The sequence below is a fragment of the Ahaetulla prasina genome, chromosome 9, assembly GCF_028640845.1.
Source record: "Ahaetulla prasina isolate Xishuangbanna chromosome 9, ASM2864084v1, whole genome shotgun sequence".
In the NCBI taxonomy this organism is placed as follows: Eukaryota; Metazoa; Chordata; class Lepidosauria; order Squamata; family Colubridae; genus Ahaetulla; species Ahaetulla prasina.
In genome coordinates this window covers 4937704-5160442 of record NC_080547.1, presented here as the reverse complement: position 1 = coordinate 5160442, position 222739 = coordinate 4937704, and the positions used below count along the sequence as shown (strand labels likewise).

At 43.6% G+C, this 222739-nt stretch overlaps 3 protein-coding genes across 6 annotated transcripts in view; 1 reads left to right on the top strand and 2 right to left on the bottom strand.

Moving 5' to 3' along the window:
- Positions 1-9706: 9706 nt before the first annotated feature.
- BIN3 (bridging integrator 3) lies at positions 9707-165715 on the top strand. Of its 2 annotated transcripts, none has more exons than XM_058194774.1 (9): positions 9707-9776; positions 65376-65424; positions 86266-86306; positions 92710-92771; positions 100793-100929; positions 103643-103683; positions 138239-138380; positions 139784-139918; positions 165434-165713. In XM_058194774.1, the coding sequence occupies exons 4-9, from the start codon at positions 92744-92746 to the stop codon at positions 165578-165580; spliced, it is 630 nt and encodes a 209-aa protein (XP_058050757.1). In that variant the 5' UTR covers positions 9707-9776; positions 65376-65424; positions 86266-86306; positions 92710-92743; the 3' UTR covers positions 165581-165713. The 2 variants fall into 2 exon arrangements, with proteins under 2 accessions (XP_058050757.1, XP_058050756.1); XM_058194773.1 differs by lacking the exon at positions 9707-9776 and adding an exon at positions 14164-14253 and having other exon boundaries at positions 165434-165715.
- Positions 165716-168740: 3025 nt separating this feature from the next.
- CCAR2 (cell cycle and apoptosis regulator 2) lies at positions 168741-208848 on the bottom strand. 3 transcript variants are annotated; one of them, XM_058194747.1, is made up of 21 exons: positions 208702-208848; positions 208054-208145; positions 205279-205370; positions 203785-203876; positions 202617-202731; positions 199661-199787; positions 198156-198252; positions 195824-195940; positions 194057-194291; positions 192978-193091; positions 190237-190400; positions 184444-184609; positions 182547-182810; positions 180399-180629; positions 179612-179792; positions 178288-178367; positions 173793-173939; positions 173551-173662; positions 172554-172739; positions 171205-171410; positions 168741-169976 (listed from the first exon to the last, which is right to left on the bottom strand). In XM_058194747.1, exons 2-21 carry the CDS (start codon positions 208124-208126, stop codon positions 169920-169922), a joined length of 2856 nt encoding a protein of 951 aa, XP_058050730.1. In that variant the 5' UTR covers positions 208127-208145; positions 208702-208848; the 3' UTR covers positions 168741-169919. The 3 variants fall into 3 exon arrangements, with proteins under 3 accessions (XP_058050730.1, XP_058050728.1, XP_058050729.1); XM_058194745.1 differs by having other exon boundaries at positions 184441-184609; positions 208702-208847; XM_058194746.1 differs by lacking the exon at positions 208702-208848 and adding an exon at positions 208500-208608 and having other exon boundaries at positions 184441-184609.
- Positions 208849-210918: 2070 nt separating this feature from the next.
- Positions 210919-222739, bottom strand: part of LOC131203992 (uncharacterized) — a 31836-nt gene continuing 20015 nt past the window's right edge. The window contains exons 4-7 of the mRNA XM_058194770.1: positions 221003-221113; positions 219834-219998; positions 215756-215895; positions 210919-211649 (exon numbers count right to left, since the gene is read on the bottom strand). Of these exons, the coding sequence (XP_058050753.1) occupies position 211649; positions 215756-215895; positions 219834-219998; positions 221003-221113 (417 nt within the window). The 3' untranslated portion in view covers positions 210919-211648. The remainder of the gene's footprint in view (positions 211650-215755; positions 215896-219833; positions 219999-221002; positions 221114-222739) is intronic.

The window sequence follows — 222739 nt, the reverse complement described above, 5'->3', positions numbered from 1 at the left end:
CACCCCCTCTCCACCCGCACCCCTGTGAATTGTAAGCTGTACTGTAAGGGCCAGACTGGAAAATCTACGACATGCATATCATGTGGTGGGTTTCTAGTAGCAGTTGTTGGAAGTCCTGGGGAGGCCTATGGCATCAGAGATGGAGATCTTGCCATGCAATTTGGATAAAAATCATCCCACCCAGAGCCAGCTTTTCCATGAAAGCATGGAAAGCTGTCACCATTAATTTAAACTGAATAAATGTTTATCAACAAAATCAGGCACCCAAAATTTGATCTAACGGAAGCGGGGGGGAAAAATGAAAGAAGGCAAATGTTCAGACTTGGAACCTAGGAACCAATATGGAAAAGACATAACAAAATAATCTACTACACCAGAAGCTATGGATAAAAAAGATGTTGAGACTCTAGAAAGAGTGCAGAGAAGAGCAACAAAGATGATTAGGGGACTGGAGGCTAAAACATATGAAGAACGGTTGCAGGAACTGGGCATGGCTAGTTTAATGAAAAGAAGGACTAGGGGAGACATGATAGCACTGTTCCAATATCTCAGGGGCTGCCACAAAGAAGAGGGAGTCAAGCTACACTCCAAAGCACCTGAGGGTAGAACAAGAAGCAATGGGTGGAAACTAATCAAGGAGAGAAGCAACTTAGAACTAAGGAGAAATTTCCTGACAGTTAGAACAATAAATAAGTGGAACAACTTGCCTGCAGAAATTGTGAATGCTCCAACACTGGAAGTTTTTAAGAAAATGTTGGATAGCCATTTGTCTGAAGTGGTGTAGGGTTTCGGCAGGGGGTTGGACTAGAAGACCTCCAAGGTCCCTTCCAACTCTGTTATTATGTTATGTTATGATTACAAATCACAAAAATAGAGTTTCACATATTGTCCTAAGCCGAACCCAAAACATATTATGGTTTTTAGCACAATGAATACATCCAAGCTAAGCCTGCTAAGGAAGCATCAATCAGTTTTGATCCTTAAAATCCTTTGGCATTGTTTCCTCAATTTCTGTGAGATTTCATGGGGGAAGAAAACCTGCCAATTTAACTCCGTTTGTCCAGTTTGGCTGTAAGCCTGCAGTCAACTGATGATAACAAAAGCAGAGATGTGTGCTTGATGTGTGTTCGGTTGTGGTACGTGCTGGTTGATTTTCTTATGTGCAGGCTGTTTTAATAAATGAATAAATGAGTTTAAAGGAGAAGGTATTTTCTCATGAGCTGTGAAGAGGCAGGAGTGTTGGTGTGACCTCTAACAGGAAATGTTCATTTGTCTGCAAAAAAAAAAAAAAAAGATCAAATTGCTAATATACAGCCAGCAACAGTTGAAACAGCTGGTTATCAAATAACAGATGTGAGGGAATAAATGCTAGAATTATTAATGAAAGCAGCAGAAATGACCTAGGTAGCCAACGCTTGTTCTTCAGGGAAGTGATGTGATTCTGCTTCTAATATAGATGCAGCACTTGTATTTAATATACTATGTGGTTTAATATACAATATGGTCAGGAAGGGGGGAAAAAACAATCCCCCCCCAAAAAAAATTGAAAAAGCAAAAGTGGAAAAGAGACTTATAAACATAAGATTAAACATTAAGTAAAAAATGTCAACATATCCTTCATTTAATTTTTTTCATATATAAGTATCTTACATCAATCTGAAACTTTAGATCATTGTTAAAGTCAAGTAAATAGGAGGTAGCTAACTGCAGCCATTAATGTATTCTGAATAATGGATCACGATAAAAATTATAACAGTTTATAAATTATTTTTAAAAATATCCTTGTTTAGCAAATAAAACAAAAACTTAAATGTTGAGATCTTAAATTAAAACAAACCCAAACTCTGGATATAACACAAACCTAGGCATATAATCCAAGAATGATTTTTATACTGAATTGAATTGCATATCAGTTTTGTTTTTCAAATTATAAGGTTATATTTAATAAGCTAAAAAAACATATTGGCTTCTCTATTTCCCTCTCCAGTGTGATTGTTGAATGACAATAAGTGCTTTTTTTAAGGAAAGTCATGTATATCCTAAATCAGAATGACTATATTTCTGGTTAGCAGTAAGGAGAGTTGAAAACATTGACCGCTTGTTAATTTCATATTCCAATGTGAAAGAACCAGGAATGGTTGTTTGATAACACCCATGGCTTTAGAAGAATGGAATGGAATGGAATAGAATAGAATAGAATAGAATAGAATAGAATAGAATAGAATAGAATAGAATAGAATAGAATAGAATAGAATAGAATAGAATAGAAAATATGGAATGGAATGGAATGGAATGGAATGGAATGGAATAGAATAGAATAGAATAGAATAGAATAGAATAGAATAGAATAGAATAGAATAGAATAGAACATACTATGCATAGTTTTAATACCATGCCACTTTAATTATGCTATCCTTCTGTCTGCATTTTATTTCTACTATCAAACAGAGCTGATTAAACTGGACAAAAACGCTAAACGTTGTTAGACGAATTGCATTAAACCCTGGGGTCACACAAGACCCTAAGCCATAATGTCTGGCTAATAGTTTAGCGTCTGCTGTGTGAAACTCAGCCATTATTTTTGTGTAGCGAGCAAACCCAGCCGATAGTTGCTTATTCAATATTTAAACAAACCATGGCTTTATTTGTTGTGTCACTAGTAGCTGCAGCTAGTGATGAGCTGAGTGCTAAGGAGCAAATTCTCCTTCTTCTAACTTTAAACTGTCAGAATGTGGCCACTTTCTTGGCTTTGTCGCTGGCCAAAAATATCGGTACATGTTTCTGGTAGTTGCTGACATACCAGCAGATGGGCTGGGTTCTGCGCCTCTCCACATTCACGCAGTGTGTTGTCATCTCGTAAGAGCGCATTGGTCTTACACTTAAGCACTCCAACTCTCGACCAATTCAGGGTCCTCCAATTAGTATGAAAGGGAGGTGAGATCCTTCAGCCATCTCCTCCTTAAACGTTACTCCTTGCTCGATGGTCTCCTTCCTCCTGCTTTTAATTCAATTTTGTCCTTGTGTACCCTCAAGAATGTTTGTTCTTGAGGGTACATAAAGCTGTTCCAAGAGTCGGTGCTGTCTAGATTTGCCATAGCTTTCCTCCCCAGGAGCAAGCGTCTTTTAATTTCTTGGCTGCAGTTCCCCATCTGTGGTGAGCTTGGAGCCCAGGAAAATAAAATCTATCACTCCCTCTATTTCTTCCCCATCTATTTGCCATGAATTGAGAGAGCTGGATGCCATGATCTTAGTTTTCTTAATGTTGAGTTTCAAGCCAACTTTTGCACTCTCCTTCTTCACCCGCATCAAGAGGCTCTTTAGTTCCTCTTCACCTCTTCACATCACCCTGCCAACAAAAGTGTGTATAGTCAAGGCTCTGGTGTTCCCATTTACAATTATGACTGTGAAAGTTGGACCATAAGGAAGGCTGAGCGCCAAAGAACTGAGGCCTTTGAACTCTGGTGCTGGAGAAGACTCCTGTGAGTCCCTTGGACTGCAAGGCGAACAAACAAGTCAGTCCTAGAGGAGATCAACCCTGACTGCTCTTTAGAAGGCCAAATCCTGCAGAGGAAACTCAAATCCTTTGGCCACCTTAGGAGAAGGAAGGACTCACTGGAGAAGAGCCTAATGCTGGGAAAGATTGAGAGCAAAAGAAGAATGGGACAGCAGAGAACGAGGTGGCTGGATGGAGTCACTGAAGCAGTCAGTGGGAGCTTAAATGGTCTCCAGAGGATGGTAGAGGACAGGAAGGCTTGGAGGAACGTTGTCAATGGGGTCGCAATGGGTAGGACACGACTTCGCAACTAACAACAACAAGAGTCAGTGGGCTTGGGACATACGTCTGTTCAGAGGGTGTCCAGGACAGGGGTAGTATTCACTTACATTCCCTACCGGTTCACAAATGTTAGCATGTGCATGTGCATGCGAGCTGTGCTCATATGTGCCACGTCCACACATGCATCCGGTTTTCTGTGCATGTGCTTTGCTGGCGTGCGTGCCTTCCATGCATGCGCCCAGCATCAAAAATATACCTAAATAGGATGGCATAGAGCCAAGGTGGGTGGGCAGGGGCAGGGGCAGGGGCGGGGGCACCACCCACAATTTCTGCTACCGGTTCAGGCGAACCGGTCTAAGCCGTCTGAATACCACCTCTGGTCTAAGATCATTCTCTTGCTTATTTTGCTCAACATCTGCTGCTACTTCTCTCCTGATCTTAGGTGGGGCAATGCCAGCGAGAGGATATATTTTCTCAGTTGGTGTAAGTTTGACACATCCTGACAGAATGTTCTTCCTGCGCCAACTCAAACTGCCCAAGGAGCTGCTGATCCAGTTCTACAGAGGAATTGTTGAGTCTGTCATCTGCACCTCTAGAACTGTCTCTTTCAGTTCTGCAACCCAACAAGACAGACACAGACTTCAGAGGAAAATTAGAACTGCAGAAAAACAATGGCTACCAACCTGCCTTCCATTGAGGACCTGTATACTGCACGAATCAAGAAGAGGGCTGTGAAAATATTTACAGACCCCTCACATCCTGGACATAAACTGTTTCAACTCCTACACTCAAAATGACGATACAAAGCACTGCACACCAGAACAACTAGACACAAGAGGTTTTTTCCCAAACACCATCACTCTGCTAAACAAATAATTCCCTCAACACTGTCAAACTATTTACTAAATCTGCACTACTATTAATCTTCTCATCGTTCCCATCACTCATCTCCTCCCACTTACGACTGTATGACTGTAACTTTGTTGCTTGTATCCTTCCGATTTATACTGATATTGTTTCCTGATTGCTTATTTGTAGCCTATGATATCATTAAGTGTTGTACCATTAAGTGTTAAATTTGTACCCTATGACTATCATTAAGTGTTGTAAGTGTTGTACCTTGATGAAGGTATCTTTTCTTTTATGTAAACTGAAAGCATGCGCACCAAAGACAAATTCCTTGTGTGTCCAATCACACTTGGCCAATAAAAAATTCTATTCTATTCTATTCTATTCTATTCTATTCTATTCTATTCTATTCTATTCTATTCTATTCTATTCTATTCTATTCTATTCTATTCTAAGCGTACTGCTTCATTGACCACGATATCAACTTGTTTCGTGTGTGCAAATGTGGTTCACACTGGCCCCAATTCTTCGTTTGTTGTCATTTTCAGGAAAATCCTTAGCACCAGTGATGAATTTTTGCTGGCAGACTTGCTGGGTCTTCCAGGGACAGTACACAGAGATGCACAGTTTGCCCATGCCAGTTTTAGGTGGTGGCAACTATTTGAATATTTAAGGGTGTACTTAGTTTCAGTGGTAAAGTTGAAGCAAACACTTATTAAGTTCAGCTTGGGTGCTGGTGTAAGAATTATACGATAAGAGCAGAAGTATCACTGTGTCTAGGAACAAGCATTCCAGGGTGTCAAAGGTTTCTAAAAAACACATCGTTCTCCTAAATTCTTTTGGGAAAAAGAAGCTGGCATTTAATGTTTTGTGATAACAAAAAAATTTCCACTAATAACAGCTTTTCTATATTGGTATCTCTGTCATAACATACATGTTTACAAAGTTTCTGATTCTATATTTTATTTATTTATTTTGTCGAGTACATATTAAATAATATATATATAAGTAGAATAGAATAGAATAGAATTTTTATTGGCCAAGTGTGATTGGACACACAAGGAATTTGTCTTTGGTGCATAGGCTCTCAGTGTACATAAAAGAAAAGATACCTTCATCAAGGTACAACACTTAATGGTGGTCATAGGCTACAAATTTAACACTTGATGATACAACACTTAATGATAGTCATAGGCTACAAATAAGCAATCAGGAAACAATCAATATAAATCGTAAGGATTACCAACAACAAAGTTACAGTCACACAGTCATAAGTGGAAGGAGATGGGTGATGGGAACGATGAGAAGATTAATAGTGCAGATTTAGTAAATAGTTTGATAGTGTTGAGGGAATTATTTATTTAGCAGAGTGATGGCGTTCGGGGAAAAACTGTTCTTGTGTCTAGTTGTTCTGTTGTGCAGTGCTCTATAGTGTCGTTTTGAGGGTAGGAGTTGAAACAGTTTATGTCCAGGATGTGAGGGATCTGTAAATATTTTCACGGCCCTCTTCTTGATTTGTGCAGTATACAGGTCCTCAATGGAAGGCAGGTTGGTAGCAAAAAAGTATAAGCATGAATTGAATACATAAAATGAATACAATTAAAGGGAACATTAGGACAGGGATGGTAGGCACGCTGCTGCTCTTATGCACGCCCCTTACAGACCTCTTAGGAATGGGGTGAGGTCAACAGTAGACAGTCTTAGGTTAAACTTTTGGGGATTTGGAGACGAGACCACAGAGTCTGGTAGTGCATTCCAGGCATTAATATATATATATAAATCTTATATTAAGATTAAGATATATCTCTATTTTAAATTACTTAAAAAGAGGGGCAGTCGGCATCTTATTTTTCCCTCACAGCTTTCTGTGTGTATTTCTCTAAGCCTCATCTTAGCACAAAGTTGTCATTTCTATTGTTTTCAACTTTCAGTGTGAAGATCAGGCTAGTTAATGCCTTACAGAAGAAGCAGCTGCTGGGGGTTAAGTTTGGCTTTTGGCAGCTTCAGTCAGCAAGGCCAGCAGTAATAAAAGTTGATAGTTCAGTAACATCCTGGTGGTTTACACCTTGTGTATCTTACTCTTAAGATATTCCATCGACAGATATTCAACCGTTATCTATAATGCTTTGCTGCACAAAGAGCCAAATGTTTAGATTGGATTTGGCATTTTTTATCCACCTATCCAGTCCTTCCCAAGGACTTTGGGATAGGCAGGTGAATTTGGTGAAATTTGAAATTTTTGGTGAAATCCAAATTTTTTTACTACTGGTTCTGTTGGTGTGGCTTGGTGGGCCTGGCTTGGTGGGCGTGGCAGGGGAAGGATACTGCAAAATCTCCATTCCCACCCCACTGGGGCTAGCCAGAGGTGGTATTTGCCGGTTCTCCAAACTACTCAAAATTTCCACTACTGGTTCTCCAGATTTATTTATGGGGGAAGGTTATCCAGTTTTGAGATTTGCTTGAACAGGTGTTTTTGGGTTCTATTTACGCAGCAATATTGAAAATTCAAAAGGGGCCGCAAAATTTTAAATGCCACTTTATATTTCTTTGTATTATCTCGAAAGAAAATGGGGAAATGTTTTTTTTGAAATGAGTCAATACATAGTCAGATAAATTATTATCTGAAAGATATGAAAACAGTGAGAATATATATATATATATATATAGGTCTTTGGTTGTTCGGGTTTTCTCCCGTGTAAAATTGGAAGTGTCTTGGCGACGTTTCGACGAAGTCTCATTCGTCATCTTCAGGCTTCAGCTTCGTGCTTCTGGGAGCAATGTGTGATCGCAGCTGTTTCTTCCTTTTAACTGCTAGTGGGGGTTTGAACTGATTGGGTGGGAGCTTGGCTGTGCTCTGATTGGATGTGGGTTTTTCTGTGCTCTGATTGGCTGGGGGTGTGTCCTGTGTTGGTGGGGGCTTGGTTGTGCTCAGTCTGGTCTGTGCTGCAGGGGGATTTGAGCTGGTGAGCTGCATAGCTGTTGTTTGGCTTTGTGGTCGTGCTACATCTTCATAGTGGGTGTCAGTCTGCTGCATGTATGGATTGGAGGGGTTTGAAATGGCTAATGTTGCAGCTGCGGTCTGGCTTCTGGTCCTTGGTCGTGCTTCATGATCAGTGTGGGTTTGGGTCTGCTTTCTGGGTGGATGTGTGGTGGTGACATCCTGTGTGGACCTCGTGAGTGTGGGTCTGGTGTCATTCCTCGTGTTAGGGACTCGTTTGTCAATAAGAGCGGGTTTCCAAATGGCTGGTAGGCGGGAGGTATCATCTCGTTTGTTCATGCTGTGTGGGCGTTTTTCTATCTCAATGGCTTCTCTGATTATTCTGTTGTTAAAGTGTTCAGTTTTGGCGATAGTTCTGGTCTTTTTAAAGTCAATATCATGTCCTGTGACTTTAAAGTGTTGGACCAGGGAAGAAGTTGGTTCCTCTTTTTTGAATGAATTCTTGTGTTCTTCAATGCGTGCACTTATTCTTCTGTTGGTTTGTCCAATGTATGTGGTGGGGCAGGCGGTGCATGGGATTTCATATACTCCTTGATTTTCTAACTCAATTTTGTCTTTGGGGTTTCTTAGGATGGTGGATACTTTTCTGTTTGTGCAGAATGCTGTCTTGATGTTGTGTTTGTGGAGGATCTTGCTGATTCTGTCTGTGGTGCCTTTTATATATGGGAGGAGGGCTGTGCCGTTTTCTTGTTCTCTGTCTTGGATTTTAGTGGGGGGTTCTTTTTGGATTAGTTTGGTAATCTTATTACCAAACTAATAATAAGATTACCAAACTAATAATAAGATTACCAAACTAATAATAAGATTACCAAACTAATATATATATATATATATATATATATATATATATATATATATATATATATATATATATATATATATATATATATATATATATATATATATATATATATATATATATATATATATATATATATATTTGTTTTCTGAGGTTTTGGTGTTTGTATGTAGGTCTTTGGTTATTTGGGTTTTCTCTCGCGTAAAATTGGAAGTGTCTTGGCGACGTTTGAAGTCTCATTCGTCATCTTCAGGCCTGAAGATGGCGAATGAGACTTCAAACGCCGCCAAGACACTTCCAATTTTACGCGGGAGAAAACCCGAATAACCAAAGACCTACATACATATATATATATATATATAAAATATAATCTTGGGAGACTGGGAATCTGAAGTGTTGCTAAATCCAAATAAGAGGCAGATAAGGATAAACAGGAGGAAGTTTGTGGGGCCATCATTTACAGGTGCGAAGAAGACAAAAAAAAGATAACTGAGAATGTCACCATACTTAATGATCTCTTTGCTTTTATTTGAATAAGGATGGTAGTATGTAGGGTTATGTCAAAGGGAGTTTTATGCAAAATAGCTTGAAGAACTGGAAGGTACTGAATCTTAAGCAGGGGAAAAGGGCATGGCACTTTGTGTAATTTGTAGCTTTGTGTAATTTACATCTCGAGAACTCCTCTGGTTATCTTGTTTTCCTTTCCTATTCATTATAAAGCAGAAATTGTCATACTGTTAAAAAAGATAATAGGCACATACAAACACACACTTACAAATGTACACAAAGCGTTTAGGGGAGAAAAACATACACATCAAATTATATCCAGCAATTATAAAGTCATCTATGTCAGGGCATCAAAAATAAAGAAGCCCAAAGTGACAGGTGTGATTCTGATTTAAGGTATTGTTCTTCAATTAAAGGTGACAACGTAACTCGGTAAGGCTCTTTGCAATACAGTGGATACCAAGCATAAACAGGTTCAAGGCCGTATCTGAAGTTTGTTTTCGAACCCAGTGGTGGGATTCAGCCAGTTCACACCATTTTGGGAGAACCAGTTGTTAACTTTCTGAACAGTTTGGTGAACTGGTTTTGGAAGAAATAATTAAGGCGGAGAACCGGTTGTTAAATTATTTGAATCCCAGCACTGTTCGAACCCCTCGTTGTTATTTGGCCTAATGGCGCATAAGCAGACTAAGGAAGACACACTATTTTAGATAAGTGTATTATTACGAACCCCATCCCTCAAGGAAAGTTTGATCAGGAAACATTTCTTCTTTTTCAGGTGGGCCTCAACTTACGACCACAATCGGGACAGGGACTCTCCATTGCTAAACAAAGGCCGCTGTTGTTACGTGAGTCGCATCAGATTTTATGATCTTTTTGCCACGGTTGTTAAGCGAAGGACCGCAGTTCCTAAATGAATTATGCAATTGTTAAATGAATCCAGCTTTCCACGTTGACTCTGTGCTTCTCAGAAGCCGTTTCGGGAGGTCACCAATGGTGATCACATGACCCAGGAATGCTGCAACCATTGTAAATACACACCCGTGCCAAGCCCCTGAATTTTCATCCTCTGACCACGGGGATACTATAACGGACGTAAGTGCAAGGATTGATCGTATGTCACTTTTTTCAGCGCCATTGTAACAAGAGTTGGAAGGGACCTTGTAGGTCATCTAGTCTAACCCCTTGGCCAGCAAGGGGATCCTAATACACCATTTCTGACAGATGACAGTCCAGGCTCTTCTTGAAAGCTTCCCACAACTTCTGAAGGCAACTTCTGTTCCATTGGTTGATTGCTCTCACTGTCAGAAACTTTCTCCTTATTTTCAGGTTGAATCTCTCCTTGGTCAGTTTCCATCCATTGTTCCTTGTCTGGCCTTAAGGTGCTTTGGAGAATAGCTTGACCCCCTCCTCTCTGTGGCAGCCCCTCAAATGTCGGAAGACTGCTCTCGTGTCTCCCCTGGTCCTTCTCTTCACTAGACTAGCCATGCCCAGTTCCTGCAACCGTTCTTTGTATGTTTTAGCCTCTAGTCCCCTCATCGCTGAATTCCCTCAACACTGTCAAACTATTTACTAAATCTACACTACTATTAATCTTCTCATCGTTTTCATCACCCATCTCTTTCCACTTATGACTGTATGACTGTAACTTTTTGTTGCTATCATTAAGGGTTAAATTGCAACCTATGACCATCGTTTGTGTTGTAAATGTTGTACCTCTGATGTATTTTTTTTCTTTTTTCTTTTATGTACACTGAGAGCATATGCACCAAAAAAAATTCCTTGTGTGTCCAATCACACTTGGCCAATAAAAAATTCTATTCTATTCTATTCTATTCTATTCTATTCTATTCTATTCTATTCTATTCTATCATCTTGGTTGCTCTTCTCTGCACTCTTTCTAGAGTCTCAACATCTTTTTTATAGTGTGGTGACCAAAACTGGATGCAGTACTCTAGGTGTGGTCTTACTAGGGCTTTATGGAGTGGTATTACTACCTCACTTATCTTGATTGTATCCCTCTGTTAATGCAGTTTAGGATTGCATTGTTTTTTTTTAGCTGCCACCATACACTGCTGGCTCATATTTAACTGGTTGTCCACTAAGACTCCAAGATCCATCTCACAGCTACCATTAAGCCTGGTTTCACCCAGTTTATACCTGTACTTTTGATTTTTCTCAGAAGCTGGCTGAGAAAGTCACAAATGGTGATCATATGACCCAGGAATGCTGGAAACCATTGTAAATACGTGCCAATTTTGATCCTCTGACCACGAGGATACTATGACGGTCGTAACTGCAAGGACTGATAACAAGTCACTGTCAAACTATTTACTAAATCTACACTACTATTAATAGTTCCCATCACCCATCTCCTTCCACCTATGACTGTATGACTGTAACTTTGTTGCTTGTATCCGATTTATACTGATATTGTTTCCTGATTGCTTATTTGTAGCCTATGACTATCATTAAGTGTTAGTCATCGTTAACATCATTAAATGTTAAATTTGTACCCTAGGACTATCGTTAAGTGTTGTAAGTGTTGTACCTTGATAAAGGTATCTTTTCTTTTATGTACATTGAGAGCCTATGCACCAAGACAAATTCCTTGTGTGTCCAATCACACTTGGCCAATAAAAGAATTTATTCTATTCTATTCTATTCTATTCTATTCTATTCTAGTCTAGTCTATGACTATCATTAAGTGTTGTACCTTATGATTCTTGATGAACATATATTTTCTTTTATGTACAATGAGAGCGTATGCACTAAAGACAAATTCCTTGTGTGTCCAATTACATTTGGCCAATAAAAGAATTCTATTCTATTCTATTCTATTCTATTCTATTCTATTCTATTCTATTCTATTCTATTCTATTCTATTCTGACTATCATTAAGTGTTGTACCTTACGATTCTTGATGAAGGTATCTTTTCTTTTATGTACACTGAGAGCCTATGCACCAAAGACAAATTCCTTGTGTGTCCAATCACACTTGGCCAATAAAAGAATTCTATTCTATTCTATTCTATTCTATTCTATTCTATTCTATTCTATTCTATTCTATTCTATTCTAGTCTAGTCTAGTCTAGTCTATGACTATCATTAAGTGTTGTACCTTATGATTCTTGATGAAGGTATCTTTTCTTTTATGTACACTGAGAGCCTATGCACCAAAGACAAATTCCTTGTGTGTCCAATCACATTTGGCCAATAAAAGAATTCTATTCTATTCTAGTCTGTTCATTGTAACTTCGGATGTTCACTAAGTGAATGGCCGTAAGTGAAGGATTGCATGTAGCTGTCCCAGTATATGCCAAAGGGTGGGTTATAGATACATTTTTTTCAGGAAGTAGAAGTCCACCGTGGAAGGATTTTTATTTCATAAACATTTATTGTCAGTGAAAAGGGAAAGGGAACTAATGGGTTTGGAAGGGGAAGGAGAGACAGTCAGAAATGCTGGTATAGAATATTCTTGTGAATAAGAAAAGGGTTGTTGGTTTTTTTTTAAAAAAGAAACCAACAGATTAATTTTGGCTTGACTGTGTCTTCAACAGCCAAGTGTCACGGAGAAGCCAAGGCATCAAAATGTCTCTTACTATAGGATTGAAATGTCAACAAAGAGTTCCCTTCAGAAATAAAGCCTTTGTTTTTTTGAATGTCTGTGGAGATTCTCAAGTCATTCCAGGTCATGATTGTCCCAAAGGTGCTTATTTTTTTTCCCCCCCCCAATAGGCAACTGGACTTTCCGGTTTTTCTTTGAGGACATTTCGCTTCTCCTCCAAGAGGCTTCTTCAGCTCTCCCGCTTGTTTTCCCACTGCATGCGCAGACCTGCCACCTCGGCTTCTTCTTCTGCCGGCTGGCCAAATTCCACCCCAGGGGCACCGATTCCACCCCAAAACTTTCTGACAGCCATTGGTCTAACTAACATGGTTGAGGGTTCTGCTGCTTGAGCAGGGAAGGGGTTGGACTAGATGACCTCTCAGGTTCCTTCCTTCCTTCCTTCCTTTCCTTTCTCTCTTCTTTTCCTTCCTTCCTTTCTCTCTTCTTTTCCTTTCTTCCGCTCTATCTTCTTTTCCTTCCTTCCTTCCCTTCCTTTCTCTCTCTCCCTTCCGTCCTTTTCTCTCTCCTTCTCTTTCCTTCCTTCCTTTCTCTATCTTTTCCTTCCTTCCTTCCTTTCTCTCTCTTTATCTTTTCCTTCCTTTCTTTCTCTCTTTTCCTTCCTTCTTTCCTATCCTTTCTCTCTATCTTTTCCTTCCTTCCTTCTCTCTCCTTTTCCTTGCTTCCTTCCTTTCTCTCTCTTTATCTTTTCCTTCCTTCCCTTCCTTTTTCTCTATCTTTTCCTTCCTTCCTTTCTCTCTCTTTATCTTTTCCTTCCTTCCTTCCTTTCTCTTTCTCTCTTCTTTCCCTTCCTTCCTATCCTTTCTCTCTCTTTATCTTTTCCTTCCTTCCCTTCCTTTTTCTCTTATCTGTTCCTTCCTTCCTTTCTATCTTTTCCTTCCTTCCTTTCTCTCTTCTTTTCCTTCCTTCCTTCCTTTCCTTTCTCTCTCTTTATCTTTCCCTTCCTTCCTTCTTTTCCTATCCTTTCTCTCTCCTTCCGTCCTTTTCTCTATCTTTTCCTTCCTTCTTTCCTATCCTTTCTCTCTTTATCTTTTCCTTCCTTCCCTTCCTCTCTCTCATTTTCCTTCCTTCCCTTCCTTTCTCTCTCTTTATCTTTCCCTTTCTTCCCTTCCTTTCTCTCTTCTTTTCCTTCCTTCCTTTTCTCTTTCTCTCTCTCTTCTTTTCCTTCCTTCCTTTCTCTCCCTCCCTCCCTCCCTCCCTTCGTGTTGCTTCTGAGCAGACTTTCTGCTCGGTGCCGGGTCTCCCTTGCCGTCCGAGGCGACCTCTCCCATCCCCGGGAAAGGGGTGAGGCGTGCAAAGCGGGGCGGCATGAAAAGCAAACCCGCCCAAAGGGAGGAAAACCCACCCTCGGCTTTTCCCTCCATCAACCGCTCCATCGAGCAGGCCCGCCGGCTGCCCATTTCTCCGTCTTGGCTTCCCTTCCACGCCCGCCAAAGAAGCGCCTGGACTCAAACCCCGCGCGGCGCAGCGCCGAAAGGGTTAACGAAGCAAACGCGGGCGCCCCGCCCTTCTCGCTGTGACGCCACTCGCTCCGCCCCCTTCCTCCTCCCACCCCACCCCGCCCTTGCTCTGCGCGTGACGTCGCCTGGAACCTCGCCGGCGTCCCGTCCCGTGACGTCACGTCCGGGAGGGCGGAGTCGAGAGGCCAGAAGCTGCGGTTTCCGGCCGAGGCGCGGGACCGGAAGGGAAACTATGAGTTGGTGAGTGGGGGTCCCGGTGGGCGCCTCTTCCGCCTTCAGCTCCGGGGTGGGGGTGGGGTGAGAGGGGGGAAGGGCGGGCTGTGAGGGAGGGGGGGGGGTCAGAATATGGCGGCGTCCCCGTTTCTCCTTCCAGTGGAAATTCCCCCGTGGAAGCGGCTGAGGGAAGCGGGGCTTCGACGGGGTGAAGGGAGAAGCTTCTGAGGGGCGCCGGCCTCGCTCACCTGGGGGTCGGTGGCCGTGGAAGGCAAGGAGCACGTCCGCCTAAGCGGGCGGAAGGGGAGTTTTCTGAGGTCCCTGCGAGCGGAATTTGGCTTTTAGTTGCCCCTGTGGTTGGTTTGGTTTTTTTTTCTTTCTTTCTTTCTCTCACACAGTAATTGTAGAGTTTGGAAGGGGCCTTGGAGGTCATCCAGCCCAACCCCCGCTTCACGCAGGAGACCTGGACTAGGGGTTCGGACTGCCGACCTTCCTGATCGACGAGCTCAGGGTCTTAGCCACTCAGCCACCTAGTCAGTCCTTCTCTCTCTCTCTCTCTCTCTTTCCCTCCCTCCTCCTCCCACCCTCCCCCTCCCTTCCCTTCCCTCCCTCCCTTCTCCCCCTCCCTCTCCCTTTCTCCCTCTCTTTCCCTCTCCCTTTCTCCCTCTCTCTCCCTCCCTCCCTCTTTCCATCCCTCCCTCTCTCTCTCTACCTCCCTCCCATCCTCTCGTTTTCCGCCTCCCTCTCTCTCCTCCCTCTCTCTCTCTCCTCCCTCTCTTTCCCCTCCCTCCCTCCCATCCGTTCTCTTCCCTCCCTCCCTCTCCCCTCCTCCTTCTCTCTCCACCCTCCTCCCTCCCTCCCTCCCTCCCTCCCTCCCTCCTTCTCCCTCCCTCTCTCTCCCTCCCTCCCTCTCTTTCCTCTCCTCTCTCTCCCTCCCTCCCTCTTTCCATCCCTCCCTCTCTCTCTCTACCTCCCTCCCATCCTCTCGTTTTCCGCCTCCCTCTCTCTCCTCCCTCTCTCTCTCTCCTCCCTCTCTTTCCCCTCCCTCCCTCCCATCCGTTCTCTTCCCTCCCTCCCTCTCCCCTCCTCCTTCTCTCTCCACCCTCCTCCCTCCCTCCCTCCCTCCCTCCCTCCCTCCTTCTCCCTCCCTCTCCCTTTCTCCCTCCTCCCTCTCTTTCCTCTCCTCTCTCTCCTCCCTCCCTCTTTCCATCCCTCCTCTCTCTCTACCTCCCTCCCATCCTCTCGTTTTCCGCCTCTCCTCTCTCTCCTCCCTCTCTCTCTCCCACCCTCTTTCCATCCCTCCTCCCATCCGTTCTCTTTCCCCTCCTCCCTCTCCCTCCTCCTTCTCTCTCCCACCCTCCTCCTCCCACCCTTCCCTCCCTCCTCTCCTTCTCCCTCTCTCTCCTCTCTTTCCCCTCCCTCCTCTCCCTTTCTCCTCTCTCTCCTCCCTCTTTCCACCCCTCTCTCTCCCTCCCTCCCATCCTCTCGTTTTTCCGCTCCCTCCCTCTCCCTCCCTTTCTCCCTCTCTCCTCCCTCTCTTCTCTCTCTCTCCTCTCTCCTCCTCTCTCCTTCTCCCTCTGTCTCCTCCCTCTTTCCATCCCTCCCTCTCTCTTCCCTCCTCCCATCCTCTCGTTTTCCGCTCCCTCCCTCTCTCCCTTTCTCCTCTCTCTCCTCCTCTCTTCTCTCTCTCTCCCTCTTTCCATCCCTCCCTCCCATCCGTTCTCTTTCCTCCTCCCTCCTTCTCCCTCCTCCTTCTCTCCTCCCTCTTTCCACCCCTCTCTCTCCCTCCCTCCCATCCTCTCGTTTTTCCGCTCCCTCCCTCTCCCTCCCTTTCTCCCTCTCTCCTCCTCTCTTCTCTCTCTCCTCCTCTTCCATCCCTCCTCCCATCCTCTCTTTCCCCTCCCTCCCTCTCCCTCCTCCTTCTCTCTCCTCCCTCTTTCCATCCCTCTCTCTCTCTCCCTCCCTCCCATCCTCTCGCTTTTCTCCTCCCTCCCTCTCCCTTTCTCCCTCTCTATCTCTCCCTCCCTCCCTCTCTCCCTCTGCTTCCCACTCTCTACCACCCTACCTCTCCCCCCATCTCCCTCTCTCTCTCTCTCTCTCTCTCTCTCACTCACACACACATTTTTTATGACGGGGCTACCTTTATTCTTAACTCAGGCTCTCCATCCTGTTACACACCCTTGGCCTTGTGTGACCTGACTTTGTGTGTAGGCTAAAACATTGTTGCAAGTTGTGCAGTAGTGCAAAGAACAAGCCTGCGATTCCTCCCTCTCCTCTGACATGCACAAATATTCATACGCCAGCAGTGGTGAAAGAATCGCACCACGCGTGCATCCGTTCGTTCGTTTGTGGAATGCAGAAGTTTTTTTAGGGGTTGAGGAAAACAAAAAAAGTCTGTAGAGATTCTCAGTCATCCAGGTCATGGTTGTCGCGAAGGTGCTTTTCCGGGAGGCAACTGGACTTTCTGTTTTTTTCTTTGAAGACGTTTCACTTCTCATCCAAGAAGCTTCTTCAGTTCTGACAGGATGGTGGGGAATGGAAGGATTTATATTCCTTGCAGACAGCTGGTCATTTGCATCCTTTTAGAGGGTCGTTGAAGCCACTTGGGGGTTTATCTGTGTCCTCAGGGTCACCTGAGTGGTGCAAATGGTTCCTGTAATCTGCAGTTTGTTTTCCTCTGGAAATCCCTTCCTATTCCCACACCATTCAAAGGACGTTCATCCCAAATTGTATAACTAAAAGCCTAGAGATTCTCAGTCATCCAGGTCATGGTTGTCCCAAAGGTGCTTTTTTCAGGAGGCAGCTGGACTTTCTGGTTTTTCTTTTGGCTTCTCATTGAGAAGCTTCTTCAGCTCTGATAGCTCTGATTGAGAAGTTGGTGCTCCTGCAGGCTTGTCGTTTCCCAGGCAGTGGGAATTTATCTCCGGAGAAGATGGAGCTGCTCATGATGTAGATGCTACATTTTCTAGGTTCAAATTGGGTGGGCTCCCCCAGAAGGTGCAACCATGGAGTCAGGTGATGCTTCTGAATCCATCTCTCTCTGGGATTTCCCAGACTATGCCTTTCCTAATCTTCTATCATCTTAGACTGAAAGATTACCTATACCCTTGGATGAATAATTTTAAAACAATGCCATTGATAAAATCTGGCTTGCTTCCTGAGATGCCATTTATATGAGTAACCTTTGCATCTAAACACCTTGGTTAGTAAAGAATTCAACTTCCAGGATGGTTTCTGGATAGATATGATGTCTGAGGAAGTCATTTCACGAAATGTTACCATGTTTCTGGCGTGATATAAACATTGCCGATTCTTATCTTTAAACCCCTGCATGGCCTGGGCCTGAATTATACAAGTAGCTTCTTCTGTTTGATGTTGCTCCTAAGGAGCATTTTACTCCTTGGATTTGGGAAAGTATGTCAAATTATGGATCAAGTAAAATAGATTAGGTGACTTTGGACACTGTCATGGGTTCTTTTACATATAGCCAAGTCAGTGGGCTCAAAAATCCAAGAGCCAACACAACCACACATATCTTTAGGCAACACACACACAAGCACTCAAAGCAGTTGCTCCTTAAGCATTTTACCTGCTGAATTCTTGGGGGATTTTTGTGTACACGGCATAGACTAAAAACGCTAAGTGGGCTTAGTATAGAAGTTTATGTCCTTGTTTGCTTTTTAGGTGTTTTTAGTAAACACCTGTTTAAAAAAGAGCTATTTTACTAAACTTGTTTAATTTGCTTTTGTTATAGACTACTATGATTCAGTGGTATGAAAATTTTAAAGCAATACATACTTCACAAAAGAATCCCCTATCAGGGATTAGATGAGGGTAGAACAAGAAGCAATGGGTGGAAATTGATCAAGGAAAGAAGCAACTTAGAACTAAGGAGAAATTTCCTGACAGTGAGAACAATCAGTGGAACAACTTGCCTGCAGAAGTTGTGAATGCTCCAACACTGGAAATTTTTAAGAAAATTTTGGATAACCATCTGACTGAGATGGTGTAGGGTTTCCTGCCTGGGCAGGGGGTTGGACTAGAAGGCCTCCAAGGTCCCTTCCAACTCTGTTGTTATATATATTATATTATATACAAAAGATTTTGATGCTGCTGTTGCATTATAATATTTCATTTCACCCTTTCAGGATGATTATTTTTTCCCCTCCATACAGCAATATTTCATGTGAAGAAATACAAGATAATTATGTTACTGGATCCATATATCATGCTAAGGAAACGTTTGTCTAATCATGGTTTATTGCAGGGGTCCCCAACCCCCCCGGTCTGCGGCATGCAAAAAAATGGGTCACACAAGCAAAGTGATATCACATCCACAAAATGCAAGCAGCACGTGAAACCACACACCCTCCGGTACTTTTTCCCCCAGTGCTGTTGTATTAGTATTAGTATTTATTAAATTTCTATACCACCCTTCTCCCAAAGGACTCAGGGTGGTTTGCAGCCAACATAAAAACAATATTTATAAGCAGAATTAAAAGACAATATAAAAATCTAATTCAATTTGGCTAGTACCTATTAAAAATTATTCAAAAAACCATGATAAAACCCCACTTAAAACAATAGTAGGCGAACCCTGCTCGGTGGAATAAAAGAGTCTTGAGCTCACGTTGGAAGGTCTGGAGGTCGGGGAGTAATCGTAACCCCAGAGGAAGCTCATTCCAGAGGGTGGGTGCCCCCACAGAGAAGGCTCTCCCCCTGTGGGTCGCCAGCCGACATTGTTTGGCTGACGGCACCCTGAGGAGACCCTCCCTGTGGGAGCGCACAGGTCGATGGGAGGCTATATTTTAAATTTTTAAATCTTTTAATTACCGGCCATTTAGTAATAGTTTATTTTAATTTCTTTTAATTGTATATACTCTGTATTTTATTTCGGCTGTACACCGCCCTGAGTCCTTCGGGAGAAGGGCAGTATAAAAATTTAATAAAATAAAATAAAAATAAATAATAATAAATATCGGTGGCAGCAGGCGGTCCCGTAAATAGCCCGGTCCTGTGCCATGGAGCGCTTTAAAGGTGGTTACCAACACCTTGAATTGCACCCGGAAGACCACCGGCAACCAGTGCAGCCTGCGCAGGAGGGGTGTTATATGGGAACCACGAGTAGCTCCCTCTATCACCCGCGCAGCCGCATTCTGTTGAACTTTGAATGGTTACTAAACGAACAATTGCAAGTCAAGGACTACCTGTAATTGGTTTTTGAACATGACACATGATAATCCTCGTATCTAGGCCGTTTTCAGAAGGGATTGCTGATTTACAGGGCGTGGAACTTTAAGGAACCATTGGTCCAGTGGCAAGTGCTTGCGATTTGCCTTTGAGGGAAAATAACACTGAGGATATTAAACAGCCTTGCGTTTTGTGTCTTCTTTAAGTAAGGCGATATGGCAGATGTTTCAGTCAATGTGATTTGATGCTTAAAACCTGTCATAATAGCAATAGCACATAGGCTTATATACTGCTTCGCAGTGCTTTACAGCCCTTCTCTAAGCAGTTGATAGAATCGGCACATTGCCTCCCAACAATCTAGGTCCTCATTTTACCGACCTCAGAAGGATGGAAGGCTGAGTCAACCTTGAATCGGTCAGGATCAAACTGCTGGCAGTTGGCAGAGTCAGCAGAAGCAGACTGCACTACTGCGTTCTAACCACTGCGCCATCTTGGTCTTGAGATACGGATTTAGTTTCCTTATATTTTGTGCTTTTTAAAAACTGCCCCTCCGTGGTTCATTTATTTGATCTTCATGTAGACATTGAGTTAGAATAGAATAGAATATAATTTTTATTGGCCAAGTGTGATTGGACACACAAGGAATTTGTCTTGGTGCATAGGCTCTCAGTGTACATAAAAGAAAAGATACGTTCATCAAGGTACAACATTTACAACACAATTGATGGTCAATATATCAATATAAATCATAAGGATTGCCAGCAACAAGTTATAGTCATACAGTCATAAGTGGAAAGAGATTGGTGATGGGAACTATGAAACGATTAATAGTAGTGCAGATTCAGTAAATAGTCTGACAGTGTTGAGGGAATTATTTGTTTAGCAGAGTGATGGCCTTTGGGAAAAAACTGTCCTTGTGTCTAGTTGTTCTGGTGTGCAGTGCTCTATAGCGTCGTTTTGAGGGTAGTAGTTGAAACAGTTTATGTCCAGGATGCGAGGGATCTGTAAATATTTTCACGGCCCTCTTCTTGATTCTTGCAGTATACAGGTCCTCAATGGAAGGCAGGTTGGTAGCAATTATTTTTTCTGCAGTTCTAATGATCCTCTGAAGTCTGTGTTTTTCTTGTTGGGTTGCAGAACCAAACCAGACAGTTATAGAGGTGCAAATGACAGACTCAATAATTCCTCTGTAGAGTTAGGTTTAGTGGTGAAGGTGCTGATTTAGGAGTGGTTTCTAGGGCCACCTTAGGGCTGCTGGGAGTAGATTGAGCCGATCCCTCCTTCAGGGTGGGATAGTGATACTCTTGGCTCGCTCAGCTGCGTTTGTGGCAGAAGCCGCTGAATAACAAGCCAAACTTGGTTGCGCCACCAGTGACTTCTCTTCTCTTCTCTTCTCTTCTCTTCTCTTCTCTTCTCTTCTCTTCTCTTCTCTTCTCTTCTCTTCTCTTCTATTCTATTCTATTCTATTCTATTCTATTCTATTCTATTCTATTCTATCATTATTACACTTAGAAATAAGTGCATATCACATAAAATATTCCTTCTATTGCTCTTACATGTTCAGGCCCACTTTAAAAGTTAGCTCAATAAAAACAAGGATTTGATTCATGTGTGCATGCCAGGCACGGTATCTTCTCAGCTAGCAAAAGCCCAAATAACTTAGTTTGAATTGATTGTACCTTAAAGCAGGCACCTCCAACCTTGGAAATTTTTAAGACTGGATTTCAACTCCAGGGATGCTGGATGGGGGGATTTTTGGGAGTTGAAATCCACAAGTTTTAAAGGTGCTGTGTTTGGAGACCCCCTGCCTTAAAGGATAATTGTTGTTGTTGTTTTGTTGTTTTGTGGTCTTGTATTATCTCTGCTGGTTAACCCTTTGCCCCCACCCGGTCTAGTATATCTTTAGCTTTTACAAAAAAAAAAGCTTGGTGTGTTAATTCTCTTACTGGAGGATCTATGGCTACTGGAAAGAGATTGCAAGCCAACCATGTTAAACATAGTAATAGATCTATTCCAATTGTGTCAGGCAATATATCTCCTTGTGAGAGATGACAAAAGCGATAGCCAAACGTATCTGGAGGATGCCAGATTAAAAAAAGTTGATCTCTAATCTCCTTTGGGGTGTAGATCTGGATTTTTAATTAGAGAACTAAAGCTGCCCAACTTTTTCTAAAGCCCTGTGAAGTTCCGTAGTACAATATTTCTATTCCTAGAATCCTACATATCAAATTGGAGCATGCTGCAATAGATCATTTAAAGGAAGTGATCTTGGCACACTTAATAAAAACAAACAAACAGAATATCTCCTTGAATGGATGTCTTAAAAGACTTACATATTATTTGTGCGTTCTTCAGTTCCAAATACAAATGTGAATTATTATTATTTTTAACAAAAAGATTTGTTTTATCTCATCTTTGAGAAATGAAATCCCCAAGGGCCGCTGCCTATTTTAAGCATCAACCCCCCCGCCCCCCGGCATTTAAATCAAAGTTTGCTAAAAGCCCGATGCTGCAATCTAGAATACCGATAATCACGAAATATGTTTGCAGTTGCAGTACACAGCACATTATAATAATGAAGTTGTTCTGAGTGTTTCAGTGGAAAAAAAATTGTTCTAACGATAATAATACAGCGAGAATGGGAAGTGCATCGAAATGGACCCTCTTCTGCGTTGCCGGTTGGAAAAATCTTATTCTCCACATGGATGTAACATTCATACACTAATTTGGGGGTTAAGTAACTCTTAGAATGTTAGTGCATTCTAAGTGAGATCCTTCCAGATACATTTTTGTAGACTTTCTTTGTGTATCGATAGCTTTTAGGGTAGCTGGGTTAAGAAGCAAGAAGCTCCCGTGCCCCTTTTCAGTCTTCCTGTAGTCAGAAAACTACCTAGCCCAGGGGTCTCCAACCTTGGCAGCTTTAAGACTTGTGGACTTCAACTCCCAGAATTCCTCAGCCAGCAAAGCTTTGCTGGCTGAGGAATTCTGGGAGTTGAAGTCCACAAGTCTTAAAAGTTGTCAAGGTTGGGGACTCCTGATCCTAGCCAATCTTGGCTGAGCTTGAAAACTAAACAACTTCAGATCTGCTTGATACAGGTACTCCTCAACTTACAACAGTTGATTTAGTGACCGTTCAAAGTCACAACGGCACTGGAAAATAAAGCGACCTATGACCGTTTTTCCACACTTACGACCATTTCAGTATCCCCCATGGTCATGTGATCAAAATTCAGAGGCTGTGACCCAGGCCCAAATAAGTAGTAATAAACTTAGTCCGTGGAAAAACAAACTTTATTCGGACAGCTGGGAATTACTTCATTCCCAGCGTAGTTCAACTTAAAGTAAAACAAATGCCTCCCAACACAAATTCCTCAGTTATCTCACAAACCTTGGTCCAAATTAGGCAAACTGCCAAAGGTCTTTCCTGGCAAACGTCCAGAAGCCACAAAAACAAAGATGTACACGAAGCAGAGGACAAAGCAGAAGACGCAGCTACAATGTTGTTTTCCGGCAAAGCTCAAACGCCAGTGCTGGTCTGTTTTAAGCCTTATGGGAGGGGCCAATCATCTCTTGGCCCTAATCCCGAGTTGTCCTCGCTGCTTGAGCTGCTCTTGCCTTCTGGCAGCTCTTCTCATGTGTGCATTAGGAACAGGCTCCTCCTGTTAGAGATCCTCACTACGATCAGTCTCTTGAGGCTCTGGAGTCTGCACATCATTCCCCGATGGCCCTGGCCTCACCTCAGCCTCATCGCTGTCTGATTTAGTTGCCAGCTCCGTAGGCTGCTGATGGACCACAACAAGACCAGAGACCAGAACAAATAAAACACTCAGTAAATATGCAGTTAAAAATCCTTGTGTAAAATAATAAATCACAATTAAAATCTGTGATAAAATCCAGTCTGTCAATTGCACACGGTCTAACTATACTAAAATTACAATCCATAAACTGTGTGGCCCCTTGTCAGTTTAATACTACAAGGGAAAGGAATAAGCAGTGCCAAAGGTGTGCCACCTTTGTTAGATAATGTAACTATGGCGGATTAGACACGTATTTCCAAAGAACTAACTCATATTTATGACCGTTGCAGTGTCCCGGAGTTCTGTGATCCCCTTTTGCAACCTTCTGACAAGCCAAGTCAATTGGGGGGGGGGGGTGGAGCCAGATTATGTTGTGTCTGCGCCTCCCAAGCCGGGTCTCCTGCAAGAAAGTGACTTGGAGCCGGGCCTGCTGCCAGAAAGTGACTTGGAAAGTGAGGGGGAAGGGCCGTCAGGACTTACCTTGGGAGCACCGGCTTCCCTGGCTCAGCTCCAGGAGCCAGAGGCAGGCCAGGTGGAAGAGATAACGAGGCCTCCATCCCCTGACTTTCCCCCCCCCAGGCCACGCCTTCAGACCCAGCTGACAGCAATCAGGCCTGGCCCTAGGTTTCGTAGGCAGGAGAGGAGGGAACAACAGAAGCAGGGGTGAGGCAGGCCTAGGAAGTGCTGAGTCATGGAGCCACACCCCATAGGATATAAAGGGCAGCGAGAGCTGCTGTGTCTCTTTGTAACAGGCAAATCCACTGATTGACTAAGAGCTGAAGTTTGTTCCTGGGTGACTCACCAGTGTCGTGGAAGATAACGAAGGCTCTTGGCAGGCGCTGGCTGTTCTGCTGCCAGAGCTGATAGTGCCGGCTAATTAAGCCATCACTCAGACGGAGGTGAAGGAGGACAGAACAGAAACAGAGTGACAGAGTTAGAAGGGACCTTGGAGGTTTTCTAGTCCAATCCCCCCCCCCCCGCTCAAGCAGGAGTCCCTACACCAGTGATGGCTAACCTTTTTCTCGTTGTGTGCTGAAAGCATGTGTGTGTGCGTGCACCTGCCAGCACCCATAATGCAATGCGCTCCCCTGCACATACATGCACGATTCCCCCCACGCTTCCCTCCCCTGCACATGTGTGCATGACACCCCCCCATTTTGGGCCGAGTAGGCCTCCCTGCAAGCTCATGGGCTCTTAAACAGTCCATGGGGGGGCGTACTGCACCCCCATGCCCCATTTTGGATCCAGTAGGCCTCCCTGCAGCCTCCTGGTCCCAAAAGCGGGCTGCAGGGGGCGCTGCACTCCCTCCAGCCCCCCGTATGCAAGCACGTCTCCTGCATGTACCCCGCCCCCCTGCATCCCGAAAATGAGCTGGCCGGAGAGAGGCACGTGTGCATGCACGGTGTAGCTGAGCTGGGCGACGGCTCACGTGCCCGCAGAAAGGGCTCCGTGTGCCAGCTGTGGCACACGTGCCATAGGTTCACCATCACGGCCCTACACCATTTCCAAACGAGCGGCTGTCCAGTCTCTTCTTAAAAGTGATGGAGAATTCCCAGCCGTTGTAAATCTGGGATGGGTCGGCAGAGAGAAGCTGCCTTGTCTTTTTAGGTGGCGATTTGTGATGGAATGATGACCTCGAATGTCCGGGCTCTTTGAGTGCACACGAGCCGCATTCATAAGCCGAGCATTCTTGGGAGGAATGGAGCGGATCTCAGGAAATGTATTTCATTAAAAAAAAATTAAGGGATCATTGTCACGAGCGTTGCTTTTTAAAGACGGGCCATTCTTGCCTTCTCTCTGCCTGCCGGTTGCGCGTCAGTTCTTGTGCACGGTGGCCTCCTTTTTCGTACGTGAATGCCAGCGGGATCACACTGCGGAGATTTGTCAGTGTGTAAAAAGCACACAATCGCCCTCAGTTCAGTTTGTCAATAGCTGGCAGGGACCGCCTTGACTTGCAACGGTCCCTCATTCATGCCGGGAGATGCATGCCGCCACTTGTTGAATGAATTGTCTTATTCATGGAGCGCCGGAATGCCCTACGTCTTCTGATGGGGAAAGGATCCCAATGACGTACAGACCCGGTCTGTGGAAGGTCAACCCCCTCGGCCAAAGATGCAACAAACTCCCAAGCGAACAAGGCGGTTAAGCCATGGAATTAGGGGTGGGGGGGTGGGGAGGTAGCCTCTATTGTCTACCCTTCTTCTGTTCCTCAAATGTCACTATAGGGGGGGAAAAATGCCTTTTTTTATCGGTATGTATTTTGGAGTGCTGCGCAAAAGAAGAACGAATGAACTTGGCTTCCTGTGTCCAATCCCCAATATTTTCTTTCTGCGGGAGATTCACCGTAACTTAGTTTAATCTGCGCGTGCTGGTGCCTTCCTCCAACCTCTTGCTTCAGGTCCAGCAAAGTTTTACAGCTCAGAATCTACCCTGTTTCCCCAAAAATAAGACCCTGTCTTATTTTTTTTAGGCCAGGGACATACATGGAGGATCGGTCTGGCTTAAGAACATGGTGGATTTCTGCCAAGGGGTTTCAATGCTTTTTCTCCAGTGTTTGGCTACCTTATATATTGGGAGAGGTGACTTGCTCTTCAAGGACAAACTCTGGATCTGACGATACCGTATTTTCCTGAAAATAAGACCCTGTCTTATATTTTTTTGAACCCAGAAATAAGCTCTTGGCCTTATTTTCGGGGAGGTCTTATTATTTTGGGGCACGTGGAGCAGGGCGGTTGCTTATCTATCTCCTGAGTTGCTTTCCTTCCTTCCTTTCTTCCTTCCTTCCTTCCTCTTTCTTTCTTTCTTTCTTTCTTTCTTTCTTTCTTTCTTTCTTTCTTTCTCTCTCTCTCTCTCTCTCTCTCTCTCTCTCTCTCTCCTTCCTTCCTTCCTTCCTTCCTTCCTTCCTTCCTTCCTTTCTTTTTCTTTCCCTCTCTCTCTATCTCTTTTTCTTTCCTGGTATTATACTGTGTTTTCCCGAAAATAAATGCTTGGCCTTATTTTCGTGGAGGTCTTATTATTTTGGGGTGTGTGGAGCAAGACGGGGCTCCTCTTACCAGCTTTCCAGCTCTGTCTCTCTAACCCTAACCAGAGGAAATGTTGGAGACTGGCTGCGCATGCGCTTAAATAATTTGGGGAGGGCTTATTTTCAGGGAAGTCTTATTTTCGGGGAAACACAGTATCTAAAAAATGCTGGCATGGAGTACTCCAACTATCTAGGCATTATTCCTAACTATTTTTCTTGTTTTTAGTCTGGTTCCTTTTTGTTTGTTTCCATTGTAAATATTGGTGCTGGAGAAATAGCACCAAAAAAAAAAAGGCAAAAGCATGGGAAAAAATAACAGGTGAAGGAAACTGATAATAACTGGGTGGTTTTTAAGATTTTAAAAATGCCCAGAGTTTAAAATTAAAAACGGTTTTCAGCTGCGCTTCGAAAGAGCATTGATGTGGTTCACACTTCGGGCTAAGCTATAAAATGTTTGGTTGAATTTGGCTTAATACATTGTGTTAATTGGCCATGCGGTATATAAGCATGATTTTAGTTGTGTTCTATTGGCAAGACATTTTTATGATTGTGAAGTCACCGGAGTTGAGCTTTTTCTTACGATGTTATTTATTTGTGATTTTATTCCTTAGACTTATTGTTAGAGAAACTATGGTTTGGCCAGGGAGATGCTCAGTCATCCAGGTCTCATGGTTGCCCCAAAGAAACAACTGAACTTTCTGGTTTTTGGCTTTGAAGATGTTTCGCTTCTCATCCAAGAAACTTCTTCAGCTCTGACTGGATGGTGGGAAATGGAAAGGTTTATGCTCCTTGCAGACAGCTGGTCATTTGCATCCTTTTAGAGAGTCGTTGAGGCCACTTGGGCGATTATCTGTGTCCTCAGGATCACCTGAGGAGTGCAAATATGGGACTTCTTGGAACTACTGAAAGGACTATGTTGTAGACTGGAGATAGATGATGTTGTATCCCTTCTCCTCTGTTGAGACAGAGCTCTTCAATTTGGACACAGATGGCCTTTTGGACCCCTCTTTCAACCGGAGGTCCTCTCTGTCCAAAATGTAGACTTTGCTGTCTTCAAAAGAGTGGCCTTTGCTTTTCAAATGCAGCTAGACCAGGGGTGAAATGTAAAATTTGTTACTACCGATTCTGTGGCTTGGTGGGGGGGAGTAATGTGACTGAGTGAGCATGGCCAACTTTTTTTTTAAGTTTTAAAAGCATTTTTTCTACAACCTCTTCGGCCGAAGAGGTTGTTAAAAAATGCTTTTAAAAGCCTCTGACGATCGGGCAACTCAGCTGGGATCGCCAGAGGAGCCTTTTAAAAGCATTTTTTCTACAACCTCTTCGGCCGAAGAGGTTGTTAAAAAATGCTTCTACACGGTTCCAATGATCCCAGCTGAGCCGCGCGATCATCAGAGGCTTTTTTTTTAAAACTTTTAAAAGTATTTTTTCGGCCGAAGAAAAAAATGCTTTTAAAAGTAAATCTTTGATGATTCCACGGCTCAGCTGGGCATGTGGCGGGGGGGGGCAGGGATTTTTGCTACCGGTTCTCCGAACCACCACCCGCCATCGCTACCGGATCGGGTGATCCGGTCCGAACTGGGAGCATTTCACTCCTGAGCTGGACTGCTGAATCTTGTCCTGTTGGGTTTGTTCTCCTGTAGGAGAACAAATTGTTGGGAGTTTGGTGAACCTCCTTAGGGCAGGGGTCTGCAAACTTGGCTCTTTTAAGACTTATGGACTTCAACAAAGCTGGCTGAGGAACTCTGGGAGTTGAAGTCCACAAGTCTTAAAAGAGCCAAGTTTGCAGACCCCTGCCTTAGGGGGAACATTCCCAAAATGGCCACCCCTGCTTGAACAAGGCTTCTGTTCTTACTGTCAGCTGTGTTCATCTCTGGCAACCAACTGTCTTACTTGTTCAGTTTAGCCAGCTGAAAAAAACGGGATGGAGAGTTGCTTCACACGGTTTAAGGTGGATTAAGGTTTAATTAATGCCTGCAAGAGCACTAGATTGCAATTAGTAGATGGGTGTAACCGCCCTGAGATGCAGATCTTTGCTCCTCCCTTACCGCCTTTCCTCCTAAGACTTTCATCATCATCATCATCCTCATCATCATTCCCATAAAAGACTATGTACTATGTAAGTAGGCCTGGCTTCTCACAGGGGCGAACATGGAGGATCGGTCTGGCTTAAGAACATGGTGCACTGCTACCAAGGGGTTTTAGTGCTTTTTCTCCAGTGTTTGGCTACCTTATATATTGGGAGAGGTGACTTGCTCTTCAAGAACAAACTCTGGATCTGAAGATACCTTGTTTTCCCGAAAATAAGACCCCGTCTTATATTTTTTTGAACCCAGAAATAAGCGCTCGGCCTTATTTTCGGGGAGGTCTAATTATTTTGGGGCGCGTGGAGCAAGACGGGGCTCCTCTTGCCAGCTTACCTGATTCCCAGCTCTGTCTCCCTAACCCTAACCAGAGGAAATGGTGGGGGCCAGCTGCACATGCGCTTAAATAATTTGGGGAGGGCTTATTTTCGGGGAAGGGTTTATTTCCGGGAGAGGGCTTATTATCTCAGGAGGTCTTATTTCTGGGGAAACACAGTATCTAAAAAATGCTGGCATGGCGTACTCCAATTATCTAGGCATTGTTCCTAACTATTTTGAGGGGCTTATTTTTGGGGAGGCCTATTTTAGTGCAGGGGTCTCCAACCTTGGCAACTTTAAGCCTGGTGGACTTCAACTCCCAGAATCCTCCAGCCAGCAAAGCTCTGCTGGCTGAGGAATTCTGGGAGTTGAAGTCCACAAGTCTTAAAGCTGCCAAGGTTGGAAACCCCTGGCTGAGGAATTCTGGGAGTTGAAGTCCACAAATCTTAAAGCTGCCAAGGTTGGAAACCCCTGGGCTAGGTAGTTTTCTGACTACAGGAAGACTGAAAAGGGGCACGGGAGCTTCTCGATTGGGCTTATTATCAGGGGAATGTCTTATTTTCAGGAAAACACAGTACATAAACAATTTTGAAAGGTGTTGATATGAAACTATCTGTATTTTCTAGACCTTCTTCTAACTGGGGTATTGAAATGTCACAAAGGTGATTTTTTTTTTCAAAAGCTTTCCTGGTATTTTTCCTTCGAAAGCATTTCGTTTGAGAAGCGTTTTCAAAGGAAATAACCAAGAAAGTCCAGCCGCCTTTTTGGGGAGGGTGGTGGGTGGGAAGCGCTTTTTGGGACAACCATGAACCCGGATGATTGAGAATCTCCATAAAACGGGCATTGAAGTGGTTCATGGAAATAGTCTTGTGTTCACAGTCTTTCTCTAAGGCAGGGGCGTCAAACTCAATTTCATTGAGAGCCGCATCAGGGTTGTGTTTGACCTCAGGAGAGGGCAGGGGGGCGTGGCCAGCTCGATATCAGGGTGCGCCTCTGGCGGTCTGAGCGGCCTGCCAGCAAAAACGGGCTCCCGAGCTCTGTTTTCGGCTGCAACGGCTTCCTGCAACTCTCGCCAGCAGCCCTCCCGAGCTCCATTTTTACTATTACCGTAAGCCGGTCCTTTGCTGTTTCCAGGACAGCCCCGCGGGCCAGATCTAAGCATCCCGTGGGCCGGATCCGGGCCTTGAGTTTGACGCCCCTGCTCTAAGGGATTCTCTCCTTACGTATCATTTCGTGACATTTCATAAGGCTGCAAAATAAGAGGGCCGATTGCCATGTCAGTCAGGCGGAAAAGAACAGTGACCATTCGTATAGTTGTAGCATAGAAGATTTATTCTGGCTTATATACAAGAAACTGGTCAAATGAAAGTTCAACATTCAATTGGTGGCATATAAGGGTCAACCGAATACAGGAGGGGTTGGATGTGGAGTGCTTGTGGGGACACAGTGACTCTAAACCAGTGGTTCTCAACCTTTATAGTGCTGTGACCCCTTTAATACAATTCCCTATGATGTGGCGACCCCCAACCGTAAAATTATTTTCGTTTTGAATTTATCACGCCTGAAGCCATATTGGCTAGCGATCTGAACTGCTTGCGATTGCCTTGAGGACGGAGGCATTAAAGCGGAGACTCCTCCCCTTTTAAATTTATCGCGCCTGAAGCCAGATTAGGCTAGCGATTGGGAGTGATTGCAGCTGGCTTGAGAGGGAGACATCAGAGCAAAGATTTCTCTCTTTTTTAATTCATCGCGCCTGAAGCCGAATTCGGCTAGCGATTTGAAGAGCCTGCAGCTGGCTTGTGGAGTCAACCATTGGAGCGCGATTCTTCAACTCGCAAGTATACTTCCCATATTTCCGATGGTCTTAGGCGACCCCTGGCAAATTATCATTCGACCCCCAAAGGGGTCCCGACCCACAGGTTGAGAACCGCTGCTCTAAACCAAGGGTCTCCAACCTTGGCCACTTTAAGACTTGTGGACTTCAACTCCCAGAGTCCCTCAGCCAGCAAAGCAAAGCTGGCTGAGGAACTCTGGGAGTTGAAGTCCACAAGACTTAAAGTGGCCAAGGTTGGAGACCCCTGCTCCAAACGGATGGTGCTTAACTCCCTCACCCCCAGGCCCTGCTCTTTGCCTATAACCATAAGTAGATTGGCTTTCTCTGAAATTCATGCTTGGTGGAAAGCACATAGAATATGCTCAACTGTCTGAAGGATACCTTTGACCAAGTAATGGGGCGGATGAAAGTAAAACAAGCAACAAAAAAGAGATAGAATAGCCGTCTGTCTGAATTGTACGGTGTCTCCTGCTTGAGCAGAAAGTTGGACTAGAAGACCTCCAAGGTCCCTTCCTAACTCTTGTTATTCTGGATGTATGTCAATGTTTCCATGGCATTTTGGAAAATAAAGCCTGTGCCCCATGATAAAAAAAAATTTGGCGAAAAATTAAAAATTGGTTGGAGGAAATTACCCAATTAAAAATGGAATTTAAACCAGAGCTCTACTTATTAGGAATAATTTATTTATTTTATTTATTTATTTATTTATTTATTATATTTGTATACCGCCCATCTCCCGAAGGACTCAGGGCGGTTCACAGCCCATAAAACAACAGAAAATATATAATACATATAAAACAGCAAAAAAGAATAGAAAATTAATTCAGTTGATGGCCTAAAACTTTTAAATACAAATTTAAAACCCCGTTTAAAACCCCTGATTTAAAACCCCAATTTAAAACTACGTTCACGCTAGTCCTGCTCTTCGAAACAGCAACGTCTTCAGCTCGCGGCGGAAGGACCTGAGGTCGGGGAGTTGATGAAGCCCCAGAGGGAGCTCGTTCCAGATTAATTAATTAACTGAAAAATAGACAAATCTTTGCACTGTCTAATATTTCCTATATTAACGGCAGCAAAGATTGCTGTCACATATGGATGGAAACAAAACAATGTACCAGGAAAGGAAATAATAATCCGAAAAAATTCTACAATGTGCAGAAATTATATATCTATGTCGATATAGTAAGCTGTACAATAATATAGGATGTAATATTATGTTGGTTAACGTGTTTTTAAAGTGTTTCTGTTTTTTGTTGTATTTTTCTTTATTTTGTTTTTAAAAGTCAAAAGTTTAATAAAAATTACTTTAAAAAAAAAGGAAGGAAGAAAATAAAGCCTTTGGAAAAAGCCCCAGGAAGACTTCCACGGATACAATTGCTGGACATTTAAACAGGTTCTTATCTATCAAGAAGCAAGCAATCCTTGTTTTTTGACATCTCCTGAAGTCTTGGTGCACGGCTCTCCAAACTTGGCAGCTTTAAGACTTGTGGGCTTCAATTCCCAGAATTCTCCAGCCAGCCAACCAACCATGCCAGGTGAGTAAATTTCTGGGTGTCGAAATCCACAAGTCTTAAAAGTTGCCAAGTTTGGAGAGCACTGAGTTAGGGCATGCAGGAAAGAAAGAAGGAATGGTGTTTCAGCATTAAAATTTCAGCAGTTTTAAGAGACGTGGACATCAACTCCCCAAATTCTCCAGCCACCATGACTTGGAGTTGGAAGCCCAGACATCTTAATGTTGCTGAGAGTGAGTGACACTGCTCTAGAGCAGCTTTGCCGGCTGAGGAATTCTGGGAGTTGAAGTCCACAAGTCTTAAAGTTGCCAAGGTTGGAGACCCCTGCTCTAGAGCATCTCACAATTGGAAAATGGAGGGTTAGTAGTAGTTGCGGTACTTTTCTTGCATTAAGCATCTGGCAGCTTAATCCTGTGCAAAAGGAATCCACCACCAGGAGCCAAAAGGCTAAAATCTGGTTCCGTTCCCTGCAAAAATGCAAGTCAATTCTTCATTTGCCAATATGAAAGGAAAATAACAGGAATGGCTTCCTACCTACTTTAGGAGTCTATGGGTAATGTCTCTCCATTCCCAGAGGTAATAACTTCCTGTCACCGCTGAAATTAATTCGAAGCCAGGCATGTAATTTGCTTTCTTGATATAATAATAATAATAATAATAATAATAACAGAGTTGGAAGAGACCTTGGAGGTCTTCTAGTCCTATATTGTAGGCTTTGTATCCATAACAAAAGTGACCTGGCCAGTTTCAAAAAGTCATTTATTTATTTATTTTAATTTTTATTTAATCAAATTTTTATACTGCCCTATCTCCCGAGGGACTCAGGGCGGTTTACAGCCTGATAAAAACACAAATATAAATACAAGATAAAACGTTAATTAAAAAACTTATTGAATTAGGCCGAATTTAAAATTATCATTAAAATAATAAAACCCCGTTAAAAACTAAATTTAAAATTAAAATTCTAGTCCAGTCCTGCGCAGATAAATAGATGTGTCTTAAGCTCGCGGCGAAAGGTTTGAAGGTCAGGAAGTTGACGGAGTCCTGGGGGAAGTTCATTCCAGGGGTGGGAGCCCCCACAGAGAAGGCCCTTCCCCTGGGTGTCGCCAGTCGGCACTGCCTGGCGGACGGCACCGTAAGGAGTCCCTCCCTGTGAAAGCGCACGGGTCGGTGGGAGGCAATTGGTGGCAGCAGACGGTCCCGTAGGTAACCCGGCCCTAAGCCATGGAGCACTTTGAAGATAGTTACCAAAATATAAATACAAGATAATGAAGATAGTTACCTGGCGGACGGCACCCTAAGGAGTCCCTCCCTGTGAGAGCGCACGGGTCGGTGGGAGGCAATTGGTGGCAGCAGACGGTCCCGTAGGTAACCCGGCCCTAAGCCATGGAGCACTTTGAAGATAGTTACCAAAATATAAATACAAGATAATGAAGATAGTTACCTGGCGGACGGCACCCTAAGGAGTCCCTCCCTGTGAGAGCGCACGGGTCGGTGGGAGGCAATTGGTGGCAGCAGACGGTCCCGTAGGTAACCCGGCCCTAAGCCATGGAGCACTTTGAAGATAGTTACCAAAATATAAATACAAGATAATGAAGATAGTTACCAAAATATAAATACAAGATAATGTTTTGTGATTGTTCAAAAAAATATAAGACAGGGTCTTATTTTCGGGAAAACAAGGTATCTTCAGATGCAGAGTTTGTTCTTGAAGAGCAAGTCACCTCTCCCAATATATAAGGTAGCCAAACACTGGAGAAAAAGCACTAAAACCCCTTGGTAGTAGTGCACCATGTTCTTAAGCCAGACCGATCCTCCATGTTCGCCCCTGTGAGAAGCCAGGCCTACTTACATAGTACATAGTACTAGGTAACCCGGCCCTAAGCCATGGAGCACTTTGAAGATAGTTACCAAAACCTTGAAGCGCACCCAAAAGGCCACAGGTAGCCAGTGCAGTCTCCGCAGGAGTGGTGTCACATGGGAGCCATGAGGGGCTCCCCCTATCACCTGCGCAGCCGCATTCTGGACTAACTGGAGCCTCCAGGTGCTCTTCAAGGGAAGCCCCATGTAGAGAGCATTGCAGTAATCCAGGTGAGATGTCACGAGAGCATGAGTGTCCGTGCATAGGGCATCCCGGTCTAGAAAGGGGCGCAACTGGTGGACCAGGCGAACCTGGTAAAAAGCTCTCCTGGAGACGGCCGTCAAATGGTCTTCAAAAAACAGCCGTCCATCCAGGAGAACGCCCAAGTTGCGCACCCTTTCCATTGGGGCCAATGACTCGCCCCCAACAGTCAGCCGCGGCTGCAGCTGACTGTACCGGGGTGCCGGCATCCACAGCCACTCTGTCTTGGAGGGATTGAGCTTGAGCCTGTTTCTCCCCATCCAGACCCGTATGGCCTCCAGACACCGGGACAGCACTTCGATAGCTTCGTTGGGGTGGCCTGGTGTGGAAAAGTTCAGCTGAGTATCATCAGCGTACAGTTGGTACCTCACACCGAAACCACTGATGATCTCACTCAGCGGCTTCATATAGATGTTGAACAGGAGAGGCGAGAGAATCAACCCCTGCGGCACCCCACAAGTGAGGTGCCTCAGGGTCGACCTCTGCCCTCCCTCGTCTGCGACCGATCAGAGAGATAGGAGGAGAACCACCGATAAACGGTGCCTCCCACTCCCAATCCCTCCAACCGGTGCAGCAAGATACCATGGTCGATGGTATCAAAAGCCGCTGAGAGGTCTAATAGGACCAAGGCAGAGGAATTTAGATTCACTGGAAGAACTATTCTGTTTGGGTGATCGGTCTCTCTTCAAAGCTGCTGTCCAAGAAAGTAGCCCTTTCCTTGCTATTTTCCTGGGTGAATTCCATGACTAAATTGCTCTGGCAGAGATGTTTTTCCTTTTCTCATCCAGGGAAATATAATATTCTGCCTCTGTAATATTTTCTAGAATATTTCATTCTTCTAGGAGGGGGGTGGGTGCTAACTTCCTACACTGTCTTGTGGCCGGCCGGCAGCCAGCAGAGCTGGCAGCAGAGTCGGACAGTGAGGAGGTTGGGGAGGAACTTGGGCCAGTCCTGGGGGCTGGGGAAAGCTCAGATGAGGGCTCTGCATCAGAGGCAGAGAGGGGGCCAAGGCCATCTGATAGTTACGTGCAGCCTCCGGAATCTGCGAGGCAGAAGAACAGCAGGAGCCTGTTCCCAGGGTGAGCTGCCAGAAGACAAGGACAATTAAGAAAACAGGGTTGACTTGGCAGTAAGGCTTGGAAATGATTGGCCCCTCCCATAAGACATAAAAGAAGAGCGAATGGGACGTGAGCTTTTGCAGGAAGCAACTAGTTTGTTTGGCCGATTCAAGATTTGAACATTTTGTTTGTGACTCTGTGGCAAGTTTGACCTTACCCTGCGTTTGGAAATTAGCTCTTTGGTAGCGTTCCACGTGAGACAGGTGGGTGTTGATAACCTTCCACTGAAAGACTGTCGGGGCTGTAAATGACGGTAATTGACAGTCGGATAAGTAAAAGAGGTTTTGCGGGACTAAGACTTTGCTTCATGCTTTCTAAGGAAGCGTAGGTCAGAACACACTGGTGTCTTGCTTTCTAAGTTTTTGATGTTCTCCTGCCCTGAGGCCTTGGACTCTGAATGCTACCCTTGTTGGTTCCATTTTCCGCTTTCCACTCAAGTGGAGAGGCACTTAAAAACAACAACAACAACCTACTTCCAAAGCATCAGTTGCAGCCTGAGCTGCGAAAAGGGGGCCGTTACTCTTTCTGTCACTTGCTCTACAAATATCTAATAGCAGTGCAAAGTAATTTTGAGTTTCCTGGAGTTATGGAATAAGTGCATTTAAAAGCAAATGTTCAACCTGGATTAATTCTGTAGCTTTCTACCTCCAGTAGGCAAAGTTGAAAGCTCTTTAAAAAAAATAAAAGGCAGCAGGGATCGAACTGGAAAAAAAAAAAAGGTGGAGACAAGGAGAATTTTTAAGCACCGCAACGGTAGTTTTTTTTTTTTTACATTATGCTTCCACAATGGCTCCTCTGTTTACGCTGGCAATAAAGCCGAAAATGCACACTGGGAATGTAGCCGTATTATATAAAGGCCTGTTCATGTAGCTCATTAATCAATAATTGGCTTTCATATTCCGTGGCTTGGTCTTTATCCGAGAGACCAACTGGCAAGTTCTTATATAAACTGGAATGAATACTTGGCGTTAATTTTAAGATCAGGGGTGTATGTATATGGACAACAAGATATACAAACACACACATGCAACACTGTTTTCAAAGAATAGCATCTGGAATCCTTAAATTTGTTTTGATTCCCCACTTCTATGTATTCCCAAATAAATATCGATTAACAGATTAATTGGAAGGGACCTTGTAGGTCATCTAGTCCAACCGCCCCGCCCAAGCAGGAGACCCTACGCCATATCTGACAAATGGCAGCCCAGTCTGTTCTTGAAAGCCTCCAGTGATGAAGCTCCCACAACTTCTGAAGGCAACTTCTGTTCCATGGGTTGATGGTTCTCACTGTCAGAAAACTCCTCCTTATTTCCAGGTTGAATCTCTCCTTGATCAGAATTGAGAAGAACAGAGTTGGAAGGGATCTTGGAGGTCTTCTAGTCCAACCCCCTGCCCAGGCAGGAAACCCTACACCATCTCAGACAGATGGTTATCCAACATTTTCTTAAAAACTTCCAGTGTTGGAGCATTCACAACTTCTGCAGGCAAGTCGTTCCACTCATTAATTGTTCTAACTGTCAGGAAATTTCTCCTTAGTTCTAGGTTGCTTCTTTCCTTGATCAGTTTCCACCCATTGCTTCTTGTCCTGCTTTCAGGTGCTTTGGAGAATAGCTTGACTCCCTCTTCTTTGTGGGAGGCCCTGAGATATTGGAAGACTGCTATCATGTCTTCCCTAGTCCTTCTTTTTATTAAACTAGACATACCCAGTTCCTGCAACCGTTCTTCATATGTTTTAGCCTCCAGTCCCCTAATCATCCTTGTTGCTCTTCTCTGCACTCTTTCTAGAGTCTCTACATTTTTTTTACACTGCGGTTACCAAAACTGAATGCAATATTCCAAGTGTGGCCTTACCAAGGCATTATAAAGCGGTATTAACACTTCACGTGATCTTGATTCTATGCCTCTGTTTATGGAGGCCAGAACTGTGTTGGATTAGGAGGGCGAACCTAAAAATCACCATTATTGGGACGGATGCAGTGGTGAAATCCAATTTTATTTTACTACTGGTTCTGTGGGTGTGGCTTGGTGGGCTTGGCAGGGGAAGGATATTGCAAAATCTCCATTCCCACCCCACTCTGGGGGCCAGCCAGAGGTTGGATTTGCCGGTTCTCCAAACTACTCAGTTTCTTCTACCGGTTCTCCAAACTACTCAAAATTTCCGCTTCCAGTTCTCCAGAACCTGTCAGAACCTGCTGGATTTCACCCCTGCAGGGTGGGTGTGTTCTGGGTGCTCTTTGAGTTTGGTTTTTTTCCTTGCAAACGTTTCAATACCCAAACTAGGTAACATCATCAACACTGATGATGTTACCTAGTTTGGGTAAAGAAACGTTTGCAAGAAAACAGCCAAGCTCAGAGGGCACAAAGGATCCCTGATTCTTTTCAACCCTGAGCTACAAATACTCTCCTTTTAAAAAAAAAAAATCACCATCATTTAATATTCTTTTCAGATAATGATTGAGACCAAATAAGAGTCTTCTATATTATCGCCCAGAAGGAAATCCCAGATAATATAGTGTATCTTTACTTCTAAAGATGCTTGTAAGGTTACAAAACTTCTAGTAGGAGGAGTTAAGCGATTGTAAAAGCAGAGACATCACCCTGCCAACAAAAGTGCGTCTAGTCAAGGCTCTGGTTTTCCCAGTTGCAATGTATGGCTGTGAAAGTTGGACCATAAGAAAGGCTGAGTGCCAAAGAATTGAGGCCTTTGAACTCTGGTGCTGGAGAAGACTCCTGTGAGTCCCTTGGACTGCAAGGCGATCCAACCAGTCAGTCCTAGAGGAGATCAACCCTGACTGCTCTTTAGAAGGCCAGATCCTGAAGAGGAAACTCAAATACTTTGGCCACCTAATGAGAAGAAAGGACTCACTGGAGAAGAGCCTCATGCTGGGAACGATTGAGGGCAAAAGAAGAAGGGGACGACAGAGAACGAGGTGGCTGGATGGAGTCACTGCAGCAGTTGGTGTGAGCTTAAATGGTCTCTGGGGGATGGTAGAGGACAGGAAGGCCTGGAAGAACGTCCATGGGGTCACGATGGGTCGGACACGACTTCGCAACTAACAACAACAGCAAGAACAAAAAAATAAAACAATTATGTTCAAAGCCATTGTACTACGTTGGTTAAGTAGCTCCGGTAATACAAAGGTTTTCAGAACCAAAGTGGAGGTCCGGCTACTATCCCCTTTCCAGGGGTGGATTCTACTACCGGTTCGCATCGTGGCCGCGCGAAGCTTCTGCGCATGCACAGATCACTTTTGATGACGTTCGGGTCAGTGGGCGGAGCCTCCCGGCGGTTTTACTACCGGTTCTATAAAACCGGTGCGAACCCGGGGGGGGGGCAACCCACCACTGCCCCTTTCATAATATTACAGCATCTAGCTAGCTAGACCAGTTCTAGGTTCCGGTATACTGGGGATAAAAAAAGAGATTGAAAACTCTGTACAGCGCTAGTCATACCCAGCCCCCTAAATATTTTTTTTTAAAAAAGAGGAATGAAATCAAAACACAACTGACCTCCTAGTTTTCTATTATTTGCTCAGGTTGCCACAAGTTGAAGCTAAACAGCAGCCCCTGTTCTTTCCCATACGGAAAAGTGAAATAAAGTCACCCCTGTCGTTTGTAATGGGGGGGGGGGGGAAAATGTGGGCCATCATTTTGCTTTCTTGTTTCCAAACAGAGACTATAAAGTTCCTCCCCTACTGCTTTGAACACGGTTATTTTTGTAGGAAAGTCAGCTAAAACAACCCTGCAGATTTCTGCTTGTCCACATGCCCAGAGTGAGTAATTTTCCTGTGACGGTTGAATACAATATCACTAAGGCCTCTTCCCCTCCCCCCTCCTTTAATGACCAATTTGGAATAATTGGCTGCTTATTCAAATAATGTTTGAATAGCTATAAAGGAAGAGGAGCCCTCCTGACCCCAACAAGCTGGCATAACAATTAACACAATGGATTAACCTGAAATCAAGTTAAATAACAGATTATTCAATGGGTGGCTAGGAATCTCCTTGGCTGGAACTCCATCTCTTTCTCCCTCTCCCCCCCAACCAATTCTCATCTTTAAAATCCTGTCTTTTTTTTTTTTTTTTTTTACATACAGCGTGTCAGATATCTTCTTTTATTAAGATATTTCTATACCATCTGACAGATTTTTTTTTCTCCTCTCCAGATGGCACCCAGCATATTTTACCCCCATTAAAAATGCAAACAGATAAAACAATGCAAAGTTAAAATATAGTAAAACAGAGAAAATTGCCTAAACCGGTGGCTGTGAGCAAGTCAGTCTGCTGCTTCTTCCATGAGCTGTCAAATGTCATGATAAATAAATCTCTTTATCAGATGATAGATCATCAGCATTTTTTTCAGGGGCGAGGGGAGGGGGCTGGTGGAAGAGATTTTGGAAAGATTTCTACTTTTATCTTAATTTTTTATTTATTTATTTTGTCAAGCATGTATTAGAGAACATATAAGTATAAACATGATTATGAGTACATGAGATGGATACGAATAAAAGGGGACATTAGGACAAGGACGGTAGGCACGCTGGTCCGCTTATGCACGCCCTTTGCAGACCTCTTAGGAATGCGGTGAGGTCAACAGTAGCCAGTCTAAGGTTAAAATTTTGGGGATTTGGGGAAGTAACCATAGAGTCAGGTAGTGCATTCCAGGTGTTGACCACTCTGTTACTGAAGTCGTATTTTCTGCAGTCGAGTTTGGAGTGGTTTACCTTAAATTTATATATATTGTGTGCTCTTGTATCGTTGTGGTTGAAGCTGAAGTAGTCATTGACAGGTAGGATATTGTGGCAGATAATTTTATGTACTACATTTAGGTCAGACTGAAGACGGCGAAGTTCTAAGTTGTCTAAGCCCAAAATTTGGAGTCTGGTGGCATAAGGCATTTTGTTGCGAGCAGAGGAGTAGAGGACTCTTCTCGTGAAATATCTCTAGAATCGCTCAATGGTATTAATGTTCAATATGCAGTGCGGGTCTCTTAACATTTATTACATCTCTTAACATTTATTACATGGTTCTTTTTTTATTGTTAATGAGCTTGCATTGTTAGTATGGATCTCTTTATAAGAGGACCTTCTGCAAGGGGTATGGAAGGACTTAAAAGTTTGCAGAAGCATTTAGCAAAATGCTCAGAATAGAATCTACCCCGAATTCTTCATTTTATGGAATAAAATAAAGGGTTGGTTAGAAGAAATGACCCAACAACATATTGATTTAAAACCGGATCTGTTCCTATTGGGTATCCTGCCAGAGAAAATTAGTAAAGAAAATATTTATTTGATTATACAGGTAATAACAGCAGCAAGAATTGTTTTCGCACAAAATTGGAAAGTAGAGAAAATACCCCTGGAAGGAGAAATTATTAAAAAAAATTTAGACTGTGCAGAAATGAATAGATTAACTATGATGATTAAAGAGAGGATTCAGAATATTTTAAGATATGGGACCAATTTTACCATTGGTTAGAGAAAAGATATAGATAAGCAATGGATAATTATGCAAGAAAATTGTATAATTAGAATATTGTATTTGTAAAAAATGGCAATCGATTAAACTGAAGTGAAGAAAGAAGAAACAACAAAAAGATGGAGCCATGAAGAAAACACCGAGATGTCACATGGAAGGAATGACTGATGTACTAAATGTTTGTTTATAAAATAAAAAAACTTTTTATGAAAAAGAAAAAAAAAAAGAAATAGAATCTGCCCCCCTTCTTCTAAGCCAGTGGTTCTCAACCTGTGGGTCGGGACCCCATTGGGGGTCGAATGACAATTTGCCAGGGGTCGCCTAAGACCATCGGAAATATGGGAAGTATACTTGCGAGTCGAAGAATCGCGCTCCAATGGTTGACTCCACAAGCCAGCTGCAGGCTCTTCAAATCGCTAGCCGAATTCGGCTTCAGACGCGATGAATTAAAAAAGAGAGAAATCTTTGCTCTGATGTCTCCCTCTCAAGCCAGCTGCAATCACTCCCAATTGCTCGCCTAATCTGGCTTCAGGCACGATAAACTTAATAGGGGAGGAGTCTCCGCTTTAATGCCTCCGCCCTCAAGGCAATCGCAAGCAGTTCAGATCGCTAGCCAATACGGCTTCAGGCGCGATAAATTCAAAACGAAAATAATTTTATGGTTGGGGTCGCCACATCATGGGGAATTGTATTAAAGGGGTCGCAGCACTATAAAGGTTGAGAACCACTGTTCTAAGCGAATTAGGGTTAGGACTAAGCATATCCATTGGCCAAAAATAAATAATTAATGGGCTTTTTTGGGGATGAGGGGAGAGAACGAGGGAGGACTAAAAAGGGCATCAGTGGTTGGATGCCTAAACAGGAACACTTGTTTTGTTCTATGGCCAACTTGTCCATTGGCAAATTAATGCTGCCCGGTTGAAGCCTTTCAGCTGACTTTCCTCCTCAACACAGCCTAGGTGGTAAGAGAATTTAGATTGGCAATGCTGTCAGAATTAGCAGTTTGTGGCCTACTTCAATAATTATTTCCTCTGGTGCTTTCTCTCGTTGCTATATAAGGACGAGGAGTAGGGTGGGATGGCTTATGCAGTTTCCATGGACACCACGAAACACAGCGGCGAGAAACCCAGAAGGCGTTCCCACCATCTTCAGGTTTCCACTTTCTGCCCCAATATAGTCAAAAAAAAAAAGTGGGGGGGAGGGGGCTGGACTTTACTTTGGCCCTCTTGAAACAGGGAACTCTGCAGACACGCAGTCTCAAGCGACCACCATTAAGATTTATGATGATAGGAGGAAGAGGAGCTGGGGTGACGTGCAAAAATTCAGATCATTTCTCAAAGCATTTTTGGCTTTTTGTATACGGCAAAGCTCTTGATAAAAGACAAGGAAGGCTTAGCTTTGTGTATGCTTTTTATCTTTGAACTCTGTGGGAAGGGATGCCCGCCCACCAAGCCTTGTATTCCTGGTCTCACCTGCCAAATTCAAGGAATTCTTGCTCACTCCGGCCAGCCAAGTGGACTGATAGGAATGAGGAAGAGAAGAGCTGCGTAAAATTCCTTCCTCATCTCCCAGAACTCCCTTTGAACTGGCCTATATCAACTGGGTTTTCCCAGTTGCAATGTACAGCTGTGAAAGTGAGGAAGGCTGAGCGCCAAAGAATTGAGGCCTTTGAACTCTGGTGCTGGGGAAGACTCCTGCGAGTCTCTTAGACTACAAGGCGATCCAACCGGTCGTCAGTCCTAGAGGAGATCAACCCTGACTGCTCTTTAGAAGGCCAGTTCCTGAAGATGAAATTCAAATCCTTTGGCCACCTGATGAGAAGGAAGGACTCCCTGGAGAAGAGTCTGATGCTGGGAACGATGGAGGGCGAAAGAAGAAAGGGACGGCAGAGAATGAGGTGGCTGGATGGAGTCACTGAAGCATCACAGAGGATGGTAGAGGACAGGAAGGCCTGAAGAAACGTGGTCCATGGGGTCATGATGGGTCGGACATGACCGCAACAACAACAACAACATATCATTGTTGTGTATCTTAAGTCAGGTTGGAGTAAGAGCAACAATATATGTACGGCTGGAGTGGGCATTTCATTTGCCCGAGAGGCCACATGAGAAACGGGGGCTGTTACGGAGGGCAGCGAAACCAAGTGGCTGGACTTAATTCTGCTCAATTGCGTGAATGGCATCCACTTATTTGCATTTGATTTCTAATTTCCGATTGACTTTGCACAGGTGGGACATGGACAGCCAAAGGTCCAGATGTGGCCCGGGAGCAATAAAATGCCTAGGTCTGAGGTAGTGTAATACTGGGGTCCCCAACCCTCAGGCTGTGGCCCATTACCAGGCTGTGGTCCATTTGGAACCGGGCCGCGGAACTGGTAGGTGAGAGCACGTGCGCCTAGCTTCACTCGTATGTGTCACCATTCCAAGTAATGCACCCATAGAAAGCAGAACTCCGAGGCAGGCAATGTCCTCAAAGAACAATTCATTGGATACATCATATTGGCACAATTGGTGAAAGCCGACTCTTGAAAGTTTCACCTGATTAAAAAGTAAACGTTTCCCCTTTTCCTCCCAAGCCACTGGTCACCCTATCCAATCAAGATGCTGGCTGGTTGCTTCGCTCCTCCCCTGACCAGCTGCCTGTCGGAATGCCCTTGGTTCCCACAGGAAAACCTTCTTGTTTTGACTACAAACCCCACTCTAGCTATTTTCCCCTCCCCGCCCCTTCTGCTTTGTGGCAACCCTGAAGCCTCCAAGATGGCCCCAGCGAGGTTCACTTCAGGGTTGACAACATGAGCAGTGGACGAGCACATGCAGGCAGGTCCATTTGCGCAAGCGGTGGGCGCGTGTGCCCACCACTCATGCAGTGGAGCTGCGCATGTGCACTTCAGTAGTGGGTTCCGCTTAACCTTCACTACCGGTTTGGAAGTCTGTACACTTGCTTCACTTGTGTGCGGTGCTTTTGCGCATGTGTAGAGCGTCTGTGATGACGGGTGGGTGGGCGGAACTGGTAGAAACCCGTCACTGGTACACTTGCCTGCCACTCGCGTGGATCCATCCCCTCCCCCCCTCCCCACTGCAAAGCCAGAAAGGTTGGGTTGCGCGGGTGTGATACAAAGAAAAAAATAGCTACAGCCCAATTCAATCTTTTCTTTCCAATACTCTCCTCTTTTTTGTGTGTGTGTTTTTTTCCCATGATCACGGCATCCTAAATACAGGTGGGGCACAGCTGTTTGAGGGTCCTCCGGTTTTATGAACCCAGGGAGGAGCGGGCTGGCTGAAGCCAAAATTCTTGCTTCTGGCTACTATCAAGAAGCCATCAAAGGACTTGAAAGCCCCACTTGCCTGCAGTTGTACCTAGTCCTGAAGGTGCAATTTCGCGATTGTAGTTAATGGTTAATTAATCATAAGAATTTGAGCCAGGATCAACTCGAGATCCTATCTAAACCCAGCAACATGTTCCCCACTGTGAGAAAAGAGCACATTAACAGTAGCGTTATTATTATTTTTTTTCTTTCTTCCCTAGCAACTGGTACTGAGGAGTTTAAAATGCTCTGAACAGAGAGACTTCAAGTTTTTCTTTCTAAATTTCATGAGACAGCTTGAATATTCACAGCGTAGAAAGAGGGTGTAGAAATCGAATAAATAGATTAAATCATTAGAGCCCATGGGAAGTCTAGTTTCCTTTTTCCTAAAACGATATCTCTTCGTTGTCGTCCCCCCATCACATGTCACATGTCAGTGAGTTCTGCAACTTAATTATGTAGTAGAGGTAAGCCCCCCCCCCTCCCATGTACAACCATAAACGAGCCCCACATTTCGGTTGCTAAGTGAAACATTGGTTAAGCAGATTCACCCCATTTTACGACCTTTCTTGCCACCGTTGTTAAGTGAACCTCGCCACCGTTGTTAAGTGAACAACACCGTTGTTAAGGGAATTTGGCTTCCCCATCGAATTTGCTGATGATAAAGGGATCACGTGACCCTCCCTCCCCCCACGACATTACAAAAGTCGTAAATACAAGCCAATTGCCCAGCATCTGAATTTTGATCCCACGACCCCGGGGATGGTGCAGTGGTTGTAAGTGTGAAAACTTGCTTTTTTTCAGTGCTACGGTCACTAAGTGAACTGTTGTAAGTTGCAGAACGCCTGTAAATGGAGGATATATCTATAGCTATAGCTATAGCTATATATATATAAGGTAAAGGTTCCCCTCGCACATATGTGCTAGTTGTTCCCGACTCTAGGGGGCGGTGTTCATCTCCATTTCAAAAGCCAGCACTGTCCAAAGACGTCTCCGTGGTCATGTGGCCGGCATGACTCAACGCCAAAGGCGCACGGAACGCTGTTCCCTTCCCACCAAAGGTGGTCCCTATTTTTTCTGCTTGCATTTTTTACCTGCTTTCGAACTGCTAGGTTGGCAGAAGCTGGGACAAGTCACGGGAGCTCACCCCGTTATACGCGGCGCTAGGGATTTGAACCGCTGAACTGCTGACCTTTCTGATTGACAAGCTCGGTGTCTTAGCCACTGAGCCACCATGTGTGTGTGTGTGTGTGTTGTATACAAGTGTATAAAAGTATGGCTTGAAAGGCCATACTTTTGCAAAATGCATTTGCCCTGAGTGAAGTACTTTTCCCAAACCTTTAAAGCAGCTGCTTCTCCTTTGGAAGGCTGCCGTAGCTGCTTTCAGAGGCTGTTCTCGTTCTGTCGATATGCATGGGAATATAGCAGCTTCACCTGGGTGGGCTTGGAAGGGTCCCTGGCATACCTATTCATTCAGTCCTGGGTGGGCTTCAGGGCAGTTCCAGCAGGCTTCTGAAGGACGTGGCTGCTTGCACACTTCGAGGACAATTGTTCCGGTGTGTTAGCTCGCTCACTTTCAAGCACCCCTTTGTAGTCCTTTGCGCAGCCTGAGTTGGATAGCTAACAAAATCCACCCTTTTAGAACTAGAGTTGTTATCAGTCTCTGGAAAATTGGACTGAATCGGAGAAACACGGCAAATGCTGGGTTTTCTTTCCCCTTTTCCCATCATTTCTTCAAACAAAATACCTTCTTTGTGAACCAGCAGGCAGCAACAAGGTTATGTTTTGTTTTCAAAACGTTCAGAAACGGTTAGGTGTTTTATAAATGTAACAACAGCAACAATAACAATTGGGAGTAGAGTAGCTACTTCATGCTGAATTAAACTATTGGTCTGTGTAACTTAGGACAGCTTCCAAGGTTAGGTACAAATATTTCAATATCAGCCTTGTTTATTTTCCTCCCAGCTTTAATTCTATCCCAGCACTTGCTTTCTTCATAGGCTTATTAAACTGAAGTTTATTTTATTTTTTTATTGCTTTTAGTGCTGCTCGGTAACTGATGCTTGTTCTCTTGTGCCAATGTTTGTCAAGGGATTATTATTAGAATAGAATAGAATAGAATAGAATAGAATAGAATAGAATAGAATAGAATAGAATAGAATTTTTTATTGGCCAAGTGTGATCGGACACACAAGGAATTTGTCTTGGTGCATATGCTCTCTGTACATAAAAAGAAAAGATACGTTCATCAAGGTACAACATTTACACACAATTGATGGTCAATATATCAATATAAATCATAAGGATTGCCAGCAACAAGTTATAGTCATACAGTCATAAATGGAAAGAGATTGGTGATGGAAACTATGAGAAGATTAATAGTAGTGCAGATTCAGTAAATAGTCTGACAGTGTTGAGGGAATTATTTGTTTAGCAGAGTGACGGCCTTTGGGAAAAAACTGTTCTTGTGTCTAGTTGTTCTGGTGTGCAGTGCTCTATAGCGTCGTTTTGAGGGTAGTGGTTGAAACAGTTTATGTCCAGGATGTGAGGGGTCTGTAAATATTTTCACGGCCCTCTTCTTGATTCGTGCAGTATACAGGTCCTCAATGGAAGGCAGGTTGGTAGCAATTATTTTTTCTGCAGTTCTAATTATCCTCTGAAGTCTGTGTTTTTCCTGTTGGGTTGCAGAACTGAGCCAGACAGTTATAGAGGTGCAAATGACAGACTCAATAATTCCTCTGTAGAACTAAATCAGCAGCTCCTTGGGCAGTTTGAGTTTACTGAGTTGGCGCAGAAAGAACATTCTTTGTTGTCCTTTTTTAATGATGTTTTTGATGTTAGCTGTCCATTTTAGATCTTGCGATATGATAGAACCTAGAAATTTGAAAGTTTCTACTGTTGATACTGTGTTGTCTAGTATTGTGAGAGGTGGAAGTATGGAAGGGTTTCTCCTAAAGTCTACCACCATTTCTATGGTTTTGAGTGTGTTCAGTTCCAGATTGATGGCACTATTACTGAACATTTGAATAAAATTGATTTTTTTTTTCTTAAGACCACTTGTGAGATTAAAACCAAACTCTGCAAACTTCATTTCAGTCGTTTCTCTACCCTGAATTTAACTGTACTGTAGTTCTGGCCTTTTGAAAGATAAGATAACCTTTATGGTCAGTTTTTTTTTTACTGTTTTTACTGTGAGCGCACTGGCCCACATTAAAAATGGAAAAAAAATTGTTGAAAATGTTTTTATTTTTTAAAACATACAAACATAAAAGCATCTTCCATTCAGATACAATGTGTTGGTGGGTGAGTTACGGTTCTTTTGCGCGATTTCAACAATTACATATCATTAATTTATTTAATCTTACATTTTATCATCTAATAAATATTCAGATATTTTAATCAATTGATCCTTAGATTAACTGTAGTATTTTATTCTCTGATTTAATATAAATTATTCTGGATTAATATTTTATCTTATTACCCCATTTATTCCATCATCTTAAAGCCGTTATATCATTCAACAATTTTTGCCTTGTTAAAAGCTCCAATTTTTTTATCATATTTTCCCTTCTAACTATTGATAAAATAAATCCCATATCTTATAATATTGCGTATCTTCCTGTTCTCTAGTTTCAAATGTCAATTTACTCATTTCTGCACATTCCATTATTTTCTTAATAATCTCATTTTGCGATGGCAATTTCTCATTTTTCCAATTCTTTGCAAATACAATCCTAGCTGCTGTTATTACATTCACAATCAGATATCTCAATTCTCTGTTATAGGTTTCAGGTATAATCCCCAATAGAAAAACTTCTGGTTTAAAGTCTATATGCTTTTTTTATCATTTTCTCCAACCATGTCTGGATTTTAGTCCAGTATCTTTTAGCTTCTGCGCATGTCCACCACATACGGTAATAAGAACCATGTATTAAAAATGAAATTTTGTTTCCTGCTCTCAAAGGAACGTATATATATCTGTGATGGCGAACCTATGGCACACATGCCACAGGTGGCACACGTAGCCAGATCAGTGGGCACGTGAGCTCAGCTCAGAGTCCCACCGGATGTTGATAAACGAGCCGTTTCTGGCATCTGGAGGACCTCCAGGAGGGGGAAGGGAGGCCATCCTAGAAAGGCCCTGGAGGCTGGGGACAGCAAAAAATGGGCCTTCCGGAAATTGGCAAATGGGCCGTTTTAGGCCTGTGGAGGACCTCTGGGGTGGGTGGGGAAGGCTGTTTTTGTGCCCCCCCCGACTCCTAGAAAAGCTCTGAAGCCAGGTGAGAAAAACAGGCCTACTAAGCCATCGCATGCCAGGAGTGGGGGGAGTGGAGGGGTTGCATGTGCCTGCACGGGGACGGGGCACATAGAATTATGGGTGTGGGCATGTGCGACACCCCTCCCCCCTGCCGCCCCCTCCTGGCACATGATGGCAAAAAGGTTAGCCATCACTGGTATATATCTACCCATACCCATACATAACACACATATACACATGCTATAAAAAAGGACAACAAAGAATGTTCTTTCTGCGCCAACTCAGTAAGCTCAAACTGCCCAAGGAGCTGCTGATTCAGTTCTACAGAGGAATTATTGAGTCTGTCATTTGCACCTCTATAACTGTCTGGTTCGGTTCTGCAACCCAACAAGAAAAACACAGACTTCAGAGGATCATTAGAACTGCAGAAAAAATAATTGCTATCAGCTTGCCTTCCATTGAGGATCTGTATACTGCACGAATCAAGAAGAGGGCCGTGAAAATATTTGCAGATCCCTCGCATCCTGGACATAAACTGTTTCAACTCCTACCCTCAAAACGACGCTATAGAGCACTGCACACCAGAACAACTAGACACAAGAACAGTTTTTTCCCGAAGGTCATCACTCTGCTAAACAAATAATTCCCTCAACACTGTCAGACTATTTACTGAATCTGCACTACTATTAATCGTTTCATAGTTCCCATCACCAATCTCTTTCCACTTATGACTGTATGACTATAACTTGTTGCTGGCAATCTTTATGATTTATATTGATATATTGATCATCAATTGTGTTGTAAATGTTGCACCTTGATGAACGTATCTTTTCTTTTATGTACACTGAGAGCATATGCACCAAGACAAATTCCTTGTGTGTCCAATCACACTTGGCCAATAAAAAAATTCTATTCTAATTCTATTCTATATATATATACATGTATATATATGTGGCTCAGACTGGTAAGACAGTCTGTTATTAACACAGCTGCCTGCAATTACTGCAGGTTCTAGTCCCACCAGGCCCAAGGTTGACTCAGCCTTCCATCCTTTATAAGGTAGGTAAAATGAGGACCCAGATTGTTGGGGGCAATAAGTTGACTTTGTATATAAATATACAAATAGGATGAAGACTATTGCTAACATAGTGTAAGCCGCCCTGAGTCTTCGGAGAAGGGCGGGATATAAATGGAAATAAATAAATAAATAAATAAAAAATATACATTTTCTGAGAGCTAGGAGTTCATACACACACACACACACACACAAATATATGTATATACAGTGGTGGGCTGCTGCCGGTTCGGACAAGTTCGGGCGAACCGGTAGTTTTGACGATCCGCTGGCCCCACCCGCCCACCCATCCCCCGCCCTATCCTGTCTTGTATTCCCTTCTTTCTGGCTCAGCTAATTTGCGCGTCACAGCTGATTTCCACACCTCCGCTGTTCTACTTATCGGGGCTGCCTTAGAAGGTAAGATAGCTGAGCTTCAAATTGCTGTATTTGGAACGCTGCGTGCAAGCGTGTTATTTACTTATTTAATTTATTTATTTATTTGTCAGTCGTATATAAGATTAACAAGTAAAACCATAAACATGATTTGGATACATGAAAAGAGTAAGTAAAAAGGAACACACATAACCCCAAATCCCCAAAACTTTAACCAAAGACTGTCTACTGTTGACCTCACCCCATTCCTAAGAGGTCTGTAAGGGGCGTGCATAAGAGCACTAGCGTTCCTGTCCTAATGTTCCCTTTGGTTGTATCCAATCCATGTGGTTATTTCATGCTTATACTTGTATATATATATTGTTGTGTTTGACAAAATAAATAAATAAATAAAATAAATATTAATCACTGCCCATTTTGAATACATAGCAAAAAGAGGAAACTTGAGCATTCCCAAGGTTGATGCTCTTAAAGTATACAAAATAAGAAAACCGGTTGGTTGAGGTACTGGACTTAGAAACCAGGAACTTGTGAGTTCTAGTCCTTCCTTAAGGCATGAAAGCCGGATGAGTGACTTTGGGCCAGTCCTTCTCCCAGCCCAACCCAGGTTGTGGTTATGGGCAGAATGAGAAACCCAAGCATCTCGCACGCTGCCTTGAATTCTCAAATAATAAAGACGGATAAAAACAATCAGAATGTATTCATTCTCAGATAAATGCAGGATGTATTCCTGATAAATGCAAACTAAAAGACTTCATATGCCAGGTTTGCCATTTTTCTCTCCCAAGATTGTCCGATCGATGCCTGCTTATAAACAGATTGTTGGGGAAATGATTGTCTGCTAATCCAATGAGGTATCCAGAATGGTGTGTGGTCAGCCCTCAGCGCCCTCTTGAGGCAGATTAGGGAACACAGCATCCGAGAAGCTCTTCTTAGATCAGACTAATCAACATTTATAAAGCTTGTTTGGTGATATTTGTTTTCTTTCTAGGAAGTCACCAAGTAGCCTATTTTGTCAACTCTCTGAGAGGTGAATGCAACAAAATGTTCATTTTAATGTATGGCGATTAGTGTATGTTCAGAGTGACAATAAAGTTACTCTAAAGTTAAGTCTAACTGATGTATACTAGTGTCATTGAACCTGTGGGGTTTTTTTTTTCTATCGAAGCAACCTGGTCTACCCAAATATGGGAGGGAGCATACTGCTTCCTTTTCGCCTTTCAGCCCCAGTCCAGGAGCCCTTACAGGCAGTTGCTTACACGGCAAACTATTTTGTGTTAAATTTATATTTACTGACAAAGAAATAAAGGGAGACTAAGGTAAAGGTAAAGGTTCCCCTCGCACATACGTGCTAGTCGTTGCCGACTCTAGGGGGCGGTGCTCATCTCCGTTTCAAAGCCGAAGAGCCAGCGCTGTCGGAAGACATCTCCGTGGTCATGTGGCCGGCATGACTCAACGCCAAAGGCGCACGGAACGCTGTTCCCTTCCCACCAAAGTGGTCCCTATTTTTTCTACTTGCATTTTTACGTGCTTTCGAAACTGCTAGGTTGGCAGAAGCTAGGACAAGTAACGGGAGCTCACCCCGTTACACAGCAGCACTAGGGATTCGAACCGCCGAGCTGCCGACCTTTCAATCGACAAGCTCAACGTCCTAGCCCCTGAGCCACCGCGTCCCTAAAGGGAGACTAGTATAGATCTATTTCAAGCTATTTAGCTCTCATCAGCTAGCCATACCCTTCTGGGATTCCAGGTTCGAATTTAGTTTTGTAGCCAACAGTCCACTACATGTAATGTTGTTTAGTGGGCTCCATTACTTGTAGTGTTGTTGTAGTATGTTTAAAATGTGAAATTGACTGGCGCAATTGACAATATAAAGTCAATCAGATGAAGATTTTGGGTAGGTCAATTACTGTTTATTTAAATGAACAGCATCCTTTACGCATTGCACTTAAGGCTTCAATTCTGATCCATGCAACTCCGAATGGTCTACTGGTTTCTAACCCAGAGTTGCATGGATCTAGTTTCAGTGCCACCACTGATCCTAAAATAAGGCGCCTTTCTCCAGCCAGGTGCTTTCCAGACATGTTGAGATGACACAACACTTAAGAATTATCTGAGAATGGTTGATGTAGGGTCTTCTAATGAGAGCACAAGAGCAGATTCTTGAGTCTTTGGAAACTTATTGACTTATTGGGGCTTCTTTTTTAAAAAAAATATGTTAAATGTCTTTTGCTGAAACTTTTCACTGGGGTACAGTGCCTTCACTTTAGAAAGTGATTTCAATGTCATTGAAAAGAGTGTTGATTTAATTATTCTGTTAAACGGTCTACTGCAATCTTCCTGCAGATGGAGAAGATGGCCGTTGAAAGAATCTTCCAGAACAATCTTCCCGTTTCATAGATCTCCCTTTTATTTTCATTTTGTTTTGTTCCAAGTTCTTGGCTTTTTTTTTTTTTAAATCCTCTCTAAAATATCCTTTTTGAAGAAGAGAACTTTGTAACTTTCTATCCTACTGATATATATCTGAAATTTCTTGCACTCTTAACTCACCTTTCCGTTCCTATACGGTATTGGGTGTCATAAAGAGAATGTGCTGGGCGATAGAGGATGGATGGATTTCATTATCTCTTGGTTAATCGTTGAAGAAATTCTTGCCGTCTCAGGCTAAAATCGGAGCAATGCTATATAAACCCAGTCAAGCTGCTCTAGAGTTACTGACGTTCTGAAATACTAGTGTAATCTTCAATTTCATCTAAGCTTGCGGAAAACTGCTCAACGACGGCTTTTGCGAAGCTGTAGTTTTTGGTCTTGATTGGTATGAAGTCCTAAGGTCTAGGTCAAATGACTGTATTCCGCCAGAGAATGACCAATGAAATTGCAGCATTTTGCTACCGTTATTTCCATTCATTCGGGATAAATATGCATGTGTTCTGTGGGCTGTCTACTCCAAAAATTTCCATATTTGATTACATGCCTTTTGTTGTTGTTGTTGTTAGTTGCAAAGTCGTGTCCGACCCATCGCGACCCAATGGACAACGTTCCTCCAGGCCTTCCTGTCCTCTACCATCCTCTGGAGTCCATTAAAACTCACGCCAACTGCTTCAGTGGCTCCATCCAGCCACCTCGTTCTCTGCCGTCCCCTTCTTCTTTTGCCCTCCATCATTCCCAGTGTTAGGCTCTTCTCCAGGGAATCCTTCCTTCTCATAAGGAAGCCAAAGGATTTGAGTTTCCTCTTCAGGATCTGGCCTTCTAAAGAGCAGTCAGGGTTGATCTCCTCTCGGACTGACTGGTTGGATCGCCTTGCAGTCTAAGAGACTCGCAGGAGTCTTCTCCAGCACCAGAGTTCAAAGGTGCTGATGACATGCCTAATAATACTTCAATGTTAGATGTTTGATCGCAACCTCAAGTCCATTTTTCTCATCTTGAATGTCATAGGAATGACTAGGGACAGTTCCATGCCAAGATAAACTGCAGCCTCAAGCGGTTTCCACAAGTCAGATTCAACTCAAGGGCTCAGTATTGTATTGGCACCACAATAGAAGTGGCTTCTCATGGTCTTTTTCCCGATAACTTTTTTTTTCATTTTTAGTTTCCCACTCTGATCTTCAGAGCCCTGGAGTCCTTCTCCCATTCTAGTACTGCTGTAGCTTGAATGGGTACACTTTGACCTGCCCATTAAGTTGCATTCATCAAAGAGTTTGCAATTATAATGTAGGTGGCAGGCTCTTTTATTACTTTCCATCTAAATTTTAATTAGCATAACTGCGGAGGGGTTGTTTTTTGTTTTGGGTTGCCTGTATTTTTTAATGTTTGGTTTTGTAGAATTGTAGATTTGATTTTATTTGATTTTGATCGGAAACCCTTATTTGATCTTTTTTTAAAATTATGATTAATAATTGAATCCGAAAGCAAAAATGTAAGTTTTCTTTTCTTACATAAAAGAAGGTTCATGTGTGAATGATGAGGTGCCTAAACTGAGTGTGGATAGTGTCTCTGACCTCAGTTATTGAACAGCGGCCACATTGATATCTTTTCTTTTTCTCAATCAATTATAAATTAAGCATACACACACACATACACATATATCATCATCATCTTCTTTTAATGACCCCATAATCCCTTGCAGAGTGGAGTCTGGCCAACTGAATGGAGCTGAGTGTTTACTGGCCGGATGCCCTTCCTGACACCAGTGCGGAGTTTTGTTCAGCAGATATATTCTCATTGTGCCCAGAGAGAGAAATATCTGCCTCTACCTAGGATCGAACTCACAGCCTCCTGATTGCAAGGCGAGAGCTCCACCTCTAGGCCACCACACCCACATGTGTATGTATGTGTATGTGTATGTATGTACGTATCAGAGGTGGGTTTCAGCAGGTTCTGACCAATTCTGGAGAACTGGTAGCAGAAATTTGGAGTTGTTCGGAGAACCGGTAGTAAAAAGGCTGACTGGCCCCGCCCGCATCTATTCTCTGCCTCCCAGGTTACAGCTGACAGGGAGGAAATGGGAATTTTGCAGTATCCTTCCCCTGGAGTGGGGAAGGAATGGGGATTTTACAGTATTCTCCCCCTGGAGTGGGGAGGGAATGGAGATTTTGTAATATCTTTTCCCTGGAGTGGGGGAGGGAATGGGGATTTTGCAGTATCCTTCCCCTGCCACACCCACCAAGCCACGCCCACAGAACTGGTAGTAAAAAAATTAGAAACCCACCACTGGTATGTATGTATGTATGTATGTATGTATGTATGTATGTATATACATATGTATAAATATATCTCCAACCAGAAAAAGGCAGACACCATTGGATCAGTAAAGCACTGGATTTCAAAGTATAATAGTACTACAAGATCAGAGGTACATGCAGGTTTTAAGAGCAATAATAAATGCCAATACAAACTAAATGTGCAGCAGCTGTTAAAAAAGCCAACACAGTTCTGGGCTGCATAAACAGAGGGATAGAATCAAGATCACGTGAAGTGTTAGTGCCACTTTGTAATGCCTTGGTAAGACCACACTTGGAATATTGCATCCAGTTTTGGTCGCCACGATGTAAAAAAGATGTTGAGACTCTAGAAAGAGTGCAGAGAAGAGCAACAAAGATGATTAGGGGACTGGAGGATAAAACATATGAAGAACGGTTGCAGGAACTGGGTATGTCTAGTTTAACAAAAAGAAGGACTAGGGGAGACACGATAGCTGTGTTCCAATATCTCAGGGGCTGCCACAAAGAAGAGGGAGTCGGGCTGTTCTCCAAAGCACCTGAGGGTAGAACAAGAAGCAATGGGTGGAAACTGATCAAAGAAAGAAGCAACTTAGAACTAAGGAGAAATTTCCTGACAGTTAGAACAATTAATCAGTGGAACGACTTGCCTTCAGAAGTTGTGAATGCTCCAACACTGGAAATTTTTAAGAAAATGTTGGATAACCATCTGACTGAGATGGTGTAGGGTTTCCTGCCTGGGCAGGGGGTTGGACTAGAAGGCCTCCAAGGTCCCTTCCAACTCTGATGTTATGTTATGTTATGTTATGTTATGTTAAATGAGAAAAAAATGAAAAAGAACAATTGAAAGGTACAAAGAAATAGCTTACGATCTTCTTCACAGCAGTTATAATAAGTACAGTTATATTTTAACCTTTCTCTCTCTCTAAAGATTACATCATGACTCTCCTCTGGCTATAAACTAAGATCAGAGGCATTTGTTGATGTGCAGAATAACCTGCTCGTTTCTTACTACTTTCCCACACTTCAAAGTCATTCAGCAGTGAGCCTGGCTCCAAATTATTGCATATATTAAGCTCTTTCTTTCAACGTTGGGCACTTGCCATTGTGAAATATCTTTAATCCTCTTTATCTTAATCTTTGGGGCTTTTTGACCTGTCGAAAAAGGCCCGTATAATACCTCCAACCTTCTCAGACGTTTTTATTTTGCTATCTTTCACCCCAATCAGTCAAAAGACAGGAATCACTTCCTTGCTAAACATAGCATTCTTGAAGATACAACCAGAAATATTTTTTGTTTTCTAATCTCAAGCCATTCATAACCATTTATTCCAGATTATATAGTAGTCTGTCTCTTCTTTCTCTTTAATTTCTTTTGTTCACTTAGAAATAAAGGAAAAAAATAAAGGAGAGAAATTAGAAATGTGCAATATGTAAATAATCAGTATATAAGAATCTAGAAAAGTAAAGCTATTAGTATTAGATAATTCATGAGGGACGCGGTGGCTTAGTGGCTAAAACGCTGAGCTTGTTGATCAAAAGGTCGGCAGTTCAGCGGTTCAAATCCCTAGCGCCGCGTAATGGGGTGAGCTCCTGTTACTTGTCCCAGCTTCTGCCAACCTAGCAGTTCGAAAGCACGTAAAAATGAAAGTAGAAAAATAGGAACCACCTTTGGTGGGAAGGTCACAGCATTCCGTGCGCCTTTGGCATTGAGTCATGCCGGCCACATGACCACGGAGATGTCTTCGGACAGTGCTGGCTCTTCGGCTTTGAAACGGAGATGAGCACCGCCCCCTAGAGTCGGGAACGACTAGCATATATGTGCGAGAAGAACCTTTACCTTTACCTTATTAGATAATTCAATGTAAATAAAGAAAATGGGATAAGAAAGAAAATAAAATAATAAATGAGATAATGGGGGAAAGATATAACAGCGAAAGAAGACCACTAAGAAACGTCGTTTAAAAATAGGAGATATTTATATGTTATATGTTGTGTGTTTTTTCAGATTGTGTATCACAATAAAACAATAAAAAAGTTTTTTTTAAAAGTTTTTTTTTTAAAAAAAATTCTTGCATTATCTTTAATTATCTTTAATATCGTGGATCCCTGTTCTGTAACTTGGTGTCTTCCAAATGTCTTGGGGTTAAATTTCCTGGAACTCTCAGCCAGAATGGGAATTTTGGGAGTGATAATTCCAACATGTCTGAAGATTTCAGATTGGGGAAAATTAGCTGTTTTTTTCTCCCTCTCCATCTCTCCTCCTTTCGCCTTTCTCATACCATCTATTTTCTATTATTATTTTCTATTATTATTATTATTGTATACTATCTTCTCATACCATCCTTAACGCAGGATATTCCTACCCACTCTGCAGAAAGAGATGGTGTCTTATTATTCTACAGAATTAATTTTATCGCATCGGCAACCAGATTTGCCCTTCTTTTCTAAAAACGCGAAGACTGGTAACATGATTTTTTTTTAATTTTTATTTTTTTTTAAAAAAATGCTGTCTCACTTTCTGTAACGCATACTTACCATAGTCATTTCATGGGGGAAGAATGTCAGAAAACAAACTGCTCTTGTATGGTTTAATTAATTCCCTGTAAGAATAACTGTGGAACTACCTTAATTTCCTGGCTTTGCCCATGTTAAAAAAAAAAAAAAACTGGAAAGAAAAAAAAAACCCTTTAGTATTTCTTGCGTCTAACCCCCAAATTGTGTTGACGGTGTCATTATATGCCAAACACTCGTTGTTAATGAAAGCCATGAAATTCATTGCTGTCAGGGTGGGGAAAAAAGCCAACAAACCTAAAAAGAGCTAATGGACGAAAATGACTTTTTTTTTTTTTTTTTTTTTGCATTTATATCCCGCCCTTCTCCGAAGACTCAGGGCGGCTTACACTATGTCAAGCAATAGTCTTCATCCATTTGTATACTATATACAAAGTCAACTTATTGCCCCCCAACAATCTGGGTCCTCATTTTACCTACCTTATAAAGGATGGAAGGCTGAGTCAACCTTGGGCCTGGTGGGACTTGAACCTGCAATATTACAAGCAGTTGCTGTTAATAATAGGCTGCATTAGCCTGTTGCGCCACCAGAGGCCCAAAGACTTCAGCTTTCTTGCAGCACAATAAACAGGAAGCACTGCAAAAAATTAAATTTATACGTTTGGTGACTAAGGCTGTTTGAGAGCTCCATGCTCGGTTCGGAAGGGTTAGGTTTGCAGGCCAGGTTTATTATTGGTGCCAAAATTATATACTTGGTTAGAAAACAATGGTGGCAACTTGGCAAAGCAGGAAAGAATTACTCAAACCTTTATTTGTGACCCTTCTCTCTCTCTCTCTCTCTCTCTCTTCAGCCTCATTGGTCAGATTATATATAGTGGTCAGCGCAGAGCGCTGTTTCCTGTGGGGTATAGCATTTGCAGAATGCGCCCAAAGTGTCCACAGCAGGTGGCTTCATGAGCAAGCGCACCAAACGCCGGTTGCGTCATGCTCAAATATAGGTACCTGCTTGCTTGTTCAGGGCGGTTCTGGTTTTCCCTTTCAGGGCAGGTAGTCCTCCATTTACAACTGCAATCCAGCCCAAAACTTATATTGCTAAGTAAGAACTAAGATTCTAAGATAAGGGGTCAAGCTATTTTCCAAAGCACCCGAAGGCCAGACAAGGAACAATGGATGGAAACTGAACCAGGAGAGATTCAACCTGGAAATAAGGAGGAATTTTCTGATAGCGAGAACAGCGATTCAACTAACGGAACAAAAGTTCCCTTCAGAAGTTGTGGGAGCTTCATCACTGGAGGCTTTCAAGAAGAGACCGGACTGCCATCTCTCAGAAATGTGTAGGGTCTCCTGATTGGGTGGGAGGCTGGACTAGATGACCTACCAGGCACCTTCCAACTCTGTTAATTTGAATCTATCTAAAATGATCAAAGGCCTGGAGCCTAAAACATATGAAGAATAGTTACAGGAACTGGGCATGGCTAGTCTAGTGAAGAGAAGGACCAGGGGAGACATGATAGCAGTCTTCCAGTATTTGAGGGGCTGCCACAGAGCGGAAGGGGTCAAGCTATTTTCCAAGGCACCCGAAGGCCAGGCAAGAAATAATGGATGGAAACTGATCAAGGAACAAGTGAGCCTCTGTGGCTCAGACTGCTAAGACAGTCTGTTATTAACAGCAGCTGCTTGCAATTACTGCATGTTCTAGTCCCACCAGGCCCAAGGTTGACTCAGCCTTCCATCCTTTATAAGGTAGGTAAAATGAGGACCCAGATTGTTGGGGGCAATAAAAGTTGACTTTGTATATAAATATACAAATAGGATGAAGACTATTGCTAACATAGTGTAAGCCGCCCTGAGTCTTCGGAGAAGGGCGGGATATAAATGCAAATAAAAACAAAAAAAAAGGAGAGATTCAACCTGAAAATAAGGAGGAATTTCCTGACCGTGAGAACAATCAATCCATGGAACAGAAGTTGCCCTCAGAAGTTGTGGGAGCTTCATCCCTGGAAGCTTTCAAGAAAAGGCTGCACTGCCATCTGTCAGAAATGGTGCAGGGTCTCCTGCTTGGGTGGGAGGCTGGACTAGATGACCTACGACGCCCCTTCCAACTCTGTTAATCTGTTAAAGGATCTATAATTTAAATTTTTAAGTGAGAATATTCTCTTCTCCAGTGTGTAGGTTGGGCAAAAGGCAGCTGAAGGAGGCTGGAAAACAATCATTCCCTGATTCAGACTAGTTGAATCTAAAGTCAACTACATGTGGGTTTCTCTTGCAACTTTCAGTTTTTCCCTTCTTCCGAGATGGGTGGCACAATCGCCGCCTTGTTTCTTAAGTGAGTTTTGCCTTGTTTTGTGACCTTCATTTGCCACTTTTCTTAAGCCACAGTTGTTTGTGGCTTAAGAAAAGTTGGTTGTGAAGTCAACCTGGCTTCCCCCATTGACATTTCTTGTCAGAAGGTCACCAAAAATAGTCCGCGTCACTCCGGCACACTGCAACCGTCCTAAATATGAACCAGTTGTCAAGCATTCAAATGTAAATCTACCTGACCACGGGGATGCTGCAACGGTCATAAGTGCGAAAAACCCAGTCCATTTTTTCAGGGCTGTTGTAACTTTGAACTAAATGAACTGTTGTAAGCCAAGGACTACATATAGAATGGCATTCTACTGATAAAGGAGAATATTTGTAGCCCAGGGTTGAAATGAAGGGTCTTACTTGGTTTTGGAAAATGTGAAGAGTTCGTCTACTATTCCTTCATCACACTTTCATCCTACTCCTCCAGCGAGGATGACCGAAGAGAAACTGAGAGCTTCTTGGTGTTCTCTGACCTTGTGTTCTGTCCACCCTCGCCTCAGTCCGAGCAATGACTTAATTAGCTGGCACTATCAGCTCTGGCAGCAAACTAGCGAGCATCTGCCAAGTGTCTCTGTTATCTCCCTTGATGCCGATGAGTCAACAAACAGTACTTCAGCTCTAGTCAAGCAGTTGATTTGCCTGCTACGAAGAGGCATAGCAGCCTTTGCTGCTTTTATATCCTGTGGGGTGTGGCTTCATGACTCATCACTTCCTAGGCCTGCCCCCCCCCGCTTCTGTTGTTTCCGCCTCTCCTGCCTACGAAACCTAGGGTCCAGCCAGGCCTGATTGCCATCAGCCGGGTCTGGAGGCATGGCCTGGGGGGAGAAAGAGTCAGGGGACGGAGGCCTCGTTATCTCCTCCACCTGGCCTGCCTCTGGCTCCTGGAGCTGAGCCAGGGAAGCCGGTGCTCCTGAGGTAAGTCTTGATGGCCCTTCTCCCTCACTTTCCGAGTCACTTTCTGGCAGGGGGCCCAGCTCGGGGGGTGCAGACACAACACCTTGGTTGTTTCCTTGCAGACGTTTCATTACCCAAGCTAGGTAACGTCATCAGTGCTAGAGCAAACCCCATTCCTTGCCAGCCCTGCTGATGTTACCTACTTTGAGTAATAAAGCAGCCGTCTGGTGGCGCAGTGGTTAGAATGCAGTATTGCAGGTTAACTCTGCCCACTGCCAGCAGTTCGATTCTGACCGGCTCAAGGTTGACTCAGCCTTCCTTCCATCTGAGGTGGGTAAAATGAGGACCCAGATTGTTGGGAAAATAGGCTGACTGTAAACTGCTTAGAGAGGGCTGTGAGTCACTGTGAAGCAATATATAAGTCTAAATGCTATTCCTTCCTTCCTTCCTTCCTTCCTTCCTTCCTTCCTTCCTTCCTTCCTTCTTCCCTCCCTCCCTCCCTCCCTCTTAATGGTTACAATGCAGTAGTCCAAGCTAACACTGCCGACTGCCAGCAGTTCAATCCTGACCGGCTCAAGGTTGACTCAGCTTTCCATCCTTCCGAGGTCGATAAAATGAGGACCCAGATTGTTGGGGGCAATAGACTGACTCTGTAAACTGCTTAGAGGGGGCTGTAAAGCACTGTGTAACGGTATATAAGTCCTAGTGCTATTGCTATTGTCCTTCCTCCCTCCTTCCCTCCCTTCCTTCCTTCTGCCCATTGCCAGCAGTTCGATCCTAGCTCAAGGTTGACTCAGCCTTCCTTCCTTCCTTCCTTCCTTCCTTCCTTCCTTCCTTCCTTCCTTCCTCCCTCCCTCCCTCCCTCCCTCCCTCCCTCCCTCCCTTCCTTCCTTCCTTCCTTCCTTCCCTCCCTTCCTCCCTCCCTCTTAGTGGTTAGAATGCAGTATTCCAGGGTATCTTTGCTGACTGCCAGCAGTTCGATCCTGACTGGGTCAAGGTTGACTCAGACTTCCATCCTTCCGAGGTGGGTAAAATGAGGAGCCAGATTGTCGGGGGCAAGAGGCCGACTCTGTAAGCCGCTTAGAGAGGGCTGTAAAAGCAACTGTGAAGCGGTATATAAGTCTCAGTGCTACTGCTGTCTGCAAGAAAGCAAGCACAGAAAAGGAGCCCTGAGATCTTCCGTCATCTCTGCTGCAGGAGTAGGAGGGACGTATGCCAAAGGAATAGTGGATTAACCCTTCAACGTTGCCCAAAACCAAGCAAGAGGAAGCCTTCTCCTTAAGACCATCTGGATGCCTTCTGCCTCTAAGGCTGCCTTGAGGCACGACTATCTCTAGATACTCTTGCACTTATTTCCCTACCCGTAAATCATATTGAACTTGGTCTTGTTCTTCGCTGAGTGGCTTCTGCTAGAGGCGAAAGAACACGTATGTATTGGAGGAGAAGTATGCAATGAAACATTTATGTCCTGGCCAATGGGCGCGATTGAACAGGGATTCTTGACTGGAGCCTGCATTTGGAAGGAGCTGGCCGAGAGAAACAATGTTCTTTTATTTATTTTAAGCAGCATTATTTCCACTTTCGGATTTCAAGACAGGCTCGACAAAAGCGTATCCATTTTTAACGTTTGCAGCGAGGCAGAATTTTGAGATAGCGGTGCTCGTTCTCTCGACCTTCTGCTGTAGACCCGGAGATATTTTTGTTGACTGCCACAAACCTTGTTGAAGAAAAGCACTATAAATCTATATACACTGTGAGAAGGGCGTTTAATGCTCCACTATTAAAGGGGCTGAAACCCCACTTTTGGGCAAAGTTTTGGCTTCTTTCTCGATGGCAATGAAAATGAGATTCATCGCTACCGAGATCTCCCAACCTGTTGTGGCCCAGGCCCAAGTAGGTAGTAGGAAACTCAGTCAGTGAAAAAATTGACTTCCTCTTCCTTGTGGCAGCCCCTGAGATATTGGAAAGTAGAGACCATTAGCTGCTCTAAATTCAGATTATAGGTTAACAGGATTGGAAGAGACCTTGTAGGTCATCTAGTCCAGCCCCCACCTCCAAGCAGCAGACCTTACACCATTTCTGAAAAATGGCCATCCAGTCTCTTATTGGAAGCTTCCAGGGATGAAGCTCCCACAACTTCCGAAGGCAACTTCTGTTCCATGGGTTGGTTGTTCTCACTGTTAGAAAATTCCTCCTTATTTCTAGGTTGAATCTCTCCTTGTTCAGTTTCCATTCATTATTCCTTGTCTGGCCTTCGGGTGCCTTGGAAAATAGCTTGACCCCCTTCCTCTCTCTGGCAGCCCCTGAAATATTGGAAGACTGCTATCATGCCTCCCCTGGTCCTTCTCTTCACTAGACCAGCCAAGCCCAGTTCCTGCAACCGTTCATACTGTTGTTGATGGAAGAGGGGCACAGATTATCATTAATTTATAAAATGGTTCTTACTCCTCTATTCCAAAGTATATCAGAGATGATTCAGACTTCAATAGAGCTGATGTCTGGAAGGTAAAACCTTGGAAACAAGAAGGAATATAAATTTTGTAAAGAAATAAAAACGTTCTTTTGGCTGGAATCTACCTGCGCATACAACCGAACATGTTAATATGCCAATCATCTGTTGCGGAAAAAAAAATATGACATTTGAAAATGTACCCAAGACATTACAATGTAGAAAGCTGCCTTGACCTTACAGGTTGCTTATAGCTAGAAAGATGAGACAAGTTTGCATTAAAGAAAAAAATCTACTTGAAAACATGTGGTACGTCATACATACACAGAGATTGAAGCACACATGTATGTGCTTCATATGTGAGTGAGTTATAGTGTCCACCAGGTTAATGTCACTGTAATCAGCACAATGAATATATATGTATGTATGTATGTATGTATGTATGTAGGTGTTTGGTTGTTCGGGTTTTCTCCTGTGTAAAATTGGAAGTGTCTTGGCGACGTTTCGTCAAAGTCTTATTCGTCATCTTCAGGCTTCAGCTTCGTGCTTCTGGGAGCAAGAAGCTCCCAGAACTTCTTGCTCCCAGAAGCTCCCAGAAGCCTGGCTGAAGCCTGAAGATGACGGATGAGACTTGAACGTCCAAGACACTTCCAATTTTTTGGAGAAAACCGAATAAAAAACATACAAACAAAAACCTCAGAAAACATGTATGTATGTATGTATGTGTATATATATATATATATATATATATATATATATATATATATATATATATGTATGTATGTATGTATGTATGTATGTATGTATGTATGTATGTATATATAAAATATATATATATTTTTTTTCTGAGGTTTTCGCGGGTGTTTGTATGTAGGTCTTTGGTTATTCGGGTTTTCTCCCGCGTAAAGTTGGAAGTGTCTTGGCGACGTAGTCTCATGCGTTATCTTCAGGCTGGTGTTTACAGCTTCGTGCTGGCTAGAGTGCTGGCTACTTCGAAGCTGTGGAGCATGACATAGAGAGAATAACACAGTTGGAAGGGACCTTGGAGGTCTTCTAGTCCAGAGGTCTCCAACTTTGGCAACTTTAAGACTTGTGGACTTCAACTCCCAGAATTCCTCAGCCAGCTTTGCTGGGAGTTTAAGTCCACAAGTCTTAAAGTTGCCAAGGTTGGAGACCCCTGTTCTAAATCCAACTCCCTGCTCAAGCAGGAGACCCTACACCAGGGGTGTCAAACTCGATTTTATTAAGAGCCACATCAGGGTTGGGTTTGACCTCGGGGGGGCCAGGGGGGCCATGGTCAGCTCGACGCCACTCGTGTCAGGGGCGCCTGTAGCAGCCAGAGCGCTCTACCAGCGAAAACTGGTTTTCGACTGCAGTGGCTTCCTGCAACCCTCTGCCACTGAAAACGGAGCTCGGGAGGGCCGCCCACGGGCCGATCCTTTGCTGTTTCCACGGTGGCCCCACGGATCAGATCGAAGCAACCCGCCGGCCGGATCCCATCCCCGTGCCTTGAGTTTGACATCCCTGCCCTATACCAGGGGTCTCCGACCTGTCGTGTCCCACTCCTCCGCTGACGGCCGGGTCAGGGAAATCTGAATCAGGTGTGCCTCTGCAGCTCTGCCAAAGTCCTAGCAAAGTCCTCAAGGCAGGCAGGAGACCAGAAAGTGACTTCAGCAAGATATGTTCGACTTTGCCTGACTCAGAGAATGCCAGAAAGCAGATCCTTTATATAGCCATGGGGTGTGGCTCCATGACTCAGCACTTATCCAGGCCTGCCCCTCCCTTTCTTCTGACGCCGCCGCCTATCAATTCTTCTGAAGCGAGGGTCACTCCAGTCAGCAGCTGTTGGTAATAGACCTTCCTCAGGCTCACATGCTGTGGGGGAGGGGGAGGGGTCTAGTTGCTCCGTTTGCCTGGGCATGGAGCCAGAGCTGGGGGCTGGAGATACTTCCTCCTCTTCAGCCTGTCTGGGCATGGAGCCAGGGCTGGGGCCGGGAGGCATACTAGGACATACCTCAGCGTTCGGAAGCAGATAAGAAGGCCCCGGCTGCGGTGAGAGTGGGCAAGACACAACACGACCTTGGCAATCTTTAAGACTTGTGGACAAGCTGGCTGAGGAATTCTGGGAGTTGAAGTCCACAAGTCTTAAAAGTTGCCAAGGTCGGAGACCCCTGCCCTATACCATTCTGGACAAATGGCTGTGCAGTCTCTTTTTTTCAAAGCCCCCAGCGATGGCGCGCCCACAACTTCTGGAGGCAAGCCGAGCCCCTTGGCTATGGGAGCTTAAGGGGAGGTAGACTGTCATTTGCCATCCTGATCACTTTCCGATAGGATAGACGCCTCGTTATCCTCCGTTCTGATCCAGACATTTGCAATGGTTTTTATTTCCCGATCCCTGCAATTTTGCTTTTTCAGCTTAAATTCTAGAAAGATTTGCTCTGCCAGAGTTGCTCAGGCCCGCGGTATTCATAATTATCTCGCCATCTTGCTCTGGTCCTGTCAAAGAAGGAGGGAGGGGGATGCTTAATGGTGGTTGGGGCGGGGCAGGGGGGCGAAAGAGAGAGGATCTGTGTTCGCCAAGCCAAGATGGGAGCTCCTGTGCGATGCTCGGCTCCCAATTTATTTTTCGTTCTATCCCCAATATCTCTCCTGTGAAAAGGTGATTTTTAAACAAGACAGGCTGGCTTGTTTGCCAAGGGGGTCTTATCTCCTCTGCTTTCTCTTCTCTTTTTCCCACTCCAGGATTCCGTTCAAGATCGGACAGCCTAAAAAACAGATTGTGTCCAAGACAGTGAGTAAACCAGTTTTTTTTCCCCCTCCTCTCCTCTCCTCTCCTCTCCTCTCCTCTCCTCTCCTCTCCTCTCCTCTCCTCTCCTCTCCTCTCCTCTCCTCTCTCTCTCTTTTTTTTGGGGGGGGGGAAATCTTGTCTTTGATCATATGGCTGATGACTCAAGCCAAGCACACATTAACCAACCACGTTTTTTAATATGTTTATAGGCATGTGGGTGGGAGAAAAAAAAAAACATGAGTGAGCTGAAATTGCTTCTGTCTTTGACTATGGCTGCCTTGACTGAGGGGGAGTCTTAGGCTTATTTTGGTATCTTCTCGATCTCTGTCCTTGTTCCTTTCTTAGCACCCCACTCCTCCCCTGCTTGTGTGTGTGTGTGTGTAAAGGAGGGACTTTTGTCACTCTGGCATGGTTTTCCTAGGAGATGGTGAAGCAGGCTTCCTTCCTTCCTTCTTTCAGCCCTACCTTGTTTGTTCCTCTCTCTCTCTCTTTTTTTTCTTTTTCTGAGCAGATGGAGAAGGAGGCCTGCTTCATATTACTGAATATAACTGTTTCCAAAGGCAGGCTTATTAGAGGAAGCTTGAAAAATGCTTAGTGCCCGGGTGTGAATTAATTTGGATGGCAGAGCACGTTGCTTTAAAAGGCATTTTGAGACACATGCATACACCCAAGGCCGTTTCATATTCTGGAGGCAGCCTAAAGCATCAACGGAGGGATAGAATCACGATCACGTGAAGTGTTAATACCACTTTGTAAGGCCTTGGGAAGGTCACATTTGGAGTACTGCACCCAGTTTTGTTCGCCAGGCTGTAAAAAAGATGTTGAGACTCTAGAAAGAGTGCAGAGAAGAGCAACAAAGATGATTAGGGGACTGGAGGCTAAAACATATGAAGAACGGTTGCAGGAACTGGGCATGTCTAGTTTAATGAAAAGAAGGACTAGGGGAGACATGATAGCAGTCTTCCAATATCTCAGGGGTTGCCACAAAGAAGAGGGAGTCAAGCTATTCTCCAAAACACCTGAGGGTAGAACAAGAAGCAATGGGTGGAACCTAATCAAGGAGAGAAGCAACCTAGAACTAAGGAGAAATTTCCTGACAGTTAGAACAATTAGTCAATGGAATAACTTGCCTCCAGAAGCTGTGAATTCTACAACACTGGAAGTTTTTAAGAGGAGATTGGATAACCATTTGTCTGAAGTGGTGCAGGGTTTCCTGTGTAGGCAGGGGGTTGGACTAGAAGACCTCCAAGGTCTCTTCCAACTCTGTTATCCTGTTCTTAATCGTCTTACCTTGAAGCACTGGGAGAGGGCATGGGGTACCCCCCCCCCACGCACACACCCCAACTGATTGCAAACATGGACCTTCGTGTGGTGTTTGTGCAGCAAGGAAATCTGTCTGTAGAAGAGGCATGGGAAAGCTGTAGCTTTCCAAATGTTGCTCAGCTACATTAGTCATGCTGGCTGATGCTGAATGTCAGGGTTCCAAGTAACACCCCCAATGAAAGAAGACTCCAAGGCTTGAAGTTCCTCAAAGTTCCATTCGATTAGTATGTCATATTTGTTGTGACCAAGTAGGTAGTAGGAAACTCATTCAGTGAAAAAACAAAGTTTATTCGAACAGCTGAGAATTACTTCATTCCCAGCATAGTTGAACTAAATTGAAGCAGATTCCTCCCAACACAAATTCCTCAGTCCTATCACCAACCTTGGTCCAATTAGGCAAACTGCCAAAGGTCTTTCTTGGCAAATGTTCAGAAGACACCGATACAAAATAAATGCAAGAAGATGAAGCTATCAATGTTGTTTTCCGGCAAAGCCCAAACACCATTGCTGGTCTTTTAAGCCTTATGGGAAAGGCCAATCATCTCTTGGCCTTACTCCCGAATCGTCCTCTTTGCTTTAGCTGCTCTTGCCTTCTGGCAATTCTTCTCATGTGTGCACTAGGAAAAGGCTCCTCCTGTTCCTCTGCCTCACTACTGTCAGTTTCTGGAGGCTCTGGAGTCCGCACCTCACTCCCCAATGGCCCTGGCCTCACCTCAGCCTCCAATGCAGAGCCCTCATCCGGGCCTTTCCCAGCCTGACAGACTGGCCCACGCTCTTCCTCAGCCTCATCGCTGTCCGACTCCGTTGCCAGCTCCGAGGCTGCTGGTGGACCACAACAATATTGGCACATCTGGGAAAAGCCGAATCTGAAAGCTTTCAGGTTTGTGTCTTAGTTCCCCTTAGTTCTAGCCTGCAGTACAGATAGCAAGAGATTGTAGAAATTGTAGTCGAAGAAGTTTTGAGAGCATCAAGACTTGATTTAAATGTTTTAGAGTGACCTTAACACTTCCCAATGACCAAAGGATCAAAGGTAAAAGGGTCATAAGTTATACTTAATGTCATTCTGCTATACAGCAATCCCTGGTGTAAGAATGTTCAACTTACGGACAGTTCATTCTTGCAGATAGGCTACCTATTACTAAAAATGGCAATGAACATGCCTTCTTCCTCATGCCGACAAATTGCCGAAAAATTGAAATTGAAATTGCTGAAGGAAACAAATGTTTTCATGCATTGCTAAAGCCACATATTTGTTGTGGTCCGTCAGCAGCCTACGGAGCTGGCAACGGAGTCGAATAGTGATGAGGCTGAGGTGAGGCCAGGGCCATCGAGGAGTGAGGTGCAGACTCCAGAGCCTCCAGAGACTGACAGTAGTGAGGCAAAGGAACAGGAGGAGCCTGTTCCTAATGCACGCATGAGAAGAGCTGCCAGAAGGCAAGAGCAGCTCAAGCAAAAAGGACAACTCGGGAGTAAGGCCAAGAGATGATTGGCCCCTCCCATAAGGCTTAAAACAAACCAGCAATGGTGTTTCAGCTTTGCCGGAAAACAAGGTTGTAGCTGCATCTTCTGCTTAGTCTTCTGCTTCATCTTTGTTTTTGTGGCTTCTGTACGTTTGCCAGGAAGGGCCTTTGGCAGTTTGCCTAATTGGACCAAGGTTTGTGAGATAACTGAGGAATTTGTGTTTGGGAGACATTTGTTTTACTTTGAGTTGAACGGCGCTGGGAATCAACTAATTCCCAGCTGTTTGAATAAAGTTTGTTTTTCCACGGACTAAGTTTATTACTACCTACTTGGGCCTGGGTCCCAACAATATGTTTTCAACATACAGCCTGTTTTTAGCAGTTCATGAAAACTTTGTATGGCTTCAGCAGATCTTCAACTGAAGGAAGGAGAATGCCGTCCACTAATTTTAGTAATTCAGCCCATTCATAGGTGCTGGTTCCAACTTACATATTAAGTTGAGTTAAAGCCTGACATAAAACCGGAACCTGTTCTTCACCCAGGGGACGGACTGTTGCAGATTTGAGGTCCTTCCCATGGCTATCATTTGTACTTGTTTGATCTCTTTCCAGAAATGTTTCTAGTTATGAAATGATGAGTACCCTAAATCAAGGGTCTCCAACCATGGCAGGACCTGTGGATTTCAATTCCTAGAATTCCCCAGCCAGCAAATCTCAAAAGTTGCCGAACTTACACACCAGGTTTCTAGTGCATCACTGAAAGAAGTCTGCAGAAACAGAGGAAACAATTCCATATATCCATGCATCCATATCCAAAGCCCCATTTAAAATGAACCCAGCACTTGGACTCTTTGAGGCTGATTGGATACAAGTCACGACAGATTGAGAATTGAGAAGAACAGAGTTGGAAGGGACCTTGGAGGTCTTCTAGTCCAACCCCTTGCTTAGGCAGGAAGCCCTACATCATTTCAGACAAATAGTTATCCAACATTTTCTTTAAAAACTTCCAGTGTGGGAACATTCACAACTTCTGGAGGCAAGTTGTTCCACTGATTAATTGTTCTCACTGTCAGGAAATTTCTCCTTAGTTCCAGGTTGTTTCTCGCCTTGATCAGTTTCCATCCATTGCTTCTTGTTCTACTCTCAGGTGCTTTGGAGAACAGCCCGACTCCCTCTTCTTTGTGGCAGCCCCTGAGATATTGGAACACAGCTATCATGTCTCCCCTAGTCCTTCTTTTCATTAAACTAGGCATACCGAGTTCCTGCAACCATTCTTCATATGTTTTAGCCTCCAGTCCCCTAATCATCTTTGTTGCTCTTCTCTGCACTCTTTCCAGAGTCTCAACATCTTTTTTACACCGTGGCGATGTAAAAGACGATGATAGAAGACTTAGATTCCCAGTAGGTGGAACAATTTAGGTCTTAGAGGTTCCTCATCCTGTTCCCATATATGGGTACTTTCCTGACCACCAGTTGCTACCCCATTAATGAAGAGTGTTTTATTTTAGTACAGGAAGGCTGCCTGATGTCACTTTCAGTTCTGAGTTCTCTGTACCATCCCTTTAAAAATTTAAATTTCTTTGTTCTCCTCTTAAAGATCCCACTTATCCATGATTTGAAACGGGAAGAAGCACAGGGGAAAAGGCTCAATTTGCAACTGCTTTGTCCCACATACCATAAAGAAAAGAGAAGCTGGAATATTGTGTATTCCCTCTTTTTCGGACTCTAAAATACACTGACTATAAGACAGACTTAAATTTAGAAGAGGAAGACAACAACAACAACAAAAGTTTTTAGCCTCCCTTTTTTCGGGCCTTTGTTTGGCCTTTTCCAATCTTTTCGGCCTGTTTCCAGGGCTTTTCTCGGCCCATTTTTGAGGCTTTTTACAGCTGATTTTTGGGGCTTTACTTGGGCCCATTTTCAGGGCTTTTTTGTTTTGGCCCATTTTTGAGGCTTTTGGGGGCTATTTTTGAGGCTTTTTCAGAAAAAACGGGCCAAAAGAAGCACCCAAAATGGGTCAAAAAACTCCCCTCAAAAACGGCTCCAAAAAGCTTCAAAAACGGACAACCCCCCCCCAAAATGGGTCAAAAAAGCCTCAAAAACAGGCCAAAAAAGGCGTGGTGAGCAGTGATTCACTTAACAGCTGTGGCAAGCAAGGTTGTAAAATGGAACAGAACTCACCACAGATGTCTCACTTAGCAACAGAAAAGCCGAGCTCAGATGTGGTCATAAGTCAAGGACAACGAACGGAATGGGAATTGCGCAGTTAACTCCTAAAATTCACTGGCAAACAGTGCAGTGATGACCACCGAAAAATGGTGGCGAGCAAGGCCGTAAAATGGAGCAGAACTCACCCCGGATGTCTCACTTAGCAACAGGAAAAGCTGGGCTCAATTGTGGTCGTAAGTCGAGGACAACGCATGGAGTGGGAATTGTGCAGTTAACTTCTAAAATTCACTGGCAAACAGTACAGCGATGACCACTTCTTAAATATTTGGAAAAGGTTAAGAGTACACACGTATTTTGAAAGCTAAGGATCCCTCCGGCCAGGACAACTCTGTCCTTAAGGCCATGCCTTTTTGGCCGGGGGGGGGGGGGGACGAGACACCTTCTTTATACCATGTTTGTGGCCAGTGCTGGTTTCCTGCCATTTGCAGTATAAATGGCCGGCAGTGGAAAAAACTAGAGTGACATTTTTATTTCTTCTCCCTGCGCTGGGCGCCCGTCTTCCAGATGTTCTCCTTTAGATTATGTTTCAGGAAGTGGGAAGGTAAGGCATCGTTATGGCTGAGTCCACTGTTGATCTCAGAGGGAAGTGGTTTGATGGAGATGCTCACCCACTCGCAAGGCGAGATCACAAACATACACACGCAGAGGGGAGCCTGAGTAGAAATTAACAACGGGCTATTTCCAGAGTCAGCTCCAACTTCCAACTATGGAGAGGCAGGCGCAAGGGGTTTGGCTTAAAAGGGGTGGTTTTTTTTGTCTTCTTCTCCCCCATCCCCCCCCCAAAGGCAGGCAAGAAAAAAAAAAGAGAGAAAGAAAATCTCATGCCAAGAGTGGCTTAGTAGCACTTTTAGGAGACGATCAGATGCAGCTGAAAAAGACATTAGTTATGTCTTTAATGAGCCTCCTCAATTCCAGTCTTTCAAAGGAAGTCATTGTGTCAATTGTATTGAATCGTTCCCAGTCGAGAGTCCCAAAGGTGTTTTTTTCTGGAGGCAGCTGGAACTTCCTTGGTTTTTCTTTTGGAGACGTTTCGCTTCTCACCCCAGAAGCTTCTTCAGCTCTGACAAGATGGTGGGGAACGGAAGGAGTGATATTCCTTGCAGACAGCTGGTCCTTTGCATCCTTTTAGAGCAGTGGTTCTCAACCTTTATAGTGCTGCGACCCCTTTAATACAATTCCCCACGATGTGGCGACCCCCAACCGTAAAATTATTTTCGTTTTGAATTGATTGCGCCTGATTGCTAGCGATCTGAACTGCTTGCGATTGCTTGAGGACGGAGGCATTAAAGCGGAGACTCCTCCCCTATTAAGTTTATCGCGCCTGAAGCCAGATTAGGCTAGCGATTGGGAGTGATTGCAGCTGGCTTGAGAGGGAGACATCAGAGCAAAGATTTCTCTCTTTTTTAATTCATCGCGCCTGAAGCTGAATTCGGCTAGCGATTTGAAGAGCCCGCAGCTGGCTTGTGGAGTCAACCATTGGAGCGCGATTCTTCAACTCGCAAGTATACTTCCCATATTTCCGATGGTCTTAAGCGACCCCTGGCAAATCGTCATTCGACCCCCAACGGGGTCCCGACCCACAGGTTGAGAACCGCTGTTTTAGAGGGTCGTTGAGGCCACTTGGAGGTTTACCTGTGTCCTCAGGGTCACCTGAGTGGTGCAAATGGTTCCTGCAGTCTGTCATTTTTTTTCCCTCTGGACATCCATTCCTACTCCCACACCATTCAAAGGGTCTTCATCCCAAATTGTACGGCTAAAAGTCTGTAGAGATTCTCAGTCATCCAAGTCATGGTTGCCCCAAGGTTGACCCAGCTGGGGAATTCTGGGAGTTGAAGTCCACAAGTCTTAAAGTTGCCAAGGTCGGACACCCCTGCTCTAGCCTTCCAGCCATGAGTAGGTGCAGTAACAAATGCGTTTATTAGCAAAGATGTGGATATGGAGAGATAAAAGTCACTGTATTCATTCCTTCCTTGGAACAAATACACACGGTCACTATTTAGATAATAGCGCTATTGGGAATAAACATAAGGGCAGAAACCAATGTGCAACCTTTGTACCGATGCGCAAAACAAGATTTTCTGAACCATTATGAAAGAAGTTGCAAAATTCAGGGATTGGGGGAAATCGCAGGAAAGTCACAAAATTAAACCAGCAGTTTCAGCCATGGAACCAGCAGCTTGGGAGCTTTGTCTTTGCCAGGAGACAAATCTGTAAATATTTTCAGAAGTGTGATAGATTATACAGTGACTTTCAGCTGGATCGATTTGCTCAAATGCATCCAGGTTACAATCCAGTTTAACCACTTTTAATTAAAAATAGCTTTGCCTCCCATACATATTTCTGTATAATACTTTACATTTGTAATCCGTGCATTGCCCAAGGTTGGTAACTGAGTTGACCAGAATTATAAACCTAAGCTATAAACGACGATGAACCTGCTTTTTCAAATACGAGCGACAGGTTTCCCCCTATCGTGCTATTACACCGAGGCAGACAAGTCACTTCAGTGGCTGCGGAAAGACCAGGCGAATTCAACCACCACGGTGTGGCAAAGGGAAGGAGTTCAAAGCTGCTCCAAACATCAGCACTCTATTTGTGGAAGAGAAAAAAAAACAAACAACTCCGTGTCGGTGCAAGTAATCCAATGCCACGCGTTTCTTTTGTTTGCCTGGGTCAGTTTCCTGCATTTTTACAGGAGTGGGAGTCAGGAACCTCCTGTGCGGACATGCCTTGAGTAGGTGCTGGAATAAGATAATGCGTCTATTTTGAGCAGCACTGCAGATGTAGCGGGACCGAAAGGCATCTCTATCTCATTTACCCTGGGTTGACGTCAGGTGCTGCCACAGCGACTGACTTATCGGAAGTGGCGGGTGCTTAAAAAAAGACGCGTTTCATTCCTCCATCCAATGCTTAGAGAGACCCTGGAGCCTCTTTTGTTTTTCCAAAGGTACAAGTACAGATTATTATGGCTTGGGGCCCGGGTACTTACGGGACCGCCTGCTGTTACCTCATGCCTCCCACCGACCCGTACGCTCACACAGAGAGGGACTTCTCAGGGTGCCGTCCGCCAAACAATGTCGGCTGGCGGCCCCCAGAGGAAGATCCTTCTCTGTGGGGGCTCCTACTCTTTGGAATGAACTTCCCCCTGGTTTACGCCAAATACCTGACCTTCGGACCTTTCGCCGCGAACTGAAAACATATTTGTTTGTTCGCGCGGGGCTTTCTTAAATTGTCTAGATTTCGAATTTTAAATTTTATTTAAGTCTTAAACTGGGGTTTTTAGATTTTTAACCATTTTAATTTTCGGCCAAATTGTATAATAAGTTTTTTAATTTACTTTTAATTGTACATTGTTTCTTTTTTACCTTGGCTGTACACCGCCCTGAGTCCTTCGGGAGAAGGGCGGTCTATAAATCTAATAAAATAATAATAATAATAATAATAATAATAATAATTATTATTATTATTATTATTATTATTATTATTATTATTATTATTATTATTATTATTATTATTATTATTATTATTATTATTTGCGACACCTGGCTGAAAAGCAGTGTGAGAGGGACCTTGGAGTCCTAGTGGATGATCACTTAAACACGAGCCAGCTGTGTTCATACATTCCTTGGTTGTATATACCAGACGTCAGCAACCTGCAGCTCTGGAGCCGCCTGTGGCTCTTTCACCCCTCCGCTGCGGCTCCCCGGCACTCAAAATATGCATCACAACTGCCAATATGCGACACCCGCCGGCACGCGATTTATCGAGGTTTTCAACCCGCGGTAGGCCAACCATGGATAAATCCAAGAAAAGAAAAGTTTCAGAAGAAAACAGAACGTTTAATTCAACCACATATGCTAGTTTTTGTTTTTTTTTTATTCAAAAAGTTTTACAGAAAATTTCCCCCCCCTTTCCCCCCACCTCCTCTCCCCCCTCCCTTCACAACCCCCCTCCCCCCCCCGACTTCCCGGAACGAGCACAAGGTATAGTTAAAATAAAACAAACATATGCTAAAAATTTTCGTCCCAACTTAATTATACCCCTACAATCATCAATTCCTAACTTCCCCAAAACAATCAAAATAATACATCATAATCATTCAAAACAGTCTGATAACTCTTAGTCTGATATCTACGTTGAATATAGTCAATCCATTTTTTCCATTCCTTTAAGTATCTTTCTTGCGTATTGTCTTTCAAAAAGGCTGATATCTTTGCCATCTCAGCCAAATTGGCAACTTTCAATATCCATTCTTCTATTGTAGGTACTTCTTTTTTCTTCCAGTATTGTCCTATTAGTAATCTTGCTGCTGTTATTAGATTTAAAATCAATTTAGTCTCAATTACTGTACAGTCCGTAATAATTCCCAACAAAAAAAATTGCGGCAGGAACTTTATCTTCTTTTTCAAAACATTTTGTAAAATCCACCAAATTTTTATCCAAAAGGCCTTTATATCCTTACAAGTCCACCAAATATGAAAATATGTAGCATCATCACAATTACATCTCCAACATTTTGCTTGCATATCTGGGTACATACACGATAATTTCTTAGGATCTAAGTGCCATCTATAAAACATTTTATAAAAATTTTCCCCTCAGATTCTGTGCCTGCGTGAATTTAACATTTCTAACCCAAATTTTTTCCCAAGTTTGGGTCCTGAAAATTTTGTGCCCACTTTATCATACACTCCTTTACCAAGTCCCTTTCAGAATCTGTTTCAAGTAACAAACATATGCTAGTTTTGTGGCCGCTCAAGAAATAGTCAGGCGCGGGAAGGGTTTTTGTGGCTCCCGGTGTTTTCTTTTCTGTGGGAAACAGGTCCAAATGGCTCTTTTGAGTGTTTAAGGTTGCAGACCCCTGGTATAAACAGAGGCATGGAATCAAAATCACGTGAAGGATTAGTACCGCTTTATAAATCCTTAGTGAGGCCACACCTGGAATACTGCTTCCAGTTTTGGTCACCACATTACAAAAAAAAAAGTTGTGACTTTGGGGGTAGGGGAAAGTGCAAAAGAAGAACAACTAAGATAATTAAGGGCCTGGAGACAAAAACTTATGAAGAACTGTAGTAATCAGGATCCAGGCATTTGCAAGATGCAAAGATATCTTTCTGCCTGTGCAGCGTTTATTTCTTTTATATAGTTTTTACAAGCTGTTTATATATAGTAGCTTACCCTTCCAGAGTTGGTAAGGGGTGTGGTTTTCTACTATTCTAGTTTGTCTTCTGCACTGAAGTTTCAGCATTCCAAGTATTAAGTGATCGATACCATGTTTAAAAGGTATTTATAATACCTTTTTTTAAAATTTTATTTTACATTTATATCCCGCCCTTCTCCGAAGACTCAGGGCGGCTTACAGTGTATAAGGCAATAGTCTCATTCTATTTGTATATTTTTTTACAAAGTCAACTTATTGCCCCCCCCAACAATCTGGGTCCTCATTTTACCTACCTTATAAAGGATGGAAGGCTGAGTCAACCTCGGGCCGGGCTTGAACCTGCAGTAATTGCAGGCTACTATGTTCTAATAACAGGCTTCTTACCAGCCTGAGCTATTACGGACCTGGCACATCCACAGTTAAAAATGCTGATTCAATGAATCGATATGCATGAGACTGTTGCCTTTAGGGTTGAGTACCTTAACAATTAGATACATTAAAACTTGGGAATTGTTTACTCTTAATCCCTGTTTTTGAAGATGGCAACAATTTCAAAATGTCCTAGAATTTCCAATACCCTCATTCAGTTCTCTAGAATCTAGGTGTGGGGTTCGGTGTGTTCTTTATGACTCAGAGATTCCAGATTATTACGATTATTGGTTTTTTTTTGAGAAGCCTGTAGTAAATTGGAAATGTTGGCCTCACCCCTCCATGCAACAGAAATACTGTTAGGATAGAAATAGAATAGAACAAACAACAGAGTTGGAAGGGACCTTGGAGGTCTTCTAGTCCAACCCCCTGCCCGGGCAGGAAACCCTACACCACTTCAGACAAATGGTTATCCAACATCTTCTTAAACATTTCCAGTATTGGAGCATTTACAACTTCTGGAGGCAAGTTGTTCCACTGATTAATTGTTCCAACTGTCAGGAAATTTCTCCTTAGTTCTAAGTTGCTTCTCTCCTTGATTAGTTTCCACCCATTGGTTCTTGTCCTGCCCTCAGGTGCTTTGGAGAATAGCTTGACTCCCTCTTCTTTGTGGCAACCCCTGAGATATTGGAAGACTGCTATCATGTCTCCCCTGGTCCTTCTTTTCATTCAACTAGACATACCCAGTTCCTGCAATCATTCTTCATATGTTTTAGCCTCCAGTCCTCTAAATCAAGTGACAAATATTAGTGTGCGATTTCCCCATGCATTGTTTAGTTATTTGTAAATAATACATTTAATACCAAGCCTGCGTAAAATCCTGGCAGCAATATTGGTGTCTTAGATATATTTTTCTTTTATATCACTTGTTCTCTCCACCTCGGTACTGTTCCTTCTGATTGCCAGCCGAGCTGCTCCAAATCCAGACATTCAATTTTTTCTTGGTCCTGTTACTGGCAGTTTCTTTTTAGCTCAAATGCTGGGAACTGAACCTTGGTGTTTGCTGCCCCCAAAATATGCGCTCCTGCCATGAAGCCATGTATTTATTTCACTATATTTATATCCTGTGCCTTCAACAGCGCAGTGTTCCAGAGGCAGCCTACAATTAAAATGATTTTTAAAAAAACACACACACACAAAACTAAACAAAACAGCAATAAAAATCCAGGAGATGAAAATGTTCCTGGGGAAAAGGGTGGGATATAGTTCCTTTAGGTATCCTTAATTGCGGTGGGCAGAAGCGGTTGGAATCGAAAATGGACAGAGAGCCAAAATCGCGTGGAATTTCTGAGAAGTGCGGTTCCCTTCCTAGGTCAGTAATACAAGACGATGCAAAAGGCTTTTCTTTAGAGGAAGCAAAGTGTGCATTGATACTAGCTCTGGAGCTTCTAGATCAGTGTTTCCCAACCTTGTAACTTTAAGCAGCCTGGGCTTCCAACTTACTTACTTCCTTTTTTTAACAATTTTTTTTTTAAATTTTATTTTGATTCAAACATCATCTTCCATTAAACAAAGTGTCATCTGGGTACAAGTATTTTGTGCAAATACTTTATACAATAACAGTTACAATTTACAGTTATGTTTATTATTATTTTAATCTATCCTTAACTTAATAGTAATATTAAGGTGAGGTAAAGGTTATCCTTGCACATACGTGCTAGTCGTTGCCGACTCTAGGGGGCGGTGCTCATCTCTGTTTCCAAGCCGAAGAGCCAGCGCTGTCCGAAGACGTCTCTGTGGTCATGTGGCTGGCATGACTCAACGCCAAAGGCGCACGGAACGCTGTTACCTTCCCACCAAAGGTGGTCCCTATTTTTCTACTTGCATTTTTTACGTGCTTTCGAAACTGCTAGGTTGGCAGAAGCTGGGACAAGTAACAGGAGCTCACCCCGTTACACGGCAGCACTAGGGATTCGAACTGCCAAGCTGCCGACCTTTCGATCGACAAGCTCAACGTCCTAGCCCCTGAGCCACTGCGTCCCTCTAATATTAATATACACCATAATATTAACATACACCATAATATTAATATACACCATACCTAATACTATAACAGTCCTCTTCTTAATTTATTTAACTTTATTAGGATAGGATAGGATAGGATAGGATAGGATAGGATAGGATAGGATAGGATAGGATAGGATAGGATAGGATAGGATAGGATAGGACAGGATAGAATAGAATAGAATAGAATAGAATAGAATAGAATAGAATTTTTTATTGGCCAAGTGTGATTGGACACAAAAGTAGAATAGAATAGAATAGAATTTTATTGGCCAAGTGTGATTGGATACACAAGGAATTTGTCTTGGTGCATATGCTCTCAGTGTACATAAAAGAAAAGATACGTTCATTAAGGTACAACATTTACAACACAATTGATGATCAATATATCAATATAAATCATAAGGATTGCCAGCAACAAGTTATAGTCATACAGTCATAAGTGGAAAGAGATTGGTGATGGGAACTATGAAACGATTAATAGTAGTGCAGATTCAGTAAATAGTCTGACAGTGTTGAGGGAATTATTTGTTTAGCAGAGTGATGGCCTTTGGGAAAAAAATGTCCTTGTGTCTAGTTGTTCTGATGTGCAGTGCTCTATAGCGTCGTTTTGAGGGTAGGAGTTGAAACAGTTTATGTCCAGGATGCGAGGGATCTACAAATATTTTCACGGCCCTCTTCTTGATTTGTGCAGTATACAGGTCCTCAATGGAAGACAGGTTGGTAGCAATTATTTTTTCTGCAGTTTTAATTATCCTCTGAAGTCTGTGTTTTTCTTGTTGGGTTGCAGAACCGAACCAGACAGTTATAGAGGTGCAAATGACATACTCAATAATTCCTCTGTAGAATTGGATCAGCAGCTCCTTGGGCAGTTTGAGCTTACTGAGTTGGCGCAGAAAGAACATTCTTTGTTGTCCTTTTTTAATGATGTTTTTGATATTAGCTGTCCATTTGAGATCTTGCGATATGATAGAACCCAGAAATTTGAAGTAATTTGTCTTGGTGCATATACTCTCAGTGTACATAACAGAAAAGATACCTTCATCAAGATACAACACTTACAACACTTAATGATAGTCATAGGGTACAAATAAGCAATCAGGAAACAATATAATTATAAATTGTAAGGATACAAGCAACAAAGTTACAGTCATACAGTCATAAGTTGGAAGAGATGGGTGATGGGAACGATGAGAAGATTAATAGTAGTGCAGATTTAGTAAATAGCTTGACAGTGTTGAGGGAATTATTTGTTTAGCAGAGTGATGGCGTTTGGGGAAAAAAATGTTCTTGTGTCTAGTTGTTCTGGTGTGCAGTGCTCTATAGCGTCGTTTTGAGGGTAGGAGTTGAAACAGTTTATGTCCAGGATGCGAGGGATCTGCAAATATTTTCACGGCCCTCTTTTTGACTCGTGCAGTATACAGGTCCTCAATGGAAGGCAGGTTGGTAGCAATTATTTTTTCTGCAGTTCTAATTATCCTCTGAAGTCTGTGTTTTTCTTGTTGGGTTGCAGAACCGAACCAGACAGTTATAGAGGTGCAAATGACATACTCAATAATTCCTCTGTAGAACTGGATCAGCAGCTCCTTGGGCAGTTTGAGCTTACTGAGTTGGCGCAGAAAGAACATTCTTTGTTGTCCTTTTTAATGATGTTTTGATGTTAGCTGTCCATTTGAGATCTTGCGATATGATAGAACCCAGAAATTTGAAGTAATTTGTCTTGGTGCATATACTCTCAGTGTACATAACAGAAAAGATACCTTCATCAAGATACAACACTTACAACACTTAATGATAGTCATAGGGTACAAATAAGCAATCAGGAAACAATATAATTATAAATTGTAAGGATACAAGCAACAAAGTTACAGTCATACAGTCATAAGTTGGAAGAGATGGGTGATGGGAACGATGAGAAGATTAATAGTAGTGCAGATTTAGTAAATAGCTTGACAGTGTTGAGGGAATTATTTATTTAGCAGAGTGATGACGTTCGGGAAAAACTGTTCTTGTGTCTAGTTGTTCTGGTGTGCAGTGCTTTGTAGCGTCGTTTTGAGGGTAGGAGTTGAAACAGTTTATGTCCAGGATGCGAGGGGTCTGTAAATATTTTCACAGCCCTCTTTTTGACTCGTGCAGTATACAGGTCCTCAATAGAATGGAAGACAAATTCCTTGTGTGTCCAATCACACTTGGCCAATAAAAATTCTATTCTATTCTATTCTATTTAATGGCTGATGGCGGTAATCTGAAAAAATCGGGACATTTAAAAGATAGATTGGTCCTTCCCGATCTCCTTCCAGTGTTCTTTCCTCTGAATTAGACGACCAAAAAGTTTGGAAAAGTCACACTCCAAGTTTGACCTTGGCCGGTTGTAAAACGGAACATAGGCTTTGAGATCTCTTGGAAGAAAGTCAATAAATTTCCCCCCTCACTTTTCAGTAGACCTAGCTGAACCCTTTTCCTTTCACACCTTTTTAAGGGAAGCCCAGAACACCCAAGCAGGGAGATATTAAAGCAAACAAAACTGCATTTCAACATGAGCCTGTCTTGACAGTATGATGCTCCTAGCAGTTTAATCAAGATGGGCTTAGAACGCTGGAATACACTAAATGTTACAAATTACTGAAAGCTTTATTAGTCATTCTTTTGATTTCTTCTTCTGTAGGCAAACAAGAGTAGGGAAATATATGCAAACAAAAATGAGAGCAATATAGATCAAAGCAATCACACTGATCAGAGTTAGAGATGCTGCCTGAAGCGTCATGGATAATATTGTATTCATTTCCAGTCCTGCTGGGAAGATTCAGACTTCAGTTTTGAAACACAAAAGGTCAAACTTTGGTTAAGTCTTGGCTAGGGGACACACATACACACACACACACACACACACACACACACACACACACACACACACACAGCTGCTATCAAATGGATCAAACAAGGATAGATTCTTTTGATAGGACAAATAACAGCAACTGTCCAGAGTTCTGAAAGTTCTCTACCAAATCCATTCAGGCAGAACGTCCTTCATATTTCATCAGTGAAATTAAGCAAGAAAAGTAAACCAGACAAGCAAAAGTTCATAGTTAGTAACAAAGTCTTCCCAGTTCTTTAACCAGCCATTGTTTTCATCTGTTCAAAAACCAAGCATCAAAAATGAAAACGATGCTGGCTGGCCAAAACTCTCGGATTAGTGTATGAACTTCCTAACTTTTCTGCCTTAAATATCGAATGGCTTCTAAGTCAGAACAGAGGGATGAACCCACCCAGCAGGTGATATTTGGGGCAGGTTTGTTGCAAATGAGCTTCTTAGGTATGCATTGAATGCAGCTCCTTGTAAAAGCTGGCTTTGTCTCTGATTCTGCTAACTCTCTTTTAGATCCAAGACTTGAAGTCCATTAAGATTATAATATAGAATAAAATAGAATAGAATTTTTATTGGCCAAGTGTGATTGGACACACAAGGAATTTGTCTTGGTGCATAGGCTCTCAGTGTACATAAAAGAAAAGATACCTTCATCAAGGTACAACATTTACAACACAATTGATGGTCAGTATATCAATATAAATCATAAGGATTGCCAGCAACAAGTTACAGTCATACAGTCATAAGTGGAAAGAGATGGGTGATGAGAAGATTAATAGTAGTGCAGATTTAGTAAATAGTTTGACAATGTTGATGGAATTATTTGTTTAGCAGAGTGATGGCCTTCGGGGAAAAACTGTTCTTGTGTCTAGTTGTTCTGGTGTGCAGTGCTCTATAGCGTCGTTTTGAGGGTAGGAGTTGAAACAGTTTATGTCCAGGATGCGAGGGATCTGCAAATATTTTCACGGCCCTCTTCTTGATTCGTGCAGTATACAGGTCCTCAATGGAAGGCAGGTTGGTAGCAATTATTTTTTCTGCAGTTTTAATTATCCTCTGAAGTCTGTGTTTTTCTTGTTGGGTTGCAGAACCGAACCAGACAGTTATAGAGGTGCAAATGACATACTCAATAATTCCTCTGTAGAATTGGATCAGCAGCTCCTTGGGCAGTTTGAGCTTACTGAGTTGGCGCAGAAAGAACATTCTTTGTTGTCCTTTTTTAATGATGTTTTTGATATTAGCTGTCCATTTGAGATCTTGCGATATGATAGAACCCAGAAATTTGAAGTAATTTGTCTTGGTGCATATACTCTCAGTGTACATAACAGAAAAGATACCTTCATCAAGATACAACACTTACAACACTTAATGATAGTCATAGGGTACAAATAAGCAATCAGGAAACAATATAATTATAAATTGTAAGGATACAAGCAACAAAGTTACAGTCATACAGTCATAAGTTGGAAGAGATGGGTGATGGGAACGATGAGAAGATTAATAGTAGTGCAGATTTAGTAAATAGCTTGACAGTGTTGAGGGAATTATTTATTTAGCAGAGTGATGACGTTCGGGAAAAACTGTTCTTGTGTCTAGTTGTTCTGGTGTGCAGTGCTTTGTAGCGTCGTTTTGAGGGTAGGAGTTGAAACAGTTTATGTCCAGGATGCGAGGGGTCTGTAAATATTTTCACAGCCCTCTTTTTGACTCGTGCAGTATACAGGTCCTCAATAGAATGGAAGACAAATTCCTTGTGTGTCCAATCACACTTGGCCAATAAAAATTCTATTCTATTCTATTCTATTTAATGGCTGATGGCGGTAATCTGAAAAAATCGGGACATTTAAAAGATAGATTGGTCCTTCCCGATCTCCTTCCAGTGTTCTTTCCTCTGAATTAGACGACCAAAAAGTTTGGAAAAGTCACACTCCAAGTTTGACCTTGGCCGGTTGTAAAACGGAACATAGGCTTTGAGATCTCTTGGAAGAAAGTCAATAAATTTCCCCCCTCACTTTTCAGTAGACCTAGCTGAACCCTTTTCCTTTCACACCTTTTTAAGGGAAGCCCAGAACACCCAAGCAGGGAGATATTAAAGCAAACAAAACTGCATTTCAACATGAGCCTGTCTTGACAGTATGATGCTCCTAGCAGTTTAATCAAGATGGGCTTAGAACGCTGGAATACACTAAATGTTACAAATTACTGAAAGCTTTATTAGTCATTCTTTTGATTTCTTCTTCTGTAGGCAAACAAGAGTAGGGAAATATATGCAAACAAAAATGAGAGCAATATAGATCAAAGCAATCACACTGATCAGAGTTAGAGATGCTGCCTGAGCGTCATGGATAATATTGTATTCATTTCCAGTCCTGCTGGGAAGATTCAGACTTCAGTTTTGAAACACAAAGGTCAAACTTTGGTTAAGTCTTGGCTAGGGACACACATACACACACACACACACACACACACACACACACACACACACACACACACAGCTGCTATCAAATGGATCAAACAAGGATAGATTCTTTTGATAGGACAAATAACAGCAACTGTCCAGAGTTCTGAAAGTTCTCTACCAAATCCATTCAGGCAGAACGTCCTTCATATTTCATCAGTGAAATTAAGCAAGAAAAGTAAACCAGACAAGCAAAAGTTCATAGTTAGTAACAAAGTCTTCCCAGTTCTTTAACCAGCCATTGTTTTCATCTGTTCAAAAACCAAGCATCAAAAATGAAAACGATGCTGGCCGGCCAAAACTCTCGGATTAGTGTATGAACTTCCTAACTTTTCTGCCTTAAATATCGAATGGCTTCTAAGTCAGAACAGAGGGATGAACCCACCCAGCAGGTGATATTTGGGGCAGGTTTGTTGCAAATGAGCTTCTTAGGTATGCATTGAATGCAGCTCCTTGTAAAAGCTGGCTTTGTCTCTGATTCTGCTAACTCTCTTTTAGATCCAAGACTTGAAGTCCATTAAAATTATAATATAGAATAGAATAGAATAGAATTTTTATTGGCCAAGTGTGATTGGACACACAAGGAATTTGTCTTGGTGCATAGGCTCTCAGTGTACATAAAAGAAAAGATACCTTCATCAAGGTACAACATTTACAACACAATTGATGGTCAGTATATCAATATAAATCATAAGGATTGCCAGCAACAAGTTACAGTCATACAGTCATAAGTGGAAAGAGATGGGTGATGAGAAGATTAATAGTAGTGCAGATTTAGTAAATAGTTTGACAATGTTGATGGAATTATTTGTTTAGCAGAGTGATGGCCTTCGGGGAAAAACTGTTCTTGTGTCTAGTTGTTCTGGTGTGCAGTGCTCTATAGGGTCGTTTTGAGGGTAGGAGTTGAAACAGTTTATGTCCAGGATGTGATGGGTCTGTAAATATTTTCCCAGCCCTCTTTTTGACTCGTGCAGTACACAAGTCCTCAATGGAAGGCAGGTTGGTAGCCACTGTTTTTTCTGCAGTTCTAATGATCCTCTGAAGTCTGTGTCTTTCTTGTTGGGTTGCAGAACCGAACCAGACAGTTATAGAGGTGCAGATGATAGACTCAATAATTCCTCTGTAGAACTGAATCAGCAGCTCCTTGGGCAGTTTGAGCTTACTTAGATTATAATATGAAATCTAATATCTGAAATACCTGACTTTTCCTAAGAGTAGAAAAGCATTTTTTAGAACCAGACTTTTATAACCTTCCCCAACACTCCTGCAGGGCAGGTGTGATAAATTTCCAACAGTTGAGAGAATATGTATGGGTGACAATGGGGAAGTTGAAGATATTTCACATGTCCTATTGCATTGAAAGTTCTACAGGGACCTCAGATAAACATACATTTCCCCTCTATTAGATCCAGTAACTTCTACGTGAACCATCTCCTTCAAGGATTCAAATCCAGCCACACCGCTCGAGCAGTAACGAAATTTTGGGCTGCCGCAGTGATCATAAGGGGAAAAACACTTAAAGAACTGAAGATCCTTATTCAGATAGCTACTTTGCTTAGTTATTTTTCAATCATTTTTAGAGAATGCATTTATTTTAATCTTTGACTTCTGTGCTGGTCTGTAATAAAGAATGATTCTGATTGTGCTATCTACTATCTACTGCTATCTACTCTGGTTCGGCAACCCAACAAGACAGACACAGACTTCAGAGGATCATTAGAACTGCAGAAAAAACAATGGCTACCAACCTGCCTTCCATTGAGGACCTGTATACTGCACGAGTCAAAAAGAGGGCTGGGAAAATATTTACAGACCCCCTCACATCCTGGACATAAACTGTTTCAACTCCTACCCGCAAAACGACGCTACAGAGCACTGCACACCAGAACAACTAGACACAAAAGCAGTTTTTTCCCGAACCCCATCACTCTGCTAAACAAATAATTCCCTCAACACTGTCAACTATTCACTAAGTCTGCATTACTATTACTATTAATCTTCTCATTGTTCCTATCACCCATCTCCTCCCACTTATGGCTGTATGACTGTAACTTTGCTGCTTGTATCCTTACGATGTATATTGATTGTTTCCTAGTATGATTTGGTTGCTTATTTGTACCCTATGACTATCATGAAGTGTTGTACCTTATGATTCTTGACGAATGTATCTTTTCTTTTATATACACTGAGAACTTAGGCACTGAAGATTCCTTGTGTGTCCAATCATACTTGGCCAATAAAAAATTCTATTCTATTCTATTCTATTCTATTCTATTCTATTCTATTCTATTCTATTCTATTCTATTCTATTCTATTCTATTCTATGACTATCATTAAGTGTTGTACCTTATGATTCTTGATGAAGGTATCTTTTCTTTTATGTACACTGAGAGCCTATGCAGCAAGACAAATTCCTTGTGTGTCCAATCACACTTGGCCAATAAAGAATTCTGTTCTATTCTACTCCAGGCACAGGTAACAATATGGCTCTTTAGATGCTTGAAGTCCAAGTCCAACTGATATTGTGCAGTGGTGGGTCATGGTGGGAATTGAGGCACAACATCTAAAGAGCCCCCGATACATGGCTGACTGTCGCCTAGCCCAGGGGTCTCCAACCTTGGCAACTTTAAGCCTGGCGGACTTCAACTCCCAGAATTCCCTAGCCATCTTTGCTGGCTGGGGGTGTTCTGGGAGTTGCAGTCCGCCAGGCTTAAAGTTGCCAAGGTTGGAGACCCCTGGGCTAGCCCATTCTTGCAGTTGGAAAAAAAAATCCTGAGTGCATTGGGTAGAATTTTTTAATAATAATAATAATAATAATAATAATAATAATAATAATAATAATAATAATAATAATAATAATAATAATAATAGCTGCAGCCCTAGATTTCTAGCATAATTTGGCTTCTTTTTCCTTTTGCAGGTTGAGAGGGATTTTGAACGGGAATATGGAAAGCTTCAACAGTAAGTATTCTTAGTCATTTCATTCGGGTGGGTGTTCTTTTTTGGCTCTTTTCTCCTGACATAGCTTTCCTTCCTTCCATTTATGTTCCTTTTCAGACTGACAGGCTCTTAGAGCAGTTTACAGGATAATAAGAAATTGCCTGTAATCAGAAACGACATGATACCAGAGGAGAGGAAACAGGATAACTTAAGCAACAGTCCTTATTGTTTGCTGCTCCTGTAAAGGCTAAATAGGATGGAAATGGGACTACATAGATAGACCGAGATGACACCAGAATTGATTTATCATCTCACCATCAGTTGTTTTGTTTAGTTCAGGGGTCCCCAACCTTTCGGACCTCGGGAACCTCTAAATTCCTATTTTAAAATCCCGCGGACCGCTAATATGATCTGCCTAATGACCGCCCGGGTGGGCGTGGCTAGGTGGTCATGTGACTGGGTGGGCATGGCCAACTATGTCACTCACGTCAAGGGACGCCTCGCCAGCCTCTACTCGCCCCTCCCTTCCCAGACACTCCTCGCCTGCTTGCCCAAGCTCCTTAGTGCCCCAACAGGAAGCAGTTGTTGGAGCTAAGCAGCCACCACGAGAAAGAGTTGGCAAAACAGCTGGCTCAGTTCAAATTGGATATGACCGAGAAGGAGGCTCAGTGGAAGAACCTCACTGAGGACTATGAGCATAGGCTTTCCAAGCAGAGGGAAGACCTGAGGAAGTGCAAGGCCAGGTACAGGTGCCTGGAGGCTCAGCAGGCTGAGATGATCAGCCAGTTCCAGGCCATGATGCAGTCCCACTGGAACAAGGCCCTCCAGCTCTTTGCCACTACCAGCACTTCCCTCCAGCACTCCGCCCAAAGCCCCACACCAGGAGGCTGAAGCTGACCCTGAGTAAGAATTTCTGCCCCCCTCTGCCCCACACAAAAAGACCCCAAAGGGGGAGATTCTCTGCAGCAACACAAACATTCTTTTTTTTTTTTATTTGCATTTATATCCCGCCCTTCTCCGAAGACTCAGGGCGGCTTACACTATGTCAAGCAATAGTCTTCATCCATTTGTATATTATATACAAAGTCAACTTATTGCCCCCAACAATCTGGGTCCTCATTTTACCTACCTTATAAAGGATGGAAGGCTGAGTCAACCTTGGGCCTAGTGGGGCTTGAACCTGCAGTAATTGCAAGCAGCTGCTGTTAATAACAGACTGCATTAATCTGTTGAGCCACCAGAGGCCCTTGCACGTATCTGTCCCAGGGGCCGTAGTTTGAGGGCCCCTGTTTTAGTGCAATATAAAAAATGCAAATAATTTTCATGCGGACCACCAGTGGTCCACGGACCACCAGTTGGTGACCACTGGTTTAGTTAGCTACAGGACTTGTGTGGCCGCCCCTCTCGTACATTGACTCTAGGCCATTGATTGCAAACGTTTTCCGGACCGAATGCCCAATGAGGGTACGTGCCCGAACCCCCAAAATGCAATGCGCGTGTGGCCCCTGCGCACGTGCCACACGCCCCTCACATGTGCGCGTAGACCCCTGCGCATGCCCTGGCCCCCTCACATATGTGCATGCGGCCCCCCGCATGCACCCTTCCCCACCCCTGCTCAAGCATGTATGCCCCCACGCACACGCCGTGCCCCTGCACATGCGCAGCAGAGACCTGACAATCACTGGCCGGCAGGAGTTACGCATAGATGCACGGCGGAGCACAACTGGGGCGACGGCTCACGCGCCCACAGAGAGGGCATTGCGTGCCACCTGTAGCACATGTGCCATGGGTTTTCCATCACAGCTCTAGGCAGTTCACAAATCCATAATTATTGATTATTGCAATGCTCTCTACATGGGGCTACCCCTGAAGTGCACTCGGAGACTCCAGTTAGTCCAGAATGCAGCTGCGCGGGTGATCGAGGGAGCTTGCACGTTGCTCCCGGGTAACACCGCTCCTGCGCAGTCTGCACTGGCTACCTTGGTCTTTCGGGTGCGCTTCAAGGTTCTGGTTACCACCTTCAAAGCGCTCCATGGCTTAGGGCCCGGGTACTTACGGGACCGCCTGCTGTTACCTTATGCCTCCCATCGACCCATACGCTCCCACAGAGAGGGTCTTCTCAGGGTGCCGTCCGCCAAGCAATGCCGGCTGGCGGCCCCCAGGGGAAGGGCCTTCTCTGTTGGAGCACCTACCCTCTGGAATGAACTTCCCCCCGGTTTGCGCCAAATATCTGACCTTCGGACCTTTCGCCGGGAATTAAAAACTTACTTATTCATCCAAGCGGGACTGGCCTGATTTTTAAATTTTAAATTTTAACTTTTTGTAATTTTATATGGGTTATTTTAGGTTGGGTCAATTGACGGTTTTAATTCGGCCATTATTGAATATGTTTTTTTTAATTGATATTTTAACTTTGTATATTTTATTGTTTTTATCTTTGGCTGTACACCACCCTGAGTCCTTCGGGAGAAGGGCGGTATAAAAATTTAAATAAATAAAATTTAAAATTTAAATAAATAAAATTTAAAATTTAAATAAATAAATAAATAAATAAATAAAGCATGGTTAAAAACAAAAATTCCCTTTCTTCAGATACCAAACCAAATCTCCTTCCCAGCTCAACCACCATCTTAGCTCAATAGGTCTTTACAACCTTCTGGAACAGGGGTCTCCAACCTTGGCAACTTTACGACTTGTGGACTTTTGTAGGTAGTACGAAACTCAGTCAGTGTAAAAACAAACAAACTTTATTCGAACAGCTGAGAATTACTTCATTCTCAGCGTAGTTTAACTAAATTAAAGCAAATTCCTCCCAACACAAATTCCTCAGTCCAATTAGGCAAACAGCCAAAGGCCTTTCTTGGCAAAAGTTCAGAACACACCAATACAAAATAAATGCAACAAGATGAAGCTATCAACGTTGTTTTCCGGCAAAGAGCCCAAACGTCGTTGCTGGTCTTTTAAGCCTTATGGGAGGGGCCAATCATCTCTTGGCTCTACTCCCGAGTCCTCCTCTTTGCTTGAGCTGCTCTTGCCTTCTAGCAGTTCTTCTCTATGCGTGCATTAGGAACAGGCTTCTCCTATTCCTGTGCCTCACTACTATCAGTCTCTGGAGGCTCTGGAGTCCGCACCTCACTCCCCGGTGGCCCTGGCCTCACCTCAGCCTCCGATGCACAGCCCTCATCTGGGCCTTCCCCAGTCTCCAGGACTGGCCCATATTCTTCCTCAGCCTCATCGTTGTCCGACTCCATTGCTAGCTCCGCAGGCTGCTGGCGGACCACAACAACAAGAGACATACAAGTTTAACTGAACTGTGTCTTCCCCACATTAAATCATTCTATCTTTTATTTAATGTTATAATGTCAGCAGTCTCCAAGGTACAAAAGACTTACAGTATCATTCTTTCTACTGTTCTCACCTAATTGAGCAGTTTTCAGCAGTCTGAAGAGAAAAAGCTCTAGGAATTCTCTTATTTCTTCATTGTTTGATGCAGTTCCTGCCACTGGCTCGGTTGGACAGGAATTCTGCGACAAAATTCTCTCCCAAGAAGAAGTTTGAGCCACTTCTTTTAACTCCTCACTCGGAAAATACTAATGTTTGTTTACACACAAGGAGAATATAGAGAGGTCTCCCAAATCCATGTTGGTTTAATTAGTTAATTACACACTAATTAATTCATCGGTTTAATTACATGGTGAATATGCAACAAATGCTTTTAGACAACGTATAGAAACGAACAGAATCCAGTGTCTTGGCACAAAATGGAAGTTAAGAGTTACGCAGGAAAAAAACAACACACCCCATATTTTTGTTAAAACGATACAGTAATGATAAAAACTGCAACCACTTAGATCATATGCAGTTATTTATATGCTTATCTCCTGCATACTGAATTCCATTTGTGCTCTTACTTGATTTCTGTTCTGTAAGCTACTTGGAAGTATCCTTGGGAACAGGGATTTGCCTTGATGCCTTTTCAGTGGTACAGGTAGTCCTCAACTTACAGCTAGTTGCTTAGCAACCATTCAAAGTTACAACGAATCTTCCTAGTGGGTATTTACAACCTGGATTCAAAGTTCTGATAGTTCTACCACCAACACCAACGTATTTATGAGTGTTTGTAGCATCACGAGTGTATGTCTGTGGATTAGATAGATAGATAGATATAATTGATGATAGAGATGGGTGGATAGATGATGATAGAGATGATAGATGGATAAAGGATAACGGTAAAGGTTCCCCTCGCACATGCATGCTAATCGTTCCCGACTCTAGGGGGCGGTGCTCATCTCTGTTTTAAAGCCAAAGAGCCAGCGCTGTCCGAAGACGTCTCCGTGGTCATGTGGCCGGCATGACTCAACGCCAAAGGCACACGGAACGCTGTTCCCTTCCCGCCAAAGGTGGTCCCTATTTTTCGACTTGCATTTTATACATGCTTTCGAACTGCTAGATTGGCAGAAGCTGGGACAAGTAACGGGAGCTCGCCCCGTTAGGCGGCACTAAGGATTCGAACCGCTGAACTGCCGACCTTTTGATCAACAAGCTCGGTGTCTTAGCCACTGAGCCACCTTGATAGATGGATAGACATAGATAGATAGATAGATAGATAGATAGATAGATAGATAGATAGATAGAATTAATTGATGATAGATGGATGATAGATGATAGAATGATAATCGATGATGTAGGTAGGTAGGTAGGTAGATTAGTTAGTTAGTTAGTTAGATAGATAGATAGATAGATAGATAGATAGATAGATAGATAGATAGATAGATAGATGATAGATAGAAGGACGGACGGATGGATGGATGGATGCAGAGATGAACATATAGTTTAGTGATAAATCATAGGATGAATAGATAGATTGAGGCAGACTAGAGGGAGGGAGAGAGAGATAAATAGATATTATCTCGATCTATATTATCTACCTATCTATCTACCTGTCTACCTATCTATCTATCTATCTATCTATCTATCTATCTATCTATCTATCTATCTATCTATCTATCTTAGCTAGCTAGCTAGCTAGCTAGAGATAGATAGATAGATAGATAGATAGATAGATAGATAGATAGATAGATAGATAGATAGAATTGATGATGGATGGATGATGATAAAATGATGATAGATGATGAAGGTAGGTACATAGGTAGATTAGATGATAGATAGATAGATAGATAGATAGATAGATAGATAGATAGATAGATAGATAGATAGATAGATAGATAGATAGATAGAGGTAGGATGATAGAAAGAGAGAGATGATAGATGATGGATGGATAGATGATAGATAGACAGATGGAGAGAGAGAGAAAAAAACTTCTTCACATTACTCATGTCAAAAAAGTGTTGAAAATACGGTTTTTCCAACCAAGCCACCTTTGGAAACCAATATCTACACTTTGCTTTCTACAGTTGACAGTGCAGCTGCTTTCAGTTTTACTGACACGTTCAGAATTCGTAGGGCGATGCTTATGGGTTTTCCATTATTCTTAGATTTCTAAGCCACCTCGAGACCTGTAACTGCGGAGGTGCAGAAATACTGTAAATTAAAAAGCAAAGAAGCGAGCTAAAGAAGCAGGGCCCAGAAAAAGCCTGAACTGATTTGCATTAACATAATGACTCCCCGCAGGTATGCTCTACGTTCCCACTTCTGTCACATTAAGTATGACAGTTGCTTTGGGAGTTCTGTAGGATTCTTTGCAAAGCATGTACAAAATAAATCTGCAGAAGCCAGGTATCCATAGGGAGATCAAAGGACCGCCTGTTTCTACTGCAGTTCGTTGCATGTGCAATTCATGTTAAAAAAAAAAAAATGAACAAAGGATACAACTAGGCAGTCAACAGTCACCATTTTTGCAGATGTACCTCTTCGCAGAAGGAGCGATTTTGGGCCAAGTGTGTTGTCCCTCCTGGGCGAAATGCATGTAGGAATTCAGTCCTCCATGACAAAATTGATGGAGAAGTTAGAAAAAGCAGAACTCTTTGTTTACTAAAACTTCCATGTCCGATGATCTCCAACAATTCTTCCTAAATAACGTTGGCCATGGAATATATATATATATATATGTATGTATGTATGTATGTATGTAGGTCTTTGGTTATTCGGGTTTTCTCCCGCGTAAAATTGGAAGTGTCTTGGCGATGTTTCGACGAAGTCTCATTCGTCATCTTCAGGCTTCAGCTTCGTGCTTCTAGGAGCAATGTGTTATTGCAGCTGTTTCTTCCTTTTTAACTGCTAGTGGGGGTTTGAATATATATATCCCCTATGTTTGTCCTCTTCTCACAATCCAAAATCCAGCAACTTTCTTATCACTTTTCCTCTGTTCCTCCTTTCTTGCCATTTGCAGTTTGTTTTGCACTGAGAGAGAGAGAGATCTTTAATTATATGCATTTTAAAACAAAACTATTTTTCTGTTTTTAGGCTGGAAGATCAAACGAAGAAGCTCCAAAAAGATATGAAGAAAAGCACAGATGCAGACCTAGGTATGTGAATCTGCTGTACTAAGTGAGATTTGAGCCAGTTTTGAATTTTTTTAACCCTAGGCCAGGAGTCTGCAAACTTGGCTCTTTTAAGACTTGTGGACTTCAACTCCCAGAGTTCCTCAGCCAGCAAAACTGGCTGAGGAACTCTGAGAGTTGAAGTCCACAAGTCTTAAAAGAGCCAAGTTTGCAGACCCCTGGCCTAGGCTATTTAGCCACAGTTCATTAAGCCTCTGTTGAGTTTTTTTCACTGGTCAAAATCTCCCCTTTTATATATTTTTTATTTATATTTTATATATATATATATATTTTCTGAGGTTTTCACAGGTGTTTGTATGTAGGTCTTTGGTTTGGGTTTTCTCCCGTGTAAAATTAGAAGTGTCTTGACAACGTTTCGACGAAGTCTCATTCGTCATCTTCAGGCTTCAGCTTCGTGCTTCTGGGAGCAATGTGTGATCGCAGCTGTTTCTTCCTTTTAACCTTCTTCCTTTTAACTTAAAAGGAAGAAACAGCTGCGATCACATTGCTCCCAGAAGCACGAAGCTGAAGCCTGAAGATGACGAATGAGTCTTCATGAAACATCATATATATATTTTCTGAGGTTTTCACAGGTGTTTGTATGTAGGTCTTTGGTTGTTCAGGTTTTCTCCCATGTAAAATTGCTCCCAGAAGCACGAAGCTGAAGCCTGAAGATGACGGATGAGACTTCGTCGAAACGTCGCCAAGGCACTTCCAATTTTACGCGGGAGAAAACCCGAATAACCAAAGACCTACATACATACATACATATATATATATATATTGCTCCCAGAAGCACGAAGCTGAAGCCTGAAGATGACGAATGAGTCTTCATCGAAACATCATATATATATTTTCTGAGGTTTTCACGGGTGTTTGTATGTAGGTCTTTGGTTGTTCAGGTTTTCTCCCATGTAAAATTGCTCCCAGAAGCACGAAGCTGAAGCCTGAAGATGACGAATGAAACTTCGTCAAAACGTCACCAAGACACTTCCAATTTTACGCGGGAGAAAACCCGAATAACCAAAGATCTATATATATGTATATGTATATGTATATGTATATGTATATATGTAGTCTTCCGAACTATATCTTACAAACAGATTAGCACAAAGGAATAACAAATACTTTCCAGCAGCCTGCAAAAGAAAAATTATCCAGGGAATTCCTGATTAAGGCTGGATTTAACTTGGCTTTGGACAGTGCGAGAAGCGTAGGAAGCAGTGAGTAAACTGGCAAGTCGTTTTCTTGTGTTTGTTCTTTTCCTACTGACACAGCTGTTTGCTTCTGAGATTTTGGAGAGAAACATCTGGATTCCAGGTGTTGGTTTTTTCTCCTGCCCTTTTGTCCTTTTTTGTGTTGTGTTCGGCCAGCATCTCCAGAAGGAGCACAGTTGCCTCCAATCCCATCCCATCAAACGTGGCGTCTAAGCAAACTGCAAGGGGAGAAATGTAGCTCAAGAACCAATTAAGGGCCCTAAAATAATGGTAGAGCTAGCCCAGCAGCTTTTTACAACTCCTAAAGTCGATAGTAGGTTATTTTGCTGTAGCCGCAAGATTGTAGAAAACAAAAGAAAAATTATACTCCGTCTTCCTCTGATCCTAAAATATGTCCTCCGTCATCTTTGTCCTCACATTAATTTTGAAGAATAAAATTAATGCATTACCAGAGCAAAAGCAAGCTGAGAATGAAATGAGATGAAATGAGAAAGCCAGAATGAGTGGGGGGGAAATGCACATTTTTCTCCTAGAGGAAAAAAAAAAACCACCAAAGTTTTTGTCATCAGTGAAACCACTTCCCTAAACAAGAAAGCGAGGAAAAGTTTTAAACTTCAGGGCAGTTCACTGTTTGCCTCCTGATAAAGGATAAAAACATTTAAATAAATTTCGTTTTCTTGGAAACCAGAAAAGCTTATGAGTGTGAATGTTTTAATTTTCTGAACACAGGATTCAGCTATGCATAAAATGCAGAAATTGAACTTCTTTCGGGTTCTGAGTTGACCCAGAAATTCTAATAACTGCAGAGCAACCATCTGTACCATTCTGGTTTTAAATATGAAAAGCTGGTTCTCTGCTTTTCCTCCGTGGTGGCTCAGGCTGTAAGATAGCCTGTTATTAAAACACAGCTGCCTGCAATTACTGCAGGTTCAAGTCCCACCAGGCCCAAGTTTGACTCAGCCTTCCATCCTTTATAAGGTAGGTAAAATGAGGACCCAGATTGTTGGGGGGGCAATAAGTTGACTTTGTAAATATACAAATAGAATGAGACTATTGCCTTACACACTGTAAGCCGCCCTGAGTCTTCGGAGAAGGGCGGGATATAAATGTAAATAAATAAAAAAAATAAATTAGCCCCCAAATAAGGAAGATTTTTTTCCCCTTTCTCCTATTTTCTCCCTCCCTCCCTCCCTCCCTCCCTCCCTCCCTCCCTTCCTTCCTTCCTTCCTTCCTTCCTTCCTTCCTTCCTTCCTTCCTTCCCTCCCTCCCCAGAGATTTCCTTTCCTTCTTTTCAAGGGCAGAGGTGAATTTCAGCAGGTTCGGACCAGTTCTGGAGAACCAGTAGCGGAAATTTTGAGTAGTTTGGAGAACCGGTAGTAAAAATTCTGACTGGCCCCGCCCCCATCTATTCTCTTCCTCCCAAGTCCCAGCTGATCAGGAGGAATTGGGGATTTTGCAATAACCTTCCCCTGGAGTTGGGAGGGAATGCAGATTTTACAGTAGCCTTCCCCTGCCACGCCCACCAAGCCACACCCACAGAACCGGTAGTAAAAAAATTTGAAACCCACCACTATTCAAGGGGCATCGATAATGGATCAACCCCAGAGGATTGTGGGAAGATCTTTCCCCCAGCCTGGTCCTTCTTCGGCTCTGAAGCATCATCACAAGTTTACTTATTTTATGACTTAAAACCCAAACATTATTTTGCATTTAGGGATATACCATCCCGATCTCTGAAGATGGTTGCCCTTCTTGCTGGTGACAGAAACTGGAAACACTCAAATCTGTTCGAAGGGGGTTAGGTAGACAGATGCATCCAAGCCACTCCTCCCTTATGTGTAACTAGCTGGACCCCCGTGCTTTGCTACGAAACTATGTGATCGGGTGTGATGAATTGACACTTAAAGCCTGAAACTTAATGTACAATGTGTAACTCCGTAGCTTCGGAGTGTGTTAATATAAGGCAACTGGAGGTTGGGACAGAGGGGGAGGGGGAGTAGATTGTCCCAGCCCGCAGGCTAGATGAGTCACATGCTGGCCATGCCCATGCGCGGTTTAGCAAAGGGGTAGCATCAGAGCGTGTTAATATAAGGCAACTGGCAGTTGGGACAGAGTTCTTTTCAGGTGGGGAGGGGGAGTAGAACGTCTAACTCCTTAGCATCAGAGCGTGTTAATATAATACTGTGTATGGAATACTAATGATCTGATAGTCATTTCAAAAAATCCTTTCTTAGCGAGCACCTAAAAGTCAAGAGGAATATATGTGTCTAATTTCAAGTTTGTAGGCTTTACGGTTCTGGGGATTTTGTGATGAGTGAGTGGTATTTGGCTTTTATATATATAGAAGATTGAGAGAGGTACCAACGTAAGCTGCTCAGGTGCCTTTGCTAGAGCCAAGAACTGTGGCAGAGACTCCATTCTAGTCTCTCTTCCCTACTCTCTACTAGTGACATCAATTCCCTAATGTCGTCAATGTCCAATGAAGGAAGATTGATCATTTGATATATATGCATAAAATGGGACATAGAACAATAGAATAATGGAGTTGGAAAGGACCTTGGAGGTCCTTTGGAGGTCTTCTAGTCCAACTCTCCGCTCGAGCAGGAGAGTATCATTCTGGACAAATGGTTGTCCAATCTCTTTTTCAAAGCCTTCAGTGATGCAGTATCCATGAAGTTGTTCCTTTGACTGATTGCTCTCACTGTTAGAAAATTTCTCCTTAGTTTTAGGTTGCTTCTCTCCTTGGTTAGTTTCCAACCATTGTTTCTCGCCTTGCCTTTTGGTGCTTTGGAAAATTACTTGACCTCCCCCACCCTTGTCTTTGTAGGGTCAACTGTTGGTTCAAAACTCTTGCTCTGTTTCTTACAGCAAATAAGTAGCTATAACCAGGGGTGGGTTCTACTTATCTTTACTTACCGGTTTGCAACGAGATCGCATGCGCGCGCTTGCTTCGCTCGTGCACGCGCCAAGCTTTTACACATGCGCAGATCGCCTATGATGACATCCGGGGTGGTGGGCGGAGCCTCCTGCCGGTTTTACTACCAGTTCATGTGAACCGGTCTGAACCGGGGGCAACCACCTGTTGTTGCTCCAGCCCCCCACACCCCCAAGCCTGGCCCCCTGCCAGAGAGTGAGGGGGAAGGGGCGTCAGGGCTCCCTTCGGCAGGGCCGGCTTCCCTGGCTCAGCTCCAGGAACCAGAGGCAGGCCAGGTGGAAGAGGTGATGAGGCCTCCGTCTCCTGTATCTCCCCCCCGCCCAGGAAACGCTTCCAGACCCAGCTGAGGACAATCAGTCCTGGTTAGATCCCAGGTTTCTTAGACAAGAGAGGCGGGAACAACAGAAGCAGGGGTGGGGCAGGCCTAGAAAGTGCTGAGTCACGGAGCCACACCCCACAGGGTATAAAAGCAGGAGGGGCTGCTATACTGCTTTGTGACGAACGAATACAATTGCCTAGAGAGAACATGAGCTGAAGTGCTGTTTATTCCTGACTTCCTGGTTGACACGCCGGCATCAAGGAAGATAACAGAAAAACTTTGGCAGACGCTCGCTGGGTTGCTGCCAGAGCTGATAGCTTCCATGGACTCAATTGCTGGCTAATTGAGTCATTTCTCGTGCAAAGGCAAAGTAGCAGGAGTCCTCCCAGCCATCCCTTCTACGCCACTGAGAATGTTCTCCCTGTTACTTCATCCTACATTTTCCTCCCCCCCTCCCCTCACACCCCGATAAGTGGATAATATCTGTAAACAAAACAGTGCAGAATGCAGAGAAGAGCAACAAAGAGGATTAGGGAACTGGAGGCTAAAACATATGAAGAACGGTTGCAGGAACTGGGTATGTCTAGTTTAATGAAAAGGAGGACTAGAGGAGACATGATAGCAGTGTTCCAATATCTCAGGGGCTGCCCCAAAGAAGAGGGAGTCAAGCTATTCTCCAAAGCACCTGAGGGTAGAACAAGAAGCAATGGGTGGAAACCAATCAAGGAGAGAAGCAACTTAGAACTAAGGAGAAATTTCCTGACAGGTAGAACAATTAACAAGTGGAACGACTTGCCTCCAGAAGTTGTGAATGCTCCAACACTGGAAATTTTTAAGAAAATGTTGGATAACCATCTGACTGAGATGGTGTAGGGTTTCCTGCCTGGGCAGGGGGTTGGACTAGAAGGCCTCCAAGGTCCCTTCCAACTCTGTTGTTGTTATTATTAGTGTGTAACAGCTGACTTTTACATTTTTTTCCCTCTGGAATGTCAATAGAGCTAAATGAAATTCGAAAATCGATGGTGACGGAGGTCTTGCGTACCGATTAATATTAATTCCCATTCATTTTAAGGCGTAAAACCTATCTTTAAAACGTCTTAAGGGGCAGGGACCCAAGGGCACCCAGAAACGCATAGGAGTAAACGTTTATGCCACAGCACCCATGAGATTTGAACCCAGGTTCAGTTAAAATTCATTGATGCTCCTTGGTCCAACCTTAGTTCTGGGGAACGATGCTCCTACGCTTTGATTCGGAAACTGTCCCCAGGACAAAATGTTCTAAAATGCGGTTGCAACACCTTAAGCAGCTTAAATGTTTTCCCGTACATAAATCTCACTGCATTCGTCGGGGTTTTACACCTTGCTAACTTTGCTTTGCCTTCATTATCTTGTCACAGCTGCCAAAGGATTTTTTTTTTCTTTTTTGTAAAACTAACGAAAGCTACGAAAGCTTAATCGGTTGCGATTTGTTAGGTTTGAAAGAGCTGCGATGAAACTACGCAGCCCTTAACAGCGCTGCGAAAAGGCAGTCTTTTCTGCTTGTCTAGCCACTTCTGCGTCGACTTTAAAAGGAGTCTCCACTTGAGCACTTTTTTTATAAATGGTGCGTTCAGATAATGTGGACTTGATTGCCCATGAGCGTTTATCCCGATGTTTACACAAATTCATTAATAGCTCTTCTTCCAAGCCACCAGTTAGCGTTCCTGGAAGTTTTCCCATTAGCATTTTATGCACTCCGGAGTGCCTCCGCTTTATGTTTCAAGCTTACTGTGAGGTCGGGAGACAATGAATGAATTCTTGAAAAGCTGGATTGTGAATCACTTGACCTATCACCGGTTCAGTTGAAGAAGCTAGCTTAAGAAAAGCAAAATTGGCTTTCCAATCATTCGGCCGGCTGGCTCTGAGCAAGGAATAATTTCAGACCCTTATTTTTGCATTAGGAAAATGGAAGTATGCTGAATGGATACTTCACTTTTTATAAAGGGAAGTGTTCTGACCTAGGCTTCCCCACACCACAAAGCAACAAAATCCCCTTTTTATTAAGTGACTCATTCACATCCAGCAAAGTCTCTCAAGGGAGAAGTTACAGTCACAGACCTTATCTGGCTTGGGGAGCTGCCAGGCCGAAATCTTCAAAACTTGGCAAGGAGTAGCGAATCAATTAGGCGAATTAATTGTCTCCTGCAAACTCCTTTCCCCTTTTGCTCCTCTTTTAATTCCCTCTGGGAGGGGCCCTTCATCGTCCACCTGTGGCCTTACTCCAATAGTGGGATTCAAATCCCGTTGCTAACGGTTTGCTTCTGGGCGCTCCCGTTCACAACACTTCTGTGCATGCACAGAGACATCCAGGTGGGTAGGCGAAGTCTCCTGCCGCCATTACGCGAACTGGTAGCAACCCACCACTGCCTTACTCCCAAGTCGATCCTTGTTCTTTAGCTATTCCCTTCGTCTGGCAACTCTGCGCATGCGCACACTGGGAACAGGCTCCAGCTGTTTGTCTGCCTCGCTGACGTCTGACTCCAGAGGCAACTGATAACTCCCAGACAATTCTGGGAGTTGAAGTCCGCCAGGCTTAAAGTTGCCAAGGTTGGAGACCCCTGATTTATATCAATGTGTACCTCTTTTTATTATCGGGCCGGGATAGCTCAGGCTGTTAGAAGCCTGTTATTAGAACACAGCAGCCTGCAATTATTGCAGGTTCAAGCCCGGCCCGAGGTTGACTCAGCCTTCCATCCTTTATAAGGTAGGTAAAATGAGGACCCAGATTGTTGGGGGGGCAATAAGTTGACTTTGTAAATATACAAATAGAATGAGACTATTGCCTTACACACTGTAAGCCGCCCTGAGTCTCGGAGAAGGGCGGGATATAAATGTAAATAAAATAAATAAAATAAATAAAAATAAATATTAAAAAGTTTTTATTTTATTTTATAGACAAACATACATTTAAAACATCAGTAATTCCTTCCATGTGACGTCTTGGTGTTTTTTTCCTGGCTCCATAACTTTTGTTGTTTCTTCTTCCCTCCCTCCAATTTAAACTATTACCATTTTTCCACAGAGACATTATTATCATTTTCCTACATAATTATCCATTGATCATCTATACCTTTCTTCTTCTTTTTTTTTATTTGCATTTATATCCCGCCCTTCTCCGAAGACTCAGGGCGGCTTACACTATGTTAGCAATAGTCTTCATCCATTTGTATATTTATATACAAAGTCAACTTATTGCCCCCCCAACAATCTGGGTCCTCATTTTACCTACCTTATAAAGGATGGAAGGCTGAGTCAACCTTGGGCCTGGTGGGACTATAACCTGCAGTAATTGCAAGCAGCTGCTGTTAATAACAGACTGCATTAGCAGTCTGAGCCACAGAGGCCCCAAACCAATGATAACATTTATCCCATATCTTAAAATATTCTGAATCCTCTCTTTCTTTAATCATCAAAGTTAATCTGTTCATTAACTCTGTAACTCTTAATAGCACCGATCCTTAAATCAATTTCTCCCTGAATTCTATCCCAAATATAGCCATGTCAAAGTCGGCTGTCAAAATCTCATCCGATCTCTTGGCCAATCCTCTCTGTGAACAAGACCCTAAATTTCTCGAAATGGTGATGGCTCTGGACACAGCAATGAAAAGAATGGATTCTTTTAACCAAGAGAAGGTGAGTTTTGCTCTGGATGTATTTCTGAGGAGGAGAAGGAGAGGTTCTTCCACGTTTGACATCCTTAATTGTGAAGTTTTCCTTGATTGTTCCACGGTTCTTGTCAAGATTGGAACGCTGACTTTATATATTAGGTAAAGCAAAGGTAAAGGTTCCCCTCGCACGTATGTGCTAGTCGTTCCCGACTCTAGGGGACGGTGCTCTTCTCCGTTTCAAAGCCGAAGGGCCAGCGCTGTCTGAAGACGTCTCCGTGGTCATGTGGCCGGCATGACTCAACGCCAAAGGTGCACGGAACGCTGTTACCTTCCCACCAAAGGGGGTTCCTATTTTTTCTACTTGCATTTTTAGGTGCTTTCGAAACTGATAGGTTGGCAGAAGCTGGGACAAGTAACGGGAGCTCACCCCGTTACACGGCAGCACTAGGGATTCGAACTGCCGAGCTGCCGACCTTTCAATCAACAAGCTCAACGCCCTAGCCCCTGAGCCACCGCGTCCCCTTTATATATTAGAGGATGTGCAAAAAGGGGGTACAGATGCTCATGACTAGTATTGTACAACACCAGCAGGTACACCAGCAGCGCAGAGCTGTGTACGGCATCTCTCAGTGATTTTAAAAATCACTTAAAGTTATTACAGAGTGAAATTTGAAATAATGACAAAAGAACAAAATAAGGCAATTAATTCTGAACAATTTTGAGATTTAGAATAGTAATTGCCACAGAGCAGTAAATTCTCAACCTGTGCTTCTCAGGCTGGGATTTGCAGCCAGGTGAATCTGCACAATTATTAGATGTAAATCAGAACCTCCTGAAATTTAATAAGAGTTGAGGTAATTCTTTCGGCTTATCTCTTGTGGGCAGCACAAGCTGCATCAACCCAACTTCTCGCGGTGTTCCCTGAATTTGGTCAGTGGTGGACTGCAACCGGTTTAACAACTGGTTCAGTGAGCACGCGCACACCTAATGCACTTACGCGCAGTGTTCAAAATGCAGCAATTTGAAACTCGGCTAGCTTACCTTCTAAGGCAGCCCCCGCAAGAACAGTGGAGGGGGCGGAAATCAGGTGTGGCGCGCGAATCAGCTGAGCCAGAAAGAAGGAAATATAGGGCAGGATTGGGCAGAGGCGGTTGGGTGGGACCAGCTGATCCTCGGAACTACCAATTCGCCCGAACTGGTTCGAACCAGCAGCAGCCCAGCACTGAGTTTGGTTGTTTTCCTGCACTGATGAAGTTACCTAGCTTGGTATTGAAATATCTTCAGGAAAACAACCAAGCTCAGAGAGTACCAAAAAACCGGTGGTTCAACCTCATCCGATCTCTATTATTGGAATTCAAGTTTTGCCTTGTGTGCTTTACTCATAAATGGCTTTTCAGAGTTTGCTGTTTGTTTGTTTTTTTAAACAATTTCATTAAAGGCTTTAAAAACAATGATAAAAGCTAATACTGATTAAAGTGAAAAAGAAAAAAAGATCAAAGAGAAAGCTGAAAGCGTGAGAGAGAGAAAAAAAGAGAAGAGCAAGAGACAAAATAAAACAAAACAAAGAAGTAACTTCCAATCTTCTTTGTAGTAGCTATAAGTATAAATATATCTCTTACTCTAAGGTTGCAACATGACTGTCTTTCTAGGATCTGTGCTGTCCAGTCATCAAACCAGGAGTGCTATTCAGTAGATTCTGACAGGTTATGGAGAACCGATAGCTGAAATTTTGAATAGTTCAGAGAATCGGCAAATACCACCTCTGCCTGGCCCCAGAGTGGAGTGGAAATATCCTTCCCCCAGGAGTGGGGAGGGAATGGGGATTTTGCAATATCCTTCCCCCAGGAGTAGGGAGGGAATGGAGATTTTGCAGTATCCTTCCCCTGCCACGCCTATCAAGCCACACCCACAGAACCGGTATTAAAAAAATTTGAATTCTATCACTGCATCAAACCCATAAATCATTGAGTTAATTTCGTTCTGTTTTACACAAAATCTACATAAAAGGTTTCCAGGCAGCAATACAGCTATTGTACTTTCTCTAATCAATGAAGTCAATTTGGCCAACTCAGCAAGTTCCATCATTTTCATCAACCAGCCCACCTTATAGATGTCGCTATATCTTTCCACCTTTGTGCACACAATACAAAAACAGAGTTCCATAACTTTTCCCCCCAACTGTTTGACCATCATTCTTGGCTCTTTATATTTTGGACTAATTTTAAGATTTTATGTTATATTATGAACCACATTCCCATAATAACAATCTCATATTATGAGTGCCGAAAATAATGAACACTGTCAGAATTGGAGCAAGAGTAGATCCATTAAGAACCTAGAGAGCAAACACCAACGTATTTAGAGAAATCTTTATACTTACGATAGCTAAACTGTTTGTGTTTTTTTTGTAAAAATCGCAACGACTAAAAAGAAGGAAAATTCTGTTGAAGATTTAACATGCTCAGTAGCCACAGAATACTTAATTTAGCTGAAACTGAAAACAACAAGAGTGGAAAAGAACATATTTGGAAAATATGGAGTTGGATATGAAGTTCCATCGGTTCCAATCAGTGCTTCTCAACCATGGCAACTTGGTTGAATTGAATTGAAATGAATTGAAATGGGGAATTCTGGGAATTGAAGTCCAGACATCTTCAAGTCGCCATGGTTGAGAAACACTGGTTCAAATGATCTGCCTTGCTGGTTATTGAAAACATTTCTTCTTCTTCTTCTAACAGGTGAATCAAATCCAAAAAACAGTCATAGAGCCCCTGAAAAAGTAAGTTTGTGATGTTTCCATATAAGCAACAATCTTTTGCAATCTTTTTACAAATGAACGTGATTTAACATGGGAGCAAGAAACCTGCTTTCCCTCAAGGCTTATTGGGTGAAATCTACAGCTTGTGAAATTCTTGCAGATCCCAACTTGTGTTTAGAAAAACAACAAACCCAGAATTTCTACCCCTTCATTTTAGAGAGAATGTGCAAGTAAAATAATATAAAAAATTAGGAGTGAATGTGTATATATATATATATATATATATATATATATATATATATATATATATATATATATATATATATATATATATATATATATATATATATATATATATATATATATATATATATATAAACAAATTGACAGCAAGCTGTTACAACTCTTTTGCTCATTTGCTGATAGATTAAAACCTCTTCCATTATTTATTTATTTAGTGTATGGCATACGGTATCAGGGAATTCTGCACAGGCTAGACACCCAATGTAATCCTGACAGCCTAAAATTGCTAATTCATTTTGTTTGGCACTTGCATGCCTATTCTTAGTGCACCATAGGGGGCAAACTAGCTTCATATCAGTTAACCAGTGGAGCTCGTCTGCTGGTCTCCCCTCTTCTCGTTTTGTTTGGCCAGTCCAGTGTCGGCTTCTGCTCTCTACACGCATGAATGTAGCTAGATTTCCCCCACCCCCCCCACCGAAATGGTACCCATTTATCTACTTGCAATATTGCCTACTTTCGAACTGCTTTTGAATTGCTGGGTGAGCAGGAGCTACAGAATGAGTGACAGGAGCTCACTCTGTCTCATGGAGACGGACTCAAACCGCTGGAGTGCAGATCATTTTTGATCATTCAGTTCCAGCGTCATTAAGCCTCTGAACCATGGAGCCGCCCTGGAAACAGCGAAGGACCGGCTCATGGTGCCTCTGCTAGCAAAAAATGAAGCTCAGGAGGGCCGCACACAGCCCACCTGAGCTCCATTTTCTCTGGAAGAGCACTCAGGCCAACCCAGGCACCCCTGACATGAGTGATGTCAAATTCAAACTCCCGAGTTCAAACACAGCCCCGATGCGGCACACAATGAAATTGAGTTTGACACCCCTGCCCTAAGCTATTCCAAAAAAAGGGATTGAATGTAACATATTCTATGTGAAAGATGTAGTCAGATTCATTTAATTAAAGTACATTTTTATTATTAAAGGATTGGGTAAGTTCAAACAGGTTTTGAAACTCAGTACAAATTTGTTTCCCTACAAGCTATCGAGAGATGTCTTATTATTTGTCAGGCTTAAAATGGAATCAGTCATTCAATCCTATCTAAATGAAGTTTCTTGGGTAGATGGGCCCAGCTTTGGGGTTGGGGCTGGGCGGTGGGGGGGAGTGTTGGGCAAGCTAATTCAGTGGTGAAATGTAAAATTTGTTACTACTGGTTCTGTGGGTGTGGTTTGGTGGGGGGGCGGTAAGGTGACTGGGTGGGCGTGGCCAACTTTTTGAAGAGGTTGTAGAAAAAATGCTTTTAAAAGGCTCTGACAATCCCAGCTGAGCCGCACGATCATCAGAGGCTTTTTTTTTTTACGGCCGAAGAAAAAATGCTTTTAAAAGTTAAAAAGAAAAAAAACCCTGATGATCGCGCAGCTCAGCTGGGCCTTGGGAGGGGGCAGAGATTTTTGCTACCAGTTCTCCGAACCAGCCGCCGCCATCACTACCGGATCGGGCAATCCGGTCCGAACCAGGAACATTTCACCCCTGATCTAATTGCAAGAAATTTATCAACTTCCTGTTAGGAATAGCAGCCTCTTTCCTGAAACCAAAGGAAAAAAAAAGTTAAAATATTCTTTTTAAAAGTGCATTTTAACCAGGCATATATACAGATATTTTTTTTTAATTATTGCAAGTCTGGGAGCTTCTTTTTCATGTTTCTTTTAAATCTCATTAACATTTACTTGAGCTGTAAGCCAAGCATCTAAGGCTCTTTTTTAGAGAACTTCTATTACTACAATCAAACGATTGCCGAAATCTTTTAGATTCACTTTGTTTTTATTACAAGGAAGTTGGGTGAGCGAGAAGAAAATGACTTTAATAAGACAGCAAGTGAGGCAAATTGCTCCGTAACACCTTTTGTTTCACATGACATTTTTTCCTGCTTCTAAATTAAAGTAACATAAGTCTAAGGCAGTTAGGGTTATTGCCTGTTAGGAACGGATCGGGATTCGGGAGCAAGGTGGTTCAAGGCAGCTCTGGAATTTTGTCGGATTTGTTTTTCCATCTTCTTCCTCCTCCTCCTCCTCCTCCCCCCACTTGGTTGAAACCAAGACAGGTTTAGAAGTTTGCTGGGCAGAATTGACAGAAAGCTCCGGAGTTCACAAGAGCAGTAGTGGGATTCAGCTGGTTTGAGTCGGTTCGGGCGAACCGGTTGTTACAGTGCTGGCTGGCCCCGCCCCTTCCAGCAGTCCCCACATGCCCAGTTTTGGCTCCCAGAAAGGTGCAGGGAGGCCTACTAGGCCCAAAATGGGGCGCAGCAGGTGCGGTGCGCACCCCCCCCCAGCCCATTTTGACTCCCAGGAGGCTTCAGGGACACCTACTAGGCCAAAATAGGGTGCAGGTGGACCACCGCACTGCCCCCCCTGGCCTGTTTTTGCTCCCAGGGGGTTGCAGGAAGCCGAGTGCTGCCTGTCACACCCTGTCCACGCCCAGCCTGGCCACACCCACCCAGCCGGTCATTAGGGCAGAGAACCAGTTGTTAAATTATTTGAATCCCACCACTGCACAAGAGGACTTCTGTATGAGCCAGCAGTGTTCTGGGCTGCATAAACAGAGGGATAGAATCAAGATCACCTGAAGTGTTATTACCACTTTATAATGCCTTGGTAAGGTCACACTTGGAATATTGCATCCAGTTTTGGTCGCCACGATGTAAAAAAGATGTTGAGACTCTAGAAAGAGTGCAGAGAAGAGCAACAAAGACGATTAGGGGACTGGAGGCTAAAACATATGAAGAACGGTTGCAGGAACTGGGTATGTCTAGTTTAATGAAAAGAAGGACTAGGGGAGACATGATAGCAGTGTTCCAATATCTCAGGGGCTGCCACAAAGAAGAGGGAGTCGGGCTGTTCTCCAAAGCACCTGAGGGTAGAACAAGAAGCAATGGGTGGAAACTGATCAAAGAAAGAAGCAACTTAGAACTAAGGACAAATTTCCTGACTGTTAGAACGATTAATCAGTGGAACAACTTGGCTGCAGAAGTTGTGAATGTTCCAACACTGGAAATTTTTAAGAAGATGTTGGATAACCATTTGTCTGAAATGGTGTAGGGTTTCCTGCCTGGGAGGGGGTTGGACTAGAAGACCTCCAAGGTCCCTTCCAACTCTGTTATTATGATACGATATGTATGGCTTCTTGTCTGCCCTTAATGGCTTCCAATTGTCTTCTTCTATAGTTGTCTTCCTCCAGCTGATGTCCTTCAAATATGACGGCAATTTCTAGGTAACATAATTTTGCTGGTTAGGAAATTGGGAAAACAACTTGTCTGTGGCCCCATATTTTTAATGTGCTGTCAGCTTGAATATTTGATTCATTCATGGGAAGGCATTAAAACCGAACAGGTTGAAGCAGGTTGCCGATGTTGTCACGTAGAAAAATTGAGTACCGAATGTGTATTTTTATTTGGGGTTTTGGAGCGAAGGGAAAAGCCTGTCAGCATTTACCCCAAAGCTCATTATGCTATCTGGAAAGGCAGATGCAAATGAAAAGGAATGGTTTATGAAGCACATCTGGATGAGGAAACTGTTGTGACCCAGGCCCAAGTAGGTAGTAATAGACGCAATCACTGATTACAGACTTTATTAGAACAGCTGAGAAATTAACTTATTCTTCGCGTAGTCCAAACTAAATCAAAACAAATTCTTCATAACACAATTCTTCAGTCTTATCGCCAACCTTGGTTTAATTAGGCAAACTGCCAAAGGCCTTTCTTGGCAAAAGTTCAGAAGACACCGATACAAATGCAACAAGACAAAGCTATCAACGTTGTTTTCTGGCAAAGAGCTCAAACACCGTTGCTGGTCTTTTAAGCCTTATGGGAGAGGCCAATCATCTCTTGGCTCTACTCCCGAGTTGTCCTCTTTGCTTGAGCTGCTCTTGCCTTCTGGCAGCTCTTCTCATGCGTGCATTAGGAACAGGCTCCTCCTGTTCCTCTGCCTCACTACTATCAGCCTCTGGAGGCTCTGGAGTCCGCACATCACTCCCAGATGGCCCTGGCTCCACCTCTATAAAATATTATAGCCCCCAAATTAGGATTTTTTCCCCCTTTCTCCTATTTTCTTTATTTTTCCATCCTTCCTTCCTTCCTTCCTTCCTTCCTTCCTTCCTTCCTTCCTTCCTTCCTTCCTTCCTTCCTTCCTTCCTTCCTTCCTTCCATCCATGACTTCTCTCCCTTCTTTCCATGACTTCCTTCTTTACTTCCTTGATTTTTTTTTCTCTTCCAATTCTCATGTTCAGCTCTGTCCAGTCGCCCGGATTCTATTCAAAATTAAGAATAGAATCCCCTTCCTTGATCGGGATGCCTTGTGCACAGTCACTCATGCGCTCGTTACCTCTCGCTTGGATTATTGTAATGCTCTCTACATGGGGCTCCCCTTGAGGTGCACTCGGAGGCTTCAGTTAGTCCAGAATGCAGCTGCGCGGGTGATAGAGGGAGCTACACGTAGCTCCCATGTAACACCGCTCCTGCGCAGACTGCACTGGCTACCTGTGGCCTTTCGAGTGCACTTTAAGGTTTTGGTTACGACCTTTAAAGCGCTCCATGGCTTAGGGCCTGGGTACTTACGGGACCGCCTGCTGTTACCGCATGCCTCCCACCGACCCGTATGCTCCCACAGAGAGGGACTTCTCAGGGTGCCGTCCGCCAAGCAATGTCGGCTGGCGGCCCCCAGGGGAAGGTCCTTCTCTGTGGGGGCTCCCACACTCTGGAACGAGCTTCCCCCGGGTTTACGCCAAATACCTGACCTTCGGACCTTCCGTCGCGAACTGAAGATACATCTTTTCATTCGCGCGGGGCTGGCTTAAATTTTATTGATTTTAAATTTTCTATTAATAATTTTAAATGGGGTTTTAGTCTATTATATATTTTAAATTTTTAGGCTAATTATAAAATAAGTTTTTTAATTTGCATTTTAAATTGTATATTGTATTGCCTGTTTTTACTTTGCCTGTACACCGCCCTGAGTCCTTCGGGAGAAGGGCGGTATAAAAATCAAATAAATAATAATAATAATAATAAATAAGATATTACAAGGTCATAAAAACAGACCATTCTCATGTTTCTCTCTGCTTTGTGATCTTGCATCTTCCCTCTAGGTCAGCCCGCGGCGGGTGTGTGTTTGTGTGGGGTGGCATCCAGGCAGAGTTTGCTTTGCGTTCGAGTTGGGTGCATCAATGGAGTATCTGGGAAAGAGGAGTGGGGTGGAGGCTAAAGAATATAATCATATTAGCCCCCGTTTTGGAAAAAAAACCCTGCCAGAGCTGTTTATCTGTTGCTGAGAAGCATTCTGCTTCTCCCACCTAACACCACATAGGTCAGAGATGATTGAGAATGGCCTTTTTTAAAATAAAATAAAATAAAATAAAATAATAAAGTAATAAAGTAAAGTAATGTAAAGTAAAATAAATAAAATAAATAAAAAAGTAAAGTAATAAAATAAAAAAATGAAATAAAATAATAAAATAAAATAAAGTAAAATATAATATAATAAAGTAAAGTAAAATAAAATATAATAGTAAAGTAAAATAAAATAAAACATTGCGTTCCCCAGAGGAGATTCTCCTCCCAAGGCCTCACCCAGGCTTCTCGAGTCCAAGAAAGGATTTTTTTAATTCCAACAGCTGCATTTCATTACTACTCCCCTTCAGTGGTGGTCTGTAGAATTTATTAGTTTTCTTTCTTTTTTTTTTTTTTTTTTTGTTTGCTAAAGATCAATGCAATTTGGGCCATTATCATTAGTGGCAATACAGCCTAATCAGAATCAGATTTTCTCTGCTTTGGCGCAGCCCCAGAAGCTGCGGGCGGTGCTTGGCCAGTTTGGAGGCTGAAACAGCTTTTCCTCCAAAGCTCCAGCGGCTGAGTGCGGGCCCCAAAAGAATAAGACCTCCCTGAAAATAAGACCAAGCACTTATCTCGGGGTTCAAAAAATATAAGACAGGGGCTTATTTTTGGGAAAACATGGTAGGTAGGTAGGTAGGTAGATAGGTAGATAGATATACAGATAGATAAACAGAAAGACACAGATGATGGCTGGATGGATGGACAGACGGATGGACAGACAGAGATGATGGATGGATGGATGGATGGATGGATGGATGGATGGATGGATGGATGGACAGAGATAGATAGATAGATAGATAGATAGATAGATAGATAGATAGATAGATAGATAGATAGATAGATAGGGGTGGATGGGCAGACAGACAGACATATTTTTTTTTAATATTTTTGTATTTCTAGACAGATAGATGGATGATAGACAGACAGAGATGATGGATGGATGGACAGATGGATGGATGGATGGACAGACATAGATAGATAGATAGATGATAGATAGATAGCTAGCTAGATGATAGATAGATAGATAGATAGATAGATGGATGGATGGATGGATGGATGGATAGATAGATGATAGATAGCAGATAGAGATAGATAGATAGATAGATAGATAGATAGATAGATAGATAGATAGATAGATAGCAGATAGATAGATAGATAGATAGATAGATAGATAGATAGATAGATAGATAGATAGATAGATAGATAGATGGATGGATGGATGGATGGATGGATGGATAGATAGATAGCAGATGGATAGATAGAATAGAATAGATAGCAGATATATAGATGATAGATAATAGATAGATAGATAGATTAGATAGATAGATAGATTAGATAGATAGATAGATTAGATAGATAGACAGAGAGAGAGAGAGAGGGTGGATGGATGGATGGACAGACGGACGGACGGACAGAAAGACATATTTTTAAAATATTTTTATATTTCTAGACAGACAGATGATAGACAGACAGACAGACAAACAGAAATAGAAATATATAGAGAGAGTGAAACAGTCAGTGGAAAGATCCATGCTATGAAAGAATCTTGGATTTGCCTCGTGTATTTTCTAAACCTCAGCTGCCTCCCAAGGACCTGGTGGTAGGAAGGAACTATACAGGCAGCTTGGTCTCAACTTGCGGCCATTTCTGAAACCAAGCTGTGCCACAGGTCCATACATGGTTCTCCATCGTGTTTCAATGCTGCTGCTGCTTTAGAAAACCCCAAGGCGCTGGAGAGAATTTGAGAATAATACTAGGCCCCTTCCAAGTCCAGAGGATGGTACAATATGTTGGCTGTCCTGGCATTAATGCAGAGGAGAAGAAGGGAGCCAGGCTAGCAAGCAAGCAGTTTTTCCTTTAAGATTCGCAACTGCACTGGTCTCCGTGGGCAGAATTTATATCCAGGCCTGAGGCTAGATTGACAGTTCCATTTCTGAGGGTAACCATAGGAGACAGAATGGAAATAAATTTTTTTTTTAAAAAAGCCCTTTGCAAATGGGATATTTATCATATCTTGCACCAGAGGTGAAATCCAACAGGTTCTGACAGGTTCTGGAGAACCGGTAGCAAAAATGTTGAGCAGTTTAGAGAACCGGTCGCGGAACTTTTGAGTAGTTCGGAGAACCAGCAAATGCCACCTCTGGCTGGTCCCACAGTGGGGAGGGAATGGGGATTTTGAATGATCCTTCCCCTGCCACGCCCACCAAGCCATGCCCACAGAACCGGTAGTAAAAAAAAATTGTATTTCACCACTTGCTTGCACCCTTCTGGGTGAGCTGCTTCAAATCCAAATGATGAAGTCCTCCAGACCAGGGGTCTCCAACCTTGGTCCCTTTAAGACTTGTGGACTTCAACTCCCAGAGTTCCTCAGCCAGCTTCGCTAACCCTAACCCTAACTATTTAGGACAGGGGTCTCCAACCTTGGCAACTTTAAGACTTTAAGAATTCTGGGAGTTGAAGTCCACAAGTCTTCAAGTTGCCAAGGTTGGAGACCCCTGGGTTAGCACATGGTGATACCCACATTATGAACCTGAGCATAGATCGACATTGGTTCCTACCCCTGTCTAGGGCCTTTTATACCATCCTTTGGTGAAAGTAGAACTCCAAATTTTCTGAATCGGCATATTTGCAAAAGCTACATTGACTCTCACGACTGTGTCAACTTCAAAGCAGGTTTTTCACAATAGCTGAAAATCAGGGGTAGGTCTGTTTGTGCATGTGCATGTGCATGTGTATTTGTTTGCTTGGTTGTCTCAAAGGCGCTTCCCACCCACCCACCCCCCAAAAATAAACCGTTTTGCTTCTCATCCAAGATGCTTCTTCGGTTCTAACTACACCATTCAGTTCACTTCTCTGAACGTCAGTTAGAATTGAAGAAGTGTCTTGGATGAGAAGCAAAATGTTTTCAAAGGGGAAAAAAAAACTACCTTGAGAGAACTGTGACCTGAATGATTGAATATCTCTACAAAAATGTTTTCTTGGTTGCTTTAAACATTTTCCCAGTCCAGAGGTCCAGTTTCATCAAGCTCTGCCTTTTCCAAGCCAGACAGCACTTGACTGAAGGGATAGGATAGGATAGGATAGGATAGGATAGGATAGGATAGGATAGGATAGGATAGGATTGGATTGGATTGGATTGGATTGGAATTAATTGGAATTGGAATTGGAATTGGAATTAGAAATATGAGATGATGAGATGAGACAAGATGAGATGAGATGAGATGAGAAGGAAGGGACCTTGGAGGTCTTCTAGTCCAACCCCCTGCTTAGGCAGGAAACCCTACACCACTTCAGACAAACGGTTATCCAACATCTTCTTAAAAACTTCCAGTGTTGGAGCATTCACAACTTCTGCAGGCAAGTTGTTCCACTGATTCATTGTTCTCACCGTCAGGAAGTTTACTCTAGCCTTACTCTAGCCAGTCTTGAAATCCATACTAAAGAATTGTACTTAATGCACACAGAGGTGAACCGTGGATTTTTTATTTTTTATTTCCCCTTTCCTTCTCCAAAACCTCCTAAATCTTCCATCAGGTCATCCGCACCGTCTTGGCCTGTGAATCTTTGACAGTGAAAACAGATGACCCAACAGCTTGATCTCTCCCGGGACAGGGTGGGGTGGGGGAGATGGGGGGGTGGGAATTAAAGAGACCGGAAGCTGCAAAAGCCGCTTTCCAAGCCTTCTAGATCTTTAATGAGGATTTCGTACAGAAAGTTAGCCACATGGCATTGCCTTCCCCATCCGCCCATCCCCCCCCTCTCTCTCTCTTTCCTCCCCCCCCCCACCTCCTCCCTGCTTTCTGGGGGCTCTTAGGTCTTAATCCCCGGCTCCTATTGGTTTGAGCTGCCCTCTTTTATTTTCTAGGGCTTTTTGCTGTAGTCTGAAAGGGTGGTTTTAATTTCCCCTTCCTGGTGGGTGGACAGGCCTGCGAGGGACGTGTGGGCACGGATTGTGGAATGGCATTCCTGAACGGAGACCGAATGCCTTGGCGTAGCTCTGTACCAGCCTGTCTTTCTCCCAACCCTCACTTCCTCCTGTGTATATTTTCCCCTGCTGCCTTTGCTGGCTCTTTCTTTCTTTCTTTCTTTCTTTCTTTCTTTCTTTCTTTCTTTCTTTCTTTCTTTTTCTGCTTCTCTTCTCCTTCTTTTTCTCCTCCTCCTCCTCCTTCCCCTCCTCCTTCTCCTTATCCTTCTCTTCTTCTTCCCCCTCCTCTCCTCCCCTTTTCTTCTCCTCCCCTCCTCTTTTTCTCCCCTCCTCCTTTTCTCTTCTTCTTCTTCTTCTTCTCCTCCTTCCCCCTCCCCTCCCCTCCCGTTTTCTTCTCCCTCCTTCTCCTCCTCCTCCTCTTCTTCTTCTTCTCCTCCTCCCCTCCCCTCCCATTTTCTTCTCCCCTCCTTTCTCCTCCTCCTCCTCCTCCTCCTCCTTCTTCTTCTTCTCCTCTTCTCCTTCTCCTCCTCCTCCTCCTCCGCCTCCTCCTTATCTTCTTCTCCTCCTCCTCCTTCTCCGCCCCCTCCTCATCTTCTTCTTCTCCTCCTCCTCTTCTTCTCTCCTTCTTCTTCTCCTCCCCTCTCCTCCCCTTTTCTTCCCCTCCTAATCCTTTTCTCCTCCTCCTCCTCCTCCTCTTCTTCTTCCCTTCTCCTTCTCTTTCTCCTCCTTTTTCTCCTGCTTCCTCTTCCCCCACCACCTTCCCAGTCCTCTCTCCCCCCCCCACCACAATTCAAATATTAATGTCCTTTAACCGACATCCATCCTTTGATTTCTTTTTGTGTTCCTCACCACATGTAAAGCTGCTCCAAATTACTCTGCACCCTGTTATATGGTTTATTGCTCATTTTATTAGTAGCCTGAGGATGAGGGAGGGAAACACGTCCATTTTTGGAAACCACATAAGATAATTCCCACCCCCTTTTTTTTTTTTTTGCCAGTTGAAACAATAAAACAACACTGTGTTTGTTTGGGTTGTTAAAAGCCAACGTCTCATTCCATTAATTGTGCTTTCCAATTACATATAGTCCTCGACTTAATGACCATGGTCAAGACTGGAACTTCTGGCGCCTAACAAGGCAGTTGTTAAGCAACTCAGGTGTGATTTTACAACTTTTTTTTGCCACTGACGTTAAGTGAATCACACGGTTGTTAACTAAATATGACTTGCCATTGACTTTGCCTGTCAGAAGCTGTCTAGGAAGGGTGCAAAGGATAATTATGTGACGCCAGAATGTCGCAACCCTCTTAAATGATGTTTGCTAAGCGTCCAAATTTTGACCACAAAAACCCAGGATTATGTGTTGGTTGTAATGGTTGTATAACATAATATAATATAACAACAGAGTTGGAAGGGACCTTGGAGGCCTTCTAGTCCAACCCCCTGCCCAGGCGGGAAACCCTACACCATCTAAGTCAGATGGTTATCCAACATTGTTGGACAACATTATCCAAGTATGTATGAGGACCGATAATGTTTTCCAGCAGTGTCATAACGTTCACTAAACAAATGACTGTAAATCGAGGATTATGCATACTTTTTCAAACCATGATGAATAGAATAGAATAGAATAGAATTTTTTATTGGCCAAGTGTGATTGGACACATAAGGAATTTGTCTTTGTGCATAGGCTCACAGTGTACATAAAAGAAAGATACATTCATCAAGAATCATAAGGTACAACACAATGACAGACATAGAATAGAATAGAATAGAATAGAATAGAATAGAATAGAATAGAATAGAATAGAATAGAATAGAATAGAATAGAATAGAATAGAATTTTTTATTGGCCAAGTGTGATTGGACACACAAGGAATTTGTCTTGGTGCATAGGCTCTCAGTGTACATAAAAGAAAGATACATTCATCAAGAATCATAAGGTACAACACAATGACAGTCATAGAATAGAATAGAATAGAATAGAATAGAATAGAATAGAATAGAATAGAATAGAATAGAAAAGAAAAGAAAAGAAAAGAAAAGAATAGAAAAGAATTTTTTATTGGCCAAGTGTGATTGGACACACAAGGAATTTGTCTTGGTGCAGATGCTCTCAGTGTACATAAAAGAAAAGATACATTCATCAAGAATCATTAAGGTACAACACAATGATAGTCATAGGGAACAAATAAGCAATCAGGAAACAATATCAATATAAATCATAAGGATACAAGCAACAAGATACAGTCATACAGTCATAAGTGGAAGGAGATGGTGATGGGAACGATGAGAAGATTAATAGTAGCACAGACTTAGTAAATAGTTTAACAGTGTTGAGGGAATTATTTGTTTAGCAGAGTGATGGCGTTCAGAAAGAAACTGTTCTTGTGTCTAGTTGTTCTGGTGTGCAGTGCTCTGTAGCGTCATTTTGAGGGTAGGCGTTGAAACAGCTTATGTCCAGGATGCGAGGGGTCTGTAGATGGGAGTTGTGGAGATAGGTGGCTGTAGTTTCCTGCAGTAAAACACATTCAGGTCATCTGCCAGTTGTTGATTTCCTTCAGCCTGGGAAGGAGGGTTGCTGTAGCTGGTGATATTTTTCAGAATTTCCCAAATGTTTGCTGGTTCATTTGTTGAGAACCGATTCTTTAGTTAAAAAAAAAAGAATTTCTTTAAAAAAAAAGGAACCGTTAAAATCAGCAGAATGAAGACAACAGTTCTACAAATAAAAGATATCTATTATACGCGCGCACACACACATCTATATCTCAACTCAAGGCCAGATTCCATGCAGCTTTGACTCCAGCCGAATGCCTCTGTGAACTCAGTGGAGCGGGCTTCGGATTGTACATGATCATCTTGGGATCTGGCATGATTTCTCTCACTTTTCACCACCGCGTGAAGACACAAAGCGGCATTTTGCGTACACCATGTACAGCTCGGTGGCATCACCGTCTCAGAGCCGCTGCGGAAAGCTTGCCGAGAGAGCGGAAGGAATCCTTCAACAAAGTGCATTTGAGGGTGGGGGGAGAGGTAGCATTGTCAAGGAAGGCTCCCAAGTAAAGAGGAGAGGCCACTTGGAGCCCACTAAGATAATGAAGGTACTTAAAACGTTTTGACTCAGCCCCTTGTGTTTTGAAAGTGTCAAGAAGTAGTTGGTCGATTGTGCTTTCGCTGTTCTCATCCCCATATTTAAAGACGAGGGAATGTCTTTATTAACAGGCCTGGCTTTGAAGGCATCCTTATAGAAAAGAAGTTCCCAGCCTTTTGACATTATCCCTTCATAGAGGATGCTTGGGGTAGAGTCCCTATTCTCCCTGCATTACAGATGTGGATAAATGCTCGAGTAACATCCACTAGGTAAAGGTAAAGGTTCCCCTCGCACATACGTGCTAGTCGTTCCCCACTCCAGGGGGCGGTGCTCATCAAAGCCGAAGACCCAGCGCTGTCCGAAGACGTCTCCATGGTCATGTGGCCGGCATGACTCAATGCCAAAGGCGCACGGAACACTGTTTCCTTCCCACCAAAGGTGGCCCCTATTTTTCGACTTGCATTTTTTTTTTACGTGCTTTCGAACTGCTAGATTGGCAGAAGCTGGGACAAGTCACGGGAGCTCACCCCGTTAGGCGGCACTAGGGATTCGAACCGCTGAACTGCCGACCTTTTGATTGACTAGCTCAGCGTCTTAGCCACTGAGCCACCGCTGTGAAGCCAGGTACCACCTATTCTATATCTGTTCAGTGGGTTTTTCTTGCCTATGTGTAAAAACCTTACATTTCTCATCACCGAATTGTATTTTGTTGGACAGGGCCCAGTGTTCAAATTTGTCAAGATCCTTCTGGATCTTGAACCTATCTTCTAAAGCAGGGGTCTGCAAACTTGGCTCTTTTAAGACTTGTGGACTTCAACTCCCACCATATGCCAATCTTAGTAACAATTATAATAATAAAACAGTAAGCAGCACATTCAAATTTGAACTCTGGGAGTTGAAGTCCACAAGTCTTAAAAGAGCCAAGTTTGCAGACCCCTGTTCTAAAGTGTTATTCCTCCCAGCTTCAGAGGTGGTTCGCCCGAACCAGTAGCAAAAATCGCAGGTGCCCCCCCCCACCCCCAGCTCTATGCTGTCCTTTTTAGGCACATCTTGAAGCCACACGCATACATGCCAGCCACATGTGCCAGCAAAGCGTGTGCGTAGAACGCCGCACACATGCGCTCACATTTGCAAACCGGTAGGAAAGATAAGCAAATACCACCTCTGCCCCGCTTGGTGTTGACTGCGCGTTTGATGAGTTCCCCCTTCTATCCCCTCATTTAAACCAGTTATAAAGATGTTGAAGGAGTTGAAAGAGTAAAGCTTAAACGTAACAGATGGAAACGTTTTGAGTATGTCTTTAAATTCTTGCCTTCTGGCTGCTTTGAAGTATATTGTACTGATGGATGTTCTAAGCAAATTGGTGCTCACTGATGCTCTATTTATTGTTTGCTATTTGTCACAGACAGAATTATCTGTATATTTGACTGTACTTTTACCCAAAATATACCATATGCCAATCTTAGTAACAATTATAATAATAATAGAATAGAATAGAATAGAATAGAATTTTATTGACCAAGTGTGATTGGACACACAAGGAATTTGTCTTGGTGCATATGCTCTCAGGGGACATAAAAGAAAAGATACGTTCATCAAGGTACAACATTTACAACACAATTGATGATCAATATGTCAATATAAATCATAAGGATTGCCAGCAACAAGTTATAGTCATACAGTCATAAGTGGAAAGAGATTGGTGATGGGAACTATGAGAAGATTAATAGTAGTGCAGATTCAGTAAATAGTTTGACAGTGTTGAGGGAATTATTTGTTTAGCAGAGTGATGGCCTTCGGGAAAAAACTGTTCTTGCGTCTAGTTGTTCTGGTGTGCAGTGCTCTATAGCGTCGTTTTGAGGGCAGGAGTTGAAACAGTTTATGTCCAGGATGCGAGGGATCTGCAAATATTTTCACGGCTCTCTTCTTGATTCGTGCAGTATACAGGTCCTCAATGGAAGGCAAGTTGGTAGCAATTATTTTTTCTACCAACTTGCCTAATAAAGCAGTAAGCAGCGCATTCAAATTTAAAGCAACTGAATAATTCTACTTGATCAAAGTAAAATCATTAAAATAATGGGGGAAAGGTTAATTTGGCTCCGAAATGAATATCATGTCAGCATGACTCTCACAAGAAATATAGAATAGGTGTGCCACTATAGCGAAGGCCTCTATTTAATGCCAGCTTTAATGCACTTCCATAAATAGAATGTAGAAAAGAACCGTCTCTTCTGATTATTTTAATCGTGTGAACTGTGCAGTACTGAGTAGACTTTAATCCGGGATATTTTGTGATTTCATTTTTGTTGACTTCTTTTCTTGGTCTTTGCAAATAGGGAAAGATGCCTCTGCTTCAAATAACTTCAGATACAGTGGATAATTTTTCACTCTTTTGCTTTCCAAAACAAGTGCAGTTTTGGAAATTTGCATTTGGTAAGGATGGAGGCTTTTTCTGATCTCTGGCTCCCAAAGCTTGTACAGATCCAGCAGCTTGAATTTGGTTCAGTAATAAACAGGCCAGTCAACAACTCTTGATTGTCCTTGCTAGTCGTCTGCCCCTAAAATCTGTCCGTACCGCAAGACTTCAACTAACCCACTTAGCTGGATCTCAGCTAAAACGTACAGTTGGCAAATGGAAGGCAGGTAATTTGAATTGATGATGTCAGCTTTAAAGTGAATGGAAACGAAAGGCAGAAAGAGGGAATAAAAATAGAAATAATGATAATTGTTATTATTCATTAGCTAATGATCGTGCAGTGATGATGAATGAATGAATGAAAAGTTAGCTGCCACAGTTATTATATGATGGGGATTTTTTTTATTCAGTACTTAACTGTGCCACAAAATATCAGGTATTGTAATTGTAAGCTAAGTATACTTCTAAGATTTTTCTTAATTGTGTATAGTGACCAGACGTCCCGCTTTTGGCGGGACAGTCCTGCTTTTTAATAATTTGTCCCGCATCCCGCGGCAATTCCAAAAAGTCCCGATTTTTTTTGTTTCACTCCCATTCTGAAAATGGGAGGCGGCAATGCTAGAGGAGGAGGCGGAGAAGGGGGAGTGGCGGAGAAGGGGGCGCGAGAGGGAGGAGAGACGCCGCTTGACTTCACCCGAGAGGAAGAGAAGAGTGGAGAGGACAGCCGAGGAGAGCTGAGCCTGCCTGGAAGAGCGGAGAAGCAGCAGCCGCTCCTCCTCCTTCAGGCAGGTGGCAAGACTCAGCGCACATGCGCAGCGCCCCCCCCCCCCGCCCCCCTCAATGGTGTCCCACTTTGCCATCGCTGAAATCTGGTCACTTTATAATTGTGCCTTCTGGCCAGAAGTCTCTGAGAGCTTACAGAAATATATCAGAAAGTAGGGGCTGAATAAACCATAGATCACAGGGATAAAATCCAGCAGGTTCTGACAGGTTCTGGAGAACCAGTAGCAGAAATTTTGAGTAGTTCGGAGAATCGGCAAATACCACCTCTGGCTGGCCCCAGAGTGGGATGGAAATGGGAATTTTGCAGTATCCTTCCCTTGGAGTGGGGTGGGAATGGAGATTTTGCAATATCTTTCCCCCAGGAGTGGGATGGGAATGGAGATTTTGTAGTATCCTTCCCCTGCCTCAACGACCAAGCCATGCCACACCCACCAAGCCACACCCAAAGAACCGGTAGTAAAAAAAATTGGATTTCACCACTGATAGATCAGGTATACTCAGTTGTCACAATTCCATTTCTTTTTGAAGGCTCAATCAATCAATCAAACTATAAAAGATAGTTCACATCTTCACTCCTTGGGTTTGCCTACTAATCAAGATGTTTGTTCTAGTTTAACTCTTTTGAAATTTTGGGAAGGTTAAGAAAGTGCTTGCCTGCATTTAGATTTTTTTGAAGGTGTAAAAGTTTTCAAATAGGAGAGGAATATCCCTAGCAAAACACATAAAATAGGTGGATAATACCACTGAGAAGGGCCGTGGTGGCTCAGGCTGTAAGATAGCCTGTTATTAAAACACAGCTGCCTGCAATTACTGCAGGTTCTAGTCCCACCAGGCCCAAGGTTAACTCAGCCTTCCATCCTTTATAAGGTAGGTAAAATGAGGACCCAGATTGTTGCGGGGGGCAATAAGTTGACTTTGTAAATATACAAATAGAATGAGACTATTGCCTTACACACTGTAAGCCGCCCTGAGTCTTCGGAGAAGGGCGGGATATAAATGTAAAAAAAAAAAAAAAAGTAATTCATAATTTCCATCCCAGTAGTAGTTGTTTCCTCAGCGCCTAATAAAAGCCATTAAGAAACAGAGACCAAATAATAATAATTAAAAAAAAATACAACAAATCCAGATTTGTCAGGAGCAAAGAATCGGGATCATACATTAAGTTGCAATTCAAAGATTTATTGCTCAAGCCTATTTAAAAGAATTTTTTTTTTAATTTGCATTTATATCCCGCCCTTCTCCGAAGGCTCAGGGCAGCTTACACTATGTTAGCAATAGTCTTCATCCATTTGTATGTTATATACAAAGTCAACTTATTGCCCCCAACAATCTGGGTCCTCATTTTACCTACCTTATAAAGGATGGAAGGCTGAGTCAACCTTGGGCCTGGTGGGACTTTAACCTGTAGTTATTGCAAGCAGCTGTGGGTTTCAGCAGGTTCTGACCAGTTCTGGAAAACCGATAGCAGAAATTTTGAATAGTTTGGAGAACCGGTAGTAAAAATTCTGACTGGCCCCACCCCCATCTATTCTCTGCCTCCCAAGTCCCAGCTGATTGGGAAGAAGTGGGGATTTTGCAGTATCCTTCCCCTGGAATGGGGTGGGAATGGAGATTTTGCAGTATCCTTCCCCTGCAACGTCCGCCAAGCCATGCCCACAGAACCAGTAGTAAAAAAAATTGAAAAGTCACTACTAGTAAAGTTCAACACTAATTGCTAGTGCTGTTATAGTCACAGATCATATATATAAAATACCGGTATATGGGCAATATGAGCCGTGGTGGCGCAGTGGTTAGAGTGCAGTACTGCAGGCTACTTCTGCTGACTCCCAGCTGCCTGCAGTTCAAATCTCACCAGGCTTAAGGTTGACTCAGCCTTTCATCCTTCCGAGGTGGGTCAAATGAGGACTGAGATCGTTGGGGGCAAGAGGCTGACTCTGTAAACCGCTTAGAGAGGGCTGTAAAGCACTGTGAAGCGGTATATAAGTCCTAGTGCTATTGCTATTGTCCGTCCGTCCGTCCTTCCTTCCTTCCTTCCTTCCTTCCTTCCTTCCTTCCTTCTGCCTATTGCCAGCAGTTCAATCCTAGCTCAAGGTTGACTCAGCCTTCCAGCCTTCCGAGGTTAGTAAAATGAAGATCCAGATTGTTGGGGGAAAGAGGCTGACTCTGTAAACCGCTTAGAGAGGGCTGTAAAGCTCTGTGAAGCGGTATATAAGTCTTAAAGTGCTATTGCTATTCAGATTAGAAGAAGCATTCCCGAAGTGATCCAAGGAGTCAGATAGTCCAAAGGTGTTAAATACTAACAGCTAGTAGAGTTTGGAAAGCCACTCGCTATTTCAGCAGTCATGTCTGATCCATTATTCAAAGGTTTTAAGAGAAGTGGTTCTGCAAAATAACTTGCTACTTCAAGCTCTATCCTGTTGCTATTTTTAAAGCAATCTGTTGTATTTTGTCCCTCCATTAGTGACTGGAAAAACATCACTTTGATAAATCAAGGCTAGTCGCAGACTATGAAGAAGAGACACAAATACGCTAATTAGTTTTTAGGGACAGATATAACTCTGAAGTAGAAGGCTTTTATGTACATTTTTATAATTTCTGATTTCTGACAAATTGATTTATTACGCGTTTTGTGAAATGGGTTTTAGTTAGCAGAAAGTCTGTGTCTTGTTGCATGTGTTAATTTTTAAGGTGCATGAGGATATTTCTGGTAGATTTTGCTAGCCGAGGACCTGCGCAGTTTCTCCTTGGATAATTATTTCAAGAGCAGTATTAACATCTTTCTTTTTTTTTTAATGGAATAATATAATGAGGGGGGAAAAAGATTTCTCTCTTTAGAAGGTTACAATTTAAATTTCATTTACCGCAGCAAATCAAATGGGAACGGTTACTGAACTTTGAATTTTTATTATATGAAATTGTTGATTATACCGTAAGATGCCTTGAACGTCTGTTGTAGTGAAACGTTGGGTTAAAAAAAAAATAATACTTGAGCTTCGTTTTGCTGAAAGGTTGAAAGCTAAGCCAATAAATTCACAAAGAGGAAAAAAAAAAGATGGATGTAGATAGCCACAAAATTAATTGATCTCCCGTTTTCCAAGTCCACATTTATAACTGAGCTCTGTATAGCATTGCAGATATAAACAAAAAAGGAAATTTTCTTACACGTAGTTCTTAAACTTACAGCCATTTCTATATCATACATTCAAAGTTACAATAGCATTGGAAAAAGTGACTTAACAGAATAAGAGTTGGAAGGGACCTTGTAGATCATCTAGTCCAACCCCCCTGCCCAAGCAGGAGACCCTACACCATTTCTGACCGATGGCAGTCCAGTCTCTTCTCGAAAGCCTTCAGTGATGAAGCTCCCGCAACTTCCGAAGGCAACTTCTGTTCCGTGGGTTGATTGCTCTCACTCTCATTGTCTCGCTGGCTTGTGACTGTTCCTCACACTTGCATCCATCGTAGCATTCCCCCCCATGGTCATGTGATCAAAATTTTGATGCTTGGCAATCAGCATGTATATATATATATATGAATGTTGAAGCATCTCCGAGTCATGTGATTGTTATTTGCAACCTTCCCAGACTAGCAAAGTCAATGGGGGAAGTCACATTTGCTTAATGACCACATGATTCACTTAACAACTGTAGTCTAGGGCTTCCTGCCTGAGCAGGGGATCGGACTAGAAGTCCTTCCGAACCTGTTATTCTTTTTTATTCGATTCTCTATTCTTTTCTGTTCTGTATTCTGTTTTATTTTATTTTATTCTCTATTTTTTTATTATTATTTTATTTTATTTTATTTTATTTTGTTCTGTTCCATTACATTATATTTCCTATTCCATATTCTATTCCATTCCATTCCATTCCATTCCATTCCATACTATATTTATTATTCTATTCTATTCTATTCTATTCTATTCTATTCTATTCTATTCTATTCTACTCTACTCTACTCTACTCTACTCTACTCTACTCTACTCTACTCTACTCTACTCTACTCTATTCTACTCTACTCTATTCTATTCTAATTATACTGTTCTAAAATTTGATTCTATTTTTTATTCTAACTCTACTCTATTCTACTCTACTCTACTCTACTCTTCATTTGTTTAACCATGGCAAAAAAATATATAATAAAATCAGGGACAATTCATTTAACAACAGCCTTGCTTAGCAATGGAAATTCTGGTCCCATTTATGGTCGTAAGTAAAGGACTATCTGTAATAAGAGCAGTTTGAGAATGGAACTTCTTACAGGGGAGGGAAAGATTTGTCTTCGGTCAGGCCAGCTTCAGGGTTGACAATGATCATTGAAAATTAATCTGCTTTCTGGCGTTAAATTATGTGCGCTCCCGCGCCCGAGCCAGTAGCAAAGTGGATTTCACCGCTGCCTGAAAGCCAGATGTTGCAGAGCAACCATCCCTGTCCGGAGGAGGGGTCATGCAGGAAGAATAGAATAGAATAGAATAGAATAGAATAGAATAGAATGCAATGCAATGCAATGCAATGCAATGCAATGCAATGCAATGCAATGCAATGCAATGCAATGCAATAATAAATAGAATAGAAAGAATCAGGAATAGAACAGAATAGAATAATGCAAATGGAATGGAGTGGAGTGGAATAGAATAGAATAGAATAGAATAGAATAGAATAGAATAGAATAGAATAGAATAGAATAGAATGCAATGCAATGCAATGCAATGCAATGCAATGCAATGCAATGCAATAATAAATAGAATAGAAAGAATCAGGAATAGAACAGAATAGAATAATGCAAATGGAATGGAGTGGAGTGGAATAGAATAGAATAGAATAGAATAGAATAGAATAGAATAGAATAGAATAGAATAGAATGCAATGCAATGCAATGCAATGCAATGCAATGCAATGCAATGCAATAATAAATAGAATAGAATCAGGAATAGAACAGAATAGAATAATGCAAATGGAATGGAGTGGAGTGGAATGGAATGGAATGGAATGGAATAGAATAGAATAGAATAGAATTCTATTCTACTCTACTCTACTCTACTCTACTCTACTCTACTCTACTCTACTCTACTCTATTCTATTCTATTCTATTCTATTCTATTCTATTCTATTCTAACAGATTCCTGTGAAATAGGCACATAACAATAAAGTACCTAGTTGAACTTTACACATGTGGGTCTGATTATTCACTAACCTGCCACCCTTGCATGAAATAACGTACGTAGAATGTGCAAAGCATTCATTAAGCATCTTAATTTTTGTACGAGTCTGATCCCATGTCCTCACATACAGAGCAAAACAGTCAGTAAATCTTGGGCAGGAAATTGTCTCGCCCAGAGCTTGCTTGCCTAAGCAAAATTATGCAACCGGCTTATGGAATGTACTCCCTCTATAAGCAAATATAGGCCAAAGCATCCTTCATGATGAGCCCCGCAAGAGAGTATGTGGCCATAACTTAGCGAGTGAAACATTGGACTGGGTAATAGGAAGTATTTAACAGATTTAAGAGATCAAAATCCAGAGACTTGGCAACGGATTCGTATTTAACAGATTGAACGGATTAACAGAGTTGGAAGGAACCTTGTAGGTCATCTAGTCCAACCCCTCGCCCAAGCAGGAGACCCTACACCATTTCTGACAGATGGCAGTCCAGTCTCTTCTTGAAAGCCTTCAGTGATGAAGCTCCCACATCTTCCGAAGGCAACTTCTATTCCCTGGGTTGGTTGTTCTCACTGTTAGAAAATTCCTCCTTATTTCTAGGTTGAATCTCTCCTTGATCAGTTTCCATCCATTATTCTTTGCCTGGCCTTCAGGTGCCTTGGGAAATAGCTTGACACCCCCCTCCTCTCTGTGGCAGCCCCTCAGAAAGTAACTGATTCAGTTTTTACCTGTATCAGTCACATGAATTAGTAGCTTTAAGAAGGTTGAATTTTGTTCCCTACAGCAGTGGGGTAACACACCACCATTTCACTTCCCAGGCTATTGTGACACTCCTGGAAAATGCATGAAGCACTTTAACCCTTCACCCCACCCAAAAATGCATAATGAACGCATTAGAATAGAATAGAATAGAATAGAATAGAATAGAATAGAATAGAATAGAATAGAATAGAATAGAATAGAATAGAATTTTATATTGGCCAAGTGTGATTGGACACACAAGGAATTTGTCTTGGTGCATATTCTCTCAGTGTACATAAAAGAAAAGATACATTCATCAAGAATCATGAGGTACAACACTTAATGATAGTCATAGAATAGAATAGAATAGAATAGAATAGAATAGAATAGAATAGAATAGAATAGAATGGAATGGAATGGAATGGAATGGAATGGAATGGAATGGAATGGAATTCTTTATTGGCCAAGTGTGATTGGACACACAAGGAATTTGTCTTGGTGCATATTCTCTCAGTGTACCTAAAAGAAAAGATACATTCATCAAGAATCATGAGGTACAACACTTAATGATAGTCATAGAATAGAATAGAATAGAATAGAATAGAATAGAATAGAATAGAATAGAATAGAATAGAATAGAATAGAATTCTTTATTGGCCAAGTGTGATTGGACACACAAGGAATTTGTCTTGGTGCATATTCTCTCAGTGTACATAAAAGAAAAGATACATTCATCAAGAATCATGAGGTACAACACTTAATGATAGTCATAGAATAGAATAGAATAGAATAGAATAGAATAGAATAGAATAGAATAGAATAGAATAGAATTCTTTATTGGCCAAGTGTGATTGGACACACAAGGAATTTGTCTTGGTGCATCTGCTCTCAGTGTACATAAAAGAAAAGATACGTTCATCAAGAATCATGAGGTACAACACTTAATGATAGTCATAGAATAGAATAGAATAGAATAGAATAGAATAGAATAGAATAGAATAGAATAGAATAGAATTCTTTATTGGCCAAGTGTGATTGGACACACAAGGAATTTGTCTTTGTGCATAGGCTCTCAGCGTACATAAAAGAAAAGATACGTTCATCAAGAATCATGAGGTACAACACTTAATGATAGTCATAGAATAGAATAGAATAGAATAGAATAGAATAGAATTTTTTATTGGCCGAGTGTGATTGGACACACAAGGAATTTGTCTTGGTGTATATGCTCTTAGTGTACATAAAAGAAAAGATACGTTCATCAAGGTATCTGTAATTGTTTCGGGAGAGAAACGACAGGGCCTGGGCAGGCTGTCATTTAACTCACATCAGCCCCATGTGAAATTTTTAACTTTCAAGCTTTTCTGCTCTTACATATATGTAAGGTGACCAACTTTTTTACAGTGAAAAGGGGGACACCAATAAATTGAAGAAAAAAAATATTGTAAATAAAAGAAACATTTTATTCATTGCAACAATAATACAGAATACACTAGAATATGAGAAATGCATAATAAAAAACATTTGTAACAATAACATTTTATATTGTAATTATGCTTAAATGCCTATTAATTATTATTTAAATGAGTACTTTTCCATTGAATAAACAAACTTGTAAATAAAATTATACATATTTGGAAATTATTAAACAGATAAGGAATTAATAAAATGTGAATTATTCTGCTCACCTGTGTAGGACTGAATATTCACTGAGAAAGAAGTGAGTCTAATGCCTCCGTGTGTGCCATGTTGTGTTTCGGTAAGAAGTAAACAAAGCCACTTGCGCGCGGAGCACTATCTCAAAACAATTCTCCTGTGCGGAGCGCCTGCGTCTCATAATCGCGTCTCGCCGCACTGTACCGAACCTTGACGAATCGTCATGTCAAATACAAATACATCACGTGCAATGGATCGGATCGACATCGATCGAATATGGAGATTTACAGATTAGTCTTCAAATATCAAAAAGAAGGACCTGTAAGAGGACACTTTTCGAGAGTGGACAGAACTTGCAAAAGAAGGATTGTCCTCCCTAAAGGAGGACAATTGGTCACCTTAATATATAGTCTCAAATTTTCTCCGGTTTAGACTGGATTTAGACTTAAATGTATATCTGGTTCACAAAAACTTTTGCTGTACAAGTTAGTCCTCGGCTTCAACCATTCGTTGACTGACCGTTTAAGCCTTTGGCTGCCCTCGTGGGAAATTTTCACATCTGTGAACATCTTTTCTCAACCCTTTTAAGGGCTGAAGCCTAATAAAGAAAAAGGGCTCTAATTTTCTTCTACTTCATTTTGCAAGATCATCAAGTATGAAGGTATTCTTCATTCTACAGGAGTGGAGAAATGGGCAGATATCCCGTGTTTCCCCGAAAATAAGACCCTGTCTTATATATATATATATTTTTGAACCCCGAAATAAGCGCTTGGCCGTGTTGCCATGCGCTCAAAAGCCCGATTGGTCTTATTATCAGGGGATGTCTTATTTTGGGGGAAACAGGGGTACCTGCTTTATTTAAGCATGGATTTTAAAAAAAAGATGGCATGGGTTGGAGCAGGGGTGTCCAATTGGATTTCTTTGAGGGCCGGATCTGCACTGTAATTCTCTGTGGGTCAGCGGTGGGCGGGGGAGAAAGGACTGACCCTTCCTTCAGCACTCTGATGGCCAAAAATGGGTCACACAGAGGCCCCTGCGAGGCCCATTTTCAGCCTTCCTAGTCTCCAGCAACACTCTGCCGGCCAAAAACGATGAAGGGGTTGTAGTGAAAGAAACATGGTTACAATCTATGGTGTTCAGGTTGCAGATACCTTCAAGGGTGGTGTTCTGGTCTTCTCTAGATACCCTTTTCAAAAGGGAGAAAGACTCATTAAAATACTAAAACTTACGATGGAAGTACGATGGACGATTGCAAGTACTCAGCATGGCTAGTCTAGTGAAGAGAAGGACCAGGGGAGACAGGATAGCAGTCTTCCAATATTTGAGGGGCTGCCACAGAGAGGAGGAAGGGGGTCAAGCTATTTTCCAAGGCACCTGAAGGCCAGACAAGGAACAATGGATGGAAACTGATCAAGGAGAGATTCAACCTGGAAATTAGGAGAAATTTTCTAACAGTGAGAACAATCCACCCATGGAACAGAAGTTGACTTTGGAAGTTGTAGGAGCTTCATCACTGGAAGCTTTCAAGAAGAGACTGGACTGCCATCTGTCAGGAATGGTGTAGGCCAGTGGTAGTCAACCTGGTCCCTACCACCCACTAGTGGGTGTTCCAGCCTTCATGGTGGGCGGTAGGGGTTTTGTCCAATACTGAAGCACTTTCCTTTTTTAAAAAAATTAATTGACTTTTTAAAAAAATTTCATAGCATTATTTAAAAACATTTTCATTAGGTTTTCATAAAATTCCCCGTGACAATTTAAATTCCTGAAAATATATTATTTGTATCGCCCGTGCATAAGTTTAGTTCACGTTACGTAAGTGAAACTAAATGGCGCTATAGTGTGACCGCAAACAAAAGAGCCTCGTCCCAGAATAACTCGCGCATCTCCCCTCACACCACCCAGCTGTAACAGACAAGCAGAGCTGGTAGCCGGCGCCCCCCCCAAACCCAATCCATGATGCGCGAGAGGCATGCGCAGACGACGATACACGGCGCATTACTGTGGAACCGGTGGGTGGTTAGAAAATTTTACTACTAACAGAGATACAAAAGTGGGCGGTAGGTATAAAAAGGTTGGCTACCCCTGGTGTAGGGTCTTCTGCTTGGGCAAGGGGTTGGACTAGATGACCTTCAAGGTCCTTTCCAACTCTGTTAATCTGTATCAATCTAAGATGATCAAAGGCCTGGTGTCTAAAACATGAAGAATGGTTGCAGGAACTGGGCACGGCTAGTCTAGTGAAGAGTTGTAGACTGGAGTGCCACCTGTCAGAAATGGTGTAGGGTCTCCTGCTTGGGCGGGGGGGTTGGGCTAGATGACCTACGAGGTCCCTTCCAACTCTGTTAATCTGTTAAACAATGTCTAGTGAAACTAGTAAGCAAGCATTTGAAGCCTTTGGATGAGATTCGGACTATAGGTGAGGACTCTTACGATGAAATCACATTCTTTGCAGATAATTTCTCGACGCCTAGAAAGCATTATTGAGAAGAGCATATAGTTACCATATATATATGCAGCATATAGTTACCATATATATATGCAGCAGGACTCCAGTCTTTCATAGGCCTTAAATCTGCAGCATGGTATAAATCTATAGCAACGGTAGCCCAGCATGGGTTGTGTAGTTAGTCTGTGAAATCAAAGTCCTTCCCGCCACTGTGGAAATCTAAGTATAGAAGCGAATGTCAATAGCTCTTTGTGTTAAAATAATACTGCATTACCTTTCCCGCTGTTAATGTCTTTCGTACGGAGTATTTACAGGTGAGCCGGTTTTATAGATTAGTTTTTATGGCGCAGCAGCTTTTGAAATAGCTAAGAGCACAACATGGTGTACCAGCAAAGAAGTGGGAAGGAGGATGCCGGGGGGGGGGGGGGAGAGAAACTGTTAGCATAATTTTGGATATACTTAGATCTCCGCATTATAGAGGCTCAGTAAGAGCCTTATTAATGGTTTTTTATTATTATTATTTATAACTCCCGCTGTGGAATTCTAAGAGCAAATTTTCTGGGAAATTTCATTTTCACAGGGCAATCTTCTTGAGAACATATATTCCTTGCATTCCGGTTGCTTTGTATAGATTGAGGGCACTTACATCTCAACGGTAGTGCTTCCTCTAGAGAAGGGGTGTTAAACTCAAAGCCCGGGGACCGGATCTGGCCCGTAGGGTACTTAGATCTGGCCCGCGGGGGAGCCCTGGAAATAGCGAAAGCCCTCCCGAGCTCCGTTTTTGCTGGCAGAAGGCCGTCCCAGCCGAAAACGGAGCTTGGGAGCCCATTTTCTCTGGCAGAGCTCTCGGGCTGCAGGTGGCCCCCCCGACCCGACACAAGTGATGTCAAGCTGGCCACACCCACCCTGGCCACGCCCATCCCCCCACCCCCGAGGTCAAATATAACCCTGATGCGGCCCTCAATGAAATTTTTTTTTTATTTATTTACATTTATATCCCGCCCTTCTCCGAAGACTCAGGGCGGCTTACAGTGTATAAGGCAATAGTCTCATTCTATTTGTATATTTTTACAAAGTCAACTTATTGCCCCCCCGACAATCTGGGTCCTCATTTTACCTACCTTATAAAGGATGGAAGGCTGAGTCAACCTTGGGCCGGGCTTGAACCTGCAGTAATTGCAGGCAGCTGTGTTCTAATAACAGGCTTCTTACAGCCTGAGCTACCACGGCCCTGTAAAAAAAAAACTTAAATTGAGTTTAACATCCCTGCTCTAGAGTGCTCAGCCATTATATATTTGCCATTGATCCTCGTTTAGTGACCACTTGTTTAGCAAAAGGTGGAAGTTACAATGGTGCTGAACAAGAATAGAATAGAATAGAATAGAATAGAATTTTATTGGCCAAGTGTGATTGGACACACAAGGAATTTGTCTTGGTGCATATGCTCTCAGTGTTACATAAAAGAAAAGATACGTTCATCAAGGTACAACATTTACAACACAATTGATGATCAATATATCAATATAAATCATAAGGATTGCCAGCAACAAGTTATAGTCATACAGTCATAAGTGGAAAGAGATTGGTGATGGGAACTATGAAACGATTAATAGTAGTGCAGATTCAGTAAATAGTCTGACAGTGTTGAGGGAATTATTTGTTTAGCAGAGTGATGGCCTTCGGGAAAAAACTGTTCTTGTGTCTAGTTGTTCTGGTGTGCAGTGCTCTATAGCGTCGTTTTGAGGGTAGGAGTTGAAACAGTTTATGTCCAGGATGCGAGGGATCTGCAAATATTTTCACGGCCCTCTTCTTGATTCGTGCAGTATACAGGTCCTCAACGGAAGGCAGGTTGGTAGCAATTATTTTTTCTGCAGTTCTAATTATCCTCTGAAGTCTGTGTTTTTCTTGTTGGGTTGCAGAACCGAACCAGACAGTTATAGAGGTGCAAATGACAGACTCAATCATTCCTCTGTAGAATTGGATCAGCAGCAGGGACTAATGATTGGTTGTCATGACTGGTCCTTGAAGCCGTGTGATTTCAGTTCACGGGCTGGGCAACCGCCACACATTTATGAAGACTGCAGCATGGCGCAGGCACACGATCGCCGTTTGCAACCTTCCCAGCTGGCCTCTGACCACAAAGTCAGTGGGGGAGACCTGGAGGAAGTTGCAAGTCATGGTCACATGATGTCTTGCTTAGCAGCTGATTGTCGGAAGTGAACAATGATCCCCTTAATGACCACAACTGGAACTGCTGTTGCAAAGTGGGACGTCACATTCATTTAGCAACTGCTTTACTTAGTAGCAAAGTTGCCGGTCCCAGTTAGGTTTATTAAGTGAGGACTGCTTTATTTTTAGTTGTGATTGCATTTACATTTGCCTTTTAACTTGAGAGCTCAAAGCAGGATGTATAGGAGAAGTTTCTCCTTGGTCTAAGGTAGGTTGGACTGAAAGAGCAGCTGAACTAAACTTACCCCAATAAGCTCTGTAGACATCTGGGGACTTGGCTTGCGTGTCCCTACTCCACAGTGGCTCAGTGGCTAAGACACTGAACTTGTCGATCAAAAGGTTGGCAGTTCAGCGGTTCGAATCCCTAGCACTGCATAACGGGGTGAGCTCCCATTACTGGTCTATTATTATCTACCACAATGTCCTACCTGTCAATGACTACTTCTGCTTCAACCACAACAATACACGAGCAAATAATAGATACAAACCTAAGGTATAACATAACATAACATAACATCAGAGTTGGAAGGGACCTTGGAGGCCTTCTAGTCCAACCCCCTGCCCAGGCAGGAAACCCTACACCATCTCAGTCAGATGGTTATCCAACATTTTCTTAAAAATTTCCAGTGTTGGAGCATTCACAACTTCTGAAGGCAAGTCGTTCCACTTATTAATTGTTAATTGGAGCCGGCAAACCTCCTTCCCAGGCTGAAGGTAATCAACAACTGGCAGATGACCTGAATGAGTTTTACTGCAGGTTTGAAAGGAAACTACAGCCACCTATCTCCACAACCCCCATCTCAGACACACCAACAACAGCCAAGCCTCCTACAACTGACCCCATTTCATTGGGTTCACAACCCCTAGTGATCACAGAAAAGGAAGTGCAGGACCTATTTCACAGACAAAAGCCAGGAAAAGCTCCAGGCCCAGACAAGATAACTCCTTCTTGCTTAAAAGTCTGTGCTGACCAATTGGCCCCCATCTTCACCCATATTTTCAATAAATCACTAGAGATGTGCTATGTTCCTTCTTGCTTCAAACGCTCTACCATCATCCCAGTGCCGAAGAAGCCCACCATCAAGGAACTGAATGACTACAGACCAGTTGCTCTAACATCTGTAGTCATGAAAACCTTTGAAAGGCTAGTGCTTTCCTACCTGAAAACCATCACGAATCCGCTCTTAGACCCTTGCAATTTGCATACCGAGCAAATAGATCAACAGATGATGCTGTTAATATGGCTCTGCACTACATCCTACAACATCTTGAGTCTCCAAAGACCTATGCAAGGGTCCTTTTGTAGACTTTAGTTCAGCATTCAATACCATCATTCCAGACATTCTTCTAACTAAGCTAAACCAGCTACAGGTACCGGAACAGACTTGTAAGTGGATCACAAGCTTCCTAACAAACAGGAAGCAGCAGGTGAAGCTAAGCAAGATCACATCAAATACCTGTACAATTAGCACAGGGCCCCAAGGCTGTGTGCTCTCCCACTTCTCTTCTCTGTATACCAATGACTGCATCTCCAATGATCCATTTGTTAAGCTACTGAAGTTCGCAGATGACACAACAGTGATTGGTCTCATTCGAGACAATGACGAATCCGCATATAGACGAGAGGTCGAACGACTAGCCTTGTGGTGCAACCAAAACAATCTGGAACTGAACACACTCAAAACCGTAGAAATGGTGGTAGACTTTAGGAAAAACCCTTCCATACTTCCACCTCTCACAATACTTGACAACACAGTATCAACAGTAGAAACCTTCAAATTTCTGGGTTCTATCATACCGCAAGATCTCAAAAGGACAGCTAACATCAAAACATCATTAAAAAGGACAACAAAGAATGTTCTTTCTGCGCCAACTCAGTAAGCTCAAACTGCCCAAGGAGCTGCTGATCCAATTCTACAGAGGAATTATTGAGTCTGTCATTTGCACCTCTATAACTGTCTGGTTCGGTTCTGCAACCCAACAAGAAAAACACAGACTTCAGAGGATAATTAGAACTGCAGAAAAAATAATTGCTACCAACTTGCCTTCCATTGAGGACCTGTATACTGCACGAATCAAGAAGAGGGCCGTGAAAATATTTGCAGATCCCTTGCATCCTGGACATAAACTGTTTCAACTCCTACCCTCAAAACGACGCTATAGAGCACTGCACACCAGAACAACTAGACACAAGAACAGTTTTTCCCCGAAGGCCATCACTCTGCTAAACAAATAATTCCCTCAACACTGTCAGACTATTTACTGAATCTGCACTACTATTAATCGTTTCATAGTTCCCATCACCAATCTCTTTCCACTTATGACTGTATGACTATAACTTGTTGCTGGCAATCCTTATGATTTATATTGATATATTGATCATCAATTGTGTTGTAAATGTTGTACCTTGATGAACGTATCTTTTCTTTTATGTACACTGAGAGCATATGCACCAAGACAAATTCCTTGTGTGTCCAATCACACTTGGCCAATAAAATTCTATTCTATTCTATTCTATTCTAACTGTCAGGAAATTTCTCCTTAGTTCTAAGTTGCTTCTCTCCTTGATTAGTTTCCACCCATTGCTTCTTGTTCTACCCTCAGATGCTTTGGAGAATAGTTTGACTCTCTCTTCTTTGTGGCAACCCCTGAGATATTGGAAGACTGCCATCATGTCTCCCCTAGTCCTTCTTTTTGTTAAACTAGACATATCCAGTTCCTACAACCGTTCTTCATATGTTTTAGCCTCCAGTCCCCTAATAATCAAACTCGATTGCAGAAAATATGACTTCAGTAACAGAGTGGTCAATGCCTGGAATGCACTACCTGACTCTGTGGTTTCTTCCCCAAACCCCCAAAACTTTAACCTAAAACTGTCTACTGTTGGCCTCACCCCCATTCCTAAGAGGTCTGTAAGGGGCATGCATAAGCGCACCCGCGTGCCTACCGTCCCTGTCCTAATGCTCCTTTTTACTTACTCTTTTCATGGATCCAAATCATGTTTATACTTTCACCTATTATCTTATATATGATTGACAAATAAATAAATAAAAATAAATAAAAAGTAAAAATAAAACTGACATCCTGCATCAGTGCAGCCAGTAGCAAGAGATGCTGGGATCAACAGGAGCACATGTACGTCCAATGTACACACACACTTGAAAAACAGGAAATGCACACAAAGCATTAGTCCGGATTATGCCGGTTGGATAACTCTCTGAAGGCATAGTTTAAAAGAAGACGATATTGTCGCTGTGCTTGGTTAGAATTTTATCTTCTTGTCAAGCCCCTCCTCCCCCTTGTTCACATCTCAAAAAAGGACACCGCCTCATTGCCTTAAGTGGCTCAGGGCCTAAGATGCTGAGCTTGTCGATCAAAAGGTCGGCAGTTCAGCGGTTCGAATCCCTAGCGCCACGTAACGGAGTGAGCTCCCGTCACTTGTCCCAGCTTCTGCCAACCTAGCAGTTCGAAAGCACGTAAAAAATGCAAGTAGAAAAAATAGGGACCACCTTTGGTGGGAAGGGAACAGCGTTCCGTGCGCCTTTGGCGTTGAGTCATGCCAGCCACATGATCACGGAGACGTCTTCGGACGGCACTGGCTCTTCGGCTTTGAAACAGAGATGAGCACCGCCCTCTAGAGTCAGGAACGACGAGCACATATGTGCGAGGGGAACCTTTACCGTTACCTCGTTGCCTTGTCTTCCAGAATTAAACCAATTAATTGAATTTCCCAAGATGGGGCTAATGGCTACGCTCAGTGCGTTAATGGAAACCGCAGTTGGAAAGATTTGAAGTTGAGAAAGGTTGGCTGATATCATTTTTTGTGTGTGTGGTTTCGGCAGCCATAACTCATTTGTACTTCTCTGCCACCTCTGCATCCATCCAGAATTATGCAAGGATTATTAATCTGGCTGCTGTTTGCAGCTAATAGCTCATTGTGTCAGGGATGAGTATCCCTTCCCGAGCAAACAATGCAGCCTGTTATAGGCCCCATCCCTGAATGAGGCAAGATTAATATTTATGACCTGCTATGCTTTTTAGGGACAAGCCTGCTTCGTTCACACCCTGGCTGGTGTTTGTTTTTTTTTAAAGGCACCTAACCCTCTTTAAAAGGTATGCGGTGGCTCGGTGGCTAAGACGCTGAGCTTGTCGATCTAAAAGTCGGCAGTTCAGCGGTTCGAATCCCTAATGCCGAGTAACGGGGATGGCTCCCGTCACTTGTCCCAGCTTCTGCCAACCTAGCAGTTCGAAAGCACGTAAAAAATGCAAGTAGAAAAAATAGGGACCACCTTCGGTGTGAAAGTAACAGTGTTCCGTGCGCCTTTGGCGTTGAGTCATGCCGGCCACATGACCACACAGACGTCTTCGGACAGCGCTGGCTCTTCGGCTTTGAAACAGAGATGAGCACCGCCCTCTAGAGTCAGGAACGACGAGCACATATGTGCGAGGGGAACCTTTACCGTTACCTCGTTGCCTTGTCTTCCAGAATTAAACCAATTAATTGAATTTCCCAAGATGGGGCTAATTATTACGCTGTCAATGGAAACCGCAGTTGGAAAGATTTGAAGTTGAGAAAGGTTGGCTGATATCATTTTTTGTGTGTGTGGTTTCGGCAGCCATAACTCATTTGTACTTCTCTGCCACCTCTGCATCCATCCAGAATTATGCAAGGATTATTAATCTGGCTGCTGTTTGCAGCTAATAGCTCATTGTGTCAGGGATGAGTATCCCTTCCCGAGCAAACAATGCAGCCTGTTATAGGCCCCATCCCTGAATGAGGCAAGATTAATATTTATGACCTGCTATGCTTTTTAGGGACAAGCCTGCTTCGTTCACACCCTGGCTGGTGTTTGGTTTTTTTTAAAGGCACCTAACCCTCTTTAAAAGGTACGCGGTGGCTCGGTGGCTAAGACGCTGAGCTTGTCGATCTAAAAGTCGGCAGTTCAGCGGTTCGAATCCCTAATGCCGAGTAACGGGGATGGCTCCCGTCACTTGTCCCAGCTTCTGCCAACCTAGCAGTTCGAAAGCACGTAAAAAATGCAAGTAGAAAAAATAGGGACCACCTTCGGTGTGAAAGTAACAGTGTTCCGTGCGCCTTTGGCGTTGAGTCATGCCGGCCACATGACCACACAGACGTCTTCGGACAGCGCTGGCTCTTCGGCTTTGAAACAGAGATGAGCAGCTCCCCCTAGAGTCGGGAACGACTAGCACGTATGCGCGAGGGGAACCTTTACCTTTAACCCTACTTAAAATGACATTCTTTGCAGCTCGCATGTTATCTTGCCTTTTGCTTTATAACATGTGTTATAGAAGAAATGGTTGCAGCGCCCGCTGGCCGAAAGGAAACCATCTGCCTTTGATGGTAATTGATGGGGTTGGAGGATATTCAACACCAAACAAAAAATCATCCTTAAATTGCCCTTGATTTGATTTTGTGGCTAGAATGGAGCGCCGCTTCCTGAACCGACTTGTCAAAATGGGCGCAATTGAGAAAAATTGTGGGAAACATCCACTCGATCTATGAAAACAACGATGCTGAAGCTTCACAGCGGCAGGAAATTATTCCGTGCCAGATAAATATCCATGCTGTGGGTTTCCCGTGGTTCTTTTATTTATCCTGAGAAGGAACACACTATAGATTATTCTGGATCACGCTTGGAAACCCATTGTTTAAAACCCCTGATTGGCATCCATGTTTCCTGTAAGTCAACTTGAGCCAACTACTATCTCAAGTAGGTAGTTTTATGCGTAAAGGGGAAGGGCACGGATGACTCCCAGTGTCTTGAGACCCTAGGAGAGAAAAACTAAGAAGAAAAGCTTATTTCTCTGTAGTTTAAAAAAAAAAATAGCATTCAGCTTTTGTTCCTCAAAAAAATAAAAAATAAAAATTCTTGGTGAAGAATTAACTTTTTTTTTGCCAATTTTTTTTTAATTTTTTTACAAGCATAATAAAAAAAATCATTGTGAACAAATTATTGGTCAGGTACATCTTTAAACATATCAAGTTTCACCTACATTATAATCTAATACAATGTATTTTCCTCCTTCTTCTTTAAATTCAATTATTTATTTGCACACAATCTGATTATAAAAGTAAATCAAATTCAACCCATTCAGGAGAATATTTAAATGAAGTCTAGTCCCCGTGCTTAATTCCCTTCAAGATCATTAATAAATTCTATTTACCTTTTATAATTTCACCACTCTCAGCTTTAAAGCTACATTATTAATCAGAGGTCATCCTATCTAAAATCTCTTTCTTAAAACTGCCCAGAGATCACATAGACAATTCCATTCTTCCCTCATCTTCCTCTGCCTCTAAATCAATAACATATATTTAAAGTGTTCCATCTAATCCATTTTAATATCAAGTAAAACATTTAACATTTACAAGGGTAATCACTAATTCTTTCCCCCAGTTATTCTCCCAAAGTATTAACTGTTTCCAGAGAATTAACCTTAAATGCTATACGGTACGGAGAATATCAAAATCGTTTTTTTTTAAAAAATCCCTGCAGATTCAGCAGTGTCTTCCCCAGCCTAAATATGGCGGTGAAGCGTCGGGAACAAATCCTGCAAGATTACAAACGGCTGCAGTCCAAGGTGGAGAAGTATGAAGAAAAGGAGAAAACGGGGCCCATCCTGACCAAGCTACACCAGGTATTGAAGAGTATTCACATAGCTTGCCTAAAAAAAAAAAATAACTGTGAGGGTTTTGTTTTGTTTTGTTTTTTTGGCTGCAAGGAAATATTTGGATGCCAGGGATAGAATCAAGATCACATGAAGTGTTAATACCATTTTATAAGGCCTTGGTTAGGCCATACTTGGAATATTGCATTCAGTTTTGATCGCCACGATGTAAAAAAGATGTTGAGACTCTAGAAAGAGTGCAGAGAAGAGCAACAAAGATGATTAGGGGACTGGAGGCTAAAACATATGAACAACGGTTACAGGAACTCAGTATGTCTAGTTTAATCAAAAGAAGGACTAGGGGAGACATGATAACAGTGTTCCAATATCTCAGGGGCTGCCACAAAGAAGAGGGAGTCAAGCTATTCTCCAAAGCACCTGAGGGTAGAACAAGAAGCAATGGGTGGAAACTCATCAAGGATAGAAGCAACTTAGAACTAAGGAGAAATTTCCTGGCAGTGAGAACAATTAACCTGTGGAACAACCTGCCTCCAGAAGTTGTGAATGCTCCAACACTGGAAGTTTTTAAGAAGATGTTGGACAACCATTTGTCTGAAGTAGTGTAGGGTTTCCTGCCTAAGCAGGGGGTTGGACTAGAAGACCTCCAAGGTCCCTTCCAACTCTGTTATTCTATATTCTATTCTACTCTACTCTACTCTACTCTACTCTACTCTACTCTACTCTACTCTACTCTACTCTACTCTACTCTACTCTACTCTACTATACTATACTATACTATACTATACTATACTATACTATACTAGACTTTTCTTCTTCTTTTTTTATTTGCATTTATATCCCGCCCTTCTCCAAAGACTCAGGGCGGCTTACACTATGTTAGCAATAGTCTTCATCCTATTTGTATATTTATATACAAAGTCAACTTATTGCCCCCAACAATCTGGGTCCTCATTTTACCTACCTTATAAAGGATGGAAGGCTGAGTCAACCTTGGGCCTGGTGGGACTTGAACTTGCAGTAATTGCAAGCAGCTGTGTTAATAACAGACTGTCTTAGCAGCCTGAGCCACAGAGGCCCCTATAGTATAGTATAGTATAGTATAGTATAGTATAGTATAGTATAGTATAGTATAGTATAGTATAGTAATACTATACTATACTATACTATTCTATACTATACTATACTATACTATTCTATACTATACTATACTATACTATACTATACTATACTATACTATAGTATACTATACTATACTATACTATACTATACTATACTATATTATATTATATTATATTATATTATATTATATTATATTATATTTACAGTCTATGCCCAGCGCAGGAGGAACTAACCAAGGAGGACACCATTTTGGGATCTTCTCCTCTTCACACCTTCTGTTTGGTTTCTTCCAGGCCCGAGAAGAACTGAGGCCGGTGAAAGATGACTTTGAGGCCAAGAACAAGCAACTTCTGGAAGAGATGCCCAAGTTTTACAGCAGCCGCATCGATTATTTCAAGCCCAGTTTTGAATCTCTGATCCGAGCGCAGGTAAGGTGGAGGGTCTGGTCACCTGTTTCCCCATCTATGGCTTTTGTTTTCCTCACTGTAGCCTTAAAAAAAAAACTATTCAGCTTTTTTGTTTTTGTTTTTTTTACTTTTCTACAAGTAGTCCTCTACTTAAAGATAAAGGTAAAGGTTCCCCTCGCACATATGTGCTAGTCGTTCCCGACTGTAGGGGGCGGTGCTCATCTCCGTTTCAAAGCCGAAGAGCCGGCGCTGTCCGAAGACGTCTCCGTGGTCATGTGGCCGGCATGACTCAACGCCAAAGGCGCACGGAACGCTGTTCCCTTCCCACCAAAGGTGGTCCCTATTTTTTCTACTTGCATTTTTTACCTGCTTTCGAACTGCTAGGTTGGCAGAAGCTGGGACAAGTCACGGGAGCTCACCCCATGACGCAGCACTCAGGATTCGAACTGCTGAACTTCTGACCTTTCGATCGACAAGCTCAGGATCTTAGCCACCAAGACACCGCGTTCCTCCTTGTCCTCCACTTAAGCAGTTCGTTTAGTGACCATTCAAAGTTACAACGGCACTACAAAAAGTGATGTATGACCGTTTTTCACCCTTAGACCATTGTGACATCCTCACGTGACCAAAATTCGGATGCTTGGCAATTGGTTCATCCTTAGGACGGTTCCAGTGTCCCCATAATCATGTGATCCCCTTTTGTGACCTTCTGACAAGCAAAAATCTATGGAGGGAGCCTGTCTCACTTAACAACCGGGTTATTAACTTAAGCCCTGTGGTGATTCCCTTAACTGTGGCAAGAAATGTAAAATGGGGCAAAACTGGCTTAATAACTGTCTCGCTTAGCAACAGAAACTGGTCATTAAGTTGAGGACTACTTGTATTGAGCTATTTGTCACGTTGCCTCATGACATGAGGTCAGGGGTGAGCTGCTGGGGGTTCGGTAGAACCTCTAGCTAAGATTCTGTGCAGTTTGGAGAACCCCCCAAATCTCACTCCTGGCTGGCCCCACTCACCCCGTCCCACCCCTCCCAGGAGTCCCCACACGGCCCAATTTGGATGCAAGTAAGTGCAGGGCACGCAGGGAGCAGTGGTGGGTTGTCCCCAGTTCGGAGTGGTTCTATAGAACCGGCAGTAAAACCGGCGGGAGGCTTCGCCCACCGACCTAGATGTTTTCATGGGCGATCTGCGCATGCGATCCCGTTGCGAACTGGTAGTAAAGTAGAATCCACCCCTGGCGGGAAGACTCGAGAAGGGCGAAAAACAGGCCTACCGGAAGTTTGGGAAGGCCCGAAATCAGCCCGTTTCCAGCCTCTAGACCAGTGGTAGTCAACCTGGTCCCTACCGCCCACCAGTGGGCGTTCCAGCTTTCATGGTGGGCAGTAAGGGTTTTGTCCGATACTGAAGCATTTTCCTTTTTTGTAATGTAATTGACTTTTTAAAAAAAATTTCATAGCATTATTTAAAAACATTTTCATTAGGTTTTCATAAAATTCCCCGTGACAATTTAAATTTCTGAAAATATACTATTTGTATCGCTCGCGCATAAGTTTAGTTCGCGTTATGTAAGTGAAACTAAATGGCGCTATGGTGCGACCGCAAACAAAAGAGCCTCGTCCCAGAATAGCTCGCATATCTCCCCCCACACCATCCAGCTGTAACAGACAAGCAGAGCTGGTAGCTGGCGCCCCCTCCCCAAACCCAATCCACGATGCGTGAGAGGCATGCGCAGACGACGATACACGGCGCATTACTGTGGAACCAGTGGGCGGTTAGAAAATTTTACTACTAACAGATACAAAGTGGGCGGTAGGTATAAAAAGGTTAACTACCCCTGCTCTAGAGGGCCTCCAGAGCCTGGGGAGGCTGTTTTTGCACTCTCAGAGGCTCGAGGAAAACCTCCGGAGCCTGGGGAAGGCAACCCCCCTCCCCGCCATGGTGCAGGAGGCCGACTAGGCCACGCCCGCCCAGCAACTGGGCGGAGTACCCCTTGCTAAAATTTTTGAAGCCCCGCCCCTGCATGAGGTGACAGAAACATATAGATCGATGGAAGCTTGGAGGTGTCCAGTGCGTAATTTTAATGCTGATTTGAAAAGGCTAAACGTTTTATACGTTGATTGCTTTTCAACACCAGGAATGATACAATTGCTAGAATACATGCGGTATTCTTTATTTTTATTGTGGCAATAGTTCTTCTCTTCCCCGCACATGATTTCAGGGTTTTTTCCTCGCACACCGGCTATTTTCTTCCATGTTGTTTTGCCCTTGTTTCAACATATTTTTTTTTGATTTTTTCCCCAAATAACATTTGGGTGACTATCACGAAATAATCAACGTCATTATTAACATTTTGCAAAGAGCAATTTTACAAGAGTAAAAGAGGCTATGTTATAATAGCAATCGTATAAATCCAAATGGAATATTTAAAAGCATCTAAAAGCATTCAAAGAGTCGCTGGCTGGGGAATTGTAGGAGTTGAAGTTCACAGGTCTTAAAATCGCCAAGGTTGGACATTCCTGATCTAGACACTGGAAAACCCAACTCTCTAAACCTGGGGTCTCCAACCTTGGCAACTTTCAAACTTGTGGACTTCAACTCCCAGAGCAAAACTGGCTGAGGAATTCTGGGAGTTGAAGTCCACAAGTCTTAAAGTTGCCAAGGTTGGAGACCCCTGCTCTAAACCATACAGACACAAAGACATGTAACCAAAAATTGAAGTGTGCAACAATTTAGATGATTTTAGGAAAAGTCTGAATAAACAAGAAATGTCCCTTCCTTCCTTCCTTCCTTCCTTCCTTCCTTCCTTCCTTCCTTCCTTCCTTCCTTCCTTCCTCCCTCCCTCCCTCCCTCCCTTTTCTTCTTTTTCCTTCCCTCTTCATTCTCCTTTCTTCTTCCTTCTCCTCTTTCCTTATTTTTTCCTTCCTTGCTTTCGTCCTGTCTTCTTTTTCTTCGCTTTTCCTCTTTCCCTTTCTCCTTTCCTGTCAAATGCAAAAAGGGGAACCAATTCTCTTTTTCTTTTGTTTTTAATTTGTTTTGCTAGCTTCTGTCAGCAAAAAAAAAAACCAACCAACAGAGGCAGACCTCTGCTGTTCCCAGGCCAGCCCCACTGGCCAGATCTAAGCACCCCCTTGAATTTGACACCCCGATTTAAGCTAAAACCCACCACAAAGAACTGTGCTCCCATTTCTAACGCTGTGTTAAAACTATCTGGGTTAGGTGCTTCTTGAAAGAAGAAGCAGAAGGTTAAAAGGGAATTAGGCGAGCCAAGATTTAGCCTTCCTCTAGCAGGGAGAGGCACAATTGGTGTTCCAAATTACTGAACTACCATTCCCGTGCATGCCAGACAGCATGGACATGCAATCAAGGTTTACAATCATGGGAGTCATCAAACTCAGGCCGATCGCCCCCCCCCCCAGATCGTTTTAACGCAGTGTTAGAAACGGAAGCACAATTCCTTGGGGGAGAGGGGCAGGCGGGGTGGGGTGGGGGGGCGGGATTTAGCTTAAATAAAGAAGTGTGTGTAATCCTGCCGGAAGCCACCCGATCGGATCCTTCCAAAGGCTTTGAGATCACAGCAAGGAGAGAAGGTCAGGTCCCAAATGCGAGAGCCTCAGGGCCGCCCCCTCCCCGCATTCTTTTTCCTGGTTTCTCTCTCTCTCTCTCTCTTTTTTTTTTTTCAAGCCTCATTAAGTTTTAGATTTTGTTCTGCCCGGGATCGTGTTACAGGGCAGGAATTTCTACATCTGCTCTCTTCCTCTTTGGTATTTTCTAAGACAGTGATGGCTAACCGTTTCCGAACCGAGTGCCCAAAGCTTGCCCAAACCCCCAAAATGCAGTGCGTGCGTAGCCCCCGCACATGTACCCCCAACCCCGTGCATGCGCGTGTGGCCCCGGGATGAAATCCAGCAGGTTCTGACAGGTTCGGGAGAACCGGTAGCGGAAATTTTGAGTAGTTCGGAGAACCGACAAATATTGCAATATCCTTCCCCCAGGAGTGTGTTGGGAAAGGAGATTTTGCAGTATCCTTTCCCTGCCATGCCCACCAAGCCACGCCCACCAAGCCACACCCACAGATCCGGTAGTAAAAAAAATTTGGAGCCCCCCACATGTGCTCCCTCGCACACGCGGCAGAGACCTGAAGACCAGCTGGCTAGCAGGAGGTGCGTATGCATGCGCAGCAGAGCTTGAACTGGGGCGACGGCTCACATGCCATCAGAGAGGGCTCTGTATGCCACCTCTGGCACGCATGCCATTGGTGTGAAGTTTCCAAAAGATGCCCTAATTAATTCATGAGCCTCGAGCCAATGTTGACTTGACAATAGGTTCACCTGCACAGTTCTAAGAGGTGAGATGGTTTGCCTGGTCTGCAGTCCATACGGGAGGGCCGTGCCTTGGTTTTCTGGATAAAAATGCACAGAAGGGGCACCTTTAAGGGCTGTTGTGACCTAGGCCCAAGTATTTATTCCCAGACAGAGTCAGTCCTAAACAAACATGTTTTATTAGAACAGCTGAGAATTACTTCATTCTCACCTTAGTCCAAATTAAGTCCAAAACAAAGTCCTTCAGAAAAGTCCTTTGGCCTTATCACAAACCTTTGTCTTCTTTGGCACCCTGCCAAGGGTTTTTCTTGGCAAAGCCCCACGAAGTTCAGAAACAGGAGACAAGAAACAATTGTAGTAACGTTGCTTTCCTACAAAGAACCCAAGAGCCCTGGCTGCTCTTTTGAGCCTTATGGGAGTAGCTAATCATCTCCTGGCCTTACTCCTGAGTCATCCTTTTTGCTTCAGCTGCTCTTGCCTTCTGGCAGCTCTTCGCACGCATGCACTAGGAACAGGCTCCTCCTGTTCCTCCGCCTCCCTGCTGTCCGCCTCTGGGGGCTCCAGAGTCCGTGCATTGCTCCCAGATGGCCCTGACCCCATCTCTGCCTTCGACGTAGAGCCCTCGTCATTCAACATTGATTGAATGTTTTAAGATCAAGTGCTTATTACAAGGGCTGCATCAGAATAGGAAACATCATGAGATAAATAAATAAATTGTTGAGATAGAATAGGGGTGTCCAATCTTGAAAAGGCCATGAATTCTGGGAGTTGAAGTCCATAAGTCTTAAAATTGCCAAGGTTGGACATTCCTGATCTAGACACTGGAAAACCCAACTCTCTAAACCTGGGGTCTCAACCTTGGCAACTTTCAAACTTGTGGACTTCAACTCCCAGAGCAAAACTGGCTGAGGAATTCTGGGACTTAAAAGTCCGCAAGTCTTAAAGCTGCCAAGGTTGGACATTCCTGATCTAGACACTGGAAAACCCAACTCTCTAAACCTGGGGTCTCAACCTTGGCAACTTTCAAACTTGTGGACTTCAACTCCCAGAGCAAAACTGGCTGAGGAATTCTGGGAGTTGAAGTCCGCAAGTCTTAAAGCTGCCAAGGTTGGACATTCCTGATCTAGACACTGGAAAACCCAACTCTCTAAACCTGGGGTCTCAACCTTGGCAACTTTCAAACTTGTGGACTTCAACTCCCAGAGCAAAACTGGCTGGGGAATTGTAGGAGTTGAAGTTCACAGGTCTTAAAATCGCCAAGGTTGGACATTCCTGATCTAGACACTGGAAAACCCAACTCTCTAAACCTGGGGTCTCAACCTTGGCAACTTTCAAACTTGTGGACTTCAACTCCCAGAGCAAAGCTGGTTGAGGAATTCTGGGAGTTGAAGTCCACAAGTCTTAAAGTTGCCAAGGTTGGAGACCCCTGCTCTAAACCATACAGACACAAAGACATGTAACCAAAAATGAGGTGTGCAACAATTTAGATAATTTTAGGAAAAAGTCTGAATAAACAAGAAATGTCCCTTCCTTCCTTCCTTCCTTCCTTCCTTCCTTCCTTCCTCCCTCCCTCCCTCCCTCCCTCCCTCCCTCCCTTTTCTTCTTTTTCCTTCCCTCTTCCTTCTCCTTTATTCTTCCTTCCCCTCTTTCCTTATTTTTTTCCTTCCTTGCTCTCGTCCCGTCTTCTTTTTCTTCACTTTTCCTCTTTCCCTTTCTCCTTTCCTGTCAAATGCAAAAAGGGGAACCAATTCTCTTTTTGTTTTGTTTTTAATTTGTTTTGCTAGCTTCTGTCAGCAAAAAAACAACAACAACAACGGAGGCAGACCTCTGCTGTTCCCAGGCCAGCCCCACTGGCCAGATCTAAGCACCCCCTTGAATTTGACACCCCGATTTAAGCTAAAACCCACCACAAAGAACTGTGCTCCCATTTCTAACGCTGTGTTAAAACTATCTGGGTTAGGTGCTTCTTGAAAGAAGAAGCAGAAGGTTAAAAGGGAATTAGGCGAGCCAAGATTTAGCCTTCCTCTAGCAGGGAGAGGCACAATTGGTGTTCCAAATTACTGAACTACCATTCCCGTACGTTCCAGACAGCATGGACATGCAATCAAGGTTTACAATCATGGGAGTCATCAAACTCAGGCCAATCGCCCCCCCCCCAGATCGTTTTAACGCAGTGTTAGAAACGGAAGCACAATTCCTTGGGGGAGAGGGGCAGGCGGGGTGGGGTGGGGGGGCGGGATTTAGCTTAAATAAAGAAGTGTGTGTAATCCTGCCGGAAGCCACCCGATCGGATCCTTCCAAAGGCTTTGAGATCACAGCAAGGAGAGAAGGTCAGGTCCCAAATGCGAGAGCCTCAGGGCCGCCCCCTCCCCGCATTCTTTTTCCTGGTTTCTCTCTCTCTCTCTTTTTTTTTTTTTCAAGCCTCATTAAGTTTTAGATTTTGTTCTGCCCGGGATCGTGTTACAGGGCAGGAATTTCTACATCTGCTCTCTTCCTCTTTGGTATTTTCTAAGACAGTGATGGCTAACCGTTTCCGAACCGAGTGCCCAAAGCTTGCCCAAACCCCCAAAATGCAGTGCGTGCGTAGCCCCCGCACATGTACCCCCAACCCCGTGCATGCCAGACAGCATGGACATGCAATCAAGGTTTACAATCATGGGAGTCATCAAACTCAGGCCAATCGCCCCCCCCCCAGATCGTTTTAACGCAGTGTTAGAAACGGAAGCACAATTCCTTGGGGAGGGGGGCAGGCGGGGTGGGGTGGGGGCGGGATTTAGCTTAAATAAAGAAGTGTGTAATCCTGCCGGAAGCCACCCGATCGGATCCTTCCAAAGGCTTTGAGATCACAGCAAGGAGAGAAGGTCAGGTCCCAAATGCGAGAGCCTCAGGGCCGCCCCCTCCCCGCATTCTTTTTCCTGGTTTCTCTCTCTCTCTCTCTTTTTTTTTTTCAAGCCTCATTAAGTTTTAGATTTTGTTCTGCCCGGGATCGTGTTACAGGGCAGGAATTTCTACATCTGCTCTCTTCCTCTTTGGTATTTTCTAAGACAGTGATGGCTAACCGTTTCCGGACCGAGTGCCCAAAGCTTGCCCAAACCCCCAAAATGCAGTGCGTGCGTAGCCCCCGCACATGTACCCCCAACCCCGTGCATGCCAGACAGCATGGACATGCAATCAAGGTTTACAATCATGGAGTCATCAAACTCAGGCCAATCGCCCCCAGATCGTTTTAACGCAGTGTTAGAAACGGAAGCACAATTCCTTGGGGAGAGGGGCAGGCGGGGTGGGGCGGGATTTAGCTTAAATAAAGAAGTGTGTGTAATCCTGCCGGAAGCCACCCGATCGGATCCTTCCAAAGGCTTTGAGATCACAGCAAGGAGAGAAGGTCAGGTCCCAAATGCGAGAGCCTCAGGGCCGCCCCCTCCCCGCATTCTTTTTCCTGGTTTCTCTCTCTCTCTCTCTCTTTTTTTTTTTTCAAGCCTCATTAAGTTTTAGATTTTGTTCTGCCCGGGATCGTGTTACAGGGCAGGAATTTCTACATCTGCTCTCTTCCTCTTTGGTATTTTCTAAGACAGTGATGGCTAACCGTTTCCGGACCGAGTGCCCAAAGCTTGCCCAAACCCCCAAAATGCAGTGCGTGCGTAGCCCCCGCGCATGCACCCCAACCCCGTGCATGCGCGTGTGGCCCCGAGATGAAATCCAGCAGGTTCTGACAGGTTCGGGAGAACCGGTAGCGGAAATTTTGAGTAGTTCGGAGAACCGACAAATATTGCAATATCCTTCCCCCAGGAGTGTGTTGGGAAAGGAGATTTTGCAGTATCCTTTCCCTGCCATGCCCACCAAGCCACGCCCACCAAGCCACACCCACAGATCCGGTAGTAAAAAAAATTTGGAGCCCCCCACATGTGCTCCCTCGCACACGCGGCAGAGACCTGAAGACCAGCTGGCTAGCAGGAGGTGCGTATGCATGCGCAGCAGAGCTTGAACTGGGGCGACGGCTCACATGCCATCAGAGAGGGCTCTGTATGCCACCTCTGGCACGCATGCCATTGGTGTGAAGTTTCCAAAAGATGCCCTAATTAATTCATGAGCCTCGAGCCAATGTTGACTTGACAATAGGTTCACCTGCACAGTTCTAAGAGGTGAGATGGTTTGCCTGGTCTGCAGTCCATACGGGAGGGCCGTGCCTTGGTTTTCTGGATAAAAATGCACAGAAGGGGCACCTTTAAGGGCTGTTGTGACCTAGGCCCAAGTATTTATTCCCAGACAGAGTCAGTCCTAAACAAACATGTTTTATTAGAACAGCTGAGAATTACTTCATTCTCACCTTAGTCCAAATTAAGTCCAAAACAAAGTCCTTCAGAAAAGTCCTTTGGCCTTATCACAAACCTTTGTCTTCTTTGGCACCCTGCCAAGGGTTTTTCTTGGCAAAGCCCCACGAAGTTCAGAAACAGGAGACAAGAAACAATTGTAGTAACGTTGCTTTCCTACAAAGAACCCAAGAGCCCTGGCTGCTCTTTTGAGCCTTATGGGAGTAGCTAATCATCTCCTGGCCTTACTCCTGAGTCATCCTTTTTGCTTCAGCTGCTCTTGCCTTCTGGCAGCTCTTCGCACGCATGCACTAGGAACAGGCTCCTCCTGTTCCTCCGCCTCCCTGCTGTCCGCCTCTGGGGGCTCCAGAGTCCGTGCATTGCTCCCAGATGGCCCTGACCCCATCTCTGCCTTCGACGTAGAGCCCTCGTCATTCAACATTGATTGAATGTTTTAAGATCAAGTGCTTATTACAAGGGCTGCATCAGAATAGGAAACATCATGAGATAAATAAATAAATTGTTGAGATAGAATAGGGGTGTCCAATCTTGAAAAGGCCATGAATTCTGGGAGTTGAAGTCCATAGGTCTTAAAATTGCCAAGGGTTGGACATCCCTGTTCTAGGTAGACTTTGAGTTCCCTTCCAACACCAGTGGTGTGTTTCACATTATGTTGTTACTGGTTTGCCCCCCCCAATTCATGTGCGCACTTGTCTTCTGCACATGCGCCCATCCATATCATGCCCTTTGCTCACTCACGCGTCTTCCACGCATGTGCCCAGTCTCAAAAACATACCTAAATAGAGCCGGGGGGGTTGGGGGGGGCAGGCCCACCCATGATTTCCGCTACCTATTCGCTACCAATTTTTTAATTTTTAAAAGCATTTTTTCTACAACCTGTTCGGCCGAAGAGGTTGTAGAAAAAATGCTTTCAAAAGGCTCCTCTGGAGATTCCAGCTGAGTTGCCTGATCGTCAGAGGCTTTTAAAAGCGTTTTTTTTACAACCTCTTTAGCGGAAGAGATTGTAGAAAAAATGCTTTTAAAAGGCTCTTAACGATTCCAGCTGAGCCGCGCGATCATCTCTAAACCACCTGCCACCATTGCTCCCGGATCAGCTGATCCGGTCCGAACTGGGAGCATTTCACCTCTGCTTTGAGCTCTGTTGCAAACGAATAGTCCATTAAGGACGAAATGCAGAGTCCTGATGACCAGATTTGAAAGACCATTTTTTGAAATTGGAATCGACTCAGAAGATGCGTCTGTTTTATTTTTAAACCACCCCGCCCCCAAATCCCTCTTGGGCTCTCCATGAAAGTCTTCAAGCCCTTATCAAATATGTTACATCTACGCTTCTTAGGGAGTTTGTGGGATGACCTTCACTTCTGAATCATTCTCTGTGCTGGATTGTAGAACAACTCTTGAGGTTCCTCAGGGTTTTCCCACCTGTTGGAGCTTCTCCTACGCCACCCCGGGAGTTTCCTGGTTTTCATTTATTTGCAATTAAATATGAGCAAGGAGAGAATTGTGGTCACTCACCGAGCTTCTTAAGAACTTCTCTCCGTCAGTAATCTCCACCTTATTTTGTTGCTAAACGCAGTTGTGTTTCGCATTTGTTGCGCAACATTTAATTTACTAGATAGGATTCTCCCAGGACTTGATTCGGGCCTTGGCAGCTGTGGGGGAAAAAAATCATCGCAAACTCTTAAAAAGCAAACATAAATCCAGCCAGGAGTAAGAAAACTATTTAGGTAGTTAGTGGCCTCTGCACAACAGTTTGGTCAGCAAGAAAACATAGTGTAACTTCTTCATTTCTAAAGGTTTCCGGAGTTTGTTTAATAGTAAGAACAGACGCTGCTCTATGAGTTAGTATCACCGTAGAAGATTTTCTTAGAGAGAACACATTAACAGAGTTGGAAGGGACCTTGTAGGTCATCTAGTCCAACCCCTCCCCCTCCCCGCCCAAGCAGGAGACCCTACACCATTTCTGACAGATGGCAGTCCAGTCTCTCCTTGAAAGCTTCCAGTGATGAAGCTCCCACAGCTTCTGAAGGCAACTTCTGTTCCATTGGTGGATTGTTCTCACTGTCAGAAAACTTCTCCTTATTTCCAGGTTGAATCTCTCCTTGTTCAGTTTCCATCCATTGTTCCTTGTCTGTCCTTCAGATGCTTTGGAAAATAGCTTGACCCCCTTCCTCCTCTCTGGGGCAGCCCTTCAAATATTGGAAGATTGCTATCCTGTCTCCCCTGGTCCTCTTCACTAGACTAGCCAGGCCCAGTTCCTGCAACCATTCTTCATGTTTTAGACACCAGGCCTTTGATCATCTTAGATCAATACAGATTAACAGAGTTGGAAGGGACCTTATAGGTCATCTAATCCAGATGGTGATGTTTGAGGTCAGTCCATAGAATAGCAAAAATTAACTGTATGATCAAGTTGGTTGGGTTTTTTTCTGCCTTCTTTCCAAGGGGCCTGAACAAACAGCAGGGACTTTTGATTTCTAAGCAGGCTGGAGGCACCTAGCGGTTTAGGATTCTTAAGTCCTCCTAGCTCCAGCATAATCAGGAATTAAATTTTTTTAAAATTTCTTTTAATACAAACATTCTGTCTTTCATCAAACAGTGTGTTGTCTGAGTATAAAATTCTTTGTGACTTAACACTTCAGCTTACCACCATATTCATTACTTACATTCATTCTTATATTAATAAATAAATAAATAAATAAATAAATAAATAAATAAATAAATAAATAAATAAATAAATTATTAATAATAATAATAATAATAATAATAATGATGATGATGATGATGATAATAATAATAATAATAATAATAATAATAATAATAATAATAATAATAATAATAATAATAATAGAATTTTTTTATTGGCCAAGTGTGATTGGACACACAAGGAATTTGTCTTGGTGCATATGCTCTAAGTGTACATAAAAGAAAAGATATGTTCATCAAGAATCATAAGGTACAACACTTAATGATAGTCATAGAATAGAATAGAATAGAATAGAATAGAATAGAATAGAATTTTTATTGGCCAAGTGTGATTGGACACACAAGGAATTTGTCTTGGTGCATAGGCTCTCAGTGTACATAAAAGAAAAGATACGTTCATCAAGGTACAACATTTACAACACAAATGATGGTCAATATATCAATATAAATCATAAGGATTGCCAGCAACGAAGTTACAGTCATAAGTGGAAGGAGATGGGTGATGGGAACGATGAGAAGATTAATAGTAGTGCAGATTTAGTAAATAGTTGACAGTGTTGAGGGAATTATTTGTTTAGCAGAGTGATGGCCTTCGGGAAAAAACTGTTCTTGTGTCTAGTTGTTCTGGTGTGCAGTGCTCTATAGCGTCGTTTTGAGGGTAGGAGTTGAAACAGTTTATGTCCTGGATGTGAGGGATAATATAGCATAACCCTAACATTTCTCTTCTTACCTGGTTTTACAATACGTTACTCTCATATTTAGAATAGAATAGAATAGAATAGAATAGAATAGAATAGAATAGAATAGAATAGAATAGAATAGAATAGAATAGAATAGAATAGAATAGAATAGGATTTTTTATTGGCCAAGTGTGATTGGACACACAAGGAATTTGTCTTGGTGCATATGCTCTCAGTGTACATAAAAAGAGAAGATACCTTCATCAAGAATCCTAAGGTTCAACACTTAATGATAGTCATAGGGTACAAATAAGCAATCAGGAAACAATCAAGATCAATATTTATTCATTCTCCAACCATTGATAAAATAACTCCCATATATTATAACAATCTGATCCTTTCCTTGAATCGCAAATGTTAAATCTATTCATTTCTGCACATTCTAATATTTTCTTTATCACATTTTCATCTGTGGGGATCTCTTCACTTTTCCAGTTTTGTGCAAAGACAATTCCAGCTGCGGTTATTCCCTGAATAGTCAGATAACACCGTTTCTTTACTATAAGTTCCCCCGGGGAGACGGAGGAAGTTGTGGTCCAACCCATCCTGAAAGTTAACAGGTTTCACCCCACCTGTCCAAAGATGGCAATAATTTTAGCAGAGAGATTGGCTGGCCTTTGATTTGGGGTCGAGTTCTCCAACCTGCCTCAGGTCAATGGTTGAAGCGACATCCCGCTTCCTCCTGTAACTATGGAGTACTTGTTCTAATGTAAAAATACTTCCGCCCACCTGTAAGCTTCATCTGAATTTTTGGAGCCAGCCACAGACTTGGACGTTCCCACACTCAAGATGAAAGAGGAGCGTTCATGCTTCCTTGTTGAAGGGGGGGCCTCTTAAGAACGCTTCCTTCTCTACTTGTCCTTATCATTCTCTACAAAAAATCTTATTTTTTTTCCCCTGAACGTTTACGATGTCTACGTAGGCATAGACTGATACTGCGTCTGCCCAGCTGGTGCATCAAGACTTAAAACCCTTTGGGATCATTTTTCTTGTCGCTATTATTCATACACACCTTGCTTCCCCAATCTCATCACTTTCTAGATCGGGGGTCTCCAAGAAAGTTGCCAAAGGATGGAGGCCCCCTCCTCTAAATTGTTCACTGACATCCTGGGTAGGCTATCAAAAGTGGAGAAAGGTTTCTAGTTATGAAATGATGATTGCTCTAAAGCAGGGGTCTCCAACCTTGGCAACTTGTGGACTTGTGGACTTCAATTTCAGCTAAAGTTGCCAAGGTTGGAGACCCCTGCTCTAGATGTATCAATGTCATCTCCTAACATTCTCCAATCATCAAGGGTGCTGCTGGGAATTCTGGGAACCGAACCCTATACTCCTTGGGGCTTCCAAGTTGACAAAGATTGTGTTGTGACCCAGGCCCAAGTAGGTAGTAGGAAACTCAGTCAGTGTAAAAACAAACAAACTTTATTATAACAGCTGAGAATTAACTTATTCTCAGCATAGTTCAACTAAATTAAAACAAATTCCTCCCAACACAAATTCCTCAGTCCTATCACCAACCTTGGTCCAATTAGGCAAACTGCCAAAGGCCTTTCTTGGCAAAAGTTCAGAAGACGCCAATACGAAACAAATGCAACAAGACAAGCTATCAACATTGTTTTCCGGCAAAGAGCCCAAATGCCATTGCTGGTCTGTTTTAAGCCTTATGGGAGGGGCCAATCATCTCTTGACCCTACTCCCGAGTCGTCCTCTTTGCTTGAGCTGCTCTTGCCTTCTGGCAGCTCTTCTCATACGTGCATTAGGAACAGGCTCCTCCTGTTCCTCCGTCTCACTACTATCAGTCTCTGGAGGCTCTGGAGTCTGCACATCACTCCCTGATGGCCCTGGCCCCACCTCAGCCTCCGACGCAGAGCCCTCATCTGGGCCTTTCCCAGCCTCCAGGACTGGCCCATGTTCTTCCTCAGCCTCATCGCTGTCCGACTCCGTTGCCAGCTCTGCAGGCTGCTGGAGGACCACAACAGATTGTTGAGTCCTTCTCCTATCAAGCATGCCCTGTTTTAGTCACACATGGTGCTGTTCTGCTAAATTCTGTTTTTAAAAATGTAACCCTTAATCGTGGATTATCTCTATCTTAAATCCATAGCAGATCTTGGAGGGATGAGATTGAACGAAACAGGGATAGTTTGTTAGCTGTTGAATGCAGAAGCTACCTGCTGGACAAGAGAACATGTCTAGAGCACATCTGATGAAATAAGGCTAGGAAATTGCAAACAGGAAGGGTTTTTTTTCAGCTTGTGTCTTAATTATTATTATTTTTTTGTTTAGCTATTTGTAGCTTGCCCTCTGTCCTTCGATCCTTTGAGAGAAAGAATCTCTTGGAGGTTTTACCCAGTAGCTTGCGGCATGTATATTTTCAAACCTACATATTAGGTTAAATTATGTGGCCAAATGCAGCCCGCCGAAGGGACGGAAGTCTGGTTAGAAGTGGGTGGTGTGAATTGTTTTATGACTTTTTAGTTTCTATATCTGGGGGGGGAAGGGGGAAGGGCGGTTAGTGAAGGTTTATCATAGATCTCCTGTGATACCGAAACTCGCGCTGAAATTCCCACGAAGAAGTATGGAGATTTAGGTGAAATGCATTTTCTTTGAGGGGGGGAATAAACAGCAATCAAATAATGCAAATGGAAGCTTATTTAACAGATGAACAGAGTTGGAAGGGACCTTGTAGGTCATCTAGTCCATCCCGCCACCCAAGCTGGGTGTAGATGTATCATTCTATATGCAGCAGTGGTGGGGTTCATAATTTTTTACTACCGGTTCTGTGGGTGTGGCTTGGTGGGCATGGCATGGCTTGGTGGGTGTGGCTTGGTGGGCGTGGCAGGGGAAGGATACTATAAAATCTCCATTCCCACCCCACTCCATGGGAAGCATACCGCAAAATCCCCATTCCCTCGCCAATTCAGGGGAAGGTTACTGCAAAATCCCCATTTCCTCCCGATCAGCTGGGACTCGGGAGGCAGAGAATAGATGGGGGTGGTGGGTCCAGTCAGCATTTTTACTACCGGTTCTCCAAACTACTCAAAATTTCCGCTACCGGTTCTCCAGAACTGGTCAGAACCTGCTGAAACCCACCTCTGATATGCAGAATCCTTTTGTTCGTTCTTTTTTATCAAAAAAAAAAAAATTAACAGTTTAGAAAACAAATGAAGGTAGCATCTGTAAAGCTCCGGAATTTAGAAAGAAGAATTTGCTCTTCTTATATAATTACTCCTTCCCTTATGTCCTTAGTTTATTTCTATTTCACTTCTTGTTTTATCACAGTTTGCAATAATAAAAAATAGGTTGCAAGTTTTACAAAAGCCTATAAACAATCGATTTGGAATAAAACCTGCAAATTGGGGACATCGTCAAAACATGCAAATGTACTTTTTTTCTGAATATTGCTGCAAAATAACCAAACTCTAGAGTTTATTTTCGGAGACTATTCTTCTCATATGAATGGCCCATGCATGGTTTTGCTATGATATCTGGGTCTCCAGGATTTCCCATATTTTCTTAGCTTTTAAGTTTTAACATTATTCAAAATGTACAAAATATTAGAAAGATATGGTTTTGACTAATTTAATAATAATAAAGTGCATGTTTTCATTTTATGAATACAAGTGGAGGAGGAATATGCACAGAACTAACCGTTTCTTACTGAAATTAATACTATCTGCCTTTGTACATTTTGTATATGAATAAGAATTCTAGTTATAAATAGGATTACATGGAACTCATGCCATGAGTTTGAAGACTGCTCTTTAAATGTAATTGTGTTTTATTCACTTTGACTTTTACTTGAAAATAAAAAACTTTAATGGACAATTATCTTAGCACAGTTGGGAAAAAAACCCACCAGGTTGAGATTAGTTTTATGTTACTCATGTAGGATGTGAAAATTGAAATATATATATAATATCCTATAATAGATAGGTATATGAGTGAAGTTTCTAAAAAGAGTTCAGGAAGAAAGTTTACCGAATTAAGCCAAAAGTTGAAGAATCATTTTGTTTTTAGAGAAGAGTAAATTGATAAGTTGGTAACTTTTAATCCTAATTGTTTTCTTTCATATGCCTGTTAACGGCATGATGTCTTATCAGTAGAACTTGTTAAAACAGAGCAGTTGTGTTGTTGCACCCGATCTTTGCTTCCAACAGGAGCATGGTGCCCCCACGTGGATTAACTCCGTTCCTACTACAGCTCTAGAAAGCCCCTCCTCCTCCTCTTTGAGGATGGATGGGTGTTGTAGAATCTGTCTTGTCTTGACCGCATTTTCAGACCCTTCTTTCGATGAAGTGAGTTTGCTTTTCTAAGGTGAAGCATCGGTTTCCTTCCATGTTTTTAGTCCTGTACTAATAAAAGTTTTTATCTAGAATTCCATACATTTGGTTAGTTCTTAAGAGTTGGACCTGCGTTGCGTGATCCGGTAGCAATTGTGGCCGGTAGGTCAGCAATCCAGTAGCAACGGTGGAGCAAAGCTCCACCTAACCGCCCAGGTGTCATTACTTCCTGGTTTTAACTAGGAAGTATTGTGTTTTTTACCTTATGCACATGCACAGAAGGTTTTGCGCATGCACAGAAAGTCTGCGCACACATGTGATGTGCACACACGCAAGTGCACTTTCAAGCCAATAAGGAAGGTAAGTAGATTTCACCCCGATTCAAACTGTAATGCTGTAGTAAGCTTGTATTTTCTTTCGGGACGGAACAAACATTAATTTTAAGAAATCACAATAAGGGGGCATGAAAATACCACCTTTAAATCTATTTCCCGGTGTCAGGCATAACTGAGATTCTTTGGTTTTCCAGAGAAGAAATCCAAATAAGTTTTTGTGTGATTTTAATTATTCGTTACCAAGCTTTAATATTCAACCATCCAGACATCGTAACATCAGCAAAACCATTATGGCAAAAATTTAAAAAGATGCGGCTACAATGAAGTATCTCTAAAGTTACCCTTTGCCCTTTTCATGTAGGACCCATGGAATAATCTCAGAGCCTTTCAGGGGAAGGAGGCATGTTGTTAAAAGAAATGGAACAGCCAAGACTCAGTTCCCTGAGTCCCTAGGGAGATAGGGCGGTATAAAAATATGAATAAATAAATAAATAATAAATAAATAATAATAAGTTCTACCTCAGACTTCCTCCCTCGGTTCTGATCGACACTGTCCTATTTTCTTTTTTTATATATAAATTTTATTTACACATTTTTCTTTAACAAACCTAAGTGCTAAGTAAACAATGTGCTGTCTGAGTCAATTTTAATAATAATAATAATAATAATAATAATAATAATAATAATAATAATAATAATAATAATAATAATAATAATAATAATACCTATATTATATACTATATAGGTATAAATAGCTATACCTGGTGACAGCAGAATCGATGAGAAAAAGTCACCAGATATCAAGATTTGAGAATCGATTTTTTTTTTTTTTTTTTGGAATTTATTTCCCGCCCTTCTCCGAAGACTCAGGGCGGCTTACATTGTGTTAAGCAATAGTCTTCATCCATTTGTATATTATATACAAAGTCAACTTTTATTGCCCCCAACAATCTGGGTCCTCATTTTACCTACCTTATAAAGGATGGAAGGCTGAGTCAACCTTGGGCCTGGTGGGACTTGCAGTAATTGCAAGCAGCTGTGTTAATAACAGACTGCTTAGTCTGTTGAGCCACCAGAGGCCCCTTTGCAGAGACTCTGGCATAAACCAGTGCAGGTGGTTCCAGTGGTACTCGGCACACTGGGAGCTGTGCCTAAAGACCTAGGCAAGCACTTAAAAGCAATTGGCGCTGACAAGATCACCATTGGTCAGCTGCAGAAGACCACCTTACTGGGATCTGCTCGCATAATTCGCCAATACATCACGCAGTCCTAAACGCTTGGGAAGTGTTCAACTAGTGATCTGCGATACGAAATCCAGCATAGTTATCTCGTTTGCTGTGTATACTGCCATTTTGTGTAAATAAAATAATAATAATAATATAAATAATTAACAACAAAACAATATAATAATAATAAAATAAATAAATAAATAAAAATCATTATGGCCAAAAATTACACAGCTATGGATGACACATGTAACAGTGATACCCATTGTCATCGGGGCACTTGGTACCATGTCCAAGAATTTTATAAGATACATCAACAAATTGCAGCTTCCCGCAATAACACCAGCGGAACTGCAAAAAACTGCGCTACTCGGAACATCGTACATCTTAAGAAGGTGCATGGTTGATATACCTAGGACGCTGGCAGCAACCCGTATCAACCATCAGCACCAGTCAGTCATGTTTGTGACACATTTTTAAATGTTCAGTTGACTTGAGTTTCATGTTTAATGAATAGAGATGATGATGACGATGTTAATACAGTACATCAAGAAATTGCAGCTTCCTGCAATAACGCCTGCAGAACTGCAAAAAACTGCACTACTTGGAACATTGTATATTCTAAGAAAATACTTGGTCGGTACCTAGGATGCTGCAGCAACCCATATCAACCATCAGTGCCAGTTAATAATATTTGTGATACATTTTTAAATGTTCAGTTGACCGAGTTACATGTTTAATGAACAAAGCATATAATAACAATAATACCATTTACTTGTACATAGCAGTATTCTTCCACCTTCTAATTTCTACCTCTAGTTTAATCTAACCACTGGTAGAACAAATCCCATGTAAAAAAAAAAATACTATGCATCTTCTTTATCCTTTATCTTTAATGTTAACCTATCCATTTCCGCACAATCTAATATATATTTTTTAATTATATTCTCACGCTGCCCTTTGGCTCAGACTGCTAAGACAGTCTGTTATTAACAGCAGCTGCTTTCAATTACTGCAGGTTCAAGCCCCACCAGGCCCAAGGTTGACTCAGCCTTCCATCCTTTATAAGGTAGGTAAAATGAGGACCCAGATTGTTGGGGGCAATAAGTTGACTTTGTATATAATATACAAATGGATGAAGACTATTGCTTGACGTAGTGTAAGCCACCCTGAGTCTTCGGAGGAGGGCAGGATATAAATGCAAATTAAAAAAAAAGAGTTGAGGGGCACCATGGAAAGTCTACCTAACACTAACCCTTCATTCAGGGTGAAGCATCCAAGGTTAGCCGGCTTTTGACCAAGGCTCTGTTCTCAACCGTTTTCATGGCCAAATGCTCATCATCTCACAGAACACGACTTCCTGCTTTGGCTCTTCTTCCTCAAAGAGCATTGGCATCTCTGTTGGGTTTTTTGTTTTGGTTTTTTTTGGGGGGGGTTATTCTTGTTCGGAGAATGGGCACATGCTGTCTGTCTCCAGTTGTTTTCCTTCTGCAGCATGAGAATGGTGCCCAAGGCAGCCGTGCTGGTACAAACCATTCAATGGAAACAATTCCCATCTATTGTACGATGCTCCCATTCAAACGGATTCCCCTCTGGGGCCAAAACGTTGCATTAAAACAAATGGTGTGTGGTTGACATCCAAACCTCCTTATGCCATATTCAAGACATGAAGTGAAATTGACTGCTGATAGTTTAATAATGAGCAGGCAGGAAAGTGGCACCAAGGTCAACTAATAAGGGTTGTAAAAGTCAGAATGCCTTCCTTGTGTTCCTTAGCAGTTCAAAGACTGTAGAACCTGAAGAGTTGTCTTCTTCTCGGAGACTCTTCCCATCCTGCTTACAATCTTTTTGGACTGTTTATTTATTTTTATTTATTTATTTAATTTTGTCATAACAATATACACAAGCATCACACAAAAAGATTATATAATATATAAACATATATATGGGAGAAACAAGGAAGTATAAGCATATATATATATAGGAAAAGAACAATAGGACAGGAACGGTAGGCACATTTGTGCTCTTATGCACGCCCCTTATAGTCCTCTTAGGAATGGGGTGAGGTCAATAGTAGACAGTTTTTGGTTGAAGTTTTTGGGATTTTGAGAAGAGACCACAGAGTCAGATAGTGAGTTCCAAGCGTTAACAACTCTGTTACAGAAGACATATTTTCGGCAATCCAAATTGGAGCGGTTGACATTAAGTTTAAATCTATTGGTAGCTCTTGTATTATTGCAGTTGAAACTGAAGTAGTCTTTAACAGGAAGGACATTACAATAGATGATTCTGTGAGCTAAACCCAGGTCCTGTCGGAGGCGACGGAGTTCCAAGTTTTCTAAACCCAGGATTTCAAGTCTGGTGGCATAAGGTATTTTGTCGGTTATGGGGGAGTAGAGAACTCTTCTTGTAAAATATTTCTGGACACGCTAAACTGTATTGATGTCAGAAATGTGGTATGGGTTCCAGACAGATGAGCTGTAATCAAGAATTGGTCTAGCAAATGTTTTATATGCTCTGGACAGTAGTGTGGTGTTTTTGGAAAAGAAGCTACGTAAGATTAGGTTAACAACTCTTAGAGCCTTTTTTGCTATTGCCTTCTGGCAGAAGATACAGAACGGTTAAAACTCGGAGCACGTGTCTTCTGAACTGGAACTATAATTCCACTCAACAATGAACCAAAGGGCCACCAATCCGTGTGAGCTGTTGGACAGCATTTCTTGGTCTGTTGTGTTGATGTTTGGGCAATTGAGGGCTAGGGAATTTTGGTGGGTGGAGGTGTGCCTGGAGATTGTCATGTGTTTTATGTGAATTTCGTTGTACGGGTATACTGTATATATACGTACAGTAACTATAAACTTTATATTATATTATTATTATTAACAGAAGTGGACCGGATTCTCCGTAGTTTGAATTCTGCAACCCTATGGGCTTAACCCCTGTTCTTTCAGGCTTCAAAATCGGAATAGCGCTGGAAGGGACTTTGAAGGTCTTCTAATCCAGCCTCCAGCTCAAGCAGATCCTACACCATGAGCCCTTGTTCACTTGTTCAACATGAGCCTTGTTGACTTAACTTCTAGCTGTATTCCCAGGCACAAAGAATCGGGGCTATCATATTAAGTTTCAGCTCAGAATATTTATTACTCAAGCCTATCTCCAAGAATCAAGTCAACTAAAGTTGAGCACTAAACGGGCACTGGGCAAGGTCTGTGGAATTCCAGGTGGCTTGGGGCTTAAACCATTTGTGGTAACGTAACGTTTGTGGTAACGTAACACGGTGGCTCAGGGGCTAGGACATTGAGCTTGTCGATCGAAAGTCGGCAGCTCAGCGGTTCGAATCCCTAGTGCTGCCGTGTAACGGGGTGAGCTCCTGTTACTTGTCCCAGCGTCTGCCAACCTAGCAGTTTTGAAAGCACGTAAAAATGCAAGTAGAAAAAATAGGGACCACCTTGGTGGGAAGGTAACAGCGTTCCATGCACCTTTGGCGTTGAGTCATGCCGGCCACATGACCACAGAGACGTCTTCGGACAGCGCTGGCTCTTCGGCTTTGAAACAGAGATGAGCACTGCCCCCTAGAGTCGGGAACGACTAGCACGTATGTGCGAGGGGAACCTTTACCTTTAACAAGTCTATGTTGATGATTCATTATAATTCCACTCAACAATGAACCAAAGGGCCACCAATCCGTGTGAGCTGTTGGACAGCATTTCTTGGTCTGTTGTCTCGATGTTTGGGCAATTGAGGGCTAGGGAATTTTGGTGGGTGGAGGTGTGCCTGGGGATTGTCATGTGTTTTATGTGAATTTCGTTGTACGGGTATACTGTATATATACGTACAGTAACTATAAACTTTATATTATATTATTATTATTAACAGAAGTGGACCAGATTCTCCGTAGTTTGAATTCTGCAACCCTATGGGCTTAATCCCTGTTCTTTCAGGCTTCAGAATCGGAATAGCGCTGGAAGGGACCTTGGAGGTCTTCTAGTCCAGCCCCCTGCTCAAGCAGATCCTACACCATGAGCCCTTGTTCACTTGTTCAACATGAGCCTTGTTGACTTAACTTCTAGCTGTATCCCCAGGCACAAAGAATCGGGGCTATCATATTAAGTTTCAGCTCAGAATATTTATTACTCAAGCCTATCTCCAAGAATCTAGTCAACTAAAATTGAGCACTAAACGGGCACTGGGCAAGGTCTGTGGAATTCCAGGTGGCTTGGGGCTTAAACCATTTGTGGTAACGTAACGTTTGTGGTAACGTTTGTGGTAACGTAACACGGTGGCTCAGGGGCTAGGACATTGAGCTTGTCGATCGAAAGTCGGCAGCTCAGCGGTTCGAATCCTTAGTGCTGCCGTGTAACGGGGTGAGCTCCTGTTACTTGTCCCAGCGTCTGCCAACCTAGCAGTTTTGAAAGCACGTAAAAATGCAAGTAGAAAAAATAGGGACCACCTTGGTGGGAAGGTAACAGCGTTCCATGCACCTTTGGCGTTGAGTCATGCCGGCCACATGACCACGGAGACGTCTTCGGACAGCGCTGGCTTTTCGGCTTTGAAACAGAGATGAGCACCGCCCCCTAGAGTCGGCAACGACTAGCACATATGTGCGAGGGGAACCTTTACCTTTACCTTTAACAAGTCTATGTTGATGATTCATTATAATTCCAGCACCCAGCTCTGCCTGATCTTCTCCTAACAGGTATAGTTCTTCCAATGTTGGTTGTTCTGCTGTTGTCGATCTGATTTCATTAGTCACCAGTCTTGCTGAATCACCAGCTTCATCATCAACCGATTTGAAGAGATAGCAACACCCCAGAGGGCTCTCAGAACCTATGTCTGAATGAGATCCAGGGCTCTACGCTCCCACTTCTACTCGATCTGACCAAAGGACAAGGGACCAAAGGCACTTACTTGTAGGGTTCTTGAAACATAAAGAGATTCCCACAAGCTGCCTTCTTCCACTTAAAATAAAAAGCCAGTGTACTGTGATAATGAGGAGGAGAGGCTGGTCTCCATGGAAATGGTTAAGATATCAGTACCCAAACTACTTGCTCTTAAAGCAATGAGAACCATTTGGATGGAGGGTGATAGTAGTCTTGTTGAACACAATAGGCAAGGATAATGACTGCTCTTTGACATTTCGACATGCGATATTTGAGGGGCTGCAGTAACTAAGAGGGAGGGGGTCAACTTATTTTCCAAAGCACCTGAAGACAATGGATGGAAACTGAACAAAGAGAGAAGCAACTAAGAGCTAAGGAGAAACTTTGTGACAGTAAGAACGATTAACCGGTGGAACAGCTTGCCTTCAGATGTTGTGGGTGCTCCAACACTGGAGGCTTTTAAGAAGGGACAGGACAGTTTGTCTAAAATGGTGTAGGGTCTCCTGCTTGAGCAGGGGGTTGGACTAGAAGACCTCTAAGATCCCTTCCAACTGCTGTTCTGTTCTATTCTCTATTCTATTCTTCTAATTTCTATTTCTGTTCTGAAAGTGAAATTTAGGTTGACGTTCTTTCTGTAAGACCCAAGTTCTCCCTTGATCATAGTAGGGTGAATTTCTTGGGCGTGCAGGTTCTATAGAACAGCAGCACTCGGTCCCTATAGAACAGGGGTCTCCAATCTTGGTCACTTTAAGACTTGTGGACTTCAACTCTGGGAGTTGAAGTCCACAAGTCTTAAAGTTGCCAAGGTTGGAGACCCCTGTTCTATAGAAGTTCTGTGATTGTCATAAAGTTTAGCAACAAGGCAACTACTTAGGTATGCAGCAAAACCAGAATTGGTTGTGTAGAACGTAGCGTTAGACCTGCCTCGGTGCGATTCTCCTCCACCCAAGATCTCTTTCCACACAAGGTGGAAATGAGTTTCGCAAGGCCAACAGGTCGGGATGATCTGGAATCCGAAGACGGAAAGGCCACCCGGATTGAGCTCGGGAGGAGAGACCAGCTAGGTCCTGCGATCAAAGTGGGAAATTCCAGCAAGAAGGAAAAGTGGTGTATATTGTGCTCTGGTGCACAATTGGAAGGCACGGAGTTTACAGACGGGAATATTCCTCCCCTGTGCCGGCTGTTGGGAGGACTGTGGGGCAAGCATCGCGGCGATGGAAAAGCTGGGATTCTGAGCATATGCTGTCGTTTTTTTCGGTTGCCATGGTGATCGTGCATAAAAGAGAGAGTCGTAGCAAGGCAGTGCGATCTAGTGAGTTAAGCTCCGCGGCGAACGAGGCTAAGCATCCTCCGCTTTAAATCCCTGCTCTTCGCTCGCTTACGGTGACCTTGGGGGGAGGGGGGGTGGGGAGAGGTCCCTGCCCCTTTGGCTATCCGTTTAGAAAGCAAGTTCTAAGAATAGCTACGTCGTGGGGGTGTTTTGACAGGATTAGCCAGCATTTGTGAAAATCCTATCATCATTGGCTGTCGGTGAAAGCTTTCCGAAAACTCCCCAGTTTGTTACTCCGGGGAATCTGCCCCTTCTCCCGTAGCTTTAAAGGTGGTGGTGGTGGTGGGGAAATACCCTTCTTCTCCCAATGATGCACTAAAAAGGTCAGAGTTCACGACTCGCCTGTCGCCTCCCTCCAGCGCTGCAGACAGCTGTGCGGGAAGAGGGGCGTCTACTTCTGACTAAGCCCAGCCAAGCAAACAGATCCTATCAGATGTAATTTGGCAGGTGGGGGAGAGCCAGGGGTCTTCCTCCCTCCGTTTTCAGGAAAGGAGGCGAGGATGGAAAGCCAGCAGCAGAAACGCAGACCATTTACACACACACACACACACACACACACACACAGTGTGATGGAATCTAGCTGTCAATCCTGAAGCTGATTTGACCAAGGCCATTTTGAAGCTTCAGTGTTGCCACACTGGAGCGGAAGGATAGGGAGGGAGGAATGGAGATAGCTGGGGTTTGTGTAGCCAAAACAAAATACTTTCTCCTGGGAACCAAGGTCATTCCTACAGGTGGTTGGAGAGAGGAGGAGCGAAGTAACCCAGACAACTGAAAGGCAACTTGATTGGATCATGTGACTGGGGAAGGAGGAAAAACTTCTACTTTTAATTAGGTGAACACCGCGGGAACCTTCAGAGTCGGTTTTCACCAGCCTGTGCCAATACGATATATCCAATAAAACTCTTCTTCTGAGGAATTTACCTGCCTCGGGGTTCTGCTTGTTATGGGCGTATTGTTTGGAACCCTGACACTTAACATTTTCAAGTTGTCTAGTAAATTATTTTCTGGCAATGACGTTGAAAACGTAAAGGAAAAAAACAAAAACAAATCTGCCTTTGCTTCCAAACGTTGCAGTTTGGCTAGGAAAACGGGCCAGTTTATTTGCAAGGAACCGTGTGCCAGATCACAACTTTTCAAACGGGTGTGTTCGTCCGGCACGTGGGGTTTTCATAACAGTAGCTATATAGAAGGCTGAACTTCCAGCAATTTCAATGAGACACCTTAGGCAAGACTCAACTGGTGCCCTAACAAATCATTTTGAACTCAAAAAACAGAGCCCCGATTCTAATCCCAAGTATTAAAATTCCGCATGGCTCTTTTCTCCAGGGGAGGTAGGATGGCTAAAAACAGATGCGATAGGTTTCTAAAGGATTTCCTATTCTGTCTCTCCAGGTGGTGTATTACACCGAAATGTACAAAATATTTGGCGAGTTAACCGAACAGATTGACGAGCCCGACTTAACCGACGAGCAGAGAGAGAAAGAGAGCGAAGCCAAGCTGAACGAGTTGAGGGCTCTCTCCATTGTGGCCGATGACTGACCGCCAGCTTTTACGGAAGAAGCGGATAAAGACAGGAAGTTGGAACATTATTTCTGAAGGCTTGAATCCTTTAAAACAGGGGTCTCCAACCTTGGTCACTTGAAGGCTTGTGGACTTCAACTCCCAGAGTCCCTCAGCCAGCAAAGCTGGTTGAGGAACTCTGGGAGTTGAAGTCCACAAGCCTTCAAGTGACCAAGGTTGGAGACCCCTGCTTTAAAGCCGTATTGGTACCTGTTTTAATCTGGAATGTTGTTATTTGCCGCAGCTTTTTTTAAATCCTGAACATCTTTTATCTGTATTAATGACAATGTGGTAAGAACCTCCTACTGAGTCCGGCGTTAAGAGGTTTGTGGAGTTTGAAAAATGGGAATAATTTACCCTTAAAAATTATAAGCGAACAAGCATTTTTAATTTAGTCTTTCCGAAATCAGAGTCCATCTGACAGCTGAATTTGTGAGTGGTATCAATGAGTGTAGTTACACCCCCCCCCCAAAAAAATATATTATTACTGGTAACCTAATTGGCTAAAAAAAAAAAATTACTTCCGATGTTTAAAGAATGTCATCATTGCACTGAAGCCTCGTTCTGTGAGAGGCCCTTGTCTGGTTTTGTGTCGTCGTGGCATTGAAAGCTGTCTAAAAATAGTGGCATCCTTTAAAAAACGTATTGGTGTAGTAGCTTAATCCTACTGAATGTAATATACTGTATTTTTCGGAGTATAAGACACCTTCCCCCCCCCTCTAAAAGTGTGAAAAATTGGGTGCATCTTATACACTGAATGTAGCCCCACCCAGCCTCTGAAACCTCCGTTTGAGAGGCTGAAAAAAAAGCCAATGAAACCTGTTTGAGAGGCTGAAAAAAAAGCCTCTAAAACGGGGGTTTTAGAGGCTAGGAAAAAAGCCTCCGAAACCTCCTTTTGAGAGGCTGGGGGGAAAAAAAACAAGACGCAGAGCTCGCAACCAATGAAACTTTTGGTAAAGTCCCCCTCTGGGAATAGCTGATTGGGGGTATTCCGGGAGGCCAATCCACCTGCCAATCAGCTTTTTTCTTATTTTCCTCACCAAAAACTAAGGTGCGTCTTACACTCCGGTGTGTCATATACTCCGAAAAATACCGTAATTCTTACGAGAATGAATCATTCTGTTTAAAGAATAGGAAAGAGCACAGATACAATCTACACGATCACAATCTCGCGCTGTGCAGGTTTCTATGGAAGTGCATCCCGCCTGAAATGTTTTTACGGAGAAAGCCGTCTGCTTCCACGGCATGTTGGTGAAATCCTTTGGCCATCATATGTAGGTGGCTGCGATTTAAACTAATCAATATTCTTCTTCTTGGGGTGGTTAGCCAGGAATGCCGGTATTCCTTTATCTTTCTGGACTAACTCCTGGTTTGTTTGTTCTGGTGCCTTCCAACTGTTGTCTCGCCTGTCTTAATTATGATTAATGAGAATATTGTAGATGATTCTTTTGGTTCTTCTGTAACCCATACTTCTAATTTTATTTTTTCAAAAAAAAAAAAAAACCTTAGTGGATTATTTGTCTCTGTCTCTATGTGTATGAGAGTAGAGCTGCACCCATTGCTGATGATTGGTGCATGGAAAAACTGCCTAATTAATTTTGCAAAAGCTGTTTTGAAGGCAGCCGGAAATAACATTCTCTGTTTAAGTCACATTATATACATTTTAAGAGTTGAGGTAGGCGCAACATTTCATTCATTATGGTCAAAAACTCAACCACTCTGGTAAACATGACCACAAAACAGCCCCAAAGGCTTGTACTGTATTGGTTTTCTTCCCCCATACTGGTAAAGCAAACTACACCACAGCACGGCCTCAAATATTGTCCCAAAGGTGCTTTTTTCAAGAGGCAACTGGACCTTCTGGTTTTTTTTCTTGTGAAGACGTTTCGCTTCTCATCCAAGAAGCTTCTTCAGCTCTGAGTAGTGGATGGTGGGGAATGGAAGGATTTATATTCCTTGCAGACAGCTGGTCATTTGCATCCTTTTAAGAGGGTCGCTGCGGCCACTTGGAGGTTTATCTGTGTCTTCAGGGTCACCTGTGTACTATTCCTGAATGGTGTGGGAGTAGGAAGGGATTTCCAGAGGGGAAAAATCGCAGACTACAAAAACCATTTGCACCACTCAGGTGACCCTGAGGACACAGATAAACCTCCAAGTGGCCTCAACGACCCTCTAAAAGGATGCAGATGACCAGCTGTCTGCAAGGAATATAAATCCTTCCATACCTCACCATCCAGTCAAAGCTGAAGAAGCTTCTTGGATGAGAAGCGAAACGTTTTTCAAAAGAAAAAACCAGAAAGTCCAGGTGCTTCCTGGAAAAAAAAAACCACCACCTTTGGAACAACCATGACCTGGATGATTGAGAACTTCTACAGAGTTCTCAAATATTGTACTTTTCCGGCTGCCTCCCTAAATCAAACCAAGCAGCCCCCCCTTAGCCGACAGCAGGCCAGCTGCGTGAAAGGCCGCCTGAGAGTTGCGTCCCGGTTCAAAAAAAAAAAAAGAGAGAGAAGACGTTTCGCTTCTCATCCAAGAAGCTTCTTCAGCTCTGAGTAGTGGATGGTGGGGAATGGAAGGATTTATATTCCTTGCACACAGCTAGTCATTTGCCTCCTTTTAAGGGGGTTGCTGCGGCCACTTGGAGGTTTATCTGTGTCTTTAGGGCCATCTGTGTACTATTCCTGAATGGTGTGGGAGTAGGAAGGGATTTCCAGAGGGGAAAAGTTGCAGACTACAAAAACCATTTGCACCACTCAGGTGACCCTGAGGACACAGATAAACCTCCAAGTGGCCTCAACGACCCTCTAAAAGGATGCAGATGACCAGCTGTCTGCAAGGAGTATAAATCCTTCCATTCCTCACCATCCAGTCAAAGCTGAAGAAGCTTCTTGGATGAGAAGCGAAACGTTTTTCAAAAGAAAAAACCAGAAAGTCCAGGTGCTTCCTGAAAAGAAAAAAACCTTTGGGACAACCATGACCTGGATGATTGAGAACTTCTACAGAGTTCTCAAATATTGTACTTTTCCGGCTGCCTCCCTAAATCAAACCAAGCAGCCCCCCTTAGCCGACAGCAGGCCAGCTGCGTGAAAGGCCGCCTGAGAGTTGGGTCCCGGTTCAAAAAAAAAAGAGAGAGAGAGAAGACGTTTCCAAGTGAGGAAGAGTTTTATAAAAGTAACTTGGCCAGTTAAATACAAGTTGTTACCACATTTACAGACTAAAAGCAACACATTCAGAAGTGACAGACCACCTGAGGGTGGGTGGCCAGGGCAAATGCAGCGAGTACCTACTGGAGGGGGGGCCCTGAGCCCGGCCACTGCTTTGCATAGGCCCACCAGCTACTCTGCTAAAGTCTACACCGGGGAGGGGGCGGGGGGAACCCATGGCCTCCAGCTGTCCGCTGCGCCTTCCCAATGGAAGTTCCATGGACCGCAGGCCCCCTCCCGCTGCCAAAATCCCAGATCCTCAAAACTCAAGATCCACTGAACGGGTGATGAAAACTCAGAGGGTCCCGGAGCAAGTCAATGACATGGGGTTGAGGAGGAGGGGGGGCCTCGCGGTGGTTTTTTTTTTTTTCCTTAAAATGGCTAAACCGCTGGACCAAGTTAATGCACGGTGTTCACGCTCAAGCCATAGCCCCAGGGCAGAACTCGCGAGCCGCCCTGAATGCACGACCCAGAAAAGACAGAGGCAGGAGCTGCTGGCCTAGAGCTGGTGGATGGAAGCCTGCCGACCGCGAGGAGATCGTTGCCGTCTCCCCACCCCTCCCAAGGCACCAGCCGGCCCAAGGCAGGCAGAAGGCCACCCCTCAAGCTGGATGTAGAGGGGACGGAAGTGGAGGTGGGGGGGCTTAAAAACTTCTCCATGCAGCAGCACAAAGAGGCTACCAATGCCTGGTCTTCTGGAGCAATCAGGACCTGCATGGCTCTCGGTATGGAGCTAACATTCCCAGTCCCAAGACTTGCTGTTGGCCAACAGCCCGAAATACCTAACCTGTAGCTTCTCGCCTCGCACACGAGACCATCAAAATGCCTACCTAACGGATATTCCTTTAAACAAGAAAGGGGGGGGTTGTTTCCAGCAGATGAACTGTGGGCTCCTAGTCATGCAGGACTAGGGGCACTTTCCCCGCCCCCCCCGCCAAGGCTGGGGTGAGGGGGTGGTCGAGGATGAAAACCAGCTGCAGCCTTTCGCATAGTGGCAAAAAAGTTGATGGTTTCAAAGGCTTAACCCCCCCAACCGCTTAACTCACAGCCCCAATATATCAAACCAAGGTGTACTGATCTTCCCTGCCAAGGCGATTTCTTTCTCTAGGGAAGCATCAGTTGCTGGAAACCGAGGGCGACGTAGCTTCCTTCTTCTCTAAGCAGTTATTGGTCTGAAAGAGACAAATGGAAAATAGGGAGAGAGAATAAGGGAGGAGAATGACTGTTAATGATCTACACAACCTGACTGGCAGATTTCCTGAGCAATGGGCCACCTCCAGAAGTTACGGATGCTCCATCATTGGAAATCTTCAAGAAGAGATCAGATGACCCATTTGTCCAGAATGGTATAGGGTCTCCTGCTGGGACTGGAGGTTGGACTAGAAGACCTCCAAGGTCCCGTCCAATGCTGTTATTCTATATTCTAACCCAATCAGTTTGTCTTTAAAAGGTAAAGGTTCCCCTCGCACATACATGCTAGTCGTTGCCGACTCTCGGGAGTGGTGCTCATCTCTGTTTCAAAGCCGAAGAGCCAGTGCTGTCCGAAGATGTCTCCGTGGTCATGTGGCCGGCATGACTCAACGCCAAAGGCGCACGGAACGCTGTTACCTTCCCACCAAAGGTGGTCCCTATTTTTTCTACTTGCATTTTTACGTGCTTTCGAAACTGCTAGGTTGGCAGAAGCTGGGACAAGTAACGGGAGCTCATCCCGTTACACAGCAGCACTAGGAATTCGAACCGCTGAGCTGCCTACCTTTCGATCAACAAGCTCAATGTCCTAGCCCCTGAGCCACCACGTCCCTAGTTTGTCTTTAAAAAAAAATTCAAACTATAAAGATATTTATAGTAGCTTAAAGTTTGTCTTTAAGCTACTATAAATATCTTTATAGTTTGAATTCACATAGCTCATTGCCATTCTTTGAGTGACCATAATTCAATTCTGGACACATTAAACCAGTGGTTCCCAACCTTTTCTTGTTTGAGGCACAACCTTTTCTTGTTTGAGGCACCCTTGGAAAGCCTTTCAAAAGTTCCCGGCACCCTTATAAGGAAATAGATATTTAAAATCTCCGTAGCTCAAAAGTTCCCGGCACCCTCAAAAGATCTCACGGCACCCCTTAGTGCCGCGGCACACTGGTTGGGAACCACTGCATTAAACTGTCAAAACCTTCATTTAGAGCTGGGGTCTCCAACCGTGGCAACTTTAAGACTTGTGGACTTCAACTCCCAGAGTTCCTCAGCCAGCTTTGCAAAGCTGACATGAGGAACTCTGGGAGTTGGAGTCCACAAGTCTTAAAAGAGCCAAGTTTGCAGACCCCTGTACCAAGCCGTAACTGCTTGAAGATCCAATACTCCAGATTTACTATAAAAGCCCCATTGGGTTCAATTGATCAGCCTTACCTTCTCAATTATCTTCTGGATTTCCAGTTGCAAAGGAACCAGGCGCTTTTTATTCTCTTGCAGCAGCCTTTGAAAATGGGATTTTTGCTTTTCGGATGCTTTTGACTGCTCTTCTACCTCAGTCAGGCGCTTCTGTAACTCCTGCACTTCCAGCGTCAAAGCTTTGTTAGAAGTCTCCGTGGACGAGAAGCGAAGCTGGGTCTCTTCTGCGAGCGCCGTCGGTGGAAATGGTTTCCCGAGGAAAACGTTAACAGGAGAGGAGAGGAGAGAAGCGTAAGCTCCAAGGCAGAACAGTGGAGAGCCAAAATTGGCAGTATCTCATTGGAGGGTAACCTATTTATTATACAAGGGCCAATTACGGTAATCTGTAATTACGGTAATTATGGAATCTGCAGGGGGCAGGTTCCAGGGCAGGAACCTTTGACTTTTACAATTCTTACAGATACACTTTCCAAACCTCTGGAGGGTATTTTAAATGCCTGCCTATTGTCTACCACCTTTTATATGCCTCCATCCAGGGGTGAAATCCAGCAGGTTCTGACAGGTTCCAGAGAACCAGTAGCGGAAATTTTGAGTAGTTCGGAGAACCGGCAAATGCCACCTCTGGCTGGCCCCAGAGTGGGGTGGGAATGGAGATTTTGCAGTATCCTTCCCCCAGGAGTGGGGAGGGAATGGGGATTTTGCAGTATCCTTCTTCCAGGAGTGAGGAGGGAATGGGGATTTTGCAGTATCCTTCCCCCAGGAGTGGGAAGGGAATGGGGATTTTGCAGTATCCTTCTTCCAGGAGTGGGGAGGGAATGGGGATTTTGCAATATCCTTCCCCCAAGAGTGGGGAGGGAATGGGATTTTGCAGTATCCTTCCCCCAGGAGTGGGGAGGGAATGGGGATTTTGCAGTATCCGTCCCCTGCCACGCCCACCAAGCCACACCTGCAGAACCGGTAGTAAAAAAAAAAATTGAATTCCACCACTGCCTCCATCCCTTTCTTTGTAACCCGCCTAGAGTCACTGTAAGCGAGTGGGCGGCTACGTAAAATTTCTAAATAAATCAATCAATCTCCATTTTCTGGATGATCATGCAGGTAGAAGCATAAGCCACCTGTCTCAAAGCTGGCTGAGGAACTCTGGGAGTTGAAGTCCACAAGTCTTAAAGGGACCAAGGTTGGAGACTTCTGACCCAGACATTAGCAGTCCAAATCTCGTTAATTTAGAACAATTAGCTTACCGAACAAAGCAATTCCTTCACTGGTAATCAAGGTGAACTGCCAGGAATCGTGATGGCTGGTTGTAGATTAAATCTTAATTAATTAAATTAAATTAAATTTTATCAAGCCTCCCCTGCAGCGCTCACCCAATTTTAGCTCCAGGGTATGGATTTTATTTTCCAGGTAGAGTCGGCTGTTTTCCGTCTGCTCTGCCTTTTCCAGGAGTTTGCTCACGTTAAGGACCGCTCCATTGTATGGAATCAAATTAGTAGACTGTGCCTCTCGGGTGGATTTGGTAAAAGGAACCGACGAGCGCAAGAAATGGAGGTTGCCTGCAAGAACGAAGTAGTATTTATCCTGCTTAACCAACCATCAAGAACACCTCGATTTGGGGAACGGCGAGAAAAAGGAGCAAAAAACATATGGATTCATTGCCACCGTTCCCGCTGGTCTGAAGCATTATTCTCTTCCTCAGCATCCTGAGAAAAAAATTCTGCTTTCCAAAAGTGAGCCGCATCTCAATGGGAGGAGATACCGTGAAGGAAATCCTCACATACCTGGAATACGGATGAGTCCTCCGGCTTACGACCACAATTTGAGCCCCAAAATTTTCTTGCTAAGCAAGACAGTCGGCAATGAATTCTCTCCCCACCCCCCACCCCCAAGTTACAATTTTTCTTCTCCCTGTTGTTAAGTGAATCGGGCTTCCTTCATTGGCTTGGCTCATCAGAAAGTTGCAAAGAGGGAAATCACGCAACACCCCCCCCCAGGGGCCCCGCGACCGTCATAAATGTGAATCGGTTGCCAAGCGTTTTGAATTTTGATCACGTGACCAGAGGGATGCTGCGGTGGCCGCGAGCGTGGAAAAAAATGGTCGTAAGTCGCTTTGGTCAGTGCTGTTGTAACTTTGAACGGTCACTAAATGAACTGTTGTAAGTTAAGGACTATCTGTATTTTGTTGGGAGGAGACAAAAATGTCAAGACACCCCCCCCCCACATCCAGACCTCCTCGTGGCAAACAGAGGGCTCAATAAAACCCATTGCTGAACTGGAACGAACCTAACTTAGAAAGCAAGCTACAGTGGCATGCCGTCCCTAATGCCCCACAGGTAAGTCCCGTCCCACCCAGTACCTGCAACTCACCTGACAGCTCTTCCTCTCCGAGGCCTGCCTCTGTCCCTTCCTGCCGGCTGTAGCGCAGGCTGCGGTAACGGCACACAAACTGCGTCACCACCCTGTTCACCAAGCGCTTCACCTACCAGCAGACGGAGACACCCCCTTAGGAGTGGCCCTGGGCAATGCCGCCAAGAAACCCCCGTGCCCACGGTCCGGAGGGGCAGAGGCCAACTCGTTCCAATCGCCGGCAGAACCCAGCAGATGCTCACCTGCTCTTTACAGAGGTGCAGTCCCAAGGTGAGGAGGATCTTCTCCATATCCTTCCTATGCAGGTAGCCACAGAAATTCAGGTCGAAGTACATGAAGGCAAGAAGGGCATCCAAGGGTAACACAGTACTTGGGTCCAGCTCTCTGGGCTAAGCGTGAGATATATATATATATATATAAAGAGGGGAAGGAAAGGGGGACAGTTTCACTCCGTGCTCCATTTCACTAGTCCAGAGATAGCAATAGCATTTAGACTTATAAACCGCTTTATGGTGCTTTACAGCCCTCTCTAAGCGGTTTACAGAGTCAGCCTCTTGTCCCCCCAACAATCTGGGTCCTCATTTTACCCACCTCGGAAGGATGGAAGGCTGAGTCAACCTTGAGCCAGGTGAGAGTCGATCTGCCAAATTGCAGGCAGTTGGCAGAAGGAGCCTGCAGTACTGCACTCTAACCACTGCGCCACCGCAGCTTGGCGATGCCAACTTTATAGACTTGAGGTCCCCAAGCCACCAGTGGCAACATCAAAACAGGTGCCCAATGCGTATTTATCATGGTGTTGTGACTCCAGCTCCCGAACCTGGCCCCATGCCCGACAGTGACTCCAAGAGTGAGGGGAAGGGCCGGTAAGGCTACCTCAGGAGCACCGATTCCTTTGGCCCGGCTCCAGGAGCCAGAACCAGACCAGCCGGAGGACATAATGAGGTCGTCATCCCCTGATTCCTCCCTTCCCCAGGTTACATCTTCAGACCCAGCTGATAATAATAATCAAGCTTGGATCGACCCGCGCTTCAGAAGATTAGAGAGGCGGCATCATCAAAAGGAAGGATGGGGCAGAGGCCCCACCCCACAGGATATATAAGGAGCTTTGGGACTGCTCTCACTCCACGGGAAGCAAAGTTTAGCTGATCCATTTCAAAAAGAGCTGAAAGTCTTGCTCCGTGAGTCACTTGTTTGAACTTTGGCAGGCAGCTGTGATTTCTCTGCCAGGACTGATAAGAGCCGTGAATCCACTGGCTGAAGGCCAGCTCGTTGATCCGAAGTGGGGAAGGAGACAGAACACATGGATCCCATGGCTGAGATAAGCTATAAAATGATTCTCCGCCAGCAGCAACTCTCAGGGTTCAGTCACGTTACCGGGGCATCCTATAATTTACATTGGAAAATACACGACATATCGGAAGCTAGCTGGGACTGAGAGTGTAGTTCCGAGGATGGCCTTTCGTAGAACATAGGGAACACCTTATTCTGGCCTTCTAACAACAAGCCACAAATTACCCTAAGCCAGGATTTCTAAAATCATTTGCTAAGATGTTAGGCAGCATGGCGCACATCATCAAAAGAAAAAAAGAAGAAGAAAAAAGAAAACCCAAAGTAAGCTACGGTTTAACATGCTATGAACCAGATCGACACAAACTAGGAATCGTATTGAGCTGGATGATAAGTAAAAGATAAGATATGGGAGGCCCCTGATAAGCGTCTTTACAGTGTTGAGAAATATAAAGGATACCTACATTCCAGAATTTTGGGGTTTACACAGCTTAGTCCCCTGGAGTTTTCCCTCAATTACTTTGCCTAGCCTAGCGTAGGATGAAAAAAATCCAATTTCTGAGAAAATAACGTTGCCACCGTCTACATTCTACCAGTGTTTCCCCAAAAATAAGACCCTGTCTTATTTTATTTTTTTTTAACCCCGAAATAAGCGCTCGGCCTCATTTCTGGGGAGGTCTTATTATTTTGGGATGCGTGGAGCAAGACGGGGCTCATCTTGCCATCTTACCTGATTTCCAGCTCTGTCTCCCTAACCCTAAGCAAAAGGAAATAATGGGGACCAGCTGCGCATGCGTTTAAATATTTGCAGGGGGGGCTTACTTTAGCGTATGCACCCAAAAGCCCAACTGGGCTTATTATTATCCGGGGGGGGGGGGGACTTATTTTCAGGGGAAACAACGGTATATAAATTCATGCAAATCTGCCTGTTAAAGATGGTTTTGGAATTAAGTCTCAGCGCCAGAATTGAAACGTTACAAAGTCAGCAACGTTTCCAGAAAAACGTACTATGGGTTTATCTGGTCTTCCCAAGACAGCCAATTAAAGCAGGATACATCCGTTAAGAAAATTCAGATATAAACAAGCAAACCAAACTCTGAAGAAGAGCTGGCCACTAACCATATCAGGAAGGGAGGAAACCTCAATTTCCGACTGGTTGGATGCAACGGATCTCACTTCGGCATCTTCCAGCTTGACACCTGTGGGTAAGGCAACATGACCTGCTTCAGGAGCTGACTGTGACTCTGAAGCGAGCCTGGCGGAAGCCATCTTGTGTTGCCTCATAGTTGCCACAAAGCCTGAGAGGGGGAAGGGGGGGGGAGTAGATAGCTGTTGTGTCTGCGCCCCCCCCCCGGGCCGGGCCCCCTGCCAGAAAGTGACTTGGGAAGTGGGGGGGAAGGGCCACCAGGATTTTCCTCGGGAGCACCGATTCCTCTGGCCCAGCTCCAGGAGCCAGAGGCAGGCCAGGTGGAGGAGATAACGAGGCCTCCGTCCCCTGACTCTTCCCCCCCCCCAGGCCATGCCTCCAGACCCAGCTGATGGCAATCAGGCCTGGCTGGACCCTAGGTTTCGTAGGCAGGAGAGGCGGGAACAACAGAAGTAGGGATGGGGCAGGCCTAGGAAGTGCTGAGTCATGGAGCCACACTCCACAGGATATAAAAGCAGCAAGGGCTGCTATGCCTCTTCATAGCAGGCAAATCAACTGCTCGACTAGAGCTGAAGTACTGTTTGTTGACTTATCGGCATCAAGGGAGATAACAGAGACACTTGGCAGACGCTCGCTAGCTTGCTTCCAGAGCTGATCGTGCCGGCTAATTAAGTCATCGCTCAGAAGAATGGATTCGTGACTTTATACAGGATTATACAGAAAGAATGTATTTAATTATTCAACAATACGAATTGGAAAAAATGGCGTTTTGGATGAGAGTTTGGAGGAAATTAACCAAAGTAATCAGGACTTGGAATATGGAATGGATGTAAAGAAGCCTTTTTTAAAAAGTTTGGATGAAAAGCCTGAAGTTGTGCTACAGGAGGCTGTCTCCCGAAATGGAAAAATTCACAGGGTTAATGCTTTCCAAGAGTTCTCTTTTCGGATTGAGGGAATATACGGCAGTAACTCGTGGATTCTTGGACATAAGGAACTATTAGGAAATATTGTGACTGACTTTTCAAAAGGAGTAATGAAGGAAAGACAGAGACTAATGCATCAAAAATGGCAAGAGACAAAAGTATCATTTTTGAAAAAAAAAATTTTTTTTGAAATATTAACAGAAAAAGATTTTAGCCTTTCTGAAAGACAATACGTAAGGAAGATTTGGAAGAAATGGGTTGATTATATGTTTTATAACCATCATAAAAGACTAGATATTTGGATTTATACTGGATTTTGACGAGGAAGGACTAAAGTTGAACAGATATTGTAATTTCCCTGTATTGAAATTCTATAATCTGTTGTATTGAATTTTAAATAGAATATTCTCGAAAGATCTTATGTAAGAAAGACTTGGGGGGAAAATTATATGGTTATAGAAGTTATAAGGGAGATATTCTCTGAATTGGATTGGTTTTTATGCTTTAGCTGGTTTTAAATATTTTAGGATTAATTTGTTCTACTGATCTATATATTTTATTACTGTTTATTGTTAATTTTTTGAAGGATTTTGGTTATGTAAGGAGGAAGTCAGAGCTAGAGAGGGAGAATTGGTATAATAGTTTTGGGAAAAAAATTTTTTTTAGCATATGGTTGTTTTATTTTTAACTATACCTTGTGTTTGTTCCGGGAAGCCAGGGGGGGGAGGGGGTTTGTGAAGGGAGAGGGGTTTGGGGGAAAGGGGAGGGGGAATTTTTTTGTAAAACTTTTTGAATAAAAAAAAAAAAGAAAAGAAAAAAATCCAATTTCTGAGAAAATAACGTTCCCACCGTCTACATTCTACCAGTGTTTCCCCAAAAATAAGACCCTGTCTTATTTTATTTTTTTTTGAACCCCGAAATAAGCGCTCGGCCTCATTTCCGGGGAGGTCTTATTATTTTGGGGCGCGTGGAGCAAAACGGGGTTCCTCTTGCCGTCTTACCTGATTTCCAGCTCTGTCTCCCTAACCCTAAGCAGAGGAAATGGCGGGGACCAGCTGCGCATGCGTTTAAATATTTGCAGGGGGGGCTTACTTTAGCGCATGCACCCAAAAGCCCGACTGGGCTTATTATTATCCGGGGGGGACTTATTTTCAGGGGAAACAACGGTATATAAATTCATGCAAATCTGCCTGTTAAAGATGGTTTTGGAATTAAGTCTCAGCGCCAGAATTGGAAAGTTACAAAGTCAACGTTTCCAGAAAAACGTACTATGGGTTTATCTGGTCTTCCCAAGACAGCCAATTAAAGCAGGATACATCCGTTAAGAAAATTCAGATATAAACAAGCAAACCAAACTCTGAAGAAGAGCTGGCCACTAACCATATCAGGAAGGGAGGAAACCTCAATTTCCGACTGGTTGGATGCAACGGATCTCACTTCGGCATCTTCCAGCTTGACACCTGTGGGTAAGGCAACATGACCTGCTTCAGGAGCTGACTGTGACTCTGAAGCGAGCCTGGCGGAAGCCATCTTGTGTTGCCTCATAGTTGCCACAAAGCCTGAGAGGGGGAAGGGGGGGGAGTAGATAGCTGTTGTGTCTGCGCCCCCCCCCCCCGAGCCGGGCCCCCTGCCAGAAAGTGACTTGGAAAGTGAGGGAGAAGGGCCATCAGGACTTACCTCGGGAGCACCGGCTTCCCTGGCTCAGCTCCAGGAGCCAGAGGCAGGCCAGGTGGAGGAGATAACGAGGCCTCCATCCCCTGACTCTTCCCCCCCACCCCAAGGCCATGCCTCCAGACCCAGCTGATGGCAATCAGGCCTGGCTGGATCCTAGGTTTCGTAGGCAGGAGAGGCGGGAACAACAGAAGCAGGGGTGGGGCAGGCCTAGGAAGTGCTGAGTCATGGAGCCACACCCCACAGGATATAAAAGCAGCAAGGGCTGCTATGCCTCTTCGTAGCAGGCAAATCAACTGCTTGACTAGAGATGAAGTACTGTTTGTTGACTCATCGGCATCAAGGGAGATAACAGAGACACTTGGCAGACGCTCGCTAGCTTGCTGCCAGAGCTGATAGTGCCGGCTAATTAAGTCATCACTCAGACTGAGGTGAGGGGGACAGAACAATAGCCCGGCTAACAGTCGAAACAAACAGTTTTCCTGTGGGAACCAAGGTCATTGCAACAGGTGGCTGTTGAAGGAAGAGGGGGCCTGCCATCCATCTTAATTGGACAATGTGACCGGTGACACCTGGGAGAGGGGATTTTACTCTTTCAATTAGGTGAAAACCGTGGGAACTGTTAAGAGTTGGTTTTCACCGGCTGTGCGGATATGATGTATCCAATAAACATGTTCTTTGAGGAATCTACCTGCCTCGGAGTTCTGCTTTCAATGGGTGCATTACTCGGAACCCTGACACTGACTGGATCCATTCGGCATACAAATTTAGCCAGATGAGGATCTCGAGTATGCAACAAATGCCTTTCAATACCGATCGCAGTCTGGAGAGAGCCCTGAGGAAGCGGAACATCAATCACAGGGCACGAAAAGGAACTTGGGAATTCTGATTTCCCCACAGAAAAAATCCAAGGGACTTTCACCTCGTCTACAGCTAAGGGTAGTGATAAGGACAACTCTCTGCAGCTAATAGGTGTCCCCACCACGTAGGCGGGATGGAACCGGACGGTGTTTCCATTTCCCGGACCGCTTACCAAAATCCTCCTCTTCGTCCTCTCTTAGCAGCAAGAGGTCATCTTCCATGCTGAGCTCGCAGAGGTCATCGGCGGAATCCTTCGCTTCGGCTTTGATATTCCCGCTCGCCTTCTCTTCCTTGGTTGAATTGGCCCCATCTTGATTCGGGGGCTTCTTCTCGGCCTCCCCAGTCTCCTCTTTCTGCACAAATGGAAAGGACAATATCTGTGCCTTACCACCACCGCCCCAAAAAAAGAACCCCACCTATTATCCTTCGCAATCGGAAGGAAGGGGTCTCTGGTGGCTCAGACTGGTAAGACAGTCTGTTATTAACACAGCTGCCTGCAATTACAATTACTGCAGGTTCAAGTCCCACCAGGCCCAAGGTTGACTCAGCCTTCCATCCTTTATAAGGTAGGTAAAATGAGGACCCAGATTGTTGGGGGGCAATAAGTTGACTTTGTATATAATTATACAAATGGATGAAGACTATTGCTTGACACAGTGTAAGCCGCCCTGAGTCTTCGGAGAAGGGCGGGATATAAATGCAAATAATAAATAAATAAAATAAATAAAATGGAAAGGTGAGGAGGGGATGTAACTGGCCAAACATGAGGGGGCTACCCCATTGTACTGTAAGGCCTGGGGAGTTGTATAGACCAGGGGTCTCCAACCTTGGTCCCTTTAAGACTTGTAGACTTCAACTCCCAGAGTTCCTCAGCCAGCTTTGCTGGCTGAGGGACTCTGGGAGTTGAAGTCCACAAGTCTTAAAGGGACCAAGGTTGGAGACCCCTGGTACAGACGTACTTGAAGTTCTTTCTGGTTACTATCTGGTGCGTCTTCTGCTCCGGGTTTCTCCTGAGGTTCCTCCTTCAGTTCGTTCTCTGCTTCCTTTTCAGATTTCGGCACTTTTTCTGAATCGGGATTCTTGGCCTCCAGCGGCTGCTCCTTCTCCGGTAGGGCCAGCAGCGCTTTATAAAGCTTGTAGCCGAAATCCCGCTGAAGCATCTCCTGGAAAGACTCTGCCACCACTGCCACCTCAGGTGGGGGGGGAAGAAGGAGCAAAAGAGATCAGACAGCAAGAAGCTGGGAAAACTCCCGGAGGCCTAAACTATGGAAATGTGAGCGTCCATATCAGGGGTGAAATGTAGAATTTGTTACTAGCGGTTCTGTGGGTGTGGCTTAGTGGGGGGGGATAATGTGACTGGGTGGCCGTGGCCAGTTTTTTTTGTTTTACTTTTAAAAGCATTTTTTCTACAACCTCAGAGTTTTGTTTGTGTTGTGCCTCGTCCTCCCTCCTCTCCTCAGCCAGGCCCCTCCCGTCTCCACCCGGGCCTGTTATCAGACTCGGAGTCTGATAATGAAGATGAACGGCCTGTCATGCCTCCAGCCCCCCGGCCCTGGCCCCATGCCCGGAGAGGATGTCAGGAGTGAACAGAGAAGCCCGATAAACTTCACTCCTACAGGGTGTGAGCAGGAAGCCAGCCATGTGCTGGAATTACTGACAGCAGATCCAGCTGAAGAGAATTCAAAATGGGAGGATCCTCGCTTCCGGAGATCTGAGAGGCGACGCCAGCAGAAGGAAGGGAGGGGCAGGCCTGGATAAATGCTGAGTCATGGAGCCACACCCCACAGCCTATATAAAGGACCTGCTTTTGGCATTCCAACCTTGAGTCAAGCAAAGTTTCATCTAGTTTGCTGATATCGGACTCTATCGCTGAAGTCACAACTTGGACTCCTGCCTGCCCTGAGAAACCTCGAAGGAATTTGGCAAGCTGCAGAGGCTTCGTTGCCACGTTTGATACGACAGTTTGCTACGGGTATGTTACTTGGAACCCTGACATTAAGGAGAAAGGGTTGGTGATGCACACCAGCCCATAATGGTTAGGGAATCTCTGGCTTTAACGTGTATTTGGCTTTCTTCTACTACAGGATTTATTTCAGTTTAGTTCATTTCTGCATTTTTAAAAATCATGAACACCTTGATACCCAAACCATACTGGACCTACACTCACAAAATCCGCTTTCCACCTCTACTCTTTTCCATTTTCAAAGGTTCCCCAACCCCCAAGTTTCCGTTCATCCTATTCTGCTGGTAATTCACACAGTGCTGCCTCTTCCAAGCTCTCTTGATAGAACCCTATGGCTGGGACAGAAGAGAGGGAAAACCAGGGGTAATATGCTCCTGGTTCGGACCGGATCGCACAATCCGGTAGCAATGGGGGGCGGGTAGTTCGGAGAACCAGTAGCAAAAATCCCTGCCCCCCACCACCACCCACGCCTCGCTGTTCCTCTTCTCTGTCCCTGAAGCTCTCGGTGGTGATATAGTTGCAAACGGCCTTAAATGACTGCCGCGGCGCTTCAAAGGGCCGCACTACAACTGATCAGTGCTGTAGGCGGCTAGTAGACCAGTGCCTCTATTTTTAAAGAAGGCAGACCGGTGCGCTCCCAAAAAAAGGCAATTAGTAGACCGGTGCCTCTATTTTTAAAGAAGGTAGACCAGTGCGCTCCCAAGTTTTGTATACTTTATTATTTTTATTATTTATTATTATTGGCCATGCCCATTCAGTCACCTGACCACCAAGCAATGCCCACTAATTAAGCCACGCCCACAGAACCGGTAGGGAAAATTTTTAGATTTCACCCCTGGGGAAAACCTAAATGCCAAAGGCCACAGGAAGCTTGTCTTCATGTTGGTTCTTAGTACCAGTAGCCAATAGTTGGCTTTGTCATAAATGCTGGGGTCCTTGGTGCTGTGTGTGCTTGGTAGTTCTCTTGCAGATGTTCCATTACCAAACTAGGTACCATCATTTAGCACTGATGATGTCACCTCATCTGGTAACGAGACATCCGCAAGAAAACAAAGCTCAGAGAGCACCAAGGCCGACCCTGAGCTGCAAATATTCTATCTTAACCACCCCTCAAGAACTTCCATATAAGAGACACAAAACCTACCTCAAAGGAGAGCTTCTCCCGCTGCCTTCTGTACTCAAGCAAAGTGTAAAGAGAGATGTTGGTACAACTGGGCTGCCCATTTTGCAGTGCCAGCTGAGGGTAAACAACTATGGCTGGTTCCAGTGGTGGAGCTGGGGTCTCTGGTTCAGACGTCGACGTCTCCAGAGCCGGCTCGGGGACCGGTTCAGCTGGCTCCATTTCCTGCTCGCAGGACTCCGTTTCTTGCTCCGGAGCTGGTTCGGAGGTCTGTTCAGGTTCTTCCACCTGTTTAGAAGCATCATCATTAGAGGGCAAAACATCAGAGATACATAAGTTGAAGATCCAAAGACTCCAGACAAAATCCTTCCAAAAGTGGCCACCCTATTGTAATTCAGCAAGAAAACTACAACTGTTTTTGAAGAGGAGAACAAATTAATTCAAATTTAGTTTTTCACTGGTTCCCATTGACTTTTTGGCCCTGATCTGGCCAACTTTTAGGGTATTCTGCTCAAAAGCCCTCAGCAAAAAGTTGTACATCTTGAATCTATTTCAGGGGTCTCCAAACTTGGCAACTTTAGGACTTGTGGACTTCCACTCCCAGAATTTCCCAGCCAGCTACAATCTACAGGCCTTAACCCTACCCTCAAAACGACGCTATAGAGCACTGCACACCAGAACAACTAGACACAAGAACAGTTTTTTCCGAAATGCCATCACTCTGCTAAACAAATAATTCCCTCAACACTGTCAAACTATTTATTAAATCTGCACTATTAATCTTCTCATCGTTCCCATCACCCATCTCCTTCCACTTATGACTGTAACTTTCTTGCTTGTATCCTTATGATTTATATTGATATTGTTTCTTAGTACGATTTGATTGCTTATTTAGCAACCTATGACTATCATTAAGTGTTGTACCTTATGATTCTTGATGAACATATCTTTTCTTTTATGTACACTGAGAGCCTATGCACCAAAGACGAATTCCTTATGTGTCCAATCACACTTGGTCAATAAAGAATTCTATTCTATTCTAATCTGAAGTTGCCAGACTCTGGAGACCCCTGATCTAGTTAAACAGAAGTATGCTTTCAGGGTATGCTCCTGGGGAGGAAAACTATGGCAAATCTAGACACCGTACTAAAAAGCAGAGACATCACCCTGCCAACAAAAGTGTGTAAAGTCAAGGCTATGGTTTTCCCAGTTGCAATGTATGGCTGTGAAAGTTGGACCATAAGGAAGGCGTCAAAGAATTGAGGCCTTTGAACTCTGGTGCTGGAGAAGACTCCTGTGAGTCCCTTGGACTGCAAGGCTATCAAACTGGTCAGTCCTAGAGGAGATCAACCCTGACTGCTCTTTAGAAGGCCAGATCCTGAAGAGGAAACTCAAATACTTTGGCCACCTAATGAGAAGGAAGGAGTCCCTAGAGAAGAGCCTAATGCTGGGAAAGATGGAGGGCAAAAGAAGAAGGGGATGGCAGAGAATGAGGTGGCTGGATGGAGTCCCTGAAGCAGTCGGTGGGAGCTTAAATGGACTCCAGAGGAAGGTAGAGGACAGGAAGGCCTGGAGGAACATTGTCCATGCGGTTGCGATGGGTCGGACACAACTTCGCAATTAACAACAACAACAATGCTCTCAGGAATGTCTAATTTCAATTAAAGGCAAGGCCAATAATCAAATCATGGCTGTCCATTTAAACGAATGGAGGTCGCAATAAAGCTAAGGTCACAAAACATGCCATCCGTGGAAACATCAACGAGGCAGGATATAAAACACAACAAGTCCATGTGTGAATGGAAAGGAATGGATTAGGCGCTAAGACCCTCTTCCCTTCTACCCATCACCTGAGGGTGACCCCCAGTTCCTTCCTGCTCCAATTAAAACTTTAGATCCAGGTCGAATCCACTCTCACCGCCTCGCTTTTTCCTTCTGAATGCGCTGCAGCTTTTTCCGCTTTCTCTTTGCCCAAGGCCTCCTCCCACTCTTCGAGAGATGGCATCAGGCTCCAAATATCCGGCAGGAAAACCACCGTCTGCTCTTGGTTCCCCTCACGCAGGTATCCGAACTCAGCAAACCGGTACCTAACGAACATCAAGGGCAGAGAATTCAGAGAAAGCCCCCCAAAAATGATTATCCCCCCAAAAAGGTGTCAGTCCCACCCATGGGGAGTTCAGCCAGGGTTCAACCACAGGCTGGATGCAGAGCTGTGCACTTGAAAGTGCCTATAAGAGGGTGAATAGCATCATACGGCTGGAAGGGACCTCGGAGGTCATATAGTCCAACCCACTCCACAAAGCAAGAGCCTTACACCAGCCCAGTCAAATGGCTGCCTATTTTTGAAAACCTCCCATGATGGAGCACCCACAACCCTCGGAGGCAAACTATTCATTGATTCATTGTTCTGTTAGAAATGTTCTCTGTACTTTGACATTGCATCTCTCTTTAACAAGCCCATTATTTCTTGTCCTGCCTTCTGGTGCACTGGAGAATCAGTCCATCCCCTCCTCTCCCAGCCCCAGTCCATCCCCAGCCCCTCAAGTACTGGAAGACGGTTATTATCATAGCCTCCCTAACTTTACTGGCAGGAGCTAATAATATTACCATATTTTTTGGAATATAAGACGCACCTTTTCCTCCCCAAAAACAGAGGGTCAAAATCTGGGTGTGTCTTATACTCCGAATGTAGCCCCACCCCGCTTCTCAAACGGAGGTTTCAGAGGCTGAAAAAAGCTTCAGAAAAATGGAGCTTCAGAAAAAAAGCCCCCAAACAGAGCTTCAGAGGCTTTTTTTCTGAAGCTGTTTCGGAGGTTTTCAGAGGCAGAAAAACAAAGTTTTTTTCTGAAACAGCATTTCAGAAGTTTCAGAGGCAGGAAAAAAAAGCAAAACAAAAAACAAAAAACAAGATGCAGAGCTCACAACCAAGGAACCTGTTGCTAAAATTCACCTCTGGGAACAGCTGATTGGGGGTATTCCGGGAGGCCGATCCACCTGCCAATCAGCTTTTTTCTTATTTTCCTCCCCAAAAACTAAGATGCGTCTTATACTCCGGTGCGTCTTATACTCCAAAAAATACCGATATTTTAAATAAATAATAACATAAATAAAAATTATTTGCATTTTTTATATTGCACTAATTACTATTTATCTTTTATGTAAAATTCACATTAGTGGTCCGTGGGATTTAAAATTATGAATTTAGTGGTCACCTAAGTCCGAAAGGTTGGTGACCTCTGTTTTAAGAGCATGGGGGTCCCAACCTTTTGCCTTGCCTGGGCCGCACCGAGTGAAAAAAAATGAGTCTTGGGCTACATAAAAAATAGTTAACATACCTAAGAAACAAACTTCTTTTATTTTTTAGACAATCTTGTGGGGCCACATTACCGACTGTCCAAGGCCACATGTGGCTCATGGGCCACAGGATGATACACCTGCTTTAGGTAAACATGGAGCAATACTTTGCTGTACATCTATCTCAATTACGACTCAACGACTGGGGAGAAAATGTTACGTTATTTAGCCGAGATGGCAATAATTACAAAGTTCCAGATGCAAACCAATCTGCCATCAAGCCTTCCCCCAGAACTAAATACACAAAAATACAAAAATTAACCGCCTCCAATTCCTGCCCTAACGTTGCACTGCAGGATTTCCGGTCGTTCATTCTGTTAACTCATTGCCTTTCTTATGGCTGGACTTCTGCTCAGACAGAATTAACTTCAGTCAACAGGCCCAACTTCAGAACGGAGAGCGTGGATTTCTGAGGAATGACAACATCCCAATCCAGGCAGAACTCCACACCTGGCAATGCTTCCCAGGCCCCCAAATTCCTTTCTTCCCAAGTCTGATGCTTCCCCAACAAGTCACATGCGCAGCCTGATTTACACAAAATAAGTTTGGTTGCCATGGTTATCTAGCACAAGGGAGCTATATATAACCATGCTCCTTCCAACGAAACCAATGCACTCCAAGTTCCAGCTTTTTTCCTCGTTGCTGATTGGGTGAAGGCAAGAGCGTATGAAGTCTTCTCTGGCTCCCAAGCGCTCATGCACAAAAGCATGTGCAAGATTTCCAGAAAACCAGAAGCTCAGGGTTCTTGATTAACGGGGAGGCTTCTCTGAAAAGCCCACAGGGACACAAAACCAACCAAAATCCTCATGCCTGGGCATCGTCAGAAAGCTCAACTCGTACTGGTACCCATAGCCTTCTTCTCTTGGCAATGGAGCTTCCTCTAGCAATGGCTCCTCCAAGGGAGAACATCAAGATGGAAGTGAAATAAGCCAGGAAGGAAATAAACAACAGGTGGCAAAAATAAATTACATTCTTGGCTTGCAGAAAGGCAAAGACAATCTTACAATTCAAGAACAGAGTATGTGGTTTATGCCAAGGAGATCCTCAATTTTGTGCAAATCAAAGGTCGTTTTTTTTCCCCCTTGTGGGCAACATGCTACACTCCCAAGAAACAGGCAGTGCAAGGTGGAAAGCAGGTTTTGATTTATTTCAATTGAACTCCAATTAAAATAACACAAGGTAAGCACTACAAATGGTATTACTCCCAGTTTATTTCCCTACATTCCCACTGCACCAATTAAATATTGTAATTCAACAAAAAATTCTACCCAAAAAAGATTTCAGTCAGTCTGCTCTACAGCTTGCACGTCTGTTTCCTAGACCCCATATCGCTCTACTCCCATCTACAGATTCCTGCCGATCTTAAAAAGGTAAAGGCAAAGGTAAAGGTTCCCCTCGCACATACGTGCTAGTCGTTCCCGACTCTAGGGGGCGGTGCTCATCTCCGTTTCAAAGCTGAAGAGCCAGCGCTGTCCGAAGACGTCTCCGTGATCATGTGGCCGGCATGACTCAACGCCAAAGGCGCACGGAACGCTGTTACCTTCCCACCAAAGGTGGTCCCTATTTTTTCTACTTGCATTTTTACATGTTTTCGAAACTGCTAGGTTGGCAGAAGCTGGGACAAGTATCGGGAGCTCACCCCGTTACAAGGCAGCACTAGGGATTCGAACTGCTGAGCTGCCGACTTTTTGATCGACAAGCTCAACATCCTAGCCCCTGAGCTACCGCATTCCGTTATCTACCTATCTACCTCTATCTATCTATCTACCTCTATCTACCCCTGCTGATCTTATTTTCTAATAAAAAATGTTGTTTATTTATTTAATGGAATTTGTTCCAAGCAATTGGAATATACATTAATCTGACCCTCTAATCTCAGAGGTACAAATTATCCTCTAAAGCAGAGGTCTTCAAACTTGGGAGCTTTAAGACTTGTGGACTTCAACTCGCAGAATTCTCCAGCCAGCACAGCTGGCTGGAGAATTCTGGGAGTTGAAATCCACAAGTCTTAAAGCTCCCAAGTTTGAAGACCTCTGCTCTAAAGCAAGCCCAATCTTCTCTTTCTACAAATTAAGTACACTTAAGAGAAATTCTTTTCTTTCTTTCTTTTTTCGGGAATCGGGGTGGGGGGGAATGACTGGACATACAGATCCAACTCAATGCTGCAAGCCTTTGGCACAGAAGAGTTCAAAAAATCCCTCCGTGCCTCTTTCTTGTAGAGTGTCAGGCAATAACACAATTTGTTACAAAATGCACCATCTAGTGGCCCAGCTGGCTATTTATTCTTACCTTTGAGGCTATTGAAGAAGGTAAAATGACTCTAATCCACCCCTTGACGTCAAAATAAAAGGAAAACAAACATTTTCAAGACCGATAAATCCATTGCCACATCGGCATCCATGGGCTAGAGTCCCTCAAAAATCACGGGAAGTGATGGATCGACATACAACATTCTTGCTTCTATGTCTATGGAGAGTCTCAGTCTTCCAGGTCATGGTTGTCCTTTCTCCAAGAAGCAGCTGGACTTTCCGTGTTTTTCTTTGGAAGACGTTTCGCTTCTCATCCAAGAAGCTTCTTCAGCTCTGAGTAGTGGATGATGGGGAACGGAAGGATTTATATTCCTTGCAGACAGCTAGTCATTTGCATCCTTTTAAGAGGGTCGCTGCAGCCACTTGGAGGTTTATCTGTGTCTTCAGGGTCACCGGTGTACTATTCCTGAATGGTGTGGGAGTAGGAAGGGATTTCCAGAGGGGAAAAATTGCAGACCACAAAAACCATTTGCACCACTCAGGTGACCCTGAGGACACAGATAAACCTCCAAGTGGCCTCAACGACCCTCTAAAAGGATGCCAATGACCAGCTGTCTGTAAGGAATATAAATCCTTCCATTCCCCCACCATCCAGGGGGACACTCATCCCCCACAGCATGCTTTCTGTTCAACAGTGAAGGGACCCAGGCCAGAAAACACCCTCCAACTTCTCAATGAAAGAATGAGATGGATTAATGTCACAATTGAGGTACAGAGCCGAAGGAGCTTCTTGGATGAGAAGCGAAACGTCTTCGAAAGGAAAACCAGAAAAAGTTCTGGTGCCTCTTGACAAAAGACATCCTTGCTTACGTTTGCTTGAATGACTTAGGGCAGAGGTCTGCGAACTTGGCTCTGTTAAGACTTGTGGACTTCAACTCCCAAAGTTCCTCAGCCAGCAAAGCTGGCTGAGGAACTCTGGGAGTTGAAGTCCACAAGTCAAGTTTGCAGATCCCTGAGCTAGGGCGCTCAAAGGATAACGCCTCGCTCCATCACTTAAGGAGCACCTTTTCTGACTACCAAAAGGTGTCGAAAGGCGGAAGGGAACGTGAGCTGCAGCTCACTCATAGGTGCACGGAGTGGTGCATGACGTTGCCCCAATTTGGGAATATTGGGAAAAAGAGTACTAACAATAAGTACAAGCTTGATGGACATTACCTTACAGATGACCCCCACCCTGTAAAAGACCTTGGAGTTTTCATATCAAATGACCTAAGTGCCAAAGTCCACTGCAACTACATAGCAAAAAAGGCTCTAAGAGTTGTAAACCTAATTTTACGCAGCTTCTTTTCCAAAAACTCTACACTACTAACCAGAGCATACAAAACATTTGCTAGACCTATTCTTGAATACAGCTCACCTGTCTGGAACACATATCACCTCTCTGACATTAATACAATTGAACAAGTCCAGAGATATTTTACAAGAAGAGTTCTCCGCTCCTCTGAAAACAACAAAATACCTTATACCACCAGACTTGAAATCCTGGGATTAGAAAATTTAGAACTCCACCGACTCCGACAAGACCTGTGTTTAACACACAGAATCATCTATTGCAACATCCTTCCTGTAAAAGACTACTTCAGCTTCAATCGCAATAATACAAGAGCAAACAATAGATTCAAACTTAATGTCAGCCGCTTCAATCTTGATTGCAGAAAATGTGACTTCTGTAACAAAGTTGTTAACGCTTGGAACTCACTACCCGACTCTATAGTCTCTTCTCAAAATCCCAAAAACTTCAACCAGAAACTGTCTACTATTGACCTCACCCCATTCCTAAGAGGACTATAAGGGGTGTGCATAAGAGCACAAAAGTGCCTACCGTTCCGGTCCTATTGTTCCCTTTCATTATATCCAATTAATGTAGTTGTTGCATATTTTTGCTTATATATATGTTTTTCTGTTTATGATGTGTTGTGACAAAATAAAAATAAAAAATTTGCTCCCTGCATCGTCAGTTCACAGCAAATCTCCAGGCTCTTATCTCAACGACGACGACAAGAAGAAGAATGATGGGGATGGAAGCCAGAGCTCAATGGCAGAAGACTCACCACTTTGTGCAGAGGCTCAAATCCAAGCCGATTTGGGCTTTGACGCAACGAATGGCTGTGCGGATGAGGACCGTGGGGCTCGTAGCTGGGTCAGCACCGTCCAGAGAGGGCGACCACTCTCCTCCCACAAGCACCAGCTCATCTGCCTTCTTTCCCAGCAGGAACTGAGGAAAGAGAAGATGGTCAGAAAAAAGACTGACCGGCCCTCTGCTTGAGATTTCGGGGAGGGGGGGAAGGGAGGAGCTCCCAGGGAAGCTTTGCACCAAGGATAAAATGCTTCCAGTTTGGACCAGATTGCCTGATCCGGTAGCAATGGCAGCGGGTAGTTCGGAGAACCGGTAGCAAAAATCCCTGCCCCCACCCCATGCCCAGCTGAGCCACGCGATCATCAGAGGTTTTTTTTTTTTTACTTTTAAAAGCATTTTTTCTTCGGCCAAAAAAAAATGCTTTTAAAAGTAAAAAAAAGGCCTCTGATGATCGTGCGGCTCAGCTGGGATCGTCAGAGGCTTTTAAAAGCATTTTTTTCTACAACCTCTTTGGCCGAATAGGTTGTAAAAATGCTTTTAAAAGTAAAAAAAAGGCCTCTGATGATCGTGCGGCTCAGCTGGGATCGTCAGAGGCTTTTAAAAGCATTTTTTTCTACAACCTCTTTGGCCGAATAGGTTGTAAAAAAAAAAGCTTTTAAAAGGCTCCTCTGACGATCTCAGCTGAGTTGTCTGATCGTCAGCGGCTTTTTTTCTTTTAAAGGCCAAAAAGAATGCTTTTAAAAGAAAAGCCTGACAATCAGGCAACTCAGCTGGGATCGTCAGAGCCTTTTTAAAAGCATTTTTTTACAACCTCTTCGGCCAAAGAGGTTGTAGAAAAAATGCTTTTATAAGTTAAAAAAAAAAGTTGGCCACACCCACCCAGTCACATTATCCCACCACCACCAAGCCACGCCCACATAACCAGTAGTAACAAATTTTACATTTCACCACTGCTTTGCACACATAACTGCAAATAATGCGCTGCTCTGTCGATTAAACCCCGAGAAGTACAGAAGAGACGTGGAAGTAACTAGATTTTTTTTAGACTAGATTAGATTGGATTAACTTTATCGTCACTTTGGATGTGGCATACATTAAAATGAAATTTTGTTGCATACAGCTCTCAAAGGATCATCATTTCCAATATATGCTACATAAACATGACACAATAAATGAATATAAAATTATGCATGTACCCACATATATTATATGACACAGAGAAACAACACAGTCTAGTTCGGATGTATACATGTACATGGCGAGAAAAACAAATCTTGCGAGTTTATCAGGCGGACAGCATAGGGGACAAAAAGCTGTTACAAAATTTAGTAGTCCTGCTATAGATACTTCAAAACCCCTCCCAGAGGCGAGCAACAGAAACAGACCATGAAGTGGATGTGTGGGGTCTCTAACAACGCTTCGAGCTCTAAGTACAGGGCGCTTATAAGCAATATACTGAATAACAAGAGGTGAGCTTCCTATGATCTTCTCAGCTGTCCTCACCACTCTCTGTAGGGACTTTCTATCTGCTACCACCAAACCAACCAGTGAGGCAGTTTGTTAAAATGCGCTCAATCCTGCCTCTGTAAGTGGCCAGGACAGAAAGAGAAAAATGTGCTCTCCTCATCTGATGCGGGAAATGCAGACGCTGGTTTGCACGCTTCCCTAAGGATGACATGTGGAGAGACCGGTTCCGATTGTTAGTGATCTGCACCTCCAGATACTTAACACTGTTGCCCACCTCTGCAGCTGCATCCTTGATACTGAGTGGAGTATGACTATGCCGGCTCTTTCTACAATGACCTCCTTTGTTTTATTAACATTTAGAAGCAGGTTACTTTTATTGCACCAGTTCACCAGACACTGCTCCTTTTCACAAGGATGGTCTAGATATCCGCCGGCTCCAATGCAAAATGTGGATCCAGGGAAAAAGGCTGGCCAACAAAAACAATTCTATGTGGAAGACACACCGAGGGGAAAAGGACGCATGAAGGATGCCTGATTCTACATCCTTGCTTGATGTCTCGTGAAGCTGAGAGTTGTTTCAGTTGGGGGCTGCACTCTTTTTTTTAGACTGAAGGATACACTTCTATGGTCACACTCCAAAAGTGGGAATGTAGTTGATATCCATATTACCGATTGCTTTTCGGGAAATGTATCTGGAATGAATCCTTTGGCAGATGAACTCAGAACTACTGAATTATGGACAGTAACTTCCTTCCCTGGTGGGGAGACCTTCAACTTATTAGCTTAAGACTACTTAGCTGCCCAAGATAAAAGACATGGCGGTGAAGCCTACCGAACGAAAATGAAACTTAACTTCCAAGCAGCTCTAGTCCCCATGATTATTCCTTCCTTATTAAACCAGTGGTGGGTTTCAAATTTTTTTACTACCAGTTCTGTGGGTGGGTGTGGCATGGCTTGGTGGGCGTGGCAGGGGAAGGATACTGTAAAATCTCCATTTCCTCCCGATCAGCTAGGAATTGGGAGGCAGAGAATAGATGGGAGCGGGGACAGTCAGAATTTTTACTACCGGTTCTCCGAACTATTCAAAATTTCCACTACCGGTTCTCCAGAACTGGTCAGAACCTGCTGAAACCCATCTCTGTATTAAACGCCCCGTTCGACCAATATAATCATCAAAATGTGGGAGGCAACACTGCATTTGAAGACAAATGCAACTTACTGACATTACTTCCAGCGAATGTTGCTTACCTTAATTTGCTTTGTGGGATGTTCAGGGGTTTCCCTCTGGTCGTTGGGCTCCTCAGTATAGAGCAGACAATTCCGGTAGAATTCCTCAATGCCAGGAGAAGAAAGCAGGAGAACCTACATCGGAGAGGCGTTCCAGAGCAGTGTGAGTGCAGACGCGATGTACGCAGAACATTCCCCCAAAATCCACTACCAAAACTTCAGACAAAAGACGACGTTGATGCCAGAGATTCAGAGAGGCATCACAATTTACAGAGGATGATGGTGGATTTAATTATGACATTAAAAAAAATATATCATGGCTTTTGTTTCATCTGCAAAAGAGAGTAGATGGTTGGTGAAGTAGGGAGCCAACAATGAATTATCTGCCTAGCCAAGTTAGAAGGTCCACATTCTTACTCTGTTTTAAGGTGATATTGAAACAGTTTCATGCAAGCCTTTTCCTTGAATGATTCTTTTCTTTGATTTTGAGCATTTTTTTTTAAAAAATAGGCCTGCTTTTCAATCTGTGTTTATTTTAACACTTGTTATCTAAAAGCTGTGATTTTACAGATAAAAGGGAGCGAGGGAGACAGGCGGTTAAGAAGTGTGAAAAATAAACAAAAAAGAAAAACATGTCCTATAACCACCTTTATAAAACAGGCAAGTTTTTACTAATCCAGGAGGCTTCAATGCACACATAGAAATATTATCGGTGCTCCCAAAAAGGAATCTGGGAGAACAGTTTGCAAACAACATATAAAGCACCTACCCATTTATTTCCTCGCTAACTATTGTACTTTGAATATTTTAAAATAAAGACAAAACAGAAAGGGATTTTAAATGGATTTAAACCAATAAAATGCAAAAGGAACAAACACTATAGCAGGGGTGATGTTCACCCAACAAATTCAACCACAGGATCAATTTATGCAGCAGAATTTATCGAGAAGAGGGAACGAAGCATTAAGTGAAATGCGCTTCTAATTTCTGCCCAAACAGCCTGAGCAGAATTCAACTCAGCTCATTAAAACTTTGCACTTTCTCTTTGTCAGCTGTGAAGTCTCTGCTGTTGAACAGAACAGGGGTCCCAAAATGTTCACCTTGGCACTGAATGCGGGATTTGCGTCCTCCAGCTGAGCCTCCTGCTTGGTATCCTCTCCTGCCTGAGACAATTCTTCAGCAGGGCTGGCCACTTGGACACGACTAGGGTGCTTCAGAGTCAACGGCTGGCTAAGAGGGAAGGTGTCTAACCAGCAGAGGCGGACATCATAGAATTCCTTGGGCAACTGGATGCTGCAGTAGCGCCTCAAGATTTCCATGGCATCACAGAAGGGGCTGGCGAGACAGAGAGACCAAAAACAAAGGATCCTCTTTAATAGATGATGCCAAGACTGCTCAGCTTGTCTGATTCAGAGCAGGTGGAAGGTTGACTTTGCTCATTCATTGGAGCATTAAATCAACAGACTTAAGTCAACGTTGACTAGGCTGGATGTGTTTGTTCTCCGTATCTAAACCAAACAGTTCCCGAGCATTCACCAAGCATTTCCCCAATAACACCAGCATTTCTCTCTTTTATAAGAAACTAAAACAGACATTTGCTTTGATCCTAACTTGACCTCAGGGCCCTAATAGTGAAATAATGCATTGCTCTTAAAGGTAAAGGTTCCCCTCGCAGATATGTGCTAGTCGCTGCCGACTCTAGGGGGCGGTGCTCATCTCCATTTCAAAGCTGAAGAGCCAGTGCTGTCCGAAGACATCTCCGTGGTCATGTGGCCGGCATGAATCAACACCAAAGGCGCACAGAACGCTGTTACCTTCCCACCAAAGGTGGTCCCTGTTTTTTCTACTTGCATTTTTATGTGCTTTCGAAACTGCTAGGTTGGCAGAAGCTGGGACAAGTAACAGGAGCTCACCCCGTTACACGGCAGCACTAGGGATTCAAACCGCTGAGCTGCCGACCTTTCGATTGACAAGCTCAACATCCTAGCCCCTGAGCCACCGCTCTTATCTTGCTCAATGTTGAACTCTCCTCAACTTAGCTCCTCAAAAGTTTTGATCCTGAAGATTCTAGGAGTTGCAGGCCAGCAACTCCTGTCCAGCAATGGAGATATTGGAGGAGAGTGTGTTTGGGGCAGACAACAGAGTGGTGCAGTGGCCAAGAGGTGGAGCTCTCGCTTCACAATCAGGAGGCTGTGAGTTCGATCCTAGGTAGAGGCAAATATTTCTCTCTCCGGGCATAGTGAGAATATTGTCATGCCCTGAAGCCATATTACCTTGGTGCCGTCAGGGTCTACGCCTGCCACAATCCTACCATGGGAAGTTGGGAGTGGGGATTGCAAGAGTGAAAGTAGATTTAGCCATAAGAAAATTCCCTATAGAAGTTGAAGGCCGTGATGTCTGGTAGCTGTGCAAAGAAGAAATTGGAGGATGTCTTCCATTCAAGAAAGAACTGATTGGAGCTGTGGTGGAGATGTGGGAGATGTGGGGAAGGTCTTGGACTTTCCTTTGGGTGAGGAAAACCCGGAAGCTCTCAGATTCGGGTTTTCCCAGATGTGCCAATATGACATCTCTAATAAAACCTCAAGTCTTGGAGTTTAATTTCATTGGGGGGGGGGGTTACTTGGAACCCTGACAAATATATCTGTTGAACAAACCTCCACATTGGTGACAAGAAGGGCATCCGGCCGTTAAAACACTCTGCTAGCTCCATTCAAGTGGCCCAGACTCCACCCCGCAAGGGATTATGGGGTCGTTAAATGAGGATGAGTGTATGGGGCAGACACGTGTCCTGATAGAACTCATGAAAAGCAGCTATATCTTTCCATCCTGCCTTTCTGGCCAATCACAAGGCTCCCATTTGCTCTTACCTATTCACAGTATAGCAAGCCAGCTGGACTCGGTACTGGGGTGGTTCGTGCCGAGGCTTCTTTGCCCCCCAGGGCTCATTACCCTTCTGCTTCCTCTTCTTGGAGTCAAAGTCATCCCTAAAAGGGAGAACAACTTGGTCGCATCAGCCACAGTTACAACGCAGCACTGAAATCCTACGTTTTCCCCAGTTTGGTTCTCGGCAAACACAACCTCCGGTACAAGTTGGAAGAGAGAGAGAGAGAGGGAGAATGTGGATAGCCAAGTAGTTTGTTCCATGGAAAATGAACGCTCTTCTCTTGAGGAAAGCAATCATTAAAGGTAAAGGTTCCCCTCGCACATACATATGGGTCGTTCCCGACTCTAGGGGCCGGTGCTCATCTCCGTTTCAAAGCCGAAGAGCCAGCGCTGTCCGCAGACGTCTCCGTGGTCATGTGGCCGGCATGACTCAACGCCAAAGGAGCACGGAACACTGTTCCCTTCCCACCAAAGGTGGTCCCTATTTTTCTACTTGCATTTTTTACGTGCTTTTGAAATGCTAGGTTGGCAGAAGTTGGGACAAGTCACGGGAGCTCACCGTGGCGGCAGCACTAGGGATTCGAACCGCTGAACTGCCGACCTTTCGATCGACAAGCTCAGCTGAGCCACCATGTGTCATTGCGTCCCACAGGATATGTAATGACTGCACCCCACACGAACGGGCCATTTTTGGTCAGGAATCTTCCATTCGGTGTCGACCCAAAGGGAGGTTTTGCTTAGTTGCCACGGCAGTTTCAAATAATAGGAGAAAACAAAGCCCAACCCTGGTGGACCATTGCGTGAAGTCTACAGTGGGCAGCGTTCTGGGTTAGCTGTGGCCATCTGTAAAGCCCACAGGGCAGAGATGGGGGTTTTAACAGGCCCTCCTTGGCCTTTGGTCTCCCTACCCATCCTTTTCGTGGGACCCACTGATCTATACTGTCTGGGGCTCCGCGTAGCAACCGTCGCCGTATGGGGACAACAGGAAATGTACGGAAACCCATGTGAAGCAGGGAAAAGCAGGGAGAAATCTCGAAAGTACCGTTCTGCTCAGTGGTGAAATGTAAAATTTGTTACTACCGGCTCTGTGGGCGTGGCTTGGTGGGGGGGTTAATGTGACTAGGTGAGCGTGGCCAACTTTTTTTTTTTTTTTAAAATTAAAAGCATTTTCGAAGAGGTTGTAGAAAAAATTGCTTTTAAAAACCCCTGACGATCCCAGCTGAGCCGCACGATCATCAGAGGCTTTTTTTTTTTACTTTTAAAAGCATTTTTTCAGCCGAAGAAAAAATGCTTTTAAAAGTTAAAAAAAAAATCTCTGATGATCACGCAGCTCAGCTGGGCATGTGGGGGGGGGGGGCAGGGATTTTTGCTACCGGTTCTCCGAACCACCCGCCGCCATCGCTACCGGATCAGGCAATCCGGTCCGAACTGGGAGCATTTCACCACTGGTTCTGCTCCTTCTCTAAAGTAGAAAGTGGGTGGAAAAGAACAAAGGAATGCCAGGGAGGGAGAGAAGAGCTTGGACCAGGTGAAACAAGGAACCTGAGCTCAGTGGCAAAGAACAGGCTCTCTCGGCATATAAAAGATCCCAGGAATGGATCCCTTAAACTTCCGCTGAAATGCGTCAGGCAGCAACGTGACAAGGGATTCTGGATTGCTGCTAAGAAAAGCAGACCGCCCTGCCTCTCGAGCAGGGTTGTCAAACGCAATTTCACTGAGGGCCGCATCAGGATTGCGTTCAACCTCGGTGGGCCGGAGTGGGCGTGGCCAGCTCGGCATCACTCGTGTCGGGGGCGCCTGCAGCAGCTGCTCTGCCAGCGAAAACGGGCTCCCAAGCTCCGTTTTCAGCTGCCACGGCCTCCTGCAACTCTCTGCCAGTGAAAATGGAGCTTGGGAGGGCTACGGAAGCTCCGTTTTCACTGGCAGAGGGTTGCAGGAGGCTGTGGCAGCCGAAAACAGGGCCTCGTTTTCGCTGGCAGAAGCACCGCGGGCCAGTCCTTCGCTGTTTCCAGGGCGGCCCTGCGGACGAGATCTAAGAACCCTGTGAGCCGCCGGGCCTTGAGTTTGACACCCCTGCTCTAGAAGGACAAATATTCTCCGCAGGAAATAGGGAAGATTGCTTGATTTGCTTTTCTGCTGAGTGGCAAGGGGCAGCTAAGTAACAGAAAGCTGCACCCCATGGACTGAGAGACCAGCTGAAAAGACCAAAAAAAAAAAAAAAAGGAGCCGAGAAATGCTCCTTGGGATAAGTGGGGACTATGTGGTGCGACTGGCAGGATGCTGTGCCAACCCAAAATGGCCCACCGTGATGCTTACCATCTGCCTGACTCCTGCCTGCCTTTAGGACCTCGACCGGCGTACCTGCCAAGGTGGCCCAAGTGGAGCGATGGAGATGTCTGGAAGAGGCTCATTGCTGGAGAAGAAACACATTCAGCCTTATTTTCTCCTCCTCTTCCTCCTCCAAGAACAGCCCATTTGCTTCTAGGCCTTACATCCGCTATTGCTGGCTCCAGGCTACACGCACCTGGATGCCTGAAACTTTATCCACCTCGTGAGGAGAAACCAACCAGGATGGCAAAAATCGCACACTTCCCAAAATCCCAATTTCTTTTCTTTTCTTTTCTTTTTTTGCAACCATGGCACCCAAATAACATCAGCGCTCCATCTAAGATCAGGGGTCTCCAACCTTGGTCCCTTTAAGACTTGTGGACTTCAACTCCCAGAGTTCCTCAGCCAGCTTTGCTTGGCCAGCTTTGTTGAAGTCCACAAGTCTTAAAAGGGACCAAGGTTGGAGACCCCTGATCTTAGATGATTTGCCAGGATTACAGACTTCTCCCGGGGTCTAGAAAAGCTGCTTACATGAATCAGAATGAATGGGGGGGGGGGGAGAAACAGGGGTGAAATCTAAAAATTTCCCCTACCGGTTCTGTGGGCGTGGCTTAATTGGTGGGCGTGGTTTGGTGGTCAGATGCTTGGTGGGCATGGCCAATAACAATAAATAATAAAAATAATAAACAAAGTATAAAAAAACAATAAGAGGCACCAAAAATCAACTTTCACACTTTACACACACACAACACACACATACACACAATATACCACATACAGCTTTCTGAGATTTTGTGTGTTTGTGTAGTTAGAGTGAAACGCTATAGAAACACACCAAATCTCAGAAAGCTGCACAAATATTTTATTTTATTTTATTGTGGACTTCAAATCCCAGAGTTCCTCAGCAGAGCCAGACAGTTGATCACCGAGGAAATAGATTAGCTGAGCGATTGATTCTGTCTGGGCTGAAACTGAAACTGCTTTCGGGCTGGAAAGAGAGCCATGAGTTCATCAGTAATCAGATAAGTGCCTTAGAATCTCTACTTTTACTTGTAGAAAACATGTTTTCTACAAGTAAGAGTACAAGTATGGTTCTGCTGTTTTTTACTTTTAAAGGCCTGTTTCGGCTGGAGCAAAACCGGCTTTTAAAAGTAAAAAAAAAAAACCTCTGCTGATGGAGCGGCTCAGCAGAGGCAAGGTGGGCGGGGCCAGGGATTTTTGCTACCGGTCCTCCGAACCAGCAGCCGCCATCGCTACCGGATTGCGTGATCCCGTCCGATCCGGGAGCATTTCACCCCTGGGGGGAAACTATTTAGAAAAATCAGCCATGGCTTCAAATGTCCCATCTGGTTTCCGAACAAGTTCATCTCTCTAGCTTCCTCACAGTGTAACGAATCTCGGGTTCAAGATTTTAACATTTAACGCTCCACCTCCGAACGGATTTCTTCACCGTCCGATGCTGCGTCGCTAGCACAGCATGCAGTAACACTTACGTTTCTGGGGGAAGAGAGGGGGGATCCGATGAGGCTGGAAGAGCAGCTGGGGCTGAGCTCCCAGAATGCCTTGCTTCTGTCCCAAAGAAGCTACATGGAGCAGAGGAGTTGGAGGCTTCAGAAGAGGCTGGGGGGAAAAATATTAATGAGGGATTCGTAACAAAAGTTAACTTTCCTTGCTGAAAAATTTTCCGAAAAGTGAGTGAACGAATGTTTCATAAATGAAAAGATGATGTCGGACCTGCCACAACTTAAACCTCTAAATAGAAACAACTCTTGGATCCATTTGTTGAAAAAGGTATAGTTTATTAGAGATCAGGAGTAGTACAGTAGTGCAAAGCCAGAACTGGGAATAATGAGCTAAACTCCCTAACTTCTACTTTTCCTACCCTCCACCATCTCTCATTGCACACCCTGGTGTAGGAGGTCAGGTTCAGGCAAGACCGTTTTCACAACAGATGGTCCAAGCGCAGTTTGGTATGTGTCCCCCTCCTCCTTCCAGTATGTGTCCCCCTCCTCCTTCCAGTTGGGTGAACTTGAGGCAGCGTCTCAAGACGGCTCAGCCCTTACTTTCGTTTTCCCAAGCATGAGCCACAGTGATGCAGTGGTTAAGAGTTTAGTACCCCAGGCTACTTCTGCTGACTGCCAGCTGTCTGCAATTTGGCACTTCAAATCGCACCAGGCTCAAGGTTGACTCAGTTTTCCATCCTTCCAAGGAGGGTAAAATGAGTAGTCAAATTGTTGTGGGGGAATATGCTGACTCTATAAACCAGTTGGAAATATACCGTACTTTTTGGAGTATAAGACACACTTTCCCCCACCAAAAGAGGATAGAAATGTTGGTGCATCTTATACACTGAATACAACCATTTTTGGCCTCCCGAAGGCCCACCCTGCATGTCCTGTTTTTTGTGAAAAACAGGCCCATTTTTCACAAAAATAGGGCATGCAGAGGCTTTGAGAGGCCTGCAGAATGATCCTGTGGGCTGGGGAGGACAAAAATGCCTGTTTCTGTGAAAAATGGGCCACAGGTTGCGTTTTTGCCCTTCCCAGCCCTCAGGAGCATTCTGCAGGCCTCCCAAACCCTCTGCGTGCCCCATTTTTGCAAAAAAACAGGGCGCACAGAGGGTTTGGGAGGCCTGCAGAGTGCTCCAGGGGGCCGGGGAGGGCAAAAACCTTTTTTTTTCTTGCTTACCACTTCAAAATCCTGGTGTGTCTTATACACCAGTGCGTCTTATAGTCCGAAAAATAATATAAGTCTCAGTGCTATTGTTATTGCTATTCCCCTTCATTCCTCATTCCCACAGTTCATGGCACTCTGTCACAAGCAAGCATAAGGTAGTAGCTGACAGACGGGCTTATGAAATTACTCTCTCTTACCCACAATAACATTCCCCTCCATCTGATTTCTCTGCTGCTTTAACTGGGATATCTTCCACTGCTTTCCCACAAGTCACAGCAAAGGGCTAAATAAAAGTGTGAAGCCCCTTGTTGAATGCTTTCTATTTTCCCATCTGGGCCATGCATTAGGTTCTTTGAATAAAGATCACTATGTCCAGGAAAGGGAGGAGATAACAGAAAGAACAGAGGAAAAGACAGAATAGACAAATCAGCAAATAAAGCAAGACAACAAGGAGGAGGAGACAGTAAAGATAAAAAATGAATTAAAGCAAGGAAAAAGTATTTTAAGAGACTTAAAAATGGATTGGGATAAGCAGGATGATACTTCTGAAAGGGAGACAGGAGAGATAGGAACTTGGGCAGACAGTCTAGAGCAGGGGTCTCCAACCTTGTCAACTTTAAGACTTGTGGACTTCAGCTCCCAGAATTCAACTCTGGGAGTTGAAGTCCATAAGTCTTAAAGTTGACAAGGTTGGAAACCCCTGGTCTAGAGGCCTGGCAGTGTACGGGAGAGATGGGAGAAATATATTGTTCTGACCTAGGCTCCCTAAGAAAGCTTAAATCACAGCTTAATCCCAAAAAACCCTCTTGTATTTAAGCGACTGTGAATTATTGTCATTCACTCAGCCCGTAATAATTCACAAACATTCGGTGAGGAGTCCAATAGATGTCTGTCCCAGTCTTTCAAGGTAATGCTGATAAGCCCCCACCTTTATCTCCCTTGAAACGCTGTCAGAGACCTAATTGCCAATTAGTTTTGCAAAGCCAAACAGAGTACGGAGTCAAATGGAGCTTCTCAGAGTTTGAAGCAACCAGAATGAACAAATTGCATCCTCCAAAGGCTCACGTCCGTTTGCTCCTCTCTTATGTCTTATGGGAGTGGCCAATCATCTCCAAGCCTTACTCCCAAGTCGCCCCTTTTGTCTCAACTGTTCTTGCCTCCTGGTAGCTCTATGCATGCATGCACTGGGAACAGGCTCCCCCTGTTCTTCTGCCTCGCTGATGTCAGATTCCAGAAGCTCCAGAGGCAGCAGTTAATTACCAGATGGACCTGGCTCCCTCTTTGCCTCTGACACAGAGCCCTTGTCCAAGCCTTCCCCAGACTCCAGGACTGGCCCACATTCCTCCCCAACCTCCTCACTGTCCAAATCTGCTGCTGGAGGACCACAACACTTATAGACTGAATAGTAAAGATGCAAAGGTCGATAGAGACAAAGATCCAAGAGAGAAGTATGGGAGGCCACCCAAAAAACGAGTAAGAATTGAAGCATTAAAACGGGCAAAAGATGATGGATAGAAAGGAAAGATCTTTTAATAGAATGGTAGACTGACTGAGTCCTGTGTAAAAGTTAGAAGAGAGGTAGAAATAAGAGATAGAGGGAATATTAGTATACACATTTTTATATAACAGAATAAAATAACTAGATGGGAGATTAGAGGTTGGAAGTGGGTATTATGATGTATGTTCAAATAATATTGTGATTGGCATTAGAATGGCACACTGATACAGCAAACAACTAAATAATGAATATCATAATACAAAAATGGCTTCTACCTGATTTGACAAGGTCTGAACCTTCAAGGCATTCCAGGGCACCGATTGGCTAGGGTTGTAAACAGCTTTCACCAGTACTTTCTCACCAATTTGTGGGATCCGGCCTTTAACAACGCTTAAAGGAAGAAAAGACAGGGGGAGGAGTTCATTACTTCTGTTGGCACAGCCTCTGAGAAACCTCACGGTACCACTCGTCAGAAACTGCTCAGACTTCAGTATTGATTCGCCTTCTCCATCTGGCACCAGTCTTCTGATCTCTGACCAAGTTCCTTCCATCACCTACTCTCTGACCAATCTTTTAACTGGAGGTGTAATTAGGTGTGCGTCCTTCACAGACAGACAAAGAAGTGGGAAAAACCTGGTCCCTAGTGCCCACTAGTGGGCATTCCAGCTTTCATGATCGGCGGTAGGGGTTTTGTCCGATACTGAAGTACTTTCCTTTTTTTTAATTTAATTGACTTTTTTTAAAAAATTCATAGCATTATTTAAAAACATTTTCATTAGGTTTTCATAAAATTCCCCATGACAATTTAAATTTCTGAAAATATACTATTTGTATCGCCCGTGCTTAAGTTTAGTTCATGTTACGTAAATGAAACTAAACGGCGCTATAGTGCGACCGTAAACAAAAGAGCCTCGTCCCAGAATAGCTCGCGCATCTCCCCCCACACCACCCAGCTGTAACAGACAAGCAGAGCAGATAGCTGGCACCTCCCCCCCCCCCAAACCCAATCCACGATGTGCAAGGCATGCGCAGGTGACGATACACGGCACATTACTGTGGAACCGGTGGGCGGTTAGAAAACTGTACTTCTAGCAGAGATACAAAAGTGGGCGGTAGGTATAAAAAGGTTGACTACCCCTGTTCTAAAGCTTTGCAGGTAGAAGACGGCACAGGAAAAGCTTAGCTGGAAACCTTTTTCCCTGGAATACTTGCATTTTCCTAGCAGGATGCATCACAATCGGTGTTAGGCTACACCCAATTCCAACAGCAGAAGCAGCAGTTATAAGCAGCCAGGCTTGGGTGAGCCTCAGGACTGGGAAGCAGCCCCTTTACTGCTCTTCCAAGGCCCACGTAAGGTTGACGAGCGGCAAAGTTACACTGTCCGCGAGCAGCCATTTGCGGCCCACTTCTGTCCCTGCTGCTGCTCAGCAACTCTCAACTCACCTTAATTGGAAAAAAACTTCATCATCCACCACGCCGAAATAATCGTGAAGACTGGTGACAATGCCAGTGAAAACGCGCTGTTTCTCTCCTCCCTAAAAGCGGAGAAAATCACTGTTATTACTTTGTGCGGAATAAGCTCAAACGACTTTCGTCTGATAATGACCGCACTGTCCGAGGTCAACCGGTACCTTCATTAATGCTGCAGATGGTACTTTTGCATGAGCCGAGTTCACTTTCTTTATCCTTCTTTGGAAATCTGAACCATCCAGCGGGCTATTTTAAGTGAAGACCACCTCAAGCCTTTACCCATTTCTATTTAATGATCTCCACTTAATGCAGTGATGCTGGAGAAGGCTCCTGGGAGTCCCTTGGACTGCAAGGCGATCCAACCGGTCAGTCCTAGAGGAGATCAACCCTGACTGCTCTTTAGAAGGCCAGATCCTGAAGATGAAACTAAAATACTTTGGCCACCTAAGGAGAAGGAAAGATTCCCTGGAGAAGAGCCTAATGCTGGGAACGATTGAGGGCAAAAGAAGAAGGGGACGACAGAGAATGAGATGGCTGGATGGAGTCACTGAAGCAGTAGGTGTGAGCTTAAATGGACTCCGGGGGCTGGTAGAGGACAGGAAGGCCTGGAGGAACATTGTCCAGGGGGTCGCAATGGGTTGGACACAACTTCACAACAACAAGAAGTTAATGCACTCTGCATTGGCTCTTTAACAGTGGCTCTAAATACCATGGACAATTAAATGCTAAGTCACTACTTAGATGTACAACTGTTCCTTTTAGGGTTGAATAACTTCTAACTTCCTTTTTCTGTCACACTTGAAGCATTTTAAGCAGGTTAAGCATAAACACGCACCTCCTGCAACAATGATAGTCATGTGATAGCCTTGAGAGAAATAAAGCATGGAAAACGAAGAGTTCAGGCCATATATTTGTGGCGCTTCAAATACCTTTGCCATTGCTGCAGCTTCTCCCTATTAGCTAAAAATCCTCCTGCATCGTCTGTGGCTCCACTTTTATCAAAGTCAGGAGGAGTTAAAGCCACATGCCTGAAATACCAGACGAGCTATGGAAATTTCCAGTGGGTTTTTAACCTCACCTCTGGCTGAGGTTCGGCCTAAGAGCGAATGGGAATTGCCGTCCGATTTCCAAAATACAAAATTCTTGGCATAATATCAGAAGTGACCAGAATCGCCTTGTAACTTGTAACAGTTCTACAAAATCCTTTCGTTGAGGCAAAATCCCTAAACTGTCTCATATCAATAGAAGGAAAAGAATATCAGGATATCAGCACCTGGCAACTGAGAGACCCATAAGAGAAAGCCGATTAGGACCCAGATTGTTGGGGGCAATAAAAGTTGACTTTGTATATAATATACAAATGGATGAAGACTATTGCTTAACATAGTGTAAGCCGCCCTGAGTCTTCGGAGAAGGTTGGGATATAAATGCAAATAAAATAATAATAATAATAAATTAATTCTCTACCTGAAGATGACGTGTTGCTTGAATGATATCTGCTGAAATAGGAGGGTTTAACAGACCCGGCGCAGGTCCCAGTAGAGAGGCTGGCTGTGTTCCTAGGAAAAAGGACCAGGTGTCAACATCATTTGAATCCAGTTGAAATAGAAGTATTAGGAGGCAACGGATACGCTTTATTTACCAATAAATAGTACTCTGCAACCATTCTAGCCACATTCTTTTCCATACAACTATAATTCTTGTTATATTTCTTTCCCAGTGAAGCCAGAGAAGACTGGATACAGGGATCAGCCCAGAGGTGGGTTTCAGCCGGTTCTGACCAGTTCTGGAGAACCGGGAGCGGAAATTTTGAATAGCTCGGAGAACTTGTAATAAAAATTCTGACTGGGCCTGCCCCTCCATCTATTCTCTGCCTCCCAAGTCCCAGCTGATTGGGAGGAAATGGGGATTTCGCAGTAACGTTCCCCTGGAGTGGGGAGAGAATGGAGATTTTACAGTATCCTTTCCCTGCCACGCCCACCAAGCCACAACCATCAAGTTATGTCACGCCCACAGAAGCAATAGTAAAAAAATTCGAAACCCACCACTGGATCAGCCTACATATATATTTATTAGATTTGACCACAGATCCAACCCTATGTAGTAATCACTGACCCCACACTGGTAGTGGCAGCCATGTGAGTCCGTGCTTATAGTTCAGTTTAGCACAGGGGTCTCCAACCTTAGTAACTTTAAGACTTGTGGACTTCAACTCCCAGAATTTGCTGGCTGAGGGATTCTGGGAGTTGAAGTCCACAAGTCTTAAAGTTTCTAAGGTTGGAGACCCCTGATTTAGCAAGCATACTTTACTTTTCCCATAGTATTGTCCCATTTGGGAATCACAGGAGTTTGGCCCGTTTGGTCGACTGGCCATTAAAGCATCAGGCTAGAAAGCGAAAGTTTGTGAGTTCAAGTCCCGTCTTAGCCACGAAAGCCAGCCGAGTGATCTTGGGCCAGTGGCTCTCTCTCTCTCTCAGCCCAACTCATTTCACAAGGTTGTTCTTGTGGGAGTGGGGTAAAATGGGAGGAGGATGGTCTGTTGGAAATTTTCACCACCTTGAGTTATAGTCCTTGACTTAAAACCATTCATTAATGACCGTTCTAAGTTAACGACAGCACTGAAAAAAAAAGTGACTTGTGACCAGTTTTTAGATTTATGGTCTTTGCAGCATCCCCATGGTCATGTGATCAAAATTCAGGCCTTGCAACCATCATATATTTATGAGAATTTCACTGTCCTGGGATCATGTGGTCATTATTTATAAGCTTCCCATCTGGCTTCCAACAAGCAAAGTCTGGGAGACCAGATTCATTTAACAACTGCATGATTCACTTAATAACTGCTGTGATTTGTTGAACAACTCTGGCAAAAAAATGTCCTAAAATGGGACAAAACTCACTTAGCTGCCTTGCTTAGCAACATAAATTTTGGGGTCACTGTGGTCATAAATCAAGGATTATTTGCATTTGTAAAAATAATAAAGACAGGCGAAGTACACAAAAATAAAAAGCATACTTTGTCTCATTTGGGAATCATAAGAGTTGAAACCCATATCTGAAGGGTAGTAAAAAAAAAAGAGCTTTAAACATGAGTTGTCTTGAATTCCTGTTTCATTTAGCTCCGTGTCATCAATTTCCTAAATCGCAGTTCATAAAAATTGCTGGAGTTATATTTTGTTCCTTCAATATGAGACATTTACCCGGCTACTTAAAGACAGTTTCCAAAAAGTCCAATCCAAGCCTCAAGGAAATTCCCATTTCACCCGCTTTGCCTAATTCTGGCCTCGGCTAAAAAGACATCGAAAGGTTGCTCGCCCTGCTTTACTGGCAGGGAAGGAAAAAGGAACAAGGAAAAGAGGAAAAAGGGGAACAGAGGGAATGGAACGGAAAGGGGAAAAAAAGGAAAGGAAAGGAAAGGAAAAAGGTAGAAAAGGAGAAAAGAGGGAAGGGAAAGGAAAGGAAAGGAAAGGAAAGGAAAGGAAAGGAAAAAGGTGGAAAAGGAGAAAAGAGGGAAGGGAAAGGAAAGGAAAAGAAAGGAAAGGAAAGGAAAGGAAAGGAAAGGAAAGGAAAGGAAAGGAAAGGAAAGGAAAGGAAAGGAAAGGAAAGGAAAGGAAAGGAAAGGAAAGGAAAGGAAAGGAAAGGAAAGGAAAGGAAAAAGGTGAAAAAGGAGAAAAGAGGGAAGGGAAAGGAAAGGAAAGGAAAGGAAAGGAAAGGAAAGGAAAGGAAAGGAAAGGAAAAAGGAAAGGTGGAAAAGGAGAAAAGAGGGAAGGGAAAGGAAAGGAAAGGAAAGGAAAGAAGGAAAGGAAAGGAAAGGAAAGGAAAGGAAAGGAAAGGAAAGGAAAGGAAAGGAAAGGAAAGGAAAGGAAAAAGGAAAGGTGGAAAAGGAGAAAAGAGGGAAGGGAAAGGAAAGAAAAGAAGAAAGAAAAAAGGAAAGGGAAAGGGAAAGAAGGAAAGGGGAAAGGAAAAAACACCAAAGCTTCTTAGAAAAAGAAAGCCACTTCCACAATTTTGCCTGGCCCCATGCCCAGAACCTACAGGGGGGGCAGCTTAAAAGCCAATAAAGTCATAAATGCTCCAACAGGCAAGGAAAAGACTTAGGAACCCCTGAAGCAAATCCTCTTCTCCCCCACCCCACCCCCGCTTCCAACCCCCCCCCCCACAGAAAGGCTATCCCAGGTGGAGGGAGGGAGGGAGGGGGAGGGGGGCTTCTTTCGGGGGGGGGAGGCGGGGGAGAGAACCCACCTGAAAACGACCCCCGGGGGCCTCCCTGGAGGCTGCTGGTCCGCAGAGGCTTCTGGCGCTTGAACTGGGCCATTTTCAGAGGCTGCTCAGATCTGTGGGGTGGGATGACAGGAGGCTCAGAAAGTCAGACACACACACACACAAAAAAAAAAACCCCGCGGAAAAAGCCCCCCACACACACACGAAAAAGGAGGAGGGGGGGATGAGCCCGTCTAGATGCCCTCAGGGTGTCCCCCGCGGAAAAAGTCCCCCCCCCCACGAAAAAGGAGGAGGGGGGGAAGAGCCCGTCTAGATGCCCTCAGGGTGTCCCCCTCCTCCTGCTCCCCCCCCCAAAAGGGCCCCTTCGGGAAAGCCAACCCGGGGCGAGGGAAGGAGAAAGCCCGGCGGAGCAGGGAGCTCGGGAGAGCGACGTGTCTACTCAACCCACCCACCCCCGCCTGGCCTACACTGCGGGGTCGTCGTGCCACACACACGCGCGCGGAGGGCGCCTCCGAGGCTTTCACGGGGCCGGGAGGCGAAGGCGGCCAACGGGCGCTGAGAGGAACCGAGAGGCGGATTCCTAGCGCGGCCCTCCCCCCCGCCCCCCGGCTCGAGAGGCAGGCCGCGGAGAGAAAGGGGGGCTGCGGGGGGGGGGAGTGGAGGACCCACCTGAGGCGGCGGGGAGGGCGCCCGGCTGCGACCCCGGGGACAAAGGAACCCGGATGTGCGCCTGCCTGAGCGGAAACGCCTCCTTCGCCCGCCCTCCCGCCCCGGAAGGGCTCTCTTGCCCGGAGTGAAGCGCCACCCGGAAGCGAATGGGAAAGGCAAGTCTCGGTCCTCCCAGAGGGGAAAGAGCGTCGCTCCTCGAAGATGGAGGGGGGGGACGGGGGAAAGGAGGGAGGATGGCCCTCCAGGTGTGTCTGGGTTACATATCCCAGCATCCTGGGCTTCTTTGGGCGGGAAGGATGATGGGGAGACTCCCCGCAGGCAGCCACATAGCGCCTCCCAGAATTCCCAGCCCCAGCCGCTAAGGATTCTGGGAAATGTGGTCCAACACATCTGGGTGCGCCTGCTAGCAAAAGGAAGGGTCGCCCTAGATATGATATGGGAAGCAAAAAGAAAACACATCCAGCATCAAATAAATACTGTAGGAATTTGGTGGGGGTTTTTTTTCAAGTTTTGAAACTTGGCAGGGACAAAATCCCGTATTTTAACGAAGTGTGGAATAAAATTATTTTTTTTATTTTTTTATTTTTTTATTTTTTTTATTTTATATTTATTTATTTATTTATTTATTTATTTATTTATTTATTTATTTATTTATTTATTTATTTAGTCAAATGCATATTAAATAATATATATAAGTACAAGCATGAAATGAATGCATAAAATGAATGCAACTAAAGGGAACATTAGGACAGGGACGGTAGGCACGCTGGTGCCCCTTAAATCAGGGGTCTCCAACCTTGGTCCCTTTAAGGACTTGTGGACTTCAATTCCCAGAGTTCCTCAGCCAGTTTTGCTGGCTGAGGGACTCTGGGAGTTGAAGTCCACAAGTCCTTAAAGGGACCAAGGTTGGAGACCCCTGGCTTAAATCACAAGCTCCCAACGTCTGGAAATAATCAGAGCTGGCCTCAGTCCTCTTCATTTTGTTTATTATTCTTATTATTATTTATTAAATTTTTATACTGCCCTTCTCCCGAAGGACTCAGGGCGGTGTACAGCCAAAAATAAAAAAACAGAATATATACGATTAAGACAACATTTAAAACATAGCAAATTATAAAGGCTGATAATTAAAATTTAAGTTTAAAAGCGTGTGCTTTGCCACCCAGTGGCAAGTCGGAGAACTGTTTGGAGCCTCTTTTCTTTTCCAGCCCCCAAGTTTGTAGCTTTGTAGGCGTGCTCTTATTTTGCTCACTTCTTCGCATTTTCTCGGTGTGCGGCTTAAATTAATCAGACACAAGTGGATCCTTTTGATGGTTTAATGTAGGAATCGCTAAACCGCAATAAATTAAGAGCTGCCAGGCCTCTCCATTAGCCACCTAGGTGATTTAGGCCAAGGGTCTCCAACCTTGGCAACTTTAAGACTTGTGGACTTCAACTCCCAGAATCCCTCAGCCAGCAAAGCAAAGCTGGCTGAGGAATTCTGGGAATTGAAGTCCACAAGTCTTAAAGTTGGCAAGGTTGGAGACCCCTGATTTAGACTGTTTATATTCTCTGCATTATTCACTGACCTGGTCTTTTGGGAAGTTCAGCTGGCTGTTCAGAGATGGGCCGCCTACATCCTTCCAAGTTGCAATCTTTTGTCCCGGGCTTCATATCTCATGTACAATTTTTGAAATCAATACACAGGCCGATACTTCCTCTCCCCAACTCCCATCTTCGTTAGAGGGAGAATAGGAATGAACATACTCTCTTTTCCACTACACAATGCATATTTTAAATCATGCTCTCTCAGCTTGGGTAAGCATCACAATACAAAGGCTATTTTAAATCCCTGGTTTTTAAAAAAAATCATATTGCAGCCCAGCCTCATTTGGATTACAATTCTCTACATTTAAGAAGCACGTTCTCTTACTCTGCAGAAGGAGATGCGCAGCTAGAAGGGAGCACAGCAGATATTCTCCCAGCTAAACAAAATATCACCTGCACCGACCAGCAAAATTCTTTCCATCTTGAATTCATTGATCTATTGCTCGCTCCGGGATTTCCATGTATCCTAAAACTCCACTATTGCCTGTTCTTCATTCTAAACCCCAAAGCATAAAGGGGAAACATCGCAATTTCAAGCAGAAACAGGATCACGTTCTAAAGTTTTGGGACTCTGCATTTTCCTATAGACCTTCTACTTTAGCAGGCTATCGTAAGAGAGCTGCTCCCCGATATCCCTTCTGTCCTTGGTGTTTGCCTTGACTAGATGGACGGCCCTACTCCAGCAACTATTTATTTAGGGATGAGAATGCTGATCTTCGTGGCACCAAGGAACTCAGTGTTTCCCTTTCCAACATTTAAGCCGTGGTAAATTAAGTTTTCAGGATAGCCAGGAGGATCTGTCATACACTGGAGTTGGGTCAGTCTCCTTCAGCACTAGCCACAAATGACTGGCGATTATGGGCATTGGAATCCGATGTATCTGGACAGCATCAGATTGTGAGAAGCTAAAACGCCATTCTAAATTCATGCAATTGAAACCATCAATACAAGTATCCTACTTGATGCAACTGAAAGTCAGCTGCTTCCAAATTTAACCGCTCGTATCCTCTGGGAGGTTAGGTGGTTCCCTTGTATGATCCAACAGGTCTCCGCTTGATTCATGACATGCTACTTCTCCACTGCAAAGGATTCCATATATCTCCAGAAACTGTTTTTCAACCGTGCATCCTTCCATGCGGCATGAAATGGTACAGCCCTGAAAAGCTTTGGTACCACGTTCTACTGAATTTACCTTTTCCAAAAAAAAAAAAAATTCTCTACTCTCAGGTTCAGATTTTTAAGTCTGCAAAACATTTTATTTTGCTTCTTTAAATACAATACAATAAATACAATAAATATATTCAAACTCACAGCCACAGATATAGTTATCTGTTAAAAATACTAAAAAAATACAATTTCATCTGTGAAGTTGCACAGTTGCACACACCAAATGGGGGAAGAGAAAGGGAGGGGCAGAGAGAGAGAAAAATGAAGAGAACATCAGATTTGTTTAATTAAAAAAAACCACTGAACAATTAAACAAACAAGACACTTCACATTCTGCAAAGCAGGGATTTTCCAATGGACATGAGGGGACAGAAGATTGTTCTGGTTGCACCATTTTTTTCTGCCCGCAAAAGGATCAAAAAAGATTCATGGGAATGAATATATTAGCAATATCTGGTTTTTTCTCCCCTCCTTTTTGCTGGGAAGAATCCCAAGGCTTTTCGTTTCAGTTCAGTTCAATTCCAAGAAAACAAAAGAAGGTTTCGTCTGCCTTGCTTTGGTTCTTCTCTGAATATCTCTCGGACCTTGTCAGTATTCTGCTGAAGAATACTCAGAGCCCATGACTCTTAATGATGCCTGTGGGGACGTTGATGGGCCCAAGACAAACGTGGGAGAGGGACAAACAGTTTGCACAACGAGCTACCTTTGTAGGTCTCAAAAATGTCACTCTTTTCCAAACATAGCAGCGGTAAAGTTGCAAGCACGGGTTTTATTTATGTTATTTAACCGAAATGCTTTCTGTCACTTGGACCCCCAGCCCCAGAAAAGGCCACCTACCCCACCCAAATATAATGTTTCCAAGCCTAGAGAGAGCAAACTGCCATTTCTCCCCCACCCCTGCTGAAATTGTGGGGGGGGGGAATGGGACGGTGCTGGGAGAACTATTTCATCTCAAAATGGACCCAGCTGGTCTGCTTTTTAAATAGACTCCTAAGAGTGTTATATTTCTTTTCCTTAATTAGTGCTTTGGATGGTATGTTTTTAATCACGCTTTGCAAAGCTACTTCGTGTATTTTTACAGTCCAAACCTGCTTTTTTGGCTCTTATCATTTGTGCTGGCTCTCAGTAAAATACAAACCCATCTTTGCAGAGAGGAAAAACAGGTGTGAAAGTGAACCTACAGGAACAAAACTGCATCTTACAAGGTCTATTTTTCAGAGCGTTGTAACCATTACCTAGTGGTCACCCCCCACAATAAATGCACACATCGTGTGGTGGACATGTGTAGAAGCTAAAACAGGGGTGTCCAGACTTGGCCCCTTGAAGAGTGGTGGACTTCAACTCCCAGAATTCCCCAGCCAGCATGAGCTATAAATATGAGCAAGTTGCTGGCTGGGGAATTCTGGGAGTTGAAGTCCACCACTCTTCAAAGGGCCAAGTTTGGATATCCCTGAGCTAAAAGATATTTAAAATTGCCACAAAAAAGAGGGAGTCAAACTATTCTTCAATGCACCTGAGGGTAGAACAAGAAGCAATGGGTGGAAACTAATCAAGGAGAAAAGCAACTTAGAACTAAGGAGAAATTTCCTGACAGTTACAACAATTAATTAGTGGAACAACTTGCCTGCAGAAGTTGTAAATGCTCCAACACTGGAAATTTTTAAGAAAATGCTGGATAACCATTTGTCTGAAATGGTGTAGGGTTTCCTGCCTGGGCATGGGGTTGGATTAGAAGACCTCCAAGGTCCCTTCTGTTATTATTATTATTATATTGGTCTAAAATCCACACATGGTTGGAAAAGATGATAAAGAAACACACTGACATTAAGCCAGAAGTTTTTCTATTGGGAATTATATCTGAAACATATAGTAGAGAAGATATTTGATTGTAAATGTTTTGACAGAAGCAAGGATTGTCTTTGCCAAAAATTGGAAAAACGAAAAATTACCATTGCAAGAGGAAATTATTAGCAAATGATGGAGTGCGCAGAAATGAGTAAATTGACATTAGAAATTAGAGAACAAGAAGATAAACAATTTTACAAGATATGGGATCTCTTTTATCAATGGTTAGAAGAGAAATTATGTTAAAGGGAATTAAGAAAGGTTAGGATAAAGGGAAATGTTTAAATTACATAATTGATTTTAGGGAATGGATTTGAAGATATTAATTTGGAAAGTTGACTTTAAGGGAGTAATTGAAATGTTACAGTTAATTAGAGTTATTTGATTATAGTTGAGATACATATCAGATTGACAAAATACAAGTTCAGATAAATTAACTGGAATGTATATGGCATGTAGCACATAAGAATGGGGATCAGCCCACCGACACAAATGTATCTGGATCGAAGATGATTTTATGTATGTTTGTTTGTTAAAAAATAATTTTTTTTTTACAAAAATAAATAAATAAATAAATGCACATATTGTGCCTGCGTATGTAGCAATGAGCAGCTGTATTAAACCAAAGGCTTGGCTCTACTGTTTCGATTTCCTTTCATTGTCACAACTGCACACTCTAACACAGCATTTCTCAATTTCGGAAACTTTTAAGATGCATGGACTTCAATTCCCAGAATTCCCCAGCCAGCAAGTTGTGGGAGACAGATAGTGCTTAAGGCACCAGGCTAGAAATCAAGAGACTGGAAAGTCTAGTCCATCCATAGGCATGAAAGCCAACTGAATGGCATTCTCCCCTCATCCCAAACCTTCCCAGGTTGTTACGGCGAAAAGGAGGAGGAGGAGGAGGAAGTATTAGGTATGTTTGCCACCTTGAGTTATTTATAAAAATAATAAAGGCGGGATATAAATAAATAAATACATAGACAGGTAAGCAAGCAAGCTCGGCTCTTCGGATGTTGCATTGGTTTTTTTCCCTGCAATAACATGTAGAGCCATGCATTTAAATTGCTTAGAAAGATGATTCCTATTCTATTAATTCCTATTATACCTCCAATGAATCACAGTAGTTTGTAGAGCTGAAAGGTCTCTTATTAATCTCACATCTGTCCGAAACAGGAACAGGCCCCGCATTCTTTCAGGGCTCAGTATCCAAGACTCAACACTTAATAATAACAGAGTTGGAAGGGACCTTGGAGGCCTTCTAGTCCAACCCCCTGCCCAGGAAGAAAACCCTACACCACTTCAGACAAATGGCTATCCAACATTTTCTTAAAAATGTCCAGTATTGGAGCATTTACAACTTCTGGAGGCAAGTTGTTCCACTGATTAATTGTTCTGACTGTCAGGAAATTTCTCCTTAGTTCTAAGTTGTTTCTCTCCTTGATTAGTTTCCACCCATTGCTTCTTGTCCTACCCTCCGGTGCTTTGGAAAATAGCTTGACTCCCTCTTCTTTGGGGCAACCCCTGAGATATTGGAACACAGCTATCGTGTCTCCCCTAGTCCTCCTTTTCATTAAACTAGACATACCCAGTTCCTGCAACCGTTCTTTATATATTTCAGCCTCCAGTCCCCTAATCATCTTTGTTGCTCTTCTCTGCACTCTTTCTAGAGTCTCAACATCTTTTTTACACCGTGGAGATGTAAAAAACGATGATAGAAGACTTAGATTCCCAGTAGGTGGAACAATTTAGGTCTAATTGTTCTGACTGTCAGGAAATTTCTCCTTAGTTCTAAGTTGCTTCTCTCCTTGATTAACATAACATAACAACAGAGTTGGAAGGGACCTTGGAGGCCTTCTAGTCCAACCCCCTGCCCAGGCAGGAAACCCTACACCATCTCAGTCAGATGGTTATCCAACATTTTCTTAAAAATTTCCAGTGTTGGAACATTCACAACTTCTGAAGGCAAGTCGTTCCACTTATTAATTGTTCTAACTGTCAGGAAATTTCTCCTTAGTTCTAAGTTGCTTCTTTCTTTGCTCAGTTTCCACCCATTGCTTCTTGTTCTACCCTCAGGTGCTTTGGAGAACAGCCCGACTCCCTCTTCTTTGTGGCAGCCCCTGAGATATTGGAACACTGCTATCATGTCTCCCCTAGTCCTTCTTTTCATCAGACTAGACATACTCAGTTCCTGCAACCATTCTTCATATGTTTTAGCCTCCAGTCCCCTAATCATCTTTGTTGCTCTTCTCTGCACTCTTTCTAGAGTCTCAGCATCTTTTTTACATCGCGGCGACCAAAACTGGATGCAATTAGTTTCCACCCATTGCTTCTTGTTCTATCCTCAGGTCTTTTGGAGAATAGTTTGACTAACTCTTCTTTGTGGCAACCTCTGAGATGGGGTGGGGGTAGTCCTAGATCTGAATAATAATCCCAGCATCATGTCCTTACTTACCAAGAGTGCCGGCTTTGGGATGTGATGTCACTACTGGTGGTATTCCTTGAAACTGTGATTTGGATGATTTCTTTAGGCTGTTCAGATTTCCTTCTAATTCGAAACAGCCCCTTCAATCTTCCCCAGAAGGATCGGTCGTTCTGGAGGAGAGAGACACATGGTGAGGGAGGATGCAGCCAAAAGGAAACAAAGGCTGGGACACAATTCTTCCCTTACAAGGACTCGTCTCAGAGCAGCCTCTTCCAACTTGGGGAGCTTCCGATCGGCTGTGACTTTTGAGTCCCAGAATTCCAAAGCCTGTTGGAATATTGGGAATACCGAGACTTGCAAGTCACAGTCCCACAAAGGAAACCGGCACGACCCTTAACTGAAAGTCCAGCAGAAAGAGAAAGCACTTGGCCCAACGTAACCCAGATAGTTCATTTCAGACATTATTTCTCTGCATGGTGGAAACACTAGCTACTTCCCCGGTCCTTCTTTGGGGTTTTCATAAAGTGAGAATGAAGTTTATGAAATGATCAGGTTCTGACCAGTTCTGGAGAACCGGTAGTGGAAATTTTGAGTAGTTCGGAGAACCGGTAGTAAAAATTCTAACTGGCCCCACCCCCATCTATTCTCAGCCTCCCGAGTCCCAGCTGATCGGGAGGAAATGGGGATTTTGCAGTATCCTTCCCCTGGAATGGGGTGGGAATGGAGATTTTACAGTATCCTTCCCCTGCCACGCCCACCAAGCCACGCCCATCAAGCCATGCCATGCCCACCAAGCCACACCCACAGAACCTGTAGTAAAAAAAATTTGAAACCCACCACTGACAACCTTCTTATCTGTCTGAAAATGTTTAAACTCTTTGAACCCTCCAATATTTACATAAAAGCATCTGTACAAATTTGCTGGATCAGATCCAAGTTCCTTTGTATGGGTAATTCATCAGTCACAAGCAACATCTCTGGGCCTCCTTGCGTCCAGAATAAACCCTCCACTCCAGCGCTTGGATCTGTTTTAGGCTACAATTCTCATCGTCTCTTCCCACTGATCCCACACCAGTTAGACCAAATACAGGTAGTCCTCGATTTACATCCACAACTGAGCCCACAATTTCAGTTGTTAAGTGAGAAATGTGTTAAGGGAGTTTCCCCCCCCATTTTATGACTTTTCTTGCCACAGTCTCCTGCCGTTGTTAAGTGAATCACACGGTTAAGGGGATCTGGCTTCTTTGCGCATCAGAAGGTTGCAAAAGGTGATCACATGACGTCAGGATCAGAGGTGGGTTTCAGCAGGTTCTGACCAGTTCTGGAGAAGCGATAGCGGAAATTTTGAGTAGTTCGGAGAACCAGTAGTATAAAATTCTGACTGGCCCCACCCCCCATCGATTCTCTGCCTCCCGAGTCTCAGCTGATCGGGGAAATGGGGATTTTGCAGTAATCTTCCCCTGGAGTGGGGAGGGAATGGAGATTTTATAGTATCCTTCACCAAGCCATGCCATGCCCACTAAGCCAGACCCAGAGAAGCGGTAGTAAAAAATGTTGAAGCCCACCACTGGTCGGGACACTGCAACCGTCATAAATAGGAGTCAGTTGCCAAACACAGGAATTTTGATCCTGTGACCACCGCAACGTTCATAAGTGTGAAAACTGGTCATAAGTCACTTTTTTCAGGCCTGTTGTAACTTCAAACAGTCTCTAAATGAACTGCTGTAAGTCGAAGACCAGCTGTATAGGTTAGTCCAACTTATTTGGACAGCACCCCAGTTGTACAGCTACAGGTTTGCCATTCTCGTGGTAGAGAAGTCAAACCGCAGTGGCTGAACAAGTGGAGATCACTGCATTAACGGTAAACCATAATTCATCCCAGGTCTGATGTAAAATATTACATGAACCAATATCTTCCTCTTACGTCTCTCTCTGTCGTGTCCCACTCCTCCGCTGACGGCCGGGTCAGGGAAATCCGAATCAGGCTTGCCTCTGCAGCTCTGCCCAAAGTCCTAGCAAAGTCCTCAGAGCAGGCAGGAGACCAGAAAGTGACTTCAGCAAGATAAGTTCGACTTTGCCTGACTCAGAGACTGCCAGAAAGCAGATCCTTTATATAGGCCATGGGGTGTGGCTCCATGACTCAGCACTTATCCAGGCCTGCCCCTCCCTTCCTTCTGTTGCCTCCGCCTATCCAGTCTTCTGATGCGAGGGTCACTCCAATCAGCAGCTGTTGGAAATAAACTTTCCTCAGGCTCACATGCTGTGGAGGAGGGGGAGGGGTCTAGCTGCTCCGTTTGCCTGGGCATGGAGCCAGGGCTGGGGCCGGGGGGTGCTCCCTCCTCAGCCTGTCTGGGCATGGAGCCAGGGCTGGGGCCGGGAGGACATTCTTCAGCGTTCGGAAGCAGATAAGCAGACCCCGGCTGCGGTGAGAGCGGGCAAGACACAACACTCTCTCTCTCCAGACTGAGTTCTGATTTACCCTCAGTCTTCATACTGGCACCCTCCCAACTTCCAGCTCACCTCACGCTTCATGCCCGATAGCCTAGTCTGACAGCTGCCCCCTGAGAGTGGCCTTCAGGTAGTCCTCGACTTACGACCAAGATGGAGCCCCAAATTCCTGTGGCTAAGCCAGACATCTCTTGCATGGCTTTTGCTCTATTGGACAACCGTTCTTTCCACACTTGCCCGTTGAATCACTGCAGTTGTTAAGTTAGTAAGTGGCTTCCCTTGTCAGACGGTCCCAAAAAGGTGACCCTGGGACACTGCACCCGTCATAAATAGGAGCCAGTTGCTAAGTGTTCGAATTTTGATCACCTCTCCATGGGGAAGTTTGCAGGGATCATAAGTGTGAAAAATGGCCGTAAGACACTTTTTTCTGCGCCCTTGTAATTTCCAATAGTCACTAAACGAATGGCTGTAAGTTGAGGACTACCCATAATGGAACAGAAGCATCAGAACACGATTCAAATCCATACCGGGCCCTGAAACTCAACTGGTTGCTCTTGAAAAAACTCTCTCTCTCTTTCACTGTCTCTCTTTCTCTCTCTCTCTCTCTCTGTTTTACTCTTTCTCTGTCTCTCTCTGTTTCACTTTCTCTCTGTTTACTCTCTCTCTGTTTCTCTCTCTGTTTACTCTCTGTTTACTCTTTCTTTCTCTGTTTTACTTTCTCTCTGTCTCTCTGTTTACTCTTTCTTTCTCTGTTTTACTTTCTCTCTCTCTCTCTCTTACTCTTTCTCTCTCTCTCCTTTACTCTTTCTCTCTCTCGCTCTCTCTGTTTTACTTTCTCTCACTCTCTCTGTTTTATTCTTTCTCTCTCTCTCTGTTTCACTTTCTCTCTGTTTACTCTCTCTCTGTTTCTCTCTCTGTTTACTCTCTGTTTACTCTTTCTTTCTCTGTTTTACTTTCTCTCTCTCTCTCTGTTTACTCTTTCTTTCTCTGTTTTACTTTCTCTCTCTCTCTCTCTTACTCTTTCTCTCTCTCTCCTTTACTCTTTCTCTCTCTCGCTCTCTCTGTTTTACTTTCTCTCACTCTCTCTGTTTTATTCTTTCTCTCACTCTCTGTGTTTTATTCTTTCTCTCTCTCTCTCTGTTTCACTTTCTCTCTGTTTACTCTGTTTCTCTCTCTGTTTACTCTCTGTTTACTCTTTCTTTCTCTGTTTTACTTTCTCTCTCTCTCTCTCTTACTCTTTCTCTCTCTCCTTACTCTTTCTCTCTCGCCTCTCTGTTTTACTTTCTCTCACTCTCTCTGTTTTATTCTTTCTCTCTCTCTCTCTCTGTTTTACTCTTTCTCTGTCTCTCTCTGTTTCACTTTCTCTCTGTTTACTCTCTCTGTTTCTCTGTTTACTCTGTTTACTCTTTCTTTCTCTGTTTTACTTTCTCTCTCTCTCTCTGTTTACTCTTTCTTTCTGTTTTACTTTCTCTCACTCTCTCTCTTTTACTTTCTCTCTCTCTCTGTTTTACTCTCTCTCTCTCTCACACTCTCACTCTTTCTCTCTCTCTCTCTCTCTCTCTCTGTCTCTCTGCCTCTCTCCCCCACCCCTTTTATCCTGTCTCTCCAAGGTTGACCATCTTCTATACATTAAAATTCATCAGCCATAGCTCTTTCTTACTTTCTCCTGTTCTAGGGTGCGGACTCGGCACTCCAGCATTTGACATTTATGGTGAATTTCCCGGTTGGCTTTTTGAAGTTTGGCAATTTTCTCCATGGTTTTACAGAGGTTCTCCAGGGAACGTAGACCCAGTCCTGGCATGGGGCGAGATGCTGGCTGTTGTGCCTGGAAAACGAACATCATGCAGAATTCTGGAATCGGCACGTTCTCTACAAATAATATTTTCTCTGGCCCTCACATAATGTGCGGGAAAACCAATTAAACTATCCAACTTCTTCAACGTCTCCAGAGATGGGAAACTCACAACCTTATTTAGTAGACTATTGCCCAACTGGAAAAGCCACCCCCTTGGTTGGTACTACATCTGTCATCTGCACCTCTATAACTGTCTGGTTTGGTTCTGCAACCCACCAAGACAGACACAGACTTCAGAGGATCATTAGAACTGCAGAAAAAACAATGGCTACCAACCTGTCTTCCATTGAGGACCTGTATACTGCACGAGTCAAAAAGAGAGCTGGGAAAATATTTACAGACCCCTCGCATCCTGGACATAAACTGTTTCAACTCCTACCCTCAAAACGACGCTATAGAGCACTGAACACCAGAACAACTAGACACAAGGACAGTTTTTTCCTGAACGCCATCACTCTGCTAAACAAATAATTCCCTCAACACTGTCAAACTATTTACTAAATCTGCACTACTATTAATCTTCTCATCGTTCCCATCACCCATCTCTTTCCACTTATGACTGTATGACTGTAACTTTGTCGCTTGTATCCTTATGATTTATACTGATATTGTTTCCTGATTATTTGTACACTATGACTATCATTAAGTGTTGTACCTTATGATTCTTGATGAACGTATCTTTTCTTTTATGTACATTGAGAGCATATGCACCAAGACAAATTCCTTGTGTGTCCAATCACACTTGGCCAATAAAAATTCTATTCTATTCTATTCTATTCTAGAGTGTTGTCTTCTTGGACCGCTGTCATCATTAGAGAGATTTCCTTATATTTAAACCAAGTTTAGCTACCTGCAACTTATACCAGTTATTATAATTTCAACTATCATTTCTGATCCTAGTTCCAATGGTAATGGAAAATAATTTTTGTGCACCTTTTCTGGAGTTTCCTATTTCTGTTCTTTCCAACACTCACCTCTTCTTTTGTTTTCTCCTCCTCAAGGATGCTGCCGCCTGAGGTAGCTTGACTGCATCCTCCAGAAGCCTCCTCCTCCAGAACCTCTTCAACACTCACTGGATTCACACACTGCAGTAAAACATGATTTATTGGGCAAGCCATTAATGGCCCGATTTGCACAACGATAACTAGCATGGCAATGTAGAAACTGGAGTGTAGGCTCTTAAGAAAGTAACCGAACAGAAGAGAGAGCATTTCTAGAGGAAACAAAGGACTTGAAATATTGTAGTTGGCAGCTATTTGAAACAGTGGAATTTATCAGTAATGTTCAGATAGCAAATTTAAACCCAATGCTTTACAAGAGATGCAGTATTTTTTTTTAAAAAAAAGTTTTTTATTTTACAGACAAACAAACATTTAGTACATCAATCATTCCTTCCGTGTGACAGCTCAGTGTTTTCTTCATGGCTCCATTTTTTTGTTGTCTCTTCTTTCTTCACTTCAGTTGAGTCTATTACCATTTTTTTCACAAGCACAGTTTTCTAATTATACCTTTCTTTTACGTAATTACCTGTTGCTTATCTGTCTTTTTTTCTAACCAATGGTAAAATGTATCCCATATCTACAGCATTATTGTAGAATCGAAAACCTCCCTTCTTTAAATTTGAAAAATCAAAAGCAACTATTGTTAAGTCTTTGCCAGGATTATCCGAGAAACCCGAACTTATATTTCCTTGCCAGCCCAAGTACATGTTTTGCTCATGACTAATTAATCATCCTCTTATCCTGCCACTCCCCCATCCATCCAAAAATACAACCAGGGAGAGGAGGAACTTCGGTGGCGATACATGCAGATGAAATAAGATGATGTAACCCAACAGCTATGCAGAACGGGAATGCAATTTCTCCAAATGCAATTTTGGATCAGTTTGGAATTCAGCTCCCCACACCTAATATCACCTTGTGTGCTTCATTATCTCTCCAGCACTTTCCTCACTGCCAAATATTTAGTCACTCCCTGGATCCCCGTGTTGTATTTTACCCCTGGCAAACACTTTATTTTGGGCAGGAGCTATTATTGACTCCCTGCCATCAATTCCTGCTCCAGGCAGCCGAGAGTAACCGAAGCCGGGTAGCAAAATTTTGAGGAAAAGCAAGCAAAGATCAACGTGTTTGCCTCAAATGACAGCTCGGAAGAGTGTTACTCGACCTCAGCAAATTTTTAAGATAGGTGAACTTCAACTCCCAGAATTCCCCAGCCATGGGGATTCTGGGAATTCACATTTCATAAAGAAACATAGCCTTAAAAAGAAAATTTCCACAAAGGTGCAGCTCCGCCATCTTGAACTTTCTGTCCTCCATCGGTTTTGGACTTCAGTTTCCGGAAATTTTATCCAGCATAGTCAAACACTGGATGAGCTTCCTGGGAGAAAAAAAGATCAAACCTTCGGGAAACCATTCAGGACTTTTCAGAATATTCGTGGCATCCAAATGTGACAGCAAAAGTTGAATCTCCGTGATTATAGGACTTCATTCCTGGGTCAGGCAGGAGGTTTGTTGACTTCAACTCCCCGCCAGTATGGCTGGCTGAGGAATTCTGGGAGTTGAAGTCCACAAATGGCCCAGTTGGACACCTGAGGTTAAAGAACTCCAACTGGTGGGGAGTAAGAGGAGAGACTATGTCCCAAAAGGTGACCACCTGATCCTAGGACAGTGCACCCGTCATAACTACGAGCCAGATGCTCAGTGTCCAGA

Excerpts from the sequence above, each read along its gene's own strand:
- CCAR2 (XM_058194745.1), bottom strand. The coding sequence starts at position 208,126 with ATGGCCCAGTTCAAGCGCCAGAAGCCTCTGCGGACCAGCAGCCTCCAG. Across the intron at positions 202,732-203,784 it reads GAAGTTTTTTTCCAATTAAG|CGTTGTTAAAGGCCGGATCC; the intron begins GTGAGTTGAGAG and ends TCTTCCTTTAAG. Across the intron at positions 172,740-173,550 it reads CGGAGAGGAAGAGCTGTCAG|GCAACCTCCATTTCTTGCGC; the intron begins GTGAGTTGCAGG and ends TCGTTCTTGCAG.
- BIN3 (XM_058194773.1), top strand. Across the intron at positions 100,930-103,642 it reads ATTCTTTTAACCAAGAGAAG|GTGAATCAAATCCAAAAAAC; the intron begins GTGAGTTTTGCT and ends TTCTTCTAACAG. Across the intron at positions 139,919-165,433 it reads AATCTCTGATCCGAGCGCAG|GTGGTGTATTACACCGAAAT; the intron begins GTAAGGTGGAGG and ends CTGTCTCTCCAG.